The 282,303-nt window shown below is 36.5% G+C and overlaps 1 protein-coding gene and 1 long non-coding RNA gene across 13 annotated transcripts; both read left to right on the top strand.

The window, feature by feature from the left end:
- Positions 1-62,413: 62,413 nt before the first annotated feature.
- On the top strand, positions 62,414-64,113 carry LOC127180676 (uncharacterized). The gene is made up of 3 exons (XR_007829680.1): positions 62,414-62,826; positions 63,094-63,154; positions 63,292-64,113. It is a non-coding gene; the product is annotated as an uncharacterized LOC127180676 (long non-coding RNA).
- A 9,862-nt stretch (positions 64,114-73,975) lies between these two features.
- On the top strand, positions 73,976-206,915 carry large2 (LARGE xylosyl- and glucuronyltransferase 2). 12 transcript variants are annotated; one of them, XM_051134858.1, is made up of 18 exons: positions 78,312-78,391; positions 129,033-129,137; positions 129,266-129,427; positions 151,818-151,910; positions 186,782-186,970; positions 191,385-191,674; positions 192,177-192,259; positions 192,940-193,063; positions 195,042-195,213; positions 195,290-195,394; positions 196,511-196,623; positions 196,790-196,915; positions 197,191-197,346; positions 199,211-199,374; positions 200,728-201,006; positions 201,084-201,230; positions 204,960-205,155; positions 205,235-206,915. In XM_051134858.1, the coding sequence occupies exons 5-18, from the start codon at positions 186,871-186,873 to the stop codon at positions 205,430-205,432; spliced, it is 2,253 nt and encodes a 750-aa protein (XP_050990815.1). In that variant the 5' UTR covers positions 78,312-78,391; positions 129,033-129,137; positions 129,266-129,427; positions 151,818-151,910; positions 186,782-186,870; the 3' UTR covers positions 205,433-206,915. The 12 variants fall into 12 exon arrangements, with proteins under 12 accessions (XP_050990822.1, XP_050990820.1, XP_050990821.1 ...); XM_051134863.1 differs by lacking the exon at positions 129,033-129,137 and having other exon boundaries at positions 78,273-78,391; positions 129,347-129,427; XM_051134857.1 differs by having other exon boundaries at positions 129,033-129,427.
- Positions 206,916-282,303: the final 75,388 nt, after the last annotated feature.

The raw sequence follows: 282,303 nt of genomic DNA, 5'->3' as shown, positions 1-282,303 counted from the left end.
TCCAAATCAGCATATTAGAATGACTTCTAAAAGATCATGTGACACTGAATGCTGAAAATTCAGCTTTGATCACAGGAATGAATTACATTTTAAAATATCTTACAATAGAAAAGTTATTTTACATAACTTTTTTCCCCGCATCAGTCTACAATCTATACACTATAATGGCAAAGCAAAAATAGGTTTTTAACATCTTTGCAAATTTATTAAAAATAAAAAACTTAAATGATTTCATTTCGTAAGTATTCATACCCTCATGTGACACTTAAAAATGAGCTCAGGAGCATTCATATTGCTTGTCGCTATTACTACAATTTAAGTGGAGTTCACCCTGTGGCAAATTCAGTTGCGTGGGTATGATTTAAAAAAGGCCACACACGTCTTAATAAAAGGTTTAACAGCTGAAAATGCATTTCTGAGCAAAAACCAAGCCCTAAGGTCTGCCTGTAGAGCTCAGAAACAGGATTTCAGATCTGGGGAATAGTTCAGAAAAAATTCTGCTGCATCGAAGGTTCACAGAAGCATGTAGCCTCCATTATCCATAATTGAAGAAGTTTAGAACAACCAGGACTCTTCCTAGAGCTGACCTCCTGGCCAAACTGAGCAATTGATGGAGAAGGGCTTTGGTTAGTCTGGTGTCCAAGAAGTCACTCTAATGTGCTGGTAGCATCCTCATGCTGTGGGGCTGTTTTTCAGCGGCAGGTACTGAGGGACTCGTCAGAGTAGATGAAAAGCTTAATGCGCCAAAATATTGAGCCTTAATGAAAACCCAGTTCAGAGCATTAAGAACCTCAGACTGGACAGAAGGTTCACCTTCCAACAGGACAATGACCCTAAGCACACAGCAAGAGTGGCTTATAGACAACTCTGAATGTCTTTGAGTGGCGCAGACATGGCCTGGAGAAACCTGCCCCCATCCAAGCTGACAGAGCTTGAGAGGTGAAGAGGTTAGGTTAAGAATGGCAGATAATTGTCAAATGCAGATGTGCAAGGCTTGTCACATCATACCCCAAAAGGCTTGAGGTTGAAATTGTGACAGTTCTTTTTTGTCATTATGTGTCATTATGGTGTATGGAGTGTAGATTGATTTTGGCGAAAAGTAATTTAAATCAGTTTAACATAAGGCAGCAATATAACAAAATATGAAAAAAAAATGAAGGGCCCTGGTGAAAAAACCAGCATGGTAGCAGCAAAGGACCAGCTTAAACCAGCACCAAAACATACCTAGCCAGCATCCCAGCATCAAAACATAGCTACCAGCATATGCTGTTTTTTTTCACCAGGGGGGTATGAATACTTTCACAAGGCACTGTATATATATATATATAAATGAACGCGTATGAATACTTTTGCAAGGCACTGTATATATATGAAAATGAAAGTGTATGAATACTTTTGCAAGGCACTGTATATATATATATATATATATATATATATATATAAATATAAATGAAGGTGTATGAGTACTTTTGCAAGGCACTGTATATATATAAAAATGAAGGTGTATGAATACTTTTGCAAGGCACTGTATATATATATAAAAATGAAGGTGTATGAATACTTTTGCAAGGCACTGTATATATATATAAATGAAGGGGTATGAATACTTTCGCGAGGCACTGTATATATATGAAGAGTTCAGATGAAAAAGCCTTTAAGTCCATCTGACGTTTTTCTTTAAAATATGCATTTTTATCAGGCACCTATAGGTTTCTACCTAAGAACCAGTACTTCTCATTCAGCTGAGCCTGAGATTTAGTGAGTTTGAAGTAAAAGTATTTGATGGACGTATACTATGTGTTGAGAACATTCACTGAGTATCATTATCTCATTTTTGACCGAGTTGGCATTTAGAGGGTTTTGCATCTGAACACATACATACATATATGTGTATATGTATATATATATATATATATATATATATATACACACACACACACACACACACACACACACACACACACACACACGCACACACAGAACTTTCATCTGTGTGTGAACTGTATACCTTTAAGTCATGTTTATTAGGTCACTGTGTGTAAAAGTAATTTGAAGCTATATTTACTAAAGGGCAATTCTTTGTCCTTTAACAGATTCTTGAGCCGTGTTTCTTAATCGCATGGCTAATTATGAGTGTTGACAATATATTGAAGGCATCCCAGGAAATAACATGATGTGACAGGACATGGTTAGAGGGAGTTGATTCACTTTGCACATGTACATAGATGATGTTGTTTACTTAGGCAGGTGCACTTCTTTCTCTTAAGTCTCTGAGACAGAGTTCAGAGTCTGCTTTTAAAATAATTCCTCTCTGAATTAAATTTAAATATCTTGCGCCCACTTGGTGAAATTTGAATTTTATTGGCACAGGGTTCACCACTGTTCTGCAATGATTAATGCAGTCTTAATCAAAACTACAGATTTAATTTAGTATTTGATCCCTTTGTCATATCCCTCCTGCATACTGAGAGAATGAAGATGTCATTCTAAGTGCTTAAGAAGGTCTTTATAAGGATGTTTTTTTTCTTGAGTTCATGATTTTATAATGTTATTGTAAAATTAGAACCACAACAGCAGTTTACTTGTTTTCACTTAGATTTCAGGTGGAAAAAAAAGCACTTCCACAATGTATTTGAGGTGCTCTATTTTCAGATACAAATTTTGTACTTAAGATCATCTAAGTGTACTCGTCTGTGCTATTTTGGGACACCATGCATATGAACTAAAATGTGCTTTTAACATACTACCTCTGTATTTAAAAAATGTATTTACTTACCTCTTGTAGTACACTTGAGTGTACTAGTCTATGAAAGATGGGTTCAAGTGTATTACAAGTTGCATACATTTTTTAAATACAGAGATAGTGTTAAAAGCACATTTTAGTTCATATTAATGGTGTCCCAAAATAGCACATTTGAGTACACTTAGTGGAATTGTGAACTTATGGCGAATGCCCATATCACCCTCTAGAGGACGCGCCATCTCGTTCCCTATTCTCAGGGAAAAATGGTTATATGTGTAACCTGAGACGTTTTGCTTCAACTTTTACATCACACAGTATAAGACAAAAGCAATCCTTGATCTTTAACACATCTTCTGATGTTCATTAATGTTTATTTCATGTTATACTAGTCAAGATGAAGAGATTCACGTGTGTTCTGCGCTGCCACTTAAACTGAGACAGCTAACAATATGTCACCCCACATTAAAGAGAGTTAAAATGACATTTATTAAAATATTAAGTTTCATATCGAAGTAACAAAGCACAAAGTGTGCGATTATTGGATGGAAGGTGCGCTACAAAATAATGTTTAGTTAAAAAATAAATAAAAATAATAATAATTTAAAAAAAAATGTGGGGGGGTTTGTTCTATTTTTCCATGTTTTTATATTTCTATTTGGTTACCTCTACTGACATCTAAAATTTAAATTAATTTTTAAAAACACTAAAATTGCATGTATTAAAGATATTAAAATGAGTATCAAATTTTCATACTGTACACTTTAATTTAGTAGTTAATTTTGTGCCTAAATTAACGTGATTGTTTTCCGTCTTAATTTAGCATTTGATGACTGCAATGACTGATTTTAGTTTTTTATTTATTATTTTTATTTATTGCAAAAGAGTATTGAATTTATCTGAAAAATGATAATTTTTCATCCAGAACATTGAAACTTTTCAGTATTGGCTAGAATTTTAATAGTGTGCATCCCTAAAAAAAGAAAAGAAAAAAAAAATACACTAAACTTAATTAAACTGAAAGTACTTAGAACTCAAAACTTCTTTTCCAGTCTAAAAAGAACATTTATTAGAAGTTAGAAATTAAATAAATAAAGAATATATGATACAACCTCTTGAAATGTCACTGAATGACCTGCCTGCAGATTTTCAAATGAAAAGACTGGATTTAAATCTAAAAGCTGTCTGATTCTCTGTTGAAATAAATGGCTACAGTCTATCTTTAGATCAGATGAAAGGGCCAGGTTCATCATTACCTCTAGCCGGGAAAGGATACACTTTAATAGATGCTTCCCTTGAAGATTAGAGGGGTCAAAAATCTAATTTTTCTTATCTAAAATAGTGAGTGCCATGAAGCCAGGGCTTTCCCCCCGGAGCTCCCGTTAGCCTGTGCTCTGCAGATTTGAAGGTGAGCGATGGTGTTCATGATTTAGCACAGCAGTTTGATGACATCTCTGTCCCACCGGCGCTCCGTTGAGGGTCATTCGTCAGACGTGAGTGATGCTTATGAAGGGAACGAGTGTAGATTAGACATCCCTCTCTCCACTCAGTGCTTCCCTGGATCTCTTCAGTTTTGGAGTGGGCAAGCACTCCTTACATTTTCGTCAGAAAATGTCAGTTTGCTTCTTTACTTTAATCTCAGTCTTCTTTGCCATCTTCATTCATGGTTTTTCATTGATCTTTGAGATCTGTCAACCAATGAGTTCAAAGCAGAAGCAGTCAAAAAATGGATTGCAAATCAGCATCCCAATACCTTCTGCTTTAACACACAGACAAACCTTTCTGAGGAGCTTTCCTCATTTAGAATAAACAAGTTGATAATTTCACTGATCTCCAATTTTATTAATATCCTGAAGCAATTCTAGCCCTATAAAGCAGCGCATTGCCAGAAGTTAATAAACAGCGAAAATGAACAAACATGCACCCCAAATTTAAGATAAATACCTGTGCACAATTTAACTAAATCTACTGCGTCTGTTGTGACTGAAGTGAAATGTGAAAGGGAATGAAAAGTGACTATGGCATTACATTTAGATCAGCTCATGTTGCATCAGATTTCATTTTATGTGTTTCAACAGTGTTTTAACATTATAACCAATCACATTTCGGTTGAGCTTATAAATGTAATGACCAATCAGAGGCATTTAGATTAGTTTGGTTTACTACAATTGCTCACTGATTAAATTCTGAATGTGCACTCTTGCAAATTCTCTCATCTTGCACAACAAAGTGCAGATGTGATTGAAGAGATTCATTTTGAAGTGTAGCTTCATTGAATGAAATTTTTTGTGAGAGTGCAGAACTCATGCTAGACAGTGGTAGGGATCACTTTCTGTATTTCAAATGCGCAAAAAACAATAAAATAATTCAGAAACGGTTCTTAGCTTGTTTAGAAGAATATGATGTGCTGCTTCTCCAAACACAAAAATGTGTTGTTGTTTTTTTTTTTTTTAATGTATTATACTATCCAACATTAATAATCATTATTACAATGTAAAGAGCATTAACTGACAATGTTTTTTTGTCAAATTGCAGTGATTTTTTGCTTTTTCTTTTAATTTATTTAATTTTTATTTCAATATTTAATATATATATATTTACTATATTTTGTAGGCTATTTACATTATGCAGTTGGTGTAAATGCCATCTAAATGCCATGTTAGATGCAACATCTGTTCACTTTTGTAGTATACTTTTTTTTTTTTTTGATGTTGATAAACTTGATAAAACTGATAACAGTCTTAAGTATTCAGATTGATAGAATTCATTGGTAAAATGTAAGTATTTAACAAAATACAATACAGAGACATTTGGTTACAATGGTTAACAACTACAGAGACTACAGGTATGTAGAGAGCTTTGCTATATTGGTAAGTCTGCTTGAAGGATAAAGCCAAATCTTATTTCATAATATAGTAATTTTATTTCACAACAACAATTTATATCATGTCATTTTTATTTTAATAAGAACCTAGATGCAAGTAACAACTACAATAAAACAAAGACACAAATGAAATAAAGAGGGCCCTATGAAATCTGTTTTATTTTTTCCTATATCCCATTTGATTTTTTTCTAGACTCTATTTTAATGGTTACATTAAAAAATATTTTTCAAAAAGCATGTCTAATTAATTGAAATCATGAAACTTGCAGAATTTAACAGCAATTTATTAAATGTTTAACCTATTTACATGTTTTTAAGGCCCTATGAAATACGTTTTATTATTTTTCAGTTTTGTTTGTGAATCTCTGTTTCCCATGAATTTTCTGGATTCTATTTTAATCATTTCATTACATTGTAATAATCAAAAGCATGTCTAATGAATTTATAAAGGATAATTAGAATTGATAAAGAATTAATTTATTATAGGCCATTTATTTAGGGGCAGCCGTGGCCTAATGGTTAGGGAGTCCCAGGTCCGGCAGGGATTGAAGGTGGTGGGAGTGAATAACCAGCGCTCTCTCCACCCTCAATACCACGACTGAGGTGAGTCCCTTGAGCAAGGCACTGATCCCCCAACTGCTCCCCAGGCGCTGCAGCGATAGCAATATGGCTGCCCACTGCTCCGGGTGTGTGTGTGCGTGTTTGAGCACTTCTCACTACTGTGTGTGTGCACTTGGATGGGTTAAATGCAGAGCACAAATTCCGAGTATGGGTCACCATACTTGGCCACACGTCACGTCCTTCCGTATTTCCTTTTTTATAGAAATACTGTGTTGTGTATTAACAATTTTCTGGTAAATAAATTCTGGTAAATATTCCTTAAACATTGTTTTAATACTATCTTTACATTAAGTAATATATTAATATATTTCTGACTGTCAGTTGAAACCGAACTTTTATTTTGTGAAGACCTTTAGAGTCTTCATTATATGACGATAGTTTTCCGCAAAGGAAATGGTAAAATGTTCATGAAGTCACTCTCAGAGCAGTTCAAGAGATTATGTTCATGTACTCATATATTTAGGCAGCAGAGGCTGAAAACACCACGAGCGTCACGCGTATATGTGTAGTAAACAAAACTGTGCCTCTGCGCCATTCGCTAACACTGCATTCTTAAAGTACCGGTACTAAAATGCGGAATCGTACCATTTTAAAAAGCAGGGTATCGCAATACTTTTAAGTACCGGTATGTTGTGCAATGCTATTAGGATATTAAATAAAGATCACGTTCCATGAAGATATTTTGTATATTTCCTACCGTGAATATTTAAAAAATGTCATTTTTGATTAGTAATATGCATTGCTAAGAACTTCATTTGGACAGCTTTCTCAATATTTAGATGTTATTTTTGCACCCTCAGAGTCCAGATTTTCAAATGGTCGTATCTCGGCCAAATATAGCAATCTATATTTCTGTTATAAAAACCCTATATAATGTAATATAATATAATATACAAATATTACAACTTAAAACACTCCTGAAGAAGAGTTGGAAAAAGTGACATGTTTTCTTATATATGGATCCCTTTCGTAGCTGCAGTTCTGTGTCGCTCACTGTCTTTGAGACGTCCTCAGTCACTGCCTGTCGATGTTATACACTTACAGTGTGTGGTGGTTTTTCATTGTGAGCTGTGACAGAGTCAAGGTGCATGTTCTCTAGATAAACTAGAGGGAGGTCCATATGAATCATTTTGGATGTATAAATAATACATCCAGCAGATTATAAAAAAATGAATTGAAACATCACCCTCAGAGGAATTGTGTTATAAAGCTCTCATAAAACATGGCTATGGTGGTGTGTAAATTTGCAGAGGCTTCCTTTAGGACGTCATGGAGTCCCTTCAGACATATTTTGTGTACATGTGATCTACAGCTAGCAGCCGAGGACACAGTAGATTTTTTTTTTGTGCCGTGACTTTAAAGAGAACGCCGCCCATCCCGCCAGGGAGCCCACTGATTGGCAGGAGACTTAATTTGTATATGCCTAATTTGTGAATAATTAATCAAGTAAGTCTAAGTAAGTGGACCGATTAAATATTAACCACAAAAACACACTATTTTGGTCTATTTTTAAATGCACATCTGGACAGCAGAGTCAATGTTTAAGGACAAAACAACACAGAATATGTGTGTCTGCAATGAAACTGTGTTCTTCCCCTCTGTCTTTCTCTTTCTGTAATATGGTCATTGTGAAGAAATGGTGCCATTTGTGCCCCGAAAATTTTTTCTTTTTTCATCTTATTCTGAAAATTTCATTTTAATCTGTTTGGTGTATTTTTCAACTCAGGCCCAAAGTATAAAGGCCATAACAAACACAGACAACTGAGTTTGAATCAATATTAAGACTATTGGTCAGCAATTTCACTGATAGTTTCTTAAACTGTTACAATTACCATCTGAAAATATGTGATTACAGCAAAAGTACCCTTTTTTTTTAATGGCTGCCACCTTAGTGTAACCCTAAAGCACTTTGTTTCAACCCTTTCATATAAATTAATTTACATATTTAATGAGATACAGTTAAAGTCAAAAGTTTACATACACCTTGTAGTATCTGCTAAATGTTATTTTACCAAAATAAGAGGGATCATACAAAATGTATGTTATTTTTTATTTAGTACTGACCTGAATAAGATATTTTCCATAAAAGACATTTACATAGTCTACAAGAGAAACACTTGATTCTTAATACTGTGTTGTTACCTGAATGATCCACAGCTGTTTTTTTTGTTTAGTGATAGTTGTTCATGAATCCCTTGTTTGTCCTGAACAGTTAAACTGCTTGCTGTTCCTTCAGGTCCCACAAATTCTTTGGTTTTTCAGCATTTTTGTGTATTTGAACCCTTTCCAATAATGACTGTATGGTTTTAAAATCCATCTTTTTACACTGTGGACAACTAAGGGACTCATATGCAACTACTACAGAACTTTCAAACGCTCACTGATGCTCCAGAAGGAAAAAACATGCATTTAGAGCCGGGGGTGAAAACTTTTGAACACAATGAAGATGTGTACATTTTTCTTATTTTGCCTAAATATCATATTTTTTTCATTTAGTACTGTCCTTCAGAAGGTACAGAAGATTCCCAGAAGACAGCATAAGTTACATTTACCCTAATCTTCAAATTCAAAAAGTTTTCATCCCCTGGCTCTTAATGCCTTGTGTTTCCTTCTGGAGCATCAGTGAGTGAATTTTTATAAATTCAACTATTATTTTCTCTTGTGGACTATATGTAAATGTCTTTTATGTAAAATATCTTATTCAGGTCAGTACTAAATAAAAAATAATATGCATTTTGTATGATCCCTCTTATTTTGATAATATAATTAACATTTTACAGATTTTGCAAGGCCTATGTAAACTTTTGACCTCAACTGTAATTAGGATAGTATCACACTTTTTTTTTCTTATGTGGCTTAATAAATCTCACAGGTTTTGTGGCATAACAATGGTTTTAAAATAAAATAATTGCAATCAATTATAACATTATAATGTAAATTCTACAGATTCTTAAAAATTCTTATAAATTCTATATATATATACAATTTGAATTATTAGCACTGACTGCACTTTTAGAATTGACTGATCTTAAAATATATCAGTGCTTTTGTTTTGTCTCAAGATGCACAAGATGATAATGTTTTTTTCTAAGCACATTTATAAAAATTACTTAAATGTCCTAATTGAACTATGGCCTAACCCTGGCTTAGTCTAAGCCCTGTCTGTGAAACTGGGCTTACTGTATATGTTATGTATATGTGTGTGGATTTATGGTTTATTTTTTTAATAAAAAAAAAAAATGTTTGCAGTTGTAACCCATTAAAATGTAATGGAAATAAACAGGGAGATGATAATTGCAAACTTTTTTTTTTTTTTTACAATTAATTACAAATTATTATTAAATTAGTATTACATTATTAAATTCATTATTATACAAATTAAAAAATTTGATGTTTTAATTAATGGTTATGTAATCATAACTCTTGCAAGTCATGGAGATACAAATAGCATTATTTTTTGAGAAAACCCCGGACAAATGACGGTCATTGCGACCTTGCAAAGTGATGGAGCTATGGAGCCATGTGCTTTTTTAAACATTTTAATAGGTTTAACATTAGATTATCAGTTGGGAATATACGCTAATTTGACTAGAAACACTGGAGACCAGGAAATGCAAAGCATCCTTCCGGTTAAAAGTCAGGAAAAACGTCTAGAAGAGCGGCATAAGACAAACAAAAGGTGAATTACCTTTTCCTACATTTCAAAATCAATTTCAAAGCATCTGTGCTTGGGTTAGTTCAATACTGGTCAGCTGACCCCCAGTCCCAGGATCTTTGTTAGTTCTGCTGTCTCTCCTCACTGTCTCATTTTTCATGCATATAGTCGTCTGTGTTGGTTTTCTCCTGCGGTTCTTTCGCAATAGAAATAGAGATGGAAAAGCACGTCGGATCGTGGGGACAACCACAGCTGCGCGCCTCCCTTCTTATCCCTTTTCCGTCTGCCGTGTGTGTGTGTGGGTCTCAGAAAGCAATCTCACGGTAATGAAATCACGCGCGCACACATCCACCTGGCCAATCTTGGTGTAATGAAGGCTGCTCGCACACACACCTGGGCCAAGGAGGATGGAGATGGGCCCGGACACCACAATGTTGGCAGGCCATAGAGGAGCTGATGCAAGGCACAACTTTCCCCGCAGGTGTCTGTTTAATTTAAACAAAGACAGAGACGCCTGTTCTGGCCAATCAGCTGACTGGCTGACAGGAGGGATTCTAGCAAACTGCAGTGTTTAATAAAGGTAGAGCCATAAAATGTAACCGTGAGCCATCAGCTGTGCTGGAAATCATTTGATTTTTCCTCAATAATTAATGTTGACTTATCATTACGGTTCTGATCCCAATTTAACTTAGAATCTTCGAGACATCTGTTTTAAACGAACATGAAAGGTAGTCTGTGATGTAAAGGCCAAACTTGCATCCTGTCATCTGAGACTGCAATGTTTGGAAGATTAACAACGGGCCTCAGAAGGAAAATGGCCCGTCTCAGCAATTTGATGAATCTAAGTGTCCAGCAGTGCAGAATAGTCTGTAAAAGTCTTTATGTGTGAGTGTGTGTGTAATTTCTGAAGTTTGTGATAAAATGAGTGGAGGAAGAATACGAATGGTGGCCCATATAAATCATTTTGACGGGTGGCTTTCACACACCTCGATAACATTATTACCTTTGGGATAATTACCCCGGGTAGATAACAGCTAGTATGGCCCTCTGCATTATAGAAACTACTTCAGTGCATGGATACTTCAGATTGATGAAACAACCTTTTCTGAAAATTACAACAACCTGTTGATGCTGCTGTGATGACATTAGCAAAACCACAATGCGCTCATTTCCCCAGTATCTTAATTTGTTTTATAACACAAACTTTTCGTGCAACTACTGGATTTACAAGGTCATGAGTTGAAAGACTGGATGTAACTTAGAAATTTTATTGCATGCTTACACACAATACTTGGTACAATGTGCTATTGCTCTGGAATATATTGATAAGTGTATCCAGCTTTTTCCTCAATGCGGAAGTAAGCCAACAGGTTCATTATCCGTTACAGGGAAATAACGAGAAGAATAACAAGTAAACGGTAAAACTGTTTGCACTATAAACAAAATAATACATTAAAATAATATGTTGGGCACACCAGTTTGCAAACCCAAGCAGCAAAACAAGCTGTTTTGTACAGCTAAAAATAGCTGGAGGTGAATGAGACTGGAAGACAAACCCATAAAATTTACAAATGGCTGCGCCCATTCTTACGGGAAGAAAAAGATGGATATTTCCCAATAAACTTCCATTATAAGTAAATGTTTTTATATTATTCATTTATTTACTAAATACAAATTCATTTATGTAGTATTTGACAGTAGATACTGATAGAGCTTAAGTTGTATTATATTTTAGTTCAATAAAGTTTTTATTCAATATTTTGTATTTTTACGGGATTTTATGGTACTAAATTATATTTATGCAGTAATCCATTTATTACCTGTTAACCACTTTTTGAGCATAGGAAAATGAAATTTTTAACACAAACTTTAAGAATTAGTTCACTTCCAGAGCAAATATTTATAGATAATGTACTCACCCCCTTGTCATCCATGATGCTCATGTCTTTCTTTCTTCAGTTGTAAAGAAATTATGTTTTTTGAGGAAAACATTTCAGGATTTGTCTCTATGTAATAGGCTTCTATGGTGCCCCCAAATTCGAACTTCCAAAATGCTGTGCTCTAAACGATCCCAACCAAGGAAGAATGGTCTTATCTAGCAAAACGATTGGCTATTTTCCAAAAAAATTACAATTTATATACTTTTTAACCTCAGTGTTCGTCTTAACTAGTTCTGTCTGAACTCTGTTTTATTTTTTTCGTTCATGACAGTTAGGGTCGAAAAACTCCCATCACATTTTCTCCTCCAACTTCCAAATCGTCCTACATTGCTGTTTTACCTGTTTTTGTAAAGGGTGCTTGACCCGCTTTGCATGTTCACATTATAAACACTGGGTCCCCCGATAGCACACTTAGGTCTGCAAGATGTCTTTTAAAGATCTCTTGATTTGGAAAGCATCTGCTGGGTACAGATGTCTGGCAAATGTCTGTAAGATGTCAGTTTTACATACATTCTAAGTCATTAATATCTTAAAGACATCTAATAGACGTCTATTTGACATCTGATAGGAAACATCCAAAAGCAAACTACGTCTTGCAGATGTATAAGCAGACGTCAAATAGACGTCTCTGAGATGTATGTGTGCTATCAGGGTCAGTACTTCTGCAGCGATGTAGGACGATTTTAAGGTTGCAGGAGAAAATGAGATGGGAGTTTTTAGACGTACACTAAGTGTCAAAAACACTTTGTGTTCACAGAGCTAGACAAGATGAGCATTTGAGGTTAAAAAGTATATAAATTGTAATTTAAAAAAAAAAAAAAAAATAACCAATCATTTTGCTAGATAAGACCATTCTTCCTCGGCTGGGATCATTTAGAGCCCTTTGAAGCTGCATTTAAACTACATTTTGGAAGTTCAAACTTGGGAGCACCATAGAAGTCCACTATATGGAGAGATATCCTGAAATGTTTTCCTCAAAACACATAATTGTGGTCTCTTTTTGGTATGATTCTGTTTGGGTCATACCCCTTAACCTATTCGAATCATGTCCATGATTTTTGTGTGTGTTCACATATCAAGTGCCAAAACCTTTACCAATTTTTTTTTTAACCCTTCCAATGAACCCAAATGTGAATTGTTTTTCAGAACAAGAACATCCATTCATATGAAAATTCTACCAGATATCTTCATATCAACTACACTAATATACCCGAAGGCCTTTTCTCTCTTTTAATTTGACCAAGACCCTTTTTCAACCCAGTGTCCAGCCCATGAACTTTTCACAGGTGTAAGACTGAACTAAAGGGATTACAGTTCATTTAAAAGTGCTGTAAGTTCAAGAGGCGGGCAAATCACTTCATTGACTGTCCGCATGTTCCATAGTGCGACAGAGATTAAGGTATTAAGGCCGACAATTTACTCCAGTCTTTACTCAGTAGATGTGAGAAAGACTGTAATCAAGGGTGTACGTGAGAGAACGGCTGATTAAGGAGTTTGCGTTATTCATGAATTGTGGGAAAATGTAAAAAGAGGAATCGACAGCACATGCTCTCCTGGCCTAGGCTGTGTAAGAGGTATATTAATTCATCCTTCATATTAAAATTCCACAGTTACACAGGGCTTTGAGACACGCAACTGCTGGATTTTTATTTCATGTTTGTTTCAGGTTTTGCATTTTTAGCGTTTCAGTGTTACAAGGTCTGGAGCTGTGTTTGTCAGCCATTTGTTTGCTGACAGAAGCTGTGGAGATGTTTTCATCAATCACAAACTTCACCCAGCACCTTGACTTGATCCAGTAAATGACAGGGCCGCTTGGTTGTTGTCTTCAGGTTGTTTTGTTCTCTCTTTCACATGGATGGAAGAAAACTGAACTGCTGTCTGGGTATGTTGCGGCCGTCATGCTGTGTGACACTGTGTCTTTTTGTTTCCTTTGCGCAGAGCATATTGAAGACCTTCTGTTTCTATGCTTCGGGTAGAGGCAAATTGTCACGGTTTAGTCAGATGCTGTCATATTCTCATCTCTCGGGTGAGGAAAGAGCCATTTTGGGCTTTTCTATTTACATAAGTTAGAAAATAGCTGATCTCTGTGTTGTCAGAAGAAATGCTGTACGCGGCCGTGCGAGGACTTGGCAAGTGTTTCATAAAAATGCATTCTGTTACTTAAATGAGAAGTCCACTTCCAAAACAAAGATTCACATATAATGTACTCACCCCATTGTCATCCAAAATGTTCATGTCTTTCTTTCTTCAGTCATAAAGAAATTATGTTTTTTGAGGAAAACATTTCTGTATTTTTCTCGATATAATGGACTGATATGGTGCCCCGATTTTGAACTTCCAAAATGCTGTTTAAATACGACTTTAAATGATCCCAAATGCAGTTGTAAACCATCCCAGCCAAGGAAGAAGGGTCTTATCTAGCGAAACGATCGGTTATTTTCATTAAAAAAATACAATTTAAATACTTTTTAATCTCAAATGCTCGTCTTGTCTTGCTCTCCCTGAACTCTGTGTATTCTGACTCAAGACAGTTAGGGTATGTCAAAAAACTCTAATTGTATTTTCTCCCTTAATTTCAAAAATAATTTTGAAATCATCCTACATCAGCGCAGAAGTTCTGACCCAATCTTTGCAAAGTGAACATGCAAAGAAGATCAAACACCCTTAACAAAAAAGGTAAAACAGCGATATAGGATGATTTCGAAGTTAAGGGAGAGTTACGGTCAGAGTTTTTCGACATACCCTAACTGTCATGAACCGGAACAAAAACAGTCCAGGCAGAGTAAGACAAGACGAGCGTTTGGCATTAGAAGGTATGTAAATTGTATTCTTTTTATTAAAATAACCGATCGGTACGCTAGATAAGACCTTTCTTTCTCGGCTGGGATCGTTTACATCTGCATTTGGGATTGTTTGAAGCCGCATTTTGTGCGCCAAAATCGGGGCACCATATCAGTCCATTATATGGAGCAAAATGCTAAAATGTTTTCCTCAAAAAACATAATTTCTTTACGACTGAAGAAAGAAAGACATGAACATCGTGGATGACAAGGGGGTGAGTAAATTATTTGTAAATTGTTGTTCTGGAAGTGGACTTCTCCTTTAAGGGGCTTTTACACGTACAGCAGTTTGAAGTCATTCATTCTCAATGAGTTGACCATTTTTGACAATTTGAGCAAGAATGATGCTGATACCGAGGCCTTGATCTAAATGCATTTCAAATTCGTTTTCTGTTTGTGCAATGTCCACGCTGCATCACTGCAAACTGCACAAATGCTTTACCATCCAAAACGTAAAATTTTAACAGCAACAATTTTTTTTTCTCAGATAAGAGTCTAACTTATTTTTTTATTTATTATGGATAGATAGATAGATAGATAGATTGTTGACAGATGAAGGGATGGATAAATAAATATATTAGATGGTGGATATAAAAATGTATGGATGTTAGATGGATATAAGGATGGACAGACAGATATAATGATGAATAGATGGATATATGGTTGGATGGATGGATGGATGATGGATAGATATAAGGATAGACAGATGATATAAAGATGGACGGATGAATATAAGGATGAATGATTGATATTAGAATATACAGATGGATATAAGGATGGATAAATTAATATAAAGATGGATGGATGATACAAGGATTTATAGATGGATATACTGATGAATAGATAGATATGGATGTATACATGAATATAAAGATGGATGGATGGATATAAGGATAGATAGATGATATAAAGAAGGATAGATGATATAAGGATAGATAAATTTATATAAAGATGATGATGTTATAAGGATATAGAGCTGGATAAATAGATAGATATAAGAATATATAGTTGGCTGTAAGGATGGATGGATGTAAGGATGGATTAATGAATATAAAGATGAATAGATGGATATAAAGATGGACAGATGGATATAAGGATGGATAGATAAGTGAATATAAAGGTGACAGATGATATAAGGATATAGAAATGGATATATAGATAGATATAAGGATGGATAAATTAATATAAAGATGGATGGTTGATATAAGGATAGATCGATGATATAAAGATGGACAGATGGATAGATATAAGGATATATAGGTGGATATAAGGATGGATAGATGGATATAAGGATGGATACATGAATATAAAGATGGATGGATGATACAAACATGGATGACTGATATTAGGATATATTGATAAATATAAGGATGGATAAATGACTATAAAAATATAGATAGATATAAGGATATATAGGTGGGTATAAGGATGCATACATGAATATAAAGATGGATGGATGATATAAGGATGGATAGATGATATAAAGATGGATGGATGAATGGATATAAAGAGAGATGAATATATGAATGGATGGATGACAATGAAGATGGACAATCTGATGGATAGATGAAGTAAATCTCTCTTCCTGTTATTCAAATTTTAAAATTGTGATTATGAGCTTGTCGCATTCATGTGGTTTGTTGGAAAGAATAAAATATAGCATCCCATTGGTTGACAAGCATATGAACATTCACCACACTAGATAGCCAGCTTGCTAATGATTCTGGTATTTCGGTCAAATACATACATATTTCACTGTTTATAAAATTTCCAGTATGCTTCAAATTGTTTTTATATATAGCCTATAAATATGTTACTTTAGCAAAAAGAAAATATGATGTAGTTGTTGTGGAAAAAAAATATTGAAGATTAGCACTGACAGCAGCAATCGTTCTCTCCTCCACCATGTTTAAAGTTTATGGCCCACCCAACTCGCAAACTCGGGTATCAAAATTTTATATGAGTTTCCTAGTGGTAAATATAGTTTGAAATCCAAATTGCAGCTTCAGTGCAGCTTCAAAGGGCTCTACAAAATCCCAGCCAAGAAATAAAGGTTGAATCTAGTGAAACGTTTGGTCATTAAAAAAAAATATATAAATAAATAAATAAAAAAAATCTTAAATAATCTTAAAATCTTACATCTAAATAAATAAAAAAACTGTACTCATTACATAATCATGTGGAAAGGTCATGCATGGTGAGTTCCTCATCCTTGTACTTCAGTTCAAAAAGGTAGGGTAGGGCGAAAACTATCTTTTTTTTTTATAAATGGTGTTTGACTTTCTTTGCACGTTCGCTTTGTAAACACTGGGTCAGTAGTTCCGCATACGTCACACATTAACTTTCCTATGTGACCACGTAATGTGTGAAGTTGAGCTAGTGCAAGACGAGCATTTGTGGTTAAAAAGTATGTCTTTTTTTTTTTTGGCTGGGATCTTGTAGAGCCCTGTGAAGCTGCATTGATTTTGCAATTTAGACCTTCAACTCATAGATCCCCATTGAAGTCCACAATATGGAGAAAAATTCTGAAATGAATGACTGATGAAAGAAAGACATGAACATTTTGGAGGACACGGGGTGAGTAATTTATTAGGAAATTTTTATTCCGGAAGTGAATTAATCCTTTAAATTGTCATAGTCAGCAGCCTGTGAAATTTATTTTGCATACAATTTATGAACTGTTGATGAAATATAGTGATAAAGCTTCCCAGAAAACACTGCTCATTTGTGACCCTGGGCCACAAAACCAGTCATAAGAGATTTATACATCATCTGAAAGCTGAATACATAAACTTTCCATTGTTTCCATTGATGTATGGTTTGTTTGGGTGAGATACAACTATTTAAAAAATTTGGACTCTGAGGGTGCAAAAAAGAGATGAGAAAATCACCTTTAAAGTAGTCTTAGCAATGTATATTACTAATCAAACATTAAGTTTTGATATATTTACAGTAGTAAATTTACAAAATATCTTCATGGAACATGATCTTTACTTAATATCCTAATGATTTTGCCATAAAAGAAAAATTTTAATTTTGACCCATACAATGTATTTTTAGCTATTGCTACAAATATACCCGTGCTACTTAAGACTGGTTTTGTGGTCCAGGGTCACATTTAGCCAGTTTATAAGAATATGAGCTGCCTTGACAAAACTACTGTCAAAATGATCTACAATTTTCCCAGTAGTAAATACGACTTGAGAGGCCGTTCACGTCCAGTTTCCGATTAGGAAATTTGTATTTAAGTTAATTCCAAAAGCACGTGAAAAAGACAGCTGTTTCCTCCTATCACACAGCTTTAAACCATAACCATTCACTCTTTAATGACCCTCGGTTTGCATTCGTTTGCTGTTCCACCTACACCAGTCTACTTTTGTTCTCTTTTCAAACTATACAAGCCATGACCTCAGATAGGGTCAGTACTAATCCTGTGAAGTGTCACCTATCTCAGTGATGTGAATTATAAAGGCAGCTCTCCTTCTTTGACCCGCTGTCATTGGAGAGGAGAGATCGATGAGCTACGGGCCACTGTAATTGGGTAATACGCCTCTTTTGGGAGGGTGTCCATGAATCAATGTGAGTGTATTACAGGAGCTGTAAAACAGCTCTTGGACGGACTGTAAATACTGGAGAAGTGCTGCACTGAGGCATTGCTTAACTAAAGTTCCCATGTACTTCCCCGCTGGCCGAGTACACGGAACTGTTGTACAGGGCTTTCGTTCTCGGATTAGTATATGACTAACAATAGAAAAGACAGAGACAAATAATTCCTCTCTGGCCAAACTGTATTCCTCAGCAAAGATATTTTAAGATCGAGTCGCTTGAGTAAAAACTTGTGTGACACCGTAGAGAGCCCTCTGAGTGCATCAGCCAATTGTCTGGCCCATCTCACACCTGCACTGTCAGTGCGGCTCTCCATCTGTCAGCAGTTCTGAGCCCAGCACAGGGAATTCCCTTCTCACTTCAGGCTGCTGCTCTGGGACCGTGGGGCCGCCCGTGGCACGTCAAGTGTTTCATCTTCAGTCAGTGAATAGAGAGCAGTAGGGGAAAAGAAGGAGTGGTGAGATATGTGTATCACACGTAGAACGCTTTAGACTATTGTGTTGAATCTGAGCTGGTAGAACCTCATCAACATCCTCACAGGTACAAGACTGTGATCCCTAATTAGCCTTGCTGTAAACGGACAACACTTCCAGCTCTTCATCCCTAGAGTAATTGTAATCTCGTATGGGTGGCTCACATTCTGTTCTCTGACTGTCTAATGCATATTGTGCACAAAAATAGCAAGCAATGGCTAAAATGGTCAGGTCCAATCTGATTGGCTGGATTTATTCAGCTTCTGGTTGTTGTTGACATGAAGCAACTTCTGGAGGCAAAGTGATGTTTAAAAGGTACTGGGTTGAAACCAGTGTTAATCTTGTCAGTTAAATTACTGGCCAAATGTTCGTCAACAAACCTTTCTTTGTATTTTTGGTTAACTGGTTTTGCATGTTAATGCATATAAATTAACATTTAAATTGTTTGTTTGAGTTTTTGGGAATATAACACATGACTGACTACATTTAAAGGTCTTTTTGTGTGTTATTATAGTGTCAAAAGACAAAAAATATTACTTAAAAAATCAACACTGGCTAATACAAAGGTTTCTGAGAAAAAACAAAAAACAAAACAAACCTAATTACTGGATTTGCTATGTTAATGGCATCAAACCCTAAAAGACACTCAGACACACTTAATTTAAAGCAGTGTTATTAAAGGAAAAGTTCACTTCCAGAACAAAGATTTACAGATAATGTACTCACCCCCTTATCATCCAAATGTTTATGTCTTTCTTTCTTCAGTCGTAAAGAAACTATGTTTCTTGAGGAAAACATTTCAGCATTTTTCTCCATAGCATGGACTTCTATGGTGCCCCGATTTTGAACTTCCAAAATGCAGTTTAAATGCGGCTACAAACGATCCCAAATGCGGTTGTAAACGATCCCAGCTGAGGAAGATATTTTCATAAAAATAATACAATTTACTACAATTAATACTTTTATATGTCAAATGCTTGTTTTGTTTTACCCTGCCTGAACTCTGTTTTGTTCCGGTTCATGACAGTTAGGGTATGTCGAAAAAATTCCTATCTCATGTTTTTAATTTCAAAATCATCCTATATTGCTGTTTTATCTTTTTTGTTAAAGGAGAAGTCCATTCCAGAACAACAATTTACAAGTAACTTACTCATCCCCTTGAACTTCCAAAAGGCTTCAAACGATCCCAAATGTGGTTGTAAATGATTCAAACCCTTACTTTTAAGATGGCAGTACTGACATACAGAGATTCCAACTATAAACAAAAAGCAAAGAAACTGGAAATTAGGGTTAAAATGTAAGGTTGTAAAGATGTATTTGCACAGCAGAAGAATTAATTGGGGAAAAAATGTGGATAAAGAATAGTTTTGGAATCGGATTGTGACTCCCGGAATCATATCGGATCGTGAAGTGCCTGAAGATTCCCACCCCTTATTTTACACACACACACACGTTTGTTTTTGTGAATTGTGGGGACTTTCCATAGACATCAATAGATTTTATACTGACCAAACGATATTGTCTGTCCCCTAAAACCAACCCTAACCCTAAACCTAGCCGTCACAGAAAACATGTTTGCATCGTTACACTTTCAGATAAACATCATTTACTATTTTTAAGCATTTTTTAACATTGTGGGGACCACAGGCCGGTCCCCACAATGTCAAAAATTTCAGGTTTTAGTATCCATGTGGGGACATTTGGTCCCCACAATGTAGCAAAAACAAGTACACACACACACACACACACACACACACACATCTATCTATCTATCTATCTATCTATCTATCTATCTATCTATCTATCTATATCTATATATATATATATATATATATATATATTTTTTTTTTCTTTTTTTTTTTGTTTCTAATAATGAAATTTCACATTAATTAATTATGATCCATAGTTTACTATAATAACTCTTTAGTTAAAGGGATAGTTTACCCAAAAATGAACATTTTGTTAACTCTCTCACCCTCATGTTGTTCCAAACCAGAATTATTTTCTTCAATGGAACAGAAAAAGAAAATATGATGGTGGTTAAACAATCAAAGAATTTTCTTTTTGGGTGAGAATTCTTGCCACATATTTGAATTGAAGTTTTTTTTCCATAGCAGTCTATTGGTTTTGTATAATTTCCATTTCTTTCTTTTTATTTTTTTATTAGTCAAAAGTCTATTTATGTGAGATTTTTCTTCATATAGTGGACTTCAGTGGGGATCAGCGGGTTGAAGGTCCACACTGCAGTTTCAATGCAGCTTCAAAAGGCTCTACATGATCCCAGCTGAGGAATACGGGTCTTATCTAGCGAAACAATCTGTCATTTTCTAAAAAAATTATATATATTTTAACCACAAATGCGCATCTTGCACTAACACTGCGATTGGAAAGGTCACTCTTGGTTAGTTATTCATCTGTGTACTCCGGTTTAAAAAGGTAAGATAGGGTGAAAAACTCCATCTCATTTTCTCGTCCAACTTCACAATGGGCTCACATCATTTTTTTATCTATTTTTGTAAAGGGCGTTTGACTTTCTTTGCGTTCACATTGTAAACACTAGGTTACTTCCACCTATGTCACGTGTTCGAGCTAGAGCAAGATGAGCATTTGTGGTTAAATTTATTTATTTATTTATTTTTTTTTTACAAAGTGACCAATCGCTTTGTTAGATAAGACCCTATTTCCTCAGCTGGGATCGTGTAGAGCCCTTTGAAGCTGCCCTGAAACTGCAATAAACTTCATTTCTATGCGACTGAAGAAAGAGAGATATGAACATTTTGGATGACATGGGAGTGAGTAATTTATCCGGAAATTTTTATTCTGGAAGTGAACTAATCCTTTAAATTGTCATAGTCAGTGTTGCCTGTAAAATTTATTTTGCATACAATTTATGAACTGTTGATGAAGTATAGTGATAAAGCTTCCCAGAAAACACTGCTCATTTAGCAGAGCACTGCTCACTTAAAGAATATGAGCTGCTTTGACAAAACTACTGTCATCAATCTCTTATATATGAATTTATGTACGCATTACAATATGCACCAAAAGTGCTTATTTTGCTCTTCATGTAGTTTTCACTAATGCTAACAAATTCCTGTCTATATCAGAAAAGAGAATATGAAATTGGGAATGCATATCACATCATGATCACGACTTCTTGAACTCTTAAGTAAGAACTTCCCAGGAGCACTTGAAGGCGGCGTTACCACCTGTTTTTCCAGATGCCAGAATCTGGAGGAGATTTAAAGAGGGGAAAGGAAAACTAACAAGGAAGATGCATAACATCTGTCTTAATTTTCTTCTCTGCTCTGCATCTCCAGAGAAGTTGGCCTGTAGAGAACGTCACATCTTCATTTGCAGTTCTGGTATAAACTCTCGAATGTGTGCAGATTTGGATCAGACTCTTTCAGGAATAGTCAATCTCAAGTGTCAGGAAGTTTTAAGTCAACCATGCCACATATCGATTTGAGGAGTAGATGCTTCCCTGCTTCTGGAGGGTTCCATTATCAGCACAGCGTGTAGTTAAATGCTTTAGTTGGGTGGTAATGAAGTCGGCCTGGGAAACTCACTTCAGATCAGGCCTCGTTACAACTGATGTTGAGCTGCTGGGCTGAAGAGAGAAGTCTGTTTGCTTAGGGACTTTAAACAGACATTGTAGAACATCATCACTTGCTTCAGGGGAAATACTCAGCATATTACTCACATTTAATAGTGCTATTGAGGGAACCAATTTTTTTTTTTACTTTTTCTTATTATTCTTTTCATCATATTGAATGGTGCCAAAGTGGAAAATGGCATTAGGGGGCTGATGGGATATCTATATTCAGCAGGGATTTTTGTTTGATGAACGCAGAGGAACTATAGCTATAAAGAAGTTCCTTCAGGGCTACTCGATGGGAAATGATGGGTGGAGTTTTGTAAAAGTTGTCATTTGATGCCATTGTTAACGAATGCCGTTTTGACTGCAGCTTCTAGTGTGACAGCTGAAGGTCATCTCGTGCTCAGTGACAAGATCGTTTTAGTTTCCTCAGTCAACAGGTTAATAAAAGCTGATGTAATTTACTGTAAAGATCTCGCTGCCATAGCAGCATCTCATATCTACAAACTTAGATTGGTTGAATGGATGTTGGCGCAGAGGTTACAGTTAAACACATATGCCTACTATCAGAGAACCATGAAACTTCTGACCTACATCTGACTATCTGCCTGCTCAAGTGGCATCAATAACAAGAAATGACTGTATAGGAATGATCCAGCAATTTTTGATCTGTCTTGTCCTCTCTGGAGTAATTGATTGACAAAAATCATAATTGTCGATTATTCTCTTGAAATTCTAATTGCGATTATTAATTACGATTATCACAATTTACACTGAATGATGTTTTAAAGGGGTCATCAGATGCTAAGTTCACTTTTTCATGTTGTTTGAACATTAATGTGTGTTGGCAGTGTACAAATCTATAATGATAAAAATCCATGCAGTGGTTTTTAATTAATCTGTAAAAATATTATCCCCTTTTTCAAATCAAGCCGTTCTCAGATGCCTGTCGGTGTGCCGTCACACCTACAGAGGCCGCTCCCACAATAGTTGATTGACATGAGCTCTTACCTCAGACCAGCTGTTACAGTCCAGTAACTTTCTTTGTTTCGATGCCGAAGCAGGGATATAAGTTAGACAAGAATATCTCAGATTGAGCGATTGAGGTGTTGTGTTGCTGGATGTAATAATGAACATAGTGGTCGTCATTTACTCCCGCCATCTGAGCTGCTGAAGATGCAGTAGATTATGTTTGTTTGTGAAGGGAATGCGCCTCTCGATCTACATATATCCGTCTATGTTCGCGCGAATCATTCATGATCCAGCTTCACTTACAGCAGAAGTGTGTATAAGAGTTTTGTTATGAATCTTTGCAATCGCCTTTCCTTATAACGTGGTAGTTAGGAAGTTACTGAGATGATTTTTGCAGAGCTGATTTTGGCAAGGTAAAAAGGGTGTTGTTTTACAAAACCATTGAGAATTTTTAATCAAAGTATATTAGAGACTTTTCATTAAGACCCTAAAGAATCATATCAACTTGTGGAAAATGGGCATCCGATGACCCCTTTAAATATCTTATACCATTGTTTGAAGCAACTGCATGCCACATTTTTATATAGTTTCTTATTTAAATATAAATAAGGACAAATTAAAAATTAAAACAATGAGGAAAAACCCTTAAGATAACCTATAGGAAAAATACACACAGTCACACACACCCACACATCTTAAAGGAGAAGTCCACTTCCAGAACAATAATTTACAGATAATGTACTCACCCCCTTGTCATCCAAGATGTTGATGTCTTTCTTTCTTCAGTCGTAAAGAAATTATGTTTTTTGAGGGAAACATTTCAGCATTTTTCTTCATATAATGGACTGCGATTTTGAACTTCCAAAATGCAGTTTTAATTGTGGCTTCCAACGATCCCAAATATGGTTGTAAACGATCCCAGCTGAGAAAGAAGGGTCTTATCTAGCGTAAAGATTATTTTAATAAAAATAATACAATTTATATACTTTTTAATGCCAAACGCTTGTCTTGTCTTACTCTGCCTGGACTGTTTTTGTTCCGGTTCATGACAGTTGGGGTATGTCGAAAAACTCCCATCTCATGTTCTCTATCAACTTCAAAATCGTCCTATATCACTGTTTTACCTTTTTTTTGGTAAGGGTGTTTGATGATCTTTGCATGTTCACTTTACAAAGACTGGGTCCGTTCGACATACCCTAACTGTCTTGAGCCAGAATACACAGAGTTCAGGGAGAGAAAAACAAGACGAGCGTTTGATATTAAAAAGTATTTAAATTGTATTTTTTGATGAAAATAACCGATCGTTTCACTTGGTAAGACCCTTCTTCCTCAGCTGGGATTGTTTACAACCACATTTGGGAATGTTTGAAGCCGCATTTAAACTACAAATTCTAAATTAGGGCACCATATCAGTCCATTATATGGAAAAAAATGCAAAAGTGTTTTTCACAAAAAAACATAATTTTTTTACGACTGAAGAAAGAAAGACATGAACATATTGGATGACAAGGGGGTGAGTACATTATTTGTGAATCTTTGTTTTGGAAGTGGACTTCTACGGTTCAGATATTGGCAACACACCTGCACGAGAATTAGCGCTATTTCGGTAAAAAGTGATTACAGAGAATGGCTAAATACACTAAAATGAAAATGCTATTTTTAATTGTTACATTTTTGTTAAACGAGTTAAAATGTATGTAGTATTGTAAACTATGCTGTATTCACCCAAATAAATTCATTTTGTCTTGTATTTTGTCCGTGTTCTTGCTTAATAATAAATGTTCACCTTTTGATTATTGCTGTTGTGTTCTGTGTGTGTTTTTAAAGTTTCAGTTCATTTTATCCAGCAATATAATCATTTTTAAACAATAGTTGACTTAAATAAAATAACCCAGCATGTTTGGTAAAAACATTTACCCCAAAATAACCCAGCATGTGTCCAGTCCAGTATTTACCCAGCACTGGGTTGCCAAATAACCCAATTTGGGTTGTTTTTAACCCAGCATTTTATAACCCAGTATAAATATTTGTATTTAACATGACATGTCAAGGTATGGTGCTACAACACGTTTTATATGGTCCATAAATTAGGTTTAGGGATGGGCTTAGAAGTGGACCTTCATGCTCACTTCATGCTGATGACACAGACATTACTCTCCTGACCTTCATGTGTTTTAATATGCTGTAGATTAGTTTCTCTTTTTGTTTTTTTGGACCAAACTGCACACTGTGTGTAAGGCAGATTGTTTTTTAGGTTGTTTGATATTAAAAAGTCTGTTTCATAAATTGAGCAATTTGCACTGTAGAAAGGAGATTGCCTGAGTTCTGATTTCCTCTTCCTGTCTGCAATCCATCTTCCTTTTGTCCTAAGCACCATCCACACAATTCAACACATTCACATCTGTCAGGCTAAATCTTCTTTTCTCTTTCAGGTCTGATGTGTTCTCATTTGGCAGAATTGCCTGAAATGGGCTTTTGTGTTGACTGTTTTGAAGTGTGACAGTCCTGATTTTTTCGCCTGCGTCTTGTTCTGAGGCTGACCCTGGTTAAAACACTCCACCTGATGCCGCTCTCTCTCAGTGGCATTTTGGGTGATTGGGTCTCTGATATTAATCTAGGTAGAGTTCAATTTGTCATTGTTCCTTCTCCGGGACTCTTGGATTGGATCCCATTCAGGGGTTAGGCTGATTTTGATTGGTTCCTGCTCTCGGGGCATTGAGTTGGATCTGTTTTGAAATTCTCTAGTCTTTAGGAAAGCTTCGGCATAAATGGCTGGATTTCACAGCTCTCTCTGATTGCTTCGATTCATTGGGCCTGGTTTTCAAGGTTTCAAGGGTCCACAAAAATACCCAGTAGCTTGGCCTCACATTTTCCTCTCTTTTCTGCTATTTTGCCTCTTTTTCTGCTATTTTTGCTTTTTTGATGAACTATAGATCTGCCTTGCCTCAGTAGAAAGATTTTGCATTCATGCAATTTTTATTTTCAGTTTTTAACCATGCAAAAGAAATATTGTATAAACATAAATAATTAGATTTTTTTTTTAAAAATAAATTAATAGTTTTATTTAGCAAGGATGCATTAAATTTTAAAGTTTTAAATTGAACAAATTATTTCTGTTATTAATTAAGCAATATTTAATGTAGTCTGGCTTAGATTTTCTTCTACCTTCAAAAGTTTTCTTCATGGCTGTTTAAGATAATGGCATGTCATGCAACCTTTCCATGGTGGCGTCTGGTTAATGGTCTGTACCAAGTGACAGATGTATTTGTGCCAAAACACTGTCGAGTCCTTGCATGGCTGTAACTCAAACCTCTATAAACAGACTTGTGCTGGGTCAAGCTGTTCTTCCGTGAATGCTACCAAGGGACCTCTTCCCTTCTACTGTTGTTCAGGGCTGCAGGCTGTATTTACCTCCCGCATGCTCATAGTCGCACCAGGACTTCGGGAGCCATCTGAGTTACCGTTGGAATAAAATTGAAGTGCACAAGGTAAAATGTTTTCTGAAATTGTTTTCCTAGTTCAATGACATGGGTTAAGATGTGTTAATTTATTTACTGAGGCTGGAAAAAAAAAAAGAAAAGTAAATAGCATATAGATGACCTCAAAGCTAACATACTGCAATATATCTTGGTTGACTGCAATTTGCCATTTTTAATATTTTGCACATAAATAAATTACCTTCAATATATCTTTTTTTTTTTTTTTTACATACTAGCTACTTAGCAGTGGTTATCAAACTCAAACTTTTGATATTCTGATATTCTTATCTGATATTCGTTCAAAAAGCCTGACATTATAATGTAGAAATGCATTTATTTTATACTAAGTATAGTTCAAGTCTATTAACATATTCACTGACATATCGCTCGAGACTTACTGACATAAAAATTGTAACTAAACTTTATTTGGAGTACTACTTGTGCACAATGCACATTTCTTAATATTAAGCCTAAAATATGTTTTAATGTCACTATTGATGAGGATTGTATGATCTTTAAATACTATCAGTCTTTAAATGCAAAATATTATATAAGTGTACCTATACTTGAAATAGTTCCGCTTTAGCACAATCAGATATAAGTATATCTTTAGTTGGACTTCAGCACTACTTCTGCCATATTAAAGTGCATTAAGTGCAAAATTAGTTGTTCCAATTGAGCAGACTTTAAATATAGCAGTTGAGGATACTAAAAGTACAATTGCAGGGTATTTTTATTCAGTGCATAATATGTAAATGTATTCGTAGCATACTTTACATGAAATACATGTATTTTAAATACGTTTTAGTATATTTATTTTTCACTAGGGTCTTTTATAAAGTACTTTTTTATAGTGGTTTTTCATCATTATGCAACTAGATTAATGTTTACACTATAGATGTGATGTGGAGACGTGTATGACTACTCTTGATCAGATCACAATTTGGACACCATTTACATTAGAGCTTGATTTGTCAATTTAAATCAGATCTCATTTTGAGAAGTTAAGGAATTGATCTTTTAGCCTATGCTATTTTCAGGTGATGCATGAACAAAACTTGCAAATTGCAATGAGCTTTGTGCTTTGACATGAAAACATGAAAGAAAGTCAAACAAAGTTTTTAAATTCTGCCAATTTTAAAGCATTAGTTGAGTGAGATTTGAAAGAGACTGACATGTACTGTACCTGACATACAGTATATCCGCATGAATCGAACTGCAACCAGTCGAAACTGGAATTGACCAAATCACATTATTGAATCATGAAATTTGTGTCAATACCCAACCCTAATTTAAACTGTATTTAGTGCTGTCCACCTACGGCTGGATCAGCTGGGACAGATGTTAATTTCAGGTGTAAACTGTCCCTTAGTTTGTATGTTCACACATTTTGTTAAGGCACAACAGTCTTCCCATCCCAACCTGTGTGAAGACAAACACACATCTCGCATCTGCCCGGCGACAGCTATTACTGTGCCAGTCTTCATCAGTATCTTGGCTGCAGTTTAGGCTGAGACCTTCACCTGACAGTCAGAGAGAGAGCGGCCCCGGAGCTTGTGTTTAACACTTCAGTAAAAGACCCTTGTCTGCCCGCCCCGGTCCCGGACAAACTCAATTTAATCCCCTGTCTCTGTATTGATGAATGGTGGGGAAAGTTCAGAGAGCAAATTAAGTTTCTTTTAGAAGTTTTGTTGTTGTAGTTGTTGTTGTGATGGTGTTCGGGTGGCAGGCTGAAGCTTCAATAACATGTCTTGTCTTTGTTTGGACCCACAATTAAATGAACAGTCGGAAGCTCCGGCGGGTAAGGCTTTTAAATGCTTTAAGAGTTGTTTTACATCTAAGCTGAATCACCTAATTTGTAGCTTTGTCAGGTCATTGGTCATGAGAGGTTTATTAAGGAGAAGTCTCAGATCCATTAGCACTTGGCTCAGGTTCATATAGGGCTGGATGGAAACATTTTTAAGAGGTACTGAGGGGTGAAGAGCTCATCAGTTTATGAGGACAAACGTATCTCTCTTTGCCAGCGCTGACCAGAACCAAGTGTAGAAATAAAAAGTAACCATTGGTCAGAGGTGGATTATGTGCACTGCCTGTCAACGAGCAACATGGAGCTGTTGAAAGTAGAAAGGCTGTTTTGCCAAAATGTTTATTGCAGTTCATAAAAATGATGGAAGACTTGAGGTTTTGTTTTACCATAATCTGACTTAATAGTGAACTCAATCTTGGAACAAACCCTAAGTATTAAACATGTATTAACTTAACCTATACTGTTATGTGTTATGGACATGAATGATAAATCATTTGGCTGGTTTGGTATAGATGCGCTATATGCTTCAGCTTGAATTTTTCCAGGTGAGCAATAAAGAGGAGAATAGCTATCACATAGACCTAAAGGAGAGAGACCAGAATTATAGGCTGTTTTACAAAAAAAAATTATAATTCACCAAACTTTACCAAAATAAGAGGAATCATACAAAATGCATGTTATTTTTTATTTAGTACTGGCCTGAAAAAGATATATTACATAAAAGATATTTACATATAGTCCATAAGAGAAAATAATAATTTAATTTATTAAACTGACTCTGTTCAAATGTTTACATACACTTGATTACTGTTACCTAAATGATCCACAGCTGTGTTTTTGTTTAGTGATAGTTGTTCATGAGTCCCTTGTTTGCCCTGAACAGTTAAACTGTCTGCTGTTCTTCAGAAAAATCCTTCAGGTCGCACAAATTCTTTGGTTTTTCAGCATTTTTGTGTATTTGAACCCTTTCCAACAGTGACTGTATGATTTTGAGATCAATCTTTTCACACTGAGGACAACTGAGGGACTCATATGCAACCATTACAGAAGGTTTAAATGCTCACTGATGCTAAAGAATGAAAATTGATGCATTAAGAGCCGGGGGTGAAAACTTTTGAACAGAATATAAATGTGTACATTTTTTTTGTTATTTTGGCTAAATATCTTTTTTTTTTTCTTTTTTTTCCATTTAGTACTGTCCTTCAGAAGCTACAGAAGATACTTACATGTTTCCCAGAAGACAAAATAAGTTAAATTTACCCTGATCCTCAGATTCCATCAGTTTTCATCCCCGGCTCTTAATGCATCATGTTTCCTTCTGAGGCATCAGTGAGTGTTTGAACCTTCTGTAAATGTTGCATATGAGTCCCTCAGTTGTCCTCAGTGTGAAAAGATGGATCTCAAAATCATACAGTCACTGTTGGAAAGTGTTCAAATACACACACACACACAAAAAAAAGAAAAAAAAAAGAGAACAGCAGACAGTTTAACTCTTCAGGACAAACAAGGGACTCATAAACAACTATCACTAAACAAAAAAGCAGCTGTGGATCATTTAGATAACAACACAGTATTAAGAATCAAGCGTATGTAAACATCTGAACAGGGTGAATTTTATAAACTGAAGTAATATTTTCTCTTGTAGATTATATGTAAACATATTTTATGTGAAATATCTTATTCAGACTTAGAGGTGCTGATTCCCATCCCAGCCGCTTCACACTGAACTGCAAACCGCCCCAGTGCCCGCTGTAGGTCCTGGTTCGAGGAAGCCAACAGGACAACATCGTCCGCAAAAAGCAGAGATGAGATCCTGTGGTCCCCAAACCAGACCCCCTCCGGCCCCTGGCTGCGCCTAGAAATCCTGTCCATAAAAATAATGAACAGGACTGGTGACAAAGGGCAGCCCTGTCGGAGTCCAACACGCACCGAGAACAGGTCAGACTTACTGCCAGCAATGCGAACCAGACTCCTGCTCCGGTCATACAGGGACCGGACAGCCCTTAACAAAGGACCCCGGACCCCATACTCCCAGAGCACCCTCCACAGGACACCACGAGGGACACGGTCAAATGCCTTCTCCAGATCCACAAAACACATGTGGACTGGTTGAGCAAACTCCCATGAACCCTCCAGCACCCTGAAGAGGGTATAGAGCTGGTCCATTGTTCTACGACCAGGACGAAAACCGCATTGTTCCTCTTGAATCCGAGGTTTGACTATCGGACGAATTCTCCTCTCCAGTACCCTGGCGTAGACCTTCCCGGGGAGGCTGAGAAGTGTGATCCCCCTATAGTTGGAACACACTCTCCGGTCCCCCTTCTTAAAAAGAGGGGCCACCACCCCGGTCTGCCAATCCAGAGGCACTGTCCCCAGCCTCCACGCGATGTTGCAAAGGCGTGTCAACCAGGACAGCCCTACAACATCCAGAGACTTTAGGTACTCAGGGCGGATCTCATCCACCCCCGGGGCCTTGCCACCGGGCAGCTTCTCAACTACCTCGGCAACTTCAGCCCGGGAGATGGTCGAGTCCGCCTCTGAACCCCCGGCCTCTGCTTCCTCAATGGAAGACGTGTTATTGTCTTCCTCAATGGAAGGCGTGTTGACGGAATTGAGGAGATCCTCGAAGTATTCCTTCCACCGCCCGACAATGTCCCCAGTTGAGGTCAGCAGATTCCCACCCCCACTGTACACAGTGTTGGTAGGACACTGCTTCCCCCTCCTGAGGCGCTGGACGGTTTGCCAGAATCTCTTCGAGGCCGACCGATAGTCCTTCTCCATGGCCTCGCCGAACTCCTCCCAGACCCGAGTTTTTGCCTCCACAACCACCCGGGCTGCCGTCCGCTTGGCCCACCGGTACCTCTCAGCTGCTTCTGGAGTCCCACGAACCAACCAGGCTCGATAGGACTCCTTCTTCAGCCTGACGGCATCCCTTACTTCCGATGTCCACCACCGGGTTCGGGGGTTGCCGCCACGAGAGGCACCAGAGACCCTACAGCCACAGCTCCGAACAGCCGCGTTGACAATGGAGGCGGAGAACATAGTCCACTCGGACTCAATGTCTCCATCCTCCCTCGGAATCTGGTTAAAGCTCTGCCGGAGATGAGACCTCTCTGACGGGGCTCTGCCAAGCTTTCCCAACAGACCCTCACAGTACGTTTGGGCCTGCCGAGTCTGTCCAGCTTCCTCCCCCGCCAATGGATCCAACTCACCACCAGGTGGTGATCAGTTGACAGCTCCGCCCCTCTCTTCACCCGAGTGTCCAAGACATACGGCCGGAGGTCAGACGAAACAACCACAAAGTCGATCATCGACCTCCGCCCCAGGGTGTCCTGGTACCACGTGTACTGATGGACACCCTTATGCTCGAACATGGTGTTCGTTATGGACAAACCGTGACTAGCACAGAAGTCCAACAACAAAACACCACTCGGGTTCAGATCAGGGGGACCGTTCCTCCCAATCACGCCCCTCCAGGTATCACTAGAATCGCCCACGTGAGCGTTGAAGTCCCCCAGTAGAACAACGGAGTCCCCGGTCGGAGAGCTTTCCAGCACCCCTCCCAGTGACTCCAGAAAGGCCGGGTACTCTATACTGCCATTCGGCCCGTAGGCACAAACGACCGTGAGAGACCTATCCCCAACCCGAAGGCGCAGGGAAACGACCCTCTCGTCCACCGGGGTAAACTCCAACACATGGCGGCTAAGCTGGGGGGCTATAAGCAAGCCCACACCAGCCCGCCTCCTCTCACTGCAGGCGACTCCAGAATAGTGAAGAGTCCATCCCCTTTCGAGGAGTTGGGTTCCAGAGCCCGAGATGTGCGTGGAGGCGAGCCCGACTATCTCTAGTCGGTACCTCTCAACCTCCCGCACCAACTCTGGGTCCTTCCCCCCCAGTGAGGTAACATTCCATGTTCCTATAGCCAGATTCTGCGTCCGAGGATTGGGTCGCCGAGGCCCCCGCCTTCGACCGCCACCCATCCCACAATGCACCGGTCCCCTATGGTCCCTCCTGCAGGTGGTGGGCCCACGGGAGGGCGGCCCCACGTCGCTTTTTCGGGCTAAGCCCGGCTGGGCCCCGTGGGGTAAGGCCCGGCCACCAGATGCTCGCATACGAGCCCCAACCCCAGGCCTGGCTCCAGGGTGGGGCCCCGGCTGCGCCATACCGGGCGACGTCACGGACCTATGTTCTTTTTCAGCCATATGGGTTTTTTGGACCGCTCTTTGTCTGGCCTGTCACCTAGGACCTGTTTGCCTTGGGAGACCCTACCAGGGGCATTCAGGGGCATCTTCAGATTGGTGGGGAGTCCCTGCCCCAGGTGGAGGAGTTTAAGTATCTGGGGGTCTTGTTCACGAGTGAGGGAAGGATGGAGCGGGAGATCGACAGACGGATCGGTGCAGCTTCTGCAGTAATGCGGTCGCTGTACCGGTCTGTCGTGGTGAAGAAAGAGCTGAGCTGTAAGGCGAAGCTCTCGATTTACCGGTCGATCTACGTTCCTACTCTCACCTATGGTCATGAGCTTTGGGTCATGACCGAAAGGATAAGATCCCGGATACAGGCGGCCGAAATGAGTTTTCTCCGTAGGGTGGCTGGGCGCTCCCTTAGAGATAGGGTGAGTAGCTCGGTCACTCGGGAGGAGCTCGGAGTAGACCCGCTGCTCCTTCACATCGAGAGAGGCCAGTTGAGGTGACTCGGGCATCTGTTCCGGATGCCTCCTGGACGCCTCCCTGGGGAGGTGTTCCGGGCATGTCCCACCGGGAGGAGGCCCCGGGGAAGACCCAGGACACGCTGGAGGGACTACGTCTCTCGGCTGGCCTGGGAACGCCTCGGTGTTCCGCCGGAAGAGCTGGAGGAAGTGTCTGGGGAGAGGGAAGTCTGGGCGTCTCTGCTTAGACTGCTGCCCCCGCGACCCGGTTCCGGATAAGCGGGTGAAAATGGATGGATGGATGGATATCTTATTCAGGTAAGTATTAAATAAAAAATAACATGCATTTTGTATGATCCCTCTTGCTTTGGTAAAATAAACATTTTGCAGGTTCTGCAAGGTGTATGTAAACTTTTGACCTCAACTGTATGATTGATTGTACTGAATGTGCATTTGAGGAGTACTTCAAATACTAAAAGAATACATAAAAAACAACAACAACAACAACAACTGTAGCTGTCATTGAAAAAAGCAAAAATGCTTTGTGGTTGCAAGCTTTTCATAGGAAAGAAACGTTTTCACTGTATTTAAAAAAGTAGTTCAAAATCATATCTTTTAATTTCACATCAACTCAACTTCAACATAAAAATTCCTTACAAATCCATTATTATATGCTGTAAGCCAGCAATGAAACCAGTTTGATCCAAGGGATTTTCAACTATGAATCTGAATCTTGTTTCCTTTAAGGCATTCTAATATCCAGCTATATCTCCACATCTGTCATCATGAGATTATTATGGAGAGATTGGAGGAACTAAATAACCAACATTTGGTGACTTTGATTATCCACCACAGTAAACAAGCCATGTTTCTTGTGAATGCCAGAGGCTATATGTGCAAGGCATGATGGGAAACCTTAATCACTGATCCCTGACCCTAGCCATTCAGCATGTTTTTGGCCTATGTAATTAAAATAAAATCTTTAACCCAGCAGAACATACCGAAATGTTCACGCACACACAAATTCATGTGCGCCCTGACCAAAAATGTGCATATATATGCATTTAGGGATTGTCCATCTGGGTAGTCAGCACTAAGCTGACCAGGCTCATCCAGGCTTAACTTTTAGAGGATCGGGGCATGTGAGGCAAGAGGATGCCCGCAATCAAATCATTATTTCAGAGCTGCCGACAGAAACAGCATCTGTAGACGGGATGATTGGATTTTGCTCCGTTTTTAAACACCACATTAAATTACAGCCGTAGTTCAATAGTGCAAGTTTGCAGAAACAAATAAATATTAGAGCTGGACTGATTGTAGTGGTTTGTTTCTTTTTCATCTTATATTTGCTCTTATTGTCAGCTTCACTAAATGAAAAAAAAAAGTTGCTTGCCAAAGAACCCAGCTAACAAAATATTTGTAAAAACATTTTTGCTGTTTGTTTTCATGGCCACACTTTATTTTAAGGTCCACTTATCACTGTTAACTAACTTATAACTACAACTTTTGCCTTAATAAACTTCCCATTCCCATTGATGGGAATAACGGCATTATAAATAAACAGCGTTACTAACGGCGGTATTTTCAGTAAAAAGTAATCAAACGAATTACTGTTTGCCCCGTTACAACGCCGTTACTAAGAATAAAATGTGGCGTTACTATAATTTATTATAATATTATTATAATTTTATTTTTTAGTTCATCTGAATGGATGCACAGCGTACCTGTATTTGACGAACTGTAAACTCTAGTGTTAAAGGCACACAACCAGCCGTCGCTTTGTCTCACACACACGCAAAGAAAGATGCAGAGCGAGTCTTATATACCATGCAGAATTGACGCACTACATGTAAATGATATTCTTTGTTGTATTTTCCTGTCAAAATAACGGCGTTCCTTTGGAGTTCTTCAGCTTTTAAAAACTGATGGTTTCTCCTGTAGTAGGCAGAACTAAATGTGCAAACGGATCTCATTGGCTGGCGCTCGCCTATAACTGTCCCTGTTCTGATTTCAGCAAATCAGTTCGAGCAAACGCAGTCAACGTGATTAATATTCATGAACCCAGCTGCTCATTAATCCTTATATAATATAGTATATCAGATATTCGAAGGAGAAATCCAATTCCAAAACAAAGATTCACATATAATGTACTCACCCCACTGTCATTCAAGATGTTCATGTTTTTCTTTCCTTAGTTGTAAAGAAATTTTTTTTTTTGAGGAAAACATTTCTGCATTTTTCTCCATATAATGGACTGATATGGTGCCCCGATTCTGAACTTCCAAAACGCAGTTTAAATGCGGCTTCAAATGGTTGTAAATGATCCCAGCCGAGGAAGAAGAGTCTTATCTAGCGAAACGATCGGTTATTTTCATGAACAAAATACAATTTAAATACTTTTTATTCTCAAACGCTCATCTACGCCTTGCTCTCGCTGAACTCTGTGTATTCTGGCTCAAGACAGGGCCAGATCTCCCTCAACTTCAAAAATCATTTCAAAATCATCCTACATTCCTGCAGAAGTTCAGACCCAGTCTTTGCAAAGTAAACATACAAAGAAGTCAAATACACTTAACGAAAAAAGTAAAACAGCGATATAGGATGATTGTGAAGTTGAGGGAGAACATGAGATGGGAGTTTTTCGACATACCCTAAACTGTCATGTCAGTCCATTATATGAAGAAAAATGCTGAAATGTTTTCTTCAAAAAACATAATTTCTTTATGATTGAAGAAAGAAAGACATGAACATCTTGGATGACAATGGGGTGAGTACATTATATGTGAATCTTTGTTTTGGAAGTAGACTTCTCCTTTAACTTTAAATCATAAGGATGTAACTCAGTTACTAACTTAGTTACTATAACTATAACTATAACACTGGTAAGCAGTGGTATGTCCACAAAGTTATTTATTTATTCATTCATTCATTCATTCATTCATTCAAATGCCCCAGTCATGTTTTCTTGGTTAAATACACTTATTACTTTTATTAAAATAAATAAATAAAAAATCATATTTTTACATCAACAATGTAATCAATATTCTATTTATTAAAGCCAGATTTTAAGCATTTTACATTTATTCCTAAATAATAACTCTAGGCAGTAACAATTTAAGCAATTTATTGTATTTGTGACCTTATATTCAGCTATTCTTTTTAAAAGTTAACTTTTAACTATTCGTCATCAGTCATCAAAGCTCTGTAAATGTTGGTCACAGACACACAGAGCATGTTAAAATCTTATTTAGACGTAACAAAGTGGTTATATCCAAGTGTGTGAGTTGTTTATTAAAAATCAGATATCTTGAACAAACATTCCATTAACGTTACTGTAAGAATTTTGTTCATAACTGTGAGAGAACCTTTCTACAGTGTTAGCCAAAGCACTGGAAATGTTCCCTGTTAGCTGGGAATACAAATGTGTGTTGTTAGTGTGTTAATGCACTATAGATGATTAAGTCACACAGGTACAGTATGCAGCATTAGCAGAGGCATGTGTGGGAGTTGTATGTGCTTTGCATCGTGGGATTTGACATAATGAGATTCATCATTCATAATGGATTTCCATTTTGTTTGTGCTGTTCAATGCACATTGTGCACAATGTTTTTATTCCACCACCTACCTATTATATGTGTGTCTTGCATATGAATGATGGTATACTAGCAATATGCAAACAATTACATGTAATTAACTAGCAATTAACATGACACCTAGTTACACACAGCTGCTTGTTTGTTTCTTTTATCCATGCATTTGTTGAAGCCTCATCTGTCTCTCTCTCGCTGTCCATCACTGTCTTCCTCTGTGTCCAATAAATAAAGTGATTACATGCTAAAACCACACAAACACAAATATGTCAAATGCACAATACCTCTGTCATTTTCAACCCATTATCACTGTCATGATTGTGGGCCACATTATTATTATGTGCAATTACCATTTGCATCATTTGTTTTGTCAGATTTGCACAGTGTGTTTTAATGATATTGACGGCTTTTCATGTAGGCCACAGTGTAAATCGCTACTATAAAAGGGGTGTTTAAAATTTGCAGTGTAAATCTGAATTTGAATTTCAGTGTTTGATCAGACAATCTCTAAAATCTGTCCAAATGCAAATGTGCCAGTTCACTTCCTCTTTCAAAAAGCTTTTTATCTGTGTTTCATTGATATTTTGGGCTGTTTGTTTCTAGTAACTAAAACAAAAACTATTAAAACTGAAAAGCTTGAATAAAATAAAATATAAATACTAGAAGTTTAGAAAGAACTCAAACTAACCACAAATTAAAAATGTTGCCTTGGTAAATAACTAAAATATTTTTGTCATTGATAATATGTTGTAACTCTCATTTACACTTCTGCATATTCAGATACATGTCATGTCTTGTTTGATGTCAGTCATGCCATTGATTTGTGCCACATTGAAATATGCAGAGTCATCCTCTAGACAAGGAGAAACGAGACATATCTAATATAGCCTACATAATTAGATTACAGGATGTATCATATTAACTGGAATCATAAGAAAGCATCTAAAACAAAACGTCATAAAATCTATGACTTTGCAAAAAAGCTGCAGTGTCCAGACTTACCTTTTAACTTTCCTCAATGTGTTCCTGTTAGTAAGATGTGTGTGTCTGTGTGTGTGTTTGCACATTATTTCAATGCAATGCATGTTTGTGAATACAAATTGTGATGCCCTTTCAGTGCCCTCCTCCAGGGGAAGGGCAAAGTCTACTTTTAATCAAATTAAACAGGCAGAGTGAGGATGAAGGATGTCTATTTTAGAAATATGTATCTGACAGCTGAATTTACTTTTGGAAACCTGGTAAACCAGCAATTAGTATCTAATACTGAGGTTATTTTACACCTTCATTCCCTTTAGGAGAGATAAATTAATGTTCTTCTTAGTTTTTGTTTACAGTATGACGTCTTTTCGTACCAGCATTGTGAAAAACACGTACACTTTATCATATGTTTAAAAAAAAATACAGAAATAATTTTCTTTAAAAGAATATACTTAAGTGTGAACAGAATGTAACGTTCTAACAACTAATTGCATGCTATTTGCAATTAAAGTAATATGTATTATAGACTACATTTATAGTAAATGCAATTGGCTGAAATTATGAATGCTTTTTTATCCAATTAAGTAAGACTTAAAGGGATAGTTCACCCCAAAATGAAAATTCTGTCATTAAAGGAGAAGTCCACTTCCAGAACAACAGTTTACAAATAATTTACTCACCCCCTATGTTCATGTCTTTCTGTCTTTAGTCGTAAAGAAATTATGGTTTTTGAGGAAAAAATTTCAGGATTTTTCTCCATATAATGGACTTCATTGGTGTCCCGATTTTGAACTTCCAAAATGCAGTTTAAATGCAGCTTCAAAGGGCTCTAAAGGAGGAAGAAGGGTCTTATCTAGCGAAACGATCAGTCATTTTTTTCCAAAAAAACAAAAATAAAAATTTATACTTTTTAAGCACAAAAGCTTGTGTAGCACAGGCTCTGGGACGTACGTCTACAATGCTACGAATTAGTGATGGGTCGTTCTTGAACGATTCTTCCATTTTGAACGAATCTTCAATGTGACTCGGGAAGAACGAGGCTTCTCGGGGAGTGATTCATTCAGTCGCGCATGCGCAACATCCTATTAGATTCTGTACTGGAATTAGTTCACCTGTTTCGAGTCTTCGGGTTTTTCGAGTTGTTCGTTCATCTTATGGGGCTGTCACTTGATGAACGAAAGACTCGAACCCGAAAACTTGTCAGATAAGACTTGAGGTGAGCTAATCATAGACTAAAGACCCAGGTAAACAATGAATTAATCTTTTCTGTTTCTTATAGCATTATAGTTTTGTCTTGTTTGTAGTGTGATCAACGTTTGTGTAAGCAGTAGATGTGTTAGGGAAGTAACATTTGTAACATTTTAATTATATTTTGCTAAAATGAACGAAATGACGCGAAAAAATATTTGTTCATTTTGCTGAACAAGACTCAAAGGTCTGAGTCGGTAAAATTATCTGAACTTCCCGTCACTACTACGAATCACGAGTAAGTTCATCATCTGTGTACTGAGTATGGCGAAAAACTCCATCTTATTTTGTCCTACAACTTGAGAGGAGGACACTGTTGTACCTTTTTGTTGCGCTAAACAGCGTTTACAAACTTACTCGCTCTTTTTTAGTCTTTGCGCATTCGCTTTGTAAACACTGGGTCTGTAGTTCCGCCTACGTTCCGCGTGACCTTTCGACGTGACTCAATAGTACGTAGCGTTGTAAACGCGCATCCCAGAGCCTATGCTACACAAGCTTTTGTGCTTAAAAAGTATACGCATCTTTATTTTCGGAAAAAAAAGACAGATCGTTTCACTAGATAAGACCCTTCTTTTTTGGCTGGGATCGTTTAGAGTCCTTTGAAGCTGCATTTAAACTAAATTTTGGAAGTTCAAAATCGGGGCACCAATGAAGTCCATTATATGGAGAAAAATCCTGAAATGCTTTCCTCAAAAACCATAATTTCTTCACGACTGAAGACAGAAAGACATGAACATCTTGGATGACAAGGGGGTGAGTAAATTATTTGTGAATTGTTGTTCTGGAAGTGGAGTTCTCCTTTAATTACTTACTCTCATGTTGTTCCAAACTCGTAAGACCTTTGTTCATCTTCAGAACACAAATTAAGATATTTTTGATGAAATCCAAAAACTTTCTGACTCTTCATAGACAGCAACGCAACTGAAATGTTTAAGGCCCAGAAAGGTAGTACAGACATTGTTAAAATAGTCCATGTGACATCAGTGGTTCAACCGTAATTTTTTGAAGCTATGCTGAGTAATTAATGACAGAATTTTGATTTTTGGGTGATGTAATATAATTCCCAGGTGTGCCCAGAATGTGTCTGTGAAGTTGCAGCTCAAAATACCCCACAGATCATTTATTATATCATTTTGAAAATGCCTATTTTGAGTGGAAGCAGAAAAAATTTCGTGCATGTCTCTTTAAATGCAAATGAGCTGCTGCTCCCCACCCCTTTTCCAGAATAGGGCTGTGCCTTTACAGCTCCTACCGCAGATACTCTGCCAAAAAACATCTGTTTGGTTTTGATTATCATGTCTGTTTATCATAGGGTTTTCCGAGAGCACACATCCGAAGCAAACGCACAGAAAGCGGCTGTCACAAGGCATCTGAGTACTAAACAAGTAGAAAAGTGAGTAATAAAAATTCTTTCATGTCTTATTACGCTTAAACTGTCAAGTACACACAAGTTTATGTTAAAAACTCTCATTGCATTACTCTGCGCTCAAGCCGAGCCTCGAGTTTGAGCCTTCATTAAGGACAGCAAGCCAAGTTTGTTTACCATTGCCCATCAGGGGTGGATGGGCAGGCGAACTCGTAAAATAAATGATAATCATTCAATACATGTACAGTGGCATGCAAAAGTTTGGAAACCCCTTGTAGAATCTGTGAAAATGTGAATAATTTTAACAAAATAAGAGAGATCATACAAAATGCATGTTATTTTTTATTTAGTACTGTCTTGAGTAAGATATTTTACATAAAAGATGAATTTTTGAATTTGAAGATCAAGGTAAATTGTACTTAATTTGTCTTCCGGGAAACATGCAAGTATCTTCTGTTGCTTCTGAAGGGCAGTACTAAATAGAAAAAAATGATATTTCAACAAAATTTGGACATCTTCATCCTGTTCAAAAGTTTTCACCCTGGCTCTTAATGCATTGTGTTTCCTTCTGGAGCATCAGTGAATGTTTGAACCTCTTTTAATACTTGTGTTTGAGTCCCTCAGTTGTCCTCAGTGTGAAAAGATGGATCTTAAAACCATACAGTCACTGCTGGAAAGGATTATATGCAAAAGATGCTTGAAAACTGAAGAATCTGCAGGATGTGGAGGAACAGTGCTCAGTTTAACAGTTCAGAACAAACAAGGGACTCATGAACAAGCATCACAAAACAAAACAAAAAAACAGTCGTAGATCATCCAGGTAACCACACACAGTATAAATAACCAAGGGTTTTTTTAAAGAGGGTTATTTTAATAATTTCAGCACTTTTTTTTGTCTTGTGGACTATAGTAGTCAACATTTAAAGTGAATCAAAACCTTTCAGCAAAGCTGTCCTAAAACCAAAACAATACCTGTTCTTGTCTTAGGACAACTTTGATGAGCTTTCTTGATCCACTTCAGATGCTGACTACTGTATGCGTAAACATCTTTATGTAAAATATAAGATTCCGCAAGGGGTTCCCAAACTTTTGCATACCACTGTACATTTCAAAGTATTACCATCTGATACCATCACTGTCCCATGGTACCGCCAGCACAGTACTTTTAGTTGGCCGATAGTTTAAGATTCCAGTAAGGAGGACGTCAGCTGACTTTAGGGGTGTAGTCTGACAGATCAATATTGCACTCATTGAGACTGCCAGTACAAGGCTAACTAAATAGACAGACACTCCCCCCACTTTCTCGTTTCGACCTGTGCACTGGTGTATTTATCATTAGTATAACACTGCAGAGGATGAGCATTGTGGAGGACAGCTGCAGCAAAACAGGCTGACACTAGAATGAGCAAGTAAATGAGCAAATGGAGAAGGATGTTTCGATTATTGAATCAGGCATTTTTCTGCCCTTTTTCTCTCTCATCTATTCTCCTCTTCTTTCTGCTTCTTTGGTCTTATAAAGAAGGCTACATAATTTGACTCAGATTTAAAAGAGTTTTTCTAATTTAATGTCTTTGACCTTAAAAGGTTACCAGATATTGAAACCAAACTTTATGGAGACATTTTCTGGGGTTTGGTGTTATTTATGGCGTGTTGGAAATGAAAGTGCCTCCGTTTCTCTGATGTAATTTACCAAGCGTGTCATCCTAAAATAACTGGGGCTCTTCCTGTCTTAGTCCTTGAACAGCAATGCTGCTGGACTACTAATCACCCGAAGCTGCCCTTGACCAACAATGCCGAGGTGTTTATGTGTGTGACGAAGGACGCTGAATGTGCCACGTTTGTATGTGAAATACATGTGGTTTGTCTTTCCAAACATGTGACTATTGTGATGAAAAGACATATGTCACAAACATATGTTGTGTTCTGAATGCTGATACAGTAAGTCAGGCCCTCCCCCAAAACTGCATCACCATTAGGATCCTAAGCGAACACATTTGCTCAAATTACTCTCTTTACTGGTATTTGGCTTTAAAAAACTACTGTCAGGCTGTCAGGATTTACTTAAGACATGCAATGAAAAATTAGTGATTAAAAGGTATAAACAGTTATTTTGCATCTGACCTCATTGCTTATGCATTTATAGGAGAATTTTACATTTCAGGTGCAAAATTCTGGAAGGAGAGAATTTAAATTAATCATGCAAGATGATTTACTAAGGTTTGCGGTAGTCTGTTTACTGGTACACTCAGGAAAAAAAATGGTACAAAAGCTTTCACTCGGGTGGTACCTTTTCAAAAGGTAAATGTTTGTACTGTTTAGGTACACATATATTAGTATAATAGTAAAAAAACAGTCTTAAAGGGGTCATCGGATGCAAAGTTCAGTTTTACATGTAGTTTGAACAGTAATGTGTGTTGGCAGTGTATGTACAAATCTACCCTATAATGATAAAAAATCCATGAAGTGGTTTTTAATTAATCTGTAAAAATAATATCCCCTTTTTCAAATCGAGACATTCTCAGATGCCTGTCGTTGTGGCGTCACACCGACAGAGGCCGCTCCCACGATAGTTGATTGACATGAGCATCTCAGATCAGCTGAAACAGTCTGACCTCCACTGTTTCCATGTCGGAGCAGGGATGTTAGACAAGAATTAGACAAGAATATCTCCGATTGAGCGACTGAGGTCTTCTGTTGCTGAATGTAATAATGAATAATGATCATTTACTCCCGACATCTGAGCCACTGAAGATGCAGTGGATTACGTTTGTTTGTGAATGGAATGCACCTCCCGATCTACATATATTCGTCTGTGCTCATGGAAATCTTTCGTGATCCAGCTTCACTTACAGCAGAAGTGAGTATAAGGGTTTTTTTTTATGAATCTTTGCGATCGCTTTTCCTAATAACGTGCTAGTTAGCATGTTTAGCGGCTAAACGCGGCTAAAATAAACAGGCTCGTCACTGCACAGAGAGAAGAGAGGGGCGGGGCGAGCAGAGCTCATTTGCATTTAAAGGAACAATCCTGTAGAATGAGATGATTTTTGCAGAGCTCATTTCGACAAGGTGAAAAGATTGTTGTTTTACACAACCATTGAGAATTTTTAACCAAAGTATATTAAGACTTTTCATTAAGACCCTAAAGAATCATATCAACTTGTGGAAAATGGGCATCCGATGACCCCTTTACGTAGCATAGGTATATTTGTAGCAATGGCCAAAAATACATTGTATGGGTCAAAATTACAGATTTTTCTTTTATGCCAGATATCATTAGGATATTAAGTAAAGATCATGTTCCATGAAGATATTTTGTAAATTTCCTACTGTGAATATATCAAAATTTAATTTCTGATTAGCAATATGCATTACTAAGAACTTCATTTGGACAACTTTTCTCAATATTTAGATTTTTTTTGCACCCTCAGATTCCATATTTTCAAATAGTTGTGGCCAAGTCTTGGCCAAATATTGTCCTATCCTATCCAAGCCGTACATTAAAGGAAAGTTTATTTATTCTGCTTTCAGGTGACGTGTAAATCTCAATTTCAAAAATTTACACTTATGACACTTATGGTCCAGGGTCACATATGTGCATTTTAGGTACCTTTTAGGTACAAAGATGTATCTTTTGAAAAGGTGCCGTCTCAGTGAAAGCTTTTGTACCTTTATTTCTGAGAGTGTTTTTGCGCCATTATTTAACGCTCCAAAAACATGCCTTAACCCATTTTGCACCTGTGTTGTTAGTAAATTACACATACCCAATATTTATTGGCTTGTTTGTGATTCTATGCTAATTTGCACAGCTCGTAGTAGATTGCGTTGGTAATTATGGAAATTCACAGGCTGCGTCTGTATTTTTTAATTTACACAAAGTCAGTAGATCATCCACGGAACTTTCCACTTCTGCACTTTTATGGGATTGCATTCTCATGATAATTTGCCCTGTAAATCTGTCCCTAAATGATTTTTTAGCTCACACAGTGTTTGGATTATCCAACATTATTGTCTTTTGTAAAGTCATATAAAGGGCATTTTTTTGCATCTACAGTGTTAAAAAACTGAATGGTACTGGTCATTTTCTGCCAGGACATTTTCCATTAAGTGTACATATATTACTCTTAAACTCAAAACATTAAATACAGAAAATTCCTTCTTATTAACACAGTACATTGGGCCTTATTTTTACAGATTTTATTAAGTGTAAACACCTCTAAAGTAGCATGTCTTCCAGGAAAGAGAAAACCGTGTGTTCATGTGCAGCTGTAAATAGAGTTACTCTTGGACACATCTTCATAAAAAATTGACCATGGCTTTAGAGAGAAGATGGAAGAGTGAACAAAAATAGACCAAGATAGACCCTTTTATGTGAGGTTAGGAGATGTGCATTAAAAGTACTTATCTCAAAGAGAAGCAGAACTGATGCATATACAGTATGCCATAGCCTGTGTCTTTCTACATATCTTTTTCTCTCTCTTTCCTTTTCCCACTGCTGACAGCGGCACTCTAGATCTCTACTTTTGTGGAGTCAGGAGACTTTGCATGATTGCTCTCTGATGGAGTGCCCCTGCTGCTCTTCATAGTGGCCTAGAAAGGTAGTGTGGAGGCGGGGCAGGTGTTCATAGACAAATGGTGCATTGACATTGAGAGACTTTATACACTTTTTAATTTTCCTTTCCTTTTTTCTTTTCATGTGACTCCAGATGTCCTTCAGATGTCTCAGATTGTCTAAAACTGAAGGCGGCCGCCTTGCTGATTTGCTACCTACTCATTCAATGGCTTAATAGAAAGTGTTTTATGTGAAGGTACTTCTTATTTATGAGACTTGTTACACTGCAGAAAATCACTTTCTTTATCAGTATCTTTTTCTTGTTTTCAAGGAAAAAATATTCATAAGGTCAGTTTACTTGAAGCAAAACTGCATAAGCTATTAAGATTTTCTTTTAGATACGTCTTAAATGAAGTTCATGTTTTTCTTACACCATTAGCAGAATGTTTTTCTTGTTTAAGAAAAATCCTTACTAATTTAAGATGAATTGAAAACAAGACAAAACAATGTAATAGCAAGATAAGGAAACTAAATTTAATTCAATATATACTCTCTGAGAAAAGTTTTGCTTTTCAAGTAAATGTAGCTTGTTTTATTTATTTTCAGATATATTTTTTTTTAATGAAAAACAAAACACATATTCTAATTTAGATTGTTTAAGGTGCCTCCAGATATTGCCTGATAAGGAAGCATCTTTGAAGTGCTTAAAAACCTCAACACTTGCTGAAAATTAAAACTTACTCTGCACTTATTCATGGCAAAAAATTTCACAGAACAACCTACTGGCAGTCTCTCATGATTCAAAAGCAGACATTTAGTGTAGGGTAGAGGTACACTGCCCTCCAAATGTTTGAAAACACCCCTGGTAAGTGTGATTTTGGACGATATCAGCATAAATCATTATCATTTTTTGGTGCAAATACATTAAAGTAACTTGACATTATCATTAAAGACCAGCAATAATAATTTTCATTTCGATTACATAATAATGGCAATATATACATGTCAAAGTCAGACATGCCCCTTTGCCAGCTGTGATACCTGGTTACTGGTTTAAACTTGGCCCAGGTTTTTAAAAGATTTTTGGGTCAGCACACCTTAATAGCTTTAACAACTGATTGCCAGTTAAGTTTAGAGTACAATGAACTTAGGCCCAGATTATGTAGAGCTGTAACAGTGGCTAATAGTGGATATTTTGATCAATCGAAAATGTAAGTTTTTTCTATGTATAAACTGTTTATGTAATAAAATATGTTTTCGTAGTTTGTGTTGTCCCTTAGCAGTGCAAAATTATAACAAATTAAAAAGGATTCATGCCAATATTGTCCAAAACCCCACTTTTCTAGGACGTTTCCAAACTTTTGGAGGACAGTGTATATAAATCACATCAGCTAACCGCTGGAATACCTCAGGGTTCGGTGCTTGATCCTCCGCACATGGATTTCCTTACCATGACTATACTGGCTGTACTGTACACTGATGGGAATAACAACATTATAAATAAACTGCGTTACTAACGGCTAATGCACAAATGTCAAACTCATTGGCTGGCGCTCACCTGTTATTGTTCTTGTTTTGATTTCAGCAAATGAGTTTGAGCGAACGCAGACATTGTGATTAATATTCATGCACTCAGCAGCTCATTAATCCTTAGTGTGTCTTATATTGTTATTAGTAGTAGAATTTGTAGTAGTTTTGTTATCTTTTTCAGTGTTATTTTTAGTCCCCCACCCACTTTCTTTAATAGAAACACTAAATTACAAACAATATCTTCAGCACCATAACCAGTCCTAAGTTCAGTCAACATGACAAATATGCATCTATACATGGTTATTCTAATTACTAAAGCTCTATTTACTAAAGTTTAATGCTAAATTATCATAATGTTATATTATAATTTTTGACTTACTGATGCTAAATGTCAGATATTTAAAGGGGTCCTATTATGCTCTTTTACAAAGTCCTGATTGTACTAAAACATACTCTCATGCTTGGTGGTTTGAAAAACGCATTATTTTTCATATAATTGACATCATTACAATACCTTTTTCCCCACCCTGGCACAAATGGCTTGATTAGTTCTGAGTTTGATGAAAGGCCGCCTACGAAAAACGAAATGTTTTGTGATTGGTTAACTGTCCCAGTGCGTTGTGATTGGCAAACAGCTTAGACAGCTGTGTTTTAGTATTGCCATGCCCCTTGCCAAAGCAGCAAGTTCCATGTACAACTATTAGCGCAAGCTAGATTAAAGTGATTCTTACTGTTACGGAATGACTGAGAGAGGCGTGTGCGAATCCATACGCATGCTTTTATTACACAATGGCTGAGACATGGTCATACACAGGCTTGGGTCGAACAGTGGCAAACAGGTATATTGAGAGCAAGACACAAGAGTAGTCCAATAAACAGGCGAGGGTCAATCAACGGCGAACGTAATATAGGGGGAAAAGTAAACGGGTAATCCACAAAACAGCTGATAAATCCAGATCAGGAGCAAACAGAATCCAAACAACAAGACGAGACCGAAATCCAAAACAGGCAGGTAATCAGAACAGGACTAAGCTAGAACTAGGAACTAGGAACAGGATACAATGACAGGAAAGTGGCTCTGTAATGTGCTATGACCAACAGAGAGATAAACGCAACAACACTCGGCAATCTGAGAAGGAAATGGGTGGGTGTTAAATAGTGTGTGTGAATGGCTACAGCTGTGTGTGCAATCAGCTCAATGGATGATGGGAAATGTAGTCTGGGGTGACATGCAACAGTTTGTGTAGTGTGAGTGTCCATATAATGATAGTGCGACATCTGGTGGTGAATGGACGGAAAGCCACGGACTGGATTCGTGACACTTACGCTTTAAGTATGGATTTTTTATTTTTTGCAAAAATGCATCGATTTACTATGGGAGGCCTTTGGACTACAGCGTTTGTAGTCCATTGTAGTTCTTGAAAAGGGATTTTTTAAATATGAAATATCTCCCTTTTTTATGCCCAAAAAGTGAAAAAGCATATAGGATATATATATATATATATGTATATATATATATATATATATATTAGTATATGCAGTATTTAGTATAGTATATCAGATATTTAATATTAGTCAGGTGGGTAAACTAAACATTTAATTAATTTAATTTCAATTTTATTCATTTAACATATTTAATATTGGGGCATCCAAGTTATTTGACATATGTGACCATGGACCACAAAACCAGTCATAAGGGTACATTTTTATTCAATTGTAAAATTTACAAAATCTCTTTATGGAACATGATCCTTAATATCCTAATGATTTTTGGCATAAAAAAATGGATCATTTTGACCCATACAATGTATTTTTAGCTATTGCTACAAATATACCAGTGCTACTTATGACTGGTTTTGTGGTCCAGGGTCACATATTTGAACATTTTTTAAAAAAGTAACACAATAGTTACTTTCCCTGGTAATAGATACTTTTATAATGATGTAACTCGGTCACTAACTCAGTTACTATTTGTGAGAAGTAACTAGTAACTATAACTAATTACTTTTTAAAAGTAACATGCCCAACACTGGTAACGTGCCTCTTTTTCATAAGGTTAGTAATGTCAAGGATTTAAAAAAAACATATGCTAATCTTCTGATTTTTTCATGTGTCAAGCAAGGACAAGTAAGTTAATAGCTAAGTTAAATGCACTCTGGCAGAAAAGTAAATGTGTCGCTGTGAAGCCAAATCAGTTCAGAAGGACTTTTACATGAAGACAAAATTAAATATTAAGCTCAATTTGCTTGTTTTGTCCTTTTTCAAGTCTCCGAAGTCTGTTTGCCTTGTGCTGAGTTAATGTGATCATGAACTACAAAGAGCAGATCCCTTAAATGATTCTGACAGGTAAGTGTGAGCGAGTCCCTGCATTTTCACATCTAGATGGGGAAGAGAGTATTTAATGTTGAAGTAATGATTGCTGAAGGAGGCCAATAGCCTGAGGGTGAATGGAGAAAATGAACGTGTGTGCTACATTTATTCATGTGTGCTCTCTGCATCTAAGCTATTGGGTTTTCTCACAGTGTTACCAAAGTTATACTGTGGAGGCTGTATCCTCTGTATTTCGTGTATGGAATGTGTGTGTGTGTAAGGCATTATATTACAGTAATGCCACCACTACTTGATTACTTTATGATTTAATGTAGAGAATTTAAGTGATTTAATTGAGTGAAAACAGCCCTAAAGCAACGCTAATGGAATTTCTGTCATAATTTGAAACCAATCCAAATGGTATAAAATCAAAAGCTGCTAAGAGTGAGGAAGTGAAAATTGGGACGTTGGACTGAATCTGAATCACTGTGGAGTCTTAAAAGGATTCCTGTTTGATCTTTATATGATTTAATTCTAAATTTGGTAACACTTTATTTTGATAGTCCACTTCAGACATTCTGCTAACTACAAGTAACATTGCAAATACATGCCAACTACCAGTCAGTCAGATTAGCTAGCTTAGATTAAATAGCAGTCAGTAGCCTGACTCTAATGAGAGTTGGTTGACATGTAGCTGCAAATTAATGAGTAATCTGTCATGTAAATACATTGTAAAGTTACTAGTATGTTAGTAGAATGTCTAACTGTCAAAATAAAGTGTAACCCCAAATTCCATTAGCATTCTTTGTAGTTTTGACTTCTGTAAGTAGGTAGTTATCCATTTGCATTCGCATTCATCTCACAGTTGATTGCTTAGTTGCTGCAGGCTCTTTATTTTAAAATGTGTACTGAGTAACTCCAGTTGGAACGGGGACATGTTCTACTTGGGTAAATCACACTGTGTGATGTTAGGAGGTTAGGAACTGCAGACAGTCGCCACTTCACTTCAGCCGGCCTCCGCTCAGCCTGTGCATGTCTCAGCACTACTCTAATGCATTTACAAAGAAAACCATGTCGTCAAACACCAAATCTGTGTTGGGTGCTGTTTCTGTGGCACCATTTCTCCCAGCCCTTCCATTCTCTGACTGCTTACAGAGAAAGAGAGAGAGAGTGAGAGCTGGAGGGAGCCTGAACTCATCAGATCAGCCTGTCCTAGAAACATTTCCATTCCATACAGCAAGGTCTCTCGGGACAGTCGTGTTAGTGCATTCAGTGACCATAGAACACCTTAAAATAGAGAAGGAGAGCCTTTATAAACACTAGCACAGGGTTGTTTACCAGTGTTCCTCGTCCCATCACCAGCAAAGTGACAATGGAAAATAGCAGGACAGTGAGTGTATGCTTTTAGAGTTAAAGAGAGAAGGGAGAGCAGTTGTAAGCTGATGTTTAGACCTAACTAGGGTTAAGCTCACAAAAGCCTGTAATGAACATTACTGCGTAATATTTTGTGTACATATATTTGTGTTTACATATTGAGTTTTGTGTACAGATGACAACTTTTTGTGCACATGGAACAATGAAAAAGACTATAATGCACTATTAAAGTGCATTAACTACAAAATTAGTTCTTCCAATTTAACAGACTTTAAATTTACCAGTTTAGTATACTAAAAGTACAATTGCAGGGTATTTTTATTAAGTACATAATATGTAAATGTATTTGTAGTATACTTAGCATGAAATAAATGTATTTTAAATACATTTTAGTATATTTTTCACTAGGATGCACATCTGCACACATACGTATACTAAACACATAATACACAAGTGCATGATGTCACAGTTTTCACAAATTGGTATTTTTTGTAGTTTACACAGAGATGATAATACTGTTGTTTTTAAAATCTTGCACTTTGAAACACATTTTAAAAGGTTGCATTTTGAGGCCCCAAACTGTTGTTGTTGTGTAAAGGAACAGTCATAATGCATAAAAAGTTTTTTTTGATCTTGTTTTTAGATCAAAAAATATTTTATTTAATTTTATTTTCCAGCTTCAAAAAGTTTATAAAGACATTGTAAAAGTAATCCATATGAATTGCACAGTATAATTTCAGTCTTTTGAAAAAAAAAAAAATAATAATAATAAAAATAACAATAATAATATTAAGCTTTTATATTCATATAAACACTATATAAACACTGATAACTGATAAATAGACATATCAAATATGATAAATTGAAGCTTAAACAGGTCTGTTTGACACACACACACACACACACACTAGCCAATGGGGTTTATTTTTGCGCATTTAGATGGAAATAACAAATTCATTTTTTTTAAAGGAGCTTAATTGTAATAAAATGGTACAATGAAAAAAAAAATGTTAGATATTTTTTGCTTTTGATTTTGGTGTGAAAAAATGCACGTTTTTAAAGCTTTGTGAGATTTGCCCAGCACCTTTTAATTAATGGCATAGCTGTTGTTTTATCTGCTTATGTTTGTCAGTATGAGGAAATATAACTGTTGATTAAATTTTTAATGATTAAATCATTAACTGCAGGAGGCATCACAGTAACTCAAACGCATCTGCAAATGAAGATCAGAGATGCGTATTTTCCTCTTTATGCCTTAATATATAGCTATGTCTTGCTGTTGGCTGGTAACGTTGCTAGGCAACATTATAGAAAACGGAACATTATTGAGAGGAGCGACATTTAGTTCTGTGACAAAGGCAGTTGTTCAAACTCAATCCCGTGTATCATCGAAATTAGATACTATGTTGTTTTCATTACTTTCAGAGCAGAAGATCCATGTGCCACCAGTTAGCACAGACCAATCCGCTTGTATTCATGCTGTATTGATTTCATTTACTAGACTTTCACAGGCTTTTGAGCATCTTAGAGACACATTCAATTAGGCCTTTTGGTGAAAGCAATGACAAAGACTTTCATTTCGTCATCTGTCAAGCTTTGATAAGCACCGAGCTGATCACTGCGCTAAAACAGAGATAATGAAACTCAGCCTCCGTCAAGAGAAACACAGGCCTAATGAGCTGCTGCAAAATGGACTAACTCATAACAACTGTCCATCCCACAGCCAATGCCCTGAAAAGGAAAAAACAGCCTGTAATTACAGTTCCACAATGCCGCGTACTGGCAAAATAAGATGGAAAATGAGAGAAAAACCTGTTTAATTGAACAGAGGATTCTGCTGCAGTGACTCTATATGTATTGCTGTGTTATTAAAGGTTGCTATAAAAAAATCTCATCTCTTGGGACGGATGGTGTGAACATATCGACTAGCCCACAATGCAGTTATTCTCAGAAACATGGCCACATCAGAAACGTGTCTCACCTACAGACAATTTGCTAATTGCGTTTCCATTTTTAATTCCATGGAACCTGCTTGAGATTGTAGTGCCATATGGGCATCTGGACATCCCTGACCCTTGTTTCACAATGATTGAATGCTTTTCAAAAGACGTTTTAGAGCTGTCAGAGACTCCTGAGCCTTATGCATATTTGTGTTTTTATTTATTTAGTCATTAGTCTCGAATGTTGACGTTAATATGTCTAATTTTATTTCAAAATGCTGTGATGAACAGTGCATGACATATATTTTTATTTTTCTGTCTTTGGCTGTGTAATGCATGACTCCACTTCCAATTAAAGGCCATTACTGAAAAAAAGAACGCCTGCATCCTTCATGGCCACTGACTGCATTAAGCTCGGGCTTATTCTCTCTCTGTTTCCTTCCTCCCTTTTAGTGTCATCTCATCATGCCAGTGTTGTATTTTGTTGGCCGTGCTTAATTAGAGACCCTTAAAGCATCCTCAGATATGAATTTCTGATGTATTTATTAGTCAGTGTCTGTATTTGCTTTGAGAGCATCTGATGCTTCCTAATGCTGCTTCACCCGAGGCATCGCTCCCAGCTTACACTTCAGGCAACATCAGTTTTAGCTAAATTCTTTGTGAAAGCGAAGTAGGATACACTTGTTTCATGCAAGGTATGAAGCAGCATTGAAATTTGCATTCGATTCATTGACCATTACACTACACTCTCTTTATACTTCGTCTAAGCATGTATTAGCGAGGCTCTTTCAGGAGATGTTATATAATCAAGAAAGCCTGATTTGCTGTCGTTTATGAATAAGTGTTGCAGAAGCATTTATCTAGACTGTCTAACAGGGTCTTAACCCCGCACAGGGGCCGCCCACGTGTACTGTATACTGCACACAAAACTGCCATTCATCTGTAGTAATTGCAAGCTCTAATCAGTCTGCTGAATGCTATGCAACAACATGGTGATTCACAGCAGGTCTGCTGAGAATTGAAATTTTGTTTAGAAGTTACCGGCTAATATTAGAGGAATAAAAAGTCACTGCTTTTGCCCAAGTTTGAAGGTTTGTGCAAATGAATATTTAAAATACAATGCCCTCCATTAATATTGGCACCCTTGGTAAATATGAGCAAAGGTGCCTGTGAAAATAAATCTGCAATGATTATCTTTTCGATCTTTCATTAAAAAAAAAAAAAAAATTCTAACCTATGATTGAAGTAAAACATTTCAAAGTGAGGGGGAAATCTCATTATGAAATAAATCTTTTTCTCTAGTTCACGTTGCCCACAGTTATTGGCACCCAGTTATTCCTGACACATTTTTGTGTTGATTTTGATGTTTGTTTTGGATCATTATCCTAATGGAAGATCCAACCATGGCCCATTATAAGATTTCTAACAGAAACAGCCAGCTGTTGGTATTTGCTAGACTTCATGATGCCATGTATCTAAACAAGATGTTCACCTCCAGCACAAAAATAGGCCCACAACACAAAATCCAGCAGTATATTTAACTGTGGGCATGGGGTACTTTTTGTCCCTGTTTGCACCAAACCCATCTGGTGAGTTTGCTGCCAAAAACCTGTTTTTTTTTTTTTTAGTTTCATCTGACCATAAAAGCCAGTGCCATTTGAAGTTCCAGTCATGTCTGACAACTGAATATGCTGGAGTTTGTTTTTGGATGAGTGAGAAGGATTTTTCTTGAAACTCTCCTGAGCAACATGAGATGATGCAGGAGCTGTTTGACATTTTTAAAGCTTTCTGACCTCAAGATTCAACTAATCTCTGCAGTTCTTTAGCTGTGATCCTTGGAGAGGCTTTGGCCACTCAGACTCTCCTCCTCACCATGCATTAGGATGATATAGACACACGTCCTCTTCCGGACAGATTTGTAACATCTTTAGTTGATTGGATCTTCTTAATTATTACCCTAATTGTGGAAATGGGGATTTTCAGTGCTGTAGCTCTTTTCTATTTTGTGAAGCTCAACAATCTAGTTCAGCACATCAAAATTATACTCTTTGGTTTTACTCCTTGTGATGGATGATTAAGAGAATTTTGTCTTTGTGTTCCTCATATTTATAATCCTGAGCAGGACGTCATTCCTAGAAAATTTCATGCTCCTAGTCACCCTGGTGTGCTAAAATGTAAATATGAATGTGAATATACTACAGATTTATTTTACTCATAAGAATTTCTAGTGGTGCCAATAGTTTTGGCCAACATGCATTGGAGAAAAACATTGTTTGCATAATGTGAGTTCCCCTCACTTTCAGTTGTTGAAAGGTTAGAGCCTTGTGAATGTTTTGAATGAAAGGTAGAAATGATAACCAATACAGATTTATTTTCACAGCCTCCTTTGCTCATATTTTCCAAGGGTGCCAATATTTGTGGAGGGTATTGTACATTAGGAAACCAATATAGTGGTATTCAGCAGATATTAGAGATTGCTATAATTGATTGACAGTACTTAAATATTGATAGTTGTGCAATCTCATTGCTCTTTTTACATTTAGATTACTTTTGCTGTCATATAATGTTTACTTGAAGTTCATTGTTAAAAACACTAATAAGTTAATAATGCCATTAAATCAAAGCCCCTTTAAGGCAAGTCATTTTCACTCAAGCTAGATCAGCCAGTGTGCATGCGCAGTACTGAGCACACATCTCAGACTGCTGACTGTTTCTATAGCTGACTTCTAATGCCAGCTGCAGTGATGCGCTGATTTTTACTTTTCAATGATTGGCTCTTTCATTAAGAAGGTGGGGCTTCGAAGCGATAATGAGAGTTACATTTTTCCCCATTCAAAACTATATTAGTGACAAGTCTTTGCGTTACATGCAATCTTTAGCAAAAACAAGTGTTTTTGCTTTTTAGTGTTTTTTTGAAAAAAGATTTGTTCATTTTGCTGAACGAGACTCAAAGGTCAGAGTCGGTAAAATGATCCGAACTTCCCATCGCTACTACGAATCACGTCTTCGAATCACCACAAGTTCATCGTCAGTGTACTCTGGCTCAAAAAGGTAGAGTATGTTGAAAATATTATTTTCTCCTGCAACTTAAGAATTGTCCGACATCGTTGTGCCTTTTTGTTTGTAAACAGCTTTTGACTTACTTGCACTTTCTTAGTCTTTGTGCGTTCGCTTTGTAAACACTGGGTCTGTAGTTCCGCCTACGTTCTGTGTGACCTTTCAACATGATTCAATAGTACGTGAACGTACATCCCAGAGCCTGTGCTACATGAGCTTTTGTGCTTAAAAAGTATACAAATTTTTATTTTCCGCAAAAAAAAATGACCGATTGTTTCGCTAGATAAGACTCTTCTTCCTCAGCTGGGATCGTTTAGAGCCCTTTGAAGCTGCATTTAAACTACATTTTGGAAGTTCAAAATTGGGGCACCAATGAAGTCCATTATATGGAGAAAAATCCTGAAATGCTTTCCTTAAAAAACATAATTTCTTCACGACTGAAGACAGAAAGACATGAACATCTTGAATGACAAGGGGGTGAGAAAATTATTTGTGAATTGTTGTTCTGGAAGTGGACTTCTCCTTTAATATATAATAGTAAGTAACAGATTTTTATTAACTAATAATTTTGCTGTTGTGTTGTCTTTTCTTTAAAAAAAATCAATAAATCAACAAAAATAAATTGGGTTTTTTTTTAACATGCTGAAATTCTGATCACAATATTTTAATGAACATTGTCACTCTAACAGTATGGCATAGCAATGGCAAGATCATGGGTTGGATTCCCAGGGAAAGTAAGAACAGATTAAAATGTAAGTTGCTTTGGATAAAAGCGTCTGCCAACTGCATGAAAGTAAATGTAACAATTGTTCACTCTTTTTTATGCTGCTATTTTGGTATCATCTGTTTTATTAAAAAAATGTGTTTGGCTGCACATTGATCAGATGATTGGTTACTGTTTAAGTGGGTGATTCTTGGACAGAATAAGATGCAGCTTATTATTTGTTTTATTTTATGTACTGATTTAAGAGACCTTCAGCAATATCAAGTGTAGAATCCACACTAAGAAACAGTCACTCCAGTCAGAGCTACATTAGCTTGTTATCTGGTAAGCTGAATGCATGCCAAGACAGCTGACTTGTTGAAGTGCTGCGTGTGTTTGCATGTATAGTGCTATAAATGTGCACAGCTAAATTATTGTACATTCAGATTCAAGCCAAAAACATCCTTGGTGCTGTAATTACGGTGGAAGTCATTAGTATGTTAGTTCATTAAACTTGTTTAAGTTGATCCTTCATTGGATTATTGTAATAAAGGATGAAAATGTGTTGTGTATTGCACATCTCCGCACAACACTGAAATGTTTCTGAGCATCTGTATTTATAGTGTAAGACTCATACTAATTGCCTAATACTGTCTGATATACTTTAATAATGTTATATTGCTCTGCTGAAATTGAGAAAATTACAGCCATTCCAGCACCCACACAAACAGTCGGCAGAGTGCTAGATTAGCGTTTCTAATTAGTAATAGATTGTATTCAGCTTGTAATTATTGGTGATTAGGTTGTCTGGTGCTGAAGTAGTTTTCATAGTATCAGCTGTGCTGAGTCACTGACCTTCGGCTGACCAGCAGAATAATTTTCTGCCTCACCAAACAAATTGTCTTGTTGGGTCTCTAAACTGTCAAAATGAAGATAATTTGATGGAATTGGGTCAAATGATTTGGCTTAAACAACACTGTGTCAAGAAATGGCCTCATGTCTTGAGCTTAGTAAATTGAATTTGTCTTTAGAACACAGGCAGGGATATTTTCCTTTTTTATTAAATGACACCCTGTCTACTGAAGTGCCTCCATCTGATTTTAAGACACCATAGATGTCACTGCCTATGATATCCTATAATTCTGTGAATGCAGTTTTTCGGTTAGTTGGAAGGATAAAAGTCCCTTTAAGATTGATGTCTCTTCTGTGATTATTGTCCTAACGTGTTAAAACTGCACATGGTCCGCTCTTAGTTGGCAGTGCTTTTACAGTCAGGATGAAAAGATTGATGAGATCAATCGAAAACAGTGATGGCTTTGCAAGATACTGTCAGTGCTGGTTAGATTAATTACAAATTGCAGTCCACTACTGATTCTAAATTCCAAATTAGCAATGTAATCCATTTCAGGTAATATAATCAGACTACTTTTTTGATTACTTTTAGATCACGTTATCGACCAAAAATGTTACATTAAAGTAAATATTTAAAAAATTACAACAAAGTAAAACACATAAAATAAAAGAATTAAATATTATTCATGTTTACCTGTCGTGTGACCATATGAATATTATGCAGGTGTGTAATCAATAAAAAAGTAACTGTAGTCTAATTACGAGTATTTTAAAATGAAATATAATCAAGTACTTAAATTTTGGAACCTGGCTACTGTATAGCCTCACTTTTTGTTTCTCGTTCTCACAGTTAATTCTATTTATGCGCCACATGGGAAAAACACAATGGTACAGAAAGCTTTCTAATTGTCACTGGACTTGGCAGGACAATTTTTTTCCCCCTAGGCCATTTGGTTTAACGGTTAAAAGCTAAAATGCACATGAAAATGTGAACTATTTGAAATAGAGACTCCAAATTTGGCATGAAAGAACTTGAGACCCTCCTGAACCACTGTGCCAAATCTTATTAGACTCAGTTGGGACCATGCCTTGGTTCACGGGAATAGATTCGTTTCATGTTATTCCTTGTCCTCAGGTTTCGACACATGTCTATATTGTCTCTAATGGCTCCAAAGTTGCTGACAAGCAAATAGATGCTTAATGTCTCATTAGTGGTTAATAGGCACTTCTGATAAGTGCTTGTGTTTCTCTGCAAAAGCATGTTACGTAAGGCTTTCTCTTCTAGTCTTACATCAGTCTGGAGAGGGTAGGGACCTATTAACGACACCAACTGCTCTCTCCACACAAACACATCCACAAATATGTGGCTTAAGGGTTGTAAATCAGGAGTTTGAGGTCTTTATAACCCAGCTTTTGATGATGAGTGTGTGCTTAAGAGACGGAAAAAAACTTTAATTCAACTAATTTTTCCAGTTATGGGAAATGACTAAAATTCCCTGCTGGAGACCAAAAAGTGAAGGTTATATTTCTCAATGGGTTCTCTAATTAAAGCGTTATGTGTTGTCAGCTGAAAGGAGAGTGGTGGCTGAGCTTTAGTGGAGGAAATGGTGGAGAGAGAGAGAGAGAAAGGGCCGAGCTACATAAAGCTCAGGTGAGACCTTCATACTGCACACGCTGCACTCTGAGCATCCACTGATGACAGAGAACCTGCCTCAGCACCAATCTGGGCTTGTAATCACTCCGATTTGTTAACTAAATGAATCGTGTCCGGGCCGGCATCTCTGGGGAGACATTTTTATAACAGAAAAACAGAGAAGCTGGCAGGAAAGGTGGGAGACGAGCTCGGCAGCTGTCGGATGAGAGAGTGCTGGAGATTTCGACTCGCTTGAGTAGATTTCTCATTTTTAAATCTCTAAATATTATGGAGGGGAACAGTTGGGGCATGTATTTTGTGGCGACAAAGACAAATAAGCGGCAGCAGAGAAAGCGTTGTTTTGGAGGATTAAATACGCAACCAAGATGGAGGATTTTTGGAATACTTGGAGAAAGCTACTATTAGCATTCACATTCATCTCAATGGCAATTGCTTGGCTGGCGGCAAGAAGTATATGATTTGAAACCTGCTGTCTTTCCTCATGGGTACTCGTAATTGTTACATTGACAGAACAAAAGTTGATTGGCCATTAGAATGACATGCCCACAAGTGCATTGAAATTGCATGCTGCAATATGCATGCTTTTATTCATGACTTATAGATAGATTAGGCAACATGCTAGAGCAGAGGAGAAATAGGGAAATAAAAAATATAATAAAAAAAAAAAATAGGGAGTGGAAGTGTATTGGTTTAAGCTTGTGGATTGATTAAGTACTTGCAGACGAAGTGTGTCTTCAGCTTCTTCTTGAAAGTTATGATGGTCTCAGCAGTAGAGGTTGGCAGCTCATACTACCAGAGCGGAGCAGAGAGGGTAAAGGTTTTGGAAAGTGATTTTATGCCTCGTTGTGAAGGAACAACAAGACTTTGCTCGTTCAGTGACTGTAGACTTCAGTGAATTGAGTTAAGGAGGAGCAGTTCTAGTGGCAGTCCTAAAAGCCAGTTTCAAAATCTTAAAGGCTCAGATTTTTTTCAACAAGTGAGTTATTCTACGTATTGTTTGAAAAACGACTGGGAAGGGGAACTGGGCATACAGATTGGGGCTGATGTGTGGGAGGAGAGCCTCATTAGGATTCAATCTTGCTCTATTCATTTTAGGCATCAATTATTTTAATTCAAGGCGATGCGAAGACTGCACTATTCAAAATTTTAAAGGGGTCATCGGATACCCATTTTCCACAAGCTGATATGATTCTTTAGGGTCTTAATGAGAAGTCTATAACATACTTTCGTTAAAATTTCTCAGTGGTAGTGTAAAAAACACCCTTTTTACCATGTCAAAATCAGTCCTGTTCAGAGCGAGCCATTCTATTGCATGTTCCTTTAAATGCTAATGAGCTCTGCTCACCCCGCCCCTCTCTTTTGTGGGGTGATGAGCCGGTCTGTTTACATTAGTTGCACTTAGCTGCGTTTAGCTGCTAAACTTGGTAACTAGCACATTATTAAAAAAGGCAATTTGCAAAGATGCATAAAAACCGGTATAAAACCTCACTTCTGCTATAGGTGAAGCTGCATCATGAATGATTCACTCGAACATAAATGCATTTCCTTCTAAAACTAAAGTGACGTTAATCCTCTGCATCTTCAGTGACTCAGACGTTGGGAGTAAATGATGACTGCTATGATCATTATTACATCCAACAACAGAACATCTCAATCGCTCAGTCGGAGACAATCTTGTCTTCCCCTGCACCAGAGTAGACCCAATGGTGGTCGGAGTCGGACTGTTACAGCTCAGTCAGGGCGGGTCTAAGGTAAAATGGTCATGTCAATCAACTATCATGGGAGCGGCCTTTGTTGGTGTAATGTCACACCGACAAGAAGCTGAGAATGGCTTGGGTGAAAACCCAAACCACTAGGTGGAGTTTTGCATCCAATGAACCCTTTAAAGGAGAAGTCCACTTCCACAACAAAAATATACATATAATGTACTCACCCCCTTGTCATGCAAGATGTTCATGTCTTTCTTTCTTCAGTCGTAAAGAAATTATGTTTTTTTGAGGGAAACATTTCAGCATTTTTCTCCATATAATGGACTGATATGGTGCCCCAAGTTTGAACTTCCAAAATGCGGTTTCCGGTTCATGACAGTTAAGGTATGTCGAAAAACTCCCATCTCATGTTCCCCCTCAACTTCAAAATCACCCTATATCGCTGTTTTACCTTTTTTGTTAAGGGTGTTTAATCTTCTTTGCATGTTCACTTTGCAAAGACTGGGTCGGTATTTCTGCAGCGACGTAGGATGATGTTGAAATGATTTTTGAAGTTGAGGGAGAAAAAGCGATTGGAGTTTTCCGACATACCCTAACTGTCTACCCTAACTGTACCCTAACAGTCAGAATACACAGAGTTCAGAGAGCAAGACAAGACGAGCAGACAAGGGGGTGAGTACATTATCTGTAAATTTTTGTTCTGGAAGTGGACTTCTCCTTTAAGGTGTCCTTGTTACACTGTAATTATGCATTCAAAAGATTACTCCACTTCCAAAATAAAAATTTCCTGATAATTTACTCACCCCCATGTCATCCAAAATGTTCATGTCTTTCATGTCTTTTTTCTCCATATAGTGGACTTCAATGGTGCTCAACAGTTTGCAGGTTAAAAATGCAGTTTCAATGCAGCTTCAAAGGGCTCAACACAATCCCAGCTGAGGAATAAGAGTCTTATCTTGCAAACGATTGCTTTGAAAGAGATTAGTAGACTTGGTTTGGCCATGTGACAGCTACTTTCTGTGTGCATACTTTGGATGTGTGCTCAGAAAACCCTATATCACAAGTTTAAATTGATATGGCTTTAAATGCTTGCAAATAATAAGCTTTGATGATGATGAAGATGATGATGAAGTTTATAGTTTTTGTGAAGTTTAGGCTTGCAATCAGTGTTTGGTGGTTGTACATCAGGGTCATTCATCTGCCATTTCCTTTGATTTTAGGGATTACTCATGGGTAAGTTTAGGTTTAGGTGTAGGAATGTGGTCAAGATTAAAATTTTGGACTAAAATATTGTTCCAAGGTCAACAAAATATGTCTAACTCAGCAAAATCAGGACGTGCGTGTCACATGAGCATGATAGACATGACAATCAAAACCAAACAGATGTTTTGTATTTGAGGTATGAGCTGTAGAGGCACAGCCCATTTCGGGAGAGGGGGCGGGGAACAGCAACTTATGTGCATTTAAAGAGACATGCTCTCAAAATGATATAATAAAAAAAAATTGTGGGGTATTTGTAGCTAAAACTTCACAGACACATTCTAGGGACACCTGAGACTTATATTACATCTTGTAAAAAGGGGTGTAATAGGTCTCCTTTAAATTTGATTCTGGCCACAACCAGGAGCCAGTGGAGTGAGATCAGTATAAAACATCTGTATAAAGCAAGATCTAATGAAAAGTATAGTTGCACACAGGAATAATGAGACTAAACATGACTAAGACCTCATTTATTGCATCAATTATAATTTGAGGTTTGAAATGTATGGCTGTTTGTTTAAAGGGCAGAAGAATGTTTAATCCTAGCTTACATCCTTGTACCAATAGGTGGTGCTGTTCCAAAACTGGGTTTTGTTTCCCAGTTTCCCAGGAGCAAAGCCTCACTCCACACATGGCCTCTAGTGATTGGTGTAGAATGGCAGAAAGGTAATATAACTGATCTTGAAAAGTTGTCATTGCATTCCATATGACTCAAGCAGTGTAAAGAGAGCAGAGTATAGAAGATTAGAAAGATGTTTTTGTGATCTAACTAGTAGTTATTTTCCCAAATGGCTTAGGTGCCAAGAGTCCATGATAATTACTAAGCATGATCTCAAAAAACCAAATCCCAGCTTTTACAGCAAAATTTAAAATGGTGGGAATTATAGTTGGTTGGGACCTGAAACGGTTTTCACTTAACTCATGACCCAGTGAAGAATTGTGTATTTAGGCTATTCGGTTCAAAAGTTATAAGATAAAAATGTTTGTGAAACTTTGAACTGTTGGTGACACAATGGGGTTTGAGACTCCAAATTTGCTGAAGTTACCAAGATGGCTATGTCATACATTTCCCAGAATATTACAGTATTTCTACTGAGAATGTCAGTGCTCATTTGTGGGAGTGTGCATGCACATGATGAGTGCCAGTGAGGTCAGGATACGAGGGTTGGATATCTGATTGCTCTGTCTGCCGGGGGTCAGAAGGGGGACAGGAGTGAGCGTGGCACTAAGGTTTTGTGGAGCAAATTGGTTTTTGTGTATAGGATGAAAGGAGACACGGAGGAAAACTCCAGGGACACACTAAGAAAATGAAGACAGACGTGGAGAGAGACGGGGAAGCGAGATTTTTAGAGAGTTCACTCAAAAGAGCTAGCACAAAATCTTAGCATGCTAGACAGTTATCTGTCCTGTCAAAGTCTACCTTTAAAACAGACACATGCCGTCAGGTCAGTATATGAATATATATTCTCCTACTTTAAAATCTATTTACTAAAAACCTTCAAATCTATCACAAAATGTTTTAAAAAGCAAGAAAAACATTCCCACTATTGTATGCAAAATGTATGCTTTTATAAAAGGTTTTGGAAAATATTAATTTATTTAGATGAAATATATGAAGATATGTATCTGTATATTTTGATGCATGTTTGGAATTTGTAGTGTGTGGTTCTTATTTTTGATTTCTAGGTAATTTATTTTACTTATTTATTTAGCTAAGGCCAGTGCAAAATCTGCAAGCAACAATATACAAAAGAAAGACGAGACAACTTTCAGGTTGTGAAATTTTTATTTTCCCCATTTTAATACAATATTTTGAAGCATAAACTGGCGTCTTATTTACTGACTACCTATAATCCAGTTTAACTAGGCACTAAATGTATGTTTCTGTTCTTACTCTGTTTTCTTTTCAGGCAGACATTTGTCAAAGTACATCAATCACATGCTCAGTGTGTATGGGTTACGTCCATGTGAAAATGACTGTGTGTGCTTAGCTCACTGATCTGAAATGACCTTGTCCAGACCAAGACAGCTTCTGTACGCCTGCCAAAACACTTAACAAGCAATTTATGCTGATTGTAATAACGGGAGCATGCTGTCAACATTTATTCACTAAAGATGCACATTAACTCAGAATTCCCCTGACCCTTCATTTGAGACAGCACAGTAGGGTGTTTGGATAAGTCACCTCTCCCTGATGAAAACATAAGCACTGCAGCTGCTGTGTAATCTAATCTACATTCTGCTTTCCTCTTCTTAGTGCATTACCGACAGCACTACCTTTTATATGCCAAGATTTAATAGTCTTCAAGTACACCCCTTAACCTCTGCCCACTCCCTACCTCCACAAAAGAATAGCCCACCGATGACTGCAGATGAGTTCAGCAGAGGACGCTTTTACTGAAACTGAGAGCACTACAGTAACCCATCTACTCCCTCCTTTTCCTGTAACTCTGAATAGGACTGAGACTCATTATAAATAGAATGGGCTTAGTGTTTGTTATCTGTTCTATGATTGGCTGTTTGGGGTCTCTATTATGTTGTTTATACTATACATATCAGTGGTGTGTGAGGCGAATATCACTATTTTTATTAGGGTATGGACATTTATGAGTTTCTAACCTTATCTGTTTGGCTTAATTTAGAATAGCATACTATTTCTGCGTGATGTTTTGTACGAAACTCATTCCTCAACATACACTGGCCAAAATTATAAATGCAACACTTTTGTTTTTGCCCCCATTTTCCATGAGCTGAACTCAAAGATCTAAGACTTTTTCTATGTACACAAAAGGCCTATTTCTCTCAAATATTGTTCACAAATCTGTCTAAATCTGTGTTAGTGAGCACTTTGCCTTTGCCGAGATAATCCATCCACCTCACAGGTGTGGCATATCAAGATGCTGATTAGACAGCATGATTATTGCACAGGTGTGCCTTAGGCTGGCCACAGTAAAAGGCCATTCTAAAATGAACAGTTTTATTTTACTGGGGGGGTCCGGGGGGTCTGAAAGCCAGTCAGTGTCTGGTGTGACCACCATTTGCCTCACGCAGTGCAACACATCTCCTTCGCATAGAGTTGATCAGGTTGTTGATTGTGGCCTGTGGAATGTTGGTCCACTCCTCTTCAATGGCTGTGCGAAGTTGCTGGATATTGGCAGGAACTGGAACACACTGTCGTATACGCTGATCCAGAGCATCCCAAACATGCTCAATGGGTGACATGACCGGGGAGTATGCTGGCCATGCAAGAACTGTGTTTTTTTTAGCTACCAGGAATTGTGTACAGATCCTTGCAACATGGGGCCGTGCATTATCATGCTGCAACATGAGGTGATGGTCGTGGATAAATGGCACAACAATGGGCCTCAGGATCTTGTCATGGTATCTCTGTGCATTCAAAATGCCATCAATAAAATTCACCTGTTTTCATTGTCCATAACATACGCCTGCCCATACCATAACCACCATGGGCCACTCAATCCACAACGTTGACATCAGCAAACCACTTACCCACACAATGCCATACACACTGTCTGCCATCTGCCCTGTACAGTGAAAACCGGGATTCATCCATGAAGAGAACACCTCTCCAAAGTGCCAGACACCATCCAATATGAGCATTTGCCCACTTAAGTCGGTTACAATGGTCGAGACCCCGATGAGTACGACGAGCATGCAGATGAGCTTCCCTGGGACGGTTTCTGAGTTTGTGCAGCAATTCTTTGGTTATGCAAACCGATGGTTGCAGCAGCTGTCCGGGTGGCTGGTTTCAGACGATCTTGGAGGTGAAGATGCTGGATGTGGAGGTCCTGGACTGGTGTGGTTACACGTGGTCTGCGGTTGTCGGTTGGATGTACTGCCAAATTTTCTGAAACGCCTTTGGAGATGGCTTATGGTAGAGAAATGAACATTCAATTCATGGGCAACAGCTCTGGTGGACATTCCTGCAGTTAGCATGCCAACTGCACGCTCCCTCAAAACTTGCGACATCTGTGGCATTGTGCCGTCTGATAAAACTACACATTTTAGAGTGGCCTTTTATTGTGGCCAGCCTAAGGCACACCTGTGCAATAATCATGCTGTCTAATCAGCTGTCTAATATGCCACACCTGTGAGGTGGATGGATTATCTCGGCAAAGGAGAAGTGCTCACTAACACAGATTTAGACAGATTTGTGAACAGTATTTAAGAGAAATAGGCCTTTTGTGTACATGGAAAAAGGCTTAGATCTTTGAGTTCAGCTCATGAAAAATGGGGGCAAAAACAAAAGTGTTGCGTTTATAATTTTGTCCAGTGTATGTGCTATGAACAAGAATGATACCTCAAAAGTGTTACAGTAATTTCCTGTGATTTTTGTTTTGGATCCACATTCATTTCAAATACAGCTTCTAAACATTGCTTACATACTTACATATTAAAGTACTATGTTATTCATGATTAAGCAGTAGTGTATTTCAATAGAAACATTTTAATCTTTATTTGTGTAAAACAAATTAAGCCAGAATCAAGAATTACCTGAAATTCAAAGGATTTCAACAACTTCAAGGTTGTTATGGGATCACTGAGGGCAAGCATTGTATTATGCGACTGCATATTACTTTATGGAGAGTTAATAGCTATGTTCTGCCTTAAGAACAAATGGTGCAGCTGAATGAAGTACAGAATTAGTTACAAACTAGTATAGCAGTATAGGAGAATTCCATAAAGTGCATCTCAAATCATGTTCTTATGCACTATTTGGTGCTATATATAGAGTGTAAGTAGAGCAAGTAGCGTGTTCTCTCTGAAAATTACAGAAAGAAAAAGTGCACTTCAAACACCAAGATGATGCACTTAATGAACCGAAAAATGAAGTGTGGAACATTGGACACTTCATGCACTCAATTGTCATGGTTCCTTTTGTAGCAGAAGGGGAGGGGCTATCAGACTCTGAAAATGACCTTAAATACTTTATATGCTAGTCGAGTGCATAGTATAGGTGCATAGTGTATAGTGCATCATTTGGGACATGACTAGAGTCTTGAGGCTGGGCTCTTTGAACTGGGTCAGCAATAGTGGTGCCATTGCAACCACCCAAAACAACCACCCAGCAACTGCATAGCAGTGTCACTCAGAGCATCCTGGCAACCACTCACACCACACTAACATTATGTGAGCGAGCTTTGCACGATCAATCACTACTCCTTATTTACACATAAAATGTAACCAACCAACAGCGTTTTACATGGGCAATTATCAGCTACTTTTTATTTGGAAATGTAATAATCTAGTCTAGCATTCACAATTAATCCTAATGGAGCTGTAAGTACAGGGTTCCTCCTTTGATCGGCTTACTAAGCGTTCATACCGTTAGAGGAACTGCTGGGTTCACCCCAGTGCAGAGTAGAGCTGAGAGGTGCCTGACAGTCTAATCCAAAGAGGCTCAGAAAGACTTCTTGGCATTATGCTGCATGGATTTTTGTCACGGTTTCAGGGTGTCAGAATACAGGAATCCTGGAGTATTCACTGTTGCTCTAAAGGAATGCAAGGATAATTGTGACACTCAATAAATGTAATACCGGTAATAACTTAATGCACATTGCAGTCAGGTATGAGCGAGCAGAATTCAGTTTTCTACCTTCCCCCTAAATGCAAACCAGCTATGGAAAGCAAGTAGATTTCCCCCCCGTATTATTTAGTTTTTATTTACTTTTATGGGTATCAGTGAACACATTGGCCACAATTATTGGCACCTCTAGAAATTCTATTTGGGTAAAATATCTGAACTATATTCCCATTCATAATTAGTTTTTTTTTTTTTTAGCACACCAGGGTGACTAGGAACATAAAATTACCCAGGCATGACTTCCTGTTATAAATTCCTGTTATATTATAAATATAAGGAACACAAAGGCAAAATTCCGTTAATCATCCATCACAAGGAGTAAAACCAAAGAATATAGTTCTGATGTGCAGAACAAGATTGTTGAGCTTCACAAAATAAGAAAAAAAATGCTAAAGCACTGAAAATCCCTATTTCCACCATCAGGGCAATAATTAAGAAGTTCAAATCAACTGAAGATGGAAGAGGATATGTCTCTATATCATCCTACACTGTAAAAAACAATTTGTTGATTCAACTTAAAATAATTTGTTACCTGGCTGCCTTAAAATTTTAAGTTCAGTCAGCTCAAAAAAAGTTTAGTCAACTTGAAATGTTAAGTAGTACTAAGTGACAGCTTAGATATTTGAGTTTATTCAACTTAACATTTTAAGGCAGCTGGGTAACAAGCCCAGCTTTTAAGTTTAACAAACTAAATTGTTTGTTTAGTCAACTCAAATATGTAAGTTTTCACTTAGTACAACTTAACATTTGAAGTTGACTAAACTTATTTGAGTTGACTGAACTTAAAATTTTAAGTCAGCAGGGTAACAAATTATTTTAAGTTGACTCAACAAATTGTTTTTTACAGTGTAATGAATGGTAAGAAGGAGAGTATGAGTGTCCAAAGACTCTTCTATGGTCAGATGAAACAAAAAAATAGCTTTTTGGCAGCAAACCCTCCAGATGGGTATGGTAGAAATAGGGATAAAAAGTGTTCCATGGCCATGCACGTTAAATATAATGCTGGATCTTTAATGTTGTGCGCCAATGTTTCTGCCAAAGGTCTTGGACATCTTGTTCAGATACATGGCATCATGGATTCTATCAAATACCAACAGTTAAAAAAATCTGACCTGACTGCCTTTGTTAGAAATCTTATAATGGGCTGTGGTTGGATCTTCCATCAGGACAATGATATAAATCAAAAATCAAAATCAACACAAAAATGTGTAACTCAGCACAAAATGAAGCTTCTGCCATGGCCGTCCCAGTTCCCTGACCTGAACACTATAGAAAATATATGTAATATATGTAATGTATATAATATAGGAGAAAACTCAGAGCTGTGAACTTGAGAAAAGGACGTTGCAATAATTCGGTGCCAATAATTGTGGCCAACATGAACTAGAGAAAAACATTTATTTCATAATGAGACTATCCACCCACTTTCCATTTCAGTGAAAGGTTAGAATTTTGTGAATTTTTTAATGAAAGGTCAAATAGATAAACGGATTTAACTTCACATCCACCTTTGCTCATATTTACTAAGGGTGGCAATATTAGTGGAGGGCACTGTATGTGTGTGTGTACACATAATATATTAATGTACATATGGATTAATAAATAAAAAGTAATAATAGTATATATATTTGTGTGTGTGTATGTAAATAAATTAGGAAATTACTTCTATTACAATGATTTTTGAAAACATTATGAACATTATGCTTGAAAAATTTCAAAGTTTGAGGCTGAATATTTTGTGAATGAGCAAAGACCAAAAAGTTTTTCAGTTTCTAGTCTCCCATCTCTTCTGAGCTCTATAGGTTTATTCATGTGTGATGTAGCCAGGTGACTGATTCCTCAAAACCGATTACTCTTAGAGACGACAGATTTCAAGTTCTGACCCATCTCAGGTTGCCATTCATCTTTTCTGTCGCTCCAAATGAATTCAGCCGGGCAGATTGCTTGTGTGGAGCTTCCTGTCAAGCTCAGAGCTCTCTGCCAATGCTATCATCTCAACCCTTCCACCCAAATCAAAGATCTGTTGCTTTGGCTCTGTTTTTGCTCTTTGATTACTGTTTAACAATGAGTATGTACTCCGCTAATGGTGTTTTCCTTCAGGAGCTGTCTCTTTGGTGAAGTGGTTTGTTGTTTTCTGTGTGTGTTCATGACAGATTCTACCTTGCCGGATATGCTTTGTTTTCTTGGCTTTCCTTACAAAGGGCTATTTTAATGCATGGACAGAATACAGGTTTCAGGCCTATTTCAAGTGCTAAATACAGTTCTTCTATGAAAGAGTCCATTCTGTAACAATAGTAACTATATTACAAATTTCAGGTTCAGTTAGTATAGCATAAAAGCTGAATAAATGGAAACACAGTTGTTTTTAAGTACATGCATGTCTTTGCTGTCAATAAGTATATTCTTGGGTCAGGTCTTGAAAATAAAAGAAAACTGTTTAATTGCATGATCAATATGCAAGACGAAATCTTTAAAGGAATAGTTCACTCGAAAATAACATTTTGTTATGATTTCTTTTGCCTCATGTAGTCCCAAAACTCTGTGGAAGACAAATAAAGATACTTTGAAAACTGTCTAGGTAAGTTTGTGTTCATACAATGATATTAAGGAGAGTAAATGATTTGTGAGTTTTTATTTTTGTATGTACTATCACTTCAAGTGTTTGAGTGAAGGAAGGCGTACAAAATGAAAATAAATAAATGAATAAATAAAAGTTTTCATTAGATCTGAGAGGATTAAAAGGTTGGAATATGTATAAAATCCTTAAAGATTCAATATCAGATCTTGATTTCTGCAAGTTTACTGCAAATAAACAGCTTGTTGCAGGGTATGTGTGCTCTTCCTATAGCTCAGTGAAGAAATCAGTGTTTTTTTTTTTTTTTTGACACAGATGACACAGAATTTTGGGTCAAGTGTAACGACGTGACCCTAAAAAGGTTGTAAACAGATATCGTATGTGTTGTGCCACCAGGATGCAATTACAGCTCAGGAAACAAATTAGGCTTGAGTTATGCCTGCTGAGAGGACATGGATGAAGTCGAGGATGATGTGAAGGACAGAACATCCAAACCAGAAAAGTAGAAAAGAAGTTAGTTTTCGTTTAGTGGTCAATATTTGATAGATGTTTCAGATTTTTACCTCTAAAACACAATTATAGTTTTGTAATTATACTTAATTTTAACTCGAAAAATGCAGCAATGTCATACTCTCTCATTCTACACTAAATTACATTTAGTCATCAACACACAATTATGAACGGCACAGACTGTCCTCAAACTAAAGCTGCCGATGAGGTCAGCACACATCTAAAACAATGAGTGCTGACTCATGACTGAATGGAATCGACATCTTAAAAAACTAAAGAGGAACAAACACTGATACAAAATAGTGCCATCTTTCCCCTTTGAACACAGTTTTCAATTCAAATCAATCAAAAGGGTTTTTTTTTTTTTGGTGGGAAGTGTAATTTTTTTCTTCTTCCCCAAAATGAATCACATTTTTTAGGGCATAAACATGCTTGAAAACTCAACTTTGCACAGCAAAAGTAGAGAAAATTTACATCTGATATGCCTTTCAGAAGTAGGTGTGGCAAAATGGCTTGATAGCGCCACCTATAAAATTTTAACAAAGTTAAATGTATTTTTCACATACATGTACAAAATTTAGTAGACACATGTAACACACCAGTACTTACAAAAAAAGTCCCCGGGTATAAAGTATTAAACTCAACAGGAAGTCTGTTATTTTTAATTTTCTCTGCAAGTTCTTATAGTCATAGCGCCAAATGCTGCCAACAGGAAGTGGCATGTTTTACGCTCTAACAAACTCCTCATAGAGATTTAATGACATCAACATTATATTTGGTCAGCCTACTGTAAAGGCCTTTGCAATGTTTAATTGTGAAGATCTTGAGTCTTCGTTAAAGGGCGTGTGCATAGTGGCCTGACAAAGTTTGATGTTTCAATATGTAAAAGGAAGTTGTTATAACCAGTGTTGGCCATGTTACTTTAAAAAAGTAATTAATTATAGTTACTATTTACTTCTCACTGAGATAGTAACTGAGTTACACCACTATAAAAGTAACTAATTACCAGGGAAAATAACTATTGTGTTACTTTTTTAAAAAAATCTTCAAATATGTCAAATAACTTCGATGCCCCCAATGTTAAATGAATGAAATTTAAATTAAATAAATGAAATTTTAAAGTTAACTCACCAGAATTAAAAAGCTTATTGGCAGTTTTTTAAATATCTGAATGTACACTTAGCATCAGTCAGTTATTATAGCATTATAATTTTTTTTTTGGTGGGAAGTGATTTGTAATTTTCTTCTTCTTCCCCAAACTGAATCACATTTTTGAGGACCTAAACATGCTCGAACACTCATCTTTAGAATAACCATATATGAATGCATATTTGTCTGAACTTAGGACTTGTGGTGGTGCTTAAGATATTGTTTGTAATTTAATGTTTCTATAAAAAATGTGGAGGGGGGGGGGGGACTAAAAATAATACTGAAAAGATAAAAAACCTACTAATATTTCTACTGCTAATAACACCATAAAATTCACTAAGGATTAATGAGCTGCTGGGTTCATGGATATTAATCATTTTGTCTGCGTTTGCTCGAAATGATTTGCTGAAATTAAAACGGGGCTGTGATATGTGAGCGCCAGCCAATGAGATTGCTGTTTGCACAATAGTTCCACCTACTACTGGAGAAACCGGTGTTTGGGACTGTGTGCGTTCTTTGATATAAATTAATCAGTATCATAATTTTTCTCCTTCTCCAAAGTGATTAATCAAATGGCATTTATAGTTTAGGTAACCTCTTGCTGCCAAACCGAGGAGCTGATAATTGCCCCAAGATTGCAGATTTCAAATCATGTTCTTTTGAGAGGTCTTGGATGAGCCAAACATTACCACTGAGATACACTTAAAAATGCTTTTGGATAGTTTCTCCAGGTTTTAAAGATTTCTTTAAAGATTTAGAAGAGAAGTGGAGAGTGGAAAGGGACCAGAAGGCAACATGAGCAGCTTTCTTTATGTCACTTTGGTGCCTTCATTGCTTTTTTGGAGCATGTGGGTGTTTGTCAGGATAAGAGAGAACTTTGTACATGTTTACTCTCTTTGTCTGTCAAATAATGTTTCCATCTGTCAGTTCAGATGTTACTGAATAAGAGCTGGTGTAGCTTCTCTGTAACCCAGCACGAGTAGTCTGAAGGATCTGACGTTCTCCCACATGGCTGCGATGTCTTATCATATTTGAGCTGTCTGGAACACACGCTTCAGACAGACTGATCAAATTACTACAGTTCTGTGAAACTCCCGGTGTCTAATTCACTTATTCTCACTCTGTCATAAAGAGTTCTCTGTTGTTGTTCAGTGAGACTTTTGCTCCAGTAGCAGGGGCGGTTTACTTTGTAGAGCAAACATAACAAGTGAAAAACAGATTACCCATGACACTCTGTGACTCCCTATCACTGCAGCACTGTGAAGAATGTAAAAGGAATAGATCACCAAAAAAATGAAAATTTGATCATCCTTTAACCTTTGTGTTGTTCCAAACTCGTATGACTTTATTTCTTTAGTGGAACACAAATAAAGATCTTTAGAAAAATGTTTAAGCTGCTCTTCTCTGTAGAATGAAAGTGAAACGCTCACATTTTTATCCTACGATAACAGACAAAAGAGATAACAGAAGAGATTAATAATTTACATCATGATGATAATTGAGGGATTTCATGATAAACATATCACAATAAAAACAACGCTTAATGACATTAACAATTATGACAAAATATGATAGTCTATTAATACAGTCTAAATAACTTTTTCATGTTGTAATGATCAAATAATTACATATTTAAATTAAAATAAAAATATGTTTAAATATTTGGTATAATTTTGCTCCTTTACCTAAACTAATGTCAATTTGATTGAATATTGACAAAATTTAAAATATATTTTTCTCAAAAGAGAGAGGGAAAAAGTTACAGCAGCGGTGAATGTTTTCAGTTAATACTTTACATTTTTAAAGCTCAACAGCCGTAGTTGTTCTTCACTTTTATTATGAAAAAGAGCAGATTGGACATTCTGGAAAATGTCTTGTTTTGTGTTCCATGGCATATAGATTACATCTGGAATCCAACAACATGAGGATAAGTAAATAAAAGGCTTTTCAAAGGCTAATACTGTGTAATATTTATATTATTTTATTTTATTTTACACTTTAAATGTAATATTGAATAACACGATACAGTAACAATTATAATGAAGTACTTTACATGGGCTTTAGTGTGTAAGTCAGGACGTCTAAATTATTAAAAAAATGATATTAAAATGAACTTTAAAATAAAATTTTAATTTGACATTACAAAATGCACTTTTTAAATATGTACTGAAGTGTGTTAAGAGTAGAAGTGCATTTTATTTCATTAATATTATATTATCTGCCACAGTGTTTTTAAAATATGCTTTTAAGATTTGAAGGACACTAGATATGCACATTCAATACAATTAAGCACACTTCTTTTTCACAAAGGCCCTTGTTATTCATTTTCAGAAAATAAACAATTGAATCATAAAATGCTCCTGAATCTTCAGAGCTCACTGCGTGCTAGTGCGACATCTCCTGAGGAAATGGATCATCAAATGTCACTTGTTTATGACTGACTCATAGAGTCTCCAGTGAGGCATGAGCCACAGGGTTCATCACAACATTCACCCCCCTCCCCTTATGATATATTAGCAGATACAGAGCTTACATGGTAGGCTAATAGTAGCATAGAGGTCCAGACACTATTTTCAGCCATCTCTAGTGAGGAGCCAAAGCTTCTCCAGACTGAATATAGCAGCAGTGATTCCCATCAAGGGGCCATTGCTGTCTTAAACTAGCTGCTCTTGAAAAGCGCTCAGAATAGAGCAGAAATTTGAGGTTCTTGTCTCCCGAGAGCACAGTTAACTGTGCCACAGGCCTGCAGTGGGAAGCAGTTGAGTAAGTGAGATCTGGAAACAGGTGGGCTGTGTTTGAAACATGGTTCAGCTCAGAGAGGTGGACACAGATGTTCCAAGGTGGTTCTTCACTTAAGTTTAATCGTAGATCTGGAGAGGTGGAATAGATGTTAGCAACGCCTTACAAGAAGAATTCTCATCATAAAATTGTTCAGAAAGCAAGTAAGTCAAATATATGCTGGTTCTGGGGTGATTTTCTGGTTCAGTAATGCTAAAAGATCATATCTATCTATCTGCCTGTCCGTCCATTGATCTATCTATCTATCTATCTATCTATCTATCTATCTATCTATCTATCTATCTTTCTTTCTATGTGTCTTTCTATGTGTCTGTCTGTCTGTCCAGCCCTTCCAGCCATCCGTTGATCGATCTATCTATCTATCTATCTATCTATCTATCTATCTATCTATCTATCTATCTATCTATCTATCTATCTATCTATCTATCTATCTATCTATGTGTCTGTCTGTCTATTTGTCTGTCTGTCTGTCCATCTGTCCATTCTATCTATCTATCTGTCTATGTGTCTGTCTGTTTGTGCGTCTGTCTGTCCGTCCGTCCATTGATCTATCTATCTCTCTTTCTGTCTGTCTGTCCGTCCATTCTATCTATCTATCTATCTATGTATCCATCTATCTATCTGTCTATTTGTCTATCTATGTGTCTGTCTGTTTGTCTGTCCGTCCGTCCGTCCGTCTGTTGATCTATCTATCTATCTCTCTTTCTGTCTGTCTGTCTGTCCGTCCGTGCGTTCATCAGTTGTTCTATCTATCTGTCCATCTGTCTGTTTGTCATACTATCTATCTGTCTGTCCGTCTATCCGTCGGTCTGTTGATCTATCTATCTATCTATCTATCTGTCCATCTGTTCATCTGTTGTTCTTTCTATCTGTCCATCCGTCCATTTGTCATTCTATCTATCTGCCTGTCCATCCATCCGTTCACCCACCACCCTCCCGCCTGTCCATTTATCTATCTATCTATCTATCTATCTATCTATCTGTCCGTCCGTCCGTCCATTGTTTAGATGTCAATAACAACCCAATCAATCCATACATACAAATAAAACAGAATAAGTAAGTTCATAAATTATTTATATGTAATCAAATTTAATAACATGGAGAAGAAGTATTGAACTACTGAATTTATTTAATACTTTGTACATTACAGTTTTTCTCAGTCACTTTGGTGCATTTCTCAGATCAGAAATGAAATTCTCAAAACTACTTGTTTAACCTCCACATCATCTAGTTACTTGTGCACATCATAATAGCAGTTTCTCATTTATTTGAACAAGTTGCGATTGCTTTGGTACATTCATGCAATGGTTTTTGTACATTTGTCTGCATTTTCCTACATTATCAGTTGCTAGTGTCATGTTGCTCAAAATGTATTATATAGTTCTCTGTGCAATAGTCTTACCCCTCAAAACATCTAGTCATTAGTTCATCGTATAAGTCATTAAATGCAAAATGGTTGATATAGTTGTCATAAACTGTCAAGTATATTTTCTACACATTCCTGTTAGTCTATTTATAAATTTGCCATGCATTGTGCAGGTGAATCTTGACTTTCACTAATAAGGGAATGTAGATTAAACAATAACAAACCAGTTCTCTGAAATTCCTCATACAGTGCTGCATGCAAAAGCGAAGTTCTACCTAAGGGGTGATTCCTGTGTTTTCCTTTCTAATTTTGTATTTTCGCTTTTGTGCATCTGTCATGTACAAACATCTCACAGACATCTGTAAGATGTCACTTTTACATACACTCTAAATCATAAACATCTTACAGTAAAGACATCTAATAAAAGTCTATTTGACACCTGCTAGGAAACATGCAGATGAGCTAACACTCTAAAAAATAAATCTTGCACATGTAAATGTAGACGTGAAATAGACGTCTGAGTGATGTACGTGTACTATCAGGGATATTTCTTTTTCTTGTCTATCACAATGACTCTGTAATGTTTTTTTTTTTTCTTTTTTTTTTTTTGTCCTATCCAGTCTCTTTCAATCAATATCTCACATACAGTAATGTGTACATTTGTACTTTTGAAATGGATATATGACACACATAAGAATTGCAGCCTTCTGCATTTCAATACAGTAACTGTCATGCAAACGATTGCTATAGTTTACATCAGGTAATGCTAATAGAATACACTGTTTGATTGACAACATGACTAAGCATTTTGACTATCTTGTTTGTGAACAATGACACAAGGACTTTTCATTCTGATGGCACTGATATGTTCATTGACATGTATACTTACTTTTGATAGATGAACTAAAGATTTTGAGTAAGTTACAGACTTTTGCAGGTAGTCCATTGTGTTGTGCTGTTTGTACGAATTGTTTTGAGAAATGCACATACTTCTTTGCAAATGTTAAGGATGATTTGAGAAATGCACCAAAGCGACTGAGAAAAACTGTAAATCATTAAATCATCATTCATTTATTTGTCCTCAGAGAGGAAATTTATCTTCACAGAAAAGCCTTTGCTGGTAATGTCAGCTTCAAGACGCCTCCTGTATGGAGAAACTAGTCACATGCATTGCTCAGGTGTGAATTTGGCCCATTCTGTCACGGAGTCAGACGAGAAATGAATGATCGAAATATGTCCCTGTGTAGCGCAGCGGAAAACTCAAACGCGGATACACACGAGTGAGTAGGTAAACCACGCAGTTTGATCTGAGAACGCTCCAAAACGGAGTTGAGATTTCCACCAAGAAATCCGCGTTCTCACACGCACACAAACAAGTAAATAAAGCGCTCCGAGGAGCAGAGAGTTTACTCACGTGAGTTGGAGAAGAGATGGGACCTGATGATGAGCCTCGCATGAGCTCAATGTCTGGTGCTGGATAGTCACCTACTTCCTGCTTAAATTCCACCACAAGAGTCTTCAAATCCTGAAGGTTCCATGTGCCTCTTCTATGAACTCTGATCTTCAGTTCTTATTTTCTATTGAATTCAAGTCAGGTGATTGGCTGGGCCATTTTAGCAGCTTTATTTTCTTTTTCTGAAACCAACTGAGAGTTTTTTTGGCTATGTTTGGGATCATTGTCTTGCTGAAATTGTTTAATTTCCCTTTTTTCATCTTCATCATCCTGGTACTGTTGTTGGGCCTGAACTAGCTAATATTAATTTCCACTGACAAGGGGCAGGTTTGTTTTCTGATTACTCATACGTTTCAGCTGGTGTCTTGGCTTTTCAGCTGGTGGCATGCCTGTTTGCACCTCAATTTCTTCGTGTATTCAATACTTTTTCCCCATTCCATTTTATTACACATAACTTAATTCATGAACTTCTTTGTTGTTGTTTTCTTTGTATGTTTGGATTACTTGGGTTGTTACCGACATCTGGTGAACATTTCAAGTCAACAGCACCTTTGGAAACATATATACACAGAGAAAAATGGTGACGTTTTCAATACTTATTTTACCCGCTTCTATCTACATCTATCTGTCTCTTATAAATAAGGATTATATGGATAATATGGATTAGTTTTACAATGTTTTATGAACTTCTTGAAGTTTTGATAGTATGCATTTGAAATAGAATGAACAGAAATCTCACAGGTTTCATTAAAAATATCTTGATTTGTTTGTTTTGGAATGGTATTAGGGTGAGTAAATGATGACAGAATTTTAATTAAATTTTCACTTTAATAACAGCATTCACAAATTGTTTTAAAGCCATATTTTCCAGTACATAAGTCACATTATTTATTATTTGAAAAGTGCCTGTTCTGTTCCTGTTTCTGTTAGTTGTGGAGTGTATTAAAATATGTTGTGTTTTTTTTTTTTTTATTATTTTTTTAACTTGTATGTATGCTAATCACGTTGGATAATAAAATGTGAATTACACACCAAAGTGACAATTGCAGTTTTGGCCTGGTGCCACTTATAGTCATGAGCGATTTATTTTCTGGAAAATATGATGCTTTAATTTGATTAGTCAGTAAAACAATACTGATTTGGGTGGGAATTCATTGTATCCATTAGGATTTGATAGGAGTGCTGAAAGATAGGCTGCAGTACAGTATTATTGACTAATATGATTTTTCCTCACGGAAACCTTGTTCCTGTAATTAGACAACAGACGTGTTTTCTGTGTCCTGTGATGGTGAATTTGTGACTTTGCACACTGTGGCATTGGGGTCAGTTGGCAATGATTCATTTGCCGTCACTAAGATAGAACAGAACATCGGTGACTCACAGCAGGGCAGTAACACACAACGTCACAGCGCATGTGTTACGGCGAGAGTATTTTGAGGGGTTGACTGCATCGTCTCATTGTATTTGGAAGGATAATCTCGCATGTTGTGCATACAGAACATCCTGTGACTAATTCTTTCCTGAATGACAGATTTTGCACCATCATGGTCCAGGTATTTATGGACGCTGTGGGAGCCATGCACAATGTTCTGATTCGTCCTAGATTAACTGTCTGATCGCACAAGATTTCTCTTTACCTCTTTTCTCCAACTGTGTTCATGTCCTCATGAGACTTCCAGCTCATATTTCTCTCAGCTACCTTAACAATTCGCTCTCTTTCTCTGTTTTGCCTCATTCTCTCTGTGTCTTCTCGCAGTGTGGGTGATTGGAGCTAGTCTGTCTCTGGGCGGGTTTGTTTGCGTATGGGGTCTGTTCTCCCCTCTGGTCCTGAAAGACCTTTTCACAGAAATGCACTATGATGCTTCATCTCTGCAATGCTGAATGAGAAATGGCTTGTTTGCATTATGAGCACTCATCATTTTGAAGGTCTCAATTCATCTTTTTTTAAATTATTTTATTACTATCTTTTCCCTGAGGTCCACTTATACAGTTAGTCAAGGTTTTATATGAATATTTACCGCGTTCTCTCTCTCTGGCTCTTAAAATGATACGGGTTGATGTTTACTACTGTACCTTTAAGACCTCTATGCAAATGCTTTCTTTTCATGTGAAATAAGTACAAAAGCCTTTGACTAGAAAACATCTTTCTGCTGTGTGAACAGTGATATCAAATGCAGTAAACAGAGAAAAATATTTGATGCTTTAAAAAGCATACTTTTTTTTTTTCAAATCATCCACCACCCAATTGTAAATTTTAAATAACATACAAATAAGTATCTGAACACATTACATTCAGTTCACACTAAAGTGTATTCTTTTAGCTTTTTTTAGTGTGCTTATTTTTCCCAAGGTTCCCAATGAGTTTTCAAAGTCGTCAAAATATCAGTAGAGCATTTTGGGTGAAGTAATTATTATTTCTCTGTCAGCTTACAAAATTTGGAGACCTTCAAGCTTTCAAAGTTTCTTAACAACTTTTCTTGGGATTTGAAGAAAACCTGTGATTAGATTTCCTTTGAATGGTTGTTCAGACATATAGTCATTGTTAATATTGTTGTGGTTGATATTTTTTGCTTTGTTGTCAGCTTTGTGACATGAAGGAACTGGCTTCAGAGAAATCATAATCAAATACATTTTTCCTCTGAATATTAGATTTATTTCAACAGTTTATAGGGCAATTTAGAAGCGCTGCATGTATTTTTTACAGTCAGGATCTGGCGTGAATAAAAAAGAAGCAACACAGCAAGTTGTGAACAGCATGAATTATTCAAATAGCGTAATTTGCCTTAATAAAATCAAAAAGAAAAACAGTGTGCAACTGAGATTTGGAGTAAAATAATGAGCCTTTAGAACAAAAGCGTCTCTTTGTGTGTTGGACTACACTGAACAAAGGTTTCTGCTAAATGCTGTCTAGCCCTTCAGAAAGACTGTATACAAACAAAAACAGCTGAACAATAAGGGAAAATAAAACATAAAAACAGAGCATAAACACTGAACTAAACACTACAACAAACAGGCAACAGGCTAACTAGATTTTATTACAGGTAAAATAACAATAAATAGTAAGGTAATTCAGTACAATGGGGCTGTTTTCCCCTACAGTAACCCAATACCATGGAATTTAAGATTAGATGCTGACTGTATCTGTGATTTAAAAGCTATATTTTGATATAATGACACATGAGCAAGCAGTTTCAACTACTAAAATTATCATTAATCAGTAATGTAACACTAGGACAATATACACAACACCTGGTGAAAACTGACGTTGTTGGAGAGTAGCATTTCTGCACATTCCAGTGGAGAGAAATGATTTTGTGACATTTCTTTATCTCATATATTATTTAGTTATTTACTTATTCATGGCCTGGCACATTCTGAACCTCTCAGCTACTGTTTACTGTAGTCACGCCAGACTGGCACGATGTGCTGGTGCTTTTCAAGGAATGGAAAAATGTTTAATTTCTTATCAAACTCTTCTCAAGAACTTGGTCAAATATTCTATTTTTATAACATTAACAAATTATAATATGTGACGCGATCTAGGAAAACCCAACACCTGGTGAAAATTGAACTTGAATGTAACAAAAATTACATAAAAAATCTTAAGTTGGCTAATAGCTATGATTTTTAGGAATGGAATTTTGAGAAAACCCAGTTTGTGAGACAGCTTTCACTTCACGGGTTTAACGAGAGCTGTCTGTGAGGAGTGCTATACTGCATCACTACACAAACAGACTTGCGTTACCTTGAAGAGGACAGTTTTCCGTTGTTTATCATGGGCATAGTCTCTGACGTTTTGATCACCCCTTGTATGTTCAGATACAGTAGCACGTATAGTGTACCTTGTAGTTTACATTTAGAAAAGCGAGTGCAGCACACCTGTTTAGACTATTATCAGTCTTCTCCTCTTTAGTAACTTCATCATCCAGTCCTTCATCTCTGAATGTGAAATAGTCCGTTATAACATCGTTTAGGGCACTGATATCACCAAGATGGAGCAGATTGTTGTTCTCTTCCACTCCGCCATCTCACAATATTAAAAAATAAATAAATAAATAAAACTTTGTGTGCCGTACACAAGACTGGCGGGGAACTGAAACACCTTTATTTAAAAGTTTTTCATTTTGTTAAGAGAAAGTTAAGCCTCCACAGCACGTTCTTAACATAAGAAAGTCATTTCTGCTTGCTGCAATAAATCGCAATTTTTCTGCACTAAACAAGTGAATTTTTGCAAGATACTTTCAGAGATGATACACAACATGTTCTAGAATTATAATTTAATGAAAACCTAATTTTGACAAAAAATAACCTATTTTTTGAATATCTTGAAAACATCCCAGCTTGACATCTGACAGGTTTTCCCAGATCGCATTTATTTGAATATAAATATATATTTAAGATTTTTTTTGTAAGAATTTTGGATTTTGAGAGAAATTAAGACTTTAACTAATTCTAGGATGCATTAAGTTCATCAAAAGTGACAGTAAAGGCATTTATAATGTTACCATTTTTTTTTTATTTCAAATAAATGCATTCACAATGCATAAACAAAAATGCATTACTGTTTGTACAAACATATAAAGCAGCATTTATCCTAGACCTTTGATGCGTATCCACCGTAAACTACTTTTTTTCTTTTTATAAAAACTATAATTAAAAATGATTGCACCTGAATGACACTCGTGACAGAAAATGTCATACATCAGTGCAGTTAAACATATGGCAGCAACCATCTATTTTTGTTAAGATATTGTATCAGTCTATATGAATGACCATCCAGAGTTTCCCTCCCGGGAGCCCTATGTGTCTGAGTGAGTCTTGACAGATGGATTTATGGCTTTCACACTTTGAGTGGTGGAGCTGAAGTCACTGAGCGTATGGCCTCAGTTAAGGGTCAGAGGCGTGCAGACCTGACTGCACAAGTGTAAAGAGAAAACCCCAGACACATGCCATGTCAGTTCCTCTGAGTACCTCACAGTCTCAGGGTTAAAAACAGACAAGCCACTGGGAACCACCGCCGCGGTAATTGAAGACCACCTACATGGGGTTGTAAATAGAGTTTGAGAGTTGCTATGGTTATTCAAAAGGTCAGGTTGTGTGGTGAAAGTGAATCTGTTATAATGATTTGAATAGAGTGATAAAATCATTGTCAAGATTAGAGAGACATTTAGTACAGTTTTAGGAGGTCCAAGTCCCTCTTAATGCATAAAACAACCAAGATCTTATAAAGTTGTTGTTTGCGTTGTCAGATCTGTGACAGGAGGGGAACTCTCCAGTCTGTCTGCTGCTGTTCTGTGAATGTGATGTAGAGCATGTGTTTCAGCTGGGAGAGATCAGATCCCTTCACTAATAGCAATTTTTATTGCCTGTCTAGTCCACTATATATTTTTATTAAAGAAGAACCAAACCCACCATAGATACAGTGTCGACTGGGATCATGGTTACTATAGTTAAAATGAGCACAGAATTGGTGTAGTATTGACTTTGTATCAGTTTTCAGAAATTGCTAGTACATTTCACAAATAATTACAAAGAAATTGCAAACAACAAATTAAAATACATTTTGAAGTAAAAACACTAAAATAATCTGCAAAATCATTCATAATGGAAAATTATTTATAGTGTAGAAATAATAAATGAATGAAGAAATTAATGAATGAATAAATAAAAAATAGCCAGGCTAAATTTACTATTTATTTTACTGTCACTGAAAAAGAAAATACTATTAAAAATTAAAGAGTTTTCACTCTGTAATAAACTCATGAATATGTTTTATTACTAATTATGTTACTGCAATTATTTTCTAATTATTTGTGAAATTTACTACCAATTTCTGAATGAAAAGACATTAAACAAGTTATTAAACAATATTTTTTGCAATAAAAATGCAATAAAATATTCCCATCATGCTGAAATGATTAACTATTTTCACTAGAGCTGCCCCATAATAGTCGACTAACCTTTAGTCGACGAGAAGAGGCTTGGTTGACCTAAATTTAAAGTGACAGACACAGACTTGGTAGTGTTGCCAAGTCTGTGGTTTTCCCGTGGAATTGGGCTACTTCAAGGGTTGTCTTTCATGTCAACTGTTTAAGCGACCCCAATAACTTCATATTTATCCCCTGGAATGCCCTGACAAAAAACTTGTATTTTACACCCTTCCCCCCTCCATACACCAGTGTGCTAGTTTTGAGAAACAATTGGGCAGGTTTTGTTGTGAAAATCTGGCAACCCTGGTTAAGGGCTAGTCTGTGTGGTAATATAGTACATCAGGCAGGACATCTAAATGCTCATCTCATTCCTCGACCTCAAACATGGCTTATTATCTCAAGTATGTAAGTAGTAGCCACTTTACATGGCCGCTCAGTCTAATGTTAACCTAGGAAATTGTGCGCCATTCAAGTGTGAGGTGATGAAGCTGAATGACAGATGGAGGCGCCGATGCGGCCATTTGCTCCGTCATTTTTGGTCATACAGACAAAAGTAATACATCTTTAGAATCTGTAAAGACTCTATGTTTATTTGTGTGCACTCACAACAACAACAAAACATTGCACTTTTGTAAAATAATGAAATCAAACATAATGCACCTTCTGCCGTCTCTTTCTCTGTGAACTTGAGCGTGAAACTTTGAAACTCTACTTTCAAATGAACCAATTCAAATAGAAAACAAATATTCCTAGATTATGTAATGTACATGAAATGTGCATACAGGCGCATCACTACCGCGGAGATGAGTCAGTTTTGTCCACTTCATCTCTTAAGCCGAAAACAAAAAAAGCGCTAGTTTATCAATAAAATATTAAAATGTTAATGCAGTCTCCTTGCTGTTTTTCCCAGACACATTCATAATTATTATATCAGCCGTGCGCTGTGGCAAGCTTTATGTGCACTTGAATGCTTATTAGGCTATGTATGCAATTAAAGGCTCATTGCTATTATTTATATGATTTATATAATCTAATAGTATAAAACTAATGCTTAAAATATTACTAGTCGACCAGAAAAATCTTTAGTCGAGGGCAGCCTTAATGTTCACTATTAATCATTAAACATTAAACAAGCTATTACACAGGATATTTTTGCAATAAAAAATCCCATCAATTATTCACTATTTTACTGTAATACACTGAAAAGAATATTTGTAATTATTTGTGAGATTTACTAATTTCTGATTGAAAATTGTTTCAAAGAAATGGCAAGTAACATTAAATTTAAGCATGAAAATTTGAAGTAGAATGACTTTTAAATGACTCTTGATGGAGAAAGATGCCTTTTGCCATCATAACTGTTAGTTTACAATCTACCACTGGGAGCTAACTGAAACTAACCTGCTAAACTTTGACCTCTTGGGCTGTAACTATGGAAGCAAGTCAAAGGGCATGACACTGTGCCATGGAAACAGTTCATAGGTGCTTTGGTCTGACATCTGTACAGAGAGTGATAGCCAGAGGCATATTTGAGCATTTCAGAATGTCATTATCTTTAATGAGACTTACAAATGCGGTGCTCTTTTCTCAAAGGCTATTTGGTTTAATTGTGTTTACACAAGATATTGGTCATACAGTAGGTCAGAGTAAACAATCCATTGTTCGCTCATAATTCACAGCCCAATTTACCAACTGGGAAATGTTATAATGTAATATGTAGTGTGGCAAATAAAGAATATTGTGTGGGGGAAAAGCCATATGCAGCCTATTATATGGTATATAGATGCCATACTTCAAAGAAATTTTACAGAATGTCAACCGCAGCATAAATATCATCCGTTGCTTTCTGTGACTTATTATGAGCTTCAATTCAACCCAACTAATTTCACAGAAAAGCAATATCACTTGTAATTTCATCCCTTTCTATACGGGTGGAATTTATGTCCCTTAAAGTCGCGTGCTAAACTGTTATGTGTCTTGGAATTGAGCTATATTTACAGTACCATCTCGATATCAGAGCAATGGGGAAACATATAGCCCTACAGAAATAGAATGAAACCATATTTAATGCTTATATGGGAATGATATGATGCCAATGGTGAAAGACACATTTGAGAATTTGCGGATGGACAGGTGACATGTATGCCATCTAAAACTATTTAAAGGGACAGTCCACCCAAAAATAAACATTCTGTCATTATTTACTCAACCTCATAGTTTATTTTTTTTCTGTTGAGCACAAAAGAAGATATTTTAAATGAATGCTGTAACCAAACAGTTTCAGGTTCCATTGACTTCCATAGTATTTTTTGCCCATACTTTGGAAACAATGAGACACGAAATTATTGTCAGAATTTACATTTCTGGATGGACTATCCCTTTAAGTAACGCTGAAGTTGATTGAATATTAACTAAATAATATTTACTAGGAAAAAAGTCATAGCACAGGATTATTTAAGTGCAGAATAAATAAATAAATAAATAAATAACGAATATATATTAGGGCTGGCAAACAATTAATCGCGAAATTAATACAAAATAAAAGTTTGAGTTTGCCTAATATATGTGTGTATACTGTGTGTAATTATTATGTATATATATATATATATATATATAAATACAAACACATTCATGTATATATTCAAGAAATATTTAAATGTATTTATATTTTTTATAGGATTTATATTATATATAAATAAATATTTTGTACATAACATTTCTCTTAAATATATACATTAATTTGTGTGTATTTATATATACATAATAATTAGTACACAGTACACACACATATATTAGGCAAACTTAAACTTTTATTTTGTATGCGATTAATCGCAATTAATCGTTTGCCAGCCCTAATATATATGAATTACTTTCTCCTATCCTCAATTTCTTATGCAGAGACTACTATAGGCTACAGGTATTGTCATTTATAATGTGATTTTCCCCAAAACATGAGCTAAACACAAGTGTATACGTGCAAATGTGTGCGTAAGATGACATGCATGTGTGTGCGTCTCATGAAGATAGCAGCCAACTTCCCTTAATCACAGTTATTCTCCAATTTAGCTCGATACTGTTTCACTGTGACTTTCTTTGAAGTTGGTCCACTCTCCATAATGTTGTTGTTTACACAAAATGGCCCCATGTCATAGACGGTTGTCATGGGAACACCACATTCGGCCCTGAGGCTTTGTATTATGAAGACGAAGGACAAGAGTACACTCAGTGTTGTTAGGTCTGTCTCTTACACAAATGGATTATGCTCTGAGTAAAACAAAAAATTGATTACATTCGCTTCACAACAAGAAAGCCAATCATAAAACATGAAGAAAATCGGCCGCGTAATCATACCGTGAGCTAATAATGTTTTCACGCTGTTCATTTTGGAATCGATTGTGAGAGCGTCAGTTTTCGCTCTGTCCTCAGATGAGACTGTGCTCTGACTGAATCTTCTGAAAGCGTCTATTGTGAAACTGCATGTGTCTTACCTGAAATCCATCAGACATACAGCCCGAGTGATGCTCATTAAAGATGACAGCTGTGTGTTTCTCTGTTCTTAGTTGTCATTTTCAGAACCCACCACAAATAACAGGAGATGTTAGAGACGTCAATCAAAATGACACCACGCTACAGAAATATTAATCTAACACACAAAATCCTCAAAAAAATTCAGTGTTTCTTGAAAGTTTTGCTCAGGCTATAGACTTGAAATCAATATGCTGTAAAAAGAGAAGACACCCTGTTCCTTTTGTGGCCATTTCTGGCATAAAATGATGTACCAGCAATTCAGCTGTGCAAAGCATACGCTCATTTATTTTAGGCAACGGCAGTGAGTTCACAAGCACAGATCATGAACGTTAAACAAATGCTTTTTCCCCTCAAACAGGCAATTGATCAAAACTTTTCTTGGGCTAAATTTTTAATAAATTCGTCATGGTCGCATTGCAGACCCTTAGGAAAAAAAAGACTAATTAGATTTCAGTAATTTTTCCTAGACATTACTGAGCAAATTTAGCTGCCGTTTTCTGCTTCTAACTTGAGTATTTGTTAAATATTTCTATAAATTAGGTAAGCTGATTAATATAGCTTTTAACCTAAAATCATTAATGTTTAGGAAAGGGGGGAAAAAAGGTGTTATTAATATGTTCATATGTTTTAGGACCTATCCAAATGTACTATATATACACTACCGCTCAAAAGTTTGGGATCAGTAAGACTTGTAATGTTTTTTATAGAAGTCTGTTATGCTCATCAATCCTGCATTTATTTGAACAAACACACATACACACACAAAAAAATAAATAAATAAAAATACTGCAAAATTTTATAATATATAATGTTATATGTCTTCATTATTATGAAATAATGTTTTTTATTTTAATATACTTTAAAATATAATTCATTCCTGTGATGCAAAGCTGAATTCACATCACTGTTACTCCAGGCTTAAGTGTCACATGATCCTTCAGAGATCATTCTAATATGCTGATTTATTATTAGAATCATCAATGTTGGAAACAGCTGTGCTGCCAAATATTTTTTTCTGGAATCTGTGGTTCTTTTTTTTTTAGGATTCTTTGATGAATAACAAGTTAAAAAGAACAGCATTTATTCAAAATATAAACATACACTTCTATGCACTTTTAAAAAAAAAAAAAAAAATTTAACACATCCTTGGTGAATAAAAGTAATAATTTCTTTAAAAAATAAAATATTAATAAAATATTAATTTACTGACCTCAAACTTTTGAACAGTAGTGTATATTGTTAGAAAAGATTTTAAATAATACTGTTTTTAACTTTTTTGTTCATCAAAGAATCCTGAAAACGTGTATCACAGGTTCCAAAAAATATTAAGCAACACAATTGTTTCCAGCACTGATAATAAATCAGTATATTAGAATGATTTCTGAAGGATCGTGTAACACTGAATACTGGAGTATATATATAATTTCTTTTTTTATTTATTTATTTGCATCTTAATTGTTTCTCCCAGACTTCAGTGAGCAAATTGAGTGTTGCTGATGTTTCCTCTTTATCCAGTGTGGTCTTGAGAGTATTTGTAATATACAGTGAAGATTAAAATTGGAGAACATTCTATAAATATTTGATTTTCTGAAATATCGTTAATTTAGCTAAAATGTTAGCTGTATTCAGGGCATTTCTACAAAAACCTTTATTTTGTGGAAAACACAGTGATTAAAATTAGAGAACAGTAACTGCTGAAGCACTAAAGAAGATTACAACTGAAATTTTGGAGGGTTTTAGCTGTCAGAAATTAGTAGGAAGTGTAAACACCCTTGCTTGGTCTACTCTCTTCTTCCACTCTCTTCCACAGTTTGGTAACTGTAGTTGGTTTCTGACCCATAAGTTTGTCACCAAGGATTTTCGAAAGATTTTCAGTTGGCTTTAGATCAGGACACTGCGCTGGCCATTTTATAATTTCTTAGCATCAACGAACTGCTTTACCTGTTTTGTAGTGTGACAGGGGCATTGTCTTGCATGAAAATTGCAAGCTGATTGGGAGGTGTTTGCAGGGAAGGAACTGCATGTTGCTCAAGGAGGTTCTGATAAATATTTGCATTCACTCTGCCATGTATCTGTATCAGAGGCACAACACTGGCTGCAGAAAACATCCCCCAAACCATGACACTTTCTCCTCCACATTCCACTGATTCTTTACGTGCTTGGACTTCAGTCTTTCCTCAGTTTGATGGCGAACAAAATGTTTTCTTACAGACCCAAATAAATTAAACATTCTTTCATTACTAAAGTGAACTTTGGAGCAGTTCTCCACTCTCCACACAACATGCTCTTCAGCAAAGTTGAGCTTTTGATTCTCTCTGCTGATGTGAGGCTTGGTCACTGAAGAGTGCACTTTCAGTCTGACTTCAGATCCCTACCCTGTTCAGCACTGAACTGGCAAGCAATTCCAGCTGCAGTGTTGAACCGATTCCGCGTTGAGAGTCTCTGCATTATCCTATTTTCTCATGCATTTATCTTGCATGGACAACCAGCGTTTTAGAGGGTCTTGAATGAATTAGTGTCATTGTAAACCTGCAAGATTCGAGAAATCACAGATGTGGAATGACCGACTTCTCTTGCAGTGGCTGAAAGGGTTATTTCTTTGGCCTTCATCTGCACGACCTCCTGTCACAGGCTTTCAGTCACCTTAGAGTGGCCTGCCATCTTTCAATCTCAGTGAAAATTAGAGGAATGCTGCCAGTTAAATAAGGTTTGTTTTGTAATAATTTAAGAAATCTGCTTAAAAACTATCCTTTTACTCCTGTTAGGATAACTGCAAATAGGATTAAACTGTGACTTGAAATTTAGGAATAGGAAATTTAGGAAATTTATAGGTTTCGAACTCCACTGTAAAAAAGGAAGGGATTTCAAGAGTAACATCGAATGGCAAAGTCGATACTTCACTTTAGATAGCTCTTTCCTATCCTCTATTCAGTCTCCTGAGGTGTGAATGACCAACTGGAGAGGCTGCGGCCGACCCGTTCTGTATTTTTACGGTAATGTTTGTAATCTCTCACGGATGACTTGTTGATCCTAAGTGGCATATGGTGCTGATGAGGGTCACAACGTCCCCAATTTGCAATCAAAGTGAACTCTCCAGATGTCATTAAGTGAGTCAGTGCAGCACACAATCAGGGAGCGATCAGCCCTCGAGTGACTGCTGGAATAAAAGGTGACCCTTCGGACTTCATTTGTCCCCTGACCACTACATTTTTTTCATCCACTTGGCAATGCTTATTGCCAGGAAAACAAACAAACTAAAAGTGTCACTTATGAGTCAGACTGTGCATAAACACTGTGATATGTTTCACCATGAGATATGAGCGCTAGCAAACAAGGAACAGGGGATCCAGAGCGAGCTTTGAGTGAAATGGAGGTGAAATTACAGACTGTGATTATACACACTCATGTGATTACACAGGAAAATGTCTTGCTGGTTGCTCTTTCGTAGCACAAGGGGAGCAATAGAGCGTCTGTCTTCATTAGTTGAATGTCTTTGTTTAACAGTTCAAACAGTCAAATATTTTATTATACAGTAAACTGTATATGAAAAACTATTATAACATTTCCTTTTTCTGTTAGTATTGGAAAGGCTGCAGTACTTTCTTATATACCATTAGCATTCAGCAAATCCACATTATTAACACTTAAGCAAGTCTTTAAATATCTGACCAAATTTTAATTCCACAAACCTGGCAAATATTAGCAAATTAGCAAAGTGTAGCCTGTATAAAAAATGTATGTGCTCAGCATACTGAAATTAATATTATCTGTCCTTATTTTGAGAAAATATGAAATCTGTGTGAAGAGACCTACCAGATTACCAAATGCATTGTTGGTTACAGTGTTTACATCCTTTTTATTTGTGTTTTTAAAAAATTCTTTATTTGTGAAAATACTAATATATTTATATTCTGATATTTCTTTGACTTCTTTGTAAATGACTGTTACTTCCTTTTGCACTCTGGTCATATGTTAACTGGTATTCATTGGCTTTTATTTACGCTCTGCTTAATGACAGTAAGGCTGAATTAAAATGAATACATTCATTTTCAAATTATTTATTCCTAATTTATTAAAGTCCACTTCCAGAACAAAAATTTACAGATAATGTACTCACCCCCTTGTCATTCAAAATGTTCATATCTTTTATTGTTCAGTCGTAAATTGTGTTTTTTGAGGAAAACATTTTCGGATTTTTCTCCATATAATGGTTTGATATGGTGCCCGGAGTTTGAACTTCCAAAATTCAGTTTAAATGTGGCTTCAGACAATCCTAAATGTAGTTATAAACGATGCCAGCCGAGGAAGAATGGTCTTATCTAGCTAAACAATTGGTTATTTTTGTTAAAAAAAATACAATTTAAATACTTTTCTACCTGAATCTCAAATGCTCATCTTGTCTTACTCTGCCTGAACTCTGTGTATTCTGGTTCAAGACAGTTAGGTTATGTCGAAAAACTCGCTCAACCTTAAAAATCATTTCTAAATCATCCTACATCGCTGCATAAGTACCGACCCAATCTTTGGAAACTGAACATGCAAAGAAGGTCAAACACTCTTAACAAAAAAGGTCAAACTGTGATATAGGACAATTTTGAAGTTGAGGGAGAACATGAGATGGGAGTTTTTCGACATACCCTAACTCTCATTAACCGGAAAAAAACAGAGTTCAGGTAGAGCAAGACAAGACGAGCGTTTGACATTAAAAAGTATATAAATTGTATTATTTTTATGAAAATAACCGATCACTTTGCTAGATAAGACCCTTCTTCCTCGGCTATTTGGGATTGTTTGAAGCTGCATTTAAACTGCATTTTGGAAGTTCAAACTCGGGGCACCATATCAGTCCATTATATGGAGAAAAATGCTGAAATGTTTTCCTCAAAAAACATAATTTCTTTACGACTGAAGAAAGAAAGACATGAACATCTTGAATGACAAGGGGGTGAGGACATTATCTGTAAATTTTCGTTTTGGAAGTGGACTTCTCCTTTAAATACTTTGTGAAATAAAGATATTTTTCATTGCATCCTTAAACAAAAGCAACTGTATGGCTAGTTCTGTCTATTTTTGTGACTTTGGAGCCCCCTACATTTAAGTGAGTGGAATTCACTGTCGTAATTACAGTGGATCACTGTACACGTGAATTTGTTGCTGCCATAAAGTAATCTGTTCTTTTCTCGCGATTTTCTGCCTGTTCATCAAATTTACATAGCCTGCTCCCAGAACAGTTTGTGGGGAACGAGGAAACGAAACAGAAGCCATTCGCCTAATTAGAAGTCAGAGTACCATCAGAATGACTTTGAGACTGATATTTCAAGGTAAAAATACAATTTAATACAATTGCTGTAATAGTGTGATATCATATAAATGATTTGTGATATTTGTTTTATAGAGGGTTTGCACTTACATCATGATTTGGTCAGTTACCTGGATGCGTGTCCACATTGGCTATATTCGGTGTAAGCAACAAGGTTAATGTACTACTGAATACATTGTTCGGCTAATTTATGCTGTCTAAACCACAGGACAAATGTGTGGAAGCTCCTGAATCATTTAGAGAATGACTTACTTAGCAAGAAAGGGCACAATATTTTGACAAAATAAATTAATAATAAATAGGGGTTAAAGATACATATTACCAGTATTAATTAAGATATTAACCTAATATTTCACCTACCTGACCAGAAATTATAAAAACAAACACATGCTATCAAATGATATCAAGATTCTTTCCCTGGAAATCCTGGTTCAGTTTGGCCAACCACAGTTTTTTTTTTTTTTCTTTGCATTTTGTTGATTTGTTATAACTTTTGTCTGTAGTACTCCAAATGTTTTTCCTGGTCCGACTGAATAGTATGGCCCAAAACATGACAATAATTGACCATTTTCAGCAGCAATAATCAGCAAAATATGCAGGTTTTGTTAGGCTCAATGGCATTGTTTACATTCAGTGGCGCCAGTATGGCCGACTGATGGCACGTCGTGAAAACACTCTGTATAGGTGCCTTCTCTCATAGTACTTTTTCATGCTCAGAGATTAGCTCATTCATAGAAAGAAAGAAAAAAAAAGATACAAAGAAAATAATTTGTTTAATACATTTAGTTTCAGGTTTTGTTCTTTTTAATTAACTTTTATTGCTGATTTTGATGTCACAGTGTGAGAGATAATTAAAAACTCTAAAGGAGATATACCGGATAGACTGGATAAACTGTTGCCACACTAAAGATATCTCATTTACGATCTTTTCTGATGGACATACAAGAAATGTGTGATGTCTGTTTGAACGTCTCCTTCCTTCATTACTCTCTATGTGTGAACGATACTCACACTGTCTCAGGGAATGACATACTGTCATGTCACATTTCATGCTCTGTTAGAGCCGCTGCCAGCATCTTTGAGGAGGAGCGAGAGCCATGATTGAGATCAGATATATAACGAGATACTGTAGGCTGTCAGAATTCTGCCTGTATGCGTACCGCCATGCCTTTTTATTATTAAATTCAGGCCTAATACACCCTTTATGGATTGAAATGTGAGAATGGTAATATAAACTACATTACACTGCCGTTTAGGAAGCCAAGACGTGCATTTAAATTTAATTACGGTTATATTTCTTGCTTGCCACCGGTTTGATTGACGTTGCTGATTTATGCACAGGAAACTTTTAAGTATATAATCACATTAGCATCCAAATGAAACTGTATTGCAGCTTCTCACAATGAGGAATTTGCCAAATTTTCATCACAGCTCCTCAATTATTCATTTCAGTGTTTCAGACTGTATTTGATCTTGTTTTTCAGAGCAGCTCACTTTTTAACTTTGAGAGGCATGTCTGAGCTGCGAGTTATCAACTATGGGAGGGAAAAAAATTTATGTAACCCATTTAGTGGAAGGCAAAATTCGCTGGCATCCGCCGCAGAGAGAGACAGGTTGAATGGCGTCTTTTAACATTAACTCAGCAGGCCTAAGAAATTATGTCTATAGGTACTCTCAAACGCTTCTTCAGCAAATGTTTTCTGAGTCATCCGTTCGATTTTATTCCTGAAAAAAAACACTGCAGACAGATTATAAGGGAAAAGAGGTAACTGGGTTCATGCAGGGATCGTCACCGACCCTAGAAGCAAACTTCACTAATTTTCACACATTTTATTGTCATTTCACGCTGAATTATTTGTAAGTAACCGGAGTATCAAGTGTTGGTCCGCACACACACATGAGTGTGCATATTTGTGTGAAGTTGCGTAACCCTATTTTGCCACTCAAGCAGATATTTCCCCCTCTGCTGTGTGTTCCTGTCCTCAATTTAATGATAGAGGGAAAGCGTTTGGATCAATTTCATTTAATGCTTTTGCCACAGATATTTCTTAAAGCAACAGTGCTCCGCTTTTTCGTCACCTTGTACCCCCAGGGCTTTCCCCGTTGAATTATTCAATCAGTGAGCAGGGAAGCGTGGGTAGCAATAAGTCGTTAAAAAAAGACGCCCACTCTTCTCTGTCGTTTTCTACCTGAATGAGTGCTTCACTTTCTGTGTTAGGACTCACTCAAGCAAATGGACTGTTTCGTCTGACCGAGCTGACCCTGAACCCCCTTTCTGCAGTTCCTTACAGCTAGTACACTTCACTGACCGTCGGGCACGGCCTCCTCGCTCCCTGCAGAACTGCAGACAAAGCACTTTCGATGAAAGTGAAACGCAACACCCAATGAAACCCTTTGAATTTGGCCACGGTAGTGGAGAAAGTCTCTAAAAGTATGTTGCAGCACTCAAAAATGGATCCACAAAGTTTAACTCTGAGGAGAGGACTTGTTTAAAGGAACAGTTCCCCTAAAAGCTGTTATTTTGTCTGTGGAGCATAAAGGGAGAATGAATGAGGAATGAAATCAAGGACATCTGTCTTGGCACTACGTGTCCGTGAACCATTTTTGTTATCAAACATGAATGAAACTATGACTTGAACTTTTCCATGTTGATCATGTTTTTAATTTTAGGCTATTAAAAATGTGTATTTTTTGAGGGGAGAACAAATCATGTGGTTCAACTAACATGCAGAAATACAAAGGAAACCAACAGTTCCCTGTAGACCCTCTTTACCTTGTGTTAAGTCTCTTAAAATATTAGATGATTTGACCTGTGACCTTTAAAATCTCCTCCAAAGCGTAATACTTATAAATGAATAATGTATGATATGTAAAAACTTGTGTGGACAAGATAGATGTGGACAATCACACACACACACACACACACACACACATATATATACATATATATATCATTATTAATATGTTTTAAAAGTCATTATTAATATGTTTTAAAAGTGCAAAAAGTGACAGTGAAGGCATTAATAATGTTACAAAAGTTTTCTTTTTCAGAATTTTCAAGATCTTTTGAATTTGAATGTATTCAATACTTACAATAAAAAATGGTCCTTGAGCGTTAAATCATATTAGAATGATTTCTGAAGAATCAAATGATGTTGAAAATTCATCTGTGCATCACAGTAAAAAATGGCATTTTACAATGTATTTAAATAAAAACAGTTATTTTAAACTGTAATAATATTTCACAATTGATGGATTGTTCCTTTAAATGCAAATGAGCTCTGCTCGCCCCGCCCCTCTCTTCTCTCTGTGGAGTGATGAGCTCTGAGAGATTGCTTACTTTAGCCGTATATAGCCGCGTTTAGCCAAAAAAAATGCTAACTAGCACGTTATTAGGAAAGGTGATTGCAGAGATTCATAAATGCTCACTTCTGCTGTAAGTGAAGCTGGATCATGAATGATTTGCGCAAACATAGACGCATTTATGTAAATCGGGAGACGCATTCCCTCCACAAACAAATGTAATCCACTGCTTCTTCAGCGGCTCAGATGTCGAAAGTAATGATGACCACTATGTTCATTATTCACCCACGGCCTCTGTGGGGGTGACGCCACACCAACAGGCATCTGAGAATGGCTTGATTTTAAATTATTTTTACAGATGAATTAAAAACCACTACATGGATTTTTATCATTATAGGGTAGATTTGTACATACAATGCCAACACACATTAATGTTCAAACAACATGTAAAAGTGAACTTTGCCTCCGATGACCCCTTTAAGTAAAAAGTAACTGAAGTCTAAAGTAGCTTAAGTCATTTAAATTATGTCCTGTTCAGTGTCTTAAGAACTATTTTGACAACACAAAGCTATTATTTTGGATTCAACTTGCTTGAGACCAGTCTTAAGGCTTGATGAATGTAGTCATCTTTATGGTGCTTTTTTGTCTTTTTTTGAGTTTGACAGATGTCATTGTATGGACAAATAGCTTTGTGAAAATTCTTAATATTCTCATTTTTTGTTCCACAGCATAAGGTTTAGTTGAGGGCGAGTAAATTTGTGTGAACTGTCCCTTTAAAAGAGTTTGTCAGACAGCAAACTTGTGCTTGATAGCAGTGTGCAGCCATGCACTGTGCACCTCCTACTGATACTTCTCCAAGACAGTAGAAATGATTTATTACACAGCAACTGCAAATGCAAGAGGATTCGAGGCAGTTAAGGACGCCAGCACAACAAGGCCAAGTAGTGCTGTGAGTTTCAGAAAACAAAGAAAGAGTCTCAAGAGGTGCATTGAAGTAGCTGAAGTAGGTCAAATGTCAGCAGATATCTCACGTTTACACATACGCTCATGTCGGCTCCACATTTATTGACCAGTGAGCACTTGCCACTGATATGATGAGTGGACTAAATGGGCACATCATATATTAAATCTGTCCCTGGTAACCAAGCACATTCCCCTCTGCCTTGTGAAGTAAGAAAGATATTTTCAGATGGCGTGTTTTAGGTTGCTAAGTGACAACTTGCTAAAGTGTTTGCAGGTAGAAAGCCTCTCTCAAATCGAAAGCTCACAGCAGGACCGGCAGTGCTGGAGTTACAAGCTGATTCATTCCTTTTATTCCTCTGTTGCTGTACTGTGGACTCTATCTGATCTATAAGAGGTGGCGGAGTTGACCTTCTCTCGCATTTCTATTAACTTCCTTTCTTCGCTATAGAGGAATCAGTCTATCGCACGGCTGAGATGTTTTTACACATTTTCACTGTGGAGGTTGGCAGTGTAGATGCAGTGTATACTGTGTCCAGGAAAGCTTTGGGTGTTTTATTTCCTTTGAAAAGTTGTTTGTTCACTTCAGTTAAGTTATGTATAAATGGAAGGTGAGCTGTAAGTAGTTGACTGTTGACTCTCTGCCAGAACGGTCTTTATCAAAGCATTATAAATAGCAGGAAAAATGTGCATTTTAGCTTTTTTTGTTGTGTTGTAAATATTTTTGCACTTGACTCACAATCACACATTTTTGAAGGTCTAAATATGCTCGAAAACACATGAAACTTTGCACACACGCCAAAAGTGGTGAAAATTTACATCTGAAGTGGGTATGGCAAAATGGCTTGATAGCGCCACCTATAAAAGTTCAACGAAGTGCCTCTCGAGCTATGTTTTACATACATGTATGAAATTCGGTAGACACATCAATACCTAAAAAAAAGTCCACTGGTATGAAGTCCGAAACCCAACAGGAAGTCTGCTATTTTGAATTTTCTCGCCAAGTTTTGTACCATTTTTGCCATTTTCAGGAGTTGTATTTAAAGAAACTCCTCCTAGAGATTTAAACAGATCAACACAGTGTAATCTAAAGCACTTTGTGATATTAAATTACTAAGATCTTGAGTTTTCATTAAAGGGCGTGTCTGTGGTGGCCTGACAAACTTCTGTTTCACCATGAAACAGGAAGTTGTTATAATTCAGGCATACAATGTCCGATCTGCACCAAACTTCATGTTTGATAAGTGAGTCCTGTCCTCAACACATGCCCATGACCACATTCAGGAATAGTCACAGCGCCACCTGCTGGAAACAGGAAGTAACATGTTTTACGCTCTATCAAACTCCTCATAGAGATTTAATGACATCAACATTATATTTGGTCAGTCTAATCAAAAGGCCTTTGCGCTGTTAAATTATGAACATCTTGAGTTTTCGTTAAAGGGTGTGTCCGTGACACCCTGACAAAGTTCGATGTTTCACCACAGGAAAAGAAGTTGTTGTAACTCAGCCACTCTAAGTCTGATCTGCCCCAAACTTCACCCGTTCAATAAGAGTCCTGGCCTGAACACATCTAAAGGCCAATATTCAGTCATAATCATAGCACCACCAGCTGGCAACAGGAATTGACTTGTTTTACACTAACTTAATCGTGTCCGATCTGCCCCAAACTTCATATGTTTGGTATTAAAACCTGGCCTGAAGACATCTACATGGCAGTATGCAGTTATAGTTATAGTGCCACCAGCTGGCAGCAGGAAGATTGACATATACATGACTCTGACATATTCCTCCAATATTTGCCACTTTAAAAGCATATTGCCCAGTGTTTGCTGTTTTCCTAAAGCCACCGGGTGGCGATGAGCCCAGGTACGAGGGCTGTTTCAGCGCTGCTTGCAGCTTTAATTTTGTTCGTGTTTTTGTCATTTTTATTCATTTTCATAATACGTCTATGTAGTTTTCATTCATGTTTATTGCAGTTTTAGTTATTTTAGTAAATCGTAAAAATAAATGAAAATGAGAAATGTTGCCTTGGCAGTTTTTATTTTATTATTTCCATTTATTTTGTTTCAAGTATTGAAAGTGCTTTTTTATGGATTCATTTTTAGTTAAAGGGATCATCAGATGCCCATTTTCCACAAGTTGATATGATTCTTTAGGGTCTTCGTGAAAATCTATAACATACTTTGGTTAAAATTTCTTAATGGTAGTGTAAAACATCACCCTTTTACCTTGTCAAAAACAGCCCTGTTCACAGCGAGCTGTTTCGGTGCATGTCCCTTTAAATGCTAATGAGCTCTGCTCACCCCTCTCCATAGTTTATTAATTAAAAAATAACAGAAATAAAATAAGATACACTTACAAGATACAAGCTTAAAGTGGTAGTTCACCCACAAATGTAAATTCTGTTTTGACTTACTCATCCTCATGTCATTCCAAACCTGTATGATGTTCTTCTGCTGAACTCAAAAAAAGATATTTTGTAATGTCGATTATATGCACAAAAAATGTTCTTTTTTGTGTTTCAAAGAAGAAAGAAAGTCATGCAGGTTTGGAATATCATGAAAATGAGTTAAAGGAGAAGTCCACTTCCAGAACAACAATTTACAGATAATGTACCCTTGTCATCCAAGATGTTCATGTCTTTCTTCAGTCGTAAAGAAATTGTGTTTTTTGAGGAAAACATTTCAGGATTTTTCTCCATATAATGGACTGATCGTTTGGGATCATTTGAAGCTGCATTTAAACTGCATTTTGGAAGTTCAAACTCAGGGCACCAATTACTCGGGGCAGACCATTATATGGAGAAAAATCCTGAAATGTTTTCCTCAAAAACATAATTTCTTTAAGACTGAAGAAAGAAAGACATCAACATCTTGGATGACAAGGGGGCGAGTACATTATCTGTAAATTGTTGTTCTGGAAGTGGACGTCTCTTTTAATGGTTTCCCCATTCTCTTGATACAGTGGTCCCTACTGACTATTTGGTTACCAACATTCAAAATACCTTCTTCTGTGTTCAGCAGAAAAAAAAAGAAACTCAAACAGAGTAAATAATGACTTTTCATTTACTGTATTGGTGATCTATCAGTTTAAGTACTTCAACTCTTTAGAGGTACTTTAAGTAAATCATTTAAACCACAGGGATTCAATTGAGAAATCAGGTTGGATCACACTGGCCTTCAGATGATTGGATTGGCCACTTTAAATAACTGTGTCTTAATGGAAACATTTGTGGTTACAGAGTTTCATCAGAGCTTGAGGTTTGTCCTCTGTTGTAGGAATTCTGCTCACCGTCCACGGATTAGAGCAGCAGCTGCGACAGACTTGTACAATGGCCAAATCCGCTTCATTTTTCGTCCTTTTGCACATACTCCAACATTCTTGCCTCATGTTTTCATCCCCAGTGCCTGTAGAGCAATCTCTCAGTCAATTACACTAACTTGATTACATCTGTTCAACCGTAAGTCATTCTGTTCTATCTCTTCATCCTTTATAGGCAGACTAACAGATTAAAAGAAAGGCTCTCCGCTCTCCTAATAATTGCTTGTGTTTCTGGAGTTAGGCAGTAAGCCTTACAAATGACTGTTTCTCATGTGTTGCCACCTTTCACAATAATGTTGAAATTTTCTTCAAAGGGAAAAAAGTGGTTTTGTGGTGTTTCATTAAAATGTAAAACTCAAAGGCACCGGCTGTCTTTTTATTGTCTATTATTTTTAAAGTTTTTGTTCAGCATATTTTTTAAGAAGTAATTAACAGTGATTTCATTTCCTCATTATTCTGTAACTGATTGAAAATGTATCTTGGATTATTACACATAAAAATTATTTATTTCAACTACAAATTTCAAAGTAAGTAAAACTGCTAGTTAGATATTAAGACTTGTTTTATGAGAGTTCATCTGATCAGATTAATTTCAATTACATTTATTTTCTTACCCATTGTCTTATTTGTATTACAGAATTAGATTTATGATGTTTTTTTGGCTTTAATAAAAATACATTTAATTCAGGATAAATGATCACAAAACATGTCCTAATATCTAATGCAATGCAATAATTATATATATTAATGATATTTTTTACTATAATAGTATTTGTATAAAACTTCCTAATTTTATGCAGTTTTCAACTAAATTTAGCTTGATTTCAGGATTTTGGACATTATTATTGTAAAATAAGACAAAAGTAATGATTGAGAAAATATTTTTTGAAAACTTATGTTATCAACCGAAGCTCATCTCTGAAACTGTAAAAATGTTTTATTTTTTTATCATCATTTGTTCCTGTTCATTAATGATGTTTTTTTAGCTGCTTTCTGCATTTAAAATCTTCTGCTTACATTTCTACTGTGGATTATAACTTTTTCCCTTAGCTTCTCACTTCCTGCTTTCTGGTCTGATTGATTACCCGTTCTTTTCCGGGCTCAGGATGCTGACTAGAGAATAGGAGAAGGAAAACAGAAGGACAAGCTCCCCTCATTTACCTCTTCCTCCAGGGGAGAAACATTACTGGACTTAACAAGCAGTGTAATAGAGCACTCAGGCTTTATTGTATTTTCCACTGTCAGCACTTTCTCCTGTTACCACTGCATTCATGCATTTGTCCACGTTTAGCCACACTTACTGTCCATCTCCGCCCTCCGATCTGCTTCAGGCGAATGCACTAAAAAGCTGTGAAACTTTTGCAAAAAAAACCTTTCTTTTTTACTAAGCTGCATCCCTAAACGCAGTGGTGGAGTGATGTTGTAAGTTCCCTGCAGAAAAATATGCCAGATCACAGTTGTCTTCTGCATCCTCTACAACACTCAGATCAGGCATTATGCCATGCAAATTCCATTCAGCACAGATTTTGTGCAGTTTGCATAATTCCTTTGGTGAATCGATAAGTTGCTGAAACAGTGCAGAAAATGCATGCAAATCATCAAAAATCTTTTTCTTTGTCAGTATCTTTGTCTTATTTTCCAGTTTATTTAATCTTTTACATTTCGCTATGTGTGTGTGTACATACAGTATGCCTGTGCGTGTATTATATATTTTTTTGGAATAAGCTGAATACTTTTATAAAAGCAAGAAATGCTGCAGGGTAAAACCCAAAATCAATTTAGTTGAAGTGCGATGCATCCATCTTATCGTAGATGATGGGGCTTGATCTGTTCGGTATGAAGTCACTCTCAAATAGATTATCCATTTTATTAAACCTCCTGCAGGCCAGCTGGATCACTTTTAAAAGCATAAGTGTCAGAGGTGTTATTTGAAGCCCTGCCTGTCTGGTTTTGAGATCCTGACATGCAAAAGCTTCTCTTTCTTTAGTCAAATCTGAGAGTAAGGAGTGCAGAAGCCTCAGTAAGACATAAAAGATAGCTTTGAGGAAACATACCATAACAGCGAGGAGTCAAGCTTAGCCTGTCTAATCAAATACGGTTATAGGCACGCATATCTTTTAAATCTGTTATATTCCTTTTGAAAAGTGTCTCCTCACAACTATATTTTCAGCTTTGTGGCTTCTTCTGCAGAGCGAGGATGATTATAGAGACAGCAATCCCTCTATTCAATGCAAAGGCTCTCTTCATCAAATTATACACTTGTTTACCCAAACTGTAGTAAGAATTTTAGTTCAGACTGAGGAATGTAGTTATTTGTGCCTACCAATCTGACAAAGAAAGGTTTATGATTTATAAATACTTGTTCAGGTTTTTACAGTGTTAAAGACCCCATGAAATGGTTTATGAGTGCAGTTTTCTTTCCTGAGAGCTTCTATGTGAAAATATTTATTATGGGAACAATATACTTTAAAAGAACTGAATGTACTGTTTTCAGAACATGTTTTCAGAAACATTTTTTATGATGATGGTGTAGTACATTTAAACACTTGGGTAACGCTTTACAATAAGGTTCATTAGTTAACATTAGTTAACTACATTAGTTAACTGGAACTAAGTATAAACAATACTTCTACAACAGTTATTAATCTTAGTTAATGTTAATTTCAGCATTTACTAATGCATTATTAAAATCACAAGTTGTGTTTGTTAACATTAGTTAATGCACTGTGAACTAACACGGACAAAACAATGAACAACTGTATTTTTATTAACTAACATTAACAAAGATTAATAAATAGTGTAATAGATGTTTTGTTCATTGTTTGTTCATGTTAGTTAATACATTAATGTTAACAAATGTCAGCTTGTAAATGTTAACAAAAATATTACATTTAAATGTAATATCAAATTACACACTACATTTAAAATTAAAATCATGCTAGTATGTTAGTCAATTTCAGCATGACAACAGATTATTAAAACAAATTTATTTAAAATGTACTTTAACATAAAACTTTTAATTTGACAATTACAAAGTATACTTTTAAAGGGGTCATCGGATGCAAAATACACTTTTACATGTTGTTTGAACATTAATGTGTGTTGGCAGTGTATGTACAAATCTACCCTATAATTGTCAGGCTGTGTGTAGAGAGGAGACGTAGGAAGGAGCCGAGGACGAGGAAATAAAACAAACGGGTTTTAATAATAAATCCAACCAGGGTACAGACAGGAACAGCAGGGGAAACACTCCGACATAACATTAAGATCGGACAGGGACAAAGGAACTGGAAAAAACTTATAAAGGGTAGCTAACGAGACACAGACAGGTATAGGTAATAAACCAATGATGACTTAATAAGAAACGGAACAGGAAAGACCAAATAAGGGCACAGGAGGGCGAAACCAACAAAACAGTCCACGGGGGGTGGGCGCCCTGGAGGCTCGTGCAGGGCAGACACAGGACGGAGAGGAGGAAGGCCTCCAGGGCGGATCAGGCAGCTCAGGAAGCCATGGTGGGTCAGGGAGCCATGGCGGATCAGGAAGCTCGGGGAGCCACGGCGGAGCATACAGTCCAGGAAGCCATGGCGGGTCAGGGAGCTCGGGGAGCCACGGCGGAGCATACAGTCCAGGAGGCCATGGCGGATCTGGGAGCTCGGGAAGCCACGGCGGAGCATACAGTCTGAGAGGCCATGGCAGATCAGGGAGCTCGGGGAGCCACGGCGCAGCACACAGTCTGGGAGGCCATGACGGAGCGGACAGTTCATGCGTATGCCCCCCCCCCAAAAAAAAATTTTATTGGGGGAAATTAGAGTACTGTAAGCCCGGGTGAGTACAGGAGGACTGGGCTCAGGAGGGCGCTCTGGAGGCGCTGGCTCTGGAGGGTGCTCTGGAGGAGCGGGCTCTGGGCGGTGCTCAGGAGGAGTGGGCTCTGGACGGCGCTTAGGAGGAGAGGGTTCTGGACTGCGCTCAGGAGGGCTGGATGGGACCAGCTGAGACGTAGGAGAAGGAGAGAGGATAGGAGCATCAAACCCCTTGGGGAGCGCCAGGTCCATTAAGTCCTTAATATATATTTGGCTTGCCACATGAGAGGCACGGGCTTGCCACATGAGAGGGTGGCTTAGAGCGCGGGGCGGCAGCCGGCTGACTTGAGCGCGGGGTGGCGACCGGCTGACTTGAGCACGGGGCGGCGGCCGGAGTCTTTGAGCGGGCCGCAGCTGGCGGTTCCGGGCTGAAGAAGTGGATGGAGCTTTGGATGACGTGGGGTTGTTTGGGGTGGGGTAGGCGGTCTGAGCCGTTGGCGCGGTATGTGGGGGTTCCCGGCATGGTGTGAGCCAACACGATACGCTGTGTTTCAGAGGGGGCCGGATGACGAGACATGTAATCCTCCCTTATTTCTTCGACTTCGAATTTAGAACCGTTTAAATAAAGTTCGATCAGGGGATACTCACACACGGGAAGATCGCAACGGATAGTCTCATCGTCCAGCCCCAGCTGAAAACACGCACCTAGAGCAGCGTCGTGCCAGCTCAGCTGGTTAGCTAGCTTGAGGAAATCCTCCACATACCGCTTCAACTTCCAACTGCCTTGCCACAAACCACACAGAGCTTCCTCAGCCGTCATCTTGTTTTGGTCCGATCTTCTGTCAGGCTGTATGTAGAGAGGAGACGTAGGAAGGAGCCAAGGACAAGGAAATAACACAAATGGGTTTTAATAATAAATCCAACCAGGGTACAGACAGGAACAGCAGGGGAAAACACTCCAACATAACATTAAGATCGGACAGGGACAAAGGAACTGGAACAAACTTATAAAGGGTAGCTAACGAGACACAGTTTCGTTCGCGCAAATCATTCGTGATCTTGCTTCAGCTGCAGCAGAAGTGAGTATAAGGTTTTTGTTTTTTTTTATGAATCTCTGCAATCACCTTAACTAATAATGTGCTAGTTAGCAACTTTTGCAGCTAAATGCGGCTAAAGTAAACAATCTCTCTGAGCACAGCTCCTCACTCCACAGAGAGTAGAGAGGGGCGGGGCGAGCAGAGCTCATTTGCATTTAAAGGAACAATCCCTCAGAATGGGTTGATTTTTGCAGAGCTAATTTTGACAAGGTAAAAAAGGGTGTTTTTTTACACTACCATTGAGAATTTTTAACCAAAGTATATTATAGACTTTTCATTAAGACCCTAAAGAATCATATCAACTTGTGGAAAATGGGCATCCAATGACCCCTTTTAAAAGTGTTTTTCAGTGCGTTAAGAAACATAGTCATAAAGGAAAACCTCAGTGGCCTTTTATTTCAATAAATTATTATCTGGAAGTACAGTTGTACTGTACACAAGCACATATTCAATACAATAACCCAGACCTCTTTTTCAAAAGCGTATCCTATTAAAACATAAAATTGAGGTATCAAAGTGCCATAATCAATCAGACATTTTGTTATCTAATTTTCCTGCTCTAGAGTAATTAGTTACATTGCATTCTCAGCTCAGAAGATTGGCATGTAAACAAAAATGCAAATATTACGTATGTGCCAGCCTATTAACTTCCATTGAGATAATTTGCTAATTGTTATTGATCGTTTGAGACGAGTAGTATAATCATTTATAGGGAGTTGATGTTCTCATTCTTAAGAGCCTTTTTCAGAACAAACATTTGTAGATTATCAATATTTTTGGTTTGTTCTGCTGCATGAGATGGACTTTTGTATACATATAATAACATTATTTGGTTGTTTTTATCATGGTTAAGGAGTTCACTGGCATGACTTCAAACATTTAACAACATTTACAACATCTAACTGGCAATAAAAAGCACAGTAGTTTGTCAAAATAAGCATTTTTCATTAGCCATATTGCTGATTGATGCATAATTAGAAGTTGGTAATAGTCAGTATTAATTGGTAGATTTGTGCCAGTGTATATCTCCACTGAGTCTCTTTGACAAATTGCACAGTCAAGATTACAAACAATCATTTTGATGAAATTCAGTCTCAGAGGAGACCTGAGCAATTGTAAAAACCTTCAGCAATTGAAAGAGTTTATTAACTGTGAATGTAAAGGTGAACTGGAGGTATTTTCCCGCAAAGGGGGCTGGTGGTGGATACGTGCTTCAGTCTGTGACCTTGCGTGCCTTTCTGCAGTAGTTTTCAGACTCAAGTGAGCAACCCCTCAGACCCAGCAGAGGCAGGTTTCTGAAGTAATGTTCACTTTTATTCCTCTGATATTTACTTCTGAGCAGTCAGGCAGCAAGAAATCGTTCCCTTTGAAATTGGCAAGCAAGTAGGCCATTTAAAAATCACTCGCTGCATTATCAGTTAGCAAGACAGACAATTAAAAATCGTTATTCATTTTCCTGTGAGCGTCCCTGGTGGAGGATGCGACCATTTGGATGAAACCTGCCAAAGCAATACAGGAAGGTCTTCATCCCTTGAGTGAAAAAATAAACATCAATGGCTTTAATACAGTAGCTTTGAAAGGTGTTGTAAAGCATCAAATCTACTGGCAGATAAACATGGCTCTTCTGAGAAATGGTCAAATGTTGGCTGATATTCTCTGCTTTGGACTGGAGCTTTGTGAAAGGCTGGGTCAAGTTTTTGGCTTCCTAACAAAAGCATTAATTAAGCAGGGTTAATTAATGTCATAGCGGAGAGAGTCGGTCTGGGTTGATAAGATGCTTCCGAAGAGGAAGAGGATTTAGGAGTGCCATGAATTGGAACAGGAGCAGAAGGAAGGACAGAGAGGACAAAGTAAGGGAGGTTGAGAGAGAGCAAGAATGCAGATGCACTTTGCACCCCGCTGATAAAACTCAAACTGGCTTTCCTTTGTCTTATACTGTCACTGTTCTCTTCTTTGAAAGGAAGCTTTTTTTTTCTTTCTGAATCTTAAACTTTTATTCTATGTGTTTGGGTGAATGTCACCCTTGCCTGTATTACTGTGGCCTACAGGCAATCTTTCATTGTTCATCTTTTATACAGGGCATATCTGACCAAAAAGTTTCAGTAACACTTTTTTTTATGGTTTCTTAACTAGTTGCTTATTAGCATGAATATCACTAGAATATTAGCCATTTATTACTACTAATTAAGCACACATTAATGCCTTATTCTACATAACTACCTTACTAACCATTAATAAGCAGCAAATTAGGAATTTATTGAGGAAAAAGTCATAGTTAATAGTGTACCCTATTCTAAAGTGTTACCAAAGTTTTTTATTAGTAGTAGTAGAGTAGTAGTATTTACTAACCCTTATGTTATTCCAAATCAAAAGGCTGTTATTTATTTATATTTATATTTTTTTAAAAAGAAAACAAAAGTTGAATTTTTTAATCATCACTATTCAGCTGCTTTTGAACAATCAATCAACCAACCAATCAAAAAAAACATTTAAATCATGGTTCTCAAATCTGATTGGTTGAGAGCCTTTTCCAGCAGTGCAATAGTCTAGTGATAACAGAACTCCAACTCACAGCAAGTGTCATGACACCCAAATCCACTATAATTTCATAAATGATACTGTTTCTGTGCCATGGAATATAGGTTTTTTAGGCAAGAATGTACATTGCCCTCCAAAAGTTTGAATACACCCCTGGTAAAGTGTGGTTTTGGACGATATCAGCATAAATCCTTATCATTTTTTGGTGCAAATATATTAAAGTAACTTGCCATTATCATTGAAGACCAGCAATAATGATTTTAATTTTGATTACATAATAATGGCAATATATACATGTCAAAGTCAGACATGCCCCTTTGCCATCTGTGAAACCTGGCTACTGGTTTATACTTGGCCAAGTTTTTTAAAAGATTTTTGGGTCAGCACACCTTAATAGCTTCAACAACTGATTGCCAATTAAGTTTAGAATACAATGAATTTAGGCCCAGATTATGCAGAGCTGTAATAGCTGCTAATGGTGGATTTTTTGATGAATCGAAAAGTGTATAAACTGTTAATGTAATTAAATATGTTTTTGTAGTTTGTGTTGTCCCTTATCAGTGCAAAATTATTACAAATTAAAAAGGATTCATGCCAATGTTGTCCAAAACTCCACTTTTCTAGGGCGTTTTCAAACTTTTGGAGGGCAGTGTACTTGTTTAGACTTCAAATATGTGGTTTGTTAATAAAGATAAGCTCCAGGGCGTCAGCGGCCAATTAGCACTCATGAACCCGCTGATAGCAGCCTCACCGTGGCCAGATCTTCTGGAATTTGCCGCTGGCTCTAATGTCTCTATAGTGGTTAAGCATGAGATATAATTCGTTTTGGGTATATCTAACAGCAGTCTTTGGTCTCATTAATCCTATTATTTGTTCCAGAACAAATAGTTTTGGCTGAGGGAAAAATTTCATCACGTTATATTTTATGTAACTTTAATGCTGTATATCAGAGTGCTGCCTTTGTACTTTTGACTGAATTGCCTAGCAAATTTTATTATTATTAATAAATAACATTTTATATAAATAATAGTAGCATTTAACAATAATATTTGGTATCGAAAAGCAGCCTGCGTTTAGTTACATTGTTCCACCATTAGATGGCAACGAGAGCCTGTATTTATGAGTCGGCAGTAAAGACTTTTATATTGAAAGAGACTAAAACTGTCACGGTTGTCATCGTGTGCGGGAACGAAACGCAGGAGAGCGGAGATTCATTCAATGCACGTTTATTTAAACAATCCAAAAGCACAAACTCAGGGAAACACAGGGAACCAGCAACCACGACGAGCAAAAATAACATAAAGACAATATAATCACCGACAAGGGGAGTGAGGACCAAAGAACATTATATACACGGAAACAGGGGTGTGGTTACAAACAAGATAACGAGGGGAAGTACAAATATGGGCAAGACTAAACCAATACACTAAACAAAAAGGGGGAGCAAACGGAACAAACCAAAAGAACTAGAAACACAGGGAAAAAACACAAGGAAAAACAAATCAAAACTAAACACAATCCTGACAAAAACAGGGTTGTAAACAAGGAAGTTATTTTTACTTTCAACAACTTGTAAGATGCAGCTGACAAATGCACTGAGCAGCGCTGTCGTCGGAACCTTTAACAGATGAAGGATAGCACGACAAAGATATCGCTTTCCTCACTGGACATTCAAACTAATGTTTTATTGTGAATATAAGATTGATCTGAAAAATGAATGAATCAGATGCAGGTAATCACATTCACTTAGTCCATCTCTCTCTCATAATAGTCTACTACACATAATACACTGCTTTTAATACAGTAATACAGTAAGCTTTTAATAAAGTTCTAAAGTGACATTTTTGATTTAGTAACAGAGGCTTGGGCTCAGGTGTTAAACTGTCAACTTAAGATTTGAACCTGTGGAAGTAGTTGCACAAAAGACTCAAGGCCATTGTTGTCCCTTTTTTTGTCTACACACTTCATCACAGGAGTGACACAAGGGTGAGTAAAGTAGTTTCATTTTTAGTTGAACCGTCCCTTTTACTGGGAGTTTACACTGAATGCAGAGATTGTTATTTCAGATAATTGTTCTTATTTTTTTATTAATTCAAACCATAGCGTTATAAAGAGCCTACAGAAATATCTAATACAGTCTGCAGTCATAGATGCAGAACGGGACATCAAAGTTAAGGAGGATGGAGATTATTTTATGAGTAAGAGGATTAAGGTAATGGAGTGTTTGGGGGCCAGAGACGTGGAGATGGTGCTGGACGGACGGCACCGCATGTGCGTGAGCAGCTGATGGAGCGTTTGCTGCTACTGCCGGCTGATGGAATGAAGCTATTAGACAGAGATGTTACTGGATGATCAGAGAGGCGAGGCTGAGGTTACATTAAACCAAATAGCTTGAGCTATGGCCATCTGTTGAACTGAATATATCTTCTTCAGATATCTTCTAAAAAAAGAATTTTTTTTTATTTCTAGAGGATTGTAGTACTTGGTTTTTGCTTGTCTAATCTACTTTTGGTGTTTCCAAAATTGACTACATTCTCTTTCCCAGGGGAACTATTTGTGCATCACTACATTGATTAGATGCTAAGATTTTGCCTCATAAGGTGAGCTAGGGAAAAGAGTGAAGGGATTTGTTTTTGTTTACCTGGCATAGACAGGTAAATTGTTATGCATTGCTGGATTTACTAAACATATTCCACAGTGCAAGTACAGTATAGAATTTTAAGCACAGATTCGTTGAGGTGTGAAATTGCTTGTGTATGTTTAATTGCATTGACAAATGTATTGAACCATCCCATGTCAATGGAGTTTTTCTCTCTGACTTTCCACTATTGTTATTTGTGTAACAAGTCATTAACTCGGCAATTAAAGTATTATTCTATGGGGAATTTGTAAGGTCACTCTTTAACTAACATGTTGTGCTTATTTTCTTTTGGGTAAAGATGGTTCCAGAATTCCTGGTAGAACCAAAAGAACATCCTTACTAAATAAACTTGCATATTTATTCGTTAGACCCAGCAGTCAGTTCTACAGTCAGTAAAAAAGCTGAACGCTGGAGCAATCAGATCTTAAAAGCTCCATGTGTGATTGGCATGGTGTGTGTGTGTTTTTCATTATGAAACATGGTAATCATATAATTGCATATCAGGCAGCGCCTGGGTTGGGCATCACTCCAGGAGGGAATCTAGTTCCACTATTTGCATTTTCATAGTTCTGTTAACAATTTAAAAGGTTGATCAGATTAAATATGATCTGTTGTTTTTTGTTTCATTTTGTCTTGGTCCTTTAAGGAGTTATTGGAATTGAAAGCTGTCTCAGAAGGTAGGAAACTTAATTATGCAGCCTAATTAACAATAACTTCTACTGGTGTTTATTGTTCATTCATGTTAATAATACAAAATCAAAACATAAGCATGCACATCACTGGAAAAACAAACAGGGTGCTCAACACAAAATATTGATAATATGGTCTGAGGAGACTGCATACTCAAAAGATAGTCTGTTATAATATTTTTGGAGCCTAGGTTTGCTGACCTCTGGTTTTCATGTTCATAATACAATAAATAGTGTTCATTTTTAGAACTTATCTTTGAAAAAAACTAAAAAAAGAATGTGGAAAAGAAATACACCTTATCATACTTTTAAAAAGACTAGTGTAAATAATATAAAAAGAATATACTTAATTGTGAACTGAATGTAATGTTTTCGGGCACTCAGTTGCATGTTGTTTGATTAAATAAAATGTAAAATAGTTTAAATTCAATTTAAATGCAATTAGTTAACTAATTGCATTTAATTAACACAAAATGGTACATAGTTAATTAATATAAAAATGCTATTTTTACCCATTTAAGTATGACTGAAGTACATATTTATATGTAATTTCATGCCAAATGTACTAGCATTCAGTGTATTTAAATGTAATTTCTGTTGAACTTTGTATGTCATGCATTTAAAATATATACAGCACTGGAAAAAAATAAAAAATAAATGAGACCACGGTGAAATGATCAGTATCTCTGGTTTTACTGTTTATAGGTATGTGTTTGGTTATAGGTATGTGCTTCCAAATCCAAATCAGCACACTGTCATTTAGAGAATTTACTTGAAGAAAATGACAACAGGTCAAAATAAAAAAAGATTCAGTGCTTTCAGACCTCAAAAAATGCAAACAAAACAAGTTCATATTCATTTTTAAACAACACAGTACCAATGTTTTACATTTGGTGGAATAACACTGATTATTAATCACAGCTTTCATGCACCTTGGCATGCTCTCCACCAGTCATTTACATTGCTTTTGAGTGACTTTATGCAACCTTTGGCACAAAAATTCAATCAGCACGGCTTTGTTAGATAGCTTGTGACCATCCATCTTTCTCTTGATCACATTCCAGAGGTTTTCAATGGGTTCAGGTCTGGAGATTGGGTTGGCCATGACAGGGTCTTGATTTGGTGGTCATCCATCCACAAGTTTGACCTGGCTGTGTGACATGGAGCATTGTCCTGCTGGAAAAAACAATCCTCAGAGTTGAGGAACATTGTCATAAACACCTCACAAAGACGTATGTGCCTGATTCCAGCCTTGCTCAAGCACCCCCAGATCATCACCGATCCTCCACCAAATTGTAGGCCTCTCCAGGTCTCCATCAAACCATTAGATGACCAGGTTTTGGGCAAAGCTGAAAATTAAACTCATGATGGTCCAACCTGGCTCTTCTTTGCTTTTTTCTAGCTTTGCCCTGTTCCAACGAGCCTGTTTTCAACCGTCCTGGCCGTGCACTTCACCCCAGGTCACCACCCGTTTGCCATTCTTTTTGCAGGTCACTTTATGTCATCCTGTAGTTGCTGAGTGACATTCAAATGAGTTGGTGGTCATCCCGATCAGTGGAGAGTCATTTTTTGCCACTTTCCTCTTGTCTCCCATTGGAAATAAACTAGACACACACGACTGATGTGTCCCGTTAGTCTAAAAACAGCTTATATTGTGATGACAGCTTGTGAAATGTGCCTAATGATATGAAACTATGATATAATAGTGTGGATAAACACCGCATCCACAGAAGAAGATCAACGCCTGCTTCTACGTCGCTGCCAGTTTAGCCCCGCCCACCGGTTCATACATGTAGTGTACATAACGAGAAACGAACGCAGGTCCGCGCAGAAACCAAATGATAAAGATTGCTCCAAATACAAGAAGACACCTGTGTAGTACCAAGTTGTGGGAAAACAGTCTTTGCATTGCCTTCCTTCTGATCCCAGTGTTATCCATCTATGAAGGATGTAGTGCTGTCAAATATACACAACTGCCAATCATAGCAGTGGGCGTTTACTTCCGAGTGCATAATCTGCCACACCTATTCAAACAGAGCGAAAATAGCCTATTACTTATAAATTATGATGTTTTTGATGTAAAAATCTTGATTATAATGGTCCTCAGAGAACAGTACAAAATATTAAAAAGGCAGTTTATGACCCCTTTAATGGTACAGATACACATTTAATAATGTAAGAGCGATAGTGCTTCTGTTGTGTTCAAAGGGATTGTAGTCTCTAATGCTATCAATATCGTTTCACTTCAGTAAGGTATCGACAGCTCCCCTCTAGCTCATGCTAATTGCTAATCAGGAATCTCATGAAGCCGGTGATTGATTTAGTTAAGAGGGTGAGAAACGGCGGCACGGTGTGTTCTGAGACGCTCTGATTGTTTGTTTGCGTTTCCTTAAAGCTGTAATTGGGTTCTTGATCAGAGGAAGCAAACACAAAAGGAAAGTGGCAGATTAGCACATGCTTTGTCAGGCACACACACTGTGCTTTAAGAGTGGAAAGGCTTCTGATTAACTGGGCTCATAATCCCTCTTGAGTTTCAGGAAAGGCCTCAGCTTTTGGTCCGACATCAGCAGTGTTGTTCCGGTTCTGGAGGAACTACGGAGATGCTGCAAGAGCAGGAACAAGAAAGCCATTAGAGAGAGACAAATGAAGAGAGCAGAGACAGCTATTAAAGCGAGGAGAAAGATAAACAGGAACCGAGGCAAAGGCAAAGATGGAACAGAAAAGAAGAGTGAGAGATATTTTGAGTGACACCGGAATGAGTCAGACTTGTGCAGAGGGGCGAACAGGAACCAGCGGTGAACTCAAATGTAATTCTCCAACTTTGCCTACAAAATTCCCAGGGTACTTTTAACTGTTTGGCAGAGGCAATCTTTAAGAAATTGAAAGGTGGAACTGTGGAGTCAAATTAAAAATGAAAAAGAGTTTCTTTCTTCTGTTGAACACAAAAGAGGATATTTTGAAGAATGCTGGTAACCAAACTGGTAGCCACATTGACTTCCATAGTATGGAAGAAAATACAAAGCAAGTCAATGGATTACCAACATTCTTCAAAATATCTTCTTTTGTTTCTATCTTCAATGGCTTGGAGGTGGGTAAACCATGAAGAATTTTAACTTTTTGGGTGAACTATCTCTTTAATGATATTGGTTAAAAATCACTCAATTTAATATTCAGAAAACAAATTCTTGATAGTTGACACTGATTGAATGCAATGGTTTAGGAATTGGACGACAATGTTAAATGATCCATTTCACTGTCAATCTATTGATGCTTGGATGATATTATCACATTTTTTTGATAATAAATGTAAAATGCACAGTCTGACACTATATGCAGTATTTGCATATGCTGATCCTTATATAATTATTAAAAAATAAATATGTAAAGAATTGCAAAACTCAACATGAAGTAAGTTATTTTACCTATTAAATAAACTTTAAACATAAAGTTTTAAGTCCTCTCTGCAGTGCAAGCTAATAATTTCCCACAGCATGATAAAATTAGAAATAAGCATTTTTTTATAAGCTAAGGATAGGTAGCTTTATTCATTTAAATGAGAGCAATTAGTTTTTGTTGCTTTGTGCTTTTAGTGCAGACGTGCTAGAATCGCCATGATCTCTTTTGCAGTGTAGACAGTTTTATTCATTATAACAGAAGCCTGCTGATTTATTGCGTCATTTACTTGCAGCGCAGACACAAAAGTAACATAATGTGCAATAAGAGAAGCCAGACTGTGGTGGTGGACCACTGAAAACCGCACGGTGAGCTGCATTTCCCTTGTGAAATGTTATACTTTCATCTTTATCTTTTTTTAATCTTACATTTTTAAAAACCCTACTTAATACAGAAAAAACATTTTTAAAAAGTATACTCAAGAGTGAACTTAATGGCCTCAGATGCTTAATTAAATTTTAACTGAATTATAATTATCCTATTAAAATTAATATAATAATATATGTTAAAAGTAGGGCTTAAGTACATTTTTTTTAAAATGTAATTTTATAATTCTACTGTCTTTTGAAATGTGGTTAAAGTGTACTGCTGAATGCACTGACAAGCATTTATAAGCATTTAAGTTGCAATAAGTCGAATAACACACTACAGTTAAATTATAATAAAATACATTACATGTGCTTAAGTATGTTAGTTAACACATCAAAATAAGTGTACTTCTTTAAAGCATGACAAAAGATTATTTAAACATGATTTCTAATTTGACAGTATTACAAAGTGTCCTTTTTAAAAGTGTACTTGACTGCTAAGAAATGTAGTCATGAAAGTGTACTGTAAATACACATAAGTGGACTTTTGTTTCATTAATATAACTATTTGCAAGGAACGTTTTAAATAAACTTACAAGATTTGAAGTACACTACAAGTGCACATTATATACAATTAAGCATGCTTATTTTTCACAAGGGTTAGCAGGCCATAAATTAAGTAGACTAATAATATAGGGAAACATAATGTACACACTATCTGCTATCTTTCCTCATAACATCTCCCTAAATGCTGTAGTTCACAGCATCAGATTAACCTGCAACATAGCTCATGTCAGGTGGAGCACACGGAACTTGAACTGATTTTGTAGACAATTAGCAGATAAAGTGAGCATCATTCACCTTACCTCAGTGTGCGTGTGCCTCTGAATGTGTGTAAATCTGTGCTTTATGTCAATCTGCACAGCAGGACTCTCTTTCAACTTTCTGCTTTAAATCTGTAAACAGTCGCTACCAAGTAAAACCGACACTTGTGTGAGAACAAACACCACCTGCTGTGCTTTTCCAGAATCCTATTGTGAGTGTATCTTGCTGTAGATTTCTTTAAGTGTGTGTGTGTGCGCGTGGAAAATCTGTGTACTGAATTCTGGGCTTGAAATCGGCCATAAAGACTTGATTTATTTGAGAGGCCAGCTTAGAGTCCAATTACTTTCTGCCTCCAACAACAGAATTTAGGACCTTTGCTAAAAGTCCACTCTGAGCATGAGCAGCCAGACACCTCGCTGTTACAGCCATTGCTGATCAGCCTTAATTGAGGGCTTATTGCTTAGCTAAAAAAAAGCTTGAACCAGTCAAAACCAGTCTCAACTGGTCTGGTTTTGGTGGTCTAGATTACTGGGCACTGGTCAGCCTACAAAAATCTGCTGGCCAAACAGCAAAACCAGCTAAATGCCAGCTAGGTTGGGAGACAGCTAAACCAGCTTAAGACCTGTTTTTGGTTTCATCTATGTAGGTTAAAGGGATAGTTCACCCAAAAATGAAAATTCATGTCATTGCAAATCTATAAGAACTTTGTTCATTTTTGGTCACGGCACTCCCGTGATCGCTCAGCAGATTATGACACAGAATGGAAGAAATTATTGAAAAATCATTTTTGTTCTCTTTGTGCACCAAAAGTATTCTCCTAGCTTCATAACATTATAGCTAAACCACTGATGGATGGTCCCATGGACCAGTGTTAATTTTGGCAGCAAATTTTGATTTAGTCTTAGTCATAGTCTTTAGACTAAAATGCAATTTAGTTTTAGTCATATTGTCTGAATTGTGTTAGTTTTAGTCTAGTTTAATCAACTATTCATTATAAGATTTTAGTTTACTAAATCTACAGTAGATTTAGTTGGCTAAAATCTAATGGGTTTATTCACAGAATTTATTAAGCATTTCTTTAAATAGACCAAAATGACCAAACTCATTGTATAGGTTTGATATTAAGGTTATACACAGATAGACACAGATGAATTTCAATGAAACACCAATGTTTATATAGACAAATTATTAGGGGTGTAACTATACATGTATTCGTACCGAACCGTCACGGTACAGGCATCTCGGTTCGGTGCATGAGGCCTTACAACAAGTACAGGCAATTCACCCTCACTCCAGAAGGGGGCGCCTGCAGTAATGCAACTCTGTTTGATAACCGCCAGCAGAAGAACGGCAAATGCCAGGAGTTGTGCACTTGAAAACATATAGAGTATAACGTTACTTTAAAGGTTTGTGTATTCAAATCTTTGTGAAATGGAGTTTGTGCCCTTGTATCCTACCTATCTCATTCAACACAAATCCAAATATTCCATAATATTTCTATATTTGCCATGGATCCAAATGCTTAACTATTATTTATTATGTAAATTATAGACTTTGTACATCAGTCGCGTTCTAATGGTGACACAGTGAGGCGGGCACGCTGATGTTTGGTTCACTGTCTTTTATTTTGATAAAGTACCAACTGCGCTGTCAAGTTAGCAATGCTAGAAACCTGGAACTGATTTGTTTTGTGTTTGTGTGCGCCGGTGCGGTTACTTCAACTTTCCTCATACCAGCAAAATCCACTTAAACAAAAAACAAATAGAATGTCGCTTTCTGCCATATGAGTTTCCTTTCTGTCACAAAACTATACTGAAACTCAAATATAGCAAATATAGGATGCGTTACGTGTTGCATATTTTTCCCCCTTGTCTATCAGTTAACTAAATTAAATATATTATAAATATTAAATGTATTTTTTCTTGTATGTATATATGTACTGCAGATATTATAGCCTATATATGACATTAATTTGATATAATATTTAGTATTTTCACATGTAGGTGGAAAAAATAGTAATTTGTACTACTGTCTGTTTAAATTAAATGAAAAGAAACCTAGCATAGTAGATTTTTTTTTTTGTACCGAAATGGTATCGAACCGTGACCCTTGAACCAAGGTACCAAGAAACCGTGACATCTGTGTACTGTTACACCCCTGATAGTTAAGCATTCTTTATAATAACTTGTTTACCACATTCATCATTCTTTCAACACTGTAAACATTTTTTACCAGTTTCAACTTAAAAACTTAAGTTTAGCAGCTTAAAAATACAAGTCATTTCAACTCATAGGTTAAATCAACTTAAAAGTACAAGTAGTTTAAACTTATTTTATTGTAATTTTATTGTAGACTTGTACTTTTAAGTTGGTTTAACTTAAAATTTTAAAGCAGCTACTAAACTTAAACTGAAAATTCTTACAGTGAAGCAGACATATTTATTTATATAAATTAATTTAAAACTTTATTAGGGCTACTAAAGTGATTCAGTCAAGAGCAGTGAGTGATTTTCTGTACTTGTTTTGTTGCTTGATTAACATCAATGCCACAGACAATAGCAACTAAATTAGGCTGCTGTCCCTTTAAAACCAGATACACAGATACACGTCCGATATATTCTCCCAACATTTTACATTCACATAAGACATACCCGAGTGTGTTTACGTGAATACTCATCAAAATGGACAATTCAACATCATTTTGTGTGTATAACGGACGTACACAAAATGTCAACTGCACTGCTTCAGTGTCTGCACTCAGAAAACTGACCCGAATTGAGTTATTTTTTTGCGTTGTCAAAGTTATCTATATGTCTGCTCTTCTCTTATTTCCAGATATTGACATTTTTTGAGATGCGCAGCAAGTGTATTCCAGCTAACGTCCTGCCGGATAGATCAATAGGCTATGATACAGTTCAAATGTATACATCTAACCTCCTAACCATGCAGCAGATTCCTTTTTTAATGAATCTCGTCCCTCCCTAACATTTTCGTCTCGTTTTTATTCATTGTTGATTTTCATCATAGTTTTTGTCATTCAAAACGAGTTTTTGTTTGGTTATCCTCTTGTTTTCGTAGGGGAAAAATGTCTTTGACGAATTATTCATCAACAAAATTAACTCCGCCATGGACTAATTTAACAATGTCAACTTTATGGGGTGTTTGAACGTTTCAGTTGCATTGCTGTGTATGCAAGGTCAGAAAGCTCTCGGATTGCATTAAAAATATCTTCAGTTGTGTTCTGAAGATGAATGAAGATCTTATACGTTTGGAATGACGTGGGGGTGAGTAATTAATGAAAGAATTTTCATTTTTGGGTGAACTAATCCTTAAATTCTGACTTAAAAGATAGATGTTGGCCAGAAATTAGGAGTTCAAGATATCGTTTGTCATTGAAATTGTGTCAGCTCTGCTGACTAAACCACCTTTAATCAGACAACACACTGGTTTTAGAGTGGTATTAGGCACTTTTCAGCTGGAATGGCCACGCAACTAAACACCAGTTTGGGCAGGTTGGAAGACCAGCTTAAATTAGTTTCATTATACAATTATACATTTGTCACTGACAGTACATAATATTTTTCTCATAAAACATTTCTCATAAAACACTTGAAAATCAAGGTAATTGCTCTCTTAGTGTCTCAATACTTCTCCTGCAGCTCTCCGAACCCTCTGTTTGTCAAAGATGCCAGGACAACAGATTGTTTTGCGCATACCACTGGACAAAAGGCTTTATTGTGAGAGTTCGGGATGATGGAGTGGAAGGGTCGTGACAGGCCAAAAAATGACTTTTTCTTGGGAATGTCTTTCATGTTGTGATGACAGCTTGCCAATATAAATTCTTATTCTATTTGCTAAAGCATTTTTTTGCCAGCAGAAATATCGGCGAAACGTCTGTGGTCAGTGTGGACGTGTCATCCATTCATAGTAAACTCTCATTTTGTTGGAAGGAAAGTTAGTGTGTAGTTTTATTGTGGTATCTGGAGTAATGAAAGAGGAGGTGACCTTTGAGCTGGAAAGGTGATTTCAAGTATTCCATGGTTGAACGATTATAAAACCACAACTGTCTGGAGTCTGGAAATATGGTCCATGTTCATCATGACTGTAGGATTTTATCGCATTGCATTTGAACATCTCTTTGAGCTGCTGAAATCAATCCGTCCATCCATTTGGTGGCTTCCCACACATGTTGAACCTTTTCATGACCTTAACAGTTGTTTTTGATTGCTGAATAATTTAGAAAAATCCTTTGACTTGAGGATCTTTTGTCACAATTTTTGAGACTGATTTTATTGAAATCAGAACTGTTTTCAAAGATCCTATAAAGCAATATCTAGCCAGTTGCATATTAAAGACATAACTATAAACCATTTTCTATGACTTTTTAAGATTTGATTCACTTTCGTGACTGTTCTGTGTTTTTGACCACTCTTTTAGATCAATTTTAAGTTAATTCTGACCATGTTATGAATCAGTTTCATTGAAAAGAACTGACTCCAAAGAATGATTTACTCACAATTCAGACAAAATGGCATCTAGCTGACTAAATGAAATATCTAGCCAGTTAAATGTATTTCAGCTAGAAACTACAAAACGATAGTATTTTGTTTAAATTTTATTCATTTCAAGGTTTGAAAACGACAGTTTTCCATGACTGTGGGAACCCTTAAGATGTGCAATAGTCTTAAGCAAAGACATATTAGCAGTCAAATTTGTGCCACCCTGCAGTTTACCATCTCCTATTTGCAAGGCAGATACATCAATTACATCCGAGTCTGTGTAAAGTGGCCCTCTTGGCCAGTAAAAGCTGTCCCCCGTCTGAACGGGGCCCGCACTGAAGGTCTAATGCATCTGTTAGGGAGTTTTTTTACTGATCATATGAAACTCAGAGAAGCTGTAATGAGATACAGGAATATGAATGGCCATCTGCCTCCATCTGCCATGACATTCTACAACTCAGATACTCCTCTACCCGTCCGCCTACGCCGAGAAAACTCGACGCACCTCTCGCCATCTAAACGTGCCAAGAAGCTTCCCCAACGTCTCCAACTCACTTCACCAAACTTCTATTCCTCTGCCAAATCCTCGAGGCTGTCAATGTTAAAACAACTGAGATGGCATTATGCAGAAATGAAATGCTTAATTAAAGCAGCTGACATGCGTGTGCCAGTGTTCTGGAGGACAGTAGACGCTGGATGATGCATTGAGGTTTTTAAGGGGTTTAAAAATTTTATCACTCAAATGATGTGTCAAAATTCTCACTAATATAAAATGCGCACTAAGATGGCAGCTCAGGGCAGTGCGTGCTCCCTTGGCGGTGTCACGATAAGCTTGCAAACTTGTTTGCAAAGTAAGTTGTACGCTTTAAGTGTCCTTGTTGGACCCCACACTGCGCTTCGGGTGTGGACCGCTTACACTATGCTAATTGAACACTTGGGTAGTGAGATGTCCTTGTCTATCCAGTCTTTTCTCCACTGCATTGCAGGGCTTTTTAAGACCCCTCCTGGCTGACTCCTGCCCCAGTCCTGCTGGCCTCATTAAACGGAGTTTGATGGAGTTCAGGGTTAGACAACCATGTCATGTGGCTGAATCCCGCTGAGCTGGCGGTCTGATGTACCATTCGATGTTTCCCATATTTTGACTTTTATGAAAAGTATTGCAGGTCTGTGAAAGTAAAACACAGTTGGTGGTAATGGGAGCATGAAACTGCAAATGCGCACACACATACGTGGACTTGCTGGAGAGAGAAATAGAAAGTTTCGCCTGAAATCAGACGTGTGGGAATGAATCATTGCTGTTTGCTGGGGTCTGCTGGCTGCTCATGTGTTTAGATTATTCAAGTTGCATTTATGTCAAAGTGTAGCCAAGCGACATGTGACTGCGTGCATCTCATGTGCGTTAGATTCCTTGCTCTCTCTGTCTCTCTCTTTGAAAGTTTTCTCTTGCTTTCGCATTACAGAAGTACTCGAGGGAAGCGGCATTAGCTTCTCTTTTACTTCAGTTGTTCAAACATTCATTCTTGTTTGTGCTTTGAGCATGTCTGAGTTGAGTTGAACTAGGCTGCCATCCAGTCCCTGTTTACACACAGGTCATTTATCTGACAGTATGCACTCTGAATAAAAATAAATAAATAAAAAATGGTATGAACATGCTGCATAGCCCTTCACAGCTGCATGCACTGGTAACTCGTACCTTGCTGAGAGCAAAATATTTTTTTTATTTATTCCAAGAAGAGCTATGCCTTATATGGCATATTTCTAATTTAGAAATTGTTTGAGGTTGCTACTAGATATTGTCATATATGCAAGCCTTATTATCCCCTAAATGTAATGAGATAATGTACAGTCAGCAAGATAATGTATCAGACCTCTCCACTTTGCATTGATCATTGTGTCAGGGTTTATCTCAAGGCCTCAGTATACTTAAACTGAAATCAAAGAGCAAGTAAGTATGTTATTTCTAACTATATCAGGACAAATCAAAGTTTGTTTGAAGTTTGTTTCGGGAGTTTGAAACATTTACGTAATAGGTAGGCATGGAAAGTGCACAGCACGTATTTATATATTCATATAAATGCTCTTCTCAGCAGTGTGACCAGTTTTGAGATGTTCACTAATACTAATAATAAGACTGCTCAGGTATTTTCAAAAGAAAAAGAACTGCATTGTGGGTATATCAAGGCCTTAAAGGGGTCATCGGATGCAAAGTTCACTTTTACATGTTGTTTGAACATAAATGTGTGTTGGCAGTGTGTGTACACAAACACTCTATAATGATAAAAAATCCACCCAGTGGTTTTTATTTCCTCTGTGAAAAATAATATCCCCTTTTTCAAATCAAGCCATTGTCAGCATCTTGTCTGAGTGATGTCACACCGACTAAGGCCACTCCCACGATAAATTGATTGACTGGCCGTCTTACCTTTGACCCGCCCTGATGAGTTGTAACAGGCTCTTAAGCAATTGGGGTGGTCTGTTGTTGGATGTAATTATGAACAAGTAGTCAAAGTAGTCGTCATTTACTCCCGACACCTGAACCGCTGAAGTGGATTACTCAAGTGGATTACTTTTGTTTGTGAAGGGAATGCACCTCCCGATTTACATAAATGTGTCTATGTTCACACTAATCATTGATGATCCAGCTGCACTTACAGCAGACGTGAGTATAAGGGTTTTTAAATGAATCTTTGTAATTGCCTTTCCTAATAACATGCTAGTTAGCAAGTTTTGTGGCTAAACGTGGGTAAATGCGTGGGTAAACATTAAAGTAAACAGCCTCGTCACTCCACAGAGAGAACAGAGGGGCGGGGCGAGCAGAGCTCATTAACATTTAAAGCAACATCGACCAAAATACAAAAGGTGTTTTTTACACTACCATTGAGAAATTTTAACCAAAGCATGTTATAGACTTTTCATTAAGACCCTAAAGAATTATATCAAAATGGGCAACCGATGACCCCTTTAAGGGATAACGTACAGCTGGCCGGTCATTATCGGAGTGGTCCTGTATTAACCTGTAGGAGTATATTTTGTAAGAATAGCCATCTGAATGTAAATTTTACAGCTTATTACCTAGGTCCTCACCACATGAATATTTAGTGCCATGGTGGCTCAGTGTGTAGTACTAGCACTCACAGTAAGTCCCTGGTTCAAGTCAGGATTCCTCCGGGTGCTTCCGTTTCCCCTACAGATGTGCAGCAATTAGAGACACTAAATTGCCCTTCGGCGTGAGTGACTGATGTTGGGACAGGGTTCAACATTCCCTGAGATTTGGAAAATAGATGTGCATGAAATATTGATAACTGGTAGAATAAGCTGCAGAATGTACAAGACATTTTTGCAGGTAGTCCAAAATAAATATAAAAAGTCATTGAATATCTAACCCTAAAGGTCTAGTCTGTCATTCAGCTTTCAATTCTAATTTGTGTCTGTGTGTGTTAATTTTGGTCGGTGGTGGTACATTATTGATAGAATATGTCCACAGAGAGTGTCAAGGCTTTGATCTAGGGGGTCATATGTTAAAGATAGCCATTAACAGACTCCGGATGCCACTGGGGACGCATCAAATATTCAGCACTTGTCTGGACATTGGCAGGCATCCTCCCTAGAGGCGTTCGCTTTGTCCTGTAAGGCACAAAGAGAGGGAGATGGAATAAAGAGGGATGGAGGTGGATAGTCCTGAGAGAGACCGAGACAACCTCACATCTCCCCCAAGAGATAATCAATACCTCCCGTCTCGGCAAACAGCTGTCAACAAACTGACCGCTTTCACGACTCCGCAAGAGCTCCCTGCATGTGTGAGGCAGGTGCTTCACGGGGGGTTGTGCTTTATGTTTTACCAGAGCTCCTGGTGCTCTTGTGCAGCTCTGCGATTTCTGGAGCATGAAGTGCTGTGGTGTGATGGTGCACGTCTGTGGTCGCTCAGCTGAAAATAATGCCTTCTGTCTGCTGGGTGAAAAAGAACACGCAGAATTGCGGAGAGGACTTGGGCAACAGACTGCAGAGAGGGGATGACCTCTGACCTCCGACTGGACTCTGGGAAGAACTGTTTTTAATTCCCTGATGCTCCAAGCATGTGTGCGTACATGAGCAAGCTCAAAAGCACTGCCAAGTTCCTATTCTCCAGATGCAGTTCTGACAGGCCCATATGGGTAAGAAATCACCATCACCCTCCCATGTCTACTGCTCACCTTGGATTAGTGCTGTGGATAAGGAAACTTCCTAAGTATACTAAGACATATGCAGCTAAAAGTGTGACCATATGTTAACAATGACTGCTGGAGGTCGTTGACTGTTGGTCACTAGTAGGCGTTCTTGCTCGACTGCTGTATTCATTTGTATCTTGCGGCATTGTTCCGCTCAGCTTTTTGCGTTGCATCAACGCATCACATCACTGTGCATTTGCATTAAGCCGAACTTCGTTCAACTTGGTTCCGTCGCCAACTGTTGCCGTCAGTCATGTCATCTTAAATTGCCAACTCTTGCAAACTTGAGTGTAAGTGACTTCTTGTTGCTTTGTCACTGAATATCGCTGTCAGTGTAAGCGCCTATTGAGCAGACAATTTGTGTCACACATATAAATCACTGTCACCTTCACGTGTCTATCTTTCACCTTGGATTAGTGCTGTGGATAAGGAAACTTCCTAACTGTACTAAGACATGCAAATAATGGCGTTTTTCCACGGCATGGCATGTTTCTGCATTGGTAGTTGGTTCATCACAACTTTATTCAACCTTTGTTGCATTGCCAACTGTTGCAATGCAATTGTTATCTTAACTCTGCAACTCTTGCTGAATGTAAATTACCTTCCATAGCTTCGTCACTACAAATCGCTGTCAGTGTCACATATAAATCAACGTCACCCTCCCATGTCTCCTGCTCACTTTGGATTAGTTCTGTGGATAAAGAAACTTTAACAGTGTGAACAGCCATAGTGAAAACAATTTATCACACATATAAATTAGCACCACCTTCTCATGTCTGTCTTTCATCTTTGATTGGTTCTGCAGATAAAGATACCCATTTGAAATAGTTCCTTTATTTGTCATAAAGCCTGAAATCAAACCACATTCCAAATAATTTTTCCAGCTTTATTTACAATTTTGGTCTTACAACTTCAAACCAATGAAAGAAAAAAAAAAACACAATAGTTCTGCAAATTTATAAAAAACTGAAAAAAAAAATAATAATAATAATAATAATAAAATAAAATAAAATAAATAAAACTAGAAAAACGGAGTTGAGAAAGTCATCAGTCCCTTGATTTAATTATAGCCATCAGTCTTTTTGGATATGTCCATACTAGCATTGCACACCTTGATTGGGCAATATTTGCCCATTCTTCCTTGCAGAATTGCTCAAGTTCAGTCAAATTTTGTGGTGAGCGGCAATGGACTGCTCTCTTCAAATCCATCCACAGATTTTCGATTGGATTTAAGTCAGGGCTCTTAGCTGAAAAGAAATACCCCCACAACAAAATGCTGTCATCACCATGCTTCACAGTACATATGGTGTGTTTTGGATGGTGTGCTGTGTTTGCTTTTCGCCAAACATAAGGCTTGGAGTTTAGTCCAAAAACATAAATTTTGGTCTCATCAGACCATAGCACCTTTTGCCAGAAGGTATCAGACTCATTTCAAATGTGTTTTTGCATAGCACAAATGAGGAAGATTTCTTTTGTGCCACCCTGCCATACAGGCCAGCTTTGTGTAAAGCTTGGGAGATAGTTGTCTCATGCACAGACTGACCAGACCCACACATATATACAGCCTTGTATGTCCTTCAAAGTTGACTTCCTGGTAGCTTCTCTTATCAATGTCCTCCTGGCTCTGTCATCTACTTTGGATGGACAGCCTGATCTAGGTAATGTGCTGGTGGTGCCATACGCTTTCCACTTCTTAATGATGCTCTGAACGGTACTCCGAGGGATAGCTAAAGCCTTTGAGATGTTTTTGTATCCTTCTTCTAACAATGGCAGCGTCTGACTCGCTAAAAGGTCGCCAACTGTTGGTCACTAGTAGGCGTTCTTGCTTGACTGTTGTATCCATTTTTATCATGAGGCACTAGAGCCGCTTGACTTTCTGCATCGGTAGTTGTTTCATCACAGTTTAGTTTACTGTTGCAATTTCAAAGTTGGAGGAGAAAATGAAATGAGAGCTTTTCGACATACCCTAACTGTATTGACCCGGATTACACAGAGTACGCATGTACATGGCAGAGCTAAACAAGATGAGCATTTGAGGATAAAAAGTATATACATTTTTATTTTTTTTAGAAAATGACTGATCGTTTTGCTAGATATTACCCTTATTCCTCAGCTGGGATTGTTTAGAGCCCTTTGATACTACATTTAAACTGCATTTTGGAAGTTCAAACTCGTGGGCACAATTGAAGTCCACTATATGGAGATAATTCCTGCAATGTTTTCCTCAAAAAACATAATTTCTTTACGACTGAAGAAAGAAAGGCATGAACATCTTGGATGACAACGGGGTGAGTACATTATCTGTAAATTTTTGTTCTGGAAGTGAACTACTCCTTTAACTCTGCAACAAAGCTTTTTCACTACAAATCGCTGTCAGTGTGAACGACCATTGTGACAATGTGTCACATACAAATCAACGTCACCCTCCCATGTCTACTGCTCACCTTGGATCAGGGCTGTGGATAAGAAAACTTCCTAACTGTACTAAGACATGCAAATAAAACTGAAGTATGACCATATGGCACCATCTGAATCACTAGAGGACACCAACTGTTGTTCACTAGTAGGCAATCTTGCTCAACTGTTGCATCCATTTGTATCATGAGGTACTATAACTGCTCGACTTTCTGCATTAGTAGTTGCTGCATCACAACTTTGTTTAAATTTGTTGCATTCCCAACTCTTGCAATGCAACTGTAATCTAAATTCTGCAACTCTTGTTGAACGCAAATTGCCTTCCGTAGCTCCGTCACTACAAATCGCTGTCAGTGTGAATGGCCTTTGTGAAAACATATAATGAGGCACTAGAGCTGCTCGACTTTCTGCATTGGTAGTTGCTGCATCACAACTGCGTTCAACTTTATCGCATTGCCAACTGTTGCGTCAGTTGTCATCTTAAAACACCAACTCTTGTAGAATGTAAATTACATTCTCGTCACTACAAATCGCTGTCAGTGTGAATGGCCATTGTGAAAACAATTAGTGTCACATATAAATCAATGTCACCTTCCCATGCCTGCTGCTCACTATGGATTAACGCTTGTAGATAAAGAACTTTCCTTACTGTACTGAGACATTACGTTCACATTGACAGCGACTGCTGGAGGTCAGAGACACTAGTAGGTGTTCTTGCTTAACTATTGTATCCATTTGTATCATGAGGCACTAGAGCCGCTTGACTTTCTTTATTAGTAATCACTGCATCACATCGCTGTGTATTTGCATAAAGTTGAACTTTGTTCAACTTTTCTGCCTCGCCAACTGTTGCTGTCAGTTGTCGTCTTAAGTTGCCAACTCTTGTTGAACTTTAATGACTTTCAGTTGCTTTGTCACTGCAAATTGCTGATAATGTGAAAACCCATTATGTAAACAAATTGTGTCACTCACTGTCACCCTCTGATGTCTACCAACACCTTGTGCTTCCTAACTGCATTAAGTGAGATGGATGCAAAAAGTGTGAACTTAAAAGGTGTTTACACTGACAGCTGGAGGTCGCCAAGTAGCTTACTGTTGGTTCATAGCAGTTCTTCCTTGACTTCCCTGCCCATTATATCATGCATTGGATACAGCTGCTCTACTGGTAGTCACTATATCATGTCACTCTGTATTTACATAAAACTGAATGGCTTTGTTGCGTTGCCAACTGCATCTCGAACTTTCATTTAAATTGAATGACTTGTGGCTGCTGTGTCTGCGAATCAGTGTCAGTATAAAAGCCCTTTACGAAACAATTTGTGTCACTTATCATTTTTTTTTCAATTATGGGCATTGTGTACTTTTTGAAACTCTCTTTTAAAACACTTTTCTGACTCTCAGTACTTTATTTATTTTATCTACTAACAATGTTCAACAGTGAATTTTTGCCTATGTCTTTTCTTCTGAAAGTCATATTTTTTTTATTTTTTCCATCACAGTGTCTTATCCACCATATCTCAAACCATGTCCCTGTTGAAAAATCCAGCATATGCTGGTTAGGTATGTTTTGAAGCATGGCTGCTGGTTTGAGCTGGTTTAAGGTGCTTAGCTGGTCATGATCTGGTTTAAGCTGGTTCTTAGCTGGTCATGTGCTGGTCCTAAGATGGTCCTAAGCAACTAGCTCCTGCTCAGGACCAGTTTAGAACCAGCACATGGCCAGCTTAAACCAGCTCATGACCAGCTAAGGACCAACTTAAACCAACTCAAACCAGCAGCCATGGTTCAAAACATACCTAAAGAGCATATGCTGGATTTTTCAACAGGGGTACTGTGTTTAACAGCATTCTGTGCTTGAAAAACAGTGATGCAAATTAAGTACTTTTTTTGGAATAAAAATGACAATCATTTCTGAATGAAATTACATTATATTTGCACACATTTTTACACATCTTTTTTTTTTTTTTCCGCAAAATTAGCAAAAATGACAGCTGAACTGGCAACTGCAAAGGTTTATTACTTTTAATAAATTAAATTCTCAACATAAAATTGCTTGATTTTGAAGAAACAACCATAAATCATTGTGACCCCTATCTTACATTGGATTAAAGTTGTGGATAAGGATAGTTCCTAACTGTACTTAGTGATATGTAGTAGGGAATCACTACCCAACCATATCATGAGGAATATAATGTGCCATTGTGTTTCTGCGCATTTGCATAAAGATGAGCTACCCAGAAGCTAAATTTTGTTGCTCCGAGGTTGGTAGTTCATAGAAACCTACATGTAATGACGTTCTCAGTTATGTTTACTGAACTCATCAACCCCCCACCCCACGCCCCTTAGAATACTAAAAATAGAAACAAATGAATCATTTGTTGACATACAGTGATAGAGTACAGAGCTATAAGATTAATGTGGATAGCAGCTCAGATTATTTGGTTTAAATGAATGATTTGTGACTTTTGATCACATACTTTGATATCTAAACAGTTTTGTTAAGGTTAATGATCCTCAAGAAGAATCAGAAAAAAGGTATAAAAGCTGTGACTGATGTAGTACTTTTTCAAAAAGTACACCTTTTTATGATATTTACCTCTAAAGGGCGTATTTAAGTACCTTAAAGGTACAAATTAGTGCCTATAATGTATAAAGAGTACCTACATGGTACAAAGCTACAAAAGCTATTGTACCATATTTCAGAGAGTGCTGGGTTTTTTACAAAAGAGAAATGTGTAGAAAGTGTACCTAATTGCTGTCTTGTAAATTCAAGTGAGACTAAAAGTCATTTGTAATGTTTCCTTCCAATTTTGCTCAGTTTTGTTGCATAGCCAACAGTCGCTTATGTCATTTGTGACTCAAATTAAGAACTCTTATTAAAAAACAAATGATTCAATTCACCACAGATTATAATTTGAACATTGGAGGCTTTGCTAAATCCCCATCTGTACGCTTTCAGATCCAGGCTTTGGGTTTTTCTGTGCATCAGTGTAATAGAGTATCCTGTGTATAATGTGTCAGTGTTAGTGCATTAGAGAGGGGGCAGAGAATAGAGGCAGGCCTAGAGGCGGAGCCTATGCTCTGATTGGCTGCAGCAAAAAGGGGCTGTCACAGAAAGGGCCGGATTAGCGGAGGTGGGGGAGGTGCCTCGCTTGCTCTGTACCTTTCAGCTGCAGATCAGAGCACAACGGCGAGAGATTAACACTGTTCACAAGCCCCGAGACGTGAGGAAGATGGAAGAGGACCGCGAATGTGTCTGTGCAAGAGACAGAAAGCTGATTTAGGGCTGCTCTGCACTGGTTTCTTCTTCTAGGAGTGCCTCAGGGTAAGGACTCACTGTCCCTTGTCTGTCCCTTTTAGGAGTCTCTCTGATCCTTTGAGGCATGGACTACATATCATTTCAACCTTCCTGGGACTCTTCCTCTAAGATTTCGGAGCGTCTTCTTTCACCTCGTTTCTAAAAGAGTGAGAGATATTTGTGTCACGCACTGATTCTATCAGACTTGAAGGGTTTCATTCGAGAGTTCCTACAGTCTTCTCTGCCTTTCTCTCTTTCTTTTTCTGTCTTTGTGATCATGCACTGAAATCATCAGTTCGTACATCGAGGGCACACCTGTCTCTCAAATTCACTCACTTATTTGGATCTAACCAGAACTCTGCTGCTGGAATTTTAGGATGGATATTGCGATGGATATTGGGATTGTCGTGTACTTCGTTTAACGCTGAATCTGCCACACAAGACAAGGTGAAAAAGGGTAAGAACTTTTTCTTCATCCGATGTACTTTTGTAAGGTTTTTTTTTTATATTAAACATTTTATAATGTCATATATAGCATATATACATACACAGATATATATATATATATATATATATATATATATATATACACACACACATATATATATATATATATATATATGCTGTCTGTAAATACGCAAAACCTTTAGGTTTTGAAACATTTAAAACAAAGAAAAACTATAATTCTTTACTATTTCTATGTCTCTATTTAAAAAAGTACATTCGTCACATCATGTGAACACATTTGTACAGACTATCAAATGTTCATGGTTTTACTGATGCTCTTTAAATATCTCAAATCATGCTGCAGAATATGATCATCAGGTTTTACATAGTAAAATTAATAGACAGTCTTTTAATTTCCATGTAAAGTTCTCACTCAAACTAATATTTTTTCAAGAATTTTCTTTTTACGTTCTGTTAGGTGCTGATTTTGTGACCCCTAATCTGTGTATTCCACTCAGTAGTGAGAACATTGTTACAGATTTATTAAAATGACATGCTTAATTGCACATAAACACTGACTCACCTTTATGCCAGCAGCCGGCGGTTGTCACATTAAAAACTTTCTGTGCTTGTGGCCGAGGATGACCGCTTTTTAACTACCAACTCTGTGCGTGAGGTGTGTGTTTGTGCATGTGTACGGCCATGTGATGGGCTGGTCTCTGGATGCTGGAAAGGTTACTGCTAATTAAACCACATTTCTCTCCACTGAAGCACAAAATGTAGGACTCCCTGTGATCCTCCCAGCAGCTGTTATTCTCTTAACACAGTTCAATATCTCTCTCTCTTTTCACTCGCACATCTGTATATCAGCGTTTAGCAATCTCACACTCCCAGCTCTCTACAGAACGCCGTCCCTGTTTCACTTCACACAAGCTGAGCGATCTTCAATCAGTGTGTGTGAGTGTTTATACACTCAGGGAGGGGTTCATGTGTGTGTGTGTGTACGCGCTCAGGGGAGAGATTGTGAGAAATTGTGTGTGTTCGTGTGTGAAACAGTTTTTTTTCTCTCTTCTATTTGTTAGTGACAATAAGCTTGTGGGAGTCAGTCAGTCAATTAGTTCAGCCTTTCCAATCTTTTGCATGTCTCTGTGTTTGAACTTCAAGCTCTTTATTGTAATTGTGCAGGTACAATGAGATTAGAATTTGTTGTACCTTACAAAATTGCTGCAATTACACTGAATATAAAATCAAAATAGACCAATTTACTTTCTTAATAGACGTAACATCACTCTTATTTATCTGTACACATTATTCCTATATGGTTTGTCTTTGTAATTGTTCTTCAAAAATATCATTTGGACATCATTTGGACTTCATAATGCTAACCAATAACTAAATGCATATTTAATCATTGTTTTGGTAAATTACGTTTTGGTCTAGCAGATTTAGTAAAGCTATATATACATAGAAAATTGTATACAAATTAAATGATTTCCAGATGATATTTGACTAATTGGCTTTGTCTTTAGTACAGTGACATTATAGCAGATGTAAACAACATGTTTTTACAGTATCATGTTTTAATAAATGGGTCTTATACATGAAAACACATAGCTGCCATTATATTTTAGGAAGGGAGTCCCACACAAAAAGATAATCTTATTTAATATTTTGGGATCCTTGACATAAAAAGGTTTGACTGAAGTAGAGAATACAAAACCAATGTGAAATATTAATGTGGTAATATGATTATGAAATCATCGTACAATATATAGATATTGTCTTGTCCTCATTTCATATCTCAAAGTTAATGCTACATGTCAAAGCTCATCGATCTCTCCGTCACTGTGCATATCCGTGTCTTCAGTGCGATTGCTAGGTAACTTATGTTCTGAGTGAACTTCTCTGCAAAGCTTCATGATATATGAGCAGGAGAATGTAAAGTAGTTTTAAAGGCTTTCTCTGAACCGAGCCAAAGCTTTACTCTTCCTGTAATACTGCTGACACATTTCTGTTGGTTTTGCAGGACATTTACACTCATTTTATAGCCTGCTGGAACGACAGTGAGCTGTATAGTGACAGCACTGAGCGCAGTCTCGTCGCTCATTCTTATGTCTCTGAAGTTGTCGTCACCTCAGCGTTGTGAACGGGCTCTGTTTGTGGTCGTGATGGTGGTCACCAACTGTGTACACACACATGACTGAAGCTTGGCTTAGGATGATTAGATGCCCACTCTTTATCCTTCTGAACCACACACACACATACACACGCACAAGGTCTGACAGATGGCCTTCCTTGAGAGAAAGACAGTGATCCTTTATCACCTTGTCCTTTGTAGTATCAGCAGCGTCGTTTGAAGAAATGAAACAGGCTCCCTGATTGCACCAAAAGGGCAGTTTGCTGACAGAATTGCAAGGATAGTGACCCACAGAGCGACGCCGAAACAGCATGTTTCTGATTCAAATCACATTTTCGCATTCAAATAGCTCCTTTTCATCCTTCTCTGGTTATTCATCTGTTCTTCCTTCATTTCTCTCTCTTTGCTGCTCTCAATAAATGTCACAGATTCAGTGTGACTTACATTAATATGGGCAAGTTGATTGGTGGATGAGGTCGAAGTGACCAGGGGAGAAAAATATAAGAAATTGCATTTTGTTTACTATATGGAAACCGTAAAATATTTTGCACTAAAATTAGAGACAGGTACATAGATGGATGGATTGGTTGATGGATGAATGGATAGATCACAGGTAGATAGATAAATATGGACTGACAGAAAGACAGGTAGTAAGATAGATAGATTGATAGATTGATTGATGGATAAATGGATAGATCACAGGTAGATAGTTGGATAGATAGATCGATCAATCACGTGTAGATAGATGGACGGATAAATGGAAAGAAAGATGGATAGATGAATGGATAGATCACAAATAGATAAATGAATAGATAGATGGACGGATAAATGGAAAGAAAGATGGATAGATGAATGGATAGATCACAAATAGATAAATGAATAGATAAATGAGAAGAAAGACAGGTAGTAAGACGGACGGACTGATTGTTTGATTAATGGACTGATTGATGGATTGATGAATGGATAGATCACAGGTAGATAGATGGATAGATAAGTAGATGGATTGATCGATCGATTAATCACGTCAATAGATGGATGGATAAATAGAAAGAAAGATGGATTGATGGATGAATGGATAGATCACAGGTAGATAGATGGATAGATAAGTAGATAGACTGATTGATCGATTAATCACATGTCGATAGATGGACAGATAAATAGAAAGATGGATTGATGGATTGATTGATGGATGAATGGATAGATCACAGGTAGATAAATGGATGGATAAATGAGAAGAAAGACAGGTAGTAGACTGGACGGACAGACTCATTGTTTGATTAATGGATTGATTGATGGATTGATGAATGGACAGATCACAGGTAGATAGATGGATGCATAAATGAGGAGAAAGATGGACTGATAGACAGAAAAACAGGTAGTAAAATAGAAAGACAGACAGACAGATAGATAGATAGATAGATAGATAGATAGATAGATAGATAGATAGATAGATAGATAGATAGATAGATAGATGGATGGATGGATTGATGGATGAATGGATAGATCACAGGTAGATAGATGGATAGATAAGTAGATAGATAGATTGATTAATCACGTCGATAGATGGACGGATAAATAGAAAGATGAATGGATAGATCACAGGTAGATAAATGGATGGATAAATGAGAAGAAAGACAGGTAGTAAGATGGACAAATGTACTGATTGATTTATTAATGGATTGATTGATGGATTGATGAATGGATAGATCACAGGTAGATAGGTGGATGGATAAATGAGGAGAAAGATGGACTGATAGAAAGACAGGTAGTAAGATAGAAAGACAGACAGATAGATAGATAGATAGATAGATAGATAGAACAACAACAGATGGACAGACTGATAGATGGATGGATGGATGGATGGACGGACAGAGACAGATAGATAGATAGACAGATAGATAGATGGATTGATGGATGAATGGATAGATCACAGGTAGACAGATAGATAGATAGATTGATTGATCGATTAATCACATGTAGATAGATGGTCGGATAAATGGAAAGAAAGATGGATGGATTGATGGATAGATGGATGGATAAATGAAGAGAAAGATGGACTGATAGACAGAAAGACAGGTATTAAAATAGAAATACAGACAGATAGGTTTGACAGCTATTTGTAACTGTAGCCTATAAATCATAATACCGATCTCACTATCTGTCAAAATAGCAGGCCTACTATATGCACAGACTTTCTAGGACACACACACACAACGATTAGAACGATTATATGAACAGATTGGTTATCATTTAGCATGGTCTGTGACAGACTTTACTAAGTGTCAGCGCAACAAAATTCAATAAACAAAAAGTTAATATTAGGGGATTTAAATTTTAGAGAAAATATTGTCTTGTTGCTTTGTTTCGCGGAAATGGTTCAAACAAAGCCATTTTGTGCTTCTCTGCACACAGCAGTGTTTCGTTACTGAATGAATTTGTCTTTTTTGATTGCGTTGAATCAGTGATTCACCGACCCATTCATATAGGCCATATAGCCATATAGCCATTTTGAACAAATCGATTAAATAAATGACTCAACGACTCAGTCATTAACATAGTGGCGTGCTGCCACCTACTGGTAATTTTAGTCAAATTTTTAAAAGTCTATTTTTTCTATCATGTCATATTTATGTGTTCTATATGTCTCTTAAATAATAATAAAAAAAAACTTAGCCAATGTAACCTTTTAACATTTTGAAAAGTTATCAAAGCCTATTTTATTAGAAGTGTATCTGTATTCTGATACATACATTAATGTCTTTGGGCTAAGGCCCGGACATCCACCGCCCCTGGTCACAAGAAATCACAAGGTGATTCCATTAAAAGTGTCCTAAAACAGGCTTAACTTTCTGAGATGTGCCTCCCTTTGACATGTCACGCATGACTTGTATAAAATTCATTTGACAGAACTGAGGGTGTGTATGTGCTAATTTTACAGCCTGAGGTCACGCACAGTAATTAATATATCATAAGCTCAGTCTCACCGGTACATGCAGATATCTGTGACCTCTCAGTCTTAATGGAAAACCTTGCCACAGGTCTCGTCACTAACACTAGAGGCCTCTCTTTATTGTGAGATGAGTTATGCAATGTGAGACTGTACAATGCTGTTTTTAGCATTGAGGTCAGTTACAGCAAATGCGCTTTCGATGGTGTTCAAAAGGGCTGAGTTTTAGGTGCAGTAACGTATAATCCCACACTCACGTCAGCTGAAACATACGAATAAAGACTGAAGGTGAATATCGTGAATAGTGTTATATATGACAGTGCTGAGAGAAGAACTGAAGTGACCCTGAATGAGGATTGGCTTTACTGCCCACATCCGTCTTCGATGTACACACAGAAACACACTGAGAGCAGTAATGACTAGCGGGTCAGCACCCATGACACACCGCCGGTATTGGCGCACTCCAGAAAAGCTGTTTTTAATTGATTTTCTGCTTTCACATAGAAGTGGCAAGAAAATGAATGGTCTTGTGGCAAATTTTCAACTTTACTGTCCTCTCATTTTTTTTCCCCTTTGGATAGTGAAAGCTGATGGGAAATTATAGGGGAGGAATGGGGTCAGGCATAATGAAATATACAGATTTTTATGCACGCACTGCTGCCCATGCGTGTCAGAAGCACATACACTACAGTTGTGCTTGGTATGTGTCATGTCACGTGTTCGCCTAAAATGATGTGTAACTAAAATTGAACAAATCGAAAGATTTAAAAAGCATTTGTTCTGCATTTCACTCTAAGTGTCCTTACCAGTATGTTTTTGGATGTCCTTGTGGAATAGAAGTACACTTAGCATACTTTTATAAAGAGTACTTATTACAGAAACAGTACTTTAATAGAACATATCTAAGTGTAAACTGAATATAATGTCACTTAAAGGAATAGTTCACCCAAAAATGAAAATTCTGTCATTAATTACTCACCTGCATGTCGTTCCAAACCCGTAAGACCTTCGTTCTTCTTCATTGACTTACATTGTGTATTAAAAAACTCTAAGGAAGTCAATGGCTACCGTCAACTGTTTGGTTAGCAACATTCTTCAAAATATCACCTTTTGTGTTCAGAAGAAAGAAACTTATAGGTTTTCTTTTCCTATTTCTTTAAGCACACTTTTTCCTAAAGGGTTTTCATATGACAGATATTCATATTGAAGATTCATCCTTGCATTGACAATGCCATAATTATTTCATTAGACATCTGAGTTTTTGTATTTTGGACGGTTACACGTGCCATGATCAATCTGAGAAAAGAAAGGATTTAAGTGATGAACAGGATTAAAAATTGATATTCTGCCTAAACATTAAATATTTAGCCACAAACTACCTTTGTTTCCTTGCTGTACAAGAACGCAACATCAAGCCTGGTCGGAACAACACGTCTGACTCGCTTTCATCGAACACTGATACAACACTGTCTACGTTTCTTTACTGAAGATATTTGCCCAGCATGAGTAGACAAACATTACATTTAACAAAAGCCCTCCATAACCCTCATCATCCCATCATTCCTCCCTTTTATCCAGAACCCAGGGTCAGAGAAAGTAGTGTGAGAATGAAAGGGCCAGTGGCAAAGGTCATTGTTTGTTTTTATTAAAGTCTGGTGCTCTTCAAAACCCTGGAGTCATTTTTGAGGAACCACCAGCATGTGCCTATGTGGCTACAACCAGTTGGATGACCCTTTAGCTAAATGCGTGACACAGAGCTGTTCAGGTTCTGCATTCACATTCGTAACCCCCCTCGAGCTCGTTTACACATATAAAGGCCCATTGTGTGTGTGTAAGTGAGGCCGATCACAATCTTGTGTTGTTCGATTTCATGTAGGAGGTGCTGGGGAATGCTGTAGCTGTAGCTGTGAACGGTTTATGACACTTGTATTACAACAGGCTTTCTGTGTATCTTTCTTACATATCCTCTTGTGAATAAGAAGTACACTTTGGCATAAAAGAGTGCAAGTTATGAAAATAATACAAAAGCAAATTAAGTGTAATATGAACAGTTAATTGCATGTCATTTACAAATTATGAAAAAATAAGTTTTGATATATTTACGGTAGGAAATTTACAAAATATCTTCATGGAACATTATTAATACCCTAATGATTTTTGGCATAAAAGAAAAATTGATCATTTTGAGTCATACAATGTATTTTTTGCTGTTGCTACAAATATACCCGCGCTACTTTAGACTGGTTTTGTGGTTCAGGGTCACATATATATAAAGTTTAATTATCAAAAATGTCATAATTTTATTCTCTTTGAAATATAGTTATAGTGTACAGAAAAATGTACTTACAAGCAGTCAACAAGTAACAAGAGTAACATAGTCAGAAAACTTTTTTAAGTAGCTAGTAAAGTAACATGCTACTTTTTAATTTACAAGAAAATATTTATTTACTTTAAATTAAATATTAAACAACACAAGTGCATTTGTATCAAAATAAGGATGACAAAAGTTGGTCTTACTTTATAATATATATATATATATATATATATATATATATATTTGACACAATGCACTTACTGTGTACATACATGTTTTTATTCTTACGTGATTGTACTTTTTAAAAAATCCTGCATACCCACCCTTAAACCTACCTATACCACCTAAACCTGTCTCTAACCTTACCAGTATCCCACCTCAATAGCAGCAAAAGTGTTTTACAATACAATATGAACACAATAAATACACTGTACTTATTTTTTTAATGTAAGTACATAGTAGTTAAGGCAACCTAGTATAAAGTGGGACCCAAAAGTGCATTAAAACATAAATAACGAAGTTAAACTTTTAATTTGACATTATTACAATGTGTACTTTTCACTTAAGTGTACTTAAGTGTGTTAAGAAACAGTCATTAAAATGTATTGTCTTTAAGTACACTTAAGTGGCAGTTTATTCCATTAATATTATATTATCTGGAAGTACAGTTTTTAAAAAAATATACTTTCAAGATTTGAGGTACATAACAAATGCATAATCGATACAATTAAGCACACTTTATTTTCATAAGAGAGAGCTTTGTTTGAGCACAGCAAACTGCAGCCTACTTCATTTTAGCTTGTTTCTGAAGCACATCCACTTCATTAAATGTTTAGCAAGACAAAAAGTGTGTGATGAAGCCCCCTGGGCCCTTTTTCCATTTGGGTACAATCACAGGTCCGCAGTCAAAATGTCTCATCCCCCACAATGCACCAAATTGCAGCTATAATAAGCCACATTCATTGGTTTTCTCCACATGTGAAGGCAGATGAATGAGAATAGAGAATATGGCTGTCCTGGGGGATGAGGAGCGGGGCCCGGCCCCTGCAGTGAGTTCTCAAAGGACCCGGCGGAGAGTTATCTACAAGCCTCAATGCCCAAATCTCTCCGCACAGGCAGAGCTCCCTGAAGTCTTGGAAAAAAGCATGCAGTGTGCCTATTGTTAAAGGACGTTCCACAGCGTGATCTGATATTTGTTCGCTATTGCTTTTCTTTTTATCGTCATTGTGTAAGTACACAAATAAATGTGTCACAAACTGTTTGCAGAAAGTCCTTACTGTCATGTCAAGTCAAATTTATTTGTATAGAGTTGGGCGATAATACAGTTACATTTAGCGACAAAATAAAACGAATAGTCAGGCAGTTGAGATTTATGTAGCATTTATTGCTTTGTGTGAGTATACTATATGTATTGTGGATAAAGTTGGATGTAATCCATATTGAGACTGGTGATAATACAGTTTACATTTTTGCAATGATATAAAAAGTCATGCGTCTAAGATTTGCTAAATGGTATGTACTTGTTTTACATGTTTGACATGAGTATACTGCATATGCATGTATAGTGGTAAAAGTGGTATATACAGTATTTAATTTTTAATTTATTGCTGGGCAATAATGTACTTACAAATTGCACAAAAAAAAAAAAAAAATCAGGTAGTAATAAATGCAGTTTATTCCTGTGATGCAAAGCTGAATTTCCAGCATCATTACTGCAGTTTTCAGTGTCACATGATCCTTTAGAATTTTTTCCACAAAATATTAAGCAGTAAAAACTGTTCTTAACATTGATATTAATAAGAACCATTATTGATAACTGCTCACCAATAATAATTGAGCAGTAAATTAACATATTAGAATGATTTCTGAAGGATCATGTAAAACTGAAGACTGATGAATTTTAAAATATATTAAAATAGAAAGCAGTTATTTCAAAATGACATAATTTAAAATATTACTATTTTTACTCTATTTTTGATCAAATAATATAAAAATAATAATTCAACGCTTTACATGAGCATAAGTGGATACATTTGGACATACTTTGTATATCCACCTTCAAATAAAGAGCTGAGTGATAATCTAGTTACATTTTGTATAATCAGTATATCAGTATATAATCAGTTTTGTATAATCAAGCAGTTGGGATTTGCTATATAGTATATATTGTTTTATTTGAGTGCACTCTTTAGTTTAGGGACAGTTCTTACTATTAACTAGCTGCTTGTTAGTATGTGTATTACAAGGATGGCTGATATTAGTATTCATAAAGCACATATTAATGTCTTATTCTGCATGATCATATTTTACATCCCTTAGCCTTACCCCATTCCTAAACCTAAAAAATAATGTTTATTGAGGCAAAAGTCATAGTTAATAGTTAGTTAATAATGTGAATTAAACTTTAAAATGAAGTGTGACCAACTTTTTGCATCCAACTTCATGAAAGCTGTGTAATAGTAGGCTATAGTTGACATTTCTGTGACAATATAATCAGTCACACAAGCAGAGATTTGATGTTTATCAGATTATTTAATAGTTTTTGTGATTGTACTGTACATATTAGGGCTGCCCCCTAATAGTCGACTAACCCAAAATTGCATTAATCGCTTAGTCACAGGGAAAAAAAAAAATCAACAGGAAGTGGAAGGAAGGAAGTTACGCAGTCCGTGACAGACAGATTGTTAATGGCAGTTTTTTTGGAACACCTACAAAAAGTGTGTATTTTATGTGATTTTTTTATAGGGGACCCACCCACCTCAGTACGCGACTGGGCTAGTTTTGAGTTGGGTTTTGTTGTGAAAACCTGTCAACCCTGATTAACGGCTGGTCTACATGGTAATATAGTACATCTGGCAGGACATTTAAACACTCATCTCATTCCTCGAACTTAAATCTAATGGTAACCTAGAAAAGTGTGTGCTATTCAGGTGTCTTTGTGGAGTGAGGAAGCTGAATGATAGATGGAGGTGCCGGTGCGGTCATTTGCTCCATTTTTGGTCATACAGATAAAAGTAATACATCTTTTGAATCTGTAAAGTCTCTTGTTTATTTGTGTGCACTCACAATAACAACAAAACATTGCGCTTTTGTAAAATAACGAAAGCAAACAGGATGCGCTTTCTGCTGTGTCTCTGTGAACTTGAGTGCAAAACTTTGAAACTTCGTGTATAGGCCTTACAGACATGAAAAATATATCTATAGAGCATGAAATGTCTACTTTCAAATGAACCAATTAAATAGAAAACAAATATTCTCTGATTATGTAATCCGTATCAAACGTGCACACAGGAGCATCACTACCGCGGAGATGACGAGTCAGTATCGCTGACTTCATCTCTTAAGCTGAAAACAATGAAAGCGCTAGTTTATCAATAAATTATTAAAACATTACTGCAGTCTCCTTGCTGTTTTCCCCAGACACAGTTATAATTATTATATCTGCCGGTGCGCTGTGGCAAGATTTATGTGTGCTTGAATGCTTATTAGGCTATGTACGCAATATTATTTATGTGGTCTATTAATAAACGTGCGACTAATAGTCAACTAATGTTTAAAATGAACGACTACTAGTCGACCAGAAAAATCTTTAGTTGAGGGCAGCCCTAGTATGTATGCAGATAAAGGTTAAATTGTATGTATGCAGACTAACGTAAAGGTTAAATTGGGGGATTAGTATAAAGTAGTTAATTTTATTTTTTTATTTTTTTGACAATATAAAAAATCAAGCAGTTCAGATTTGCTATATATTGTATATCACTTACTGCCAGTGTACTGTATTTATCCGGGTAAGGTTGAATGTTCTTATAGTAGTTGTATAATGTGGTGATGTGCCTGTCTGATGGGCTGTTTGGAATGGCTGATCTGTTACCCTCAATCCCCCATGGTCTGCTGCTTGCCAGCTGAACTCCGACTCTCTTCCTCTGCTACTTCTCCTGCCTGGAGACTGTGTGACGGATCACACTGGGCCAGATCCTTGGAACTGTGGGATTTACTGCTGACTAAGGACTCGTTTGACAAGCTGAGTGGGTGGAGGAAAGAAAACGAAGGGAAAAATATATTGTTAAATATTCAGTAAGGTCAGTTGCTTTGCTGTGTGTGAGAGAGAGACAGAGATACAGGGTGACACAAACATATGAGGATCTGAGACTTCCTGTCAGCCAGTATGACATGTTTGTTTGGTCAGTTATGATGGTCATGCAAACACAAAATCAGCAAATAATTTAAAAAATCAGTTGCCCTGCTCACGCTGTGCTTGTTTTTCATTGTAATTGTATTTATGGATGCATTAGCAGCATTTTCCTGTTAATGGAACATTACCTGATAATTCATTCCTGTTGTCTTTTTTCCCCTGAGAGGTGTGATGTGTGCTCAAAAACGGGCTGTTAGTAAAAGCTGTGGCTGTGTTCATCAACTGCCTCCACACCTTGTGTACATATATATGGATATTGGATCTACATTATAAAACAGACCCTCCATCTCTGTCTCAAATGCAGTAGAAGAGTGTGGCTATATTTAGAAATGAAATACTAGAAGTGTATACTAGCAGGTATACTGCATACTGCCTACTGTCTGTGAATCCAGGGTCCCAGCGGGCTGCAGGAATCATGGACATGGCCTAATAGGATTATGAAACTAAAAAGGCAATGATTTAATGTTAGTTCAAAGTCAAAATGATGCACTGTTGTGCGTTCTACAGGCATGCAGTTTCAGAGTAGTTTGCAATCAGCAAATACTGCATATTTATGCCGATTGCTTGTGATCTACTGTTGATGAATAATGACAATATTTACTTTATGGTGTTTAAATTGTAATATGTTATAGATGGAATTAAGAGTGCTGTCTTTTTCAATGAGCAGCTGGAGGTAGTAAAGCACAGACACTTCAAAATAAGAGTCCAAAACCTGGAGAGCTGCCTCACTGTCTGCTGGCAAATTCGGCAGCTGTCTTTCAAAACAACATCTTAAATGAACCAAGCTAACAAAATCATAGGTAACAAATCTGGAAAGATATAAATAGACAAACAGTCATCCAGATCCACACTCAAAGGGATAGTTTACACAAAAATTAAAATTCTGTCATTAATTACTCACCCTTATGTCGTTCCAAACCCGTTGTTCATCTTCGGAACTTAAATTAAGATATTTTTGATGAAACACAAGGGCTTTTGGACTCTCCATAGACAACAACATAACTACCATGTTTAAGACCCAGAAAGGTAGTAAGGAACTCTTTAAAATAGGCCATGTGACATCCGTGGTTCAACCGTAATGTTATAAAGCTACAAGGATACTTTTTGCGTGCAGCTCAAAAAAAGCTCTTAGATTTCATCAAAAATATCTTAATTTGTGTTCTGAAGATGAATGAGTGTCTTACGTGTTTGGAACAACATGAGGGCGAGTAATTAGTGACAGAATTTTCATTTATGGGTGAACTATCCCTTCAAGTGAAGTGCATTGATTTTGACTGAGTTTTGAGTATCTGAGATTTGAATTTATACTCTACAAGCATAAAAACACACAAATAATGGGTGAAATAGTTTGTTTGAATAATTGTTATCTGCTGATGCTAATTGGTACAGAATGAATTTATAAAAGACATTTCTGTTTTCCACTGTCTGATGCTGATGTGAAGTTGTCTTGTCTGTGAAGGACACATTTGTTCCTGCCTGAGACTTTCACCAAAATGCAGCATTTTTGAAAATAATCTGAATGTAGATTTGGAAAGTAGCCCATATGTAGTGCATTCTTTGCACAATATGCATAGTTAATAATCTAAAAATAGGACTGGTTTGGTTGTAAACAATTAGGATGTGTAGTAGTACTTGAGAGGCCAGATGTCTGTTTCAACTACAGATCCTCAAACAGTTCAACCAACTTCTTAAGCAGGTTATATAGCAGGTTAAAACATTAATGCAGTATATGCTGATGTGTGTGTAGCGCTATTCATTCCTTGTTCTAAATTATTCCGTTTCTATTTTGCCTAACCCTTTGGGAACGGTGCTGGAGGTGTGTTTTGGATGGAGAAGAAATTTGTATTTTGGGTCTGTTCTGTATGTTTATATGTTTTCCTTTGAAGCCGTCTGTCTGGTTGCTGAAATATGGAGGGGTTTTATCTACCTCCAGGGATTTAGATGCTCCTGCTACTTCAGTGAGCCTTAGTCCACTGGGATTTTCATCGTCTAAATCGGATTCATTCACAAAGTCCCTTGTCCTACAGATTTCCTTTCATTTAAAGCTGCAAAACAGTCAATAAGGCAACCTGAGTGTCAGATACCCATGTTATCTGTTGTATGACTATTAGAATTCAGAATAACACAGCGGATACTGACCTTTACATTCATAGACACACCTCAGCTGTCACCATTTTATGCCTTAACGGCACAGTGAACTTTACTCAACCTCCCAGCACTGTGCAGCCATTTGAGTTTTAGTACTGTGTCATAAAACTGCATCGACTCAGGGTGGACGATGGCGCCTTTTGGTTTTTTAATCCTTATGGGCCAAATCAATGTCTTTTGTTACTGCTCCTTATCGGTTCGGGGCAGAAGTCGACATGCGGCGTGAAGGTTTTGGAGGGCGTTTACTGCCCTGCCTACGGTCTGAATGAATGTGAGGCAAGAGGTGTGTGTTGGAGAGGGTGGGGGGTTCTCCATTAAAAGAGCAATAAAACTCAATAATCGTCCCATCGGAGTGCAGTATGGCCACAGGCTAAACACAGACAGGCGGCGTAATTAACTCTAAGCAGCCTTCACAACTGCATAGATCTCTTTAAATAGAGGAGCTAATGGCTATTGGGCGCTGATCTGATTTTGCCATTGGGACCTGATGGAATTGCGCTCGGGAGTTATAGGAGAATTTGAAAGCTGTGGGAAGGCAGAGAAAGTGTGAGAGGAGCAATTATGATTTCTGCAGGATTGGGACTAAAATGCTGACAATGAACTGAGCAGATTTTAGCTTGCATCTGGCTTCGAATTGTGAGAGAAACCAACCTTCATCACTGTAACTCACAGTGATGTGGAGTGAGAGGCGGGATAGACAGAGTGGAAGCTGAGAGATGCCAATTAGGTTTTTATTACGGCCGTTTATGCATGATGTAATTATTTTGGTTCATTTTACGTCTCTGCACAAAGTTCATTTAGCAGAGATTTCTTTCATGCATGAAGGAAAGAACTTTTTGCTGATAGATGTGTTTTGGAGCACTAAATATAGTTTATGGCCTCTCAAAGCTGGTTATTTTCTGGTTAGATATGGTCATCAGTTGGTTTTCCAAAACATGGCTACCAGTTTAAGTTAGTTTTATGAGCAGGGGAATGACTGACAAGATCTCTGTAGATCTTGCTTAGACTGCATGAGATAAACTAGATGCCAAATGGAGCCTTCTTGAGAAAAAGACACCAGTAATCTTTCATACATCATTTCTAGAGTGTCAGAAGTGAAATGCGAAAACTTACTATTAAATTATTCAGAATTTATATCCTTGTTAATTTTATACCACACTTAAAAAAGGTGTAGGTGTAGGTGTAGATTTACTTTAAGACTATTTTTGTTTAGAAATTGCTATTAAATTTCACAATAATAATAATAAATAAATGATCTAAAACATACACCAGTAATTCTTTCTTTACAGTATAATTATTTTTTTCTTTTCACAGTTTACTCTACACTTCATGTATGCCGTATGTTTTACGTATGTGTCTGTAGAAACATTTTAGACAAAGTTTAAAATGTTTCATCCCCTAAAAGACAAACCTAAATAAATAAAATGTTCCATTGGATAAAGTCTAATATTCAAATTTTGCTAACACTTTATTTAGACATTATGCTGAGAATGCTAAACTGCAATTAGCAGTCAATGAATTATTAGTAGACTGCTTAATATTTGCTACTTTTTGTTTTGTTTTGTTTTTTTGATGGTCTTCCAACATACATTCTACTGAAGTAACTTTAAAAGTATGTAAACTTATTCTAATACAGTGGGTGGAAAAATTATTTGATCCCCTGCTGATTTTGTACGTTTGCCCACTGAAAAAGAAATGATCAGTCTGTAATTTTAATGGTAGATTTATTTTAAGAGTGAGAGACAGAATAACAACAAAAAATCCAGAAAAACACAATTTAAAAAAGTTATAAATTGATTTGCATTTTAATAAGTTAAATAAGTATTTGATCCCCTATCAGTCAGTAAGATTTCTGGCTCCCAAGTGTCTTTTATACAAGTAATGAGCTGAGATTAGGAGCACTCTCTTAAAGGGAGTGCTCCTAATCTCTGCTTGTTACCTGTATAAAAGACACCTGTCCACAGAATCAAGCAATCAATCAGATTCCAAACTCTCCACCATGGCCAAGATCAAAGAGTTGTCCAAGGATGTCAGGGACAAGATTGTAGACCTACACAAGGCTGGAAGGGGCTACAAGACCATTGCCAAGCACCTTGGTGAGAAGGTGACAACAGTTTGTGTGATTATTAGCAAATGGAAGAAACATAGAACAACTGTCAGTTTTCCTCAGTCTGAGGCTCCATGCAAGATCTTACCACGTGGAGTTTTAATGATCATAGGAACGAGAACTGAGTTTAAGTGTTGTGGTCAGATGAGACCAAAATTGCACTCTTTGGTATCAACTCAACTCACCATGTTTGGAGGAGGAGGAATGCTGCCTATGACCCCAAGAACACCATCACCACCGTCAAACATAGAGGTGGAAACATTATGCTTTGGGGGTGTTTTTTCTGCTAACGGGACAGGAGAACTGCACCACATCAAAGGGACGATAGACGGGGCCATGTACAGTCAAATCTTGGGTGAGAACCGCCTTCTCTCATTAAAAACGGGTCGTAGATGGGTATCCCAGCATGACAATGACCCAAAACACATGGCCAAGGCAACAAAGGAGTGGCTCAAGAAGAAGCACATTAAGGTCCTGGAGTGGCCTAGTCAGTCTCCAGACTTTAATCCCATAGAAAATCTGTGGAGGCAACTGAAGGTTTGAGTTGCCAAACATCAGCCTCTAAACCTTAATGACTTGGAGAGGATCTGCAAAGAGGAGTGGGATAAAATCCCTCCTGAGATGTGTGCAAACCTGGTGGCTAACTACAGGAAACGTCTAAACTCTGAGATTGCCAACAAGGGTTTTACCACCAAGTACTAAGTCGTGTTTGTGAAGGGGTCAAATACTTATTTCACTAATTAAAATGCAAATCAATTCAACTCAACTTTTTTGAAATGTGTTTTTCTGGATTTTTTTTTATTTTTTATTTTGTCTCTCACTGTTCAAGTAAACCTACCATTAAAATTATAGATTGATATTTTTGTTGGCAGTGAGCAAACGTATAAAATCAGCAGGGGATCAAATAATTTTCCCCCATGGTAACCCTGATATGAACCTCAAACTAACACTCTTCTAATACATTAATGAGAATTAGTTGACATTTAGTTGCAAAGGTACTTACTGTTAGTAAAATGCGGTTTATCAAAATAAAGTGTAACCTAACTCAATGTGAACGTCATTAGGTATGTGTACATGCACTAATTGTTGTCATTCGGAAAGAATCCAATCTGATTTCAGATTTTCAGTGTTCCTTTTATGTACCCTAAACATTGTAATCCGATTTAAATATTTGTTTACATGTGCACTACGTGTATTCCAAACAAAACTTTAGCACATGATCTGGCCCCAGTCGCTGTGTCCAGAACCAGAGAGGTTTTCTGTGATAATGTCACTAGAGCTTCCATAAGCTGAGAAACTGTGTTTGTGTGTGTGTGTGTGTGTGTGTGTGTGTGTGTGTATATATAACTAGAGCTTCCATAAGCTGAGAAACTGTGTTTGTGTGTGTGTGTGTGTGTGTGTGTGTGTGTGTACAGTATATATAATCTATATATATATATATATATATATATATATCAGAAGAGCTTATTTATTCAAATAAATAAGTCTCCAAAAATGGTTCAGTCTCCACTGATCATTTTATAAGATGGTGAGACATAAATAAACAAAATGTATGTAAACATGCATCACAGCACTGTGTATGTATGCTAAGTATTTTTAAAATGTGATACAAAAAAAAAAAAGTGTTTTTCCTGTTGATTGGATTATTTCAGGTCTACATCACCCATTTCAAATTAATTGACATTTCATTAGCAATTTTTTTGAGTGCACATAAACATTGCATCTCCTTTTATTCCACCATCAACTGTGTAAAAGAGAGCTGGCCTCTGTTACAATGCAATGCAGATCACATTTTTATTTCCTAAATGCCAGTTTTGATATTCTATAGTGCTAATACAATTCATATTTTCCAATTTGTAAAATGCACCAACATTCAATAAGTAATTACATTTATTAATAAGAATAATCACAACACTTATTCATCCACCTAAATCAATAGAAACCACTGATCAGAGATCATTAATGATCAGGATCGTTAGCTCAGCTCTAGGCTGTCTATAGTTGCCAGGCAACTGAGCGCATTGATATAAAATTCAATTGATTTATAGTCACAGATGTGTGTATATAGGCTATTTTATTATGTCTTTGAACGTGCCTCATGCAATCAGATTTTACAGCTCAGATATCTTTTCTATTATCAAAGCATAGTGAGGTGTTGTAGGCCAGATTTCAGGTGAAATCAGGATTAAAAATTGTTCTTAATTACAGAAAATCAATATTTTCTAGACTGTTCCTGAGAGCGGAGTTTCACACAGGGCAATGTCACCTTCGCCTGATTGCGATGTTGTTTCAAAAGGGAAATATGGGAGATGGCTCATATTCATTCCACTTCAAACATATTCAGATACGTTCAGTGACAGTATTCCATAATAAGTGCACGAAAGTCTTGACAAAATGGCAGAAAACTGCTGCTTACCCTCAAGCTCAGTTGTACCTTTTGCGCTACTGATCTTCATTGTTTCCTCAGTATTTGTCATGCCTGCGGGATATAGTCATGACAGGCATTTCAGGACTGGTGCAGACTGCTATTTTGGCACATCTCTTCATTGAGTTTGCTCGTGAATCGCATTAGCGCAGTGGGAAGATAAAGCCATGTAATGGTGCATAAAGCGATACAGATACGTTCATTAACCCGAGGGTCGTTCCTGAAAAGAGAACAGCCCGTTATCTAATGATGGTATTGTTCTATTTGAAGGCTGGGGCTGTCGTTTGTTGTTTAGCATTATTCACCGGAGTGTACATCTTTTTTTCTTTCTCCGTGTTTGTGTGTGTTTTTTTTTTTTTTTTTTTTCTTTTCTTTTTCTTTTCAGGCAATTTCCTTCTATCGCAGCTGCAAATAGCAAAGGATAATTCAAAGAGATGTGAAGGGTGTTCAAGCCATGATATGTTATAATTACCTCACATTCATTATTACACATTTATATTCTGAATAACATAGCTCTGAAAAAAATCTTAGCAAGAATCCTTGTGTAAACACAGTGGTATTGAATAGGTAGGCATCGGTAGGCATATTAACCCTTGTGAAAAAGTATGTTTCTTACCAATGTTTCTTAAAGGGGTCATATGATGTTGCTAAAAAGAACATTATTTTGTGTATTTGGTGTAATGCAATGTGTTTACACGGTTTGAGGTTCAAAAAACACATTATTTTCCACATACTGTACATTATTGCTGCTTCTTTCTGCCCCGCCTTTCTGAAACGCCTCGATTTTTACAAAGCTCACTGTTCTGAAAAGCGTGTTAATATGTGTGTGCTCTGATTAGTCAGCTATTCAGTGCGTTGTGATTGGCCAAATACCTTAAGCATGTGACAAAAATGTTACGCCACTTGCCATATTGTGATGCTGTGTCCCAGCACAACAAGATAAAAACAATAAAACCCATTATAAATGAGGCATTTGTTGCATCCGGTGAGGACATAATTACTGATTATAATGATTCATGCTGTCTTATTATGTGTTGCGTCACACTGCGTAAACATAACACCATGTCTGAATTTGTGATCGTAGAAACTACAACTAAGTGCTACCCTACACTGCCCAAAACTTGCGTTTAAACAGTCAGTAGCAAATTCTTTAAAAATGAAAACGTACTTACAGGTTATGAGTCAGACGTGCCAGACTGTCCTTGTAAAGTTGGAATTGCCACACTTTATAGAAACAGCATTTGTGCACAGCTGGCATTGTAGGCTACTCTCCCAGGTTCAGGAAACAGTCCTCCATGTACACTACAAGTGCACATTCAATACAATTACGCAGTTCCCTTAGTTCCCAATCTGTATTGAATATTTATTTATTTGGATGATTTTGATATTGTGATTGGAGCCTACATGGAACAGCATCAGATGTATGCCTGGGATGCCTAAGAAGTGCCAGGGTAGCAGCTTGCTATAGGTTTAGGAACAAAGTCTAAATTCTCCAGTGAGGAAGACCCCTGAGAAATGAAGGAGTTGTTATAGTTCCTGGCTGTTTAGTTAGCTTAGTGGCAGGGCAGTTTATCTGATTAGAGTGTGTTTGCCTGACCTCTGCCTCTCTAATGTATTCTACGCTGAGGTGTCTTGGACTGAGAGCGTGTGTTGGCATAGCTGCATAATACGGAGTAAAGCTCTGTGCTGCACACACACACAGATGTGTGTTTGATTATGAGATGAAGACCTCCTCCCCAGCTGCTGGTGCTTCACTGGCAACTCTTTGATTGACTGAAGATTGTTTTGATGGATAGGAGCAGTTATGGCAGGTCACTAACAGAATCAAGCCTTTTGATTGGATGATTGACTGCTTTGTTCATGCCAATGACTGATGATTTGTTTGACTGGAAATTAGACTCCAGCATACCTGGAAAGGTTCTTCAGAGCAATGCATGACTATACATACTAGAGTATACTATATATGCACTATACATACTGGATTAAATTATATTCCGTATACCCATAGATGTTTTATATACACATGTGTATAAATGAAAACATAGTAATTAATATAAAATTTATTTAAAAAGTGAATTATGTCTTTGTATCTCAAACTTTAATATTCTCAAGTTTGTTATGTGTGGGATGCTGGTCAGTCAGTCCCAAACACCCAAATGTCTGTGAATGTAGCCTTTGGCAAAGACACGCTACCTCATTTTGGTATCTCCTCAGGGCAATAGACTACCTGTCCCCCCACACTGTGGAGAGATATCGCTTCCCCCAGGCTTTAATGACTCTTCCATTATTTTCCACTCTGGTCTCGTAATGACCCCTTATTATGCTGTTTGGACACAAACTGGAGTGACAGCACTGCAATTAAGAGTCACAGAGGACTTTGAATAACCCTGCAGACCACCTCAACTTGCTGTGCACAAGCTTTACAGGCCAAAAACTGTCACGTCCCTCCCCCAAAAGCATGTTCTGTGATCAGAATCCTGGAATTTTGGCTGGAGTTTTAAGACTCATGTGATGTGTGTTTCACAGACCTACATTCAGAATTTCAGGTGTTCAGTTTATATGCATTCCTGAATTGAAGGTCGTTCATCTGTTATTTATATATTTTTATACTGAAGCATTTGGTGTCTCAATATGGCACATCAGTCAGTGCTGTAACTCTTGTGAAAAAGAATTTGAATTATCATGTAAATAATATTCTTTAAATATATATATATATATTTAAGTGTGAATTTATTATGCTGATTTCAGCTCATGTATTATAGTTAGTGCTGTTGTGTGATTAATCATGATTAATCACATCCAAAATAAGTTTTTGTTTACATAATATGTGTGTATACTGTGTATATTTATGATGTATGTATAAATACACACACATACAGTATAATAAATAAATAAATATTAACCCTCATGATGTGTTCTAGTCCTTTTGACGAGGAGCATTTTCTTTCAACCAAAAATGCTAGTTAACCCATTAATGTTATCAAATTAGATTTTCCCAACTTTGCTCACACAGAGCATAACACGTTCCCCCCAAAATATTTATAATTTTTGTATTTCTTGGTCATTAAAAGGCTCAGTGATCTGAATTTATGCACCTCAGTTTTGAAGTGAAAAGGCATTAATTATGAATATTTTTCGATATAATTAAAAAAGAAAAAAAAAAAAAAAAAAAAAAAGAGACAAAACTTGTGCTAACTGAAAGAAAACAAGTTGACAATGAGGCTGACGCCTAATCAGTTCCTAAAAAAAACACAAAAACATATTTTGAAGCACCAAACAACACTGAACCTCACTGGCTTTCAGTGTATGAACAAAAACATCCTTCAAAATATATTTTCTGTTTTAATTAGCTTAATCAGTGAGACTTCCTTGGTCAGCCTGCTTCAACAAAATGAGAATACAGGTCAGCTGTCCAAGCTTTGCTGGTAAATAGCTTTGCTAGGTTAGGCAATACCAAACCAGCTCTAACCAGCCTAGACGAGCATTCCTACAGTTAATTATAATTTTTTTTTCCCTACAAGTTGTCTTTCTCCCCTCTATATAGAGTCTCTATATAGAGTCTATGGCCTGCGCACTGATCACACTTTCTCAGCTGGAGCTCTGAGATGTGCTATCCTCAGTTCAACAGGCTCTTATTGTAGGTAGGAGGACACAATATGTCTCTGCATAGAGAGAAACAGTAAGAGATAAAGCACGTTTAATTTACAGCCAAACAAACCTGTGAGTCAGAGCTATGTGCTGAAAGGACAACTCCCGCAGAGCACAGATGCTGTAGCAACTCATGATTTGTTCACCGCACGTTCCTGGGTTTGACCTTTCTTTGAGTCGTCCTCAATCAATATCAATAATCTTACTTGTTAAATTTCACCCAAACAGACTGAGGTGCATTAAAAGAGCATTTTTAAGTGGTGGAAACATATCTCTTGATACCTTTTTAAGGTTTCAAAAGATACATCTTTCAAGTGTACCGTAGGTGTGTGCGGGAGTGAGTACACTGACTTCACCTTTGCACCCGAGTTACATTGTAGCCTCACTTTATGTAATATTTTAAGTACAACAGAGGCTACATATTTAATGTGGCATGTAAGGTTGAAAATCAGTCTAACAGTGTTTATTACCTTCTGTTACAGGTTTCAGAAAGGGTGAAAGTAAAGAGATTACTCAGTCTGGGTCAGCAAACACGTCTCCTCTGCATCATAGGACGCATTCCAGGACGCATTCTGGTGAGTCATCAGTGGAGGTTTATTTTTTATTATCTGAAAATTTATTCTGAAGGCCTTTCCCATAGTTTGTTTCGATGATAACTAGTAAAGCATCATGCTGTGTGCAAGTCATGCGTTGAGAGGCTTGTAGCTAATGACCCCATTAGCTGCTGACCTATTTGCTGACCAGATTACTGGACAATTTGCATGACTATGTAGGCGTGAAAATGAACAAGATGAGTGGAAACTGATCTGTGCATCTAAATAAAATAGGGTGCCAATGGTAGGTGTATTAAAAAAAAAAAAAAAGTTTTTTATCATCAAATATATAGTTTTAATATATAATTTAGATGTTTTTCCTTGCTTAATTGAGACCATTCAGTCCAGGACTGTCATTGTGTCAGTTACAGAAATGCAAGATGAGCCAGGCTCTCTCTCTGTCTGGGAAATAACACCAGGAAAAAAAGAAGGATGGACACATTGTGCTTATTACCAACATTTTTTATGTTTTGGTGGCTTACTATGAATAATCTTTTCAGCCCAAACTCATGAAAAATAAGTTCCAGAGGCAATATTTTTGCAGAAATTATATCATGTTGCTTCTCGCATCTTTAGTGGAGGCTCGCATCTTTAGTGAGTGATGGTAAAAAGCGTGTTCAGTTTTCGGCGAAACAGATAAACATGACCGTGCCAGCATTTTATTACATTGGTTCATGGTCATATCGCTGCAGTTTGGAATAAAATGCCTGTTTAGTGGCACTAAAGGGTTAATGCCCTAATGCATTTGAAACCGTGAGCTAAAAATGCATTTGTTCAAGCAACCATGTCATTTTGCCTTGCTTTAAGATGGTTTGGCTCTTTTGTCAAACCATGTTTCGCAGGATTTGTACCCAAGACTTACGTCGCAAGTGCAATGCTTTACCAGGTGCGCTACAGAGCAAGTTTACTATGTTGGATAAGACACAAATACAGAGCTGGTTATGCACGCACTTCAAAGTGTATTAGTTTACAAAACATGGTAAATAAATAAGTGTTTTGAGGTGATAACAGAAACTGCACAGTATAATTCTGTATTAATTGATAATCTGCCCCTTTAAACATAATCTGTGAAAAGGAACGAAAGTTGGTGTTTCATTTTAGCTGGAAATTTCTTTTGACTAATGAAGTTTTTTGGAAGAAATGCAAGATTGGGAGATTTTCTTCACAGGCTGAGTCATTTTATTTTGATCTTACAAGTTGCCGGTCAGCGAATTTTTTGGAATTTTTCCTTTCTAGGCTCAAATATGTTTACTGTGCTTACTATGTAGTATATGTTTAAGGTTTAGTGTCCGCACATCTTACTTAGCAGCCCTGTTGTGATGCAGTCTGCAAAGCTTTCATGTGGAGGTCAAAGTGGCATATGATGACTGTGTTGAAAGATGCATTGAAGCTCTGACATGAGTCATGCGCAAGGGCATTAAGACCTACAAATGAAGATTTAAAAAACAATACCATGTGAGTACGTCAAATGTTAAATAAAGCCACAGCTTATTTGCTCAGAATCAAGCTCATCATCGTCCTTCCTTAAGTGGTTGTCAGGGAAACAAATCACTGCAATACTAAAGTCCTAAACAACTCACTTAAATGTTATGTTTTGCCATCTAAAGGACAGAGATGCACACTTTTATACTTTTATATCCATAAACAAACAATCCGTGCAACTGGAACATTTAAGAGGGTGCATTAGCCGAGCTCATGAAATATTGATTGTTGTGCATTATTTCGTTTTATCTGTGATAATGGCTTTTGGGTGATTTGCTATCAAGGCTCTGTAGAGGATCTGATAGGTCTCCATTCAAGCTGTAGCATAATGTGGAATGGAGTTCATGTTACATCCGCTTTCAGGAAGAAGTGGATATTGAAATGTTTAGTGCTGATGTATTCAAAGTGGCTGACACTTCATCTGTTGCAAATTTGGTGTCTGTTCCATCAAACAGAACACAGTAATTCTCTTTTTGTGCTGGAACGAGGTTCATGCTGGTGGTTTCTGGAGTGTGTAGGCAGGTTGCTAGAGAATTAGCGTGTGTGGAGGTTGTGCAGACCACAACCCACAGGCTGCCCTTGGCTTTGTGGAGGCTGACAAACAATAAATGCTCCAGGGAGGGGGCAGAGAACCCTGCTGATAAATGCAGCTTAGACCGGCATGGATTTCCATGCTGGTCCAGGCTGGTCTGTGTGGGTTAGTGCTGGTAATGGAAGATCAACCCCTGAGCAACACAAATTTTGCTTGGTAACCAAAAAGACCTCCAGAAAGGACATGTTTCCCCAGAAAGACCATGCTGTTTACCTGTACTGTAAAACTTAGCTGGTGAAGTTGGTTTTTCTGATGAAACTAGTTTCTTTCCAGAAGTCTTGCTGGTTCCCAGAGGAGAGTGCACAGAGCGAACAGAGTGCAGTCGTTTTTCATGTAAGTATTAACTTTATCTCAAGTTTATATCTCAGAAATAAGAACTGACACAACTTAGGGATAATATTTAAAATAGAGACGATAATTACATACTGTAAGCTATCAAATTTTGTTGATAGCACAACGCAGATGATTTATGGTAAAAACTTACTTTTGATGTTTTTTTTTCCCTGCCATACTTTTTCTGGATTTAGTTTTAAATAAAATTTTAGTAATCAAAAACATGCATTAATTGAAATCATGAAACGTCATGCAACTTAACAACAATTTATTTAAAGTTTAACAAACTTGCATTTTAGGCTCCTATGATATTTGGGCTGTTGCTTTTAAAAATCGCTTGAAGGTGGATATGCGAGCAGGTCAGAAAGTATTTGCATTTGTGCAACTTGAGTTTGAAAGAGTACAAAGATGATGCAACTTTATGCTGTCCTGAGGAAAATGTCAGAAGACTCTGAGCTCTTCTTTATTTAAGTATCAACTTTATTTCAGGTTCAACCTTAAAATTCCTTAGAATAAATGAAAATAGACACAACTCAGACAGCTTTTACTTAAAGTAAGAGTATAAAGCTATAAAATTAGCATAGCTCAGATCATTTGGTGAAGACTTTGGTGAGAAACATTGTGGAGTTCAATCTCTGAGGAGAAACGTATGAGATTATTGAGGGGTTTTTCATTTGCCCTCAATTTATTTTTCAATTCTGTCTAGTAGTAATCATGAAGATAGTTAAGAAGCTTAGTGGAAACATTAGCTCATAATTTCCTTGATGTCCTATTCAAACCTTACTTCGTCCTGCTCTGACCTTTCACCTTTCACCATGTGTGAGTCAGCAGACCCTCTTGCACTCCCACAAGGTGTACTTCACATATAAGAAAAGGCCCTCCATAAAATGGTCCAAATAAATCATGTTCTCAGAGCCCTTAGGGTTCAAAACAGGATATGCTCTTTTGGGGTGTTTTATAGCCATTTTTAGTTGTTAAAGGAACTTTTATCCCAGTCTCCCACCGGTACACCCTGTGCTGATACCTGGTGATGTTCTCTTTCAACGCCAAATTGGATTGCTTAGGCCTTCGGCGGCAAAAGTCGGATAAGCGTGGCAGATGCAAGCTGTAAAGACTGTCCCAGGGCCGTGCTGGTGTGGAGCAGAGCTGTCTCTGACAGAATGAGAGATTGCAGTAGCTAGTTCAGATGAGCCTACTGGAGATCACTTTGTTTTGAAGGGCGGTGAAGAGGAGGGGAACGCACTGTGATTCATGCTCCCCTAATGGAAAGCTCTCAGTGCCCTGGAGTACACACTTCAGTACAACACACTCCCACTTTTCATCCAACTGAGAAGGTAGGGGAATAGGGAAAAAAATAATGGTGCATTTCCTCAGATGCAGGCCTTATCAGCACTACGTGATCTTTTGACATTCTGTTAACTCTACCTTTTGAAAACAAACAGTGGCCTGCAAGGCTGCTGCTGTCATCCTTTATCATAATTTGATGAAATTCATCACCGTTGGCCTAAAATGCAGCTCTGATCAAATTATAGAAATTCAAACAAAGTGTCTTATGCAAATGACTTCGGTTTGATAAAAAAAGAGACAGAAGTAGATCCTTTTTAGCCGTACCAGGTCAATTAATGGAGTTTTCAGCCATGTCTTAGTGGAAGGAGTGTTTCCTCCTCTTTCACTCACATAATTGAAGAACAAACTCCTTGAAGAATTTGACTGACATGTGATTTCTTGAACTCGGCTCTTTGCAGGTCTGAAAGCCTTTCACAAGAATTGTGGCTAATAAGTGAATGCTTCAAATGGATTCGGACTCCTTTAAAGTGAACTGAACTCGGGTGATAGTCTGAGTCAAGTTTGGCTAGTTAGCTTTGGAAGTCTGGAAGATGCCATGACTAATTTTGCAGTTAAAAGAAATGCATATTGCTGTTATATTAAAATGATTAATATTATTATTAAGAAGAATTTATATTAGTTTGATTTTAGTTTTGTTCATTTTATAGTTATAATAGTAAAAACATTAATAAAAAAATGTATTAATAATAATTTTAAATCCAGTAGGGCTAATAAAAATATTTTTAAAAATGATAGAGAGTTTTGGTCCACTAAGTTAGGTTCTTTTAAAGAACACTGTAGTGTCTCGTTTTTAGTACTGCTATATCTTTGTCCTTGTGTATGATTTTATTTTTATCATTAGAAAACATGTCACGCCCAGTAATGTATCCTCAAACACGAGATGGCATCCAAAAGAGCTTTCATATCTGGAGTTCCTGATAGTGCTAACTGGCTCCTGTGAGATCCAGTAAAATCCTTCAACGTCTGAGCGGGAGTGTGTGTGTGTGCGTGCTATTGATGTGTAGTGGTGAAAGCGAGTTAGAGATGCTGTTTGTAAATGAGAGATGACAGTGTGAGACATGACAGCTCCCTCTCGGTTTTATCCGATTCGTATTTTTTATGTGCAAACAGGCTCATGAATAATGCAAAGGCAGGTTAAATGATGTCACAGATGCAGAATAAGCTCAGTGTTTGTTATTGATATGCATGTGCTGCTTCCGTGAACGTGGGTGTGTTTACTGTGAGGGGAAGTGAGTGCATGAAGCCTCCTGCTATTTTGTGGGCTATGAAACTGGGAGACATGCACGCCATGCACGGTTGGATAGCGAGATCGAGAAGATTTAAAGAGAGGAGTTAGTCTCAGCAGCCAGGGAAGTGGCGTCCCGGTAGATAGATAGTTAGTGAACCCAAAATCTGGGCGAAAGCAATATTGGCAGCTTCCGTTCCCCCGCTCACAATCTGCTGTCTGTTTACCAAGTTGAAGGCCAGGCTGCCTGCGCAAACTCCCAGGTTCAAAGACTGTTGTTATGTCGAATGGCTTCAGCTTTTCTTTGTGGAGAGTGAATGCATAAGAATATAGATTAAGGTCTTCTCAGGGTGAGATGGAAAGTCCTCTGACCTTCGAGACTGCCGACTCATTCTTATACAATAGACTTTTTAAACAGCTTGTGAATGTGTCTATCGACTTTCGTTGTGAAGCCCATGTAGCCTGATTGGATCTTGCTCCGCACCATCTGGGACCAGAACAAAAGATATTCTGCGTAAGTGGTCGTGATTAATTCTCAGAAGGTCACAGCAGATGTCCAGCAGAGCTATAGCCCTGGATCTGAGGTGTTAGCACTGCAGACCTTTCAAAAGCCTTCACAGCCACAGTCATATTATGTGTTCAGGTGCTGGTAGTTTGAATCGCTTTCCCAGGCTGCTGTTGAGAACACATCAGCAGTCTGATTTAGATTTTTCCTATCAGAAATTGCATGACTGTGGGAGCCCAGCCAGGGACCAGTGGACATGAAGTCAGGAGATGAACCTTTCTAAATATGACAGATGGAGATGGTACGTTTGCATTTGTTATCAGTCTTTCAATCCTCAGTCATTGGAAAAACATGCCTCTACCTATGTTTTTGCAAAACTCTATGCATATAGAAACCTCTGTGTTTTAACTGTTATGCAGTATGGGACGCTATTGCAAATCTTCTGAAATAATACAGGTTTTTTAGATCAGTGGTTCCCAACCACGTTCCTGGAGGGCCCCCAACACTGCACATTTTGCATCTCTCACACCCATTTTAGGGCTTGCAGTCTCTACTAATGAGCTGATGATCTGAATCAGGTGTGTTTGATTAAAGGAGAAGTCCACTTCCAGAACAACAATTTACAAATAATGTACTCACCCCCTTGTCATCCAAGATGTTCATGTCTTTCTTTCTTCAGTCTTAAAGAAATTATGTTTTTTGAGGAAAACATTTCAGGATTTTTCTCCATATAATGGTAAGAGTTTGAAACAGTTTAAATGCGGCTTCAAACGATCCCAAATGTGGTTGTAAACGATCCCAGCCGAGGAAGAAGGGTCTTATCTAGCGAAACGATTGGTTATTTTCATAAAAATAATACAATTTATACTTTTAATGTCAAACGCTCGTCTTGTCTTACTTTCCCTGAACGCTGTGTATTCTAGCTCAAGACAGTTAGGGTATGTCGAAAAACTCAGACCGTATTTTCTTCCTCAACTTCAAAATACTCCTATATCGCTGTTTTACACTTTTTATTAAGGGTGTTTGATCTTCTTTGCACGTTCACTTTGCAAAGACTGGGTCGGAACTTCTGCAGCTATGTAGGATGATTTTGAAATGATTTTTGAAATTGAGGGAGAAAATACGGTCAGAGTTTTTCGACATACCCTAACTGTCTTGAGCCAGAATACACAGAGTTCAGGGAGAGAAAGGCAAGAGCATTTGACATTAAAAAGCATTATAATATTTTATATTTTATTATTTTTATGAAAATAACCGATCGTTTTACTAGATAAGACCCTTCTTCCTCAGCTGGGATTGTTCACAAACGCATTTGGGATCGTTTGAAGCCGCATTTAAACTGCATTTTGGAAGTTCAAACTCGGGGCACCATATCAGTCCATTATATGGAGAAAAATCCTGAAATGTTTTCCTCAAAAAACATAATTTCTTCACGACTGAAGAAAGAAAGACATGAACATCTTGGATGACTCTCTTTCCCACCTCGCTTCCTGTCTAAATACTGTCCTATCAAATAAAGGCAAAAATGCCAAAAAATAAAAAACAAAAGCCAGCGCAAGAGCGAGTTTTCTCTTTTCTCGACATTCAAAGTGTTGCAGCTGTTGTTATAGCAACAAAAGACGCCCTCAGCTGCAACACTGCCAGAATTTTTTTTTTTTTACTAAAAAAGCGTCCTTGTCAACTTTTTCTTGTCAAAAAAGACGCCAAGTGTGAACATAGCCTTAATCATCATTCTGAATCTGATCCAGATGTATCTTTGACAACAATGCTATTTTCTCAGCTTTTTGTTCAAAGTGTTCCTTTTTTAATGAAACTTACCCACATTCAATTGGAGATAAAAAGAATGCATTAAGCTAGAATAAAACTGTTTGTTTTGTTTAAAAGCAGAGGCCCCTTTCTTTGTTTGATATACGTTATGTTCAAATATTCATACAGCAAAATCTGAACGTTTCGTAAAAATGATAAAAAATGCTGGTGCTGGCTAGCACCTTTGTTAAAAAAATGCTGGAAGGGAAAGAGTTAATATGAAATGCCATTGGCTCTTGTTTGCATTTAGCGTCTTGCTAAACAAGTTTTTTTTTTTAATATGATATGTGTAGGAGCGAGATTCAGCCATTAAAACCTTACAATTTACTCTTCGCATAAAGATTTTAGAAGACCTGGAATGCAACATGACTTGTTTGTAATACTTTTATACTTTTTTTTTATGGTCAGGTTTTGCAATAAATATCTGTCACTGTAGTTTTATTTGCATGTTGCGTGTTTTATATTGTTCAGAAGTAGGTAGGTTTGGGCTAGGGGTGGGGTTAGGTGCTCCAAAATATCTATGAAAGTATAAATTTATATAAAATGACTTATATTTTTACAAATGCATGCAAACCATTAAATTTGACGCATAATGCGAACATCTAAAAGCAATGGAGGACCCTGAATGTCCAAAAATAAGGTACCCTGAGCATCAGAAAGTGACGCCAAGGGGTCATGACCATGTATCAGTGTGTGATGAGTTGGGAGTGAGAATGTGTTGATTTGTAAACTAGCACATTTTATGTTTGCATCGCATAAGCTTTTCCATATTTTTTTTTCTGATGTAGTAAACTTGCTCAAAAGCTCACCTAGTATAGCACTGTACTTGATGTGAAGCGATAGAAGTCACAAAAAAGACCTCAAAGACTTTAAAAAGGAAGCTAAAATGAAATATTTCCATCAGCAAATGTGTTTTATCTCATGTTTAGGGTCAGGTTTAGTGCTGATGAACGCAAAAGAGCAACAACCTTTTAGCACCTTTTAGCAGACATTTAATATATGAACTGCCATGATACATACAACAACCAACATAAAAAATTGGCAGATTCAAGTTCATCTGTCATTTAACACCATTGACTGGACATTGAAAGTGTTGTGAAACATGCAAGAAGCAACATAATATAATTTTGCAGAAATATTAGCAAAGGCACATTTATCCATGGAGGCTGAGCTGGATTTTTGATCACATTTCATTTCCGAACTTCCACCATACATACAAAAGTTAACCTAATAAAACATTGTCAGATTCACATTATTCATTCTGGATAAAACTGAACATGCTTTTAGTGCCACTCACTGTAAATGTGAAAGAAGCAATGTAATTTCATTTTGCAGAAGTGTCACCACAGGCATGGTGTTTTAATGTGACTGGATTGTAATTATTGATACCAAAATGCGGTCCCACTTTATATTAGGTGGCCTTAAATACTGTGTACGCTTACGAAGCCGCAATCTATTCCGGTTGCCGCGTCGGAGCTGTAACGCGCCACAGACGTGCGCAGTGTGTGGTAAGAGATTCATCATACAGTGTAGATATCTTCACTTATAACACAAGTGTTTTTTAAAATGCATAAATTTGCACTAGAATAGGCTAGGCTAATCAGTGATGATGTTCTTTGATAATGTTAGGCTGCTTTTAGCCTCATGCTGGAGCTGGTTTCAGGCAATGAAAATAATTAATGTAAATAATTAAATACATTAGCATGATATTATCATGTATTGGTGATCTCGCAGGCTGAGGATAGGACCCAACACTACTGTAGCATATTATTTACTCACCCTCCATACATTCTAGGTGTATATGACTTCCTTCTTTCAGACGAATGCAATTAGAGTTATATTAAAATTTATCCTGTCACTCCCAAGCTTTAGAACGGCATAGACGGGTGTTTCTCCTCATCAGTCCAAAACAAGTCCAATAATATGCATCCATCCATAATAAAAAGTGCTTCACATGGCTCCGGGGGGTTAATAAAGGCCTCCTGTAGCGAATCGATGCGTTTTTGTAAGAAAAATATCCATATTTAAAATGTAAGAATCACTTTATTCTAGCTTGCGCTAACAGTTGTACACAGAACTTGCTTCTTTGACAAGGGCGTGGCAGTACTGAAATACCGTCTAAGCTGTTCGCCAACTGCAACGTAGTGGGACAGCTAACCAATCACAACACATTTCGCTTTTCAGAAGGCGGGCCTTCATTAAACCTGGAACTAATCGAGCCATATGTGCCAGGCTGGGAGAAACGTATTGTAATAATCTAAATTATGTTAAAAAATAATGTGTTTTTTGAACCACCAAGCATGAAAGCATGTTCTAGTACACCCCCAAAACAAAATCAAGACTTTGTAAAAGAGCATAATAGGACCCCTTTAAAATATAAATACAATTTAAAAATATGTATGTACACATTAAGTGCATTGTATCAAATGATTGATTTAATTTGAAGAACAGAGTAGTTAAGGCCACCTAATATGAAGTGGGACCCAAGATGCTTCTGACCTTTTTATCTACCAGCAATAAAGATTAAAGGTCACATGTAGCTAATGAAAGGGGTGTTGAGCTAATGGATGGCTTCACCACAGAAATTCCTTACACGCTCAATACCCCTCAGCTACATATGACCTTTAACCCTTTATTTGTTGGGCGTGAGAAGCTCTGAAGAATCACGGTGCCAATAACTAATAACAACTATCTCCATCTGTCATATTGAGCGCATGCTCAGCATTTTCATCTCCATGCCTGGCAGGGTTCCCACGGTCATGGGAACAATGGGGAAATGAGGGAATTTTAAAATGACTTGGAAACTGTAAAGCAGCTCTAAAAGGCAGTAGTGTTGTTATTCAGCTCAATTCAGTTCAGTGTGGATTCCGCTTAATTCAATAAAAGTGTCAATGTTATGTTAAAATAATATTGATTGATTGATTGCTATCTAGCAAATAATTTTTAAACATCCATATCCAGTAATCATCACTGAATAATTTCATGGAAAATTCTTGGAAGTTCATTATGTGGGAACCCTGCACTGGCCAATCCGCTGCTAAGATCTCATGACACCTCCCCCCTCACCATGGCAACAAGTTTGGTAACTATGGTCAACCTTTCAAAAAGCATCCTTCTTAATTAGAGTGATTAGCACAATTAGCAAGAGACATAGGCATAAAGAGGACATTCTTTTCTGTATAATGAAGCTGTTTGCTTAATGCGATGGTTAGTCTCGTTTAAGAGTTTAATAAGACTCTGGCGTGGACGTGTGGGTGTATAGCGAATTGATTAAGTTCACTCAGCGGAGGTAAGATGCTGTCTGTGTTATTTTAGTCATGTCTGAGGTCTCAGATGCAGTCGCCGTTCAGGATGCAAGCAGCTGACGCCGCGATTGGGTGAAAGTCTATTTAGAAAAGCTGTCTGGAGCTGGAGATTGGAGTGACCGCAGACCGAAAAGAGACAGCGCTTAGTAGAGTTTGCTAACCCGCAAGCCAAGCTCTCCTGCTTCTTATCCTGGACTTGTCAGGACTAAATAAATTGTCACTTTTCTATCAGCTTTATGTGTGTGTGTGTGTGCTTGCGTGTGTCAGTATTGATTATTTTCGCTCGACACATCATGGTCCTCAAGCAATATTCCGTTCCCGTCGGCTATTGAGAGTCCAGGCGAAGCACAATGGCGTGTGTTTTGGAGGCTTTTTGACCTCTTGACCCTTGCAAATCCTCGGTGGTGGGCTAGGTGTAATATGTCTTGTTGTTTTGTCATGTGAAAGCCCCCCTGTCCTGACGGCCCTCACAAGTTTGTTCACACTCAGGCAGGAGGATTAGAGAGTGTTTTTACTGCAGGTTGGCACTGTTAACATCATTTCCTACATGACTCCATGACTCACAAAATGTGCTGGTATGTGTATTCTGGCGAGAGAGGAAGACTGATGAACAGAATGTAAGTGAAATGGTGAGAAAATTCATACGGCTAGTGTCAAACACAGTGTTTTAGTGGATATAGTAGCGGACAACAGAGGAAACTCTCCAGATGATTCAGTGTTTATCCCTCGCACAATGACTAAACCGGAGATTAGTCCTTAAATGCTAAGCTCTGGGTTTCTACAGCTATTATTTTTCAGTGAATTCGTCACAGAGATTGTGATATTGTGTTCACGAGGATTATAAATACGCAGCTGTCGCAGCCATAAACACATATGCGCCAACGCGTTGGGTGGTGCTGCTCATGTGAGCTATGCAAGTTCAGCTTGTGTCGTTTCATGATTTATAATAATATAATGCTTTATTTCCTCCAGAATGTTCTGTTTATTCCTTACTATCTGTGAAAAGAGAAATCATATTTTGAACACTTAAAATGAAGCCTGTTATGTTTAATGGTACATTTATTTTTCTAATAATTTACTCATGAGAATTGGAGGTGTAAATACGCTACTGTAATGAAAATCATTTTTAAAAACTGTGGAAAAGTTGGCACCGGTAGCCTCGTGGTTAGTGCACCTACATATACAGTGCAGCTGTGTCGGGGGCGACCCGAGTTCGATTCCCGTCTTGAGGTCTTATGCCGATCCCACCCCCTTCTCTCTACCCACTACTTTCTTGTCATCTCTCCACTGTCCTGTCTGAATAATAAAGGAACAAAAAGACCAAAAATATAACTTAAAAAAAAAAAAAAAAAAAAAAAACACAGTAGAAAAAGCAAATGCTTTTGCATTGTTATATTATTTTCATGACAGTTAACCATACTAAACCTAGGCATTATTAAATCAATTAAACATTTTTTCCCAAATTTCATGTTTTCCATTTAAATTGATCTGGGTTCTGTTTTAGTTTAATGCATTTTAATAATAAAAAGTCTAATAAATTGAATTCATAAAACATTAACAATTTAAGTTATTAAACATGTTTTATCTTTTCATAAATTCTTTATATTTTTCTAGATTCTGTTTTATGGTTTAATAAAAATGTATTATCAGAAATGGTAATCAAATGAATGCCTAAAACTTAATTTAATTAAGTAAATGTAATTTAATTTTTAAATGTAACTGAATTGTTTAAAATGTAATAAAATTAAAATAAAAAATATTAATAATTTATTATTATTATTTTTTATAAAACAAAAAGCTGCACAATACAGGTTTATTGTAGGAGTTATCAGGAAGGAACACCACAAACGCCAACGTGTTTGTCATCAGCAGAAGTTTTAAATTAAAACGGACAAAAAATGTATGATGATGTCTGATATTCCTTAATAATAATTGTGTTTTAACAAATTGTATTATGATTTTAAGTATTAAATTGTATTGTCATAAAAAGTTCTGTCATAATTACTGAACTTTTAATTTATCAGGTTGTAGAATGATTGTGGAATATTTGAAATTATATTTATTATATTTATTTATATTTGTATTTTTAGTTATATAAGTAAAACATTTATATAATGTTTATTTATTTATATAAATAAAAAATAGTATCTAATGATCATTGAAAAAATTACAAATAAAATCTGTGAAGAAAAGAAATTTTTTGAACGTGAGTTTCACTGTTAAGTGTTTTTTTTTTTCTTTTTTTGCAGTTCATTAGTACTTATAAAGCACCTATTCTGTATGACCATATTCTACATCCCTAATCCTACCCAATACCTGAATTTAACAACTACCTTAATAAGTATTAATAAGCAGCAAATTAGAAGTTTACTGAGATAAAAGGCATAGTTAATGCTTTGTTAATAGCGAGAACTGGACCTGAGCATGACCAAGCATTTTTTTTCCATTAGGTTCAATCAGTGTATTTACAAAAAAAAAAAAAAAAAATGTCTAAAAGGCCACTGTGCATGTTGAAGTGATTCATCTGTCACAGCTATATATTGCTATAGTGTGTGTGTGCAGTGGCTTAAACAGTTGTTAGAGAAACCCAATGCTCCCCATTCTATTCTACCACACCCCTCCTCCTCATGCACAGGACTCCCCTTGGAGTGATAGATTAGTCCCATCTCCCTCTATGGTGTCTTGGTTTACTGTCACACCTTCCAGTTCCACCCCCAGGCTTCTCCAGTGACCTTTACCTCCTTAATGAGGAGAAAACATGAGGTGTTAACTTATCAAACATTCATTTAACTGTCATCTTATCCTCAGGACAACTGAGGCAGGGCAACACTGGTGCAGCTTTACTGGGAGGAAGAATGACCATCTCTAGGCAATCTCACAATAACCAAATATTGGTGAATAAATAAATAATAATGTATGGTACGACGTGATTTCTCAGTTGCAGTTAGATTGGATTGTTTGCTTGACTGGGTTAATAGCATTGGCTAATAATTTTGACTATATTACTATATGTTTTGATGAATAATTAGGAGGTGTCAGCTACAGTGTTGTAACTTGGTGCAAGATTGACACTAACCATTCAAAATGCAACCAGTGATTGGCAGACAATTCACATGATATGTGCAATGTTTGCTTTGCATTAACAGCTCCAACTTCACACATAAGTGATTTTAACACATTGTTTTGCCTCTCTAACAATGTCTTTTAAAGTACAAAACAAGAGACGTTAAAAACTATCAAACTTTATGGTAACACTTTATTTTAAGGTGGCAGGTATACACACATGTACATTACATGTGCTTACTATCTCTATTTTAATTTGATTTTGTTACATTCCTTATTAATGGATTTTTAAAGGAGAAGTTCACTTCCAGAACTTCCAAAATTCAGTTTAAATGGGGCTTCAAACGATCCCAAATGTGGTTGTAAACAATGCCAGCCAAGGAAGAAGGGTTTTATCTAGCAAAACTATTGTTGATTTTACTAATATATATATATAAAATATATAATAACTTATCGTTTCGCTAGATAAGACCCTTCTTCCTCAGCTGGGATCATTTACAACCGCATTTGGGATCGTTTGAAGCCACATTTAAACTGCATTTTGGAAGTTCAAACTCGGGGCACCATACCAGTCCATTATATGAAGAAAAATCCTGAAATGTTTTCATTCAAAAACATAATTTTTTTATGACTGAAGAAAGAAAGACATGAACATCTTGAATGACAAGGGGGTGAGTACATCATCTGTAAATTGTTGTTCTGTAAAATGGACTTCTCCTTTAAATAATTGATTTTAAATTAAATGTTTATTATTATTAAAATAAATATTATTATGCTTCCATTCAGTGTTTGTTTAGTATGTGTAGAACCTTTAAAAGGATTTTTTAGTGCATTGCAAAAAAAAAAAAAAACATTTTAATGCATTAAATTTGCTACCAAATGTGTTGCGCTCACCCAAGAAATTTTAGCGATTATAAAAAAAAAAAAAAATAAATAAATAAGAGATGAGAGGAAAAACTATACATTATACATTTTTTAAATTTTGTAAATAAAGTTTATTGGAGTATATGTCTTTTGACTTCAGAATTTCATATTTAATTTAAAGTAGGCCTACAGCAATTTGTGTGTGTGTATGTGTGTGTGTGTGTGTGTGTGTGTGTTACAGTGCTTTTTTAAAAGAAAGCAAAAGTTTCTTGGGGCACTGAAATTTTCCCCATCCTATCTTGTGTTTTTGCCATCACCTGTCCCCTTAGGGGCTCTGTAGTTATGCTTTCTCCTCAATACTCTTTTCACTATAACATTTTTACTGTAAAATGGTGAATGTGCAACCTAGCATTCATGTAAATTGCCCCTCTGTGACACTATTTGCAGCACCTTCCATGTGGAGGTCAAAGAATATCTACTGATGGACTGCAAAAAAACAGGAAGATTTTGATTCCATATTGTCCAATTTGTTCCTTTAAGACAGCAAATATCTTTGAACCTTACCATGTAAGTTCACAGGAAGTGTGTAAATCATTAAAACAGTAATTCTCTTAGTGATACTGAGAGGAGCGTAGAGATGATGTGGTTCATTAAGAGACTCTCCATCTCGTCTGCTGCGATAAGAGCTTCTAATGAGAGCCTGTAGAAATCTGAATGACAAAACAAGCCGTTTCATTGTCTGATAAGAATGCTTGATTACACTCGATTGCGTCGTCTGGAGCTGCCGTCTGCGAGCGCATGCGTGTGACAATCTGTACTGCAGGATCATGTTGCTGGTCAGTGGAGAGGCGAAGCTTCCCAGACTCCTGCATTCCTACACAACCCATCTTTTGTCATGCAGCAACAGTTTTTTGGAAGGTGACACCCTTCCCCCGTCTTTCTCCTAAAGTCCATGCCAGTCACCTTTCAAAAAGGAAGAGAAGGAGGAATGGAGGAGGTGTGAGAGTGAATGAGCCAGCAGAGGTCAGGGCATTTAGTAAATCAGGTGTAGCAAAGGCTCAAAGACGGGTTGAAGGTTCTTCCGTCATGGCAAAGTCAGTGGTGGCGGAGTAACTTTAAAAGCAATTACAATATACTTTAGAGCATAAAGAGAGATTTAGAGAAAGACAGAGCAAAAGAGAGAGGCTGAGAGGTGGCTTTGATCCGAATGCGAGACGTAAACCTGCCGTGGCATGCTTGCAGAGAGGTGGAGGGAAAGAGGGAGGAGTTTTTTTTTCTCCTTCCCTCTCAGACACACATGAACCCACACAGGTAGAGCAGCTCAAAGTTTGCCACTAGCGGTTCACATCAGCCCAAAATCTCATGCATGTCGACCGCTGTAACTTCATTCAGCTGTCAGACCGTCGTCAAAGCGTGCTCAAGCTGCCGGACAGAAGAAGAGAAAACCAGAGAGAGAGAGAGGGAGAGCCGGCATTGGCGCTGAGCAGAGGTGAAGATAAGTGTGTTCCTTCTCCCCCTTTCAGCTCTCTGAATGCAGGCTTTGTGTATGTGGCTCCTTTTTCTTACTCTGTTTTTCTCCCTGGTGATATGAGTCTGTCTTCTATTGTAGCGTGAGGTATTGTCCCACTTTTTCTTCTTTCTCTCCACTGGGTAAAAGTTGCAGTGTTTTTGTGGTGCAGATATACTTGGGCTTTACTGCACTTTACAGCAGTACAGCAGTGTGTGTCAGTGTTTGCTGTCTAATGGGTGTGTGGTGTTTGCTGAGGTGAGGTTCTTTGTGTGTCTGAGGGGGTTGGGTTACTTTAGGGACAGTGTTATTAGATATATTTAATATATAATTTTATATATTATATTTGTATACTACTGATCAAAAATGTGACATAAGTGTGATGTTTTTATGTTTTTGAAAGTCTCTTAGGCTCACCAAGGTTGTATTTATTTGATCAAAAATACAGTAACATTGTAAAATATTATTGCAATGATCATGTGAGGTTTGCCATCACAGGAATAAATTACATTTTTAAATATATAAACAAAAAGCAGTTATTTTAAACTTAAGTAATCTTTTGTAATAATATTACTGTTTTTACTGTATTTTTGATTAAGTAATGCAGCCTTGGTGCGCTTTAAAAGCATGAAAATTCTAAAATTAAATCTTAATTATTTCCAACTATATATATGACCATAATTATTTACCCTTTGGGGGGGATAACAGCTTATAAATCATACAGAATAATGTTTTTTTGAAAATTGAAAAAAGCTGAAGGTAATAGAAAATACATTTTGTATAGTATAAAAAACATAATTTCTATGAAGTTCCCATAAAAAATGAAAACTCAGTGTGTGTGCATGTGTGAGAGAGATTTTTTTATTTATTTTTTTACATTTTCAAGCATCTTTATATAACAAAAAATAAATAAATAAAATAAAAATTACTCACATAAAATCACATTTTCACAAATTTTAAGCGATTTTATAAAAAGGGTGTAAAATAAAGGTTATTTTCAATAACAAAACACAAAGCTCTTCTATGACACCACATTCTTTCAAAATTATTGAAAAAAATGGAAATCAATTATAAGCCTTGATTTGATCATAGCGCTTTTTTTTTTTTTTTGGTCCTAAATTTAACCTTTCCTGCTAATGTAAATGGCCATTTTGGCTTTACTCAAAATAAAATGTAACAACTGACACTCATACTTTAGTTTTTTTAAACATATTAAAGCCCAAAATAAAAGTTTGCCCAGAAAAAACTATTAGAAAGATTTTGCAAACCATCAAATAAAGGCTTTAGTCTTGAACAATACAAAAATGTATGAGAAACAGCCTCTCTCTCTGAAAACAAAAATGACATTCATTGCTAACATCTGGATTTAAAACAGAAATGAAAGCATTAACAGCAATAATGCCATGCAGAATTTGCCACTGTAAATCTCCAGCTTTTTTAGTTATTGGAAAAAGAGAGAAAGAGACAGACAGAGAGAGATTACTTGGTGAACAAGGTAGGTTAGTCTTTTACCCAGTCAGCCTGTGTAACCATTTGAATGGTAAAGCTTCAGACAATGGCTTAATGATTTACATTTTAATTATCATCGGCTGTGTGGACTTTGTCATGTGACTTCACACTGGCTTGTTTCACATAAAAAGATCTTTGAGGTCAGCCTGGATTTCCTCACTGTGCGGAACAGAGATTGTAATAAAAAAAAAAAAAAACATTTTACAGATGATCTGAAGTTTAGTTCATCTGAAGTTGATCTGAAATGCCCTCTCTCATCTGTTGTTTTGTAGCTTAGATACTTTTTTAAAATGAAAAGAGCTTTTTTTTTTTTTTTTTGTATAAAGAGATGTTTGCTGATGAACCCTTCAGAGTTGATCAATGTTCCTTTCAGGCACTTCTGATGTTGCTTCCATGCAGGCGAAAAAATGAATGAATGGGCTAAATGAATGGACATCCCAGACTGGTGTCATTGATTTTTGGTATGAAACTGAAGCAGGGAGGAATATGCAGCGCTGATTAGTTTGCAAGACAAGGGCCGCATCCTTGAACAGTACAGAGATTTCAAGTTCATGGTGGCTCCAAACACAATCCAAAAATAATGAGTGTTTCCAAACATACTGAAGCCCACAGAGGTTGAACATATTTTTTTTTGGGGTTGTTTTCTTGAGACCATGAGAAAGAGAAGTCATAACAAAAACATAACATATCTTGACCAAGTCCTTGAGTAATATAAAGAAAAATAGCAGTAATTCATGACCTCTAGATAACACGTGACAAGTAGACAAAACCTGACACAGTAGACTAAATATATGCAATATTATCATATTATGCACTTCTGTTTAAAAGTTTGAGGTCAGTTGGATTTCTTTTCATCATTAAATTGATGTATGCAGTAAAGGCGTTTTAATATCGCAAAATATTTTTATTTCAAATAAATGTTTTTCTTTTGAACTGTTTATCAAAGAACCATGAAAAATTTATTTATATTAATTTAATTTATAAAATTAAAATATTAATTTGATGTTTCAAAAAATGTAGATTTAGAAAATGAGAATCGCTAAAATTCTTGAATATATCTTGAGACAAAGGTCTTCTTAATGATTTTCAGTTTTGTTTAAGATAACTAAATCAACAGTTTTTAAATAACGAAAGAATGTGTAAAAGTATGGTATTTGTATGGTATAAAATTTGATATTTTATTGGTGGTCGTATGTTAATGTGCTCCCAATGTGACATCATCAAATTAATTGCTTCCATAGTTCAACTGGTAAATCATGGAGCTAGTAATGCCAGGGTAATGGGTTCATAAACAAATCTGCTGATTATGCATAGTAAGTAACTTCTTGTCAAAGATGAAGATGAAACCAAAGCTTTGTGACTTTGTGCATTATCGTGCTGGTAGCCATCACACGATGGGGAAACTGTAGTCATAAAGGAACGGACATGGTCAGAAATGTTTAAATTGTTCCTAAAGTGTGCCAAGAAAATGTCCCCCACTCCATTACAACACCAGCAGCCTGAACTGTTGAGACAAGTCATGATAGATCCATGCTTTCATGTTGTTTGCACCCAATTCTTTGCAACCATCCGAATGTCGTAGGAGAAATCAAGACTCATCAGACTAGAAAACCTTTTTGCAGTCTTTTATTGTCCAGTTTAGGTTATCCTGTGTAAATTGTAGCCGCAGTTTTCTGTTTTTAGCTGACAGAAGTGACACTGGTTTGTCTTCTGCTGGTGTAGCCCATCTGCTTCAAGGTTCAACGTGTAAAGCGTTCAGAGATGCTCTTATACCTTGGTTATTAATGAGTAGGCCTAGTTATATGAGCTGCTGTTGTAGGGCCCTGTGAAATCTGCTTTATTATTTCCCAAATTCTGTTATTTTTTCCCAAATTCCATATTTTCCGTTTTAATTTTTTTGAATTACGTTTTTTCCCATTTAAATTTTTCTGGACTCCTTTTTAATGGTTATTAAAATTAAATTAAATTAAAAATAAAATTTTATTATTCAAAATCATGTGTAATTAATTAAAATAATGAAACTTATACAATTTAACATCAATTTATTGTTAACAAAATTGACGTTTAGAGCTCATTGAAATGTTTGTTTTATTGTTATTGTGTTAGCATGCCTAATTATTTGAATGCATAAAACCAACTTTTATTTATTCTTACAATAGCATTATGAAATGACCCCCCCCTTTTTTTGGTTATCACATGAAGGCATAAAACATTGATATAATTTATCTTTTAAAGGGGTCATCGGATGCCCATTTTCCACAAGTTGATATGATTCTTTAGGGTCTTAATGAAAAGTCTATAATATACTTTGGTTAAAGATTCTCAATGGTAGTGTAAAACAACACCCTTTTTACCTTGTCAAAATCAGCTCTGCAAAAATCATCTCATTCTGGTCGAGGCTGCTTTAAATGCAAATGAGCTCTGCTCGCCCCGCCCCTCTCTTCTATCTGTGGAGTGACAAGCCTGTTTACTTTAGCCGCATTTAGCCACGTTTAGCCGCTAAACTTGCTAACTAGCACTTTATTAGGAAAGGCGATCCCAAAGATTGATAAAAAAAAAAACCTTATACTCACTTCTGCTGTAAGTGAAGCTGGATCATGAATGATTCGCGTGAACATAGACGGATATATGTAGATCGGGAGGCGCATTCCCTTCACAAACAAACGTAATCTACTGCATCTTCAGCGGCTCAGATGTCGGGAGTAAATGACGACCACTATATTCATTATTACATCCAGCAACACAACATCTCAATCGCTCAATCAGAGATATTCTAACTTACAGGGCGGACTGTTACAGCTGATCTGAGGTAAAACGCTTATGTCAATCAACTATCGTGGGAGCGGCCTCTGTCAGTGTGACGCCACAACGACAGGCATCTGAGAATGGCTCGATTTGAATTTTTGAATTTTTTGCATGGATTTTTATCATTATAGGGTAGATGTGTACATACACTGCCAACACACATTAATGCTCAAACAACATGTAAAAGTGAACTTAGCATCCCATGACCCCTTTCATAAATGAAAATTAAACACATTTTATTTTTTGGCAAATAAATGGGATTTACGGTCAAAATTTAAACATGGAAGAAATATTGTGTGATTGTTTCTTAAAAATAAAGTTTATTATTTTTTTCAACATTAGTAGTAGTATCACGTACATTCAACTAAATAATAGTAATATGTGTATTTCTGGCACAATGTGTACAAGTTAAACCAAACTTTTATTCTGACGGGTTTTTGTAAATTTCTTTAGATTTTTGTGTGTATATGATATGACGCTAGTTTTACTCAAATGAAACTCTCAGAGCAGTTCTGGAGATATTGTTCATGTATTTATGTCTTCATTTAATGAGACTGCAAACACTGAAATCACCGCGAGCGTCAAGCACGCTTCAGAATGAGTAGTAAACAAAACTGAGCCTCTGTGTGGTTCGTTCATTCGTTCAGACCGGGAGACATGCAGAATATGCAGGATTCATATTTAATTATTTTTGTGGCTTAATATTTACATATACTAGTCCTTGTTGTGATCTGATGTAAGTGTAATGACCTACTTTTGATTAATGAGTCTAAACTTTGAAAAATTCTGTGACATTCTATGTTAAACTGTAAATTCCGTTTTTATGACTGGATTCCGTGACTCTTTCAGCGTTTTCCACATTGTGGAAATCATAGCGCCTTACTGTTGCCTTTTTATTAGCTCAAACCGGTCTGGCCATTCTTCTGACCTCTGACATCAGCAAGGCATTTTCGCCAACAGAACTGCTACTCACAAAATATTTTCTCTTTTTTCAAACCATTCTCTGTAAACCCTAGAGATGGCTGTGGGTTTACAGTAGATCAGCAGTTTCTGAAATACTTGGCCCAGCCTGTCTGGCACCAGCAACCATGCCACGTTCAAAGTCACTTAAATCAACTTTCTTCCCCATTCTGATGCTCATTTTGAACTTCAGCAGATTGTCCTGACCATGTTTATATGCCTAAATGCATTGAGTTGCTGCCTTTATCTATCTTTAAAGTTTCTGTCACTGATTTAAAATCATCTCCACAGGACTAATAAGTTTGGAAGGCTCTGCTCTGCACCATGCCCAACCCTTTTTAAAGTACTGGTTGTCTCATGGATGGCAGCTTTCTGTTTCTCATTATCATCCATCACTCTGTCTTTATCTGTATCTTTCTCTCACGCTCACACACACGGATTCATGATTGAGGCTTTGTGGATTTTTTGACTATAAGACACTAAGAGATAGAAGCTGATTTGGTTTCCTGGCTTGGAAGAGAGAAAGATTAGCTGGATTTTAAGGCCTCAAAGGAACAACTGCAGCATGTGAGGAGATATTAAGCGGAAAGAGAGGGATTGAGCAAGGGAGGGAGAGAGCAGTGTTTTTGAAGATTAGCCCCCTAACGCACTGAGTATCAGACTGGGGGGACGGACTCGCACACTGAGACTTTATGAGTGATATCCCACGATCCCTTGCTGCAAAGCCACTGGAGAGAAGTTCTTAATGGCTGTCAGTTCTCCTCTGGTGGCTTAAAGATGGAAAGAGACGTTTCAAACCTGGGTCTGCGCGGTTCAGTCTTCAAACCTTTTGAAGTTCATACACGCCTAGAGATTTTCTGTTGTTAGTTCGGGGCACTAATGATCAGACGCTTGGCTCGTATCTGTTTTGTGGTGTTGTATTAAGCTAGCATCCAACAAATCTGTGCTCAGAGACAAGAGGCAATACGACTAATTTTACAAATACAAATAATCGGTCCAACACATACTTGCTGTCAGCTGCCTTCTAACCAAAACAGAACCTCAGAAGTGATGGATTGAAACACTCTGCTTTGACAGCAACTCACTTAAGGGCCTTTGTGTTCAAAAACAGCTAGATGGAATGCAACAAAATAGAATTTTTACTACTTCTAACACAGCCTCTATGCAACAGTCGAATGTATATTTATCCAGCATGTTTAAATCTACAGTTAGCACCCTGTGTGACTGTAACATTTATACTTAGCATGTTGTTAGTATATATTAGTATCATTTTATCTTATTTTTTATATTTTCCAGTATTTATTTATTTACTTATATATACTGATTACCAAAGCAACATTTCTCACTTATTTTTTTCATTTAATTTTTACATTTGTTATTATTTAATTTCTTAATTTATATTATAATTCTAATTTTATTATTTTTTTTGTATCAGTAATGCTAATAATTCAACCAAAATTAAATATTCTGTCATCATTTACTCACCCTTAAGTTGTTACAAACCTCTCTTTCTTGTGTTGGACACAAAATAATATATTGTGAAGAGTGTGGGTAACCCAACAGTTTCTGTTCCCCACTGACGGCCATAGTATATATATATATATATATATATATATATATATATATATTTTTTTTTTTTTTTTTTTTTTTTACACTGTGGAAGTCAGTGGGGACCACCAGCTGTTTTATGGTTATCAAATATAATTTATGGCAGTATCAAATAAGAATGCATTTTGTGAAATACTTATAGTAGCTGGAGGCATGTTTAATGCAATTTTTGCAGCACTCCATAAAATAAAAATATATTTATTTATTTATTTATTTACTCTGTTTACCATCATGCAACTGCAATGCAAAAAAAAAAAAACAAAAAAAACACACAACTAAATACTACACTATACTATGCTATACTATACTATACTATACTATACTATACTATTTTTGTCTAAAAATGCAACAACGAGAACTGATTTGTTTAGGCATCATAACATTGTCATGTACAGTATAAAACATTTTTAGTCATTTTGATGGAATTATTTAACAATTATTATATTATTAATGTTTTCTAAGATTAACCTTAAGTGACTATTAGATGTTGCAAGGTGATCTAAAATCCAATACTGATACCTGTAAATTAAAAAATCTCTAATATCAGCCAGTACCTCATATGGTACAAATATATTGTGAAACCTTATGAACAAGGTATTTTAGAAAGCAGTGTTTTACTGCCTGATTAAAATCTGAGAAAAGCTTTCTAGTTAGACAGTGCTGTAGTGATTGTGCTTTAATCAAAGAGATCTTGTCCCTTGATTATATTCACGATTACAATGTCCCTCATTTAAAAGGGTAACACCGCTTTAATTCCGGGCCTTCTCCACAGAGATTCCCTTCCATTTTAATGCCATTATCATACTGTGACAGACAGCAGCAGTGGAGCTCTGGTCCCACCTGTGCTGTCCACCAATAGAACATGACAAAGACAGAGCTGAATAGGTGAAATATTCATCTAAATTATGTAGCAGATGTTTTATACAGTTGTCACAGGACTATTCTCACTGTAACATGAGGTTACTTCAATTGCTTTAATCAAGTGCACTACAGCAGCAGTTTAAGTGACCTTGATTGCAAGTCTTTTATTTAGGGCTGCCATCAACTAAAGATTTTTCTGGTCAACTAGTAGTTGTTCATTTTAAGCGTCGATCAACTATTAGTCGCATGTTTGTTGTAAAACCATATAAATAATAATAATGAGCCTTTAATTACGTACACAGCCTAATAAGCATTCAAGCACCCATAAAGCATGCCATAGCGCACCGGCAGATATAATTATTATGAATGTGTCTGGGGAAAACAGCAAGGAGACTGCATTAACGTTTTAATATTTATTGATAAACTAGCACTTTCTTAGTTTTCGGCTTTTTCGGCTGTTTTCTGACTCATGCACATTACATATTTTAAGAATATTTGTTTTCTGTTTGAATTGGTTCATTTGAAAGTAGACATTTCACTCTCTATAGATATACAATATTTTTCATGTGTGTAAGGCCTATACACGGAGTTTCATGCTCAAGTTCAAGCTCAAGATGGCAGAAAGCGCATCCTGTTTACTTTCATTATTTTACAGAAGCACAATGTTTCGTTGTTATTGTGAGTGCACACAAATAAACGTAGAGATTTACAGATTCAAAAGATGTATTATGTTTATCTGTTTAACCAAAGAAAACGAAGCAAACGACCGCACCTCCATCTGTCATTCAGCTTCCTCACTCCACACAGACACTTGAATAGCGTTGAGAAATGAGATGAGCATTTAGATGTCCTGCCCGATGTACTATGTTACCACACAGACCAGCCGTTAACCAAGATTGCCAGGGTTTTAACAACAAAACCCGCCCAATTGTTTCTCAAAACTAGCCCGATCTCATATCGAGGCGGGGTCCCTCATTAAAAACTGCGTAAAATACACATTTTTTTTTTGTCGGGGTTCCCCTGCGAAACTTGCATTCCAGGAGCTAAATATGACGTTATTGGGGTCGCTTAAACAGTGGATATGAAAAACAACCCATGGGAACAGTGCTAAAGTAGCCCAGTTCCACAGGAAAACTGCAGACTTGGCAACACAGCCATTAACAATCTGTCCATCATGGACTGCTTGACTTCGCCACTTCCTATTGATTTTTTTTTTCCTGTGACTAAGCGACTAATAAAACTTTGGTCGACCAAGCCTCTTCTCGTCCACTATTAGGGGGGAAGCCCTAATTTTATTGCTGTAATACAGTTAATATAGTTAATACTGAGTAACTTATTTTTTTATACTTTACTTAACATCGGCAACCAAAAATAATTGAAAATGAAGCAAATAATCTATAAAAACAAACACACAGATGAGAAGCTTTGTTACTGAATGAACCTGTCTTTTTAAAAGAATCATTTAAGTGAATAATTCATTGAATGCTCTAAAAAGAATCACTATTTATGAATCATTTAACTGAATTCAATAAGAGTTGTTTCATTACTGGATGAATCTGAATTTTTTATTTAATCATTTGAACGCAGGGGTTACCCTGCTCTGTAACCACTACAAAACACTATTTTATGTACCTTTCTGCATTTTCTACAGAATAAGCATTTAAATGGATGTATAGAGGTATGTGAGCTGTTCCAGTACTGCCGATGTGTCCTTTTACACACTCATCGAACTTCTATAGGTTGATAAGTGTAATGTTCAGATAAGAAGGGGCATATGGACAGTTTGTTCACTCTGATCAATACTGGAGTGCACTAAAAGGCGCTCACTGTTTTAATGCGTGCTGCCCTACTGCAGATGAGATGAGTATGTAGGCTATAAAAGCCAGCGGGGGCTGAGTGTTATGTATAGTATTTCACCTCCCTTCACTACACAACCTCAGTAATTCCTGTTTTACTAGGGCACCTGTCCCTGTAGAGCAGGCTTGCGAGGCCCGTTGCTTGTTCAGCTAAAGATCCTTATGAAAGCTGCCAGCTATCCCACCTTGACCCGGCTCGCTCCTTTTCTCTAACATGCTTTGTTTCCTTTTTTACTTTTAGCATCGCTCAGTCTCTCTTTTAATGGATTTGGGTGGAGGCCTTTCACCTCTTAAAAGGCCTGTGCCATAAAGATCCTTTGCAAAGTGACCTATTAAAAAGCATCTTAAACTGAAGCCATAAAATGCATGCATTTCCTGTTTGGAAAGATTGGCCGGGCAAGACTGATTTGGCTGAGGTGGCGTTTTAGTGTCGAGTCTGAGCAAGAATAGGCAGGTTTTGTAATGTAAGACACAAAAGTGAGAAACCCAATGTGACCTCAGCTCTAAAGCATTTGCGTTGCTCTACTCCCATAAGCGTTAGAAATGAGCCCTGAGGTGATGTTGTGTCGTCTGTGGTTTCTCCTTACTCTCTCTATTCAGAGAATATTAATAAGCAGTAGATGAGAGATATGAACAGAGAAATTTATGTGCTGCTGATCAGACTGCCAGCTATCGAAAAGGCAGGTTTCAGCTTACCTGTGCCAATTCAAACAGAGGAGACTTTCCCCCTCCTGGGTCCTCAAAAACAGATGTCACATCTATTACACTTCAGTAAACAAGTCAGGATATTTTCATCTATTGCACATGAAAGGGAGAAGTTAGATGGGAAAGTTAGATTTTAAAAAAGAAAAGATTTATGAGGTGTTATATTGGGATTCTTATGGAAGAACCCTAAATATAAGGCAAAAGGAGTCATTTCTGCACCATGTGTAATATAGAGAAAATTATTTTAAATGTATTTTAACATAAAATACACACAAAAAGTTATGCTCAGCTCTAAAATGTTTTATTAGCTAGAAATTCCTCCTTGTGAGTGCAGTCTTTATCATTTTTTTTAAAGAATGATTATCTAGTAATAATGCAATGAATCATCAAAATTCCTGGGAGGGATGACTCAAATGAACATTACTCGTTGTTGCGTTGAATCTCACACTATTTTTAAGTAAAAACTTTTTTTAATGTAACTTTTTAAGTTAAATTGAACGTATTTAATATACATTATATGTGACCCTGGACCACAAAACCAGTCTTAAGTAGCACAGGTATATTTGTAGCAATAGCCAAAAATACATTGTAAAGATCATGTTCCATGAAGATATTTTGTAAATATTTTGTAACCCTACCGTAAATATATCAAAACCTAATTTTCGATTAGTTATATGCATTGCTAAAAACTTCATTTTGACAACTTTAAAGATGATTTTCTCACTATTTTGATTTTTTGCACCCTCAGATTCCTAATTTACAAATAGTTGTGTCTTAGCCAAATATTATCCTATCCTAACAAACAATACATTAATAGAAAAATTTATAAATCAGCTTATATATCATACATCAGCTTTCAGATGATGTTAGGGTTAGGGTTAGGGTTAGGTTAGGGACAAAAAATTAGGGTAAAAAATGACTGGTTTGTGGTCCAGGATCACATATTAGTGTTACATTTAATATAATATGTAATATTTAATATACAGTATAATACACTCTTAAAAATTAAAGGTACATTCCTGGAATCAGTGGTTCCATGAAGAACCTTCAACATCCATGGAATTTTCCATTCTACAAAAGATTCCTTAAAGTGAAAAAAAAAAGATATACAATTCTGTGGCATTGCTATGTTAGGTTTTCTTTTTGAAACTTTTATTTTAACACTGCTGTCTTAAAAATTATTATTCTAAAAGTTCTTAAAAATGTATTCTCAAATTTTATTCTAAAATAAAATAATTCTTTATTGGCATCCATGGTTTCATGAAGAATCATGAACATCCATGGAACCTTTCTTTATAGTGGAAAAAGGTTCTTTAGACTTTTTAAAATGCTCTTCAAAATGGTTCTTTTAAGAACTGTTCACTGAAAGGTTCTTTGGGGAACCAAAAATGGTTCTTCTATGGCATCAATGCAAGAAAAAACCCATTTGGAGCCTTTATTTTTAAGAGTGTATTCCAAAGCATTTCCATTGATTTACCATATGTGTTATTTCCAGTTCAGAGCCAGTTTGGTGTAATGAGGGTGAGAGGGGTAATTAACTGTGTTCGGATGACTCCGGTGCTGGCAGCAGTTGAAAGACGTTCTCTAACTGCAAGGGGGCACATAGTGGTAACCTGGCCGTTTGAATTTACAACTAGCTGACCTTTAGTGCTGGACGTCCACCACCGGGAGGCCTGTGAAGTCTGAAATCACAAGAGACAAGGAGAAGGGAGTTCAGTGAGAGGAAAAGATTTAAATGTAATTAGCTGTGAGTTCAGGTAGATGCGTTCGATCACATCTTAATGATGTTCATGAAGCAGGAAACAGCAGAAAATAGGCCTGATTTTGTATCAGAGTTTAGCCTGTGTGTGCGCCCGCAATAATCCAGATTTAACAGTTTTTGTCAGGGCGTTGTGGGATTGCAATCACCTTCTTTTAGTCTGGTGTTCCTTTGTAAATAAAGTCAATGACAAATACAGATGTCTGATGTAATAAGAAGAAAAGTAAAGTAAGCTTAAAAGGCTGGTATATGTAAATGGATGAGCAGGATTCTAAGCGTTGTAAAATAGTTGATTTATGCCCACCTGGGTGCATGTTCTGTATTAACATATTAATATGCCATGTTGCTGTCCACAGCCATCAGGTTAATCATCTATACAAATATTTTATTCTGAATTTAACCATTAATACAAGTAATTATTAACCATTGGTGTCTTTTATGATGTTGTTGCTGCAGCTCAAGGCCATGTGTATGTGACAAAGTTTTTGAAATGTAATCTTGGTGATGTTGGATAGATATGTCTTTGAAAATATTCTGACTTAAAAAAAAAAACAATCTTTATTTATAATGTAAAGATGCAACCATCAAGTACAAATAAGTAAAAACTGTACTTACATTTTTATTGGATGTATACATTATTCATTATTCTTTAATATATTTTTATATTTTGAAAATGTCTTTAAATAAAGTGAAATTATAATAATAATAATAATAATTATTATTATTATTATTATTTCATAAATTAATCTGACATTTTTAATATATTTAATGACAATGGCACACTGTAAGGGTCTGTACAGGCCCTTGCAAATAATAAAAAAAAGGTTTTATGGTTTTCTTGTCATATGACAGCAAAATATGCCATATTTAATGCTCAAAAGTGCTCCTTCAAAAATTGTTATGAAAAAAAAATACTAATATTGAAGTAGTACTAGTACTTAGATGTCTTTCTTTAAATATAATTTCATGGAAATTGATACTGAATATACAAGATGTGTTATTCATTGCCTGTATGAATAGCTTTTTTAAATAAATAAATAAATAAATAAATAAAGTAGTACATCTGAGGAGTCACGTAATTGACCCATGGAGATTTATGATGGATGATAACACAAGTTTAAAAAAGACTGAAAGAGCCACATTGCACCATTGGTCAATTATGGGTGACTGAGTTAAACATTATGTACGAGTGAAGGAGACAGCCAGTAATTTTTTTTCTAGTTAACCTCTTTGTGTCCCTGTCAGTGTGAATTTTGTCTGTGTAATGAAGAGAAGTTTTTAGCAGTGTTGTTGGTTTTACAAAGACTGTGCAATGCACTCCAGAAACGGCTGCCTCTTCTGTGGGTTAATTGTTTGAGGTTACATTTCACAAGGTCCATTAATGAAGGTCGACTATGTGTCTACAGGACTGCACTCTCTTTATAGAGACCCACCAAGTTCGTTTATGCTTTATTCTAACTCATATAGTGTCTTTCAGACTCAAGACGAGGAGACTAAATCCTGACTCACATTTGTAGTTCACATGAAATCGTTCCACATCTTTTCTTCTCTCTTTTTTCCCACCAGCCGCACATACTTGGCAATCATCCCTAAAGTTTGAGAGATGGTTTTGCAGTCGTGGCAAGTGTGTGTGTGTGTGTTTGTGGGCGGATGTAATCTGGTAACGAGTGGTAGAGAGCTCAGGATGGCCTTGAGTGAAAGCCACACATAAGAGACGACTAACAAACAAACAAAGGCTGGTGTCAGCAGAGTCAGACGTAGAAGGACATAATTTATCAAACAGTTTCAGTGGCGACCACACAGGACAGCTCAACACAAGCTCAGAGACAAACAAAACACACACATACAAACAAACACACCGACTGCAGTCACTTTCCACTAGCATTAAAATGGGTTGTGTGTAATACAGAAAAGCAGTTGTTGACACTAGCAGTCACTGATTAAAGGGTTAGTTCATTCTGTCAGATCATTTCAAACATGTATGTCGTGTCTTTCTTTTTGGCTTTTGTATTGTTTAGTTCTGTGCTAGAAATTAAGATTTTGAAATATGGCCGATTTTTCTGGCTAAGTTTTTAAGGCTAGCATTTTTATGAAGCCTAAAACATATGTTTACATATATTTAAACATTTTGACAAATTAGAATCTTTGGCTAAATTATCATTTGAAGGCCAGTTTCGGAGTAATTTACAGGTGGGACCACGTTTTTCAATGGTTGATACTGTCCCCATCACTTTTTTGAAATGTCTGGCAAGGATGTACCTGATGCAGATGAAACATATGTGACATTTGTTTCTGTTAATAAGCTGCGATCTTGTTTTTAAAATCATGCTGAATCTTCGCTGCAATGTTTTCTTGTGGCTCTTGAACAGTCTCACATACCAGCGCTTCAACACTTATAAAAATGATTTTGTGGTGAAGCAAATACTACATAAAAACAAATGTATTTTCTATATTAAATAATTTAGTCCAGGCAAGAATTAAAAAATGTTTATATGTGACCCTGGACCACAAAACCAGTCTTATGTTGCATGTGTATATTTCTAGCAATAGCCAAAAATATATTGGATGGGTCAAATTTATAGATTTTTCTTTTATGCCAAAAATCATTAGGACATTAAGTAAAGATCATGTTCCATGAAGATATTTTGTAAATTTCCCACCATAAATATATAAAAACTTAATTTTTGATTAGTAATATGCATTGCTGTGAACTTCATTTGGTCAACTTTAAAGGCGATTTTCTCAGTATTTAGATTTTTTTGCACCCTCAGATTGCAGATTTTCAAATAGTTGTATCTCTGCCAAATATTGTCCTTTCCTAACAAACCATACATCAATGGGGAGCTTATTTAGTCAGATGATGTATAAATCTCAATTTTGAGAAATTTACACTTATGACTGGCTTTGTGGTCCAGGGTCACATATTGGTACTCAATTAAAGTTTGTAGTAATTAAAGTTTGAACTTAAAAGTATATTTTACTTGGAACTGTTTGTTATTTTTACAAGGATTCTTTATGTAAATATCAAAGTTATGATCCCATTTTTTCCCATCAGGCACTGGGGCATGAATAATTAAAAAGGTTAAATTTTTCACTGTTTTCCAGTTGTATTTACACGGTTTTATGGTTGCTTTTTTGTTAGGTTTAGTAACTTGCTGTTTTGTGACATCTGGAGTTAATTTTCTAGTCAAAATGACCCATTCTTTCAACTGATTGTTACCGTCATTGTGTATGATGTACCAAGTATTAAGGTCTACTTGCTTGCTTCAATGTTTCTAAGTGAACCACATGCTTTTTTTTTTTTTTTTTTTTTCCTGTTTTCTCTTAGTGCTACATTGTTAGAGTAAATTTTAGCATTATTGCATATATATATATTTGCCCTACAAAACCAGTCATAAGGGTCAATTTTATGAAACTAAGATTTATACATCATCTGAAAGCTGAATAAATAAGCTTCCGAATGATGTTTGTTTTGTTAGGACAATATCTGGCCAAGATACAACTATTTGAAAATCTGGAATCTGAATCAAAACATTGGGAAAATCGCCTTTAAGGTTGTCCGAATGAAGTTCCTAGCAATGCATATTACTAATCAAAAATTATGTTTTAAATATTTATGGTAGGAAATTTACAAAACATCTTCATGGAACATGATCTTTATATCCTAATGATTTTTGGCATTAAAAGAAAAATCTTTAATTTTGACCCATACAGTGTATTCTTGCTACAAATATACCCATGCTACTTAAGACTTAAGGTTTTGTGGTCCACGGTCACATATATACTGTATACTGTAAAGTGCCGTCCTGCAGTTTTTACCTATTTTCACCTCATTTAACGCATAAAAAGTAGTGTTGTTGGTATAAATCAATGTATGTAATTTTGTTAAATGATGTTAAATAATATTTTTAACTATAATAAACCCAGTTAATTTAGATGTAACCATTTTAGGGTATCATTTCGGTGTACTCTAGAATTTATTAATCACAAAGCTTCTATACGTAATATATTAAATGCAGTGTGTGTGTGTATATATATAATATTTAATAATATGAATATAATATGTATGATTATTTATTTTTTATTTATTTAATGGTGTCATAATGGCATGTCGTGCACAGTATGGCATTCAAAATAAAACCAAACATGCAAATAGATAATGAAAAGCCTAGAAAAAAAGCCCAGAAATGCAGTTGTGTGAGTGAAGCAGTCACTTGAGTGAACCTCCGAATTCCCAGTAGGCAAGAGCTAATAATCTCAAAACAGCACACTCTCTGAAAAAATAAATAAATAAATTAAAAAAAAAAAATTATAATAATAATATTTTATATATATATATATATATATATAGTTTATTTATTGTCAGCATGCAATCTTTCTTCCTGAAGGCATGTCTAATTATATAGAAGCATGATTAATTAAGCTCACAATAAAGCAAAGACTATTTTCTCTCTCTACTGTCTTCTTTCTCCCACTCCCTCGCCTTCTTTCTCTTTTTTTCTGTCGTTAATCTGCGTCTGCTGGGGTGATGGAGAGCCTCCCACGGCTCGCTCTTTAATTAAGAGTGTTGTAAACAACAATGGCTGTCGTGTAGTCCACGTGGCGTAAACAGACATGAATGCGTGCCGTAAAGTGGCGTGCAGAGAGGCTTACAGAGAGTTACCCTGGACAGCCAAAAGCCAGCAGTTTAGTGAGGTCGGAGCCCTGTAATGCTTTTAATGCAGACACAAAGCTGTACAAAGATGGAAAAACAACATCAGATCAATATTTATTATTATACCAATATCTGCAATATCTATCTAGCTGCACTGAAGCTTTTATAGGGTGGCTGAAATGCATTATTTGTTTGAGAAGCTTTAATGAAAGCCGTACCTGTGAATTTTCAGTGATGTATTGTCATTTTCTGCACTGACTTTAGGCATTCATTTTGTGGAATGGTTTTAAATAAGATAAAATGAGCTGAGAGTATTGCACTCGTATTGGTAGCTCATGATATAATGAAATTATTTAAGGGTGCAGTATGTTATTCTTTTGATAGTAAAATGATTTCTTCTTTTGCATCTTAATTTAAAGAGACAATTATTACAATCATTCATAGTTTTATTAATAGATTTATAGATGTATTCAGTGTAATTAAGTCAACTCTGCAGTACAATCAGTTTGTTTAAGAACACTGACCAGCCCAACATAGCAACAAGACTCAAGACTGTTGTTGTTTGTTTGTTTGTTTGTTTTTTGAAAAATGGCAGATAGGGAATTGTCTTTTTTTCAGTTAAGTGACAGTAGTGAAGAATTACACACTGCAGCTTAATAGTTTCAAAGATCTACTTTATCTAACCAATAAAAAATTCTAATTGGTTACAGTGAATATAGTGACATTAAATTACATTTCTGAATCAGTTATTAATTAGATGCCACCACATGAAGCAAATGATTTAAGTTACCTGAGAGGGAAAAACAAAACAAAAACAATATATATATATATATATATATATATATATATTTTTTTTTTTTTTTTAAAGGGGTGTCACATTCACATGACATAGCTGTATGTATATATATATATATATATATATATATATTATTATTATTTGTATTTATTTATTTATTTATTTTTGTAAAATGCGTTGTAAAATATGTATGCTATTTACATTTTAATTCCTGCATAAATACAGGTACATTTATGGGAAATGTACACTACTACACTACTGTTAAAAGTCTGGCATAATTATTATTAAGATTATTTTTTAATATTTATAAATATTATTTGTTGCTCAAGAAACAGTAGTTATTATTATCAGTGCTTTTTTATCTATTTATTTATTTATTTATTTATTTATTTTTGTGGAAACCATCATTGCTGTTCCTCAGTTTTTTATTCATCAAAGAATCCTGGAAAAAAAACAAAAAAAAAACAAACAAACAAACAAACAAAAAAAAAAAAAAAAAAAATATATATATATATATATAGATAGATAGATAGATAGATAGATATAGATATAGATTATTTATTATTAATAATTGAGCACCAAATCAGCCATATTGTAATGATTTCTGAAGGATCATGTGACACTAAAGACTGAAGTAATGATGTTGAAAATACAGCTTTGTTATTGCTAGAAAAAAATTACATTTTAAAAGAAAAGAAAATAGTTGTTTTAAAAGTAAATATTACTATTTTGCTGTATTTTCAATCAAATAAATGCAGCCTTGGCATGCATCCTCTTTCAAACCTTTTCCAAAATCATTTTAAAACATCTTAATTACTGTACTTCAAATTGGAAGTGTTTGAAAGTATTTTGATTTTAATTCACATTTGACACTTTGTATGCTCTATTTCTCAGTGTGAGGAAAAGCTATTAAATTTTAGTTAGTAAAAATAATTGAGTCACAGTTGGGTGAAACCGTAAAATATCATTTTGTGCTACATGTAAACCCCCCCTTGGATTCGCCACTGCTAACTAAAGTTTCATAATACCAACCAAAAAAAGACTGACGGAAAGAGGGTGTTTCTTAATTTTCTTTTTATTTACAGAGTCTAGGGGTGTCACATTCACATGACAACTATGTCAATGATATCTGTCAGGCAGTGGAGACATTTTTTGCATGCTATTCCAAAAAAATGAACAAACAAACCTGCATGGAGTAGTGGAAGTGCAGAGCTCTGTGAATGACAGCTGTTTCAGTTGTATGACGCTTTAGATTCTCGATGGGCCTGTGCATTACTAACAAAAATACCTCTTCCTCTTTCTCTCCTCCAGAAGAGAGGATGCTGCAGGAGACCAGCGTTAGAGCAAGTCCAACCTGATCGCTCCATCCCCTCCCCTTCCCAGTCCTCCACAATCCCAGGATGCTCTGCCCCTGTCGAGGGAAGCTGAAGTTGCTGGTGGTGTCTCTGAGTTTCGTCATCCTGTTCACCTGGCTTTACCTGCTCGTGGGGAACTCGGAAAGTGAGTATCGAGGCACTTATCGTCAGATCTTTAGATTTATGGAAAGAAACGATCTCTGTGAGACAGACACTGGCCTATTTTTCTGTTTTCTGATGTAGGCTGGACCGACAAAGAGTTTTCCTTTTAAGCTGGGGTGACTTGGGTGTTAAAACTGTCAGTCAGAGTCTTATCTCGGTCTGTGCGCTAAAATCCTCATCTGATGGGTCTGTCATCCTCAGAGACGCACAATAACGCTGTGGAGTGCTGATAACACAGCTGATCTGCAGCCAGATCTTAGAAAGTTAATCATTATAAAAGTGCATTCTCTCACTCTCTATCTGGTGGTGAACATATCCATCCCTATCATGAGAAATGCACACATAGGCCTATGCAGCACACAGAAGGAGAGATTGTCTGAGCATCAGTTCTGATAATCAGTTCAGAGCATCATCAGTATTCAAAAGACTGAAAGAGTTTAAGAGAAGCATTGTCGTTTCCTTTAGAAAAAAAGCCAGAGATGTATTTTCTGCACTTTTGCATTGGTTGCGTTGGAAAGGTGTTTTTTTTAAAGCTTGATTCTTGAAGTGTTAATACATTCTGCCGAACTGTACCATATCAAGTTAAACGAATGTTTAAAGGAGAAGTCCACTTCCAGAAAAAAAATTTACAGATAATGTACTCATCCCCTTGTCATCCAAGATGTTCATGTCTTTTTTTTTCTTCAGCCATAAAGAAATTATGTTTTTTGAGTTAAAATTTCAGGATTTTTCTCCATGTAATGGACTGATATGGTGCCCCGAGTTTGAATTTTCAAAATGCAGTTTAAATGCTGCTTCAAACGATCCCAAATGCGGTTATAAATGATCCCAGCCAAGGAAGAAGGGTCTTATCTAGCGAAATGATCGGTTATTTTCATTAAAAAAATAAAATTTAAATACTTTTTAATCTAATGCTCATCTTGTCTTGTTCTCCCTGAACTCTGTGTATTCTGCCTCAGGCCAATCGTATTTTCTCCCTCAGCTTCAAAAAACATTTCAAAATCATCCTACATCGCTGCAGAAGTACCGACCCAGTCTTTGCAAAGTGAACATACAAAGAAGATCAAACACCCTTAACAAAAAAGGTAAAACAGCAACATAGGGCGATTTTGAAGTTGAGGACAACATGAGATGGGAATTTTTCAACATACCCTAACTGTCATGAACCGGAAAAAAAAAACAGTTCAGGCAGAGTGAGACAAGATGAGCGTTTGACATTAAAAAGTATATAAATTGTATTATTTTTGTGAAAATAACCGATTGTTTCACTGGATAAGACCCTTCTTTCTCGGCTGGGATCGTTTACAACCGCATTTGGGATCGTTTGAAGCCGCATTTAAACTGCATTTTGGAAGTTCAAAATCAGGGCACCATATCAGTCCATTATATGGAGAAAAATCCTGAAATTTATTCCTCAAAAAATATAATTTCTTTTATGACTGAAGAAAGAAAGACATGAACATCTTGGATGACAAGGGGTGAGTACATTATCTGTCAATTTTTGTTCTGGAAGTGGACTTCTCTAAGTAGTAAGGTATATGAACACCAGCGACCCCCTCAGCTGTGACTTCACAATGCAGCATGGTTGCTTTTATAAAGCGTTACTGATAAAATATATTAAGGATCCACATATTCATGGTTTGTTTTATAAGCCAATTCATTTAAAAGTGATGTCCTTCCGCTATAACAGGGACCTAACCGGAATATTTACTTGAAATTATATTTCAGTCATTTACATTTACAGTAGGTATGGTGTGTTTTGGGTGGTGTGCTGTGTTTGCTTTTCGCTAAACATAGTGCTTGGAGTTCATCCAAAAAAAGTCAATTTTGGTCTCATCAGACCATAGAACCTTTTGCAAGAAGGTTTTAGAGCAAACTGAGTGTGACACTTTTTAGGGAAAGGCTTCTTTCATGCCACCCTGCCATACAGGCCAGCTTGGGAGATAGTTGTCACATGCACAAACTGACCAGACCCAGCCATAAAGTCTTGTACGTCCTTTAAAGTTCCTTTGCTGGTTTATGCTAGTCCTTGACCAGCAACATGACCAGTATAAACCAGCAAAGGACCAGCTTAAACCAGCATCAAAACATACCTAACCAGCATATGCTATTTTTTTCACCAGGGAGCTTTTCTTATGAATGTCCTCCTGGCTCTGTCATCCACTTTGGATGGACGGCCTGATCTAGGCAATGTGTTAGTGGTGCCATATGCTTTCCACTTCTTATTGATGCTCTGAACAGTACTCCGAGGGATGACTAAAGCCTTGAAATGTTTTTGTAGCCTTCTCCTAACTTTCTACACCTTTATCCCGGAGGTCTTTTAAAGCACTTTCGCAATCATGATGAATTCTTTGCTGTGACAAAGAACACATATGTAATGTCCGCACACTGATACTGCTCCATAAAAATATTTATTGCAGCCTTGCAATTTATTGGCCTGCACCTGAGCCCTGTCTGGGTTTGTGGTATGTGTGCACCTTTTTCATATTTTGGAATTTGAATTCTTTGCCGTATCATGCACTACTAACAGTGGAATCATCAAGAAACAGTGTGTTTTATTCTGAAGTAATCAACACCACTACTACTGATGCCAGGCAGAGCAATTAGACTGGCGTTTAATCTGGAAGTTCGCTGCCACAATAGTTGATTAACATGAGCTCTTACCTCAGACCAGCTGTCACAGTCCAGTAACTTTCCTTGTTTCGATGCCGAAGCAGGGATGTAAGTTAGACAAGAATATCTTAGATTGAGCGATTGTGGTGTTGTGTTGCTAGATGTTATAATGAACATAGTGGTCGTCATTTATTCCCGACATCTGAGCCGCTGAAGATGCAGTGGATTACATTTGTTTGTGAATGGAATGCGCCTCCCGATCTACATATATCCGTCTATGTTCGCGCGAATCATTCGTGATCCAGCTTCACTTACAGCAGAAGTCTCTGTAAGCGTTTTTTTATGAATCTTTGCGATCGCCTTTCCTTATAACATGGTAGATTGGAAGTTTAGCGGCTAAATGCGGCTAAAGTAAACAAGATCGTCATTCCACAGAGAGAAGAGAGGGGCGGGGCGAGCAGAGCTCATTTGCATTTAAAGGAACAACTCCTTAGAATGAGATGATTTTTGCAGAGGTAGGTAAAAAGGGTGTTCTTTTACAAAACCATTGAGAATTTTTAATTAAAGTATATTAGAGACTTTTCATTAAGACCCTAAAGAATCATATCAACTTGTGGAAAATGGGCATCCGATGACCCCTTTAAAAAATTATATTTTACTTTAATGATGAGGGTTATAATGTGAGGGTTACATCTATCTATCTATCTATCTATCTATCTATCTATCTATCTATCTATCTATCTATTTATGTGTCTATCTATCTATCTATCTATATATCTATATATCTATCTGTCTATATATATATATCTATCCATCTATAGATAGATAGATACCGTATATTCACTGGGCAGGTCTTTGAGTCAGGAAGGTTCAGAATCGCTGCATGACATTGTGTTTTTGGGAAACTGAAATTTATACTGATGAAAAAAAATATTTTCTATTAACTTTCTACTAAAATATCCTAGTTACACGATTGACATTTTAAAAAGAAGGTATTTATTTGCCTTTGCAGAGTTCACTTCCTGCCGTTTCCTATTTTTTTGAATAGTGCATTATTTTAATAAGTGGTTTTGTAGAATAACCTCATAATTATAGATTATATATATTTGGAGGGCTGATAAAAGCATGAAATAGACTTTTCTCCATCTGTGGACTTTGACTTTACAGCTCAGGATAGTCATTAGTGAAGGAACTGTGTGTGTTCTTGTGATGTTGTCAGCCAATCATACATGTCATTTTCCAGTAGCTCTAGAGTCATTAATCACATGGCATTTATGTCTCAGGTGATTGGCTCAAAACAACCTGGTGGCAGAGCTGAGGGCCCATAAGCAAAGATGTAGATTGCAAAACCCATACTTCCAGGGGCCCTGTGCCCAGCTGCCTGAGATGAATGTGAATGCTAATGGATAACGGATGAGAAACGACATGATTACGTTCAGTAAGATGGTTCCCAACTCTGGTTAACAGGGATGAGTGATCTGCACTTGCTTATACATGAGTGCAGCGCAAGAAAATCCATCAAATAGTTCTGATAAATTCAATGCCTGTTACTTTGTTCTCCCTGATCACACCCAATTTTCTGCTACTTTAATCATTCCAGCAGAGAGCGACATGTAGATTGAGATACTCTTGGAGTCTGTCTTAAATCTGAATGACATTCACGTATATTGTCTCTGTGCAAATTCACCTCAAGCTTCCTATTTCTTTACCTCTCATCCATCCATCTCTGAGGTGTAATCTGTCAAGATCACTCGAATTAAATTAAATCTGTTGTGCCGTATCAGACGGGCGTTCCCTGCTCCTCTCCGCATGCTTGGTGGAATCTACAGAAGCACGGCTGCTGGAACGGGACGTCCTGGCATCGCGGGTTCGAGAGGTGGAGGAAGAGAACCGGCAGATTCGCCTCCAGCTGAGCCAATCGCAGGGCCTGGCTGCCCAGCCTGCTGAGGGTAACTATGGCAACCAGCAGTGGGTGGCATCAGCAGACACCGGCCCAGAGGATGTGGAGAACACAGCCGAGGAACGGGCCAATCACAGCGAGTGTTCTCGCTCGCCCACCGCCGAGAAGTGTGAGGTTAGATGGCATATTCGGTCCTGTCAGATGTGAGAATAAATCTTTAGAAGACTATGCAGCGGCCCCAAAAAGTTGAAAATATTAAACCAACATATCCAGTTGTTTAAAAAAGACTCTTCAAGCTAAACATTTCACAAAGACAAGTTTGATGGGTTGAAATAATATGGTCTGAAATGAAAACTAAAGATATTTGTCTACCTAAAATCACCTTGACACCAGTTGGTTAAAACATAATGGCTAATAATGGCTATGAAAAGTAAAGTTATTTCTCTGGAAAGTATTGGCATTTTCATGTTGGTAGATGCCACTGTCGTTTGATATTCTGTATTTATTGAGACAAACTTCAGATAAATTAATGCGGCATATGTGTACAAATTCTTTCCTAGGGGGGCTACTGCATATTGCAATCTGTTTAAAGTCAACACAGACCATACAATGAATCTCAAGAATGCCTTAACAAAGCTTAAAAATCTGAAATATTGGCCTTTCTCTCCACACACAGTTGATTCACGTGGCATGTGTGTGTGCGGGTCACAACGCCAGTCGGGACGTGGTCACTCTGGTCAAATCCATCCTGTTCCACAGGTAAGAACAAAGGACAGAAAATTTGTAATTATAAATTAATTATAAATAATAGCAATATAATACATTAACACCCTGTGTTGTAATATATATAGAACTGCATCATGCATGGAATCTTATTTATCCAAAGTGTATAAGAATAAACTTTGGGATTTAGCTCCAATAGGTTTTATCATTTTTTAAACGTGTATTCAGTTTGACCTGAAATGAAATTTCACAACTGAAACTGCAGTGTAATAATTAGAATTTTTGTAATTTAAAATTTGAATTTAGAATTTTCATTTTAGAAATGTTTAAAATTCCAATTCCAAAGAAGTTCGAATTCCAAAATTCAGATGTCAGGTTTCAAATTTAAATGTCAAATTTCAAACTCAACATTTCAAATTATTTTAAAATTGACATTTAATTTTTTGGAATTTGAAATCTAATTTTGGAATTTGACATATGAAGTGTGAAATTCCAAAATCGAAATTTCAAATGTCAAATTTCAATCAGATTTCAAATTCAACATTTGACATTTAAAATATTAACAATGTAACGTTTAAAAAAAGTCTACAGTACACATAATTATCACCTTAGTTGTCTCACCACAGGATCATTTCAAATCAAATCATGAATCTAGCCATAATTTTGCTTGATGCATTCATAAAAAAAAAATAACATGTCCACATATTTCTTTTCAGGAGAAACCCACTACACTTTCATTTCATCACAGATACCGTGGCCAATCAGATCCTCAGCACTCTGTTCCAGTCATGGATGGTGCCGTCCGTACAAGTCAGCTTCTATGACGCTGATGAACTCAAAGTAAGCACCTGCCTCATCATGCCTCCAATGACTCCACACTTGCCCTTTGACCCAGAAATAATGACCATGTCACAAAGCACCATTATATAGGTTTAATGAGAGGTCATAAGCAGTGAGTTTTGAAACGATGCAGCCGGCAATGACAAGTCTGAAGAATTGCAGTCCTCTCCAAGCTCATTCAGGCGCAAACAACTGAAATGAAAGATATGTCACATGCGCTTATGGATTGTAATGAGGGGGCAAAGGTCCCCTTGGGACAGTATGGCTTGTCTGTGATAGTGGAAACATTGAGGTTGTTTACACTCCAGCGATCTCAAGAGCGTTCGCTCTCGGAGAACTCTTGCACGTTTCAGAGGGAGTCAGAAAACACAGAATTATTCATTTCTGTTCATATATTTAAAGTGACAGTGCTCTTCTTTTTTTACAGCTTGGCATGTGAGTGTAGCCGTTGCTGTGGCGTTGAATTATTCACTGTCTGTTGTGAATTTTTTTTTTATGCAGCACACGGTACGCTGAAAGAGCGGAGTGACAATCAAAGAGCGTGCATCCTCTACACAAACACACACATATTCTAGGAGAGTGCATTCTAGTTTACATTACACTGCACACTCAAGAACACTCACATGAATGCATGCATGCACTCACATGCACAATAACACAAATACATTCGTTCTTACCCTGTTTTGTGCACCCGTCCTCCTCCCGCACTGAGTTCACCTCTGATTGTCAGCTGTTTGGCTCGGAGCCGTCTCTAATCACGCGGATTTTACATCCTGTGTCTCTGCTGTGCATAGAGACCTCTTTGCTCTCCTGAGTATATGAAAGCTAAGCTGCAGGAAATCCAGTCTTTTTCAATCAACCCCTCTCCAGCAGATTATTATTAAACCTGAGCTCAGGTCATTAAGGATGTATGCTGAAAAGATGAAGCGTACAATAAGAACTGTAGAGGGCTATTTTCATGGATGCAGATGATGTTTTAACTGCAGAATACAGTTCAGAAGAAAATCAAAATGCACAATGAGTGTCTCTAGGTGATAGTGGTGTAAGGGTTGTAAAAACAATCTGAAAACTTTTTTGGGGGTCTTATTCCAGTCAGCTGTATAGCATAATTAGTTGTAATAGCTGCCACATCAGGGAGTATGTTTCTGTGTGCATTATTATTGTAATAATAAATAAGTAAATAAATAAGTAAATATACGGTGGTGGTCAAAATTATTAGAACACTGGTATTTTCATCAGTTAAAAATGGTTTTAAGTCAGTTATTTCTATATTTTGCTGTAGTGTGTCAGTAGGAAATATCAGTTTACGTTTCCAAACTTTCATTTCGCCATTAATTGTAATAATCCAGTGAGATTTTTGTTTGCGTCTGTTTTTTTTTTTTTTTTTGTTTTGTTTGAGTCTGACAACAGCCAGTGCTCCACACAAAGATCTGATCTCATCATCATCCAGTCTGTCTGGAATGACATGAAGAAACAGAACAAACTGAGACAGAACAAATCCAGAACAACTGTGGCAACGTCTCCAAGATGCTTCAAGAAACCTACCTTTAAAGCTACAGTACTGTTAAAAGTTTTAGGCACTTGTGTAAAAATGCTGTAAAATGAGGATGCTGTCAAAAATAATGTCATACATAGATTTTCTTTATCAATTAACTTCTATTAACTGAAGAAAATCAACATTTGTTGTGACCAACTTTGCCCTAGGTGCACTTGCGCATAGCTTTTCAGGTAACTTTGCAAGTAGGCCTCTTGAAGCATCTTGGAGACGTTGCCACATTTCTTCTGGATTTAGTCAGTGTCAGTTTTTTCTGTTTCTTTATGTCATTCCAGACAGACTGAATGATGGTGAGATCAGATCTCTGTGTGGAGCACTGGCTATATAAATACATTAAAAAAAAAGACAATGTCACAGTGACAATGTCACTGTTGTTTTTTGGTTTCTCACAGATTTCTCTGTTTCTCTTTCTCATTTTCATAGTCGGAGGTGTCATGGATACCAAACAAACACTATTCAGGAATTTATGGCCTGATGAAGCTCACACTCACCAAAGCTCTGCCATCCAACCTTTCAAAGGTCATCGTCCTCGATACAGACATCACCTTCGCTACTGACATCGCCGAGCTGTGGGCCATCTTCAGGAAGTTCACAGGTAATCAGCCGCTTTTCTTCAGGAGTCATATAAAGCATCTAAACAGGGAAATTTAACACTGACATTGTGATTGCAGAGAAACAGGTGATTGGTCTGGTGGAGAATCAGAGCGATTGGTACCTCGGTAATCTGTGGAAAAATCACAAACCCTGGCCAGCCCTTGGACGGGGCTTCAACACAGGTGAGGACATGCAGCTTCCATTTCCACTTATCAGCTTATACTGTGTTCCAAACAGCAGAAAGGTTTGCTGCTTTTGTAACTGGTTAATACTGCTGGCATGACATGGCAAATTAGTTTGATGGTGTTCCTGGAGAAGTTCCTGGAGAAGTCTTTTATGTTCACCAAAACTGGATTAATTTGAAATAAAAATCCAGTAAATCAGTAATTACAATCTGAAATGCCTGTTATCTTTTTGAATGTATTTTAAACTTAATTTATTCCTGTGATGCAAAGCTGAATTTTCAGCATCATTAGTCTTTGTGTGTCACATGATACTTCAGAAACCATTCTAACATGCTGATTTGCATAAGAGACTACTTTCCAAAACATTAAAAAAATCGAATTGCCCAAATCTTTGACCGGTAGTGTATAAGGCTAATTTTTTTTGAAATAGAGATTTATAGATCTTCTAAAGGCTGAATAAATAGCTTTCCATTGATGTAAGGTTTGTTAGGATAGGACAATATTTGGCCGAGATATACAACTATTTGAAAATCTGGAATTTGAGTGTGCAAAAAAATCTAAATATTGAGAAAATCACCTTTAAAATTGTCTAAATGAAGTTCTTAGTAATCCATATAATCAAAAATTAAGTCTTGAAATATTTACGGTAAGAAAATGTACAAAATATCTTCACAGAACTTGATCTTTACTTAATATCATAATGAATTTTGGCATATAAAAAAAAAAACTATAATTTTGACCCATACAATGTATTGTTGGCTATTGCTACAAATATACCTGTGCTCTTTAAGACTGGTTTTGTGGTCCAGGGTCACATATTCTATTAAACAACAACAACATAGATAGATAGACATTGGTTTTCTTGTTGATTTTAAAAGAGTTATTCATGGGGTAAAATCAAATATAAAGAATCAAATGTTGGTACATTCGATATTCTTTGAACTACAGTAAAATGAGCCTGTGGAGCTTTTGCAGGAAAGAGCACACAGGCATGATCACTTCTGAATGGAGCATACTGTTTATGTCACACTGTGAATTTCATTTTAGTATGAATAGGAGAATAGTTTGTGCTGGGCTCTGTTTGACAACAGGTGTTTCTTTTTGGAACCGCAGGTGTGATTTTACTCTACCTTGAGAGACTGCGGCGGATCGGCTGGGAACAGATGTGGAGACTGACGGCAGAGAGAGAGCTAATGAGCATGCTTTCAACATCCCTGGCAGACCAGGTCCATGTCCTTCATGAACAATACAAAAACCCTTTAGAAGGGCGAATTCGTTTCTTAGGGTTTTTACGCAACACTAGTCTAAACAATGATGAAATCTGAGCTAACCATGGCTGAATATTGATGTGTAATGCAACAAACATGTCATATTATTGTTTTATGTTCACAGGACATTTTCAATGCATTCATAAAACAGAACCCAGTTCTGGTGCATCAACTTCCATGCTTCTGGAACGTTCAGTTATCGGATCACACTCGCTCTGAACAGTGCTACACTGAGGTCTCAGATCTCAAGGTAACAATATATTTGTATAATTTTTCGGTATACTGGGTATAAACGACCAAATTAACCCAAAGGAATTAAGACTAACGATTTGTTCAAAGGGGGCCTTTAATCGGTTCAGGCTTTGCTGTATTCATCACCAAATGTATTGTGTTTGTTTTACAAATTGTCTCTAATGCAAATGTTCGCCCAACCGTCACATTAATTTCCTGTCAAAGTTCCATTTTAGTATGGAAATGATGTCTTTGAAGTTGTTTATTGCTCAGTTTTATTATTTCCTCCTGCAGGTCATTCACTGGAACTCTCCTAAAAAGCTGAGGGTAAAGAACAAGCATGTGGAGTTTTTCCGTAATCTTTACTTGACGTTCCTGGAGTACGATGGGAATCTTCTGCGACGAGAACTCTTCGGATGTCCCAGTCAGGCCAGCTCTGAGAGCACAGTGGTGAGTTAGTTTAGCAGCAGATTTGCAGTTTTATGCAAATATCTTGCAGATAATATCTCTATTACTTCACAAATATTACTTAAATGGGACATCGGATGTTCATTTTCCACAAAATTGTACAATTCTTTAGGGTCTTCATGAAATGTCTGTAACATACTTTGATTAAAATTTCTCAGTGGTCGTGTAAAACAACACCCTTTATACCTTGTCAAAAACAGCTCTGTTCACAGCGACCCGTTTCGGTGCATGTCTCTTTAAATGATAATGAGTTCTGCTCACTCCACCCCTCTCCTTCGTTTATTGTGTATTTGGTTGCAAGTTACCATCAAAAACAAAACTAATCCACTGCGTCTCTAGTGGCGCTGATATCTTGAGAAACCAACACCTGCATCCAACTACAAACACCTGCATTGCTTACGGGATGTTGTTGTCGCTACAGCTGCCCAAGTGTAGAGAAAATGGCGGGCAGCGTACAACTGGCTGAGGCCTTAAAAATGTTAATACAGGACAGTTTGTCAGCGGTCATGGGCGGAGCCTGAACAGTATGACATCATAATGTTCAGAAAATCAAAACGGCTTCATAACTGAGACTGTTTAGGTTTTTAGGTATTAAAAAAAAGGAGTGAATTGATTTTTTATCACTGTAGGGTGTTTGTGTCCACACACTGCTAAGACACATTTATATGCAAACACCATGTAATCCATCGAATGTCCCCTTTAAATATTTAAAATACACAATAAAATACATATACATCTTGTAAATGCACTGTAAATCGGACAGTCACTGGCCATAGAAGTCTGTTTCCACATGAAATGAAAAATATTAAATTTAAGTAATTTATATATATATATATATATAGTGTACGCTTGTAAGCTTGTTTCTGCCGCAGGATAATTAAAATAAAATAAAATAAAATAAAATAAAATATTGTGACTTTTTAACTCAAAATTCTGACATTTTTTCAGAATTGCCAGATATAGTAGTTTTGTTATATACACATATAATTGTGAGATGTTAACTATCTATTCTGAGAAGAAAAGTCTAAATTGTGAAAAAGAGCAATTTGTGAGACAAAATGTTTTAATTAAAAAGTTTTATTTTTTACTTCATGGCAGGATTTTTTTTTTTTTTTTTTTTTTACATCTAGAATTCTGAGGAAAATATGAAAATTGTAAAATATAAACTCAGAATTGCAAGAAAAAGTCAGAATTCTGATTCTTGCAGTTTTGAGTTTATATCTGCAATTCTGAGAGAAAAAAAAAAAATCCCAAGCATTTCAGAATAATGAGGAAAAAAGTCTGTATTGTGAGATAAAAACTCGCAATTACCTTTTTTTCCATGGCGGAAGCAGGTCTTCAGCAAAAAAAAGAAGAAGAAAAAAAAGATCATGTCAGGTTCTTTGTTTTTCCAGCCTGGAGATGTACTTTCTTCCTGTCAGTCATTTCGCAGTCTTGCGATAAAGCTATTTTGCTATCATCCTTTTGAAAACAAACTCACCTTTCAGGTTTAATGATAATTAAAAGGTGCCTCATTTTATTAGTGCTTTGTGTGCATATGTATATTGCATATCTATGGCGGGCGGGGTTTAGGAAAAAAGGAGCGTGGCTCCCAGCACCCTGAAACAGCAGACCACAATACCTATATCTCAAGACAACAGAAAAACTGAGATGATTTTAGAGGAACTTCATGTTCTTAAACTGGATAATTCTAAATAAGTAAAGTATCCCCGGGTCTAAAAGCAGCTCGACCTTGGATTTGTGCAAGGAAAAACTGTTTCTGAGTCTTGAAGGGCAACTTGACCAGAGCCTGCTTGATGTCTCCTGCTCAGCATAACTGATAAAACATACTCTTCTTTGTTTCCAGCTTCAGCAAGCACTAGAGGAGTTAGACGAGGACGACCAGTGCTATGATTTCCGGAGGGAGCGAATCATGGTGCACAGGGTGCATCTGTACTTCCTGCAGTATGAATACACACCTACAGATGATGGCACGGACATCACGCTGGTCGCACAGCTCTCCATGGACAGGTGAGGATGACAGACTGTCTAGATGAATCTGCAGTCACATTTGGGCCACTCATGCTTATGCCAAGGCAATTTAATTACAGAACTGTCAAATATGATGTTGTGTTTAACGAACCCTGTGCAGCACTCTGATTAAAATGAAAAAGATTACTACAAGCATTGCAAGTTAATAACATCTTCAAAAACAGGGTGATTATCATTAACTAAAACTAAAACTGTTAAATGTTTTTGTTAATTAAAAAGAAGCTGAATTAAAATATAAACATAAATATTAAAAGATGTTTCAAACAGTAGCCAAGCAACATTTCTGATATTTTGAACTCAAAATAAAATAAATCAAACTTAAACTAAGCTAAAATAAACAAACAAACAAATAAATAAAAGCTTATTTAAAATATTAATAAAAACATAGTGTATAAAATATTAAAATAAAACAGCAATAAAAATACATTAACACTGAAGAGTAATATTTAACAAACAAAAACCAATAAGAAAATACACTAAAATAAGAAGAAATAAAAGTGTAAAATTAAAAATTTTAATAAATTAAATTCTTAAAATTTTAAATTTTAAAAATGTATTTTATTACATTTAAAATTTTATTTAAAATTATAATAGTATATAAAGAATGGTAACTTTATGGTAACTTTATGGTACTTTATTTTTAGGTTTGTAGGTTATATTAGTTAATATAAAAAATAAAAAATAATAAAAAAACAGAAAAAAATGATGCAGTAATTGTGCCCTCGATCCATACGTAGGAGCATGGACAAACAACCAAAAATTATTGCAAACAGAATGCTTGGCAGTTTAAGGCATTGCTATGAAATAAATTATTTAAATAATAATTGATTATACCACATTTTGCTTTTAGTAATTAAATTAATTAATTAATCAGCATGTAATTTATTTAATTCACTTTAAAAATGTATTCAACTGAAGGCCCTACCTTTTTTTTTGTAAGATTAATAAGAGTAGGAATATAATAGTCTTTTCAGCAAGAAAATGATAACCTATTATCTTCCATTCAGAGTCTTTTAAGTCTCTCTACTCAGAGCTTTTTAAAAGATATTTAAAAAAAGCTTTCTTTGATATGACTAAATCCTCTATTTTACCATGAAGTAGCATTTCAGGCATTTTTAGAAAGGTGATTGTTATGCAGGATAGCAGTTTTGTTTGTATTTGAAACAAGTATCAACTAGAAGCAATTGACGTAGTGAAGATCAGAACATAACATACTAGCTACTGAAAGCTTGCCCTGCAGGTTTAAAAAATGTGTCAAAAAGAGTCCTTATTGTTGCCTCATTTCAGTTACTGCCCGAAATTTCACCAGAGACACTTTGTATTTGTCCACAGACTGCAGATGCTAGAGGCCATCTGTAAACACTGGGAGGGCCCCATTAGTTTGGCCCTGTACATGTCTGATGCCGAGGCCCAGCAATTCCTGCGTTACGCTCAGGCCTCTGAAGTCCTCAAGAATCGCAAAAATGTGGGCTATCATATCGTTTATAAGGAGGGTCAGTTCTACCCTGTCAATTTGGTACGCAATGTGGCGCTCCGCAACGTCAACACACCCTACGTCTTTCTGACTGATGTAGATTTTCTGCCCATGTACGGCCTCTATGATTACCTCAGGTAAGCTGTGAATTTGTTAGGAATTACCTGTTGACATAATGGTTCCATTTCTGTAATATATCTCTGTGTTTATGTAGAAAAAGTATAGTCCAGTTGGACATGGCCAATACCAAGAAGGCTCTGGTTGTGCCCGCCTTTGAGACACTGAGATATCGCCTCTCCTTCCCCAAATCCAAGGCCGAGCTGTTGTCTATGCTGGACATGGGGACTCTCTACACCTTCAGGTACAGTAGGCATTCAAAATAATGATTTCATAGTAAATTTCCAGGGTGTTTACAATTAAAATTAGGGTGAATAAGAGTGAAGAAGGGAAATTCTTGTAAAAATTTACATGCCACAGTTTTACAAATGTACTCTTTGTATATATGTTTGTATGTATGTTTCATGTGGTTTTGAAAAACTTTTATTTTTAAGAAATGTTTCAGTTAATACATTTTTTTTTTCATTTAAAAGGGTCATATGATGTTGCTAAAAAGAACATTATTTTGTGTATTTGGTGTAATGCAATGCGTTGAGGTTCAAAAAACCCATTTTCCACATACTGTGCATTATTGTTGCTCTTCTCTGCCCCGCCTTTTTGAAACGTGTCGATTTTTACAAAACTCATAGCACGGTGTGCTCTGATTAGCCAGCTATTTATTGCATTGTCATTGGCCGAATACCTCAAGAGTGTAACAATAATGTTACACCCCTTTACCATGTTGTGATACTGCATCCTGGCACAACAAGACAAAAACAATAAAACCCATTATAAACTAGGCATTTGTTGCATCCAGTGAGGACATTACTGATTATAATGACTCAAACTGTCGTTGCGTTGCGTCGTTTTGCGCTGTGTAAACATAACACCATGTCTACATTTGCGATCGTAGAAATGACAAACAAGCAGCACTACTCTACACTGCTCAAAACTCACGATTGAAGAGTCAGTAGCAAATTCTTAAAATATGAAAACATACTTACAGGCTGTGAGTCAGAAGCGCCAGACTGTCCTTGCAAAGTTGCCCCACTTTATAGTGTGCACAGCCAGCATTGTAGGCTACACTCTCAGGTTCAGGAAACAATCCTCTGTAAAATGCGCTGCACATACTCAGATATTTGCATTGTACTGTTCTGGAACAGTGTTGTAAATATAACTTAACCCCTGATTTCTAGTTGTGTACTCATTTGGAAGGCCTTTGAAAGTACTTTCGCTTTCACAACGAAACAAAGAGCGTCTCCACAACATGGCGGCAGCTGCAACAATTCTACAGTGAGAATAAAAGTTACGCTTTCTTTCTTTGCGTATACATTTGGGGGGTGTTGTGCAAATCTCCCCACACTGTGACATAGACGTGAGGGCTTTTGATTGAGTCATTTTAGGAAGGAGTCTTAACTTTTATAAAAAATATCTCTTATATACGCACAAACAGCCTGTAACACTCCAAAGACACAGGAAAACATGAAATCACATCATATGACCCCTTTAAACTAAAGGCAAAGCATGATAAATTTGTTTACACATTGGACATATATGAGTGTACACATCTGATAAAGATTCATAATATAATTTAGTTTTTGGGGAGGGTCTGTGTACCTTCAGGTCATTAGATTTTCTACTTCAGAAAATGATTAACAGTTTGATTTTCTTATTCTGCGTGATGAGACAGGCAGAAGACAGGATGAGTTGAAAAGCGGCATTTCAGGGCCGCCCACACATGTGAAACAAATACAGCTGAGGTCAAAATTTGACATCCCTCTTTCAGAATCATTAACAATGTTAATTATTAAATCAAAATAAGAGGGATCATACAAAATGCATGTTATTGTTTATTTAGTACTGACCTGAATAAGATATTTCACATAAAAGATGTTTACATATAGTCCACAAAAGAAAATAATAGTTAAATTTATAAAAATCACCCCGTTCAGAAGTTCACATATGCTTGATTCCTAATGTGTTGTTACCGTTTTGTTTAGTGATAGTTGTTCATGAGTCCCAAGTTTGTCCTGAACAGTTAAACGTACCAATGTTCTTCATAAAAATCCTTTATGTCCCACAAATTCTTTGGTTTTTCATCATTTTTGTGTATCTGAACCCTTTCCAACAATGACTGTATGAATTTGAGATCCATCTTTTCACACTGAGGACACTTGACTGACTTATATAAAACTATGAACTTTTTAAAGTTAAAGATCAGGGTAAATTTAACTTATTTAGTCTTATAGCAAACATATATGTATCTTCTGTAGCCTCTGAACAGCAGTACTAAATGAAAAAATGTGATATTTAGACAAAATAAGAAAAATGTACACATCCCCATTCTGTTCAAAAGTTTTTTATCCCCAGCTCTTAATGCAGTCGTTTTTCCTTCTGGAGCATCAGTGAGTGTTTGAACCCTCTGTAATAGTTGCATATGAGTCCCTCAGTTGTCCTCAGTGTAAAAAAGATGGATCTCAAATACACAAAAATGCTGGAAAACAAAGAATTTATGGGACCCGAAGGATTTTTCTGAAGAACAGAGGCAGGGACTCATGAACAACAAAAAACCACAGCTGTGGATCATTCAGGTAACAACACAGTATTAAGAATCAAGCATATGTAAACTTTTGAACGGGGTCATTTTATAAATTCAACTATTATTTTCTCTTCTGGACTATATGTAAACATGTTTTATGTGAAATATCTTGTTCAGGTCAGTACTAAATAAAAATAATAGGCATTTTGTATGATCCCTCTTATTTTGCTAAAATAATTAACATCTTTAATGACTGACTGAAAGCTGTATGTAAACTTTTGACCTCAACTGTATTAAAGCATAAACTCATTTTTACCCATGAACAAAAAATACGAAAAATCCGGCTTTTCTCAAACAAAACAAAAACAAAAATCAAACCGTTTCTCATTTCTCTTTATTTCTTTTAAGTAGAAAATCAAACGACCCGAAGATAGACAGACCAGGGAGCCATACCACATGACATTTTAAAAAGTGGTCTAAACTTTTTTTGCCATAAAAAGGTCAAATGATCTGATATTTTAAGAGACTTATTGACTTTGACAGGGCTTCTTTTTTCCTCTTACTGTGTTTCCTATTATGTTTTCATTTAAGTATTTTTATACTTGTTGGTTGGGCCACATGACTTTGATTTGGTGGACAAATATCAAACATCAGTATATATAATATATTGTAATAATATATATATATATATTATTATATGTATGTATATATATATAATGTTTTTTTCTTTTATTTTGATATCAAGGCAGCTGCATGGCTTTTTGTAGTTTTTTTTTTCTCTCCAAAAATATCTAAATTAATTTTAATTCAGAAATTTAAAACATCTTATTATAGAACAAGGTTTCCCAAGTTGATTAATTAATTAAATCATAAAAAATGCAATTAAATTAAATGTAAAATGTTGATATAAAATAACGAACAAATAACAAAATAAAACAGTAAAAATGTCTAATTTCAATATTGACTTAAAAGTTGGTAATTTTTCTGACAAAAACAATGTTTTGCAATCTTTTTTAGATAAGGTGTTTGTTTTATACGTTGGTAAAACTTTACAATAAGGTGTCATTTGTTAACATTAGTTCATGTATTAATTACACTATTACACTATTTGTTAATCTTTGTTAATCTTAGTTAATAAAAATACAGTCATTCATTGTTTGTTCATGTTAGATCACCGTGCATTAAATAATGTTAACAAACACAACTTGTGATTTTAATAATGCATTAGTAAATGCTGAAATTATCATTAACTAAGATTAATAAATGCTGTAGAAGTATTGCTCATTCTTAGTGCATGTTAACTAATGTAGTTAAACATTATGAACCTTATTAGTGTAACCGATATATTTTTGAATGAAACCAATCAATCAATCAAACCAAGAGCATCACATCTTTGGCCCATTATTAAAAGTCCACTCAAAATCTATATTAATTTACTACTCTCCTGAACTGCAGATATCACGTCTGGACGAAGGGTCATGCGCCAACCAATTACGCCAAATGGAGAACAGCCACAACGCCATACAAGGTGGAGTGGGAGGCAGATTTTGAGCCGTACGTTGTGGTGCGACGAGACTGTCCTGAGTACGACCAGAGATTTGTTGGCTTTGGCTGGAACAAAGTATCCCATATCATGGAGCTTGATGCTCAGGTAAGACTGTTAAAGACTGTTTCTACTACTAATTCAAGTGTCCAGTGTCCCTAACCTGTCCCATTTCTTTTTTCCAAAGGAGTACGATCTTATTGTGTTACCAAATGCCTTCATGATCCACATGCCCCACGCGCCCAGCTTTGACATCTCAAAGTTTCGCTCCAGTCCAAGTTATCGCTACTGCTTGACGACTCTGAAGGACGAGTTCCACCAAGACCTTTCACGAAAGTACGGTTCTGCTGCTCTCAAGTACCTCACAGCACAGAGGAACATCTGAAAACTGTCTCAAATGTACTTTAGCACACAGGAGAATGGCTTGGTCTAGTCATTTGAGGCTCAACGGCCAACATGCTGCTCTGCTACATGTTACGGTGTCTAGAGGAACGAAGCTGAAGCCCACGTCTCAGCAGAAGATTATAAAACCAGAGCTTTAATTCTTCTTTTTGATAAGTCATACAGCAGAGAATTGTGAATACCAATGACATCAACAACACACCCATCAGACTGGTGGCGAAAACCCGACCAAACATGCTTGGATTGCTTAAAAACACAACAACAGACATCGGTAGACTTTGTGGAACATTTGTGATGACTCACTTGCTTTATAGCCTAAAATGAACGGTCATGATAAAGACCTTTTTTTGACAATCAGGGCTTTTTCTTCACTAAAGATCTATGGCTAGCGGTCCATGGCGTTACGCAGCTTTGAAACAATTGGATGGAGTATCGAGAGGACGAGAACTGAATGAGCTTTCCAAAGACTCTTCTGCTGGACTGAAGTGTGAGGAGGCCATCAAGACGAGGGACTTTTAAGCCTTATAATTTCGTTGATATTTAAAATATTTAAAAATATTTTTCTTTGTTTTTAATGAAGACAAAACAGTTTATGAACAACGATCTACAGCCTATGTATGTTTTACAGTATAAAAATGAAAATCGCATTATTTTTTAATTTAGAAACACTGATTCGCTTGTAGCGAGAGAAGGTCGAATGCTCGATAAGGAGAGAAATGATCAGTGTGTGTAACTGCTGCATTTATAATTGTCACATAACAAATGGCGCATATTATGACATGCTTAAACATACAGTATCATAAGCGTAGGACAAACCAGGATGCTTTCCTGTCATGAGCTCACATCGCTTTTTCACTTTTAAAAATTTGCACTACATACTGTTACAGAAAACATGATTATATGTACATTTGCATTGAGATCCACTGAAGGGACCATAAAAAAGGGGACATCCATTATAGAAGACTCTCACGGACTGAATATTTGTTGTTAGATATAAAACACATCCTGTTATTGAAAGCACTATTTATCATGTAAAGTGTCACATTCTGGTCAGCCCTGAAATAAGACTCCAATGTCCAATTCAGCATCAGTCACTCAAGGATGTATTTGTATAAAAAAAGCAAAAAAAATACATGAAAGGTTATACGATCTATTGTACCAGTCGCTGCTGTCACAATGTAATTCCCAATGTGTCCCGTCTTTATAAAGAAACGCTCCTCCAGGTCATATTGAGTTGACCCCTCATACGCCACCCATGCCCTTCCGCTCCATCAGACTGCAGATTTACGGTAAATACCCGTGCCTTTGCTGTGTTGCGAAAACTGGATATTGATTGTACTACTGTACGCATCAGCGGGGCCTGCAAGAATACAGGTACTCTATTTATTATTGTTGACTTAAATCAATCATATTTTTCTATGTAGGGGACAAAGTGCTTTAAATAAATTCTCCCTGTTTCTATAGTTTGTCAGAGTTCTTGTGCTTTTTATTTGACAAGAGGAGGTGAGTCACTCGTTGCTTTGTGCTTTTGGCTGAATGTTCCATTTCTGAATTTGTTCTAGGATTCACTGGTGACTCATAGTTAGGAGGTCTACAATACAGGCCAGTGCTGATAAGAAAAAGCATTACTTTGTCACGTTTTTTCTCTTCCTTCACACTAATCTCACAAGGAAATGTGTTAAAAGGAAACTTCATTCAAAAAAGAAAATTCTGTCATTATTTACTGTCCTAATTTTGCTTCAAACCTGTATGCTGTTACTGTATTTATTTTACTATTTAATTCTTCACACAACTCTCTTTTTCATAACAACAGTTCATAGACCAGTTCTGGCAGGTTTTCAAACCAACATACTAAAGCACAAGTACCTGATAATAAATTAAACAGTAGTTTGGTTATTGTTGTTATCATTAAAACTTAAATTTTAATATATTTGAAATACACTAAATTGCAACTTCACCTTTGCAAATGTGTAATTACAAACAGATGGGTAGATTACTAACAAACTGTAATCTGTTACTGATTTCAAATTACATGACAAAAATTAGTAACATAATCCATTACATTACACATTTTAGGTAATATAATCAGACTACTTTTATATTACTTTAAGTTTACTACTTGTTTATCATGTTGATTTAAATAGGATCATACTCGACTATACTGACATTAAAACACAAAGAGTAAGAAAACATATTCCATTTATTGTTATTAATAACATGAAGTGCATTAAACATTATATTATGTCAAGGTTTCCCAAACTGGTGTTTGTGAAGGAACTGCAGGGGGTTTATAAGTTTAATGAAAAACTGAAAATTTTCATTTAAATAATAAAAAAAATAATAATAATTTTAAAATCAATCAAAAAAAAAAGAAATATTTCATTTGATTACCTGCGTGTCATGGGGCCATAATCAGAGAACCAATAAACATGCAAATGTGTTATTTAACATTACATTCAAATATATTTCAAATGCACTAAATTGCAACTTTATTACAAATGTGTAATTACAAATATATTTAAATACATGTCATACAAAGTTCAACAGAATTGTCATTTAAGTTTATTTTAGTTTATCATAAATGTGTGTCAGTGCATTTACTTTAACCATATTTCAAAGACAATAGAAGTAACTACATATAAAAATGGACTAAAATCCTACTTTAGTGGGTCAAAAAATTTAGATAATTGCATTTAACATACATTTATACTATAACACATTTTTATTTAATAGCAATTAACATGCAGTTAAAGGGATAGTTCACCAAAAATGAAAATTCTGTCATAAATTACGCACCCTCATGTCGTTCCAAACCCATAAGAAAATAAGATATTTTTTGATGAAATCCGAGAGCTTTCTGACCCTGCATAGACAGCAATGCAACTGACACATTCAAGGCCCAGAAAGGTAGTAAAGACATCGTTAAAATATGCGTTGTGGTACTTTCGTGAATGGCAGCGGAGAATGACATGGAAGAGAAGAAATTGTTGAATAAAGTTTGCTAAGAGTATTCTCCTAGCTTCTGATGTCACATGGACCATTTTATCGATGTCCTTACTACCTTTCTGGGCCTTGTACGTGGTAGTTGTGTTGCTGGAACGTCATGAGGATGATTAATTAATGACAGAATTTTCATTGTTGGGTGAACTAGCCCTTTAAATGCAGGAAAAACTATTTGGCTGGAAAAGCTGCAGTACAAGTTTTTACAGATAAAATATCAGCTTCAGGTGCAGGATATGATACCCTGTGGACTGTAATTTGAGACGCCTGCTCTAGATATTTCAGAAGACTGTTAATGTTGACTGTAAAAGACTTGAGCCAATCCAGCTGTTAGAGGCAAGAGGGTGAGTGAAGTTGATCAATTGTTTTCCAAATGGATTTGACGCTTGTTAAAAGTTAATATCCTGCAATTGCAGGAGAGAGGCTGGGGTAAGCGGAGCCCTGAGAATGAGCAGAGGGCTGTTTCCTGCACTGTGTGGGCTAATGCATGTGTAATTGCCTGAAGTGGCCCTTTATGACATCATGAATCTGAAACCATTGCACACAGTTTCAAGCTGCTTTTTCAGTATTCATTCACACTACCCAGCAGCACATTACAGGAAAGGGCATGCAGGGAAACTCTGTTCATAGTGTGAGCTCTGCAGCTTAGGATGTCCCAGCAACAATCTAGAAAATGGACTCACATCAGGAAACATGCTCATGCTTGAATAATTCATTAGATACAAGACAGCGGCAAGTAAAATGCTGTTTCTTGCTGATTCGAACAGTATTAGATGAGTTTCTGATTCTCCAAGCAGGAGCATCACAAACAGATTGATTGACTGATTGAATGATTGATTGATTGATTGATTGATTGATTGATTCAAAAATGTTTCGTCATCTTAGAAATCTGTCGCAAACCATTCAATTTCTTGTTAGCAACTGCTAGAACATTATTTTCTCTGATTTTACATTAGGTGTTTGTGTTTAATCTAACAGATGAGAACAGAAATAGAAAATACACTACCAGTTTAGAATTATTACGATTTTTTTTTTATGTTTTTGGAAGTCTTTTGTACTCAAAAAGTCTGCATTTATTTGATCAAAAATACAGTAAAACAGTAATATTATGAAATATTATTACAATTTAAAATAATTGTGTATCTATTTTAATATATATTTAAAATAGTAATTTATTATTACATTTATCAGCTTGATTACTCCAGTCTTCAGTGTCACATGATCCTTCAGAAATCATTTTATTATGCTGCTTTGCTGCAGTTATTCTTATTATATTAATGTTGAAAACAGGTTTTGTTGCTGAATATTTTTGTGGAAACCATGTTTTTTTTTTTCTTAGAATTATTTGAACAGAAAGTTCAAATGAGGATAATTTCTTTGGGGGAAAAAATTGTACAATGTATTTACTGTCACACTGTCATACTATTTACTGACCAATTTTATACGTTATTGCTGAATAAAAATATTCATTTTCTCATGCCAAACTTTCGAATGGTAGTATATAATGATTTCCACAGAAATACTAACAAATTACATTTTAAAATGGAGCCTTGGTAAGCATAAGAGACTTCTTTTGATCAATAAGAAATCTTTATTATTCCAGACCTGTATGACAGAGAAAGAACAGAGATGGAAGTTCTCATTAATGGTGTCACCACCTAAATCGATGAATTTGTGTTGTGTGAGTCAAACAACAGGTAATAATTCCTTCAGATTGTCCCACATGGATCAATGCCAGTGGCCCACTGCACTGTTTATTAGCTCTTAAGTTAATGACAGAAATCAAAACACTCAATTTATCAACCGGTGACAGCCTTCAAATATCTCCACAGCTCAACAGTGACTGCTCGATATTGATATTGAAATCCTCATATCAACTTCAGCAATGGTTGCTCAATATCAGTGACGTTTAGCAGGAGCTCATGATTTGTGCTGTTCTGTTTGTTCCTCAGTCTCCTTCACACTCTGTGTAACACAGGCAGTAAATAAGGAAGTATAGATCAATATTACCCAGATGTCATTGTGGGGTTAACAGAGCTTGCTAAGGTCAAAAGGGTAGTAAAGTTTTTCTTTTACTAATGTTCAAGTGATTTCTCAACCTGACATTTCTGATAATAAAATTGTGTGTGCACCCTCAAACTGTGGTATTACCCAACACATATAGGTTTCCACACTTTCTGACCAGTTTCATGACTTCATGACCTTCAGTGGTTTGTGAATACTGGATAAGGACTTCACTGAAAACAGACAAAAATAGACAAATGTGCACATGAATTATTCAGCTAAGACAAAGAAAACAGAAACATAAGAACAATATATATATATATATATATATATATATATACATATATATATATTGGTTATTTATGAAATGTTTTACTTCTGAAATATTGTAGTTGGATGTGCTTCTATCATTTTAATTTAAGTAATATTTAATTTAATTTAAGGCACATTAACATTCCCACTAGAAGTTTCCACTCCCACTAACACATTACTGATCAAATTACCCAATTTTATTTAAATGAAGGATTGCAGAAATGAGTACACCCTAGATTTAATTCAGCCAATGTATAGTATTCTAGTACCTAATATGTCCTCCATAGCTCTAAGTACACTGCTTTGACCCTTCTTGGCACTGAGTGTACAAGTTCATGACAAATTTTCACATCTGTCCTGTTTAACTCCTGGAGGACGACCTCTTTAAATGGTCTTTAATGGAGAGTTTTGCTCAGCTCGTCTCTACAGAATCCCCCACAGCTGCTCAAGAGCGTTAAGACTGAGTCAAATACATGTCCACTGATGGATTTTCACCTTAGGAGAATGAATATCTTCACTGTCATGTTGAAAAAATGCCCAACAATGCAGGGAATGAGGGGAGGGTAACATCTTCTGTTTCAAGTTTTTGTATTACATCACACAGTGGTGTGTGAATTCATGACAGCTTTGATAAAGTACAACTCCCTCACCTTTAGTACTCATAAATCCCTATAGAAGAGCTTTACTACAACTGAACGTCACTGTAAGTACCAGGCACTTCTCTCTGTACTCCTCCTCTAGCAACACCAGAACATTTTGGATGCTTATGGATCCGAAATGATTGACTTGGTCTCTTGAGACCAGAGTATGGATTCCCAGAAGTCTATATTTTGTAAAAGAGGTTAAATGAGTTTATTGTGCTTTAATTCTAGTGGTGACAACAACCATGCATGTCACTTCTGCAGGCTGCGTCGTACTCTGTGAGATAAAGTGTCACTCTTTTCATAGCTTTTGCTGGCTCCTGCTCTTTTTCTAGCAAAAATACACTCATCACTATATGAAAACTTAAAGTGAAGATCTGATTATTTCAGGAGCCTTGTCACAAGTCCATTGTTTTTGAATGTCAGTGCTACTTCTGCTACATTTTTTGACACTTAAAACTATAATTTGGTATTCCTCTTGTACCATTGTTCTCTTTTATGCTAAGAAATAAATCTCCTGGCAGTTCTCTTCCAAGTGGTTCCTTTGTTGCCAGTATTAAGTCTAAGTATGATTCAGTAGGCTATATAAAACTTTTGTCAGGAAATTACTTGCCTTTAAAAGTTTTTTAAACTTACCCCCTTTTGTTCTGTTTTGTTTCATTTAGTAACTTTCAGGAGGGTGTCCTCATTTTTGCAACACAACATTTTATCACTTTGATAAAAACAAATCTTATTTTACATGTCATCTAAGTAAAGAGTAATTGCTGAATGTGTTAAGTTTTAGAGGGGCTGTACTCATTTATGCTGTGCACTGTATATATAATTGATCATTTTTAAAATGTTTTTCAAAGTAATACAAAGTATCCATTAGTTGATCTAAAATACTGTAAAACAGAAATTTTGTGAAATATTATTGCAATATAAAAGACTGTTTTCTATTTGAATACATTAAAAAATGTAATTAATTTATTCATGGTATTAGAATGACTTTTTCAGTGTCATTCTAATATGCTATACTGATTTGCTGCTCAAGAAAGTATTAAATTGATCAAAACTAAAAGTAAAAACATTTATGATGTAAAAAAGAAGAAAAAAATTTAGTTTCAAATAAATGCTGCACATTTCACTTTCTAGTCATTAAACAATCTCACATATATTAACCTGTTTTCAAAACTGATATATAAACATTAATAACTGTGCTCAAAAAATAACTAAGCAGCAAATTATTTTATTAGAGAGATTTCTGAAGGACATTTAGAATTAAAGTTAGCATTCTCATTAGAAGCTGCCATGAGTTTTGTCAGAACAGGTGCAGAAGTGCGAATAGCAGGTGTGAGGTGTTACTGAGTTTCTGATGGACTACTTTTATGTCATTCCTCAATGTAAACAGAAAGCATTTGTTGCTATGAAAGACGTGTGCTACATAAAGCAAACCCCGGGAGAGTAGCGCTTTAATTATGCTTATTGCACGTCGTGCATGGAGCTGTCATAACTCACTGTAATGTTAAGGAGGACATGCTTTCCATATGCCCTACTTCTGTGCCAGCTAGCAGATGTTCAGAAATTAAAATGAAAATTTGTCCTCTTTAAGGTGTTTATAAACATTAGAAACAGCAAACTGGCATAGAAACAAAATATAAGTCACTAATCATGTTTTGAGATACTGAAGTTGACAGATTATACTCACATGATTAGTTACAAAACTTTAGTGAGCTTCCTAAATTGGTCTTGAAAAAAAAAAAAAAAAAAAAAAAAAAACATAAACTGATAAGCGACTGATTTAGAATAATTCTAGGCCTCAACTCCATCCAATTAATATTCCTCACATTTAGTCCATTGCAATACAGTTTGCATGTAGTTACATTGAATACTAATATTCTTATAAGCAGTGGTGTATTAAGTACTTGAAAGCCATACTTAAGTAAAAGTACAGATATCTTACCAGAAAATGACTTTGGTAGAAGTTGAAGTCACTGTTTAGAATATTACTTGAGAGTAAAACAATTAGTCTTCAGGGAGAAAAAGGCAAGACAAGCATTTGAGATTAGAAAGTATTTAAACTTTATTTTTTTTTAATGAAAGTAACCAATCGTTTCGCTAGATAAGACCGTTCTTTCTCGGCTGGGATTGTTTACAACTGCATTTGGGATCGTTTGAAACCACATTTAAACTACATTTTGGAAATTCAAAATCGGGGCATCATACCAGTCCATTATTTGGAGAAAAATGCAGAAATGTTTTCCTCAAAAAACGTAATTTCTTTACGACTGAAGAAAGAAAGACATGAACATTTTAGAAGACAAGGGGGTGAGTACATTATATGTGAATCTTTGTTTTGGAAGTGGACTTCTCCTTTAGTGAGGGAATCACTGAATCATTTTTGTCAATCGATTCGTTCAGAAAGCTGATTCATTCAATAAGTAAACACTGTTCATTGCTCAGAGATGCAAAACAGTGCTGTGATGTTTGTTTGGAACTATTTTCGTTAGCAAAATTGAGCGAAAACAAGTAATATTATGTCTAAAATGTATAAACTTACTGCTTTACTGAACTTGTATAAAATTATTATTAAATGTGTTATCATGCTGATATCTACAGAAAAACGGTACTCTTTGTGTGATATAGATTAAGTTAACTATGTAATATAATATAATATAAATAAATAATATAAATATAAAAGCATACAGAAGCATTTTTGCTGTCTACAATTTAGAATGCCTGAAATTTTGAGTTTTAATAGACTAATGAATCAACTGTGTGTGATTTGGTGATATAGCCTACTTGATAATGACAGATAGCACATCATTACAACAACACATACCATATTATCGCAGAAGATATACTGTATAGCGCACACCCCAGACTCGTGAAAATGAATCATCCGCGGTTGTGCACGCATGAGCAAAGATGTATTTAGGTGAGTCTAACTTGCAGTTGAACGTCAAACCTACTTTCCTGCAGTCAGTGTTCTTCTGACTATTTTGTAGTAAGTAACGAATATGCTTTAGGTAAATGTATCAGAGTAAAAGTATACATTTTAATTAGGAAATGTGTAGTGGAGTAAAAGTAAAAGTAGGCTGAAATATAAAACTCAAGTAAAGTTTATACAGTAAACAGATACTAATATTGGATAGTATAGTTTTAATTATATTCAGCTCACTGTGTTTTGGCTCACTGTCTTGCAGTGAAAAGACACTTATGTACATTTTTTAAAAGTGTACTTAAGTGTCTTTAAAAGTGTACCTAAGTGACTTTCAAAGTTTTACTTTAAAGTGCATTTTAAAGGGGTCATCGGATGCCCATTTTCCACAAGTTGATATGATTCTTTAGGGTCTTAATGAGAAGTCTATAATATACTTTGGTTAAAAATTCTCAATGGAAGTGTAAAACAACACCCTTTTTACCTTGTCAAAATCAGCTCTGCAAAAATCATCCCATTCTGGTTGAGGCTGCTTTAAATGCAAATGAGCTCTGCTCGCCCCGCCCCTCTCTTCTCTCTGTGGAGTGACGAGCCTGTTTACTTTAGCCAAAATTTAGCCACGTTTAGCCGCTAAACTTGCTACCTAGCACATAATTAGGAAAGGCGATCGCAAAGATTCATATAAAAAGCCCTTATACTCACTTCTGCTGTAAGTGAAGCTGGATCACAAATGATTTGCGCGAACATAGATGAATATATGTAGATCGAGGCGCATTCCCTTAACAAACAAACATAATCCACTGCTTCTTCAACAGCTCAGATGTCGGGAGTAAATGACGACCACTACGTTCATTATTACATCCAGCAACACAACACCTCAATCGCTCAATTCTTGTCTAACTTACACCCCTGCTCCGGCATCAAAACAAAGAGGGCGGACTGTTACAACTGATCTGAGGTAAGACGCTCATGTCAATCAACTACGGTAGTGGCCTTTGTCAGTGTGATGCCACAATGACAGGCATCTGAGAATGGCTCAATTTGAAAAAGGGGATATTATTTTTACAGATTGATTAAAAACCACTGCATGGATTTTTATGATTATAGGGTAGATGTGTACATACACTGCCAACACACATTAATCAAACAACATGTAAAAGTGAACTTAGCATCCGATGACTTTAAATCATTATACTTTAATAATCTATTTGTAGTCATTATTTTAAGAAGAATGCTTATTTTGGTACATTTTGGACATGGTATGTTATCCTGCTGAAAGTAGCCATCACAAGATGGGTTACACTGTGGTCATAAAGTATGGGATTTTTTGTAAAAAACTGTAAGTATTATTGCTTAGAGAAGTAAGCAATTGACTTCTCAGTAAGATTAAAAGCTAAAATTCATATTCTTAGCACAAACGGTGTGCAGTAGTGCTTCCCTTAGCAAGCATTACTAATAACCTAAATGCACTAAATAGCTTTAACAGGCTCAAATATTTAATTAATTTCAAAAGTTAATACATCAATTTTGACAGCTCAAATGTTTTCACTATCCAAGCGAGAAGACAGCAAAAATGGATGAAAGGAAGAAAAAAGACAAATAAAAACAAAACATCTCAGTGGTGTGTATCCTGAGGGAGTCCTGTTATAAATCTCACTTGCTCTTCATCCGGTGGACTCTAAATGAAGATATTTGATGTAACGTACTGCTCTCTGCTCTTCTGACTCTCCTGACTCTCCTGAGGCCAAGAAGTCACTGTCAGAGTAAAGCTCTCTGTCAGACACTCTCATTTCCAGTCTTCTTCTGAATGATGTCAGGCTTTCCACAGCTGGACAAAGGTATATACACCAGGATGACGGACGAATAAAAGCAATCACTGGTTTCTTCAAATCACATCGCCAACTCCAGTGAATAAGGCTCAAACATACTCTACACAAGTACATAAATGCAAACACTTCAAGCTACAAAAGCTCAATTTCATGCATCGTTGCATTCTGAAAGGTGTCAGAACAGAATTCATACCGTAACTTCTTGCATTCTCAGCTTTGCCGTAAGGGCCGGTATAACAGCATTAATGTAAATTGTCTGTTATATGGTCAGTTTTCACTTTCAAGTCAACTAATGTCATGACAAAGCAATTGTAGAATCATGTTGAGTTAAAGCTAGTTAAACTGTCTACATTTATCTAAATATAAGTCTGATATAGCTGTTTTCGAAAATGAGTCACTTTTTCAACTAACTGGAAGTTTTGTCCAATTATTTAAATGCTTAGCACTAAGTTACAGTTGAGGTCAGAAGTTTAAATACACCTTGCAGAATCAAAATACAAAATGCATGTTATTTTTTATTTAGTACTGATTTGAATAAGATATTTCACATAAAATATATTTATAGTATAAAGTCCACAAGAGAAAATAATAGTTGAACTTGAAAAATGAGCCTGTTCAAAAGTTTACATACACTTGATTCTTAATATTGTGTTGTTACCTGAATGATCCACAGCTGTTTTTTTTTTTGTTTGTTTTTTTTGTTTAGTGATTGTTGTTCATTGTTTGTCCTGAACAGTTAAACTGCCCGCTGTTCTTCAGAAAAATACCCAGGTCTCACAAATTCTTTAGTTTTTCAACATTTTTGTGAGTTTGAACCCTGTCCAGCAATGACTGTATGATTTTGAGATCCATCTTTTCACACTGAGGATAACTGAGTGACAGACTCATATGCAACTATTACAGAAAGTTCAAATGCTCACTGATGCTTCAGACAGAAAATAAATGCTTTAAGACCCGTGGGGTGAAAACGTTTTGAGTTTGAGGATCAGGGTAAATTTAACTTATTTTGTCTTCTGGAAGAAAAATGTATTTTCTGTAGCTTCTGAAGGGCAGTACTAAATGAAAAAAGAAGAAGAAGAAAAAGTATATTTAGGCAAAATAAGAAAAATATACAAATATTCATTCTGTTCAAAAGTTTACATCCCCTGGCTCTTAATGCATTGTGTTTCCTTCTGGAGCATCAGTGAGCGTTTAAACCTTCCATAATAGTTGCATTTGACGCCCTCAGTTGTCCTCAGTATGAAACCATGGATCTCAAGATCATACAGTCATTGTTGAAAAGGGTTCAAATACACAAAAATGCTGAAAAAAACAACAAGTTTATGGGACCTGAAGGATTTCTCTGAAGAACAGTGGGCAGTTTAACTGTTCAGGACAAACAAGGGACTCATGAACAACTATTACTAAATAAAAGCAACAACAACAACAAAACACAGCTGTGGATAATTCAGGTAACAACACAGGATTAAAAATCAAGCGTATGTAAACTTTTGAACATGGTTATTTTTATAAATGTAACTATTATTTTCTCTTGTGGACCATATGCAAATGTCTTTTATGTCAAATATCTTGTTCAGGTCAGTATTAAATAAAAAATAACATTCATTTTGTATGATCCCTCTTATTTTGGTCAAATAATATACATTTTACAGATTCTGCAGGGTGTATGTAAACTTATGATCTGTTTTTGCTAGTGGCTTTTCTGTGGCAGTATCCTGAATGATGAGTTTTAATGTAACAAGCCTTAGTTTCAGATGCTTTAAACTTTCTGTATGTTTAACATACTTTTTTTTTTTTTAAGCAAATTTATTTAGGAAATATACTTTAAAAATAATCTTATGTGCAAACATGCCATGCAATATTGCAATTGCAAAAAAAAAAAAAAAAAAATATTTTTAGATACTTCTTTGCATGTTACTTACAATTAAAAAAATGTTATTGAACTTATTCAAAATACTTTGGTGTTCTTTTAACTCTCTTCAGTAGGATTTTATGTACATTTCTATAATTTATAATTACACTGATTTTCTTTGAAATATGGTTCAAAGTGTAATGCCAAATGTACTGACAAACATGTATGATCAACTAAAATTATTATTAACTAAAATACTTTAATGTATTTTTTATTAAAGTTTGAATGTCATGTAATCATGTACGTTGTATATAAATGTCAAATATTAACTTATTAACTAACTATTACATGCAATATCAAATAAAACAGTACAGTTAAAATTATAATCAAATTCTTTACATGTGCTTTATTTTAGTCAACACATCAAAATAAGTGTCCTTTGAATCACAGAAAGATTATTAAAACAATGATTTAATATGTACTTTAAAATAAAAGTTTAGTTTGGCATTATTACAAAGTGAACTTTTTAAAAGTCTACATACATGTGTTAGCAAAAAGTCAACTTTTATTTAGTACATTTAAATGGCCTTTATTTTTAGTATTGTTGCATTGTCTGCAAGTACAGTTTTTTAATTAATGTATTAACTAACATGAACAAACAATGAGAAATACATTGTTTACACTGTTTATTCATCTTTGTTAATGTTAGTTAATAAAAACACAGTTGTTAATTAAGTTGGCTTGAGAAAGCCAACTTACTGATATGCTATTTAAACTTCCAGTTATTATTATTCTTCTGAGACTAAAATTATCAACTCTAACTCGTCCTAGAGCTTTAACTCTACAAACTCCAAACTCAGCCCAGATCTTCAAACTGATCTGAAGTTAGTTGCTATATCTTTTCTAACTGATCGGACTTACGGTTTTCCTAAAAATGCCGATTAAAACTGGGAAAAATCCCATAGACTTACATTGACGGAATGTTCAAATGAGCCAACACTATTTAAATCCCAACTGTCAAAATCCCCAGAATCCTTTGAGCCTCAATCAAACTTCCCTTCTATGTACTGTATTTCTAATCCATTTAAACTCATTCAAACTCATCTATCTATCTATCTATCTATCTATCTATCTATCTATCTATCTATCTATCTATCTCTAACCCTATCTATCTATCTATCTATCTATCTATCTATCTATCTATCTATCTATCTATCTATCTATCTATCTATCTATCTATCTATCTATCTATCTATCTATCTATCTATCTATCTATCTATCTATCTATCTATCTATCTATCTATCTATCTATCTATCTATCTATCTATCTATCTATCTATCTATCTATCTATCTATCTATCTATCTATCTATCTATCTATCTATCTATCTATCTATCTATCTATCTATCTATCTATCTATCTATCTATCTATCATCTATCTATCTATCTATCTATCTATCTATCTATCTATCTATCTATCTATCTATATCTATCTATCTATCTATCTATCTATCTATCTATCTATCTATCTATCTATCTATCTATCTATCTATCTAACTATCTATCTATCTATCTATCTATCTATCTATCTATCATCTAACTCTATCTATCTATCTATCTATCTATCTATCTATCTATCTATCTATCTATCTATCTCTATCTATCATCTAACTCTATCTATCTATCTATCTATCTATCTATCTATCTATCTATCATCTAACCCTATCTATCTATCTATCTATCTATCTATCTATCTATCTATCTATCTATCTATCTATCATCTAACCCTTACTATCTATCTATCTATCTATCTATCTATCTATCTATCTATCTATCTATCTATCTATCTATCTATCATCTAACCATATCTATCATCTATCTAATCATCTATCTACATCTATCTATCTATCTATGCTATCTAACATGCTAACTAATCATGCTATCTATCTCTATCTATCTATCTATCTATCTAGAATCTATCATGCTACTATCTATCTATCTATCTATCTATCTATCTATCATCTAACCCTTACTATCACGTTAGAAACATGCTAGCAACTTTGCTAATCATGCTAGAAACATGCTAGCGACATGCTAATCATGCTAGAAACATGCTAGCGAAATGCTAATCATGCTAGAAACATGCTAGCGACATGCTAGTCATGCTAGAAACATGCTAGCAACTTTGCTAATCATGCTAGAAACATGCTAGTGACATGTTAATCATCCTAGAAACATGCTAGCAACATGCTAGTCATGCTAGAAACATGCTAGCAACATGCTAATCATGCTAGAAACATGCTAGCGACATGCTAGTCATGCTAGAAACATGCTAGCAACTTTGCTAATCATGCTAGAAACATGCTAGCGACATGCTAATCATGCTAGAAACATGCTAGCAACATGCTAATCATGCTAGAAACATGCTAGCGACATGTTAGTCATGCTAGAAACATGCTAGCGACATGCTAATCATGCTAGAAACATGCTAGCGACATGCTAATCATGCTAGAAACATGCTAGCAACTTTGCTAATCATGCTAGAAACATGCTAGCGACATGCTAATCATGCTAGAAACATGCTAGCAACTTTGTTAATCATGCTAGAAACATGCTAGCGACATGCTAATCATGCTAGAAACATGCTAGCGACATGCTAGTCATGTTAGAAACATGTTAGCAACTTTGCTAATCATGCTAGAAACATGCTAGCGACATGCTAATCATGTTAGAAACATGCTAACAACATGCTAATCATGTTAGAAACATGTTAGCAACTTTGCTAATCATGCTAAAAACATGCTAACAACTTGCTAATCATGCTAGAAACAGACTAGCAACATGCTAGTAACTTGGTAATAATGTTAGAATCATCTATCTATCTATCTATCTATCTATCTATCTGACAGACTACATTCAAACTTTAAAACTTCTAAATATTTCAGACTGAAAACCATCCAAACTTAAAACTTCTTAAACTATTTAAACTTTTGAAACTTCTTAACTTTTCAAACTTTTCAAACTGTTTAAACTTTTCAAACTTTCTGGTCCGGCTTTCTCAAGCCAACTTAAAGTTTGTCTTGATGAACTTTCTTATCTAGTTGTTTGTTCATGTTAATTCACAACTTAACAAACAATTTTTTTGATTTTAATAATGCATTAATAATGCATTGCTGAAATTAGCATTAACTAAAATTAATAAATGCTGTAGAAGTATTGTTTATTCTTAGTTCAAGTTAAGTAATGTAACTAATGTTAACTACTAAACCTTATTGTAAAGTGTACACTTCAAGTACACTTCAAGTGCACTTTCAGTAAAATTACACACACTTCTTTTTCACAAGGGAAAACAAGACACGCTGACTGACAACAACAAAATTTACAGTCACTCTGATGTGATATCTCACTTACGCAGAAGGAAAGCTACTCAGCCGCCTCTGTTGACAGGTTTTGATACTCACTTATTCTATTGGCAGGTCACATACATATTTTAATATGATCCTGTTGGCAGCGAGCAACCTCAACTTGCCAAAGATTTCCGCCCCTGTATTGCTGCTAAAAAAACTGAGATGCACTGAGAATCATTTTGCCTCCGGTACTTTAGAGTGTGTTTCTAGCTACACCTCACACTGATGTCCCACTATGACCAGCCTGTTGTGTTTTCAAAGCGACAACAGCATGCACAGTCACTAATGAGAAGTAATTCCTTGGCAGGAGAGCCAGTACTTCCGCAGATCCTCTGAGAATCCCCATGTTTCTGCTCAGGAAGTCTTTTCTGTTGTGCCACAGGCCAAAACAACTCTTGCAGTGTCTTCTCTACACGGTCCTTCCTTTAAAGTGGAACGATATTCATTTGTCTTTGTGAATTTGCAGTGTTAAGAGGCTGTTGCAGCAGGTGTCTGGCAGAGAGAGCAGCAGAGACGTGGAGGGAGGAGGGAGAGGGCTTTTAATCTGCCTGTGGATGTGGCTTTGCACCATGAGAGGCAGGCTGATGTGGGAGATGAGATCATTACTATAATTAAAGCCTCTGTGGCGTTTATCAAACAGCTTATTTGATTTGACATTGTGAGATGAGGCATCATAAGAGAACTAGTAAACCAGCTTTTTTCACTGATCAGACTGGCACGCTCTCTGACAGCTGGAGGTGAGTGCTTTTCTTGCAAATTTAATTTGTCTGAGCGACAGGAATCAGTCAGTTGTCAGTGTTTTGGAAAATGAAAAATGTGTTGGAGGGCTCACCTGGTGGTCAAATTCATTTTGAAAACGTTCATGAAAAGCATGCAGAGACACTTAAAGTCTTAAAGTCCACTTCCAGAACAACAATTCACATGTAATGTACTCACCTCCTTGTCATCCAAGATGCTCATGTCTTTCCTTCTTCATTCGTAAAGAAATTATGTTTTTTGAAGAAAACATTTCAGCATTTTTCCCCATATAATGGACTGATATGGTGCCCAGAGTTTGAACTTCCAAAATGCAGTTTAAATGCGGCTTCAAATGATCCCAAACAATCCCAAACAATCCCAGCCAAGGAAGGTTATTGTCATAAAAATAATACAATTTATATACTTGTTAATCTCAAACGCTCGCCTTGTCTTACTCTCTCTGAACTCTGTGTATTCTGACTCAAGACTTCAAAAATCATTTCAAAATCATCCTACATCACTGCAGAATTTCCGACCCAGTTTTTGCAAAGTGAACATGCAAAGAAGATTAAACACCCTTAACAGAAAAGGTAAAAAACGTTATAGGACAATTTTGAAGTTAGACATACCCTAACTGTCTTGAGCTAGGATACACAGAGTTCAGGGAGAGTAAGACAAGAAGAGCATTTGACATTTAAAAAAAAGTATTTAAAATTGTTTACAACAGCATTTGGGATTGTTTGAAGCCGGATTTAAACTGCATTTTGAAAGTTCAAAATCGGGGCACCATAGCAGTCTGTTATATAGAGAAAAATCCTGAAATGTTTTTCTGAAGACTGAAGAAGAAAGACATAGACATCTTGAATGACAAGGGGTTGAGTACATTATATGTGAATCTTTGTTTTGGAAGTGGACTTCTCCTTTAAAAAGTCTGAAATCACTTTTCAGTGAATAAAGCCCTTGAAAAAGTCTTAAATCAGAGCAGCAAGTCTTAAATTTATATGATCATGGCATTCATTTTCGTGAGGGATTGTTTCCTCATGTTTCATTTTAAAGTGAAGGGAAAGCGTAATTTCTGTGCTACATGGTTTAGGTCGCTCAGTATTCAATAAACAATAAGCGGTAGATGGCGGTATGTGCTGCTTCATCTGTCAGTCACCCCAAAAAAACGTTTTTATAGTAATAAAAATCATTTAGTTCTGTTCGGTTCAGTTAGAGAACAGACAAAACAATTAAAAACTGAACGCAGCTGCTCAATGAAGTGTGCTGAACGACAGTCGCATCACAGATCAGGTTTCATTTATCACGTGAAGAGAGTGAGTCGAGCTGAGTGACAAGAAGAGAGGTGAGAAACACAAAACTATGGCAAAAGCGTTTCAAAACGATATGCAAAAGCGCCTGTTTTAAAAATATTTTGGATTTTGAAAAGCCTGTAAAAGTAGGAATTTTGAGATTTCAAGTTTTCAACTGATATATCATTTCTCATCATTTCGAAAGCATGATGGGGAAAAAGGCAATTAAGAAAGGTCAGAACTCCTGTTATGATGTAGATTTTTGAGGCGCACTCTTGACATATATTAATCTATTACTTTTTCTACATAATTTGTAACACAAAAATATAAATATCTATTTAGGAGTCTTAGACCTTTCCAACGATATATATTTGGTCATGATTAGATTAAGATTTATTTGTAATATGGTGAAATAAACTTAGGCGCCCCACTGAGTTATTATTTTATATTAGGTGTATAACATGGTGTATTATTATTCGTTTTTTTCGTTATGTTACGTTAATGCTGCTAATTTAAAAGTGAAAGTAAAATGCGCACAACACTTTTCCAAGCTACTTAAAACCAAAGAAAAGTGAAGAACTCAAACAAACTACAAACAAACAACTGCTAGATGCTGAATTGCTGCTAATTTGAAAGTGAAAGTAAAACTCAAACTGTACTGTATGTATAGAGAACATGTTACTGTATTGTTTTCCCTACATTTTTTTCCTTTAAATTTTCTTTAGTTGGTCTTAAAAAGGTCTTTAAAAAAGTCTTAAATTTAGCCTCATAAAACTTGCAGAGACCCTGCATACAACTATATTACCATGGACATCCCCAGTGTCCTAACTAGAGGGTCAAAGTTTGGCTAGTTAGCACTGGCGGTTAGACCTTGTCAGTAAATGATGTAAAGAGGTCTAGGATAGGGTCATTCTTTAATTGGAATGACAAATATGAGGCAAAAATGTGTGTGTGTTATTTAATAAACTGGGCATTCATGGCAATGAATTTAACCCTCATGGTGCGTTCCAGTCTTTTTCCCAAAAATGCTTATTGCACTAAAACTTGCTGACTTTGCTCATACATGGTAAGCAAATAAGCTAACTGCATTACATAGGTTTAACAGACCCCTTCCTTCCCTCCCTTTTGTACTTTTTTAGGATTTTTTTTTCACTTCTGGTGTTCCCAATGACCACATACAAAAAATGCTTGTAAATCTCTCATTAAGTTTCCAAATATTGAATTCAATCTTTTTATCATGTTTTCTTGTTTTCTTTCAAATAATAATAATTTTTGGAACTGACTGATTGTAGGCCTTATTGATCTGAACCTGGGCATCTTAGTTTTTCAGTAAACACAGCTAAAATTACCCACACATAATTTTTGTTTTGTTTTGTTTTTGTTCACTCCAAAGGTTGCTGTAATTTTAACCACACAGCTTTGTGATGCTGTTTATGAACATTCGTTGGAACTATTGATTCGGGAAACACCAAACTGCTGAACTATGTTGATAACAATAGAACTTGTGACTAACTACCATAGATGGTTAACTATGCTCTTAGAAAAATTGTTACATTTCATATTTTACACATGTATTTGAAATAAAAACTGTAATTTCAGATAATAGACAAAAAATAATAATGGACAAGCTGCAGTTCCACTGAAGAATACAAAGGTTCACATATTCTATGATCTGTTGGGACTTTGAGCCAATCACCTGAGCCAAAAATGTCATGTGACCAGATAAGGATGTCATTACAGTTTTGATTGACTAAAGGTACCACAAGAACACACATCAAACCCTTCACTAGAATGACTTCTGTTCTTTTCCTCATTAGCATCTGTTTCCTGGACTTGATTATTGCAAGACTTCTTCAGCGGACTTGTTTTTGGAGGTCTGGCAAGTACTTCAGTGATAATTTATTGGTAACAAAACCCATGGGGTTTGTATAATCATGATGTTAGCGTAAGTGTTTAATCCCTTTGTGTCTGTGCTATGCCTATACTTGAAAAAAGAGTTTTTCACCAAACTGCACACTAATTTGCATGCACTTGTTTGAAAATGTGCACATTCAACATGTGAAGGACGTGATTGTGTTAGAGAAATAATGAGAAATCATTGCTTACTTCCTGTTCCTCTGGCTCAGGTCACTGTCACAACTGGCAGACCAAGCGCTCAATTTCTCATTAGTAACTGCTAGGACATTATTTTCTGTTTTTTCCCGCTTCATAATGAAATGTACGTTTCTTTGGGAATTTGGCTTAATGAATGCAGACCATAATCACTTGCAATTCCATCATCATTAAGGAGAAGTGTTTGTGTTTAATCTAACAGAGAAAAACAGATAGAAAGAACGGAGATGGAAGTCTCATTAACGGTGTCACCACCTAAATCGATGAAAATCTGTCAAACAACAGGAAATAATTCCCTCAGAGTGCCCCACACAGATCAATGCCAATAGCCCACTGCACCGTTTTTTTTTCTCTTAAGTTATTGACAGGAATCATTTATCAGCTAGTGCCAGCCTCCATATATCTCTTTATATCAACAGTGACTGCTCGATACTGATATTGAATGTGTCCTGTGAGTGTCTCATTGTTTTGTTAAACTTATGAAATTCTGACAACTGTCCTTAAAAATGTGCCAACCTTGCTTATTAAAAAAAAAAAAAAAATCATTCAAATTCACTGAAGCGCCCATTTTCACCCACAGGTCACCCAAGATGTAGCTGAGTTTGTTTATTCATCTGAACAGATTTGGAGAAATTTGGCATTACATCACTTTCTGATGGATTCTCTGCAGTGAATGGGTGCCGTCAGAATGATAGTCCAAACAGATGGAAAAAAAAAAAAAATAATAAATCACAATAATCCACACCAGTCTATAAATTAAGGGAGAAGGAGAACTCCACTTCCAGATAATGTACTCACCCCCTTGTCATCCAAGATGTTCATTTCTTTCTTTCTTCAGTCGTAAAGAAATTATGTTTTTTGAGAAAAACATTAAAGGATTTTTCTATAATGGACTCATATGGTGCCCCGATTTTGAACTTCCAAAATGTAGTTTAAATGCGGCTTCAAACGATCCCAGATGAACAAGGTTAATGATTTGGAATGCCTGAGACAAAGTCCGGACCTTAATCCAATTGAAATGTTGTGGAAGGACCTGAAGCAAGCGGTTCATAGGAGGAAACCCACCAATATCACAGGGTTCAAGTGTTTCTGTACTGAAGAATGGGCTAAAATTCCTACAAGCTGTTGTGCAGGACTGATCAGCGGTTACAAAATACATTACCTGCGGTTATTGCTTCAAAAAGGGTCACACCAAATACTGAAAGCATATACTTTTGCAACTCACAAATATTTAACGCTGGATCATGTTTAAATAAATGACAAAGTATATTTTTTATCTCATTTGTTTGATTGGGTTCTCTTTGCCAACTTTCAGGACTTGTGTGAAAATTTGATGTTTTGTGTTGTATTTACGCAAAAATGTAGAATATTCTAAAGGGTTCCCAAACTTTCAAGCACTGTATATATATAAATGGAAAGTTTCCATGGTTCTTCATGGATCCATAGATGCCAATAAGGGACCTTTATTATGAGTGTGTGAGGACGTGAAGGGAATACAGCTGAGTGTCAGAGCAGGCTCCCTTCCAGCTCTCTTATTAAAACCCTCTGTGGCCCTTCTGGGCTTCCGTATGCCAATTGTGTGACATTACAGCGTCGCTCTCGCTTTCCTCATTCAACTCTCTGCCCTGGATTTCAAGCCCGACCCACTAATCTGTATGAGGAAATGAGGGTGTTTCTAATGGAAACACATGGCAAACAGAGCAGCCCACTGTCCAAGTCATTCTGAGAAGCATTTCATCCATGAGTGACTGATCACCCTGATCTTAAATATGCAGTATCTTTCGCATACCACAGAATGCACTTAAAAAAAGCAGTATATCCATGCACATCCTTAAATACAAGCTAATATTATTCTTTGATTTTAGAAGAGGGAACTCTAGGCGCTATGAGTCCAGTGCTGCTCTCCAGCGCTCTGTGTGCGGCTGCCATGCTGACAGATGGCACTGCCCAGGGTGTTGGTTTCATGCCATGTCACAGTCTTTAGAGGGACGAAAGCCGTACTGTCTGTTCAAAGTGCACAAAGGCTTAACGACAAAAAACATCACTGTATTAACAGAGCTAAAGGGCTTATCTGGACAAAACACACTTTCAGAGATCTTAGAAAGGGGTACGTTGAGAAAATCAGGTCCGTTACTTAATGCGTGTTACATGCGTGTCGTGTGTGAACGTCATACATAACGTAGGCCCTTATCTAACGCCTTTGAATAACTAGAGCAATTGTGATGACTATTAAAAACCTCTCAGTGTCGTAGCAGACAAAATAATGACCCTCCTATTGTCATTCAATGGCTGTTTCCCATGATAGATTGCACTGTATTTTTATTTGAGGCAAATGAAAATATACACTGACCAAAATTATAAATGCAACACTTTTGTTTTTGCCCCCATTTTTTATGAGCTGAACTCAAAGATCTAAGACTTTGTCTATGTACACAAAAGGTCTATTTTTCTGTATATTTTGGGGGGGGTCCGGTGGGGTCCGAAAACCAGTCAGTATCTGGTGTGACCACCATTTGCCTCACGCAGTGCAACACATCTCTTTCGCATAGAGTTGATCAGGTTGTGACTGTGGCCTGTGGAATGTTGATCCACTCCTCTTCAATGGCTGTGCGAAGTTGCTGGATATTGGCAGGAACTGGAACACACTGTTGCATACGCCGATCCAGAGCATCCCAAACATGCTCAATGGGTGACATGTCCGGTGAGTATGCTGGCCGTGCAAGAACTTGGATATTTTCAGCTTCCAGGAATTGTGTACAGATCCTCGCAACATGGGGCAGTGCATCATCATGCTGCAACATGAGGTGATGGTCGTGGATGAATGGCACAACAACGGGCCTCAGAATCTCGTCACGGTATCTCTGTGCATTCAAAATGCCATCAATAAGATGCATCCGCATTCGTTGTCCATAACATACGCCTGCCCATACCATAACCCCACCGCCACCATGGGCCACTCGATCCACAACGTTGACATCAGCAAACCGCTCACCCACACGATGCCATACACGCTGTCTGCCATCTGCCCTGTACGGTGAAAACCGGGATTCATCCTTGGAGAGGAAACACCTCTCCAAAGTGCCAGACGCCATCGAATGTGAGCATTTGCCCACTCAAGTCAGTTACGACGACAAACTGCAGTCAAGTCGAGACCCCAATGAGGACAACGAGCATGCAGATGAGCTTCCCTGAGATGGTTTCTGACAGTTTGTGCAGAAATTCTTTGGTTATGCAAACCGATTGTTGCAGCAGCTGTCCGGGTGGCTGGTCTCAGACGATCTTGGAGGTGAAGATGCTGGATGTGGAGGTCCTGGGCTGGTGTGGTTACACATGGTCTGTGGTCGTGAGGCCGGTTGGATGCACTGCCAAATTCTCTGAAACACCTTTGGGGACGGTTTATGGTAGAGAAATGAACATTCAATTCACGGGCAACAGCTCTGGTGGACGTTCCTGCAGTCAGCATGCCAATTGCACGCTCCCTCAAAACTTGCAACATCTGTGGCCTTGTGCTGTGTGATAAAACTGCACATTTTAGAGTGGCTTTTTATTGTGGCCAGCCTAAGCCACACCTGTGCAATAATCATGCTGTCTAATCAGCATCTTGATATGCCACACCTGTGAGGTGGATGGATTATCTCGGCAAAGGAGAAGTGCTCACTAACACAGATTTAGACAGATTTGTGAACACTATTTGAGAGAAATAGGCCTTTTGTGTACATAGAGAAAGTCTTAGATCTTTGAGCTCATGAAAAATGGGGGCAAAAACAAAAGTGTTGCATTTATAATTTTGGTCAGTGTACTTTAATGTAATTTGTATTCAAATTTATGCCATGCATTTAAATATATTTGTAATGATAATGTTTAATTTAAAATATATTAACTTAAAATGTATCTAGTAACACTACACTTAAAACTCTCTTTAAATGCTTTTTATTTCATATTATTTTATCTGCATGTACAATATATATATAAAAACTTTTAAGATTTGAAGTACACTACAAGTGCACGTTAAATACAAGTAAGCACACTTGTATTTATTGTAGAAAAATGAGGGGGTTACATGTTCTTATAAAGCATGTCATTTTCATACTTATGTTTTAAGCGGTCCATAAGAGACAATGATTTGTAAACAGCACAATGTGAAATTAGATGAAACAATTCCATGAGTGGATTTGAGGATTTGGCTCCAAGTGAAATTGGCAAATGTTACATCTCTGTGTTGTTTGAGTGAGATTAGAAAATAATTTAAGGCTGTAATCATTTGGAATCCCTTTATCTGAAGAGAAGAGATTAAAAAGAGAGGAAATTTTTCACTTTTGTCTTATATATTCAATAGACAGTCCCATACAAGCACAGAAAAATATTGCTCTGTACAGCTAAACAAATTTATATAGCCTAATAATGTTATGAAGTTCACCTTTTCTGAGTTTTTGTACCTTGCCTTGCTTCAGCAACAAAACTGAGTTTATTAAATGGAAAGTAATGACAATTTAGACTTCAGTTTTTTATAATGGAAATTTACGCTCTTGTTTTTCCAAGTTCTTCTGTCATTTTGTATTTTGCACTCATTTGTATTTTTTTCCACTCTGTTAACTGTCTTTTAAGTGCGAACATGTCACGAAGTGTCAGAGAGACATCTCTCTTCTAGAATTATCTCCACTGTAAAAAAAATAATTTGCCCGTTGTAAATCAGTCTGTTTGAAATGTATTTATCATTAAGTTTTGCTGATGAACTTTTGAAACAATCAATTTGTCATTTAAGCGTAATTGCTTTCTTTTCTTAAAATGTAAATTTAAAGCTACAAAATGAGAGGAGGCAATTATCATGGCATATTCTTGATAGCTGCATTTAGTACGTAAAGATTAGGGTTTAATTTCTCTGCATCAAATGACATCTGGGAGAAAAGAAAACGTAAGTGGTGTCAGACCTCCGCAGTGAAAAAGAATACTAAGCGTTCTTTGATGCCGAGCGTCTCTCTGTGGATCTGCCGATGAGAAAAACACCCACTTTCATTTCCACTTGTCTCATGTTTCTTTTTAGATTTGGAGTTTAAGTGGATGCTGATCAATGCTTAAGCAAAGAATTAAGAATGATAACAGCCGCAGTGGTTCTTAAGGTGTATTTAATGAAGGCCTCTGGCTGTATGGCTATGACTTTTGTTGTCACATGTGTCATGATCAAAGGCAGGGGCAGGAGAGGCGCATAAACGGCACCCAATTAGGTGGAGCGTGACTCACCAATCATCCTGTGCATCACTGTAAAGAACAGACATTTGTATTCCTTTCGCACAGGGCACTACATACCACAACACGGCTCAAAAGCTATACCTGATAACGCATGTGGTTTGAGACCACAATAAAAAGTCAAACCATTTACTAAGGATGGGATAGCTGCTTTTAGAAGTATTAAATATCATACATAAACTTCGCCAATAAAATCTAAGATTATTTATGAGAATCCCACAATTTTTTTTTTTTTTTTTTGCACAATAATGTGACAACTGACCCTTTGCAAAAACCCGCCCCCCTTTGTTACCATTGCTATGTCAGACAAGCCATGGCACATCAGTAAATAATATATCGTGGAGCAAAGAGGACACTGACAACACACCGATAGATGCTTTGTTCAACTTGTTGGGTCATTTTATTGGGTTATTTTTAAAAAATTTGACCCAGATGCTGGGTAGTTTTTCTGTAACTCGGCTGCTGGGTCATTTTTTTCTACCCAGCCGCTGGGTTGAGCCTGTCTCTGGCAAAACAACCTAGCTGCTGAGTTACAGTCAAAGCGTAGGCTTTTTTGAGTCCTCTACAGGAGAGAGCGGTTCTCAGCGCCGTCGATTTGGTGCACTTCTTCAGTGAAATAAAGGTTTATATACATTTTATTTTATTTATAAAGTGTTTTGCAGGATGGAAACGCCTTTTGCCTTGCATGAAATAAATGGATTTTATTTGTTATTGTACTGCGTTTAATTTAGTTTGATATTGAAATATGTTCTCTAATGTCAGTATTGTTTGTTTATGGGCAGGTTTTGGAGTCAGTCACAACATTTTTATAGCTATGAGTAAACCGTGGCCTGAAGTTCACAGTCACCCTGCTGAACAGCAGCCCTTCACCGGCTCAGATGTTGGCAACACAATGGCACAAGAATTAGCGCTATTTCTGTAAAAAAATAATTACAGAGAACAGTTGAATACATTAAAATGCTACTTCTAAATGTTACATTTTTTATGTCTTAAATGTTTGTTAAAAATTGTCAAAATTGTCCAAATGAAATTCTTAGCAAAGCATATGACTAATCAAAAATTGAGTTTTGATATATTTACGGTAGGAAATTTACAAAATATCTTCATGGAACATGATCTTTATTTAATATCCTAATGATTTTTAGCATAACAGAAATGAAAAGAAAACATTTTGAACTATACACCGTATTGTTGGCTATTCCTACAAATATACCCGTGCTACTTATTACTGGTTTTGTGGTCCAGTGTCACATATTTAGTTGGAATTTAGTACATTTAAAATGTGTAAAACTTAAAATGTGTTGAACAACAAAAGTGAAATCAGAAACATTGCACACATTTTCATTTATTATTATTTTCATTTACATTTGAGTTTGGTATATATATGTACATTTATTTGTTATAGAAATTACCTTAATGCCCCCTAGGGTGAATACTGGGCCACTTCACATCAGGATCTTGTTTACTAACAAGACATTGACAATGATTAGGTTATAAATGTCCTGACAGTTAGTTTCGTTCTTACAGGACCCTGTGACAGTCCATCCATCATTCACTGTTGACTGTATTACAGGAAACCAGCATCTGTTATGCTTGTCCAGCTATACTGCATTAAATGAGTGAACTACAGAGGTGAGTTCCAGTGTTTTCCACTTTAATGTTGCTTTCTCTTAATTGGAATGATGTACTTAGTATGCTACACAGTAGATGGGATTAGGCACAGTGTGCCAAGAATAGTCATTAAAATAGTTTGAGTTCTTCTCCGATCAGTCTCAGGACAGTCTCACTTATAACTACAAAGCTGATCTCAGCAACAAATAGACATTTTCTTTTGCATTTGTTTTTAAGGTGACTTTTTAACATTCAGAGGTTCACATTGTTGGCCTTGCCATATTTGCAAAAAACAAGGTGCTCTGGGTAAATCCAGCCTGTGCAACTCTTGTAAAATGCCCATGTTCATTCAACACTGCGTTAACAAAGGTCTAATTGTAGCTTTCAAAATTCAAGCAAGTTTGCAAAATAGGTGCAAAAAACACTTAAACTTTTGAAAAAAATGAACTTTTGAACTTGGAAACCTATGAATATTAATTTTACAAAACACATTTATTTTTGCAAGTCTAATTACAAGGCTCCACTGTATTGATATTCCTCAAATATTCTGGTTTGGGTTTGTTCTAAACACAGTGTATTAAATTAATAATACCTCCCTAAACCTCATGACATTCAGACTGCGTTCAAATTTTAGTTTAAATTCTGCTATCTGTGTGCTGTTAAATAAGGATGCACAATACTATCGGAACATCATCTGAATGGACCGATAAAAGTTTTAAAATGTAATCAAAGGCATCAGTGCGATATGAAAATGATGCCGATATGCCTTTCAGATAAAATGACATGTTGATTATGCACCTGCTATAACTCATGTGAAAGACTGCTAGCGATAAGATCACATCAGCTGTATGGTCATTCTTAAAGTGAACTGTATAGTGATTAGATTAGGGTTACTGCCTTGAATTTGTGAAAAAAAAAAATTGCTCAAAACTAGCCAAAAAAGTAGCTAAATAAACAAATAAATATGGTAATCCCTGCACATGAGAGAATTTGTGTTGTTTCCAAATAAATATTTGTTATAGGCCAAAACTATTTGAAAAATATCGGCATGAAAATCTATCCCAAATGTACTAAAAAAGAAAAAAAAATATATAAAAATAAAAAATTACAACTTACAGATTTATTTATAGTTTCCCGGGTGGTTAAAGATGGTTTTCCAGCCAAGCTGAAAAGTGGCCAAAATCTTTTTAAAACCAGCAAACAGACTAGCCTACGAGACCATTATAGTGTTTCAGCTGGTTTTAAATGATTCCCCTGCTTTTCACACAGAGATTGAGTAGAAAGCCCTTTTATGGAGATGATTTTTGGCTTGTTTTATGCTAATTATTAACTGCAGGCACATGCTCCCCCAACTAGTATTAATCCTGATTCATCAACATTAGATTGAAGGTTAGAACAAATTTATATGCAAACACACTTGCATATTAATACACAATTCTTTTTTTGTGCAAAAGACTGAGTCTCTTCATTTTCCCTTCTCCCTGTAACATCTCTAATTGCCATTTCACCTAAAACTTTATCACTGCTCTTGTTTTCCCTGGTAAAAAAAAAAAAAAACAGCATATGCTGGTAGGTATGTTTTGATGCTGGAATGCTGGTTAGGTAGGTTTTGATGCTGGTTTAAGCTGGTCCTTTGCTGGTTTTTGCTGGTCATGTTGCTGGTCAAGGACCAGCATGAACCAGCAAAGGACCAGCATAAACCAGCAAAGGACCAGCTTAAACCAGCATTAAAACCTACCTAACCAGCATCCCAGCATCAAAACATATCTATCAGCATATACTGTTTTTTTCACTAGGGTTGCCTGGCGAGCACTTGTATTTCCTTCAGAATTACTAACATACTTCAGAGAAGGTCTTGTAATTTCCTGTTTGAAGCATCACTGTGCTGTTCACATGTTGTTCGGTGGCTTTAAACACAGCCAGCATTGTCATAGATATCTGACTGCAGAGATGACGCCCGATGGCGGCTTTGTTCCCGCAGCCTTGCGACAGACCCGAATGATATTGTGAAAGCTTCAAAGCACTGTAAGCCGCTTCCAGGAAACAAGAAGAGTGACATTAGTATTCAGTGTCTCGCCTACCTCTCGCATGTAAAACGACTTCAAACACAGCGCCCACCTGAGGGAGAGCCACCTCAGTAAATAACTCACACATTAGATCTGTTTAATAATGAATTCTTACTCCATACCTCCCACTCTGTAGAATAAGGAAAGCTGCTGGAGCCGTATCAAAAGAAAAGCTGCTGTCTCATTAGCGTAGCCTTCTCTCAGCTCCGGGTCTGAGGACTCATTTGGCTTGTCAGAGCTTTACAATGACTCGGAAGCCTTGAAAACCTAAGCGCTCCGAGCACGCGTGATTAATGCAAGGACGTTTCTAATTGGTTTGATTTCCCTCCTCTAATGTTTTGCTAATATGCTAATCAATTAGCTTGCTGGCCCCTCTTGACTTTGAAGTGAGCGCACAGTGGTTAAATGTGGTAAACAATGAACAGTCGTGACATCCGATGCGACACAGGTCTGAAATGAGAGCTTAATTGTTTTGAAAAACAAACGGGCCATAAAATACTCCTGCCATTAACTTCAACCACACACACTCTCTTCAAAAACCCCGCCCTCCAAAGACATGTCAGCCAATCCAATGTCACCAATCCTGAATACACAAAATGAATGACAGCCAGAGAGTATGTTTTATTTGGCCAGTTTTAAAAATTAACTAAAAGATGGTATTGGGGCTGTCCTAATACCAAAAATGTGTCTACTTGTCCACTTACGTGATGCATTTCCGGTATAAATGTTCAAGTAGGTGTAAAGACTGCAAGTTTGTTAAGAACTACCCAAGGGCCCAGCTAATAAGAACCTTCTCAGAACCTTGGCTAACATTCTGGCAAGGTTTCTCTTAATGTTAATAGAACGTTAAATAGTGTTCTCAAAATGTTAGCACAAAAAGATTGTCTGTACATCGTTCATGGAACATATTATTTGAAACAATATATATATATATATATATAGAGTTTCAAATATAACTTTCCATATATAACATTCCATATACATATATATATATAGAGAGAGTATAATGCTTTAAAATAATTTTAAAAGCAGAGAATGTTCAAAAAATGTTAAATAAAAATACAAATGCAATTGAACGGAACCTTGAAGTTCTCATAATTATTAAAAAAATAATAAGAATAAAAAAAGCTACACTGTCAGAAAAAAAGGTACATTTCTGTCACTGGGGTGGTACCCTAAACTACAAAAGTGAAAAGGTACAAATATGGGTTTTTAACTACTAATATGTGCCTTTAAGGTACCAATATGTACTTTCAAAGTACTAAAATGTACCTTTAAGGTACTAATATGTACTGTTTAGGGGTAGGTACCTTTTGTACCTTAGGGCACTGCCCCAGTGACAGAACCGTACCTTTTTTCTGACAGTGTAGAGTCTTTGAATGTCCAGAAAACATTCAGTAACATTGTCATAAATTAACATTATTGCTTCCAAAACGTTCTTAAAACATATTTTTTGGGCAGCTGAGGGGACACATTTATTTTGCTGTAAAACTGCAAGGAAGGTTTTTACAAAGCTTTATTTAGCTAATTTAATTCCAACAATAAAATATGCACTTTAAAATATGTTTAAAAACCTTATAAAAACCCTATAAACCTGTGTGGTCTTTTGATATTAATAATATTGCATATTATATAATATCAATTTAACTTTTTTTTAACATCTCACAGATTCGAAGCACATGAGTTCCTGATCATGATGAATTATGATACATGCGTATCCTAAAATGCCTCTATGAATCGTTATTATATATTTAGGTTGCATTAAGGTCACTGAGCTTTGACTTTTTTCAGACCTAGAATAGCCTTACACACTTACTTTCTTACTTCTTATATTGGCAAAATCGCAAGTGTGTATATTGGGACAGGGTTAAAAAAAAAAAAGCATTTTACATTCATTCCAAATTAATTACTCAATTATCCTACCATATTGCGATGGAGGCATTGCCTCCTCTCATGTGACTTTCCCCCGTCCATTCTCAATTACTACCCACCAAACTCACCACATGCTTTAGGGGGTCTTTTAAAACTCCCCAAGTAACATTACCTGCTGGTGTCACTGTTGGACAGTGTTTCTTTAGAAAAATTAGTGATTTACACTTTTTAATGTTATATTTTGTAATACTGACATTTTATTTTCGTGCTACAATTTTTTTTCTCATCCAATATTTTGAGGATGCACTGCCTCCCTTGCCTCCACAGAGGAAAAGCACCTGGTTAGAGTCTAGCCTTCTCAAGATTTCTCAAATTTCCTATGATTTCTGTCAGATATAGTGAAATCTATGTCTGGTATTCGAAAAAATTATTCACAGCACCTTTAACATTGAGAACTGTATTGAATCATAATCATGGCCGTGGCCTCTCTATCCCTCTTCTCCTAACAAAAAAAAAAATTCAATAATGTCGAAACATGTTATGGTTCCTGCAGTCTCTCAGGATCCAAAATTAACACTCACCAAGCTTCAAATGTGAGCAAAAATTGGCTTTGGCCAGTAAATAAATCAGATTTACTCAGCATGTGGCCAGCAGCTTCATAAGGAGCTGCGACATAATACATGGCTTAAACTGAATTGAAGAATGATACCCTGACCCTTGCTGATGTAAGTGTTGTGTGCAATACACATAAAAGCAATTACTAAAGAAAACATCTGCCGTGATGTTGCACATCATGTAGGAATTTGTACCTTAGTGGAATTTACCATCAGATTTGTTTCTAGGATTTTTTTTTTCTCCAGAACTCATTGAGTGAGTTTTTCTCGCATTAAGCCACCAAAGTTGATTTCACACTGCAGGGCTTAATGCAAAGATCCAAGCTTTAGACATATGCATCATTTGTCCTACAAACAGAACTGACTGTGCTTATAATAATGACTCAAAGCTCCAAGGCCTAGACATTCAGTCAGCACTATTTAGTGCTGTTAGCATATTTTATCAGTAGTCCTCACATGTTTTACATGAAAACAACAACAATGACATTACACGACCATGGCCTTATAGTGCTTTCACTTATTTTATTTAGACTCATTTCTTTTCTTGTCTCCTTCCTTCAAAATGTGTTTTGGCTGACATTTTACAGCTCCAGAATAACTCGATTTAGACATGCATATTATAAAGTGCAGCAGTGCCTCACTACGTTTCAGCAGCTTTGGTTCTGAGGTATTTTCCAATTAAATTTACCCATAGAGATTTTTAATCTATATTTAATACATTTTACATAATAAATATGTTTATGAAAGAGTTATAAACCATGAACCAAATTAACCAGCTAGGTGAAACACAATGTTACAAACGAGCCAAAAAAAAAAAAAAAATGGCATGAGAAATGTAAAACGCCTCGGGTAACCATGGATCCCCGAAGGGAATCGGACACAGCGTCCCTCTAGTGGAAACTTTGGGGAATGCTGTCAGTGTGACCAGTGTCTGAAGCCCATGTAAAAACAATACCAATCTACTGGTCCATGTGGCCTGTGACGTCAAAGGTGGGTGCCCGGAGGTATAAAATGCCTGTTGAATACGTCAGTTGTTTCAGTTGTCTGAAGGAGACATAAACAGGTAGGCCGAAGACATGGCAAGGGGATGCAGCATCTCGTTTCCTTTGGGGAAACATGGTTACGTGGGTAACCCGAGACGTTCTTCCTTCTAGGGAACTTAATGCTGCGTCCCTCTAGTGAACACTTTGGCGAACGAAGTCCATTAACGCCATACCGAGACGCATGCCTGTGTACCCTCTCTCCCTGGGTCCCACTCAAACCCCGGTCTCCGGCATGGGAAGCGGCCGCACTAACAAGGAGGCTAAAGACTGCAGCCTCTAGTGCATCGTTTGAGATTAGAAGAGTGAGGTTTACCTGCACAGCACCTACTGCTGACCTCCCCCTAAACCTCACTCCCATGTGGGTCACGGCACCAATGTAACCCCTCTCCCCGGGTCCCACTCGCACCCATTCTGAGTGGGGCTTGAACCTGGGTCTCCGGCATGGGAGGCGGGCACACTAGCAAGGAGGCTAAAGACTGCAGCCTCTAGCATCAGAGGAGTGAGGTTTACCTGCACAGCACCTACTGCTGGCATCTGAATACACTTGTCTGCCTGGTGGAGCACCACGGGAGTGGCAGACATACATCAGCCTTTCCTCAGAAAGGGGCCTAGCCATTGACATCCCAGGCTGCTCACATAACCTGGCCGAAATAAGATTCTTGAAACAACCCAACCAGGTAACAGGCACAGCAACCCTCGGTCATCACGATGGTACATAGACATCCTCAGATAGCTACCAGAAGGGGGACTGGCTGAAGCTATCTGGACCACAGAGAGTGAGCTGCCTGCTTACAACCCTAAAGAGGGAGACAGTCCTGACTGGGTAACGGCTCAGCAGACTTAAAATCCCTGAGAAAGCAGAGCAATCACTAATCTAGTGCATAGATATCCTCAGATTGCTATTACTCAACAGCTCAGTCACTGGACTGACTGATGCTACTAGAACCCTGCAGGGAAGATAGCACTATCTAGGTAGGGGGCTCAAGGAGATTCTTGCGCAGATGCTTGCCCCTCTCCCCTTTTTGCTTCAGAGAAAAGAGACAGGCATGCCAAAACCGGAGCCTGATGTAAGCAAGTCACAAGAGGAGGTGGGGAAAAAGACAATCAAGAAGTGCCAACGTTAGAATGCGAGTAAGACCTACGTTTCTTACCTAGCACGTCCCTGAGGTCTTGTTTCCCCCTGTCAGCATTAGCCTTTCCCCGCTGATGCCTAGGGGGAGGAAGGGTGCAGACAGCAACGCTACTCTTCTTTTCTTTTCTGATCTTTTCTGTGAGCCTCAGTTTCAGACAGATTCTCGCCCTTTGAGGAAGACTAGGACCACCGAGGAATGAACTTCCTGAAAGCACCTGATTGCTCTTTTGCCTCCCTGAACCTGTCAATAACCACCTCGACAGAAGTGCCAAACAACCCGGTCTGCGAAATCAGAGCATCAAGGAGACAGTCCTTCTCTTTCCTCTCGATGACCACGAGATTAACCGACAGGTGCCTCACCGTAGCCACCATCACCGCCACTGCACGACCAATGGCAGCGGTGGTCTGCTTGGTGGCACAGAGAGCCAGATCTGTGGTGTGGCGCAGCTCTTCAACCTCCTCGGGAGACAAACCCCTCCCCTTGTCCAAATGCTTGAGCAGGTCGGCCTGATAGACTTCTAACACTGCCATGGTGTGCAAGGCTCCACCAGCCTGACCCGTTGCCGCATACGCAGAAACCTAGGACATGGAGGCACGGACTCCTTGGAATGCTGTTCCGGGTTAGCTGACATTGTAAACATTGCTACAACAGATGGCTCCTGAAGACAACAAAAACCGGTGACGCTATCAAATGTTGCCCTTTTATACCCCCGGGCACCCGCCTGTGACGTCACATGGACCAATAGACTGGCGTTGTTTCACACGTGCTTCAGACATTGGTCACACTGACAGCATTCCCCAAAGTGTCCACTAGAGGGACGCAGCGTTAAGTTCCCTAGAAGGGGAACAATTGATTTAAAAACATTAAATCAATTAATCAACATTAATTATTTAGAGCAAAATATGCATATATAGCCTACACAAATATTTAAATAGTTTATTTACACTCGATTACATAATTTGCATGCTTCATGAAAGTGGTGTTTAATAGTTTTAGTTCTCTGATTTGTGAGGATTTCTGTGCAGAATTATGGGTAATGTAGTTTTTCACTAGAATTCCTGATGTTAAATATGATTTAATAAATCATATTGAATAATGGATTCAACAAAAGGATATACCATCAATTAACAATCTTGTAGCTCACAGTAGGTGTTTTTTTCAATAGTCTGTAAGTTACTGTTCAAAATTAATTCCCGTATTGAGAAAAAGAATAGGTTTTTACTTCTGATGCAAAATAATGGTTGACAACAGTTCTTGCACACAACTGCTTGCTGACTAACACAGAATAAAAAGTTGTCACATGGCCAGTTCATTACCATCACTGCAGTCAAACTTCTCTGTTTACCTCTGGGAGTCATGCTGACCAAAACAGACAAACACAGGATGTGGTTTGCACAGATTACTCTGATAACAATGTGATCACGAACGTGTGAATCCTCTTGCCAATTTGCATAAGAAAATTAGACTTTCAGTGTAGTACAGGCATAAGGCGTATGTTTGAAATATTCTGAGGCAATGTTATTTAATAATTATAATTGAACCCACTGTGAAGACAGACGAGGTTGAGGACACGAACATCAGCATACTGCGCATCTCACCACAGGACATGTAAAAAACATGAACAGACAAACACGGTTTCAGCCAGTCAATAAGCACTGCACACTGGGGAGAAGTATTCTTGACTACATGCATTGTTATCAGCAATTACACACATCTGAAGCAGCCCAACCGCTAACTACCCATCACACCAATGGCACTGGACACATTGCAATCCTAGTACTGCATTACAAAGTCTGCACTTTTAATCAGCGAGAAAGAGCTGCAATGAGGCAAAAGGCCCCAGGGGTAAAAGTCCCTTCTATATATATATAATGTTGGATTGGCAGAGAGAAAACTCGAGAATATCTAAACTGAACTACACAGAATTCTTTTAACTTTTTTTGTTCTCAGAATTGCGTGAAATAAACTCAAATTGAATGTTATGAAGTAATAATTGCGAGATGTAAACTTACAATTCTGACTTTATATCTTTATATCTGAATTTATATCTCACGCTTTTTTTTTTTTGTCAGAATTGTGAGATATAAACTCACAATTGCGAGTTAGAATTGTCCAATTCTAAGGAACATATATATATATATATATATATATATTTTTTTTTTTTTTTTTTTTTTTTGCAGAATTGCGAGTTTATTTCTCACAATTCTGACTTTTAACTCAAAATTGGGAGAAAAAATCATAATTGTGAGATATGAATTTGATATTGTAAGGGAAAAAAGTTAGAAATGCGAGTTTATATCTCACAAATCTTGGGGAAAAACGTCTGTATCACAAAAAAAAGTCTCACAATTGCGAAATAAAACGTCACAATTACCTTTTTCTATTCCATAAAGAATTAGCTAAAAAAATTATATATATATATATATATTTTTTATGGAATAGATTAAGGTAATTGTAACTTTTTATTATATATTATATATATATATATATATGTGTGTGTGTGTGTGTGTGTGTGTGTAATGTAACAATGTAATCAATATAAAGCCAATTAATCTCATCAAGTTAGTGGTTTTAAGCATTTTACATTTATTCCTTAATAAGTCAAGGCAGTAACAATTTAAACAATGTCATTTTGTTGTGAACTTATGTTCAGCTATTCTTTTTAATAGTTAACTTTAAACTATTTTTTGGATCATCAGTCATCAGAGCTTGGTAAATATTGGTCACAGACATGGAGATTTAATTTAAAAAGCTGATTACACACTAAAAACTCCCACAGATCATGTTTTCATGCCATTTTAAGTCTTATTTTGACATAACAAATAATCTAAGTGTGTGAGTTGTTCACTTACTTTTTTCAGTTGGTCTTCCCGTTAACACCATTGTATTGTTTCAGACGGATTTGTGAACGCAGAACGTGCGCAAACACAAGAGGTGGGATGTATTGCATGAACCAATCACAGCCGAACATATTTATTCTCAATTATCCCCCACCAAACTCACCCGCACATTTTAGGGGGTCTGTTAAAACTCAGTAGGCTCAGGGGCGTGAGAGAGATGTTGGTGATTTATAAGCTTTTTAATTATATTTTGTGATATTGGTGTTGCTTTATTTTTGTGCTACAAATTTTTCTGCTATTTATCCATCAAATATATCAAATATGTATCTATCATATATATTCCTTCATGGTGGCTGTTATCCCTGTTATACCTTATTATTACAAATGGAAGCCAGACACAATACATTCTCAATTCTTTAAGGTTCAATTTTGTCACATAAATGATCTTTCCTATTTTTAGCACATGTTTCTGAAATTATAACTCTACTGTCAGCTCGCATCAATCACGGATATTCATTTCTGAAATGAACTGTAAAGAGAGTTTTCGGACTAGTGGTCAGGAACAGCGAGGTGACAGAAAGGCTGTGGTGTTTTCAAGCATGCAGAGACAGCAGAAAGGAGGATGAAATGAAAAGACACAGCAGACAGTCTCTCAGAACTGTAAATCTGGCACATTGGTGTTCCTGGTGACATTTTTAAAGCATTAGAGGCAAAATTTTCATATAGTGTGTTAGATAAACTGCCATGTGCCGATGTGCACACTTAATTTAAAATATACACTACTAGTGTGACTTTAATGGTGATTTTATGTTATGTATTGACAATTAAACCGGTAAATGAGCAGTGTACAACAGAGCACACTGCTTGAAATACTGTATCCAATGTGTTTAATTTGACCTTTTAATGCCAGTGTGATGAACTAACTGGAAGTAATATAAGTCACAGTTTTAAACATCTCCTTTAATCATTATTAACCAAGACTTTCAGGTTTGCAACTTTAAAAAAATAGATGTGATTCTTGAATTAAACATGCATCACATGATGACATGGTACATCAGTAATGCCTACCATTTCACATACTATTTCTAAAAGTAGCCCTACTATACATTGTGCACTGTACAGAATGCAGTACCCCAGTATTTAATTTCTATTTTATTTTCGAGTCTTTCTTTCTTTTTCTTTCGAACTTCTCTGTTTTTCTGCTCTGACTCTGGAGAGTGTGAGTGCATTTGTGACAAATGAAAAATGAGAATGCAAAATAAGTTCTTCAAACAGACACCTCAGCAGCATCGGCAGATGAAAAATAACTAGACTATGACACCAAATCACATAGCACTGCATTAATATTTTGTTATTTATTATGCTGAGTTTTAGTTTACTTTTTGACATTGACTTTTCATATTGATAAATAACTTAATAACAGAAAAAAATATAATTAATCTCAGGTTGAAGGCACAAGAGCAATTAGTTGTTTTCCTTCTAAAAAATGATCCCCTTTGATGCTGCAGTGGGGATTCTAGTGTGATTATAAAAGCACTATATTATGACTGTGCCTCCATTACTGAATAGACTGGCCATTTAATATTTGAGAGTAAATAACACTTAATTTTACCTCTCAGATATGTTTCAATCATTTTAAGGCACTGCATTATATTTAGAGATCTTAGACTCTGTCTAATCAAAATACAAATAATATAATATCAAATATATTATTCAGGCAAAGTCACGGTAGGCATCTTTCATGATACAGTGCCAGCTAATATACACTATGCATGGCCAATGTGGATACTCAATATGTGATTAAATATATTTAAATATTTAATTTCAAAACCACTGGAATGAATAGGTGCTTGGTTTATGTGCCTAGGACCGTTTATAAGTAAAAACAGCCCAAAATGGTTCTGAAAAAATATGTGGGTGGATTTTGATGTGAGAGGACAACAGGAGATAGGCTTTTTCCACTAGATGAAGCATTATTATGGATTATGGACTAGTATTTTGGCCAGAAGTGATGGTTTAAAGTGAAAAAGCCTTAATGATGAATTTGTTTCTTATAAACATGCACCTTTTCTTATCACAAGACGTTAATTGATGGACTGGAGTAGTGTGGATTACTTGTGAATTGTTGGGATGTTTTTATCAGCTGTTTGGACTCTCATTCTGACGGCACCCATTCACTGCAGAGGATCCACTGGTGAACAAACAATGCAATGCTAAATTAGAAGAAACAAAGCATCTACATCTTGGATGGCCTGGGTGTAAATACATTTTCAGCAACCTTTCAACCTTGATCTGTTTCTTTGAGGAACAAAGTTAAATCCATCACTCTGATACATGAAGCATCTGTACAGTGTTTTCTGGTTATTTTACACCATAAAACAGGTAACAGATTGTCTGCACAGATAAAGATCTCTCTTCAACTCTATATGATCTTTCTGCTTTCTCAGCCTCTGTTGGCTTCGCAGCATCAGTCAGAGGTCAGCGGGCTTTTTATTGAGTTGCATCTGCAGGAGCAGGGTCCATTTAGCAGATTGGCTGTCAGTGATGATCTTTACTAAAAGGCGGCTGCATGCAGAGAGGGTCTTGGCAGGACACTATCATGCTGCTGTTTGCTGTGGAGTGGATGCATGTGTAAATTCTCTGACCCATTTATCATGTCATAAGCCCGTTTCATCGCCATATGGTTCTGCTGTCTGAAAAAGGGGGTTATTTGTATGAGTATACATTTGACAAGCTCAGGTTGCAAATATCCCTCATGCTGTTGAGATTTTAATGGAATAGTCCCATAAATCACAAGATATTTTTGGGACATATGGGTTTTTTCAATATGCAAACTCTCACTCTCTTTCTCTCACATTTTTAAGGAGTTTGGGTACATTTTTGCACAGGCATCATGATGCTATTTTAACCCTTCTGGAGTGTGGTTTGCAGTACAGCATTTATATGCACGTTAACATGATTTTAAAAAGAAATGGTTTGTTTGAGTAAATTAACTATAATAATTTGATATTCATTGTGATTATTACTCTACTTGCATGCAACGCCAACAACAGCAGTCCTACATTGTTCAACCAAGATGATTCGAACAACAAACATGCATCAGAGTTATTGTGATTTCAGGAAACAGTCGAGAGCTAGTTAATGCCTTGTTCCATGGTGGTTACACTCTTTAAAAAAAAGGTTAAAGGTTTAAAAGGTTCTTCACAGTGATGCCATAAGAGAATCATTTTTAGTTCCACAAAGAACTATTCAGTCAAAGGTTGTTTAAAGAACTATCTCTTTCTTCCCTTTTTATAATCTGAAGAACTTTATTTTGCCACAAAGAACCCTTTGCCTTTTGTGAAACAGAAAGGTTCTTCAGATATTAAAGGTTCTTCATGGAGCCATTTAAACAAAAAAGGTTCTTCTATGGCATCATGAAGCACCTTTACTTTTAAGAGTGTAGACTGAGTGTTATGCTTGTATGAGAAACACATTGACTACATGTGAAAATCACCTGCCTTGCCAAACTTTGAATTAGTGATTAATAAACGTACCCATAAAAATGTCTTGAGTTTTATTGGCCAAATAATTTTTACTTACAAGGAATGTGACTCTGTAGCTTATTTTAAAAAAATACATAAAAAAAAAAAATAATAATAATAAATGCATACATACATACATAAATCAGGTAACATACTTGCTGTACCATATCAATTAGTTATTTAAGATATTACATAGCCTACATGCAATACAAAAAAGTTGTACCCTAAATAATAAGAGAATTACTGGAGTATGTTTTACAAGAAAATCCTTCAGTCTTTCTACTTGAAAATGTTATGTTTAATTTGGTGTGTTACTTGCTGTTTCTTTGTAATTATTTGTGAAATTTTAGCAATTTCTGAGGGAAAATTGTTTCTACACCGTTTTTTCCATGTCAGGATGTCCACATCAAAGGGATTTTTATGGAATGGTACTCAAAATATTATAACTTCCTGAAAGATATTACACCCATCTCTGTGAAAGCCTTTAATAAACAGTAAAATAACAGTAAAATTGGAATTCATATTTGTTTATCCAGTCATGATGATTTTGAAAAATGTACTATTTTTCACATTCACCACAAGCAGTCCATATATGGAAAATCGGAAGCTAGGCAACCCAGATAAATTTGGAGAGGTTTTAGTGAGTTTGGAGGTTAACCCTTAAAATGCATACCTTGTTTTTCGTGACCCAGGATGTCATTCACTACCCTCTCCCTCCTTCATTTTTTGAGTTTGACATCAACTTTCTTAGTATTCCTCAATCTATTCAATATAAACAATATATCAAGAAAAGAAATAAGAAAATCTGTTTTCTGATAAATTTTTTTGTAAAAAGTGTATAGGGTTGCTAGAGAGCCGAGGTGTGTAGTAGTGTAAGTATATTTTTGTGCGCAAACTATATATATCAAAATATCTGATGACTCAATATGTGCAATTCACCTTTATTCCTCGAGGTGGCACTGTTTGATGGACAATAATGATGTGATGTTTCACTCATAATTATTGCAGGCATAAAACAAAAGAATATCATCAGCAAAAATTGAATTTGTTTGAATGGCTTTACTCCAGAGCAATTATTGTATGCAATAAAATATAAATGCCACTGTTATTTGAAGGTGGATGTGGTGAATAAACAGCCAGCGATCAAAATATTGACTTTGAAGTAATTGAAAATGATAGTTCTGAGAATATGTTTGAGATCGCAAATATGAGCCAGATGCTGAATGTACTGTGGAAGTGCACTCTGACGATGACAGCAATGGTAAAATCTGCTCTGATTGAAAAGGTAATGAAATATGCTTTATTTTATTCTTCTGTAACTGTTCTTAAAATATCAAGCGAGTTTTTTGCTAGACCCACCTGTGCTGGATATATAGGTCCGGGTCGCTAAAGATTTAAGGGTTAAGAAATGTTTAACAACGGAACAGCCAAAGTCTAGAAAAAGGGAGAAAAGAGAGAATAGCGACGGGACCAAACATTGTCAAAGCTTCTGAGCAAAGTAGTTTTGTGATATGCTGCCAAGATGTTGACGACGTCCGGCTCCACCCACTTTAGGCTTCAAAAATGCTCTTCAGAAACCTACCAGTGCTGTCACAGACACTACATCCATGTTTTTATACAGTCTGTGGTTATACCACAATGGCTGATTGTGCCTAAATTGCTTAACAGACGTTGTAGAACGATTAACATTGCTTACCACACCTTGAAATAATGATTCATAAGCCTTAATGGCTGTTCACACCATGAAAGATAACTAACTATATAAATATTCTAATTCTAACGAGAATGTGGGAAATACCACAACTGTAACACTACAATAAAACTTAACAACAAAGAGGAACAATACTGTTGGAAAAAGTTTCAGCTTGTTTTTTTCTCCAGGTGATGGAAGGTAAAAAAAAAATAAAAAAAATTGACAATCAGAATCTCAGTCTTTAAATACTCAAGCATTTATATTAAAGCGGCAGAGGACATAAGTGTAATGCATGCTTATAATAAATAGAACATTATCGTCTGTTGGTGTGGATGTTAACATAGTTATTATTATAAAATTATGGCCTATGAAGGCCAATGTTTATCATCATACTCTGCTGTTAAACGCACACCTGTGACTGCACTTTCCATATTAATGCCCTGGGTTACGTTGCTTGACATCTGTAAATCACAAAAAGTTTGATAACTAAATTACATTGTTTTTTTCTGATTAGTAATATTAATTAATCAAACTATTTATTTAACATCTGTGTCTTTTATCGTATTGCCATTTAAACGTTATATTTAAGCAATAAGGTACAAAGTTCCTTTTTGCTTTTATGAAATGGGAATTTTTATAGTACAATTATTATTAAAGCCTCATTTTCATAAAAGATATAATCCCTGACATGTAAACAATAACAGAACGGCATCTGGATGGAATATGCAAATACAGTGTTTAATATATATATTTAGTATATACTGTACACCAGCGGTTCCCAACCACTTTCCTGGAGGCCCCCCAACACTGCATGTTTTCCATCTCTCCTTAAACAAACACACATGATTCAGATTATCAGCTCATTACTAGAGACTGAAATGGGTGTGTCAGATGCAAAATGTGCAGTGTTAGGGGGCCTCCAGGAACGTGGTTGGGAACCCCTGCTGTACACAGTTGCATTCAGGGTTTATAATGATGTGGCAAGTGAAGAGTGTGATTATAGTGGACAGATTCTGTGTAGGATGTTCACAGTTTAATGCACAAAACAGGACTTTTTCCAAGGACCACATTATTTAACAAAATGTTCAATGAACTGAGGGTCAGAGATAGTGGGAAAGTATGTTTCCATTTTTATACTGTTTGGATGATGGTCTGCACAACACAGATATGTATGCACAGTCATTCAGCTGGTTCAGTCACTATTAGAGCTGCTGTGATTGGACGAGCACTAGTTCGCTAGTGACACAGGAAAGGCTGATCAAATGTCAGAGAAATGTCAGGTCCCTTTGGAGAAAAATTAACGCCCAGGCGAATAGGTCATCGTGAGTTCACTGTATGAGATGGCAAAGAGGGCAGAGCTTGGCATCTCCTAACTGATCTGTGACGACGTGGCAAATGCCAAGCTTTTAACAGTTTGCTCACAATCTGAGCCAGTCGCAAAAGGCAAAATCGATTTCTTTTGTCACTATCTTGCTGACTTTCTTAGAGGATAGAACAACACAAAAACTGAAAGATTATAAAAAACCTCATACCGAACATAAAGGTGAGTATTTTAACCTTGTTTTTTTCCACACCTGCCAGTCTCTCAGAGTAACAGATGGTTCAGTAAGAATAATGACACAGAATTGTTTGACATTTTAAAAAATCGTATTTAATATCTTTCCTCAATCAAAGCTGTCATTGTCAGGATTATAGCCTATTTTTTCCGGTGCCTGTTGCCTGTCTTTTTCCTTGGTTCCTGTTTTCCGCTCTAGTGAGTTGAGTTTCTATGATTTCTGATTAGCCTGCACCTGTTTCTGTTGTCCCTGATTACACTCCCTGTATATTTAAGCCCTGTACTTCCTTAGTTTGTGGTTGGTTCTCGTTTAGATTATGTGGTTGTAATTATTCTGTTTCCTGAGTTTTCCTTTCCTGTTGGATTTATTGGATTAAAGTCACATGCAGTCACACACAATAGAAGCAGATACCTAAACAGTTATTTTGTGGCATTATTTTTTCCCATCATGGACATTCCAGCAGTTCATCTCAGACCACACAAGGGAATTTTTTAGATCTCATGCATCTGACGCACTTCCCGGACAGCTGCCTATGTACTAGAGAGCTTTACCATGTTTGTGCAGTGGGTGCTGGTGAATTGTGACTCGCCCTTTACGTCTGCTCCTTGGAGAACATCACCAGCCCTGGTTCCGATCCAAAGCCCAGCGAGCCATCATCCTGCTGGAAGCTACTGAACCTGTCGTCCCAAAGCTTGAGCCTCACAACAAGTCTGACCAGGTGCGTGAGTCGGCAACATCACCCATCCTCGAGGAAGTATCAGTGGAGATTGATGGCTTGGAGGGAAAGCCCACCCACAGCTCCACTGCAGTGGATGTGAGGGTGAAAGCCTCTGGAGGATATTTGGAAGAACTTACGGACATTTTGGTGGAGGATTTAATTGAATGGTTCCATCCAGCTCCTGTTCTTCTGTGCTCTCTCCCAGCCTCCCGTCTCCACTCCCATATTCAGCCAGTTACTCAGCCCTGCCTCCACTGGTTCCTGTTCCCTCTGGTGTCACCCTGGGCTGTCCGTCTGCTCAACTCCTCCTGGGTCTCCACCTCCAGCAGCTCTGTCTCCATCACTCATTTCCATGGTGTCGTTGAAGCCTACTCCACCATGGCTCCTCTCTTCTTCAACTCCACCGTGAGACTCAGACCTTGCTGTGCACCTGGCTCCTCCTGCTCCTGGCTTCTCCATGTTCCTCCCTTCATCATCACCACCCTGGTTCCACCGCCATCACCAGTTCTTGTTCCCTGTCTTTGGCTTGCTCCACGTCCTGCTCCAGAGCCCCATCCCTCCCTCCCTCCCTCCCTCCTCCTTCTCTCCCTTCCTCCCTCCCTCCTTCTCTCCCTCCTTCCCTCCCTCCTTCCCTTCTCATTTTATTTCCTATGCCTGTGTTGCCTGTCTGTTTCTTCGGTTCCCATTTTCCCCTTTAGTTAGTTTCTATGGTTAAGCCCTGTGTTTGCTTAGTTTTTGGTCCATTATCGTTTGTATTATGTGGTTATAATTCTGTTTCCTGAGTTTTCCTTTCCTCTTGGATTAACTGGATTAAAGAATGTTTTTGCGTATCTCCTTCATCTTTTTTTTGTGCAGATTCCAGCACTACTTACATGGTCATTCAACTTCACAAGATGAATCCTGGGATGTTGAAAGAGTTCAGATTCACATTTTTTGTGATAGTGATTTTCTGTGATAGACAGTTTTTGAGATAGTGATTTTCCTTCACTGTCTATAACTGTCTACCAAATTTCAATCATCATGATCTGAATATCTACTAATATTATCGATTTAACTGCTTTGACACTATTGGATGAGAACAAAATTTGAACTTAATTAAGCTGGATAATGACTTTAATTTTCCAACATTGACACAGTTATTGAACTGAATTAAAACAGCACTGAACTAAATTGAGCTAAATAATGTCAGTCTTTTATAGAGCTTCTTTACATCTGAAATTGAATTTATTTAGTAACTGATGAATTTTACAACATCAGCACTGTTTTGTCTTTTTCCCAGTTTGTGAATGTGTTGTTTTACCTTTCCAGTCTCAACCCTAATGTCTTTTGTTTTTTCAATAAATGACTGCCATTTAAAAATCTCTTTCTGTGAAAAGGCCCAGCATCTTTCATATTGTATTGTCACACCAAGACAAGTGCTGTCGCTTTCATTGTCTGGGTGTATTTGAGGAGAACATTTTAATGTTCCGTTTGGAGGAATTTTTACCTTCCATTAGGGAGTTTGTCTCTGTGAATTAACTTTGGAAACATACCTGAGGGTAGAAGTTCTCCTCCAACCTATAGCTTATTTCACAGTGTCTTACTTATTATGGAAATCATATACTTGTGAAATAAGTGAAAATGTTTTATAGTTTAAATGTATATTAAATGCAATTATCTTAAATTTGTCTGACTAGTGAAAAAAAAAGAAAAGAATTCTGGTAATTAAACACTTGACGGTAGCCTTTGACTTCCATAGCATTCCCCCCCCCTATACTATTAATTAGGGATGCACGATATTATCGGACTGATATCGGAATCGGCCGATAATGACTTCAAATGTAAATATCGGCATCGGCCCGATATGAAAAATTATGCCGATATGTTTTGCCGATAAGATGAATATGTTAACTCACATGTGCTAAGGGTGTGCTAGGGATTAGATCATGTCAGCAGTGTGGCTCATTCTTGAAGCAAAGTTTTGACTGAATGAGGAGTAGATTCACTGTTTTGGATCGATGCATTTAAACTGAGAATACACATACAGAATGATGCATAGCAATAGCACGTGCAGTGGCAGCAGAGGCTATAGGAGAAAACGCGCCGTTGTTCCATTTGGGATAATTTACTGTTGCCTGTTTCATATCCAGTCACTAGATCGCTAAATGCACATTTTAAATGGTTTTATGGTGCTCTTTGTTGTATTTTGAAACCCAATGGCTGTGTTTGCACATGACATGATCTGCATTTAAAATAAAAAGTAAAATTCTCTTTCTTCGGCGGCGCAACGGCAAAACACACTGTTGCTCATATGAAACATTTTTCGTGAATATGACACAAGTGAGGTATAAAGCATTCTTTATAAGTTAAATAATTGGTTAGCAGGCAAATGTTAGTAGCGACCATACTTTTGGATTCATGCCGTTCGAGCCAATACATTTAAAGCCATAAGCGGCTGTGTGTCCTGTTTTCCCGGTTGGTCACGAATTGCCACAAACTTAATAATATTTATAGTTTCTTTTCACAAATCATCACCGTCTCACCCTTTAATTTCGCAGGTTTGTTTTCTTGTCATTTACTTTTAATCCATGTTGTCGTATCATTTATGCGGGTAAACTGCGTGTGGGAAATAAAAGATTTCGTGGCAATAAATTAAGAATTCGTTAATAAGACTTTTTAATTCGTTCCCTTATTTTACAAATTAATAAATTAATAAAACGTAGGAACGAATTAACAAGTTGTAGGAAATAATTATGTTCGTGTCCCGCAGCCCTGTCAGAGCACAGTGCACCATATAAAATAATTAGAAATTATAATTAAACATGACTTAGTGACTACATTTCTATTACTTTCTTTCCATGTTGAATGCCTTTGTATTGCAGGGCTCTAGACTGATCAAAACTGTCACATGTTTTTTTTTTTTTTTTTTTAAATGTGCAAGTTAAAATTTGACGTGGTCGCACTGCTCCATACAGCGCGGGTTACAGAGTTACAAAGCCGTGGCATATTCAGGATTTCACTGATCACGCGAAGAGTAGTTTTCGTTGTGAGCGCTTCGGGTGTAGAGCCTGGTTTGTATTTGTAGTGTCAGCACGAGCCAGGCGGTGACGGCAAAAAGAACGCGACTATTCTGGAAACGATGGCGGACGGAGGATTTGGTTTTCGAGTAGGGTAAAAGACCGCTTGTTAAACCAGAGAAGGTAAACATGTTGGTATTCTTGTGCAAAAAAAGTGTACTGTTTTGCCAGTTGGTCACGAATTGCGACATAACTTAATATTTTTATTTTCCCAAATCCTCACCGTCTCACCCTTTAATTTCTTAGGTTTATTTTCTTGTCATTCACTTTTAATCCATGTTTTCGTATCTCTTACTGTGATAAATTGCGGGTGGGAAATAAAATATTTCGTGGAAATAAATTAACAATTCGTTAATACTACATATTAATTCGTTCCCTCATTTTACAAATTAATAAATTAATAAATCATAGGAACAAATTAAGAAATTGTAGCAATGAATTATGTCCTGTTCATGTCCCGCAAAGCACCCTCACAGTCACCCAGTTTAGTTCTACTTTTCTGTTTTCGTTTTGAAATGTCATATTCAGATTGCGAATTCGAAAGTGAAAGCATCCGAAGTTCGGCTTATAACATAGCAAAAGTGAACTTAATTTACAAAATTCAGATCATAAATAATGCTAGTCTACTGATGAAAAAGAAGGGATTGAATGTAAACCGTTCATTACTATTTATTTAATCCTAACGAATAAGTTATTGTTAAAAACTAACTTTAATAAAATGATATATATCGGTATCGGTATCGGTATCGGCCAAAATGAGATGAAAAAATATCGGCATATCGGATATCGGCAAAAATCCAATATCGTGCATCTCTACTATTAATGTTTAAAGTGTTATCCAATTATAGTCTTGAAAAGGTTATTTAGCAGTTTGCTTCCATTTTAGTGTTAAAAAATGTCCTAAAATTTGAGATTCTGATACCTAGAGAAAACCATCTGTTCCCATTTATCTTAACAGCACTGACTTGGCTGCCATGTGACCCTCCAGAAGTAAACAACCTACTCACTGTCATCTTTACTGCTAAGTTTCCTATTAGTACACGGCAGCATCACTTGTCCTTATGATAGTTACTCGGTTCTGTGTGAGAGAAGTGTGTCAGACTCTGTGTCTCGGTCCAGTTGTGAACAGGCTGAAGCACGTGTCTGACTGGTCAATATCTGACTCGGCACAAGTGTGAGGGTACTGACAGAATGGCTGCAAGCGTATGAGTTTTACATAAGAAGATATTTTATGATTAAAATCCCTTGTTTGTTATGCCATAACTGCATGAATTTACAGAGACTATTTATAATGAAACACAAGCAGAATGTGCAAATTGTTCATAAAACCATTCTTGCATGCAGCACACTGCCATATTCTACACTTTACATGTGCAGAAACATATCTGTTTACATTTCGTGAGTTTGCTCTGCTCATGTTAAAAATGTATATATAATTTTATATACTCCAATGTAAAGCACTCCATGTGGTTCATAGCCCATTAGGTACATAATATTTATTTCATGTGCCTGCACTTTTTAGGTTCATGAGTAGACTATCCATTTGACTACTAACACCCTTTTATAAGCTCCTGATATCAGATTATTATGCACTGCATTTGAATTCATACATTTGTAATACTTCATTTTCCTTCTTTTTTGAATGTGTTATGCTGTTGTTTGGATGAGCAAAGGATTATTTTGCTGTTTTTCTATTTTAAGCACATTTTTCTCTACTTTTGCCATTTTCATGTTTTTAAAAGACTAATGCTGGGTTCTAGTTTCTTTCTGAATTGAATACAGATAAATAAATGATCCAAGACACTTCTCCTTGTACAAAGGTTAAAAAGCTTTATTTTAATATGGCTTGCCAAACAACGCACACTCCTGGAGTCTCCTAGAGTGTTCCCTTCCACACTGCCTAAATGCATTAGTGCACATAACAGAAATGCATTAGTGTGCACTGGCTAGTTTTAAAACTATTTAAATATCTGTATGCTGCAAACTAAATTAAAATTGAGGCTTTTTAATGTTTATATCGGAATGTGCCTGGACTACTACTTTTCTTTATTCATTAACTGATGAATGCAAAGAGCATTGTTTGCAATAGAGTGGGGTATCGAGTCTATTACATCATGTGCTAGTGAATATCAAATTTGTATATTTTGTCTGTACAATTTTAATTCTTTCACAATTTATGCACTGAGGCAATAGACTGTGTGACTAAACTGCATTTACCAACATTCTCTGTGGCAGCATACTCATGATAAATTGCATAGATAAAGTGTCAGTTGCACATCTTTTGCTCCTCATCTTGTTCTCGTAGTGGAAAAGTAGATAAAACATGAAATTACCAGTGTATATTTTATCCCAGCCAAAACCACTTGAAGGCACATGACATCATAATTACGACCACAAGTAAAAACCTCCCAGGATGACTTGAAGGCAACATATTTCTCTTACCATGAGTGAGCACTTTTTATGATGTCTTTGTAAAATTTATCACAGTTAACCTTTAATTAACCTTTAAATGGTTCCTGAGGAACCTTGCTCCACCAGAGAGGAATATACAGTATGCTCCAAACATTATATTGAATTATTGATAAAATGAATAGAAAATGTCAGAACAACAAACTAATCTCAGCTCTGTCTTGCACTGGGGGAAAACAGAAACACGAAATAAGACCAGAATGCTAACGAACAAACCTCCGGCGAATGTACAAAGGACCTGCTATTTATTAAAGTGATGGAGGGAAAAAACAAAGAAAGTCTATATCTTTCACCTCCACTGTGGATTGTGAGACACATTAAACGTACAGTCTCTTTGAACCAGAGAGTCAAGAGAACTGTGATGGGATTTTGAGGTATTAAAAAAATCTTTTCTTAAACTACTTTGCAATTTGCAGTGCAAATGAGGAGATGAAGCGTGGTGGAATGACGAAAAAGAGTACAGATGAAGGAAAGATGTGGTGAAGGTAGAACAGGGAGAAACTGGGAAACGAGAGCGACAAGAGAATAAGAATGAGAGGAAAGGTAAGATGAAGTTCAAGCTGACCTTTCATTGACCTTTCGTAAGAGTGGCCTACGGGTAAATCCAGCTAATGATGCGTCAGCACCAATGAATCCCCTGTATACACACACAATACACACATATACACTTAAACACACCCTGCAGTACATTACCGTCAGCTTTCACCCATAATGCACCAGACCTTTGCTTCTGGACAGAGCAGTGCCTCAGCATCATAAGAACATCATAGGTGCTCGCTCCCGGGTTCAAGTTTTATGAACGTGACTAAGAAAAATGTAAATTATTAACTCTGCACCCTCTGGCTATGATCAGACTGGTGAGCTTGTGTTCATAAGATCTGCAAACCAGCCGGAATGACTCTGTTTAACATCGAGTCTTTAATAAATTAATAACTGAGGAATAGGGGAATACTTATATTAAATTAAAAACAGAAGTCAGTTAAAAAAAAAAGAATCATTTGATTAAACTGAGTTAAAATTAAATTGAAACTAAACTGTAAAAACTTCATAGAAGCACAGACAGAAGACCTACACCCAGAATACCTTCACATACACTGATGGACTCCATCACTGAGTCAATGGAAGGGAATTTAGCATTCATCTTTTACGGAGAAGGCAAACCCAATGCACTGCAATAACTCAATGAAGAAGTTCATAAATAAACTTAGAATTAATTTAGTATTTAAAATTATAAATTATTAATCAAAAGTGTTTAAGATTTAAGATTTTAATTACTATTTTACAACAACATACAAATATATAATATTACAAAATACAAATGATTCCAAATGTTTTTGTTATGCATTTGGCAGATGCTTTCCCCAAAACTTTAATTCAAGAATTTCTTTATTAGTTCATGTTATTTTAGTATCTTTGATATAGCATTATAGTTATTATTAGGGCTGTCAGTTTAACGCATTAACTTAGTTAATTAGTTATGATAACTAATGTGATTGAAATATTGTAATTCAATTACCGCGCTGGCCACGCCCCCAGACTTGTACGTCATCTGGCATTTTATATAGTTGACTGTTGACAAATATGATCCAAAAATATAGTTATGCCTTAAAATTCAAGATATTGGTGCAAACAAATGCCCCTGTATGTGTTTTCGTCTCATATTTATATTGTAACAACTGGCTGCTGTTCCTTAGAACGTGGGCTAACCGGAGCTAATCTATACTATGTAACTTTTTCTAAGCTACCTGCCAGCAACACCTACACGCAACTTATCTTTGCTAACAGAAAGTGCGAGCACTCGTATTCCACACACCGCACGACCCTGAGTGTCTCTATGAGCAGATACACACACCGAATAATCCAACAGGATTGTCGTCTTACCCCTTTAACTAGAACATAGAATAAGAAAGTCTGCAGGTAGGCCATACCAGTAAGTTCCTCCCGTACACATCTCTCTCCATGACGGTAACAGTCACACTTTTTGTTTAACAGGGCTGTAAATTAACCAAACCCACCCAAACTAACTTGAACATAAACACACATAACATCGCTGATGCAAAAACCCAAATGTCTTGCTTAAATAATGCAAAAATAAGTCAACTCTAAAGAAATACCCATAATGCACTCGGCTGCTAGCACTGACTGCCGGGTCATTACAATATAATATGATAAGCAATATCACACCAGCAGCAAGAGCAATATGATGTGCCAAACTATCACGAGTTTAAATGTGATTTATAGGCTACAACAGTTCAGTAAATAAGAAGTTGATATTGTGTTATATTTTAAACACAATATGTGTTTTTGCTCAATTTTGCAGAGAACATATTACCTTTAAAGCCATAGCAGAATTGTTGTGCGTCTTCGAGCAACACAGCAGTGTTTAATTTCTGAATGAATTCCGTTTTGAGTATGTGAATCAATGATTCAAAGTCCAATTCATAAAGAAAGCCATTTACTTCTTTCCTGAATGAATCAGCCGTTTGAATGAATCATAAAGGCATTTATCGCCAACTGCTGGCAGATTTAGTTTCTTATTTAATTAAAAAAAAAATAATACAAATAAATAATTATAATAATGAAAACATTAAAGGGATCTTTCATCCAAAAAATTAACATTCTGTCATCACTTACTCACCCTCATGTCTTTTCAAAACTTTCTTTTGTGAAACATAACAAAAAGATGTATCTTAAATTATCTTCTTTTATGTTCCATAGTTTACGTTAGGCCATTACAGTGTATAATTACCATTATATGTGTAATTAATTTTATGTTGAATCAAATAAAATATTTCTTTCTAAAGCTACAATTTGTAATGTCTTGATACTTTCTCATTTAACACAAAAATAGCTTTAAATAATCTTTTGTGGGTATTTTCATGGTCAAATGTATTTTACAATTAATTAGATTAATAAATTTTTAGTTGACTGACAGCCCTAGTTATTATAAATATTTTGAAATGGTTTCATTTATATATTTTCTGTTATCATTTTAATTTTAGTTCAACTTTTAGCTTTAGTTTGTGTGTCTGTGTGTGTTTGTCACTTACATTACTTTTTAAATTACTTATTATATTACTTTAAATATGTCAATACATTTCTTATACTTTCATTATTTTTAACTTATATTATTTAGTATTGTTATTTTTTAGTTTTTATTTAGATTAAATTTCAGTTATTTTAATACTAAACAAGATTATGCCTTAGGAACTGTACGTGAAATAAAATGTCTGTTTTCTTTTATTTTAGTTAGCATTTATTTTATTCCAAGTAATAAAAATATATATTTATAAAATAAGAAATATTTTAGTTAGGGACAATATCTCTCATCATGCATTTCCTGGTAATGAAACTAATGACTGTTTTTTCGTACATTTCTTTTTTACTATTTTATTTGATAATAGCAAAAAAGGTGCTTTGACATCACTGGTGCTAGTGAAGTTTTCAGGACTGTGCACATAAGCCAGTCAGTAATGTCATGATATAATTTTGTTTCTTAGTCACATAAAGGCTCAAAAAGATCTATAGTTAAATGAGCAAATATGGCAATGTAATATTTCCAGCCAAGCAACTTGCATTGAGATGAATGGGAATGCTAATGCTAAGCTTTCTCCAGAGATTATAGACTTCCTTGCCTCACACACACATACATATACATGCTGTTATCAAGACTGTCTCCTTCACCAGGCAAAAACGGTCGTAATCATCTCCATTACCATGGCACAAGGCATTAATATTTAAAGCCATTACACTCAGGCAGATGAGTGATTTCGGAGCCGGGCCTTTCTATTGACCTTCTCTGGGGTACAGCCGTGTCAATTGACCTCAATGATGCACAAACTCAGTGGCTCACAAACAACAGACACAAGCTGCTCAAGAAAGTCACTGGATTAAATTAGCTTAATATTGATTTCAATTAAAGCAAATGAAGGGTTGATGCAGAGTAACTGTACAGGAGTGTGTGTATGCTGTGTGTGTGTAGGATCTCGATGTGTGGTGCTCAGTGATTTATTGAAGAAGCAAGTTAAAGCCTCAGGCTCTTTCCTGCAGAAACAGGCACACGGTACAAATGGTAAATGACACATGGTACAGTGACGCAAGAAAATGTTTCAGTGTAGCAGTGAAATGACAGAGAGTGTGGCCATTCATCACATAAATAATAAATATTTTAATTAGAATAGAAACAAAATGTTGAGAACTGAAACAAAGTTTGATAGCATAACACACATAGCTTGAACAGCATGATAAATGAGTATCATTCTGTGCCATACCATAACTGAACACCGTATTTCATTCAAGCACTGATCTATTCACAGGTAATTACAATAAAGTAAATCACAAAGATATATATCCCCACATTAGTTACAAAAAATACAATTGTATACAAAAGCTTTCCCTGTGAAATTAATTGTGTCATGTGGTGTGTGTGTGTATTAGCATAATTAACAGAACTGAACTGCAGAACTTACATGTTAATGGTGTTGAACAAATGACTGCAGACAATTTAATAAAGACAGCTAAAATTCTGTGTTGAGTACTTTTGCCCCACTAAGAAAAGTCCAATAAAATAGGACCCAATGTTAATATAAAGAAATTTTCTGCACTGATTTTTCACAGGTATTTTGCCTTTATATTGAATTAGACATTGTATGGTGTTGTGTTTTAGGGTTAAAGGGATCATCGGATGCAAAGTTCACTTTTACATGTTGTTTGAACAATAATGTGTGTTGGCAGTGTATGTACAAATCTACCCTATAATGATAAAAATCCATGCAGAGGTTTTTAATTAATCTAGAAAAATAATATCCCTTTTTTCAAATCGAGCCGTTCTCAGATGCCTGTCTGTGTGGCGTCACACCAACAGAGGCCGCTCCCACAGTAGTTGATTGACATGAGCCTCTTACCTCAGACCTGTCAGCTGTATCAGTCCGAACCTCCATTGTTTCGATGCTGGATCAGGGATGTAAGTTAGACAAGAATATCTCAGATTGAGCGATTGAGGTGTTGTGTTACTGGTTATAATAATGAACATAATGGTCGTCATTTAGTCCCGACATCTGAGCCGCTGAAGATGCAGTAGATTACGTTAGTTTGTGAAGGGAATGCGCCTCTCGATGTACATATATCCGTCTATGTTCGCGCTAATCATTTGTGATCCAGCTTCACTTACAGCAGAAGTGAGTATAAGGGTTTTTTTATGAATCTTTACAATCGCCTTTCCTATTAATGTGCTAGTTAGCAAGTTTCGCAGCTAAGCGCGGCTAAATGCGGCTAAAGTAAACATGCTCGTCACTCCACAGAGAGAAGAGAGGGGCAGGGCAAGCAGAGCTCATCAACATTTAAAGCAAACTCGACCAGAACAGGATGATTTTTGCAGAACTGATTTTGGCAAGGTAAAAAAGGTGTTATTTACACTACCATTGAGAAATTGTAACCAAAGCATGTTATAGACTTTTCATTAAGACCCTAAAGAATCATATCAACTTGGAAAATGGGCATCCGATGACCCCTTTAAAGTAAATGTCTGTAAAAGTAATGTTCTGGCAGAATATTACCAGTACGTTTTAAGTTTTTCCACGGATTTTTTTTTTTTTTTTACAGGGTGGCAAAGATACCTCATTGTCAAAAGTTGTAAATCACATTAAATTTAACTTCTAGAATCAAAATTTTCAGCTTCAGACAGGCAAAGGACATCACGTGAATGTCACGGCACATGGGTAATGACAAGCATCCAGTTTTAAAGTCAGTATAAAATTGACCCTTTTTACTCTCTTAATGCATATTTTTGGTTTTATTCTGCATAATTCATCAGTGCATTGTTTCAAGCAAAAACATAAGAATTGAAAATATTCTCTCTCACTCTGTCTTTTTTCTGTCTTAATGATGATTAACATGGTTAATCATGGTTAATAAGCACTTCTGCTTACTTTCTTTTTGTATGCAGCGGTTAACACTCTGACCTGCATTAAGTGGAAAAGAATCACTTCAAATCACTTTACCTTTTTGCCTTCAAGGCTAAAACCACACACACAAATGCAAGAGCGATTACTCAGCATTTGTTAATTTAGGCATGATGCTCTTTAGGCTAATTTTGAGAGTCCAGCTGAGAGATAAAATCATATAGCTGATGCCTGACAGGCCATTTTCAGTCTTTTTTTTTTTTTTTTTTTTTTTGAAGCCAATGATTATTAAATGAAAAGAAGCAGTTTAATGGCATATTTTCTACAGTGACTGTAGAAAATATGCATTGAGATTTTTGTGGTTCTTTTTGTTCTCATTAACATGAACTTGATTTGGGTGGTGTCTTCACTGGTTAAATTCCTTGAATCTAATTTGCATAATTAACCTAATTGGTTCCACATCTCAAGGAATGGGCACTAAAGGTTTCAGTTTTCAAAAAAAAGGCCATGAAATTATCATAAAAAGTCCATTAAATGCATGGACTGTATTTATTTATTTATTTATTTATTTTAAATTCAGTACCCTGGAGAAATACACAAACATTTTTTTTTGTGGAAGGTTGTAGGACATATTCAGAAACAGCAATAACATGCAAAGATAAACAGAGATCACATATATTTTCATCTTCAATCTGGCAGAAAACTAGTAAAAGTGTGACATTTGGTATGAGGAACCATGACAAATCTGTCAGGTGTTGCCATGGAAACAGAGTAAATAGCTTCCTAATACACAACAATTATTTGAACCACATATTTCATAAACCCAAAAATCCTGCGAATGTTAACTGATAAATAATTCACATCACTAGGGATGCCATAAAAAGCAGAATTAATTTAGCCGTCTTATTGGAAAACGCTCAAATCACTAATCCTGTTATTAGTGCAGTCTTATTTAAATCTTGTCATTTAATTAACAAGTTTATGATGTTCCAAATGAAAGGGGCTTTACATGTATATTTTCAGAAGCAGAAAAACATCCACATTTGAAGAAAATATGAATACATGTAAACAATGAACATTAAAGTAGCAAAAGCAATTTAATAGTTTTGTGTTTCAACTTTTGATATTTCAGAAACTAATTATTTATAATTGCCACATTAAAGTCACAAGTACACACTAACTACATAGTAACTCCAGCAGCTAATAAAAGTGATGTTATTACTGCATCACACAGGTACTGTCATTCACTTCTGTCATGACAACTCTTGGAGAGTTTAGCATGGTAATATACATGGGCAATGTTAATATGTTTGGTCTGGCAGAGCAAGTACAGATTATTGCTACTACCAAATACATCCTCAAACATGCTGCTGTGAGCATGTAGAAATACTGCTGCTTCATATATAACATATGTGACCCTGAACCACAAAACCTTAGTTTTAAGTAGCACAGGTATATTTGTAGCAATAGCCAAAAATACACTGTATGGGTCAGAATGATTGATTTATCTTTTATGCCAAAAATCATTAGAATATTAAGTAAAGATCATGTTCCATGAAGATATTTTGTAAATTTCCTACTGTAAATATATCAAAACTTAATTTTTATTAGTACTATGGATTGCTGAGAACTTTCTGGTAAGAACGATTCTGGTCAAATCAATTTTCTCAATGTTTTTCCCTCAGATTCCAGATTTCAAATAGTTGTATCTTAGACAAATATTGTCCAAACCATACATCAATGGAAGCTTATTTATTCAGATGTCTTTCAGATGATGTATGAATCTCAATTAAAAAAATTTTGCCCTTATGACTGGTTTTGTGGTCCAGGGACACATACAGGTGCATCTCAATAAATTAGAATGTTGTGGAAAAGTTCATTTATTTCAATAATTCAACTCAAATTGTGAAACTTGTGTATTAAATAAATTCAATGCACACAGACTGAAGTAGTTTAAGTCTTTGATTCTTTTAATTGTGATGATTCTTCCTCACATTTAACAAAAACCCACCAATTCACTCAACAAATTAACAACAAATTAGAATATGGTGACATGTCAATCAGCACATCAACTCAAAACACCTGGAAAGGTTTCCTGAGCCTTCAAAATGGTCTCTCAGTTTGGTTCACTAGGCTACACAATCATTGAGAGGACTGCTGACCTGACAGTTGTCCAGAAGACAATCATTGACACCCTTCACAAGGAGGGTAAGCCACAAACATTCATTGCCAAAGAAGCTGGCTGTTCACAGAGTGCTGTATCCAAGTATGTTAATAGAAAGTTGAGTGGAAGGAAAAAGTGTGAAAGAAAAAGATTCACAACCAACCGAGAGAACCGCAGCCTTGAGAAGCTTGTCACGCAAAATCAATTCAAGAATTTGGGTGAACTTCACAAGGAATGAACTGAGGCTGGGGTCAAGGCATCAAGAGCCACTACACACAGACGCGTCAAGGAATTTGGCTACAGTTGTCGTATTCCTCTTGTTAAGCCACTACTGAACCACAGACAACGTCAGAGGCGTTTTACCTGGGCTAAGGAGAAGAAGAAATGGACTGTTGCCCAGTGGTCCAAAGTCCTCTTTTCAGATGAGAGCAAGTTTTGTATTTCATTTGGAAACCAAGGTCCTAGAGTCTGGAGGAAGGGTGGAGAAGCTCATAGCCCAAGTTGCTTGAAGTCCAGTGTTAAGATCCACAGTCTGTGATGATTTGCGGTGCAATGTCATCTGCTGGTGTTGGTCCACTGTGTTTTTTGAAAACCAAAGTCACTGCACCCGTTTACCAAGAAATTTTAGAGCAAAAAAACGTCTCGTTCTGAAAAGGGCTGATTTTGACAAGGTAAAAAGGGTGTTTTTTACACCACCACTGAGAAATTTTATCCAAAGTAAGTTATAGACCTCATTAAGACCCTAACGAATCATATTAACTTGTGGAAAATGGACATCTGATGACCTCTTTAAGAATGCTATGCAAACATTGCTACTAGTTTGAAAGTCATTTGAAACTGCTTTGACAACGGGGAAGATGCATGAGTATTAATTTGCATTATTTTAACACTATGTTTCAATTTTACCTAAAACCTACCCTGTTGAGACGGTAATACACAAATTTGGACATGTCAACATTCAAGTATTTCATACAGTGGGCTTAAACAGCTCTGCTTTTACAGCAGATTTAGTTCACAACTGACAGTCATGACTTAAATGTGATTTTCATTTACAATAATAAATTAAATTCTGCATTAGTAGCTAAATCTTCACACACGCTCTCCAGATCCAAGGATCTCCTGATCTCGGCTTATTGTGAGTCAGAATTGAATTTACTGTATTGTTAACTGGACACTTACTTTGACTGGATCATTTGAATCAGTGAGTTGTTGACTCGAGAACAGCTGCAATGCGATTAGTCCTATTTGCGAATTCAGGGTCACTGAAAAGAATCAGCTTGTTCATGAATTAGACACTGCTATCGCATCTTGGAGCGGGTGATGATTTCTCAGTTCAAAAAAACAAGGCACGACATGTTTTCATAAAATGTAGTAGAGTAAAAAGTACAATATTATGCTTTGGAATGCAGTGAAGTAAAAGTTCCTCAAAATATAAATACTACAGACTCTTGAAAAATGTAAAAATATTTTGTTACATTTTACTGGTTAAATTTGTTATTATTATCAGATTGTATTGTATGCTGCATCCTTATCACTTTCAATTTTTAATATCTAACATGTAAATATTCTGTTTTGACAATACAAAGATGCCAAAGTTGACAACACAATCTCTCAAGCTCCATCCTGCTGTTTATGAATTTGAATAAGCTTGCACACTGCAGCCTTCTTCTCTCTGACCTGAAAAAGCACCACTGTGCACAGCCGTCTCAAAATCAACCACCTGCATTCTGACACCACTATCTGTAGTATCTCCTATTGATAAAAAGAGAGGCAATTCAGGGAAGATGAATGCGACATTTTCTCCTGGAATGATAAAGCACATCCTAGCTCTGAACCGCAAGCAGTGATATCTACATGCATCTGCTGCAGTACTCCAAAGATAAGACGGGACTCAGGAAGACGCTAATGTGATGCCACTTTACCGATGTTAGATAGATGATCATGTGCCCAGAATCTGCATTTTTTCCTCTCGTTCTCCTCCTTTTTATCACTCGCTCTCTCGTGTTTCGTTCAGGCTGTGGAAGCTTCTGCTGTGGTGAGGACAGATGAGAATCAGAGGGAATTATGGGTCAAGGTGACCCATATAAATGAGAGTGAATATTCTGGGTTTTTAAATGAGAGTTGGCATACCGGGTTTGACATTTTAAAAGTCAACTTGAAACACGCAGCCCATTTACATCCGTTATTTGATGTACTCTGAGTGAAACCAGAAATAAAGTTGGGTGGGATTCGAATTTAACCACTGGGAATTGAGTGTGAGAAGTGTGTGTCTCATGACAGAATAGAGCCAAGCGAGGAGGGTTTATTAGCAATCTCAATAGCAGTTGTTTGGATGCCGCATATAGCCCTAGATTTGAATTCTGCTGTTTGCTCATCGTGGAATGTTTTTGAAAGCCATGTGACTAATCATTTTGGGTTTTGTGACTTCATCCGAAATACAAAGTTGTTTCAGAGGCAGAACATGTTATTACATTACATGCTGGATTACGAAGATAAATATTGATTTTTTATTTTGCTTTAAATAATGCATCCCAGTAATGCATGCACAAAAAGAGTTTCTTTCTTCTGTTGAACACAAAAGAAGATAGTTTTAAGATTGTAAACAGTGTAAACAAGCATTTGCTGTTAGCCACTGACTTCCATTTTATTCTATTTCCTATACCATGGAAGTCAGTGGCTACTGTTAACTGTTTGGTTATCAGCATTTTTCACAGTCTTTTCTTTTGTGTTAAGCAGAAGAAAGAACTCAGAGGTTTGAAACAACATATGTAAATGATGAATTTTCATCTTTGGCTGAAATATCCCTTTAAGATAAAATAAGTGTCTGACTAAAAGGCCCCAAGTTGTTTGTGATTATCTGGATATGAATTAAGCATACAGGTTTTTTAAAATATATTTTACTCACACTTTCTACCAATATTTAAAAAAAAATAAATAAATGAATATTTAACAAAATAAAATACAGCATTTAATGTAAAATATTTTAGAGCTTAGTATAAGTGGATTATTATAATATTTACTACAAAAATTCCCATGGAGTCACAAGATTTTATTTAGTCCCATTTCCAGGTTTCCTCATATATTTGTATTTCCAACAATCTGGGAATCCAGAAAAGAAAAGAAAATAAATAAATAAATATTTTGAAAAAAAAAAAAAAAAAAAAAAAAGTTTACTTGTTTTGACTTGTTTTAAACATTTTAAGTCATCTTGAGGACCCTTTGGAAGTTTGTTGAGGCCCCCTACTGGGCCCTGATTACCTGGTTGTTAACCACTGACATAATGTAGAGTACGACAGGGCTAAAGGTGCCTTTGATTTTATTTTCCTCTAAACCAGATGGCAGAAAAATGTGGCGTAGCACTTTCCAAAACATTTGTTTTTCAAGATGCATGTGAAAATTTGGCTCATCCTTTGATGCGATCATGGAAAGCAGCGCAAAGTTGATTCTGTGTTTACTTGATCTAATATTTGATGTTTTTAAAAATGTTGTAGATTTAAGTAGCAGATGAAAAACTAAAATATATTTTGAGACAAAGGTCTACTTGATGATTTTCAGTTTTGTTTAAGATAATTAAAACAACAGTTTTTAAATAAGAAAGAATATGTAAAAGTATGGTATTTGGGGTAAAAAGCACCCCTGCTGTTGGGGTTAAAAGCACAGTAATTAACATGATAATTAATAGAAGGCTGACTCTTCCATTTGTTGACATGGAATGGTTATATTCAGATGGTAAATATATTATGCTGGGTGTCCTTCTTAGAAACCATCATATTTAAAATAAATAAATAAATAAAAATAAAAATTATTATAGCATATAATAAATCTCCTTCAGTTCTTTCAGAATCTTTGCTTTTTAAAATGATTTTGTTTCTGTATTTTAAATATATATATTTTTATATTAACATATTTTAATGACAGTATATTTATTGATCATATTTATTGAAATTAATTATTTTATTTATTAAAATAAGCAGAAAATAGTACAAACTTTGCTGTGATTGTTTAACTTAGACATTAAAAAAAAGTATTTGTATCAATACTGTGTGCATTTTGTCCCATGCTGGTGAGCCTTTTACCCCATATGTGGGGTAATAGGCCCCCCTTGCCACCTCATACATTTATAATATTTTTAAACAAAATAAACCACTTGATTTATTTTCACACAAAAATCTGTTGCTCCAGAAATGTTAAATACAAACTATATATTTTTTTGTCTGCAATCATATATTTTGAGCACAGTGAAAAGCACATTTTTTCCTTAAGGTGTGCCTTCATAATAACTGTTGTACTACATAATAAATAATATAATGTAAAATACTTATATAATACTTATTATATGAGGTTCTGTTTGTTGCAAAACTTTGCAAGAATGACAACCCAAAATAAAGGTGCAATGGTGATATTCAGAATAAAATTAGATTTTGATCTACTAGAACTAGAGTTCAAACCTCTTTATTTTAAGTACCGAAATTTAGGCCAAAAGAGAGCAGTTGGTTAATGTATGTTATTGTTATTCAGCGGTATTGTACTTCATCATGTCACACACTTTTTAAAATACAATGTTATAATTGGCTGATTATGTGCTGCTATGTCAGCTACCCAGACAACAAACCAACATATTCAAAAACATGGATAAAATACATGGATTTTATGGTAGTTGCAGCAAACTGTTTTTTAAAGACAGACAGTTATGAAGTAACGCTTGACTAGTACCTGACTATAAAGCCAAACGACAATCCAAACGTGTCTGCAAGATAGTCGAATGCAAATGTCTTTCTGAATAAACATATTTCAGTGTGCACGGCGTAGTAACGTAACTAATGGAATCCAGCCTGCATTCACCACACATCAACAATTAATCAACAAGCGTTTTTCCAAACCCCAACCTCCATATGCCATGATGGATAACTCATGTTGTCCCCGTCTACAGCCTATAAATCCACCTTATCAGCAAATTCCAGTTCACATCTACCTCTGTTTTTCTTCTCTTTTCTTTACTGTCATGTTTACAAATTCAAAATATAGCCGTGTTTGTTCTGTGCTTCCTTTCCAACAGATGCCGGCTGTCTCCACTGATGTTGATGCAATTATAGGCAAGCTGTTTGAAATGAACAATTCAAACATGGTGCTGGAAACGATTTAGCACTTATGTGTACAAAGCCGTGTGCTTGCCAAAGAGCAGACGCAGCATGTCATGGGATGTCCCCTAACCAAGATATTCCAGCACTGCGAATACAGTACATCTGCGGTATGAGACAGGTGGGTTGCATTCAAAATATAGTTCATTACAAATTATTACTAACTTATGAATTTATCTTGAACACTAGGTTCCAAGCAAGGGTTTTACATCCATTTTTGATTGAGAACCTTTCAGGGAATTGTTCACCCAAAAATTGATTATGTTCTCACCCTCATGCCATTCAAGATGAGTTTGTTTGTTCAATCGAGAAGTTTAGCATTACATCATAGGCTCCTCTGAATGGGTGCCGTCAGAATGAGAGTCCAAACAGCTGATGAAAACATCACAATAATCCACAAATAATCCACTCCAGTCCATCAATTCAATGTCTTATGAATTAAAAAGCTGTTCGTTTGTAAGAAACAAATCCATCTTTCCATTAAGTCCATAATCCATAATATTGCTTTCTTCAGTGAAAAAGTCATCTTGTCTGAATCAGGAGAGAAATATGCACAGATTAAGAACAATTTACAAGCCAAAACAGTTCTGAACAAATCATTTTATTTTGATGTGAGAGGACAACATGGCATGGACTTTTTCACCGGAGGAAGCATTATTATGGATTACGGACTCGTATTTTGGCCAGAAGTGACGGTTTAATATTAAAACAACTGAATGATGGATTTGTTTATTACAAGTATGCATTTTTTTGTTCACAATTATCAAATTATGATGTTTTTATCAGCTGTTTGAACTCTCATTCTGACAGCACCCATTCACTGCAGAGGATCCATTGGTGAGCGAGTGATGTAATGCTACATTTTTCCAAATCTGTTCCAAGTGAGTCCATTTCAAGCAAATTTTCATTTTGGGATTAGCTATTCCTTTAAAAAAAAAAAAAAAAAAAAATTCAAAATATAAAGAACCTTCTGTTGAATGGATGTTAAAGGTTTTTCATGTAATTATAGATGCCAGTACAAAACCTCTATTTTCATGTAATTATATAATAGATGCTTTGCTTGGTTTTTGTGGTGGGCTTAGCATTGTCAGCACATCATTTTACTATGACTTCAAAATCAAGTAAAGATTTCAAGTCACTTCTTTGCAGAGGTGCTGCATCAGCAAAACAGCTGTCTTTGAGATAAGAATGCAAGTGGAAACTGTCTCCAGGTAGGCTATTACAGATCCCCTTGGCAGCTTTTTTAAATTTATAATATTCATATTTTTATATTTTAATGATAAAAATTCTGCAAACCCCAGAGTATAATGTTATCAGGTCACGTAATTTCTAAGACTCAAGGCGGCTGTTTCGGAAAGCTTTCAAAACACTTAAATACAAACCACCTATGAATATGTATTGCATATTTTTCTAATGAACCAATTGCTTAAGAGTCAAAAACATGAGTGTAAATCATAAATATGCAATAGCTGTCCTATTAAAATTTCTATGGTCAAATCGTTTCAAGCTCTTTGAACACTAAAGAGCTGAGTTGCATTGAAATCCTGTACAGATCTCAGCTCTGCATGCTAGACTATAGTTTAATCCAAATTAAAGACAATGAGATATTTGAATACGTTCATGTACTCAAGGGATTGTGGCCTGTATCAGGGGTTGGAGCGAGTTCAACAAAGTCAAGCGCACAGGATTCAGACTAAACAAATCCAATCTGTTTACATTGTTGACATCAATGGATTTTTATTAGTCATATATACAGTATCTCACAAAAGTGAGTAGACCCCTCACATTTCAGAAATGTTTTTAGTATATATTCTTAAGGAACAATACTATTCAAATGAAACTTGGATATATTTTAGAGTAGTCAATGTGCTGCTTGTATAGCAGTGTACATTTACTGTCCCCTGAAAATAACTCATCATACAGCCATTATTGTCAAAACAGCTGGCAACAAAAGTAAGTACACCCTAAGTGATAACAGCACTATGTCATTTAACCATGCAAGGCCACATGTCCTATTCATCATGTTCATGTTTTTGTCTGCTTGACAGGACCATACAAAGTTGTGTATCTTGTATTAGAGCAGTTAAAATTTGGTGCTTTGAGTACAGTTCTCTCATACTGACCACTGGATGTTCAACAAGGCACCTCATGGCAAAGAACTCTGAAGATTTGAGAATTAGAATTGTTGCTCTCCACAAAGATGGTCTAGGCTATAAGAGGTTCAGTAACAACCTGAAACTGAGTTACAGTATTGTGGCCAGGGTCATACAGAGGTTTTCCAAGACGGGTTCCATTCGGAATAGGCCCCACAAGGGTCGATCAACGAAGTTGAGTACTTGTTCAGTACTTGTGCAGAACCTGGCTTCAAAAATCAGATGCACGAGTGCTGCCAGCATTGCTTTAGAGGCTGCAGAAGTAGAAGGTCCGCTTGTCAGTGCTCAGACCATACGCTGCACACTGCAACAAGTCGGTTTGCATTGGTGTCATCCAAGAAAGAAGCCTCTTCTGAAGCTGGCTTACAAGAAAGCCAACTTGTTCAAGAGCATGAATTACTGGAACCATGTCCTATGGTCTGATGAGACTAAGATAAACTTGTTTGGCTCAGATGGTGTCCAGCATGTGTGGTGATGCCCTGGTGAGGAGTACCAAAAAAATAGTGTCTCTCCTACAGTCAAGTATGGTGGTGGTAGCATCATGGTCTGGGGCTGCGTGAGTGCTGCTGGTACTGGGAAGCTGCGGTTCATTGAGGGAAACATGGATTCCATTATGTACTGTACATTTCTGAAGCAGAACATGATGCCTTCCCTTCAAAAACTGGGCCGAACGGCAGTTTTACCAACACGATAATGACCCCAAACACACCACCAAGATGACAGTTGCCTTGCTGAGGAACGTGCAGGTGAAGGTGATCTGACCTGAACCCTATTGAGCACCTATGGGGCATCCTCAAGCGCAAGGTGGAGACACACCATGTGTCTAACATCCAGCAGCTCCATGATGTGATTATAGAGGATTTGAAGAGGATCCCAGCAACAGCCTGTGCAGCTCTGGTGAATTCCATGCCCAGAATGATTAAGGCAGTGCTAGATAACAATGGTTTGACACAAAATATTGACACTTTGGACACAGTTTTGACAAGTTCACTTAGGGTGTACTCACTTTTGTTGCCAGCTGTTTTGACAATAATGGGTGTATGTTGAGCTATTTTTAGGGGACAGTAAATATACACTGCTATACAAGCTGCACATTGACTACTCTAAAATATATCCAAGTTTCATTTCTATAGTATTGTCCCTTGAGAAGATATACTAAAATGATTGCTGAAATGTGAGGGGTTTACTCACTTTTGTGAGATACTGTATGAGTGAGGAGACTCTAGAGACCTCGAGACTCTATTATGCAGGTTTAGAGAGGAGGAGGCATTGCTTCTCACAGTCACCACCCATGATCGTCATGACTGTCAAGTGTTGTCCACTGGGGCACAGTTGCAAAAGGGAGGTTTCCAAAAGGTCATCTTGGTGCTGAAAGCCAAGTAGTCCACAAAGAGCATTCTGACATGCAATGAACATCCAGTCTCATGAAACATGAACAGGTACAGAGAAATCTGATGCTCCTTGAAGAACAGGTGATCAGTTTGAAAAGTATGAACAATTTAAACACATTTTCACAGTATGAAGCAACAGTATTGCTTCCCTAAATGCTCAAGAGAACAGCTGGAAGAAAATAGCAGAATATGTCAATGCATAGTTGAATTTATGTAAGGCCACGGCTACAACATTCAGGATACAGAAAAGTCTGAAATACAGAAAACGGAGTACAAAACACTGGGGCACAAAAGAGCAGCCTGTGATAGTGTAAGACCCATTATAGTATTTAAGCTAAGGCTCTTCACCCAATGTGTTTAAATATGTATAATCTATGACTTGCATAGAAACACAAAACTGTTTATTTACAGGTCAAAATGACAAGAAAACTTCTATTCGATGGTCGTTGTTTCTCATGGCTACATCTGTAAAAGAATATTTGCATAGCTCATTTATAATAAAAGACATTAAGGCAGGTAATTCACAGAGAGACGAGGGAATCTATTCATAAATGGACCAGCGGATGCATACTGTACAGCAGCTAAATATAGGGTTTTTCTGTTTAAAGGAATGACAGTCTCACAATGGAGTTCACTCGTTAAAAAACGGTGGCTTAAAAATTAAATGCAGTTCTCACTTGAAAAGCATTTAAATGTTTCCAAAACAATAATTTGAGCAATTTTCACTACGCATTTGGCTATAAAATGATGCAACACAGCTTGATTCTAAAAATAAAATTTCAAATTAAACTAAAAAATATTCATTGTTGTTGTTGTGTCTAAGAGCCAAATAGAGGAACTGCTGCATATGAGTCTTTCACAAAAACAAGTGAGTGTGTGTGATATAAAACAACATGTAGAAAAATATAATACATGCTGTTATAGATGCTCCTCATTTTATTTTCAAAATTTAATGATAGCCTCAAGCAGGAATCATTGTTCCCTGCCACACCAAAATGATTGAACCTTGTTGTTGAATACGCTTGTGTATAAAATTACCTGTGCACGCCTGTGTACGATTAAGTGACTATACATTAAGTCTTATTCATAATGTTTCCCTCCGGTACAAAATTTTACACTCCTCCTCTAATGCAGGAAAACAGATATTCTGCCCCAAAGTCTAAATGCTAATTGCTTGAGTCAATGAATTTTACATTTTGCTTAACCATAATTTATCATATGTACTTACAGTGATCAAATTAACTAGTATCTTGCTAATCTAGCATATCTTAGACAGTTTACTACCCAAAACCCAATGAATTTCTCTCCTTCTTAGATATCACACTAGCCTGCATTATAAAAGTCTTTGGATTAAAAGCTAAGTGCCTGTTAGGCTTATTTAGGCCTATTATTACATAGCTCTCTACATAGAATACTTGATTTATAATGACATGCTGTGGTCAGTTTTATTATTATTTTTTAAAATAATGATCTGAATGATTAAATTGACTGTTGTACTGATTTCCTACATAGGCTAGATTTATAGTACTCTACAGCCTCTTTCTTCTCACATAATAAAATGATTTCATTCTTAAAGGGATGCTAAGTTCACTTTTACATGTTATTTGAACATTAATGTGTGTTGGCAGTGTATGTACAAATCTGCCTTTATTGATAAAAATCCATGCAGTGGTTTTTAATTAATCTGTAAAAACAATATTCCCTTTTTCATATCGAGCCGTTCTCAGATGCATGTCGTTGTGGAGTCACACCGACAGAGGCCGCTCCCACGATAGTTGATCGACATGAGCGTCTTACCTCAGATCAGTTGTAACAGTCCAACCTCCATGTTTTGATGCCGGAGCAGGGATGTAAGTTAGACAATAACTGAGCAATTGAGGTGTTGTGTTGCTGGATGTAATAATGAACGTAGTGGTCGTCATTTACTCCCGACATCTGAGCCGCTGAAGATGGATTACATTTGTTTGTGAATGGAATGCGCCTCCCGATCGACATATATCCGTCTATGTTTGCGCGAATCATTCATGATCCAGCTTCACTTACAGCAGAAGTGAGTATAAGGGTTTTTTTATGAATCTTTGCAATCGCCTTTCCTAATAATGTGCTAGTTAGCAAGTTTAGTGGCTAAACGCAGCTAAATGCGGCTAAAGTAAACAGGCTCATCTCTCCACAAAGAGAAGAGAGGGGCGGGGCGAGCAGAGCTCATTTGCATTTAAAGCAGCCTCAACCAGAATGGGATGATTTTTGCAGAGCTGATTTTGGCAAGGTAAAAAGGGTGTTGTTTTACACTACCATATAGAATGTTTAACCAAAGTATATTATAGACTTTTCATTAAGACCCTAAAGAATCATATCAACTTGTGGAAAATGGGTATCCGATGACCTCTTTAAAGTAAATAAATAAATAATAGTTTATATACTTTTCTGCATAATACTATAGTTAAAGCACATACAAGAAGCTGATTTAACATAAATGTTTGTTTTTCTATTTTTTTCTCAGTCTAAGCTAATGTCCTAGTCATAATACTTACCCATACACTATTAGCTTTAATGTTTATAAAACATGAATTTATACAAATAAAAATGAATACATATAAATCACACTACAAAATTTACTGATCCATGTAAGTGATGTAACTGAGAACAATCCTTAGTAATTTCACAATCAGTTCAACTCAAGTATATATATATATATATATATTTTTTTTTTTTTGTTTTTCAGTAATAATGCCAAAATTTTAGACTGTTCATGGTTCTCAAAGAGATGTGGACGCATTCAATTAAGGCTTAAGTGGGACCCATATTACCAATTACACAATTTATTTTCTTTTTTTCAGGTTTCCAGCAGCAAATCACCATTTAAGTACCTTATTTCCACTCTTTATCCCCAAGAAACTTTCTGACTATCTCTGAATCGCGTACTCATAAAGTGAACTAATAAACCCAATAATCAGCCACCCTCAATGGACATTGCGTGTGGCCGCCGGAAGGCAGGTCCTCTAATTCCCAGTAACGGCTGGTTATTGCTGAATATATCTTTGAGAATGGAGGAAATAATGGGACATGCTGCTCTTGGGTGCCCATATAATCCAGCCATTAGAATTTAATGTGATTTAGCCCTTAGTGTGTGTAGGGAAAGAGAGAGACATATACTTAAAAGAGCTTTTGGTTGTGGTTAATACACAAAAAGGGAACGCAGATAAAGAGGTGGAATATTATATGCAGTAAAAAATAAAAGTGATATTGCAAACTAAAAGTCACATTGACTAATGAGAGAATGAATCATGTGAAAAATGTTAAACTGCATGTTAAAATGCAGAAGTCACCTTCACAAAGAAGCCCTCAACTTCATTTTCAGCAGATCGTCCTAATTAAAAAAGAGCCATTTACCTGCAGGGTACAAGACATCAAATTCATTGACTCATGCAATTAGTGTTTAGAGTTTGGGGCAGGACTATCTGTTTGTCTGACGATAGCAAACAGGAGGAGTGATTGAAATGAAATGTAAAAAAAAAGATTATTTAAAAACATTCTTTTCAGGAATTCAAACCTGTTTTGTTTTTAAAACAATCTTGATGTTCTCACTCCTCTGTTTCCGTAATCATGTTTTGTCTGGTTAAGTGCTGGAGATTCTCATTTGAGTTTGGCTGTAAATCTGGTTCCTCTCACACATGAGCCTTTCTAATTTGAATCCTCCACAGCAGATCAGCCCGTCCTCATTAAATTCCTGTCAGGACATTGCTAACGAGTTTTTAACGACCAGGAGACAGATATGTTCCAATGCCATCCTCTTGCCTTAGCAGAAAACTACTTCTGGCACAACAGCTAAGGGCAGGATAGCAGTCATAACACACCGTCCTATGATGCCATGAACACGATGTTTTGACACAAGGCTTATTCTATGTTGAATATGCCAAATTTGAATTGAATTACAAGTTAGAAGTACTTAATTCAGTTGTCTTTGTTTGGGCATCCAAACAGGCACTGGAAATGTATCCCTAACCCTATGTATGACCAATAGTGATGTACTAATAAAATAAGGAACTAAAAATAAGATTAAGTCCATTAGCCATTTTTAATCTTAAATGGCTGACCTACACAGCACACAAATACTTCATTTCCATAAGCACTCTATTTTGCCTTCATTTAGCTTGTTTTATTGTTCTGGCAAAATCAATCTATGTCACTCTATTGTAAACTAAACAGACAGGCATTGGCAAAGTTCTAAAACAGAGTAGAAGTAAGCAAGAAAATGACCCACATTATAAGAGCAGAGTCAGTGTGACCAGAGTGAGGGTCACTAATCATGTTATTGGCGGTCCAGGGGTCTTAGTCTTCATCAGCTGCGTCTGGTCTGTAATCTGGATGTGTTGGATGCACTTCATCTAATAAGAAAATTCTCTGAACCAAGCACAGTCTCAGGGTTGTCAAGGGTGACACAGGCTAATAATAAATCCATTAAATTCATCTATTAAATTCATCTACTGGTCTGTAAAATGGCAACTGCTAGGGCAGTAACATGGGAGACCAGTAGTTGTACACTGTAAAAACATAATAGTGTTGGCACAAAAAAAATAATTAATTAAAAGTAAAATGTTATGTCAACTTCTAAAGAAATTGTGTTCAACCAACAAACGATGCTAAGTGAGACGAACTTAATCATTTGTAGTTTTTAAGTTGATTATTTGAAAAATTGTGGTCCTGAGTTGCGGTCCAACACTTAAATGCTTATTTAGCATGTAAATTTAATGAACAAGTAAGATGTTAATTGTCACTGGTATTTTAAGGAGTAGTTCACTTCCAGAAACAAAAAATTGACAGATAATTTACTCACCCCCTTGTCATCCAAGATGTTCATGTCTTTCTTTCTTCAGTTGTAAAGAAATTATGATTTTTGAGGAAAACATTTCAGGAATGTTCTCCATATAGTGAACTTCTATGGTGCCCGTGAGTTTGAACATCCAAAATGCAGTTTAAATGCAGCTTTAAAGGGCTCTAAACAATCCCAGCCAAGGTAGAAGGGTCTTATCTATCGAAATGATTGGTTATTTTCTAAAAAAAAATTACAATTTATATACTTTTTTACCTCAACTGTTTGTTTTGTCTGTAGGTCAAAAAACTCCCATTTCATTTTCTCCTCCAACTTCAAAATCACCCTACATCGCTGTTTTACCTCTTTTTCCAAAGGGCGTTTGACCTTCTTGGCATGTTCACATAAATACTGAGTCGGTTTGTCTGCAGCGATGTAGGACAGTTTTGAAGCTGGAGGAGAAAAGAAGTTTTTCGAGCTACCCTAACTGTATTGAACCGGAATACACAGAGCACATGCAGAGACAAGACGTGCATCTGAGGTTAAAAAGTATACAATTTGTCATTTTTTTTTAGAAAATAACTGATCATTTTGCTAGATAAGACCCTTCTTCCTTGGCTGGGATCGTTTAGAGCCCTTTGAAGCTGCATTTAAACTGCATTTTGGAAGTTCAAACTCACAGGCACCATTAAAGTCCACAATATGGAGAACATTACTGAAATGTTTTCCTTAAAAAACAGAATTTCTATATGATTGAAGAAAGAAAGGCATGAACATCTTGGATGACAAGGGGGTGAGTAAATTTATCTGTAAATTTTTGTTCTGGAAGTGGACTTCTCATTTTAATGTTGTTATTGCTCAGTGTACACTTTAGCACAATGGTAACCAAAAAAAAAAAAAAAAAACTTTAGCATTACAGAATCTCTTTTAAATACACACTAACGGGTCTCTCCCTTCACTAAAAAACATTTATTCTCCTTATCCAGTCCTATACAAAGCATGCTGGGAACTAGAAATCTACTGCCCAGTTTCCAAAGTTATGAAGATAATTTTATTACATTATACCAATTTAATGCTCATCAGAAAATGTTGGCAAAAGTTTTAATAAAATAATAAATTAGATTTTTTAACTTCCAACTATGCATTTAGGCCTATTTAAGATGTAGTGGACAGCACATTCCAGAGCCCAGTTTATTCGTAGCCCCTTTCTGACCACAATGGTGGACGAAGGTTTGCTACATTTTGATTGGATCTTGGTGGACTAACATAAGCAAACTGTCCAACGGCATCAGATAAAGATGCTAGGAGAACACCCAGACACCTTTTAGAGGGAAAAAAGAATACCTTTGGTACCAAGCCCGGGAAGGACAGTACTTTCTATTGGTCAAAATGCAGTTTCAGCCCTCCACCCACCTAAAGACTGATTGCTAAGGTTTGGCCCTGTGACCATCATAAAAATTCCTTTGGATCTCCAGACGTATTGCTGCTATTTTGAACCAATAATGGGAGCAAAAATGAGCTGAAGGACGACATGCAAAATGTAATTATTAATCTGATTACTGATTAATATAATTACTCTGACTCCATTGTAGTTGTTGCTATTATAGAATCTTTTATGGGATAGGAAAAGATGAACATGAATGTTCAGACAATATAATGATGTGTCTTCGTAAGTGTTGAAATTAACATTAACTAAGATTAATAAATGCTTTATAAATGATTAAATAAATGCAACATGAACATTAGTTCATGTTGACTAATATTAACTAATTGAACTTTCATTGTAAACTATCACCCATGTACAGACAGTTGAATGGAGCAACATTTTGTATATGAAAACATCTATTAGCAATCTGAAATGCACTGGCATGCAGGAGTGAATGGCATTTGTCTTGGATTGTTAAACATGATTGGAATACAAACACCAAAACCAAATGAAAGTAAACAGAGAGACCATAAAACCTATAAAGGCAAATGGGTGGTGATCTGGTGGGGAAAAACAAATTACCATTCAGTATTCGGGCGAGATAATGTGCCCCTCTTGTCTGTCTGTAACATCCAAAATGTCCCAATTATGAATTAATGAAGACAACATTGATGTTAGCCATGTTTGTTATGCTTTTTTTTTCTGTGTAATGATCTTGGCGCATTAGATTTTAATTCAGTTGATTGTTTTGGTCTGGTTCACACGAGCTGTCGGGTACCAGTAATAGACTCAAATATTGATTCCTCTAAATCGCTGATAATTTGTCTTTCTGTTTTTTGACAATGGAGCCTTCCTGGCTAATTGCCGCTCGCAAAGGTCATTTCAAATGAATGTTGTGATTGTGAGGATGAAGTGTGATTATCTGAGTGTTCATCATGGCATACTAAACAGCGATAAATGTCAGCAGGGATGTGGGTCCAAATTGGGCACAGGGAGCTTGCGATGATCTCATTGCTGGCAAACACCTGTAATGACATTTCATCTGTAATCAATACATAGAAGACTTCAAAGGCACTAGTGTCATGCCATCCATTTGATTTGAGCTTTGTTGTAAAATGGAGAGGCCCAAACTATCTTTTGTGCTTTCATCTGTGGAGGGTTTATTTTTCGATATGACATATCTGTGATATAGAAAACAGCTTCAAACAGCCTTAAAATTGGTTCCATGCTGTAATATTTACTGAATGAGCTTACGTTGGGCTAAAACTCTCCAATGCCTACAGGCATTTTCAAAAAAGTTGGATTTGAAGTTCAAATTTTGGTGAACAGTTCACCAAAAATGAAATTCTATCATTTGTATCTGTTTCCATCCAAAGTGTGGAAAATTATATTATTGCATTTAACATTTGCAAATAAGTTACCTTTCTATCCCATCTGTTCAAAAGGACATAATTGTAATTTTATGGAAAACTGGCACAAAATATCATTAATAAAAATAAAAGTTGCTGCAAGCCTGTGTTTTTTTTTTTTTTTCCTGTGTAACAAATGACTTGCGGCAGTTGAAATGCAATTACAAATGCTGTTGTGTGAGACAGTTATGAGAGTTGATTATACTAAATCATTTTGATGACAGACTTTCAAAATGATTAAAATAACTTTTGAGATCACATTATCTGTTGAGGTAAAGTTGCATGAGTTTTTTTGTTAAGCATCAAAGTTTTTTTTCTTCTGTATTTTTGTTTTCCTCATTGTTCATTCACATTTCCTTTGTCGGATAAAAAAATGATCAGGTTTAAGATATTATGCAACGGCAAGAAATGGCAAGATTTTATATCTTTTTATATATTTTATATCTTGGCATTTCCATTCAGAGTTTTTTTTTAAGCCTTATCCCAAAATTTGCATAAGAATATGTGGATGGAAACACAGCTGTTTACTCATCCTCATGTTATCCAAATCTGTATAACAAATTTAAAAAAAAAAAATGTAATTAAAAAGCAGACATTTTGCATATATGTAGCTCCTTTCTAAGTAGTGACAATGAATGTGGACTGGAGGTTTCAAGACTCAAAAATTAATGACTTCTGCGATATATATTACTGGTCCTCTGACATGGTCAGGCACATTATGGTTATATCAACAAACTAGTAACTCCATTGCTTTCAGTTAAAACATTTTAACATTAATAGACAAATGGAAAGAGCTTTTTATGATACTAAAATTGGGATTTTATTATCATAAAATTACAAATTGGGTATAATTTTGTCATTATATGATTTTCAATCATTCGTCAAGCTAAAGTTCAGATTTATATTTTGAATTAAACTGTTCCTCATATAAAGATATGTATAACTTCAGAAAACCTTGAACATTGTTTGTAATATATACTGTATTTTTGGTATTTTTTTGCAACAAGTATCTGTGATTGTACTTTTACCTGCTTGTTGTGTTTTACATTGTTGAGAAGTGAGGGACAGAAGGGAATTTGAATCTGTTATTCACTGATAATATTTTCCCCAGTTAATCAGTCAAGAACTGGATCAGGCTGATTTGTGACCAAATCATTCAGAATCATTCAGTTTTGTGAACTGGATCAAACAGTTCATTGAAACGATCCTCAAATTAATGTTTTTTTTTTTTTCACAAATCGAACATCACTTCTTCCCTCATAGTCTTTCATAAACATCTTTTGTGTTCCATGGATAAAAAAAGAGTTTGAAAAAACATGAGGTTGACGGTTTTCATTTTGGAGTGATCTTTTCCTTTAAGGAGGAATATCTGTGTAGACAGTCACATTCTGGTAGGTTGTAGAATGAAATGATCACATCTGCATTATGGGCTGAGTTCTCAATGTAAAGCAGGTCTGATGAAGGCTTGTGCTGATGGATACTGACTGTTTTTGCTGTTAGCATGATGCTGACTGTCATTGCAAAGCACTCAATGCATCTTGACAGGTTTTTTAGAGTATAAGACATCATGACAGTGAAAGAGCAAAACATTAACACTGGGACAGAATTTAAATAGAAGTCAAATAGACATTTACAGTTTACTCACTTCTATATCATTCCAAACAGTAAAATGGGACTGGGATTAAAAAAAAATGCATAATGCAGTTCATATGACTCATGAGCTGCATTTCAACTTTTTTTTTTTAAATCCATATGATAGATAGATGTTTTATAAGCTTGACAGATCCAGTGCACTCTGAAAATGCTAAGTTAAAAACAACCCAGTGCTGGGTGAAATATGGATAAACCCAGCAATTGGGTTGTTTTAACCCAGCGGTTGGGTTAAAGGTTTAACCCTGTTTATAAAAGCCCCAGTCTGTTCCTTGTTCCTTCCCTGTGTCCAGGTGCGTGAGCCGGTAACAACGCCTGCCCCGAGATAGAACACCGAGGCCAGTGATGTCATGGAGCTCCCTGTCAGCTGTCAATGTCTTCAAGTCATCCTTGTGTGTTCCTGTGTTGGATTATGTCTGTGCTTCATTTATTCAAAGACAGGCTCTTCCACCACCTGCTCTACCGCCGTCGGTCGGCCCCCTGGAGTTGTCAGCCCTGCCTCCTCCATGCAGCTCCTCCTGCTCCAATTCCCTCCTGTCGTCTTCCTGGCTCCTTCCTCAGTCTGGTCCGCCCTGGTTCCTCCTGTTTCCTCCGTGGTTCCTTCCTCCATAATCTTCCCCATGGACTCTGTTCGGCGTCCTCCTCCTGGACGTCCATCCTCCTCCTGAGCCTCCGCCCAAGTTTCTACTCATGCCTCCCTCTGTTGGTGTTTCCACAACATGTGGAAGCACCTTCTGTGAGGGGGCGATAATGTCCCCTCAGCGCCCACAGACTGTTTTGGTTGTGTTTTTTTTCCTCATGTGCTCCATGACCTAGTTTCTCACCTGTCTAATTAGTTTGATCTGTTTCACCTTTGTTTAGTCAATTACCCTGTGTATAAAAGCCCCAGTCTGTTCCTTGTGTCTTCTTTATTAAAGAATTTTGAATTCTCTGTGTTTCCACATCTCCTTGCTTCTTCACCTTATTAGTATTGTGACACCCATTTGCTGGGCTTGTCCAGAAAAATAGTGTCCAAATTTTCACGTTTCTCCTAATAAGGAAGAGAAAAACTCAGAATTTTTTTTTTTTTCATAAATTTCTTTCTTCTGTTTTGCACAAAATAAAATATTTTGAAGAATGTTGGTAACTTAAAAGTTGATGGAAGCCATTGGCTTCCATAGCTATGGAAATCAATGGCTAATGGCAACATTCTTCAAAATATCATCTTAGAACAATAGAAAGAAACTCACACAAGTTTGGAACAACTTGTCGGTGAGTAAATGACAAT

The sequence above is a fragment of the Labeo rohita genome, chromosome 18 (genome assembly GCF_022985175.1).
Source record: "Labeo rohita strain BAU-BD-2019 chromosome 18, IGBB_LRoh.1.0, whole genome shotgun sequence".
Classification (NCBI taxonomy): Eukaryota; Metazoa; Chordata; class Actinopteri; order Cypriniformes; family Cyprinidae; genus Labeo; species Labeo rohita.
This window is presented reverse-complemented; position numbering and strand designations above follow the sequence as displayed.

Coding starts and splice junctions, on each gene's coding strand:
- large2 (XM_051134865.1), top strand. CDS start 186,871: ATGCTCTGCCCCTGTCGAGGGAAGCTGAAGTTGCTGGTGGTGTCTCTG. Junction 186,971..191,384: donor GCTCGTGGGGAACTCGGAAA/GTGAGTATCGAG, acceptor GTGCCGTATCAG/ACGGGCGTTCCCTGCTCCTC. Junction 197,347..199,210: donor CCAGCTCTGAGAGCACAGTG/GTGAGTTAGTTT, acceptor CTTTGTTTCCAG/CTTCAGCAAGCACTAGAGGA.